Below are 288,358 nucleotides of genomic sequence, written 5' to 3'. Positions count from 1 at the left end.
GGTCCAAATGCACTCATTTTAGAAATTGAGCATGTTCTGGAACCTAAATTCCATGTATCAATCATAAAGTATTAACTGATATTTTGTCTTCTGCCTAATATGTTTTATCTGTCTAAGATTGTTTGTTCTAATTCCCTATTTTAAATAGGAACACTTCTGACTGAAAGCTTCTTGCCAACTATTAAATTCTCAAAACAACCATGATGCACATGTTTGTTATTATGTGCTTTTAATCAAGCACTCTCCTATGGCACAGAATGGGTGTCCTTCTGAAACAAAGCTTTAAGATACAAGGGGTATCTTAAAGCTTAAGAAATGGGGCCACAAAGTAGAGTCCATGACATGTGAGTGTGGAGAAGAGCAAACCACAGACCACCTATTGCAATGCAGCCTGAGCCTGCCACATGCACAAGGGAAGACCTTCTTAGAGCAACACCAGATGCACTCCAAGTGGCCAGCTTCTGGTCAAAGGACATTTAATATAATGGCAAGTTTTAAAACTTTATATTTTTTCAAATACATTACAACTGTACCCTTGGTCCGCTACTGATCAAAGGACATGTAATATAATACCAAGTTTCAAACTTTCTGATTTTTGGTTTGCTTTTTAAATACATTACAACTGTACCCTTGGTTTGCTCCTGATACGATAAATAAACAAACACAAGGCATGGTAAATATAAAACTACACACTGTTTCCCCAAAATAAGCAGAGTCTTATATTAAATTTTGCTCCAAAGATGTGTTAGGGCTTATGTATTGCTGCCTCGACACTATTTAAATTGACTTTTTATTTAACTGGGGATTATTTTTGAAATAGGGCTTATATTCCTCAAAAATCCTGAAAAATCATGCTTGTGCTTATTTCCGGGGAAACAGGGCATTACTTTTTAAAATCACATATATCTTTAGCATTTCCTTATCAAAATATTAAATGCCAGTGTGTCCAGACTTAATTATTAAAGGTCTGTCTGAATAATTTAAAGCCCAACACTTGGCATATTCCAAACAGCTTTTGCTAGCAATCTGTTCAGACCCCCAGAAGGACTGAGCTGTCCCTTTCCTGGCAGCTTGCTGGGAGTAAAGAGAAAGATAGGATGGCCACATTCACTTTAGCATGGCCTATAATCAGTATGCTGCCCCTAACAGACTAATCCCGAGGGCATGAAGCAGCTGACAATAAAGATCCCCTAAACATACACCATTACTAGAATAGTTTTTTTTTAACGAGTCACTACTTACACAGAAATTTAAAATAGAGATAGAGACAACCACAATATCTTAACTTGTGTAGCACTTTATCCAGCTATGGACCTGTTCCAGTTCTATACTGCAAACACAGAACAATTAATATGGAAGCTGATGGCCTCTTAGTATATTATATATGTTTCTTTACTTTGTCCTGTTCTGGCTTACTATTAACAAACAATGCTTTTGTGCCAAATACACAATTCTGTATTTCCAAACGGGAACATTTGCAACATGTTTTTTTCAGTCTTCCCTTTTCTGTGCTCAGGTTTTCTTCATTATGATTTCAGCTGTTCACTCAGGCGTGTTTGGTGAACAGCTGACTAGTGAACAGTTTTCCGACTGTTATTTTTTTTCTGATCTTCAGGTTGTTGCTGTCAAGGAAAATGAAATGTAAAAGGTAGAAATACACAGCCATGTTTCTATCCCATGTCAACTCTTAGTGTTATACGAGTTTTGCCTTTTGGTCCAAAAGAATAAAAAATGGAATATGGGTGAAGGTGTGCACTTACCATAGGAACAGAACACACTGCTGAATACATTTGTTTAGGTTTGCATTTGCATTACAATGCCTGCTTTTGCTTCATGAAAACATATGGGGGATCTGTGTATTCCACAGTATTCCATTTGATAGAAACACACACAATTTTACTTTTAATTGTTCAGCATGGTTTAGTGCAGGGATGGGCAAACTTTCTTACTTGGGGGCTGCATGGCAGGCCAGAGTGGGGTGGGCAGGCTGGGAAGGGGTTCCCCCCAAGCCCCCTCCCTGCCGTTTCCTCTCCTTCGGACACAGAAAGTGAAGGAAAGATGGGAAACATTTGGATCCCAAAAGGGTTGGCCTTGGTCAGGATGAGATGGTGGATGGGAAAGAAAAAGTGTATCCATGAGATCCCCTATTGCCTACTCCTAATATAGAAGCCTAGAGCTGGAGGAGACCCCCAAGGGCCATCCACTCCAACCCCCCTGCCATGCAAGAAGGCACAATCAAAGTACTCCCAATAGACAGTCCTTGTGGAAAAGCCTCCAGAGAAGGAGACTCCACCACATGTTGACTTTAATCTGGGTGCAACCGGAAGAAAGAGAGGAAGGTAAGAAAGGGAAGGAGGAAGGAAAAGAGAGAAGGAAGAAAGGAAGGAAGGAGAAAGAGGGAAAGAAGGAAGGAGGGAGGGAAGAGGGAAAGAAAGGATGAAAGGGTAGGAGGGATGGAAGGAGAGAGGGAGGGAAGGGAGAAGAAAAGGGAAAAGGAAGGAAGGATAGGATGGTGAGAGAGAGGGGGGCCTGAAAAAAGTGCCCAAGGGGGCAAATCCAAGCCTCTGTTTGCCCACACCTGGTATAGTGGTTCAAGCAGGTTCAATTCCCCTCCACTGAAACCCACTGGATGACATTGGGTTAGTCACACAGTCTCTGCCCCCAAAACTCTGTGACAAGTTCATCTCAGGGTTACCGTAACTTAAAGGCAGGCAACAACTTTTTGATACACAATGCAAAATGAAGTAAATTACTTTTCATATTAATTTTTCGCCTCACTTGGTTGCAGAGAAAATAAACAAAAAAAGACCATCATAAATTACTTCCCTCCCCCCATAAGATGGTATACATGACTGTGTCGCTATACAGAAAACATATTATCATCAGGTCTAGCTTGAGGTCAAACAGAAACATTTACATAGAAAAGCAGTGGCAAACTTCATAAGATGGCAAATTTGTGAACGGGATGTTCTGAGGAAGAATTATTGTGGAAACACTGATATAAAAACAAGTGAAGAAGAAGAGGAGGTCCTTCTGGATGGACTGTTTCCTGATGCAGGTCCACCTGGAAGACTGAAGGTGAGAGTTTTTGATAAGGGCTAACGGAGATTTGTGAACTGAGATGGATAAATTGATTAGGCTAATAGAGAAGGAATATTTGTCTAGTTTATAAGAAATTTGGGATTTACTGATTCATATGTTCCAACAATTTGGGCGGGGGGGGGGGGGGTAGGGTCATTACTTGTGGGATTTATGAGCGTGTAGTATGCTACTAAATGTAGAAGTGTGAGTATATATTTCTTAAAGGGAGCAGACTGTTTAGAATTAAAAAACAAGACTGAAAAAGTCTGTAGACTAGCCTGTATGTTTGTTAGTCATGTTTTAGTATATATGTTAAGTGTGTATGTCTATGTGTTGGTGTGATTTAATTTTTTGTATTTATATGCTTTTTTCTGTTGCCATGTGTATATTTTTGGTATTAGTTAGAAAGTAGATTAGTAAAGTGTTTTTATGCATAACTTCACAATGTGTTTGCTCACATTATTACAGTTGTGTTACAAATTTACTTTTCTGTCAATCAAAATTAATAATAAAAGAAAAAAGACAGAAAGCTCATTTCACATAACAGAAAATGTGCCAAACATTTCACACTGGATGGCACTTATTATGAATTAAATCTGAAGTATTGTATTAATGTGTTGTAGAAGGCTTTCATGGCTGGAATCACTGGGTTGCTGTGAGTTTTCTGGACTGTATGGCCATGTTCCAGAAGCATCCTCTCAGGAGAGAATGATTCTGGTACATAACCATGCAGCCCGGGAAAACTCACAGCAACCTATTGCATTAATGTTGCAACAAATCTGTTTTCCTATGATAGTCATGAGTTCTTAATTGTAGAATTATAATTTTTCAGCCAATGATTGTATCAGAAACTTACGACTTCTGATTTTACTAAGTTATGCTTTGAAAGTCACTTCCTCATGAGAGAGTTTGGCAGTCTGTTTCTAGGCTGAATGCAAAGTGTTGTTTTGATCTTCAAAGGGCTAAGTAGCCTAGTTTAGGGATGGCTTCACTGATGTTTTCTTCCCTTGTCCTCAAACACAGTCTTCACTGTCAGAGATATCAACAGCAGTAGTAAGATCAAGGCTGTTCCCTTTTGTAGCTTGTCGTCTCTAGGATTCACAATTTTCCCCTTCTGTCCAAATTCTGGCTGATAGTCAAAGGCTCATGTTGAAGATGGCCTTAAAAATAGTGGTCATGTGTTATATCTCATCTTAATTGACTTCTGTTCATTTGAGCTGTTGAGTATTTTAGTTTCTTCAAAAGGTTTTGAACCAGATTTTTTGCTTTAAGATTGTTTCTCAAATACAAAAGATCCAACTTTCCCAAACTTTGATCATCCTGGTAGTTTAGATTTCCTGATGTGAAAGAGTTAGAAAACAAATCTGAGTTATCTGTTACACTTTAACACAATCATAGGGTAAAGGTTTCCCCTTGACGCTGAGTCTAGTCAGGTCCGACTCTGGGGTGGTGGTGCTCATCTCCATTTCTAAGTCAAAGAACTGGCGTTGTCCATAGCCATCTCCAAGGTCCTGTGGCCGGCATGTCTGCATGGAGCACCGTAACCTTCCCGCCAGAGCGGTACATATTGATCTACTCACATTTGCATGTTTTTGAACTGCTAGATTGGCAGAAGCTGGGGCTAACGGCTGGAGATCACCCCGCTCCAAGGATCTGAACCGCTAATATTTCGGTCAGCAAGTTCTGCAGCTCAGTGGTTTAACCCGCTGCGCCACCACGGCCCCTACACACTCATAACCACATCTTAATAATAACAAAACTTATATTTGTACAAGAGGCCTTGAGGTCAACGTTTAGCATAACCTAGGCAGCATAACTAATAGCCAGAAATTCTGGGAAGTCCAAATTGCTAGGAAGACCAAAGCTAAGGATCCATTGTGCTAGATTAATCAGCATCAGAATTTTAAAAGCAGGAATATTGCACAACTCACAGATTGTCAAAAAACCTTAATGCTTTATAAAACATTATCTGGCCCCTTTTATACCTATCATCTCAAAAAGAGTGGATTGCTTTGCTCCAGCTGGTAGCTTAATTAACAATTAATCACAATGAGAATAGGGAAAGAGGCACATGAAGCTGGATACGCTACTGCTGCTGCATTTTCTTGAAGTGTTGTGGCAGATATTCCCTGATGGGATCATTTAATTGAAAGGAGTGGAATATTACCAGACAACAATCTGAGCACAAAGAACAAGTCACACTATCTCCTTAACAGTGTATAACTAAGCCATGTGGAGACTCAACAACCCTAGCAAATAGGGGACCAAAAGTCGTACTAAACAGCTATGGTTTCTACTGCAGTGTTGGAGCAGAAGTAGAAGTCTTTTTTTCGGTGTTATAAACACCCTGACATTTGAAATCTAAAACAATTTCCCCCAGGTTTAATACTGATATATTTATAAATAGACACAAGTTCAAAATGGACACTTGCAAGGTCATATGAATATATTTGTTTTCGGAATAACATTTGTCTTTTCATTTTAAATTAAATAAGGCATTTACCCTGCTAAGAGGCTGAAGCTGCCGCTATACAGTGTAAGAGAGGCTCATATATCAGTGGGAACAATGAATGGCATTGTTAATGTATACAGACAATCGCAGCACTGTCGACGATTTGCAGAAATAAGAAGAGGAATATGAATGCCTGACAGGAGGAAAGACTTATACTTTTGCCTTGGAGACTTGGCATGCGCAGCTAGCCAGTCAGAGTGCAAAGATGGTTGCAGATTTTAATTGGCCCCATCCATGCAGCCTAACACGACTATGCGTAGCACAGCAATTTTCTACAGCAGGACAAGAGAACCCCTATGAAGGAGAGCAGATGTGCTATCGATGCCTATACAGACACTGCAGTTATGAGTGCACAACCATTGAAGGACAGGAGCATATAGGAGTTGAGATAACTCTCAAATTGCAATAGTTTCTCAACTTAATTGCCAGATCAGCACACATGACTCATCCCAGTCTGGAGGAAAATTATAAATCAGGAAACAAGATCAGCAGTCACCTTGACAAGGAGTCTGCGGTCAATTCAGTGTTTATATTCCTAACATTTCCTACAAAAGCTGCCTGCTCAAATTCCAAGAATCTTGCATGGCTATACCATGCCCCAAAATTCCTCTTTCCAGTGTCAGCCATGTAGTTCCATGCTGAATGCTATTCTGGCTCGAGAAGACAGGGTCCCTACATTTGCAGAATTAGGTTTTCAGAGAATATAGCCACCTTTAATAAAAGGGTCAGCTCAAAAATGCATGGAATCTGAGTTCACTATTATGCTTTTACACAATCATAACCATATCATAATCGGGTTGCTGAGAGTTTCTAGGGCTGTATGGCCAAGTTCCAGAAGCAGTCTCTCCTGACGTTTCACCCACATCTATGCCAGGCATCCTCAGACGTTGTGAGGTCTGCTGAAAACTAGGCAAGTGGGGTTTATATATCTGTGGAATGTCCAGTGTGTTTGAGGCAAGTGTGAATGCTGCAATTGATCACCTTGATTAGCATTGAATAACCTTGCAAACTTCAAGTCTTGGTGCTTCTTGCCTGAGGGAATCTTTTGTTGGGAGGTGATTGGCTGGCCCTGAATGTTTCTTGTCTGGATTTCCTCTGTTTTTGAGTGTTCCTCTTTATTTACTGTCTGGATTTTAGAGTTTTTAAATACTGCTAGCCAGATTTTGTTCATTTTCATGGATTCCTCCGTTCTGTTGAAATTGTCCACATGCTTGTGGATTTCAGTGGCTTCTCTGTGTAGTCTGACATAGTGGTTGTGAGAGTGGTCCAGCATTTCTGTATTCTCTAATAATATGCTGTGTCCAGGTTGGTTCATCAGATGCTCTGCTATGGCCAATTTCTCTGGTTGAAGTAGCCTGCAGTGCCTTTCATGTTCCTTAATTCGTGCTTGGGCAATGCTGCGTTTGGTGGTCCCTTTGTAGACTTGTCCACAGCTGCATGATATACGGTAGACTCCTGCAGAGGTGAGAGGATCCCTCTTGTCCTTTGCTGAATGTAGCATTTGTTGGATTTTCTTAGTGGTCTGTAGTTTGTAGATTGTGTTTCTTCCTTATGTGGTCAGTGTTTCCCTTGATGAAGTTAAAAGGCCATCCAATGCTAATCAAGGTGGCCAATTGTAACATTCACACTTGCCTCAAGCAGACAAGAGTTCTTTCTCCCACCCTGGACATTCCACAGATATACAGTATAAACCTCACTTGCCCAATTTCCAAGAAACCTCACAACCTCTGAGGATGCCTGCCACGGATATGGGTGAAACGTCAGGAGAGAATGCCTCTAGAAAATTGCCATACAGCCCGGAAAACTCACAGCAACCCAGTGATTCTGGTCATGAAAGCCTTCAACAACATAAATCATAATCTTTTCCAAAAATGTTTGCACAGGAGGCTCGGAGCTTTACAGTTAGCATAACACTTGTTAAAACATTAGTCCACAGCAAGGATAAAGTTGGCTCAGGGGCAAAAAATTCAGAATAAGATGTGTGAAACTCATGATATTCAGGGCTACTGCTGGAAAGAGGACATAATGAATATTCACACAAGTTAATTAAAGGCTGCAGGTAGAATGTGCATAAAATTATTAAATACAGGGTGACATTTACAAAACCACAGGAGTAGTTAAATACCACCTTGTAGGAAGAGTATTATGTCAGGGAGTAAACTTTGAAGCTACACAAAATGTTCAGGAAATAGATCTGAGATGTTATCTCCAACAGTCAAACGGGGCCAAGAAATTTATTACTCGGATTCCAAGAAATAGCCATCTATTACGAACAGCATGGACCCCTAAGTTTAAGAAAGTATTTAAGGCTTTAAAACTTTCTGCTTCTCTGGAACTTTGAACTGTTCTTATTCCAAAAATAAGGAAAGCAAAAAGGTACGATTTGACTTTATAAAAATGTGTATGTTCCATGTTGCTTCATTTACAGGACAGCAGGAAGCCATGAACTTAAATTGAAGCATTCAGACCTGTGAAAATCTAACCACAGCCATAAATAACCCTTACACCCACTTGTGTACCTTTCAATGCCAGCCCAAATTACTGTGTGAAATACCTGTTAGCAGTAGACAGGTAAATTCATATACACACGCAATTTTAATTTTACTAAGTAAAACGAACCTCCCCATGAAAGACAGCAATAAACAACGAATGAGGATCAAGGTGCAGTAATATTTTCCAAATTTTTATTTGTTATATTAAATATTATTTCATTGTAGAATGGAATGTTGACTCCGCAAGCTATTTTTCATAGGCAACGTATTAATCATATGTTATGCACTCTTAGTTTACTTATAAATACAGAGAGTGGTAACTATTTAAAACAAGATTTAAAATATCTTGTTATATCCCAACATCTATTCTGTGTAGCCCATATCATTGCATTCTGGTGGAAGTTGTGTGCTCTCTCTATTTTTGCTGTTAACAACAGCACATTCTTGAGTTAAGAGTCAGAAACAGGAAGTGTCTTCACAGACTGGCTGTGGATCTTTTTCTCCAAATAGGTATTACATAATGAAGACAATTGGAATGATGATCAACTTCCATATTTTTCTTCAACAAAAACCATTTGCTTTCATAGGAAAGGCCAAAGGACTCATTTGATTCATGTGAACTGTTGAGGTGCTGTTCAAACTGTCTCAAGAATGCTTGCCATCTCCTTGAATTGACTGTAGAAGTTCTAAAATAGAAAGCAGATAAGTGCATATAAATATTGGCATTAACACAAGGAGATATAGTACACTGTGCTTGGTATGTACATACAAGTTTCACTTTGGCCCATTTTACACTATTTATTTATTTATTTATTTATTTATTTATTTACAGCATTTATACTGCGCCCTTCTCACCCCAAAGGGGACTCAGGACGAATTCCTGAACACATACATGGCAAACATGTAATGGCGTTAAACAGACAGGACAAATAGCACGTAGAGCATTTTTTCCCAACTTCGGTGTCATGGAGGTTGTGTCCGATTCCAGCCACTGGGGGAGTGCTGTCGCTCCATCCTCTATGACAAAGAGCCCTTGATTGCATTTTTCTTCCTTCCTTTGATTGCTGGCATTTCTGGTACTTCCTTTTCATGGTGCCATAAAATACCTCCCCAATTAAGCGGTGCCTAATTTCTCTACTCACAGCTGTTTTTGAACTGCTTAGGTGGACAGTGAGCTGGGCTGAAGGTCAGCTGCTCACTATGACTCGGGCTTCGAACTGTCAACCTTTCAATTGGTGTGATCCATTGCTGCTTGTGATTAACTAGCTGTGCTGTGTAAATTGAGATCTATCTGTGTCTGTGGGTCAGGAGAGATTTAGTGACTGGTGTTTTTCCCCTCTCTTTGAGAACTTTAGAAGAGATGGGTGTTAGAGTGGCTCAGACCCAGTTCTTTATCATTAAGGAATGTAGTTTTTCTTTTTGATGTAAAATAAACCTTTTGTGATTTTTAAGATTGGACTCTGCATCTTTGTCTGCCTAAACTCTAAATTCTTTAAAGCCACATCACACGGCAGGGAGCTTTGAGATGGTTGAACAGAAGCTCTCCAAAGCTCTAGATGCTCTTACTGCCTATTACAGGGAAAACCAGCTGATCCCTAATCCATCAAAAACACAGTCATGTGCCTTTCACCTTAAGAACAGACAAGCATCCCGAGCTCTGAGGATCACCTGGCAAGGAATCCCACTGGAGCATTGCAGCACACCCAAATACCTGGGAGTCACTCTGGACCGTGCTCTGACCTACAAGAAGCACTGCCTGAACATCAAGCAAAAAGTGGGTGCTAGAAACAATATCATACGAAAGCTGACTGGCACAACCTGGGGATCACAACCAGACACAGTGAAGACATCTGCCCTTGCGCTATGCTACTCTGCTGCTGAGTATGCATGCTCGGTGTGGAACAAATCTCACCACGCTAAAACAGTGAATGTGGCTCTTAATGAGACATACCGCATTATCACGGGGTGTCTGCACCCTACACCACTGGAGAAATTACACTGTCTAACTGGTATTGCACCACCTGACATCTGCTGGGAAGTAGCAGCCAATAGTGAAAGGACCAAGGCAGTGACATCTCCAGCCCATCCCCTGTTTGGGTATCAGCCAGCATGTCAACGACTTAAATCAAGAAATAGTTTTCTCAATGGAAGGAGAATGGTTAAAGAAAGTCCTAGAAATAAAAGAAATGGACATGCTAACCTACGCACTAAAAGACACATATGGACGCTCACTCAAAAGAACAGACTGGAACCCATTAAAGGAATACATGGAGAAAAATGCAATTCCAGGAAAATAAGAGTGGATCATAAAACAAGAGTCAGAATAAAATTACAAGGGATAAGCCAGAAATCAAAGCTGAACAGAAGAAACGAAACCGTGAACGTGGAGAAGATAGAGTTGGAAGTCAATCCCCCAAGATCCCATCCCCCCTTTCCCCCCTTGTTGCCCCTCCCCTTCCCAGATCCTACCTGCCCCCGAAAACCTAGGAAAACACCTGATAGGGAATTCCTCCCCTTATTTTCCTCACCTTCCCCATCCCCCCCCCCCCCCCCCCGGCCACACTGTTTTTAGCTATTCTGTATAACTATTAAAACCCCCTATTGTTGTATTTTGAAAAAAATTCATAATAATAATAAAAAAGAAAAGAAATAGTTTTCTAAGATCTACAGACACACTTGCTGGAACACCCCAGCAAGCGAGAGTCCAAAAGTGGCAGGCTCAAACCCAGAACCTCAAACAATGGCTGATACCAAATGAGAGACTCCCCCCTGGGCACACAGAAAACTGGGTGACTTGGAAGGCGCTGAACAGACTGCGCTCTGGCACCACGAGGTGCAGAGCCAATCTTAAGAAATGGGGCTACAAAGTGGAATCCACGACATGCGTGTGTGGAGAAGAGCAAACCGCAGACCACCTACTGCAATGCAACCTGAGCCCTGCCACATGCACAGTGGAGGACCTCCTTGTGGCAACACCAGAGGCACTCCAAGTGGTCTAAGGACATTTAATCAACTACCAAGCTTGCACATTCTGTGTTTTGTCTGTCTGTTTGTTTGTTTTTGTTAAAAATGTAATACAAATGTCTGGTTGCTGATGACACGATAAATAAATAAATAAATAAATAAATAAAGGCACTTCACACTTCGCTTGCTGTGAGCTGAATGCTCAACTATAAGTATTCTGTTTGCATTTTGGATGCTCTGCTGTTTTGGGGAGTTTTCCCTAACAAAATCCTAACGAACAACAAAAAGCCTTCATTTTCATCTGCGCCGTATTTATTTAATATGTGTTAAGGGAAGAACCCCACTTTCTGTACCTTTAACTAGAAGGCAATACATAAATATTCAAATACTTTTTCTAAGCACAAACTGCTCAGTCACAAAGAATTCTGAGTATCTCATTCTTTGATCTCAGGGAGTGTCTGAGAAGATGAAGGGCAGTAAACTAAATCATTTGTACACTTACAAAGATCTATAAAAATAGTGCATGTTTAACTATTAGCAAAATGACAGGTGTAAGGCAGGAGGGGCGTGGATTTACACATACTCTTAAAGACAGATCTAATATACAGGGTTAGTCAAAATGCATAGGCCAATAAGCCATTCAATTGAATGGCTTATTGGCCTATGCATTTTGACTAACCCTGTATATTCTTCTCAAAAAGGCAGATACAGCTAAGGTCCAACTGAACAAACTTCAGTAATTACTCCCAGTAATTGTTTTGGAGCCTTCATGTTAATATATAAGTTATTAAGTAATTTCTTAATATGCACCATGTAATTATTTATTTTTTTATTTTTATATTACTATTATTATTATTAGAAACACAACAAGATGAGTCCACAGCAGACACTCTGCTGGCAGTTGAATTGGATCACACGTCGGACACTTCCCAAGTGTCTAGGACTGTGTGATTTATCGGAGAATAACGCGTGCACATCCCAGTAAGGTGGCCTTCTGCAGCTGGCAGATGGTAATTTTGTCAGCGCCAATTGTGTTTAAGTGCAGGCCAAGGTCTTTAGGCACTGCACCCAGTGTGCTGATCACCACTGGGACCACCTTTACTGGCTTGTGCCAGAGTCTTTGCAGTTCGATTTTTAAATCCTCATATTGTGTCAGCTTTTCCAGTTGTTTCTCTTCAATCCTGCTGTTACCTGGGATTGTGACATCAAGGATCCATAGTTTTTTAACACGAGTGTGAGGTCAGGAGTATTACGCTCCAAAACTCTGTCTGTCTGAATCTGGAAGTCCCAGAGGAGTTTGGCGTGCTCATTCTCTGTAATTTTTTCCGGTTTGTGATCCCACCAGTTCTTTGTCGCAGGCAGATGGTATTTGTGGCACAAGTTCCAATGAATCATCTGAGCAACGGTGTTGTGCCTCTGCTTGTAGTCTGTTGTTGTTGTTGTTGTTATTATTATTAATTATTATTATTATTATTATTATTATTATTATTTGGTATCAGGAGTGATTTAAGAAACTGCAAGCCGCTTCTGGTGTGAGAGAATTTGCCATCTGCAAGGATGTTGCCAGGGGACGCCCAGATGATTTACCATCCTGTGGGAGGCTTCTCTTGTATCCTCAAATGAGAAGCTGGAGCTGACAGATGAGAGATTCCCCCGCTCCACAGATTCAAACTGCCAACCTTTTGGTCAGCAGTCCTGCTGGCACAAGGGTTTAAACTCACTGCACCACTGGAGGCTCCTACCTTAAAAATGACCAAAACAACTGGTTATGCCCCAGTACATGAGTTCAAATCATTAACCGGATTTGTTTCAAACCACTCAGGGCTCCTAATTTAATCAATGTAAATGTTATTTTCTTCCCATAGCATTTGTTGCACTGATTGGTGATCATGATTACATAAAGGCTGAAATCCAAAACTTAGCTCCAACTGAAGTAGACCTATTGAACCAGCAGGATTTACATAAGTGTTACCATTTAACAATTCAATGAATCTACTCTAGTTGTTAACAGCAATTGGATTTAGACTGGAGAATCAATTAAACGCATCCTGTGACATGTTATGCGGTTCATTTGTAATAGTGTCAGAATGAATGCCAGTCTTTGAAAGAAACAAGAAATATGAAAGATGACTACTAACCTGAAACTGTGAGACTGTCATTTCAAATGTTTTGCTTGTGATGCGTCCTGAAGCGTCTGCCACCTTCATTGCGATGGTAACATATGGGGATTTCAGAGATTTACAGTTGTCAGAACTGACTGCCATCCCTAGTTTCCACTGAAAATCAATAAGCTGCAAACAAAAACAGACATTTCAGAAGTTTGCTCTGGCAACTATAATCATTTAGAATTGCTAAAATACACGGCGACATGTTGCAATTCAACACCCAACTGTTGCTTGGCATTTCAGGAGTAAGACGTGCTTGTGAGCTTCTCTCCCCTTATATACCAATCAGTTTCCTTTCTTCATTTCCTGGATCACAGCAATCCAAGATTTGCCAATTCAGATATTTTGTGAGCCATACCAGTGTCATTTGGGAGGAAAAACCCAGATTTTTACAAGATTTTAGAAAAATAATAACTCCCAGAGAAAATTGAATAGAGAAAGACCCCAATCCTTGTAAACACAGTTCATTACCTAATTTTTAACTGAGCAGCTGGTGAGTTTGGCTATTATTCAAAGACATTTTCGTCACAACAGTATCTATCCTATAGAAGAGGAACAAGATGATGACAATGATGACAAATTTCTGAGGAACCCCAAGGTCTCCTTGGGTACAGCTTCTAAGTCACTGTACATTGTTCAACATGGAAAATCTCCATTCTTCACACAATTCAGATTTTTTTTCATATTACTCAAAATCTATTTCTAAAATATGTTCATAAAAATTAAGAAGTCTGATAAATTAAGTGTCTTCTGCTCACTGAACTATTTCCTTTGTGCTCTCATCCCAGTGGTTGCAATATATTTTGTAAACTACAGTATCATTTACTTCCCATTTCTCTTCATAAAGCTCTTCCCCATCTGCAAATATATGTGTGCCAGGAGACACAGCCATTTAATTTAGTTGAGTTAGTAATTCTGTTGGCATAATGATTAAACAAATCTTGAAATATATGCCTTAGGTTTTAGGTCTCAAACTGAGTCCATGAACCTAGCTAGTCTATCCCCAGGCAAACATATTGTTACCTTTTCTGAGGCAAGGAGCAATTAGAATCTGACTACACATTTGCTGCAAGTGTGTAGCAAAATGATTACAAGCATAAACTAGTTTCACTGAGCTGCAGAATTCAATAGCAGAGCAATCCAATACAGTAAAACTCCACTCTCCATCCTAATGTATTTAAACATATCAGATTCTCTGTCCTGGAGTGTGTGGACAAACACACACACATGCAGAGTTAGGACTGATTTTTAATATATGTGGATTTCTTTAGAGCAGTGGTTCCCAACCCATGGGCCGCCACCCACAGGTGACCCTTGAGATCTAAAATAAGATCCATAAATAGTGCTTATGAGGGATCGAGAGAGGGAAGGAGAGGGAGAGGAGGAAGGAAGGAAGGCTGCTGTGCTCGCCAGCACTTTCTTGGCCTTGGGAAGTTTCCCAGGGCAAGGCTGAGAAGACTTACCTGGTGGCATGTACGAGGGAGCAAGAGAAAGAAAGACAGCCCCCAAAGTTGTTGTTATTGTTATTATTATTATTATTAGCTCCCATTGCCAAACACAAGAGTTGTAATGGGAAAGCAGCCCTTTGTAAGATCATGTTTAGTCGTCCCCCCGTCCCGCCCAAAGTAGTAGTAGTAGTAGTAGTAGTAATAGTAGTAATAGCCATTGGGGACAGTTTCTTGGGTCTCGCGCTTCGCTTCTTGTATTTTTTCAACTCCAGCCTCCTCCCCTTCTTTTTTTTTTAAACACGAGCATTAACAAAATCAAAGGATAACACAGCCCAACCAAAAAAAAAAATTCTTGGTGTCTTTATTTTTAGGCTTGTTCCTAGGATTATTTGGGGTGCTGATTCAGAAAATTGCATTGCATAGACCACATCAGCTCAAGATTATTAAATATGGTTTTCTGTGAGCAAGGAAATGATGACTACTGGATGGCATATGTTCTGTATTAGAAACTAGAGCTGATGTGGTCTGTCCAATGCAATTTTCTGAATCAGCACCCCAAATAGCCAAACCAAATCTAAAGTTGGCCAAAAACTGATTTGTAACGCTTTTGGTACTAATGTTGTAGAATGGTCCCTGATCAAAGTGGTCCCTGGTCGAAATGGTCTTTGGTCTAAAAAAGGTTGGGAACACTACTTTAGAGGATCTTTAAAGTACAGTGTCAGGTAATAGTCCATCTGGATAATTGTGAATTTCAACAATATTTAACATACAAGTTTAAATATACTGATCAACAGGCTGTTTATGAAAATAGTTTTGTTCTAACAAGAAGTAGTTGGCCAGTGCTTCTTAAATTTTGATCTTATAGTTACATTCAAATTCCAGAAGACTTTAAAGTATAATCCAAGAGCGGTATTTTTTTCCCCTCTAGTACATGCAGGCAATTACTTACTGTTCAAAATGTTCAATACATCTAGATATTTTACTCTAAAAAAGGTATTTTAAGAGTAGCCTTTTATCTAAAAGAACTGTTTACCTGTCCAACAGCTACCATATGTTTTGCATCTTCTGCTGCTGTAAGGGAGCTTCCCTGTTCACTCCAAACATGCCGAATAACCTGTATAGCTTGTTTTGGCAGGCCACCAGCTGCACCGCTTAGTTTGGTGGACAATTCTTCAGATGAGAGTTCATTTTTTGCTGCTGTGCTATATAACAAAATGAGAGCGGGGAGAAAGGAGGGCTCTGAACAGCTTGATTTTACATTAAAAATATTGGCCTTTTAAAGTTTTCTTTTGTCAAGAGAGATGAAAGCTTAATTTAGCACTTGTTTAAAGTCCATTACTCTAAAAACCTTTCCATCATAAAAAACACATTTTTATCTTGATACTAAAAAAATCTCTATGCCTTTTAAAATAATCTTGTAGCCTAATGCAGAATGTTAGAGCAGCCTTCATTGTTCAGCCTGAACAAACAGATGCATTAAAACCTGCATTAAACACTTGCATGCAAATACGAGTTGCAAGTAAAGATCAATTACAGAGATCAGGTGTTTTTCACAAAAGCTTTTCTGTTATTATAGATCTTCTTCTTGAAATAATTCAGTTTTGACACCACTGCCTCTGTTTATCAGCTGTCTAGGGACCTAACCCATGACACTCTAGTCACCAAACGATTGGGAAAGCATATGCATTTCGAATGTCTATGTGCCTGTTTATGTACGCACATGTTTTTCAGATAGCTTTCATTTAGATTAGATTTGGTAACAAGCAGCACCTAGCTGCTCTGAAAGGTATCCTTTTTACTGTGAAACATTTAGCACTTGTTTAAAGTCTTGTAGGACCTTAGTTGCAGTAGTAAAAACAAAATAGCATGTGGGAAGCAAGGCTGCATATATTTAAATTAGGCTGGATCAACACTGACAGTTTGAGCTGCATTATATAGACAGGGTAGACCCAGATAATGCAATTTGCAACAAACAAAATTATAGGAGACCACACTGACAATATGATGCAGCTCAAACTGCATTATATGGCAACATAGATGCAGCCAGACTTCCATTCTTCTGTATTTTATTAACACAGCACAAAAGAGGAGACATTAGAAAAACATTTGTGTCAGGAGCGACTCGAGAAACTACAAGTCGCTTCTGGTGTGAGAGAATTGGCTGTCTGCAGGGGCGTTGCACAAGGGACCCCCTGATGTTTTAGCTTCCTGTGGGAGGCTTCTCTCATGTCCCTGCACAGGGAACTGGAACTGACAGTCAGGAGCTCACCCCGCTCCCTGGATTTGAACCGCCGACCTACTGGTCAGCAGTCCTGCTGGCACAAGGATTTAACCCATTGCACCACCGGGGGCTCCTACCTTAGAAATTACTAAAGCAACTGGTTGTACCTCAGTAAATGAGTTCAAATCATTAAACTGATTGCTCCAAACCAGGCTAAAATTTCCCTTCAAAATGTCTTTACTGGGGAAGCAGAAACCAGAATCATAAAATATTTTTAATTTACAGAAGCATGGGTAACAATACAATTTTAGAAAAATGGTGGGAGAATGAAGGTAAAGTTCTTAAATTTATTAGTGCAAAAGGCTTCCTTCTATGCCATTTTGTTACACAGAGAAGAAAGTGTTAGGGTCACACTTCTTCAACCATTAAACTGGTAGGAGGGGTGGCTTTTGCTTACCTGAATACGAAGGAAATAGCATTCACGACCTTTGCCAGGTCACTAGCAGCTATTTTAATCCCAGCTGCTTGAAATCTCTAGGAAAGAAACACAATTCATTGGGTTGCAACATAAGACAAATTAGAAAAGTGGTTGCTATCTGCCAAAAAATGCCCGAAATCCAACTGAAAGTCCCAACTGGAGTAGATAATTTTAATAAATTATTGAATTTTATGTAACTATTCAGCAACAATTTATTGGGTGTACTAGCAACTTAACTTAGAGCAAAACTGTTTTAATTTTGCTGTTAGCAATTCACCTTACCTGACATAGCTCAATTGTATTTACAGCTGGGATCTGACATTGCAGGTATCTGATAATTTGTTCACACTAAAAAAAAAGAAGAAGAGAGAAACAATTTCCACTGGTTAAAAAACTGTAAGTGTAACTAGAACAAAGGCTTATCCTGGAAAGCCACCGTAATCCTGTGCTTACATTTGATCAGTGAAACGATGGCAGATGATTTCCCACTTTGTACATACCTAATTCTGGAGGTCATATTTAAAAGTTGGCTTCTGAGTCAGAAAACCCACACAGTGTTAGCACTGTGCGAAAATTAAAAGCTGACAATGTGCTAATTGTCGGCTTCATAGCAGGAAAGAAACTTGCCTGCATATCTAGTACACTAATAATCAAGTTGATTGATTAATTAATTAATACAATTGTTGCAGTACTTAAAGCAATTAGTCTTTTAAGGAGCCGTGGTGGCACAATGGGTGCCAGCTGAACTGATCTGAAAGTCGGCGTTTCAAATCTGCAAGACAGAGTAAGCTCTTGTCTGTCAGCTCTAGCTTCCCATGCAGGGACATGAGAGAAGCCTCCCACAGGATGGGAACACATCCGGGCATCCCCTAAGCAACGTCTCTGCAGACGGCCAATTCTCTCATACCAGAAATGACTTGCAGTTTCTCAAGTCACTTCTGACACTACTAAAAAAAAGTTGAGAATTAAAGGCCTTTTTTGGCAACTTTATCTCTTTTAGAATTACAATTAATTTAGAAATAATAAAGGTGTCCTATCTTCTGTTATAAGCTCTGTTTTTCATATGTAACCCACAAAATGACCTCATAATGACATTTTATGAAAGTTTAATCTGGTTTATCTAAAGGGTAAACAGTCAACCTAAATTATGCCAATCAGTTAACAATTGTAAATGTATATTTTAACTACCATATGAAGGATTCTGACAATCAAACAATCTAACACCTATTTTAAAAAAACCTTTGGCTTCCAATAAAATATTTTACAAGCCATGAAAGTGTTTGGTTTTTTTTAAATAAAAGGCAAAAATTCAAATAGCAATTCCAATGATTTTCAGGAGATTTTCCTTTCAGAAACTACCAATTCATCCATTCCAGTTTATCAATTCATGAAATTACCCATTCATGCCATTGTATTATAACACCATCCACTTACATGATGAAAAAATAACAAATGAACAATACCATCCACATGTAGGTTCGATCCAAAAAAAGGGGCAAAGCAAAAAACAGAAAAAGGAGCTATAGAAGCATGGTAAATTGGAGGAGAAAATGTGTAATTCTATCATCTGTTATACTGGCTGAAGTTACAGTGAGATGCAGGATATTGTAATGGCTTGTAATGAGGACAAGCAGGTTGGAGAGGCAAGAGATGATACACTGATTGTTCTTTGGATGAGAAAACAGCACTTACTGGGAGATAGGAGAAAGGAAATTGCAGGGAGAGGGAGAAACAGTGAAAAGAAATGAGATTTTGAGATTGATGCTGGGTATCACCTGTACCTTGAATCCATACCAGATTGACAGCCGATGCTATTCCTTGTGTAATATGCTACAGTCAGCAATCTAGTTGCTGCATTTTCAACTAACTGCAGTTCCAAGTTGAGTTCCAAAATAGTTCAGTATTGAACACATTGCAGTGGTCTAACCAGGACCTGTTGTGACTATATTATCCATTTTTTCAGAAAGACTTTAGCAAATAAAGAAGCTGAACCTAGACTTTGTGCCTCCAAGCCAGAGTCCATCTGCTTTCCTATATGAGAGGCAGATTTAAGAGTACTTCCGAATTATGTACTGTATTTAGGAGAGCTCACCCCCATCCAGGACAAATAACTTGCCAATTCGGACATATGGGAGTCACCTGCCCGAACCCCTATCATACTGAATTCAGGTTCACTTTACTAAAGCTGGATCTACATTACCAAATAATGCAGTTTTGGGATGCAGTTTAACTGCATTGAACTGGATTATACGATATTATGGCATATATTCCAGTTCAATGCAGTTAAACTTCAATGACAAGTAGAGAAGACAAGACCAAGCCTCCAAACCACTAATCACCTCACCTAGCAGTATAGGTAGTAAGTTTTGGTCACATAACCTTTAGGAAAATGGCACTCATAACCATTTGGGAAAACCAGGAATCTCCTGGGAAGGGTTAAAACTTGCTTGAGTCAACTTTCTCCTTAGTGGTAAATTCATGCAGGGCAATTAGGTTTCTCAGTTCTAAGACTGAAATACCTAGATAAATATACGGTATTTTGAATGTTAATTTCAAAGATGGTATGTTTCTATGTATTATACAATAAAAAATACAAAAAAAGATATATCTTTGATATATCTATTTCCAACAGTAAGCAGGGAAGCTATATATGTATATCGAGTTCCGAGGGCGAGGCAGAAGCAAGGAGAGATTTAAAAGCACCACACACCTTTTTTTGCTAGCTACCTCTGCTTTGCAATCTCTCTTGATTGACTGCCTCTCTCCCGAGAGGGAGGGTGAAACCCCCTTCCACAGTCCATCGTTGCCAGGAGATGGGATTAGAACGCCGCTCTGGGCAATGGCAACCATTTATAAACTGGGAAGCAAAAACTCGCAAAACAGCGAGTCCATGGAAAGCGAACTGCAAAGTAGCGAAGGAACACTGTACACCCTTCAAGACCTTGGGTTACAACTCCAACTACACCTTCCCATTGGTGGCTGGTGGAATTGGGAGAGTTAGAACAGAACAACTGGAAGGCTTTAGGTTGAGAAAGGTTGCTTTCAAAATAATACTGTATTATAATGTGATCCCTTATTTTTCTTTTGCGGGACTAATTTCTAGGAAACAAATGACCAAATAATATAAGATAGATAACACAGTGACATTTTACATATTTTATAATGCAGTGGGATTTAAAATGAAATAGCGACAGATGTTACTTACTAGTTCTGCAAACAGATCCTGTGGTATTGTCTTAATTGTTTCAGTTGTGTTACCAAAATCTATAACACAGAGACATTCAGCAGTTAGGAATAAACATTTTCACACATTGGGTTGCTTTGAGTTTTCCGTGATGTATGACCATGTTCCAGAAGCATTCTCTCCTGTCATTTCACCCACATCTATGGCAGGCATCTTCAGAGGTTGTGAGGTCTGTTTGTTGGAAACTAGGCAAGTGAGTTTTATATATCTGTGGAATGTCCAGGGTGGGAGAAAAAACTCTTGCCTGCTTGAGGCAAGTGTGAATGTTGCAATTGGCCACCTTGATTAGCATTGAATGGTCTTGTAGCTTCAAAGCCTGGCTGGTTGCTGCCTGGGGGATCACTCTCAAACAACACTAAAATAAATAGGGGAATTCCAGACAAGAATCAATCAGGGCCAGATAACACCTCCCAGCAAAGGATCCCCCAGATCCGAAGCTTTAAAAAATGGTTGGAGTTACACTTTAAAAATGGACCTGTTTTGACTCACATATAAACTCAGCTTAAAAGCAAACTTACAGAACCTATCTTGTTCGTAACTTTGGGACTGCTTGTATTTGTAACAGTGGAAGGGGCCTTTTCATGTCTTCTTCCACTATTTTTCTAACAGCAGCAACAGCAAACAGACAGGAAAAGGCTAGTTGCACATTGTGGCTGACTGTTGTCACCATACGCTAGCATGGATTATTTAAACATTTTGTGGCTTTTCATATCATTCCTTTTTGTCATATTGCCTACTGAATACAGTTGCCTTTACAGGCTTGGAATTCCAGCCAAATTCTAGGATTACCTAGGAACACAGTCCCCATCTACACTGACCATTTAATGCAGTTTCAAATTGATATTGAAGAAAGTGGTTTTGCTGCACAGTGGTTTTGGGGCATGGATGACGATTACGCAAACCACGGCGCACTTTAAGAGCTTTCTTTCAGGCTCTTTTGCAGGAGTTTATTGTCTGGCAATCTCAGTTTGAGCTGCAGTATCTTTGAACTCCACCAAATGGTTAGTCTACTTCCTAATGGAGGCTTGTAGTTTATTGACATTTCTGACTTTGGATTGGCCGGATTCTGTCATCTGAGCTACAACCATCTGTTGTAAATGGACTGAAAGTATTGGCAAGTTAAGACAAATATACATATATATAGGGACGGTGGTGACATAGCACGTAAAACTGCTAAGCTGCAGAACTTGCTGATCTGAAGATTAGCAGTGAGCTCTCGTTGCTAGCCCCAGCTTCTACCAACCTAGCAGGTCGAAAACATGCAAATGTGAGTAGATCAATAGGTACCGCTTCTGCGGGAAGGTCCATGCAGTCATGGTGGCCACATGACCTTAAGAGGTGTCTCTGGACAATGCTGACTCTTTGGCTTAGAAATGGAGATGAGCACCACCCCCAGAGTCAGGCATGAGTAGAGTTAATGTCAAGGGAAAACCTTTACCTTGATTTTAAGACAAATCTAAACTTGAAGGGATTTATTTCTACAAAATTGTTTTCATGCCATTATCATGCAATTTTTGGGTGAAATAAATGTCAGTTATGTATTGAGTTTAAACTGCAAAATCACTCACCTGAGAAAACTAAGGAGGCCCTCCTTTCCAACAACATGCACTTTCCCCTGTGCTAAACTAAAAGCCTACCCCACTGTTCATTCTTTTTGGGCTCCCCTCAATTCCTTTTTTTTCTACCACGCCCAGGGTTTTATCATTTTATCTCATCCATTTGGCTTGCCTATTTTGTTCGATTTTATATTGTGTTAATTTGTTTTATTTATTTTATTCTGCTACTGTATGTATTTTATTCTGATGCTGTCTGCATTCTGTATTTTATTTTGCTGTATTGGATCTTTGGGCTTGGCCTCATGTCAGCTGCCCTGAGTCCCCTTTGGGGAGATGGTGGCAGGGTATAAATAAAGAGTATTATTTATTTATTTACTACATTTGTATACTGCCCCTCAGCCCAGAGGCGACTCAAAGCAGTTAACAATAGGCAACAATTCAATGCCAAAACAGTAACAATTAAACAATCATAAAATACTATTAAAACACTATTATTATTATTATTATTATTATTATTATTATTAAAACTATTAAACTTGAAGGCACTTGCACAGATAAGACACATTAAATTGAATATAAACCACCGCAGACTAACAGGAATAGGATCAGTTTGTAAACATTGTCAATACTGATTGTAGAGGTATGGATGTCACATCACAGTTATTTCCAAATTAAGGAAGTGATGCCGTGAGTGATTGCTTAGAAAGAAACTCCTCTGAAATCCAGCAAACACAATCAAATGTTCGGCTGTAGATGGTCAGTAGCCACAAATTAACAACACGCAATAAATTGAAGAACTGACACACAGCCATATAACCCATAATATCAAGGCAGAAAATGCTTTGAACTGGGTTATCTGAGTCCACACTGCTATATATTCAGGTTCAAAGCACATAATGTGGAATTTTTTTTCAGCTGTGTGGAAGGGGCCCTAGAAAGCAGGAAGAAAGGTCATGAAGTTCTTTTTCCAGCAGTTTAGGAAATAATAGCTACTAACATGCCCTATGCTCACAGTAGTTACTACACTTTAAGGCTTTTGGACTCCAACTCCCAGAAGCCCCTTCCAGCTTGGCCTACTGTCAGGAATTCTGGGAGTTGAAGTCCAAAACCCCTGGAGGGCGTTGAATCAGCATTAGCTCCCTTGATTACTCTGTATCTCACTCTTGGGCAATTGTGCAAAGAGCACAGCCTAATCCCTTCCTTTCCCTCTCAGCTCTGCTTCTGCATTATTTCTGTAGCGCTTTCATCCCAAGTGCGGCTCCTGTGTTCTTAAACCAATTGGCTCATTGGGAAACTTACCCCAGGGCTCGGCCAGCGCCCCTCCCGTCCCCGCAGCCATTGAGGTGAAGGACGCGCCCCAACTCACCGCCCTCTGCCCTGATTGGTCAGCCTGAAACCACGCCTACTCGCGCAGAGCAATCGTATCCTTCCGAACTTTTCCTGCCATCCAATCAGGAGCTACATTCTCTTTCCTTCCGTGATTTCTGATTTGGTGATGTCAGAAGGCTACTTCCGCCCTTCTGTGTCGCTAGTATTGAGTCCCGATTGGCTGCTTTGGCCCAAGGGGAGAAAATACCAGCTGCACGCCTCTTTGAATAATTCTAGGGAAAGGCAGTCCTGATATAGCTCAATGATACGGCATGCTGGGATTTGTGTTTTGGTGAGGCACCAGCATTCTTTGGCAGCAAAGGCTGAAGGCATAGCAGAGCTACAACTCCCATGACTCCCTAGCATTGAGCCAAGTGGTGTCAAACTGAATTCTTTCTGCAGTGTAGATGCCCCCCAGTGGTGACTTTTGTGTTTCTTTGTGGATTTATCCACACTTATATGGATACCATGTTAGATGCTTTCCAAATTGAGTGTTACTTTGATAATTGTCCAAAGTTCTCGCTGAAATTCTAACACAGGCTCTTGATAGAAGCAGAAGTGGGAAACTCATCAGGAAATCTTGATAGACCCCATACTTGACAGCTTGCATTTGGATGTCACCCAATTTGCACTGCCCATTTCCATTCAAAATTCAAAACTGAAGCCTGCCAATAAGAAACCAGACAGTAAATTTAGAACTCCCCAACCCAGAAAAAGGTCAGCAAAACATGTTTTGGTCTAATAGTAGGGCCTCACTTTATCTACCATCAAAGGGCCGGCAGAACGTTGGATAAGGGGAAATGTTGGATAATAAGGAGGGATTAAGGAAAAACCCAATAAATGTCAAATTACATTATGATTTCACAAATTTAGTACTAATACATCATGTTTTGCAACAAACTGACTGAAAAAGCAGTTCAAAACACAGTAATGTGGTGAAGTAATTACTGTAGTTATGAATTTAGCACCAAAACAGACAAGGGTTCTTTTTTTCTCCCACCCTGGACTTTATTCCAGGCAGGAGGCAGACTGCATTGGATAATATAGAATGTTGGATGAGTGAAGGTTGCATAAGCAAGACTACTGTACATTGTGGGAAATGTTCCACAAGGCAGAAAACTTGAACTATAACTAAGGATAGCACAATACTAGCTAAAGGCATCAGGTCCTATGTGATGAAAAATTCCTTCGGGAGGGGCCAATGCTCATCCAGGAATTGTAGGAATTGCCTCTTCGCAGGCTTACCTTCAGGAGGATGCCTCACAAAAGAGACTCTCCATATCCCACCACAGATCTTGCCAGCGCTGGTGACAGGCATTGAATGCCATACTTCATTCATCAGCTCCCATTGTCATAAGGCACAGGACCCAACCAATTAACACAAGGATTAAGCCACAGGATGAGCCAGGTTGAAGCTGGAGAGTTATCTTCAGGCAAGCATACTCTCTTTCTAAGTCACTTCTCCATGCTGATAAATCTGTGGATAATGAAACAAGGCAACCTGTATTTATAGAAAGCACATACACATTCTCTCACGTGGGAACCTCCCCCCTGTTTTGGAAAAATTGGGAAATATAGGTAAATCCTTCTCTTAGTTTGAAAATACCTTTTTCTATTACTAATGGCCCATGTCCTACTAGACTCACAGAAATTGATAGCCTGCTGTAACACATGTCAAAATTAATTCTTCCTCTTGATATTTTGTCTGTTGGCAGGAATGGACTGGATGAGGGTAAAGAAAGTGAGGGGTCATCCAGACAACACAGAAGTGCTCCTGGTCAGTCACAAGGCAGGTCAGGAACAGGGACCAAACTTGTGCGGGATAGGACTCAACCAGGTGATATCACACAAAGAAGGGCTTCTCCGGCTCTTTCAAATAAGTTTCTGATCTGAAACAGAAGATTCAAATATAGCTTGTGTTATTTAAAACAGAAGACTAGAAGATAGTTCAGGTCCTTGGAGATGCAAGACCTGAACCTGGCTTGCGATCTGTCCAAGATACAACTGAACAACAGACAAGCAGCAGCAATGATCTATGAATGGGACACCATGGAAACCACTCTTCCAAGTTCTGAAACTGTTTAAAATCTTGTCAATAACTCAAAACATAATATAGAAAGATCAAAGACAGATTCCACCCTAGACACTGGGGCCTTTGAAAAAGTAGGGAGCTTCTGGTCCCCCAGATACTTAGGAATAGTATTTGCTTACCATCGGACATCAACACTAACAGTGGAGCAATGTATTATTTTTTTAAAAAATAGGGAGCAACTCAGCAGTCCCTTGTGGCGACTAGTTCAATATACATTAAAATCCGTAATAACATAACAATACCTGATGGCTTCTTTTTGAAATTGGGTACCATCCTTCCACTCTCAACTGAAACTAACAGATATTGTTGTGTCAGCTGTAAAGGTACTTTCAGGCATTATCCCAAGGCACCACAAGGAGGAGATATTAATGACTCCAAGCTTTTGAATAACACACTGGGTGTTCAGCTTGCAAACTGCCCTGAAAGGATGAAGATGGCAAGTAGAAGTCGCCTGCACCTTTTTGTCTTGGAGGCATGATGCTTCCAGACATGGGTCACGAACATTATACAGTTGCTGATATATGGAGTGTGGGAAAATTAACAAATCACCCCCAAAGCTGAAATGTGGGGGAAGTTTCTCTATGAGGTCAGCTGAAAGGTGAAAACCCTTGTGGCCCATCTTGGCATAAATCATATATTTGATACAGTATATACATTTGATATATATAGGAATAGGACAGAGTCGAAAGGTTACAAAATAAGCAGAAAGTTATGGAGAAAGATACATTCATTGAGGGATTCGAAACAATATAGTTTTTGTGTAGGAGTCACTGCTGTCTTTCTGTTTCTCATCTTCACTTATACATATCAAGACATATCTACAGGCTTTTAATAAAACACACACACACACAAAGAAACCAGACTTCATGGGAGAGTTGTGGTTGTTTGTCTGTCTGCCAATATTCTTCTCTTCAGAAATTGTGGAAGTTTAGAGAGAAAGGGGGGGGGGGGGGAGAATAAAATCATATTTTATTTCGGTGCCTTTAGGAATATTACCAATCATCCAGGCATGGGTAGGGGTGTGCTGTGTTCGACAACACATCTATACTGTAGATTCAACACAGTTTGAGACCCCTTGAACTGCCATGGGTCAATGCCATGGAATCCTGGGAGTTGTAGTTTTATTAGGTCTTTAGACTTTTCTGTTAAAGAGCACTAATGTGTCGCCAAACTACAATTCCCAGGATTCCATGGCATTCCAACATAGCAACTGAAGGTAGTGTCAAACTGCATTCATTCTACAGTGTAAATGCAATCTTAGACTATTTTTTGCTGGGTATCACTTTGTACAAAGCATTATCATTTCTCCTTCCTCGAACTACAATTATAATGCAACTGAATCAATTAACTGTTGCTAGAAAATAACAATTCAAACTAAGTAGTTATTGGTAACCATTGATAGAAAACTCTGACAGACTTCTGCTACATATATAACTGCACCCAAATTAATTGAGCAACTGTTCGCTTATTGCACAGTAAGGCCTCTTCGACACTACCATATAAAATTCAGATGATCTGCTTTGAACTCTGTTATATGGCAGTGTGGACTCATATCATCTAGTTCAAAGCAGACAATGTGGATTATCTGCTCTGATAATCAGGATTATATGGCAATGTGGAAGGGGCCAAGAAATGAAAACTCAGTGGATGATCTTGACCACTTCACACACTCTCAGCCTCAGAGGAAGGCAATGGCAAACCTCCCCATAAGAAAGCCAGTAATAAATTATTCCAGAACATTGACATTTGTTTCCTGTCTTCCCAAGAGATTTGCAGGATTTTTCAAAGGCAACAATTATGGAATTTTCCAGAGGTCAAGAGTGAACTTTAAAAATGTTATTTTATGGTTTACACTTCTTGAACTATATTCAGAACAGTGAATCAATACTAGATCTTTGTCACTGATGCCTGTAACACATCTGCTGATTTTATATCTTTCATTTAAATTCTGTTCCTAGGATCCAAAAGATTCCATGCCTTTGGGCCCTTTCTGCTCTGCCATATAATCCAGATTATCAATGTAGATAATCCACATTATCTGCTTTGAACTGAGGCTCCTTCTATACTGTTCTTCTATCCCAGGATCTGATCCCAGGTTATCAGCTCTGAATTGGATTATATGAGGGCCCTTTTACACAACACCTAAAATGAGAAGTTAACAGGTTAAAAGGGAGGGGTGGCTACATGATACTAGTGGTAAATTTGTGCAGATTTGCTGCAACGGACAAAAGCACGAGTTAAAAAGGTCCCCTTTTATCTTGATTCTGGCCAGAAAATGTGGATATATGCATCACTGTATATCCCTGATTTCCTTCCTACCCCCATGGAGACTTCTTCAGTGGACATCCACATTAAAAATGCCTGAACAGCTGATTACCTGATTAGGATGTGAAACAGACACATAGCTGGTTTGAAGGAAGTACGAAGTGAGAGAAATTAGAACTCCCTGAAACTTTCTATTTTAAACTTTATAATATTAAACAGAGCTTGAATAAACAATTGGGGGAAAAGAGAGTTCAAGTTCAAGTTCACTTTATTACGGTCAATGACCAGCTCATGAAGAGGGGGAAGTGAGAAATCTGGCGGAAGTGTTATTTAAAAAATTCACTTTGTTATGTGCTGAACTTCATATGTGCACATGCAAATCTGCTTGTATTTATATTAAAATATTCACAAGTGCACATATACAGACCACTGCATAACAGAGGGATTAAAATAACAACTTCCAGCAGATATCCCTTGTCCGCCCTCCATCTTGTTCTGATACAGAGGAAACCTGTGACTGACAGGTCTGTGTGGGGACCTGAAATCAGGTCCCAGGATTTTTTACTCCACCTTTACAAACTGGAAGCACCCCAAGTCTGGAAGCACCCCAAGTCTTCACTACCAGATAATCTGGGATAAACAGATAATCTGAGATCAGATCCTGGGATATAGGGCAGCGTAGAAGGGGCCCAAATTATACGAGTCTACAATGTCATAAAATCCAGTTCTAATTAGATAATCTGGATTTTATATGGCAGTGTAGGGCCCCTTCTACACTGCCATATAATCCACATTATCAAATCAAATATTCCAGATTATCTGCTTTGAACTGGATTATATGAGACTACACTGCCACATAATCCAGTTCAAAGCAGATACTGTGGATTTTATTTGACAGTGTAGAAGGGGCCTTCTGAGTCTACTGTAATACCATGTAATACAATACCTCTTGGAGATACATCCTGCTCAGATAGTATAGCAAACACTGACGTTTCTGGTTTCTTATACACTGCAATATAATCCAGATTAGCAAAGTAGATAATCTACATTAGCTGCTTTGAACTGGGTTATGAGTCTACATTGCCATATAATCCAGTTCAAAGCAGATAATTTGGATTTTATACTAAATGCCCTCTGTGGCATTTAGCAAAGCTGTGTACATTGTTGACACAAAAATCTTAACATAATACAAAGAATACATTCCATAGGTTACCTGACATCTGATATCTGACACATACACACTCACTGTGTTAAGGCCGCCAAATACGAAAGGTGGAGACATTCCCACACATCTGGTTACAGTCATTGGAAAGCCATAATTGGTTTTGATTCCTTGATGTGTCACTTCACTCCATGCTTGAAGTGTGCCTCTTTCCTGCACATTTCACCTGCTGTTACAAACACCACTGTCACCTGCCGTGACTCAGCCCTGATGTAGAGCATGTCACCTGGGGAAGCTGATAAAGTATCAAAAAGATTGCTGGCATGTATTAATTAAAATGGATCCATTAAAAATGAATCGTCAGGAGGAAGTCCTGCTGTCAACAGCTATTACCCAGGACGATCAGGTAATGCAGCCTTCTGGTCAGTATTGACTACTGGAAACTGAGACAAATGACAGAGGTTGAATCATTTATTAAAAGCACATCTGATTCCTTTGGAAAGTATTGCCTAATGACAATGATTAGCTAATTCAAAACGTGGCATGGATACCTTTGGTTTAGTCACATTTGTTGCTGTTGAGTGCCTTGAAGTAATTTCCCACAACAATAGGAGACTTGGCAAGATCTATTCAGAAAAGGTTTCCCATTGCCTTCCTCTGAGACTGAAAGAATGTGACTCCCAAGCCCCTTCTACACTGCTATATAATCCAGATTATCAACACAGATAATCCACATTATCTGCTTTAAACTGGATTATCTCAGTCTACACAGCCATGTAATCCAGTTCAAAGCAGATAATCTGGAGTTTATATGGTGTAATAGAAAAGGATTCATGACTGAGCAGGGATTTGAACCCTGGTCTCTGGAGTCACATTAGTTTTATCTTAAAATTAGCTCTAGCATGAATAGGAACAATATCTTGTTTTAACACTATATAGGAAAATGAATTACAAAGGCCCCTTCTTCACTGCCATATAAAATCCACATTATTTGTTTTGAACTGGATTATATGGCAGTGTAGACTCATATAATCCAGTTCAAAGCAGATAATGTGGATTATCCGTTTTAATAACTGGCTGTATAGAGGGGGCCATAGAAAGCAATGCCTGCATAGTCAAAAGCAACATACCTGTGTAAAAGACTCATATTTTTGTCATGCTCTGCTTGTGAGATTATAAAACTAATTTGACTGCTCGTTATTGGAAACAGAACGTATATCAAAACTGTAGTATCAATGCAGTTCAACACCACTTTAAACCAGCTTGGCTGAATGCTATGAAATCATTAGAGTTGTATGTGTTGTCGAAGGCTTTCATGGCCAGAATAACTGGATTGCTGTGAGTTTTCTGGGCTGTATGGCCATGTTCCAGAAGCATTCCCTCCTCAGGGTTCGCCCACATCTATGGCAGGCATCCTCAAAGGTTGTGAGGTTACAGTTGTAGTTTTACAAGGTCTTTAACTTTCTCTGCTGGTACTTCACCAGACTATAACTCCCAGGATCCCATAGCATTGAGTTATGAAAGTGGAATCAAACTGCATTAATTCTACAGTGTAGCTGCATTCAGAAACCTTTGCAAGGGGAAATTATCTGTGTTTGCTTTGATCCAGCCATACTTTAAATCTCAGTATGAAACACACATCCACACAGCCCTAGATCCCAGAATATCAAGGCAGAAAATCCCACATTATTTGAGTGTGGACTCAGATAACCCAGTTCAAAGCAGATATTGTGGGATTTTCTGCCTTGATATTCTGGAATATAGGGTTGTGTGGAAGGGCCCACATTTGCTGCTGACAGCTACGTTTAAAATAACTATATATTAGATATATATGATGGGAACTACTTCTTATTTCATACCACACTTGTAGGGCCCTTCCACACACACCCTTATCCCAGAATATCAAGGCAGAAAATCCCACATTATCTAAGTGTGGACTCAGGGCCCTTCCACATATCCTAGAATACCTGCTTTGAACTGGATTATCTGAGTCCACACTCAGATAATGTGGGATTTTCTGCCTTGATATCCTGGGATATAGGGCTGTGTGGAAGGGCCCATAGATAACCCAGTTCAAAGCAGGTATTATGGGGTTTTCTACCTTGATATCCTGGGATAGAGGGCTGTGTGGAAGGGCCCATAGATAACCCAGTTCAAAGCAGGTATTATGGCATTTCCTGCCTTGATATCCTGGGATAGAGGGCTGTGTGGAAGGTCCCGTTGTCAGTAACCAAAGCTGCATTTATTTCAGTGGGGTTCTTATTCAGAAGGCCACCCCTATTGTTTTCTGTGGGCTTTGCTCCCAGGTGGGGATTTAAAGTCCATTCATTACAATACAAACTGCGCCCCCTAGAGGCTTCAGGTGACCTCTTCTGCTCATGGGCAGCCACGCCTCCCTCGTCCAGGGAGCGCGGGAGAATCTATTTACGGGAATAGAGGGGGGAACTGAAGAAAGAGACCCCATGCCACTAAAGGGGGATATGCCTTCTACCGCCTCCCTGATATTATTGAAGACATTCTACAACATTTACCAAAACGAGGTGACAGGAAATCCCCATTAAACCAAAAGGGAAGGAGAAGGAAAGTTTTTGTGACTATCCTCCCCCCCCCTCCTCCGTCTTGGTCGGGATTGGTACAGCCCACGCCGTGTTCAGGCGAGCGGGGCGGGGCGCAGGACTTAGGGAGGTGTGCTGTCAAGAGACGGGCCAGTTCAGGGCCAGGCTGCTGGTGGCGCGCGGGAGTACGAGGCACGGCGCGAGCCTCCAGCACACTTTTTTTACCCTCCCCAACGGGCTTTTTACTTGCTTTTCGGAGGCGCGAGACATGGAACCCCACCGCTGGCTGCCGCTGGAGGCGAACCCTGACGTGAGAGCCGGGGAGGGGGAAGGGAAGGGAGGAGAGGAGCGAGGGGGCGTGGCTTTCCCAGCGCGAGGCGGTGGCACGTGTGCATCCCGCCTAAGCCGAGGGGGTTTCTGTTGAAGGGACCGTGGAGTATTGGATGAGGGGAGGGCAGTGGGGGCGATTGGCAGTGGAATAAGCCAATGAAATGCCGCCGTTTGGTGTGTGCATTTAGATATGTCTTGTAGGGTCTTTCAGGGCAGAATGGCAGCAGTGTGCCCCTCCCCCCCCTTTAAGTGCTGTGGAGTCTTGGGAGTTGTACAGGAGGCTAAATACCTCCTTCAAAAGTATCAAAGTGGTGCCAAGCTGTTACAATTGTGCAGTGTGCCTCCCATTAAAGACTCGATGCTGTAACATTTGCCTCTTGTCTTCTTGTTTTTCAGGTCACGAACCAGGTGAACCACTTTTTCCTGTCATTACCTGTCAGCCAGATGGCAACTCCTCTTCTTTGTGAGCTTCTCTGGGTCTTTTCTTCGTAACTTTTTTGCTGTGTGAAAGAGGGGAATGTAGTTAAGGAATTAATGTATTAAAAAGGGGAATTGAGGCTTTCCAAATGTGGCCTTTGGATCACCAATAAGGAACTATATTTTTTATAACTAATGGCGAGGTACTTGGCTCCCACCAGTGCAGTGGCATCACTAGGATTGATGTCTGCTTGCATGGGAACTCATGCTGTCACCCTCCCGTGGATCTCCTGCTATAGCAGAAAATACCATAGTATTCTGGTTTACTAGGACTTTTCCAGGCTGTATGGCCATGTTCCAGAACCATTCTCTCCTGATGTGTTTCACCCACATCTATGACAGCCATCCTCAGAGGTTGTGAGGTCTGTTAGGAACTAGACAAGTGGAGTTTATCTATCTGTGGAAGGTCCAGAGTGTGAGAAAGAACTCTTGTCTGTTTGAGCCAAGTGTGAATGCTGCAATTGGCCACTTTGATTAGCATTGAATGGCCTTGCAGCTTCAAAGCCTGGCTGCTTTCTGCCTGGGGAGGAATTCCAGACATGACACTATCAGAACCAGCTAACACCTCCTAACAAAGGATTCCCCCAGGAAGGAAGCAGCCAGACCTTGAATCTGCAAGTGGCGGTGGCACAGAACTTGCTGTCTGGAGGGTTAGAGGTTCAAATTTGCAGGACGGGGTGAATCCTGCTGTGACCCCCAACTCCTGCCAGCCTAGCAGTTTGAAAACATGCAAATGTGGCTAGATCAAAAACCTGAACAGCAAGTTAAACATGAGCCAACAATGTCATGTGGAGGCAAAAAAAAAGCCAATGGGATTTTGTCCTGCATCAATAGGAGCATAGTGTCTAGAGCTAGGGAAGTAATGCAACCCTCTATTCTGCCTTGGTTAGACCGCACCTGGAATATTGTGTCCAATTCTGGGCACCACAATTCAAGAGAAATATTGACAAGCTGGAATGTGTCCAGAAGAGGGCAACTAAAATGATCAAGGGTCTGGAGAACAAGCCCTATGAAGAGCGGCTTAAAGTGCTGGGCATGTTTAGCCTGAAGAAGAGAAGGCTAAGAGGAGACATGATGGTCATGTATAAATATGGGAAAGGAAGTCATAGGGAGGAGGGAGCAAGCTTGTTTTCTGCTTCCCTGGAGACTAGGACACAGAACAATGGCTTCAAACTACAAGAAAGGAGATTCCATCTGAACATGAGGAAGAACTTCCTGACTGTGAGAGCCGTTCAGCAGTGGAACTCTCTGCCCTGGAGTGTGGTGGAGGCTCCTTCTTTGGAAGCTTTTAAACAGAGGCTGGATGGCCATCTGTTGGGGGTGCTTTGAATGCAATATTCCTGCTTCTTGGCAGGGGTTGGACTGGATGGCCCATGAAGTCTCTTCCAACTCTATGATTCTATGATTCTACTGCTTCAGCAGGAAGGTAACGGCGCTCCATGCAGTCATGCTGGCCACATGACCTTGGAGACGTCAATGGACAACGCCGGCTCTTTAGCTTAGAAATGGAGATGAGCACCCCCCTCCCCCCCCCCCCCCCCGAGTCAGACTTTACTAGACTTAATGTCAAGGGGAAACCTTTACCATTACTTATCTATAGTATCAACCTTGTTGAACTTGTACATTTTTCTACTTTAACTTAGAAGTATTAACTCATCAATTTTCTAAAACTTTTTTTGCTCTTAGATATACAAGTTATATAGTTTATAGACATGTATTATTTCATAATATTTTTAGATCACAAATGTGTGTGTACACATTTCGGTATGTGGTGTATCTGTTTGTTCTTTCCCTCCTTTTGTGTCCTGTCTCACTACCAAGGTATATGTTCAAGGACATTATAGCTGATGATTCAACCCACACTACACAATTATAGTACCAGGATTCCATAAGATGTAGCCACAGAAGTTAAAGAGGGATCCTAGTCCTATGTAAATGACAATGCCCAGCATTCCTGACCATTGAACATGTTGACAATGTTGGTAGTTCTTCCAAAATATGGGGGAGGAAAAGGATGTGGAAGTCTAATATTTACTGACCTTTGGAGCTATCAGGTCGAGTGTTAGATTAAAGAATGCCATTGCCCTTTCTGAGATCTGTCTTTATTCTTTCTCTAATAAATCAGAACATTTATATGTTAAAATGGGGTAGTTTGTGAATTTAAGTGTTCTCATCTGGAAGTTTAATTAATAAAACACTATGATCTGATTTCCCCAACTTAGTCAGATGGATGTTCTTTAATTATGTTTTGCTGAAGCCCTGTTCACAAGAATTGTAGATCTTTATAAACTAATAGCATTAGTAAAGTTTTCAGATACCCATCACTTTGGATATCGGCTTTGTGTCAAACCTTATACTCTCAGTAATGTCTTATTTTTGTGACTTCATCATTTTGCCCCATACACACCTTTAACAGTTTCATCCCATTTTTCTCCTCCACATGTTCCTTGACAGTGATCATGTGATTTCTGTAAACTGTCATACCTATCAGACTTCTCACTACATCCTGGTTGGCCAGTCCTAGGTGACACAGGGAAGCGTGCTTCTGTAATTCTTAGGCAATACTTTAGTTTTGTAGTGCTGGACAGCAATTAAAAGATGATGGTTCTGATGTGGGCAGATTAATTTTGGCAACGTATGCACAAGGAATGAGGGCGAGGAGTAAGCTTTAAAAGAACAAATGGCTACATCTAGAATGCTTTGCTTGCTGATTTTTATTTCCATTAACAATGTATCTTGCCCAAAACTTCAGTGGGGAAAGCTCCTAGTTTACTTTGCAAAGTAGCCTTCCATAACCTGGTGTCCCCCAGATATTTTGAACTTCCATTATCCTTGGTCATTGACCATGTTGGGTAAGATTTATGTGAATTGTGGTACCCCAATATATGGATATCAGAATGAAGAAAGCTAAAAAAAATAGAACTTAGAGTCATTTGGCCTTTCAGGTGTTAAACCACAACTTGCAGCATTCTTTACCATTGGCTATGCCAACTGGGGTTAGTTGGAGTTGTGCTTCCATGATGTTTGGGACTCCTTCCACACAGCTGAATAAAAATCCACATTATCTGCTTTGAACTGGAATACATGGCAGTATGGACTCGGATAACCCAGTTCAAAGCAGATCTTATAGGATTTTCTGCCTTAATATTCTGGGTTATGGCTGTGTGGAAGGGCCCTAGAAGATACACAATTCCCTTTCCAGGCACAGAGCCATCAAGAGAGTTGCAGTCACAAATGTGGCCCCTAAATAAGCTGAGATCAAGAATTTAATTAGTACTTAAGCTTGAATGCATTAATAAGGAATAAGGGTGTTTTTTTTTTTTAAAGCGTTCTTTAATCTGTTTATTTCTGCGGGTTGTGCAAGGATTAGAGAGGCATTCTCAAGGCTTTTCCAGAGAAAATGAAAGTAGCATAGAGTTGACTGTTCAGATAATTATGAAGTCATTGATTCTTTAAAGCATGCTCAAAAACCTAGTGTGTAAGCACATTTGGTTCATGAAGAAACTTTCCTGTAAGTCTGTTAGAGAGAGTACTTTCACTTTCCAGAGAACAATTATTGTTTAGACAGAGCCATCAGTATACATTGCACATCATCTCAGTTCATAAACAAAATTATATGTTAAAAAATCCCTGCCCAAAATTAGTATTCCACTTCCAGTTAGGAAATACGAGAATGTGAGGAGAGATAACCTGTGGATAACCTGACTATGAACAGACAAGGTTAATATTTACTCATGAACCTGATTATAGCTCAGGACGAGAATTAAGGACTAAGCTGAAAACTTTGTGGAAAATGTCAGTTTGTAGCAGTTACTTTCATTTATGTACTCCTGCTGTAGGCTATATTTCAGAGGAAGGACCTGGCAGAACAAGCCTCTGAAATATAGTCTTGTCTAAGAAAACGGTATAAAATTAGTTAGTGTTCAGGTAACTTGAAGGTATTCCCACCCAGCCACGCATGTTGTTCTTGGTAGTGTTAGGAAACTGCCAGCCGATGGAACTCACAGCACTATGATAATATTTGACTATGGCTTGGAAGTGGATTTGGATAAGTGAAGCGGAGTTATCATTAGTATATGGCTAGATAAATAGCCACCAGATTGACAATAGCTATTTGGATCATAAGTATACTGTTTAATTTTTATTTTAATGTTCATGGTTTTAATTGTTATTTTTGCTATTGTATTTTATGACGGCATTGAATTGTTGCCAATTGTAAGCCACCCTGAGTCCCCCTAGGGGTTGAGAAGGGCGGGGTAAAAATGTTTGAAAGAAATAAAATAAATAAATAAATAAATAAATATGATCAGTCTTGAAGAAAGCTTTCCATTGGAATAAAGGGTAGACGTTTTCAGTCCTAATTAGATTTCCAAGACTGAGGCAGTGTCTCAGAATTGAAGATGGTTAACCTTTCATAAGGTTAGTTAACTCTCCCTACTGTTTCCATACACAGCAGTGAGGCTTACAAAAAACACACTAGACTTCCCATTGGTACAAAAGTAAGACTTTTGGCTAGGCAGCTATTATGCATGGGTCTTTTGTTATGAGGTTGTGCATCACAAAGGAAACATGAAGAAATATTTGTATTCGTCTTCCTTTATATGCCTCACAATTTTGGGTTTTAATATGATACATTGCTTAATTGTGTCTTAATATTTTTATTGTCTATATTTTTGTCTGTGTTGGCTTTTAATCATATTATATCCCAGTTTTGGAAGTAAGGTAGGATATAGGTTAAGTAGCTAAATGCATTGCATGTTGTTGCTCTTGCTTCATAGGTGCTCAATAGTGCTTGAAGCATATGTCCTGGCTCCTTTTTGTCTAATGCTTGGGTTTTGATTCTGAACATCAGAATCCAACATGCAGTTGCAAACTGCTTAGGTAGCTTTATGTAATTCATAAAGGTGGAGAAAGTAGCTCCCAGATTAATAATTGAATGTCATTATCTCCTGGCTTTCAGCCCCAGTCAAGATGCCACCTGGCAATTCCAGAAGCAGAAATGAGAGAATTCAAGAATGTGTTCTTATTTGTCAAAAGTTAGCCTAACAGTATTCCTGCTCTTCTTGGCAGGAATGTAGTATATTCCCAGATTTCAACTGAACACATTTTTATCTTGGTGAAAATTTTATTAAAAGTATGAGATGTGAAGGATGTATTTATATTGACATACATTTTCTTTTTTAACTAGTTTCTCAAACAGCTGGGGATACAACCCAGCTGGCAATTTGTAGATGTGTATGGCATGGATCCAGAACTCCTTAGCATGGTGCCAAGGCCTGTCTGTGCTATTCTTCTTCTTTTTCCAGTTACAGAAAAGGTAAAAATTTGTAACTCTATAACACAGCAATCTTCTTGTTTACAAAAACTTTATCTTGGGTTTTAGAACTTAGATACCGAAATGAGACATCAGCACGATATTTGGGATCAGGGAAGCAAGCAGTACATGTCATTTCCCTCACTTTGTTTTCTGGTGAAGATATCTTTGTTTCTTAAGCTACACTTTCCTATGATATCCAGACTGGGGAGGATTTGTTCTGCCCTCATTTGAATAGACTCAGGTGCAGCTGAAAGCCTGTAATCAGGGACCTTTGCTGTTGAAAGATACTGTCAACTTTTTATGTAGCAACCTTTGGCTGCTATTAAGTCCTTTTTACAATTTTTCCAAGTGCATATGAAATAAACAGCCTGTGTCAGGGATTTGAAATTCTGATTAAGAGTGAAATTACTTGCTTTCGTTCTGAGTGAAATTGCTATATCATCAGTGTGTTATCATACCCACTGAATCTTTCCTCCTCCCCCATTGCATAATATGTATTAATCACACATTTGTAAATAGATATGAGAAAAGTTGCTTTTACCCTCCCTCACATACCTTGATGACTGTCTTTGTGGCACATCAACAACTTGAAAAATGATTCCTTTGTGTGTAAAAATGTCCTGCCTGGTTACTTGGGGCCCTTCCACAAAGCCTTATATCCCAGAATATCAAGACAGAAAATCCCATATTATCTGAGTGTGGACTCAGATAACCCAGTTCAAAGCAGATATTGTGGGATTTTCTGTCTAGATATTCTGGGATATAGGGCTGTTTGGAAGGGCCCTTTGATACATTTCTTTCCACAGAATTGGCAACTTTGAAGCCTATATTAATGGTAGAGTCTGCTGTTATTTGATCTACACATGGTGATATTCCAGAAGTTTATTTTTATGGAGGCTTATATTGAATGGCAATATAGAAGGGGTTTTTTTTTTGAAGAATTGTTTTTGTAAATCAACAACCCAGATATACCAGTGAGTTGACTGCCAATATGGATAGAAGGCATTGCTAGCCAAAGCAAGTGTTAATATGTTCAGCCATTCTAATAAGACTGTTGTTGGTGTGTACCTTCATTTCTGACTCGGTGGCAATACTGAGGTGATTATATCAATGTTTTCTTGGAAAAAAATTGTTGAGAGGAGGTTGTCACCTTGCTCTGAATCTGAGAGAGTATGTCTTTTCTAAGGTTACCCAGTAGGTTGCCATGGCTAAGTGGAATTTGAACCCTAGGCCTAAAGCACTACACCACATTGCATGTGTGGTTGCTTAATCTGATAAATTTAAAACAATCTGAATTAGTAAGGTGCTGCCTTCTATTAGAATGATAGCAGATCTTTTTAATATTTAAGAGTTATTTGAAGCTTGATACTCGATTCACTGCAAATGTTTGACAAGGTTATGCACCTATACAACTAGTTGTGTTTTGTTGAGGTGTTCGATAGGATCTTATCTTCCTCAAGTGGGAAGATAAAGATTAAAACCATTGATTTAAGTCTAACATGTTGCAAGACTCCTGGCAATGCTGGACTTCCAGCAGCAGAATAATGAAATCCAGCCAAATAGAGGCGGTCTTCCCCCTGTAGCCTACCATACAGTTGGCTTTTCGCATTTTGTGGGTTTGATGTTTGATTGCACTGTGTAACAAATTTGAAAGTTTTTCTGTTCCTGGTTTGAAAGTGTTATTTCCTGTTTTAATCAGAAACATCATGTTGAATTGATTGAGACTCTGAGATATTCAGTAAAAAGTATAGCAAAAATGTGCCACAGGATGTCCTGCGAAAACAAAGTTTTTGCAGTTTAATAAACACTTTCCATGTTTTTTGTGGTGGAACCAATTAGGAAATGACATTTACAACCCAGGAACAAAAATCCTATTACATATTGTTGTTCATGGAGTTTATTAAAGTGCTGTATCTAGGAATTTCTAGGCAGAAGATGACCGTAGTCATGCTGGATGACCTAGAAAGTCCTAGTTTTTAATTTGTTTTAAAAATTGGCACATTTTCCATTTTCATGGGGTTCCTGTACCATTAACCTCAGTGAACGTGGAGAACTGACTATACTTCAAAAACTAGACCAAACTTTATTCCTAGACTGAATTTAATTCTGGCATGGGTTGGTTATGATTTTGAAATGATTTTTTTAAAATCAAAACTTCAAAATACCTTCTTTTCTAAATTGAACCTTTTTTCTTTTTCACCTTAGTATGAAACTTTCCGAACAGAAGAGGAAAATAAAATAAAAGCTGAAGGCCAAGAAGTGAAACCAACAGTATATTTCATGAAGCAAACAATCAGTAATGCCTGTGGAACTATTGGACTGATTCATGCTATTGCAAACAATAGAGATAAAATCACCTTTGGTAAATGCTTAATTTGTATTCTTCCTTGTATTTATTTGAAGGATAGGTGGCGCTCCTGAACTGCCTACCATTCGTGACTGAAAAAAAAACGTACAAATAAGCAACAGTTGATTGTTTTGCAATTTAAATAAGGAGTGGATGAATGATAAGTACCAAATATTGTGTGGATTACTTTAGTTAGAAAAATGCCACCTTAATGCTGAATATGGACTGTGTAAAAGTTTCATTTGGTGTCACTTGCCTTGCAAACAGTCCATGCGAAAGAGGTTTAGGAGTCTTAGGAGACCACAGGCTGAATATGAGTCAAAGTGTAATGCAATTTGTCTACAAATGTCAATATGATTCTAGGTTGCATGAATAGGAATATAGTGTTGAGATTGAGGGAAGTCTTAGTCCCACTCTATTCTGCTGTAATCAGACATCATCTGGAAGATTGTGCCTAGTTCTTAGCATATTGACAAGCTGGAACATGTACAGAGAAGAGCAACCAGATTGACCAAAGATATGAAAACCAAGCCTTGTGAGGAATGGCTGAGAGAGCCTTGTGAGAAATGTTTAGCTTGGAGAAGAGAAGGTTGTGAGGGAGACATGATAGCCATGTTTAAATATTTTAAAAGCTGTCACATTGAGGAGGGGACAGACTTGTTTTCTGCTGTTCTGGAGACTAGGACACAGAGCAGTGAATTCAAACTACAAAAAAGGGTTTCCACCAACATTAGTAAGAGTATCCTGAAGGTAAGAGCTATTTGAGGTCAGAATATGATGCCTGAGGATGTGCTGGAGCCACCTTCTCTGGAGGTTTTTAAGCAAAGGCTGGATGGCCCTCTGTCAGAAGTACTTTGAATGTGTATTCCTGGGTGGTAGACAATTGGACCAGATGGCCCTTGGGGTCTCTTCCAACTCTTAAGATTCTAATACAGGTAGTTCTGTAATAACAGGCATTTAGTGTTTTAATTTTGTTCCTATTTTTATATTAGGATTAGAAGAAGGTATTGGAAAATTAGTACACCTTCCTATGTTTGGAGCTTATCATAATTTACTGTATCTCAGCACAGTTTGGAACTTCTTTATGCATTGATTTATAAGAGGTAATAAACATGTGAATAGAATAATGTAATACATTTTTAACAGTTCATATTCTTCACTGTGTTTTAGAAGCAGACTCTTCTTTGAAGAAGTTCTTAGACGATTCGGTAAACATGAATCCTGAAGAGAGGGCCAAATTCCTAGAAACCTATGAAGTTAGTATCTATTTCTTTAATTTCAGTTTATCCTCAGTGTTTCTTTTTTACTTATAATTTAAACTTCCACGCATTTAGGGCAATTGCTGTCAACTAAGATTGTTGGGCTGATAATGTTGGGCACTCATAATACTTTTTGGGATTCAGATGTTCTTAAAGATATCAAACAGCTAAAATATAGTTGCTTTTTATTTAATTGGTAAAATGCTTGTGAAATACCAGAATGAGAACTTGACAGTGTAGTTGCTTGAGAGTGGAAAATGGTGCTGGGAGAGCAGTGTTTCAATTCCAGCTTCTCTGTCAAAACTCACTAAGTTACTTTGGATAATTCACGTTGTCTTCAACATCAGAGGCCTTATCTACACTTTCATATTATGCAGTTTCAGAATGCAGTTTAACTACATTGAACAGAGTTATATGAGTCTACAGTCCCATATACTGCAGTTCAATGCAGTTAAACTGCATTCTAAAACTGCCTTATATGGCAGTGTAGATGGGGCCAGAGGACACACCTCTTCTGAATCAATCATGCCAAGGAAATCCTGTGATGGGGTCACCATAAATCAGAATCATCTTGATGGCAATTTAACAGCGACAAGACACCTCAAGGTCCTTTAGGATTACTGAAGTTTTTTAAAAAAAAAAATCATGTTTTAACATATATGCACTACCACCCATTGTTAGAACAAGTTAGGGTTTTGTGTATGTCTGTTTTCATATTCTGTAGCACTATAATACATCAAAAGATCAAGATACATGATCACAGCCAGTATTGAGGTCATGCTTTGATAATCTGCATAGTGAAATGTGCATTTACTATTAATGTATATAAGTCACATAAAGTTGCCATTAGGCATGAACAGTGCATTCATAGGCTGACTTTTACTGTATCTGTGATGTGTTGCAGTAGAAACAAGTATCTTGATTTAGTATTTTCAGACATTTGAACTGAAAGTTTTAATCGAAAGCAAAATGTTAATAATGGACTGAAGTTTAGTAATGTAGCTTTAGGCTTGTAATATGCTTTGATTAAACCACTGCCACTTCCAGTTAAAGAACTTGTAGTAGCAGGACTTAGAAGCAGATGGTTTAATTAAGCATCTGCCAATATTGGGTTCAGTAGAATTAATTATTTGTTTGTTTTTTGTATTTCTTCAAATTGTTTTTGACTTTCAGCAACCCTAAGCTGAACCTAATACAGGGTTTTCTTGGCAATATTTGTTTAGAGGGGCTTTCCCTTTATTTGAGTCTGAGAGAGTGTGACATTCTCAAGGCCACCCAGAGGGTTTGCATGGCTTAAACCCTGGTCTTCCTCGTACCAGTCCAACTTTCAATAACTATACTATACTCAAGTTCATTTTACTCCTTTATTTAAAGATTGAATTTTTAAAACAAGTTAGGTAGTAAATGACTAGATATATAATTGACAATGGCATAACATGTACAGCACAACATAAAGACTAATGTTTGTTCTTGCAATTTCAGGCTATACGTGTTACTCATGAATCCAGTGCCCATGAAGGTCAGACTGAGGTACTGAATTTTACTTTTATTAAGCGGAATTTTCAGTAGTGTTAGTTTTATACAACATTAAATATGTTTTTGGAAAATTAGCTCCCTTGGCTTTTAAGAATTTCCATCGGACTGCTAAAAGCTCCAGAAGGACAATATTATAGAAAATGAACAAGTCTCAGTCCAGATGTATAAATTATTCTATAAGAGTTACTGGGTTAATAATTTTCCCATTAGAGATGGGAGGAACATCCTTTGGATGGATTGCTTATCCCGTTAGCTCCCAATAGGTTTGAAAGAATTTTTTGGTGTCTTCACCAAAAAGGAAGCAGCCCCTAGAAAGGCCACTCTTATTTCTTCCTCCTTATTTGTTGTAAAATGGAACCCTGGAACTTCCTGCTCTTAATCTTCTCTATCAATTTAATGTGTGCCTTGCATCTTTAAAAAAAACATCTACAGCCAGGTTACTTTTTATGCATCAGTTGAAAGAATAGTATGAGAACATTGTGTGTACTAGATCAAATCTCTTTTTACTAATACCTGTTTTTTGATAAACTCATTTGTTTGTTTAATAACGGAACAGTTTAACAGCAAGAATACACACTTTGCTGTGGGTCAACGTAGGTTCAGTTATATTTAATTAAATTAGGCATAAGCACAGGTTGTTTATGAATACAAACATTTTGTTGAAAAAGTTCATTTAAGAACCAGAGGACAGCTTGGGTTGACAGAAGCAGTTTGTTTCTAGGTCCAGGGGTTTCTAGGTCCAGGGGATAGGAGTTTTCACTATATTAACTCATTAGGGCCCCCTGGTGGCACAGCGGGTCAAACCACTGAGCTTCTGAATTTGCTGACCAAAAGGTTGATGGTTCGAATTCGGGGAGCAGGTTGAACTCCCGCTGTTAGACACAGCTTCTGCCAACCTAGCAGTTCGAAAGCAGGCAAATGTGAGTAGATCAATAGGTACCGCTTCTGCAGAAAGGTAACAACACTCCATGCAGTCATGCTGGCCACATGACCTTGGAGGTGTCTATGGACAATGCCAGCTCTTTGGCTAAGAAATGGAGATGAGCACTACCCCCCAGTTGGACATGATTAGACTTAATGTCAGGGAAAACCTTTACCTTTTAACTCATTCTCATATACAACTGCAATGTTTGTGAACCTGTAAGTTATACTCTTGGCCCTTGAAGTATCTAAATATTTCTTCGTATTAATGCATCCTTATTGCATTTGATCCCAGCTTTCGTTCTCATGATAGTGGCAAGCTATGAATAGAATTTTATTTAAAGGTTAATTCTGGTTGAAGACCCCTTTTTCCTAATACTGTCTCCCCCCTTTAATCCCTATACCCACTATCAATAATTGATTGGATGAGGGCAAACAAATTGAAACTTAATCCAAACAAGACAGAGGAGCCCCTTGTCAGTTGGAAGGCAAATCAGGAAATAGGGATCCATCCTGTGCTGGATGGGGTCACACTCCCCTGAAGATACAGGTCTGCAGATTGGGGGTCCTCCTGGACCTAGCATTGACGTTTCTTCTTCCTAATTCCTTAAAAACATGTGGTACTCTGTGTGTTGAAGTACATGTCACTGTTTCAGTATGACATTGTAGCCTCTTTGAGAAATTCCCATTTTCTGCTTTAGATGATAAGACTCTTGTTATCAGGTAGATAGGTTTTGAAATCCCTGTTCTGTTATAGTCAAATATTGACAGTTGTACAGTGGCATACAGTTTACTTTGTAATTTTAATAGCCTGCTAGATTATTTATGCTTCAGCATGCTAATACAAGGCTATAGAAGCAACCGGGGCCAAGGAAGTAAACCTTTCTGTCAGCATTTTCTTATTCTGATACTATTATGTTAGATAGTGGGTAGCATTTGTTTGGCTCCACCCTGTTTAACCATGGGGATCCACTTTGTAGTTGCTTTATCTGGGAAGTGTGTGCTCAGAGACCTGTTCTCCAACCACAGAAGTGATTTGGATAAAATAAGTTGTTTAAAGGCCTAATTTTATCTCTTGTTCTAAGGGCACACTGGAACCATCAGTTCAGAGGCAGTTATGTTTTCCTCTAGTAGACAACTTGCTGCATCTCCTCTCACTAATGGAGCTTATCTTATATTGATGTACTAGTTTTTTGTATTGTAATTTTGGGGAGATCTGATATTGCAGCCTGTCCAGCTCAGAACACATAAACTTCATAGAAGTAGTGGTAGAGGTATATTTGCATGTGCATTGTACTGTATTCTAGCACTAAGTTTGATAGCTGTAGCATCAAACCTTTAAGCCACTCAGAATTATTAATCTTGGTTTATGTATGACTAATGAGATTGTTTGACTGTTATTTGAAATAGAAATATAGTATCTATCTATCTATCAGCATTTATATCTTGTTCTGTATCATATGACCTAAGGGTGGCATACACATGAACCTTTCATACCTTTCATCCTGAGTTTGAGAAAAATAATGATAATATAATTAATAGACATGAAGGCTATTAGTTTAGAAGATGTGTGTATGCAGACATGTATTTTGAGAGTGAAATAGGTATTGTACAGATTTAGTGTTAGGGATGATAGTAGATTCCCAAAGGAAACAGTGGGTACCATTTTAGTTGTGATTCTAAGAAATCAGAATTAGTGGATAATTCTGACACGATTAAAACAAAGAACGATTAAGTTGGAATTCACATAATTAAATTACATCTAAAATACAGAAGTGAAACATTGTGATCATATTTTGAAGTTACCTATTCTCTTTCTGCTTCAGCAATATAAAATGCAGTGTTTTTTATTATTGGCCTAATCTGTTGTCTCCATGGGACACTGGTTGAATTCCTGAGCCTTGTTTTTCAGAGCAAAGTGCACATGCTGTAAAAGTTATTTCCTGTTGGTGTTAACCTGACAAAACCAAGTTTCATCTGGCCAAGCTTATTTTTATTATTTCTGGGTAAACAACTCCTGTATAAGGGAAATAAAACAAAGCCTTTTGCTTGCTAAGGAAAGCTAAAGTGTTAAAAAATGGAAGTTTGACATATCTTTGCCTTGGCATTTCAGTTATGAGTATTCTGAGCCTCTGGTCTGATAGGTGTCCATTTTGTAACCTCCCTGCATTCTGTCAGTGAAAACGTTCTGTCTTTGAAAAAGTGAAAATACCCAGGCATCTTCAAACTCTGGCCCTCCAGTTGTTTGGGCCTCCAACTCCCAGAATTTCTGACCATTGAACAAGCTGGCTAGGGCTTCTGGGAGTTGGAGGGCCACAGTTTGAGGACTTTCTGGACTATACAGAGAATCTCCCTTAGGGAGTTGGATGTTTCATGAACTTTGTTGCCTGGTTCAGGTGATGGTGGTTTAGGCCAGGAATGGTCAATTTCTAACCTTTCAGATAATGATGAATTGCAGTTCCCATCAATCCTAAAAGGTATAACCAGTAGTAAGAGATGATGGGAGTAGCAGTCCTATGATAGTGAGAGAGCCACAAGTTGCCCAGCCTTGGTTTAGATGTTTGTGAATGGGCTGTAGATGCTTTGCATTATAGTGTCTTATTAATTTTTCCCCAGACAGTTAAAACAAAATATGATCCAACATTGGTTTGTTTTCCTTTTTAAATCCGTTTTGAATAGAAGATCCCTGGACTTGACCAAAGTGTGCAGGCAACTTGTAACTAACCTATGCATATTTAAATGGAAAATCTGTTGTTTTTCAATAGCTATGCTAATATCAGCAAAGCCACCTAGGCCCAAGGCGGACAAAGTATTGCTCTCCAAGCACCATTGGACAGCAATTCCCAGAATGGTTTTGCTGATCCTTGGCTAAACTGGTTAGGTTTGATGTGAGTTGCAGTCTATTAACAATTCCACACCTATTCTGGTTTAGGACGATCATCAATAAATTTCCCCAAGACTATATATAGTGTTGGACAATAAGCATTTGAAATCTTTCCCTCCCAGTTTGTTTTCCTTTTTGCTATACATCATTTTGAGAGATGTTAATGTAAAGTATATAGTTGTGTTACTTTAAGTAAAGTGACCCTACCATGGATCTTTTGGGGCTGGGAATATGTGACTTGCCCAAGGTGGCCCACTGGGCTTCCATGGCTAAGCAAGGAATCAAACTCTGGTCATAATCCAAGGCATGTGTGGGTAAAAAAGAGCATTTTATGACTTAAAAGCAATATTTGTGACTTCAAGAAAAACACTTTGATGCAATAGTAACATAGCACCACTTGCCTTCTCTACAGAGAACATAACAGTTTAAGCATGCAAGCCCTTTCAATGTATCACTTTGTGTGACATACACTACTTTGAACAATTGATCTTTTGAAGGTTATTTACCTAAACAAAACCTGAGCAAATATATGCCCAGATTGCAACCCTGGTTGTAACGTAACAGAAGAGTTAGAAAGATGCTGGAACTTTTTGTAAGATTAGTACACAAAGACTGAAAATGCATTTGGTGGTAGTTTGGATAGATCCTGACATTACTAAAATACTGTTTTTGATCTAGTCCATCTGTTCTATTCATTAAATAGCACCAATACACCTTTAGACGTAAGGTCTTGTAGATATCTTCAACAAAATGACTACCCATTGGGATTTAAATATATATATATGAGTGAAAATATAGCCCCATGTAAAGTTTGTCTTCTTTTAATATTTATATAGTCTTCATCATCCCTGCTGCCCTCGCCATCCTCACCACAACTTCAGTACTTTAGCCACTGCAAAATGAAGGCTTCATCTTTGCGTCGCTCTGCATCCTTGACACTGATCAGATGTGATCATGTAGCCCCTGTAAAGGCTACAAGCCCACCTGTCTGCCTTCAGCGTTGGAGGCCCACAATACCTTTATCAGCTATTGGGCTCCACTGTGTTGTAAGTGTAGTCTCTCTTCCGTTTCTTCTCTGCGGAAAGACTTTTGCCTCAGCATTTCAGCTTAGAACTGCTTCTGTTCTCTGAATTCTATTCTGGACTTTTCTTGGTGTAGGATGCTCTCAACCGCGAGGCTTTGCTGTCTTAAATCCTCAATAAAAGCTCTCCCAAATGAATATCAACACCAAAGATGAGGAAAATTATTACTTCTTCAATATTTTTATCCTATCTATTACCTGGTTGCTTTTGCCTTATTGGTGTTTCAGTGGGACTTGCAAAACTTCTCGTTCTGTGCCAAATCCTCTTCCTTCACATCTGATTTAAACAAAATTTCATCAGTCATTTTGCTTTATTGAAAGCAAATACTCTGAGTGATTTTGATTCTTATCTTAAACAATGATATTGCTTAAATGTGCTATTTTTGTGGCAACTTTATTCTTTGAATTTGAGTGCATACAGTACTTCTCTTGGTTAATGGTAGAAAGTGTAAATTCCTTTATTCATTACTCTTGCACCTTGTTTTGTCTTCTTTTGAAAGTGTTTTATTTGCTCTAATGAAAGAACACTTTCCTGCAATGTAATAGCTTTCACAACAGGTACCTACGTTTTTCTGTACCCTGCATACTTATTATATATGCAGCTATTGTTTCTATTCATTGTTCTGCAAAAAGAATTGCAGCAGTAATCTCTGTTAAATTTAACATATGTAAAAACTTTGCCTAAACCCATTTTCTAGTTAAACTAGAGCAGATCCACTGAATAAGTGGAATTATAAAGACCACGGTCATCATCATCATTCCATCTTTCTTCCAAATCTGGTTTCATAATGGCATCCCTCCGTTCATCTGGAGAGGCCCTGCTCATGATCCCACCTGCGTTGCAATCGCGTTTGGTGGGGACGAGGGATAGGGGCTTCTCTGTGGTAGCCCCCCGACTCTGGAACTCTCTCCCCAAGGACATCAGACAAGCCCCAACGTTGGCAGTCTTTAGGAAGAGCTTGAAGACCTGGCTGTTCCAGTGTGCCTTTCCAGAATAGGAAGCTCCCAGCATCATGTCCCAAACGCACTATACTAGAGATTTAAGATTGCCTGCACATCGCACCTACCCTACAATCCTTACATTTCACCTGTCATGTCCAGCACTTTTAATTTTATTCATTACATTTGGCCCGGCCCTAGTTTTAAATATGTCATGATGTATTGTTTTAATGTTTTATTGTTATTGCTTTAATGTTTATTGGTTTGCTTTATGAGTTTTATTGTTGTATTTGTTATGCTGTTGTTTTATTGAGGGACTTGGCCTTTGTAAGCCGCACCGAGTCCTTTGGGAGATGTTAGCGGGGTACAAATAATAAATAAATAATAAATAATAATACAACAATTAAATAGTAATAAATTCACATACAAGACTTACAGTAAAATATCACCATGGTTAAAGTGCAGTGAAACAGGCATAAGGTTAAAATTAGTAAAATATAAATTGAAAGACAAAAGATAAAAAAGAGAGAGCACAGAACCCTTGCAGTCAGTTCCCCAAAGCCTCGCAGAACAAAAAACATTTCACGTTGACTTACAGTTGTTGACTTGCTCTACAACAGTTGGTTCAGTAAGTGAACTCTAGTTCTGATTTTTGCATTTGGCTGCACTTCTACAAGAAAAAGAAAAGAAATCCTGATTGCAGGAAGGACTACGTTTCAGGAAAGCAATGACAAAATTTCAGGCAAAAAATTGAGACATAGATATGTCACTATCTGATTCAAATAACGTTTGTTTTGCAATTCCATCTGAAGCTAAAATATTTGCACAAATTAATACTTTGGGGGTGTGGGGGAGCAAAAATATAACAGAACAGACATGGGAATGTAGAGTTTTGGAAGGGATGCCTGTTGAATTTTAAGAAATGGCAGTAGAAAGGTTATTACTTCAACCGGGTCTGAATGTTTTTATGGTCTTGCTACAAGTAGCTTGTTTAAAGTAATCTTTGCCCATATGTAAAGTAACTTTTGTAGTTGGTAGTTGACATAACTAGCTATTTTATGTTTGCACTCCTTTGTAGCATAGTTTACTTGTGGTTATCTTAAGTAAGGCTAATATTGGATTGGAGATGCCTGATAAACAGCATTTTAGGCAAGAATGATGCCTGGAAGAAAAATAATAGTTAGGTTGGATAAATGTTTAAGGTCTTTGAAGACAAAAAACAAAAATACTAGTACCAAAAGCTGTCCATCTGTCACAAATTGCTCAAGGCTTTTAGACCAATTTAGTGCTCTTATGGTTGAAATATGAATATAAATATATAGAGATGTAACATGAATTTGAACTGGGTTGCAAGGTTCCCTACAAAGCCTTGTGAGATTTGGAGCGTGTCTCCCCATCCCATCCCACTCTTTAATTCTTAGGATTTCTGCTTCTCTTGAAGTATATCATCGCAATAATATGCTTCTCTCTTTTTCCAGTTTTTTCTTTAGAGTGAGCTTTTGTTTGAGATTTATTAATGCTTTAGTATAAGAAAGTGTATGTAGTCAAACAGTTTGCCAGTTAATATTCAAGACAAGGTGATGTGTACTTTCCCCTCATTGAGCCATTTGAATTTTGATGTGCATTCTCCCAAACTTTAATTTTCTAAACTTCTCCCTTTCCCACTTAAGTCATTTTAGGGGTAGGGTTAGATAGGATCACATGCATTGTAAGGCTTCTTCTTATAGGGAAAATATTTAGCCTTCTGATATTTTTAAATATTTTCTCCATTGCAAGTTTCATGCTTTACCAAGGAGCTTTGTACCAGATAATGCCTGGACACCTGTAGCAAGATATGTTCCAGATCGTTAGCAATTTAGTAGCATCTTGTTGACATAATAGTTGATTTTTGAATGCTAAGTTTTTGTTTTTGGACAATGAGATTTATCACCTTATACCTGTGAATGTGAGATGCCTCTTGCTGAGTCATAAGAGGTTAAAAACCTTAGGAGTGGATCCCGAGTAGCTCTAAGAGCTATTGCCATGAACACCAATATGTGTTAGTCTTCATTAAACCGCTACTTAGGGAAACAATTGTATACAAGTATTGGTATCATCCATTACAAGCTTGTTTTAGTTGACTTTTTGACATAGTCCTTCTGCATTTGAAGTTCTTTTGTTTCTGAAGAGCTAGTTATGGTACATTGTATGATTTCATTTTTTGTGTTTTAAAACATATTTTTATTAGTATTTTGTAACCTTAAACTTAGACATATGCTGGTTTCTATTAGGAAAGGACATCTCTGACATGAGGTTCTGAATCTGTTTGTAAGGTTAAAGGCTAAGTCCTTTCATGTCCAGTAGACATGCTCTCAGGTAAGTATATCTGTTTGGTGTTATACTTTGTCAGCTATATCATCTGGAAATCCCAACTCTTATCCCAGAATTGTGTTACTCTGGAGGAACAGTGAAGAATACACGAACCTTCACATGGCCAGACATGTGCTGTTGAGGCTGAGTTCCAGCTCAGGTTACTTTCCCCTCAAATTGTGAAAACAGCATCAAATATCTGCTAATATCTTACACATGTGTCACATTCCTTCCTACAGGCACCAAGTATAGATGAGAAAGTAGATCTGCACTTCATTGCATTAGTTAATGTTGGTGGCATTCTCTATGAACTAGGTAAGAGCAATCTTCCTTGAAAGATAGAGTCAATTGTCTACAACTCAATCTGCTTATTCTTTTTTTAAAAAAAATAGTCATATGTGTGTGTAGAAGTAGCATTATAAAGACATTAAGAACTTACCTGTTTTTAACTGCAACCCTTTAATATACTAATCATATTCTTCATTCAGGAACAATAGCATAGAATACAAAAATATTGGTACCCGAGATTTTCTTATTAGAAGGAGTCATGAAGCTGACAAGCAAGGTTCAGTATTAAATTCAAAATTTTGTTGTCAAAGGCTTTCATGGCCAGAATCACTGGGTTGCTGTGAGTTTTCCGGGCTGTATGGCCATGCCCCAGAAGCATTCTCTCCTGACGTTTTGCCCGCATCTCTGGCAGGCATCCTCAGAGGTTGTGAAGTCTGTTGGAAAACTAGGCAAGTGAGGTTTATATATCTGTGGAATGTCCAGAGTGGGAGAAAGAACTTGAGGCAAGTTTGAATGTTGTAATTGGCCACCGTGATCAGCATTTAATGGCCTTGCATCTTCAAAGCCTGGCTGCTTCCTGCCTGGAGGATCCCTTGTTGGGAGATGTTAGCTGACCCTGATTGCTTCATGTCTGGAATTGCCCTGTTTTTGAATATTATTCTTTCTTTACTGGCTTGATTTTAGAGTTTTTTAAATACTGGTAGCCAGATTTTGTTCATTTCCATGGTTTCCTCCTTTCTGTGGAAATTGTCCACATTTGTGGATTTCAATGGCTTCTCTGTGTAGCCTGACATGGTGGTTGTTCGAGTGATCCAACATTTCTGTGTTCTCAAATAATATGCTGTGTCTAGGTTGGTTCATCAAGTGCTCTGATATGGCTGACTTCTCTGGTTGAGTAAATAAATAACAACACTCAGAAAACTGGGAAATTCCAGACATGAAACAGTCAGGGCCCGCTAACACATCCCAGCAAAGGATTCCCCCAGGCAGGAAGCAGCCAGGCTTTGAAACTGCAAGACCATTAAATGCTAATCAAGGTGGCCAATTGCCACATTCACACATGTCTCAAGCAGGCATGAGTTCTTTCTCCCACCCTGGACATTCCACATATATATAAACCCCACTTGCCTAGTTTCTAACAGACCTCACATCTTCTGAGGCTGCCTGCCATAAATGTGGGTGAAACGTCAGGAGAGAATGCTTATGAAATATGGCCATACAGCCCGGAAAACTCACCCAACCCAATTCAAGATTTGTTTCTTCTTTTTGCATGCATTTCCTCCTCTCTTGCATTGTCTGCAACAAATTCATGGATTGTTTGGAGTCTGGCATGTGGGATACTATTTCTCATGTTCTGGTTTATCCCTTAAACGACATTGGAGGCATTGATCAGGGATTACCAGGATTCAGTGCATTCTTTTTGGGAAAATGGTGAATTGTCCCCTACTGATATGTATACCTACTAAATTTCTTTAAATAGGATGAAATTAAAATACATTTGACTACTGCTACAGCAAAATACGTACTATCAACTGATATAGAAACAAGTTACAACTTTTAATGTTCAGATAAGTAGTCCTGAAGAGTGTAGTCTCAATAGTTCACTTTTAAGTGTCAATTTTCAAATATTCCGGAAATTAGCTCACTCTGTACACTGAAAACCCTCCCAGGTAATCTTGCTTTTGGATCCTGGAAAATTTTGTGAACACAACACTATGGCCTAGATAACGTGCTATTTATATTTATAGGCAACAACTTCAAGAGGCATTCCCAGAATAAACCTGGGAACTGAACCAAAAACTTAGCTTGTAAAATGTGGGTGGGTCAGCTCAAAGATCTCTGGAATTTAATCAAAGTTGTTTAATGTAGAACTTCCTCTTTCATTGCCACATGGCATGGAGACCTTTGCAGTAAGATTAGCTCATTATGGATTAACGTTGGATGAATTTATATTAAAAATGTCAACTGAATATGAAGACTGGGCAATTCTTTAAAAGATAGTCATATTGAGATAGATAGCATCATGATAATTATAATGAAATAGTTTTATAAGGGATTTGAATATCAAGAAGTAATCAGTGATTGTTAAATTATAGTGACAGAATTGATCTTACATCTCTAGATGCAGTATATAGGGCGGGCCAAAATCACAAAGCGGTCTGATATAAACTGTATATGATGCTGTTGTATCACATGCCATTTATGAGATTTTATTTTTCACATGTAATGTACATTTATTTTTTATATATGCGATATATGATACTATGATTTTTGTAAGATTTTAATAAAAGGAGTTATTAAATATTGAAACCTCTTTGTGGCTTTTGACCCACCCTGTACTTTTGAAATCTGAAAACAGAAGGTTGTTTTTTGTTTGTTTGTTTGCAATTGTGGTGTATTTGTGAAATTCGAAGCACATAGCTTCTACCATTGGAAATTTAATAAAATCTATGTCTGGCATAATATGATAGTTCTTGTGGTTGTATACATAGACATCTTCTCATCTGCTACTTCAGGCATTTATACGGGAAACTCTCCAATAAATTTAATGGGTTTCAAATTGCAGCAATGAGAAAGATTTATTTAAAAAAGAACAGATACAATACCCGACTCTGCTGCTAATGTGTATATTGCTATATTATGGTGGATTAAATACTTTGTTATTTGCATTTGTATAGATTTTCATGGTACAGTGAAAATATCTAAAGTATCATACAAGTTTTACTAATGCTGGTGTACCTCAGTCCAGAGAATGTCAGAGAATTTTGTTACCTGAGGTATGCTTGTATTATGGAAAACAATGAGGTTTTGGAAAGAGTATATCACCTGTATATAACATCAAATGTTCTGATGTTTTGGCATAATTCTTAATTAAGATTTTTTTATGTATTCTGATAGATGGACGGAAGCCTTTTCCAATAAATCATGGGCAATCAAGTGATGACACCTTTTTAGAGGTATGCATATTAAGTGCTGGAGCTTTATTAAAATTGCTTAAAGCAACAGTCGAGAAAATGTGACCTATGGTCACATGCAGATTCCCAAGCACGCCTACTCCATATATTTCTCAATTCTCAGAAGTGTTTTCAAAAGACTTCCTGTTGGATTAAAAAAGAAACACTTCTGGGCCTACATCAGCCCAAAGAAGTTAAAATGACCTACAATCTCAGGGGAGTAGTTGAGAGCCAAGGCTGGAATATAAATATTTGAATAGATAAATAAATTGTACGCACATATATGTACAGGCATATAATTTCATTGAAGAGTGAATTGTAAATTGAAGTCCTCATTAGCTGCACGTAAAATGTAATTGTAAACCAGCAACAGCTGAAATCAAATAGGCATATGTTTGCAGAAATGATAATGACCTTTATCTTTTTATGTTTTCTTCCCAGGACGCAATAGAAGTGTGTAAGAAATTTATGGAACGTGATCCAGATGAATTAAGGTTCAATGCAATTGCTTTATCGACAGCTTAAATTATTATTTCATGATTGGAGGAAACTTGTTTTGATATATTACAATGTGTCTTGCCATAAATCAGTGATCAAATTTTGATACCTCTCCGCTAACATGTTAATACATATTAAACTTGAGATTTGTCCTGTATCTCTTGTTAGCATTTCTTTCTCATTTTCAGTGGTTGCATAAGTATGGACAACAAGAGTGAATGTGAATGAACACTTGAGTATTAATACCAGTCTAACTAATTGTGAAAGGCGCATTGTGTTCTTTGCTTTTTTTTCTTTTTCTAAACTATTTTTATTCAAGAAAGAGAAAAAAAATAAAATACACAAACAGGCATTGTAGATATATAAACTATCGAAATTCCACAATTGCATACTATCCACTACATCTAAATAAATGTGTATGAAGACTTCCCACTGATGGCTGTCATGTCTCATTAGTCTACAGGCAGTCCTCGAGTTACAAACATCAGTCTTACAAATGACTCATAGTTAAGAACTGAGAGAAATCTACCCCTCAGATGGGAAATTCACTCCTGAAAGAGTTATTGGGGGGAAAGATGTTTCCACAGCAGTTTTATCCCCAACGTTTGTTTCCAAAACAAATAATTTTTTTTTCAAAATCCAACTGTTACAGGGACAGAAGGCAAGGTGAAATCTTCTGAACAGAGGCACATACATCAAAACAAACACCACAGGAGTGTTAGCCTTTCTCTATGCTATCCAAAGCATGTGTATGTGTGTGTATGTCTATGAATTATTGCTCTTGATTTAGAAGTGCCTGACAAGAGACCAAAGGATGACCGAAGCAACACTGGCTGGGCACGTTACACAACGATCTGAAGACTGCTGGCATACAACCTGACCAGGTGCATGAACAGGTGAAATGGCACCAACAAACTAGTAAAACGGACCCCACCATCAAGCGGGACAAATGCTGAAGAAAAAAAGGAGGAGGAAGAAGAAAATATCACTGGAGACACACTTTTAAAATGTTCCTGTTCCGTCTTACATACAAATTCAACTTAAGAATAAACCTACAGAACATATGTTGCCTGTAACATGGGGACTGCCTGTACTACATTTATGTAGTACAGGCATAATGTAATCACACTCTTTGGAAAATAAGAAATTAGAGTGTATTTGATACATTTTATTAGAGTAGTTGGGTATGAGTGGCATCATTAAGGAAGGCTTCACCACAGTTGAAGAAATTGGCGGAAACCTAATTCAGTGATTGACATCATGTGTTTCTTAATTTGAGTGTGCCAGAAGATAGCTCAGGACCTTACCATGTTTCATATATTAGGGGTAATGCAATAATTATAAGTATTCCATTTTATAGTTATGAAATTATCCTTTATTATTGCATTCCTCAGCCAACATAAACATTACAAACTCAGTAAGCTAGTACTTTGTGCACCAGTGGTTCTCAACCTGTGAGTTCCCAGATGTTTTGGCCCTCAATTCCCAGAAATCCTAACAGCTGGAAAACTGGATGGGATTTCTGGGAGTTGTAGACTAAAACACCTGGGAACCCACAGGTTGAGAACCACTGCTGTACCCAGAATTCATGGCTATACCAGATTTGCTCAATGTAGGGAAATTTGCATTCTGCAATACCTGAGAAATATCAGTATTCATGCTATATCCCCACTACCGTAATTTTCTAAACAGCACTCTTTAAAATAAGTTCACAGCCTTCCATTAGCATTATCTCAACAGGCAAAGATCCATTATAACATGAGAGGGGGTTTGCCATTTCCAGATATGGCTGTTTTCCTTATTTATGGTACTATTTGTAACCATTACTATAGGTGGGCATTGGCAAATGATGTCAAGAAATGAGTTTTTTTAAGCAACTTGTTAAAATCTCACTGGTATGGAATAAGGAGAATCACGATCCAATAGCTGGTCAGAGTTCGCTAAACATGATGCATACCTGAACAGCTATCTAGTTTTATAGGTTCTGTTAGAGGAGACACCACATGAGCCCAGAACCGATAAAACTACATAACTGTGCAGGTATTTTTTTAAATGTCTAAGCTGGAATTCCAAGAAACCTGTTGATCTATTCAAGCACTAAAAAGAACGGAAATGGTAAATTAAGATACCCAGCCTGAAATTCCACGACATGTAAACAGGATACACATTTTGCTGCCTTATTGGACTTGCTTTTAACTTAACGTCCCTTTTCCTCTGGTCTCTTGGGCCCAATCAGGTTTCTGTGTGAATGTCCCTTTCCTGAATTTGAGCCACCTTCAAAACAACGTATTTAATAGCTTTATTAAAAACATTCCCAATATAAGGAAATGATTATTGCTCTTTGCTACTCATGTCAGAGGTAAGAATATTTCTGTCATATAATAGCATTCCATATGCTGATGTTTACAATAACACGTCGAGCAAGAATTGTATGTTCAAAAGTTTAACTGTAGCCATAGTGCTGAAGCATTCCTGGTGCAAACACTTTCATTCAGGTGTAATTGAAGGATCATGGAAAGAAAAGGCTTGAAAAAACCCCATGAGGTTGGGTAAAAGTGACAAACTGCCTGCCTAAAACAGTTTCTAATTGATCTTATGTCAGTGGTTCGGATCCAGGGAGAATGGGTTGAGCTCCCTCTGTCAGCTCCAGCTCCCCATCCCGGGATGTGAGAGAAGCCTCCCACAAGGATGGTAAAGCAATAAACATCCGGGCATCCCCTGGGCAGTGTCCTTGCAGTTGGCCAATTCTCTTACACCAGAAGGAACTTACAGTTTCTCAAGTTGCTCCTGTCATGAAAAAAAATCTGATGATTCTCTTTAGGACTTAGGTTTGCTGGTAAATCACTGTGCAGCACGATACATGCCTGTCCCTAACATCAATGAAGCATCAATGAAAAGAGGGAAATCCAACTGTTCTTGGCTCAGCTATAACTTCTAGTTTTCAATATGGCCTAAAATATTTAAACATGACTTGTTTTTGATAAATCCATGTTGGCTATTAGCGATGACCCCATTCATTTCTAAATGTTTGCAGATCACTTCCTTAATGATTTTTTTCAGAATCTTGCCTGGATTTGATGTGAGGCTGACCGGACAGTAATTGTTTGGGTTGTCCTTTTTTCCCTTCTTGAAGATAGGGACCACATTTGCCCTCCTCCAATCTGCTGGGACTTGTTCTGTTCTGCAAGAACTCTCGAAGATGATTGCCAGTGGTTCTGAAATGATTTCTGCTACTTCAATACTCTTGGATGTAGTTGATCTGGCCCTGGGGACTTGAATTTGTTTAGAGCGGCCAGGTAATCCTGGATGACTTGTTTCCCTATTTGGGGTTGGATTTCCTCTAATCCTTCGTCTACTCCACATTGCTGAGTTTGAGAATGGCTTTCTTTTTGTGAGAGGACTGAGGCAAAAAAGGCATTAAGCAGTTCTGCCTTTTTCTTATCCCCTATCAGCATTACACCATCTTCTTGCAGAGGCTCTATTGCCTCCTTGTCCTTACTTTTTCTACCTACGTAAGCAAACGAGCCCTTTTTATTGTTTCTGATGTCCCTGGCAAGCCTGAGCTCATTTTGCGCTGTAGCCTTGCAAACCTTTTCCCTACAGGAGTTGGTTATTCGTTTGAATTCTTCTTTGGTGATTTCTCCCCTTTTCCACTTCTTATACATGTCTCTTTTGAGTCTTAGCCCAGTTAGAAGTTCTTTAGACATCTGTTCCGGCTTCTTTGCACTTGTCTTATTTTTTTCCTCTTTGTTGGCACTGTTTGCAATTGCGCCTTGAGTATTTCACTTTTGAAAAACGTCCATCAATCCTTCACTCCTTTGTCTTTTAGTATTGATATCCACTGAGTCTTAATTAGGAGTCATTTGTAAGTCGGATGTTTGTAATTTGGGGACTGCCTGTACACTAATATGAAATAGGTGAAATACACACGTGGTTAAAGAAAGGGTGGGGATTAATATATTGATTCATTAATGACTGAGATGTTTGAATTTACATCTACAAACGGAGGAGACCACCTGTGGTCATCACAAGCTAGTGTGAATCTCTTCACCAAAGTCTCCTCTTGTTGGACTTTCAAAAACAACAAAAACTGTGATTGATAGTGACACAGTAAACAGAATGCCTTCCGTTCCCCCACACGACTACCACAAAGGCCTGCATTCTTACATGCAGGGACAACAGCTGCCATCATTTGTTTTATAATGGTACTGGAATAAGTAAGATCCACCTTGCTTGCTTACTTTAGTAGTATGATAAAAGATACATCCTGTGTGCTCTTCCAATAAAAAACCTGCTTTTATGTGTGGGTGCAGTAGTATGACATATACAACAATAAAATTGCTTCCATGCCTATTATCTGCCCGAGGTCTCTTGAAACTAGATTCTAAAATCAGATTGCATGAGTTTCTAGTTTGTCCTTCATTTCTAATGCTAGTCATTTATAAACATCTCTGTCTTGCTGAAGGCACTATTTGGTGGAATCCATAAAGAATTTTTAAAAGTTCTTTAAAGCAGTCTGATAGAAGGCATAACATATTTCCCTGTACACACATTTATTTAGATTTTAAATTAATCATTGAAAGCATTAAATGCTATATTGTGGACAAAATCTAGCCAGGCTTTCTTTCCCTCAAAATGCACATCAGAGGAAAATGCTATAAGGAGATCTAAGGCCCTTTCTACACTGCTATATAAAATTTGGATTATCTGCTTTGAACTGGATTATATGGCAGTGTAGACTCATATGATCCAATTCAAAGCAGGCAATGTGAATTATCTGCTTTGATAATCTGGATTATATGGCAGTGTAGAAGAGGCCTAAATCAAAGTTGTGTGTGGGTGGAGGGTGATGCTCTTTGTACCCTCTTCTGAAATCATATGTGGGCACCATTTACATCTAGATATGAAGTATTTAAATGAAAAAAAAATATCCCTGAGATGTTTCATGGCACCTTGGTTTTGCCTACAGCAGATCTGAATCCTTTAAAACATGCCCAAAATGAATGTATTTCTAGAATACTGTAAATTTCAAACTTGGTTAACATCATTTACATTTCATTTGGTCTTGTATTTTGGCACAAACACACCTTAATCTGGTACCCTTGTTCATTATATATTTTTCAAAAGATTGACTGTCGTATATACACAAAACACAACTGTGCATACCAATATGTAGCACTTCTTTTGTTGTCTCTACTTTGTGGTGGACAACATCTATCCTACTACTATAACATTTCAAGATACAGAGTAATAGATATAATATACATTTATTATATCGATATACAAAGTTTTTGCAGCATGTAGATATCAAGAGATGACATGACTTACTGGAAAACATGACAGCGCTTCGTAAATTTTAAGCAATAGAAAAAGAGAAAGACCATATTCCAGATGGATTGATTTCAATGTAGGAAGTCATAATGAAGACCTGAGTATGGTTGTTGATCACTGGAGTTCTCCACAGAGTTGGTATATGTCAACTCATCTTGATGGTCTCTAGGACAAATAATTCAGAGCTTCTAAGATCTTGCTCACTTTATACTTGAATGTATTATAGTGACCATATTATGTAATACAGTAGAGTCTCGCTTATCTAACATAAATGGGCCGGCAGAACGTTGGATAAGCGAAAATGCTGGATAATAAAGAAGGATTAAGGAAAAGCCTATTAAATGTCAAATTGTGTTATGATTTTACAAATTAAGCACCAAAAAAATCATGTTTTACAACAACTCGACAGAAAAAGTAGTTCAATGCACGGTAACGTTACGTAGTAATTACTGTATATATGAATTTAGCACCAAAACATTGCAATGGATTGAAATAGCTGTGGATCTGGATGGGAGGTCGACTGTGTTGGATAAAACAGAATGTTGGATGAACGAAGGTTGGATAAGCAAGACTACTGTATTCATCTTTAGACTTTATGATAGGACTAAGCAAACACATTAATATATAATATTAGTAGTTTTGTGATCCATATTGAGACCAGTGTGTTTTGTGTGATTTGGTAAATATGTGGCATTGCAAGTTATTATTGTTATGTGGCATCAAGTTGTTTCAGATTTAGGATAGCCCTAATTGTAAAGTTTAGGGCAGGGGCTGGGTAAAGGACCTTGGAGGGCCACATCTGGCCCGCAGGCCTCTGAGTTAAGACAATCCTTGGAGTGCCAGTGATGTTTATTAAAGAGTAAGGGTGGCGAACATCCAGCAGTGGGACCCTAATTTCAAGGTCTTTGAGTTTTTCTCAGACAGCTACTGCCCCTTTCCTCATAATACTACAATTGGATTGTTTCTCCCCGCAAAATGAATGGATCTCACAACCTCTGAGGATGCCTGTCATAGATGTGGATGAAACGTCAGGAGATAATGCTTCTGGAACATAGCCATACAGCCTGGAAAACTCACAGCAACCCATGAATGGTCCCCCATTTCCCCCTCTGCCCCAGTTTCATAGCCTTCACTGCAAGCCAGTCAGTCAGCATTCTGAGCCCTTGGGACCTGTTCAGTCATTATTACCCTTCTGGGGAATCTTCCCTCAAGACCTTTTCCACAAATATGAGTGTTATCCCAAGCATTTGGTACTGGGTGAGCGCATGAGATAACCCGCAGATATATTGAGGTTCCCATGTCGTGGGTGAGGGTGGAACTACTATAGGCTCCCTTGAACCTGACATTGGGATGCAGCCCAACCCTGGAAGGGAGGGCGCCGTTTTGGATACATATAGGATCACCAAGTGACCCACATTATAAAGGATGCCCCTTATTTGATGTCCCACAGAGAACTGGTAGCCGGTCCTTATTATATGCCCCATTTGAGGACTGGAAAGGATGTATAGAGGGAATGATATGCCAAAAATGTGGAGAGAGGTGTAGGCATTTTGAGAGAGAAAAATAAGGAAGTGACTATCTGAAATTCACTGCCGATGCAGATAGTCATAGGATTAAAATAGATTTGAGATGGTTGCCAGATGCCTAGAAAGAAAAATATCAAAGCCTGGTTTTCATAAAGACAGAAAATTGTTTGTCAGCCCCTAGAAGTCATTTACTGATTACAAGGATTTTTTTTTAAAAAAAACCTGTTGACATAATGATGGAGATTTGAGGCCATCTCCAGGTCTTGGAGTTATCCAGCAAACATTTCTCCTTATACAGACAGCCGTCCATATCAGCAGATTCTGTAACAATGGATTCAATCATCCACAGCTTGAATATAGGTTAAAAATCCCCAAAGCAAACCTTTAAACATGGGACAATATTTTACTATGCCATTGTATATACAGGCAGTCCCCAAACTACAAACATCCGACTCAACTTACATAGTGAGGAACAGGAATGAGAAAACAAGAAGTGAGAGAAATCTGTCTCTAGAAAGGGAAAATCACTCCCTTCCTTATGATATCCAAAGTTCTCTCTCCCCCCCCCCCCTCTACACACACACATACACACTTACTTTTAAAAATGTAACTCCAGCCATGTGTGTGGCTGGAGTTACACTTTAAAATATGTGTGTGAGTGTGTGTGTGTGGCTGGCTGGAGTTACACTTAAAAAGTGTGCGCGCGTGTGTATGTGTGTATATAAATATATATATGGCTGGAGCTACATTTAATAATAATAATAAAACTTTATTTATATCCCGCCATATCTCCCTGTGAGGCCTCAGGGCAGTTTCTAAGAAACAAAGACAAACATGCAGTGCTAATATCCAAAGACAATAACCATAAAAATTTCAACAGAAAATCACAAAAATTAAATTACAACATGACAACATGAAAAAGTGTGTGTGCATGTACATATGTATATGTGTGTGTGTATATATACATATACATACATGACTACACTTAAAAAGTGTGTGTGTATATATATATATGGCTAAAAAGTGTGTGTGTGTGTGTATGTGTGTGTGTGTGTGTATATATATATATATATATATATATATGGCTGGAGTTACACTTAAAAAGAGAAAGAGAGAGAGGGTGTGTGTGTGTATACACTTGGCTACACTTAAAAAGTGTGTGTGTGTATGTGCATATATATGGCTGGAGTTACACTTAAAAAGAGAAGAATGTGAGAGAGAGTGTGTATGTATGTGTGTGTGTGTATATATATATATATATATGGCTATACTTAAAAGGTGTGTGTATATATATATATGTGGCTGGAGTTACATTTAAATGTGTGTGCACGTATGTATGTATCTATCTATCTATGTGTATATATATGGCTGCAGTTACATTTAAAAAGAGAGAGTGTATATATATGTGTGTGTGTGTGTGTATGTATGTATGTATGTGTATATATATATTAGGGCTGGGCGGTTTCGTTCGTTAATTTCGTAATTCGTTATTAATTCGTTATTTTTTTTATAACGAAGCGATATTGAACCATTCAGGAGCAACTTAAAATTGAAACGAATTTTTAAAATTTATTTCGTAATTGTTTCGTAATTGTTTTGTTATTATTTCCGTATGTCTGGTGCAAGTTTTATAGTTGTTGTTTGTTTTATCAGTGATAAAAAAATAAATTATCACACCAAGAGTCAACAACAGAGGGAGAGGGAAGCTTCAGAAGTTCCCCCTGTCCCATTTGGAGGGTTTTTTAGTGTATTGCGCAACCGCGTCCGCCATTAACGAATCGATTCGTTATTGTTTCAAAATTGTTTCGTAATTTCCGAAATTTCGTAAATATCGAACTTTTTTAAAGAAAAATTTCGGAATTCTTTTAAATAACGAAACGCAAAAACCGCCTAAAAACGAATCGAGTTTAGAAACAAATTTTTCTGTGGTTGGACAGCCCTAATTATATATATATATATATATATATATATATATATAGCACACACACACACATTTCAGAACAGGTACTTTTTAAATGTAACTCCAGCCATATCTATCTATCTACCCATGCACACACACATACACTTTTTCCTCAACTTGTGCACGTGCGTGTGTATGGCTGGAGTTACATTTAAAAAGTACCTGTTCCGACTTACATACAAATGCAATTGAAGAACCCACCTTGTTCGTAACTTGGGGACTGCCAGGAATGAACTTGAAAGGGTTTGTTTCCAGGCCTTTTGTGGATATCAACATCTATGGGATTGGGGTTTCCATGATATACAGTGGGGTAGTAAAACGTCATGCCTTATACAACATGGCAAAAAGGAAGGCTTGCCTTTTTGCCATATTTAGGGGGAAGACACGAAGGGCTCCCTTTCCTAACCTGCGCGGCAATTCCCCTTCGTGCCGCCAGGTGGTGGCGGCGAGCCGGCCTCCCGGGAAAGTTTAAGAAAGTTTGCAAGAGGCAGCGCCGGGGCTTTGGACCGGGAGCCAGTCGGAGGTAGGAGCGGTGGCGGAAGGTAGGCGTTTGTAGCGGGAAGGGAAGGGTAGGGTAGGGTAGGGTGCGGACGGCGGCCAGGGAAGCAGGGTCAAGTTTGGAGCGCCTCAAAGGGAGGAAGAGGTGCAGTTGGGACAGTCGGGTGGGCGCTCCTTGCAGAGAAAGCCTTGGCTTGGCTTGGCTTGGCTTGAGTGCCGCTTCCCTTCAGACTAACGGGAAAGGCACACACCTCTTTCCCTCCTTTCCAAAGGCTCCTTGAAGCCGGAGGGTGCCTGCCTCTCTCTCTCTCAGCCAAGGTTTTCCCGTCGCCTTTTCTGTCTCCCCAGCTTTCTGTCCTTGCCTTGCTCTTCTCCTGCCAGCCATGGAGGCCAGAGAGGACCCCGAAGGTGCCGGCTCCTGTGAGGGGGCCTTTGCTGAAGCCAGGCGGTGGGTCGAGGTAAGAGAGGAGGACGAGGAGGAGGAGACGCCACAACTCCCTGGCCTGCAAGATTGAGGGCTAGACTACAATCTGGGATTTGTCTTACTCAGGGTTGCCCCACTGCATCCTGTTCTCTCTCCACAGCTTGTATTGTGTTGCTGTCTCTTTTTAGGGATACAGTTTGGCCCCTCTCAAAGTGCCATGGCTCTAGGCTGGAGCATTTGGGAATTTGGAATGCAGCCCTCTTTGGCAGAGAAGGCTCCAGACCTTGCAGAACTGCAACTCCCTCCATAGTATTGAGAGAATGGTACCCAAAGTAGGGCCACACTGCAGCCATCCCTTAGTTGCAGATGCACCCTCAGAGTAAACAGTAAGGAAGGATGGGTTGTTGTAGGTTTTTCAGGCTGTATTGCCATGTTCCAGAAGCATTCTCTCCTGATGTTTCACCTGCATCTATGGCAGGCATCCTCAGAGGTTGTGATCTGTTGGAAACTAGGAGAATTGGGTTTATATATCTGTGAAAAGTCCAGGGTGGGAGAAAGAACTCTTGCCTGATGGAGGTAGATGTGACTGTTTCGATTGATAAGCATTTAATGGCCTGGGAGTTTTTGTGTGTGTGTGGCTTGTTCTTGCATGAGGGAATCCTTTGTTGAGAGGTGATTAGTTGTTCCTAACTGTTTTTTGTCTGGAGTTCCCCCATGTTTGAGTTTTGTTTTTTATTTACTGTTACAATTTTAAGAGTTTTTAGAGTAAGGAAGGAATTACACTATATAACACAATTGTTGTTCCTGGGTTATAAATGTCATTTCCTAATTGGTTCTACCATAGAATCATAGAATCCTAGAGTTGGAAGAGACCTCATGGGCCTTCCAGGCCAACCCCCTGCTGAGAAGCAGGAAAATCAAATTCAAAGCACCCCCGACAGATGGCCATCCATCCTCTGTTTAAAAGCTTCCAAAGAAGGAGCCTCCACCACACTCCGGGGCAGAGAGTTCCACTGCTGAACGGCTCTCACAGTCAGGAAGTTCTTCCAAATGTTAAGATGGAATCTCCTTTCCTGTAGTTTCAAGCCATTGTTCTGTGTCCTAGTCTCCAGGGCAGCAGAAAACAAACTTGCTCCCTCCTCCCTATGACTTCCTCTCACATATTTATACATGGCTATCATGTCTCCAAACACATGGGGAAAACACTCAGAAACAGAGGAATTCCAGACAAGAAACAATCAGGGCCAGCTAATCACCTCCCAACAAAGGATTCCCTCAGGCAGTAAGAAGCCAGGCCTTGAAACTGCTAGGCCATTAAATGCTAATCAAGGTGGCCAATTGAAACATTCACAAATACCTCAAACAGAAAAGAGTTCTTTCTCCTACCCTGGACATTCCACAGATATATATATAGATATAAACCCAATTTTCCTACAAACCTCACAACCTCTGAGGATGCCTGCCAAAAATGCAGGTGAAATGTCAGGAGAGAATGCTTCTGAAACATGGCCATACAGCCCAGAATACTCATAACAAACCAGTGATTCCGGCCATGAAAGCCTTCGACAATACATGGGGAAACAGTTTATTAAATTGCAAAAACTCTTTTTGCGGGACATCTTACAGCACATTTTGCTATTGTTTTTTCAATTAATATCTCATACTGTCTCAATCAATTCGACATAGTTTGTGGCATCCACAAAACAAAGTTTCTGGATTATAACAACTACTTTCAAACTAAGCGCAACACGATTAAACAGGAAACAGCACTTTCAAACCAGGAACAGATTTTTTTCTGCTGGTATGAAACTGAGAGAATAGCCATATCCTAACAGCAGAACTGTGTGTAGTAAGATATTTTCATTGCATTTTTCCAATTCAGAATCCAAACATATATTAAGACCAGCAATACTGTAAGAGGTTTTTTTTTTCTCTCCATTGCAAGCCTGTGGTATTTTCTGTAACTGGTAATTATTACTATTATTATTTTTGAAGGGAGTGGCTGGCCTCAGGCTCACACTTACTTGGAAGCCCACAGCAGCTCATACAAAAGGATGGAAGAGTGACTTGGCGAGGAATAACATCTCTGTGTATGTGCGAAGGCACGTTCTCATAATTTTATTCCAGGGATATGGAGGGGCAACTGGATCTCTCTTCCTCCTTTGTGGTGGTCACCTTTTTAAAAGGCTACACAGGAACTGTTGTGAGGCTTTAGTCAAACAAAAAGGAGTTGGACCTGTGTTAAAAGTTTCCCTACTTCTTTTCTTGTAACCGGAGTATCAGGTTTTGTGGCTGAGGAATATTTAGCAGAGGCCCTTCAGCTGAGTCCTTGCTCACACTAAACCCAGACTTAAGGATTAGTCTTAATCCTGAACATCATCTTGATGGAGTTAGGTCCCTTTCGGTAGAGTAGCACCAACTTCATGTGTGTAGGATTGAGTTGTTAATATTCTGTTGTGGTTGCTTCGATGCCCTGTTACATAGTGCAGTGGTTCTCAACTTGTGGGTCCCCAGGTGTTCGGCCTACAACTCCCAGAAATCCCAGCCAGTTTACCAGCTGTTGTGATTTCTGGGAATTGAAGGCCCACATCTGGGGACCCACAGGTTGAGAACCATTGGCTTAGTGGGATGTTTTAATGCAGTGTTAAGAAATGTGGGGTCCTCTGGTCTTTTCTAGCTTGCATCTTCCCTCCTCGCTAGTTATGCACCGAGCACCGAGGAGCATTCACACTCTCAAAAATAATATCAAACAGCCTTACTTTAATGTGTGGGAATGACTTTTGTGAAAGAAGATCCAGAACACTGGTTTTTAAAATGTGGGTTTGACCCTAAATGGGGTCCCCTTAACTCAGTGTTGGGGTCATAAAAATTGGCAACTGTAAAGGGTTTCTGAATCCCACCTAGAAATTTGCACACAGTGAACTCTGTTTAACAAGTCTTTGAAATGCTGATTTATTATCAGTAAATGTTTGATTTTATGGCTATTTTATTTTATGTACAGGCATCTATATATAAAATATAGTCACATTGGGTACATTTAGGAAGCTCTGCTTTATAATTTAATCATTTCCAAATTGATAACAGTGTTCAGGCTCTTGTAGCAAAACTAATCATGCCTGCCATGATCAATGTATTAGTTTAGTAAGAATTGAAAACTTGTGGATCTTTAGATGTGGATTCCATCCTCATTGGCCATTCTTGTTTGCGCTGATGAGAGTTGGAGTCCAGTATTGGGAGGGTCAAATGTTACTCACCTTTGGGCTAAATCTACTTGCTAGACTGACTGAATCGAGTGCAAAATGTTGATTTTTCCATTCAGCCATTTATTAACCCACTGTTTGAAGTTATTGTAAGCCCAATGATCTTAGAACATACAGTGGGTGTCATAATGGTTGTTATTTACTGTATATACGCATATTTGACTTCACCTATAAGTCAAGGGCCAGCATTATGGGGTTTTATATGACCTGTGGATGAGTCGAGGGCCCTTCTGCAGAAACTAAAAAACACCAATATTGCCCTGGTATGGAGCAGGGTAGCTGCCCTTGGTCATTGCTGCCATTTCACCACTCAGGCATTCCAACAGAGAAAGTAGACTGGATCAGTGCTTCTTTAAAATGAACTAAGGTCTCGCCTTGCTCTACTCTCCTCAGAGAAAGGAATGGTTCCTTTTTTTAAAAAAAGAGTTAAAGTACACTACTCACACTGATCCATGGATAAGTTGGCCTGGGTTTTTTTTTCAATGGAGAGAGTGCTAAAATTTCTATACATGACTATATAGAACAGGTATGGGTAAACCCAGGCCCGGGGGCCGAATATGGCCCTTGGGCTCTTTTCTTTGGGCCTCCTCTCTCACACGATCTTATCCTTCCTTCCTTCCCTCTTTCCTTCCTCCTTCTCTCCCTTCTTTCCTTACCTCCCTCTTTCTCCCTCCCTCTTTCCTTCCCTTCCACCATTTTGTCCTTCGTCCCCTCTTTCCTCTCTCCTTCCCTCTCTCCCTCTTTCTCCTTCCTTCTTTTTCTCTTTCCTTCCTCTTTCCCTCCCTTCTTTCCTTACCTTCTCTTTCTCCCTCCTTCCTTCCCTCCACCCTTTTGTCCATTCCCTCTTTCCTCTCTCCTTTCCTTTCTCCCTCTTTCTCCTTCCTTCCTTCCTTCCTTCCTTCCTTCCTTCCTTCCTTCCTTCCTTCCTTCCTTCCTTCCCTTTTGTTTTTCCTTCCCTCTTTCCTCCCTCCCTTCCCTCCCTTCCCTCCCTCTTTCTCCCACCCTCCATCCATTCCCTTCCACCCTTTCATCCTTCTTTCCTTCTCTCTTTCCTACCCCTTCCCTTTCTTCCATCCCTCTCTTCCTCCCTCCCTTTTGTCTTTCCTTCCACCTTCCTTCCATCCTTCCCTTCCACTCTTTCATCCTTCCTTCCCTTTTGTCTTCCCTTCCTTACCTCTTTCCTCCCTCCTCCCCTCTCTCCCTCTTTCTCCTTCCATCCTTCCCTTCCTCCCTTTCATCTTTCCTTCCTTCTCTCTTTCCTTCCATCCATCACCAGGAAGCCAGTCCTCTTAGTAGGGAGTGCTGGCATGTGACCCCCAAGTTAGAAAGTTTGCCCATGCCTGATAATAGAATAATACATGACATCAAGAAAGCAGGTCTCAAAGCCTGAGGATTTCTCAATGTGGACATGTATGCTGCTGTTACTGAGAATCTTCTATTAAGCTGCAGGGAACGGAGAACCTGCTGAGTTGCAATGGCTTAATGAGAAGGACCTTAGGTTCAGTTTCAACCTTCCCATTAATGTTCTCCAATCGACACCTGGGGGAGGGGGACATTCCTTTCCACTTAGCAAAGCATATCAGGTTTTGTGGCTGATAAATTCTTCAGGGGGCAATTCAGTTGTCAGCTTGAACTAGTGTAGTCCTGCCAAAGGCAATGGAATTACATTTAGAGGAGAAATTTGACAACTGTTTCTTGAAAGATGCCTAATTATTCTTGGACCTGAGAATGGTAATTGAAAGAGATATTGCCCTGTAACATTAACAAGGTGTCTCCGTTCAATAGAAACTGTCAGTTGAAACTTGTTTGAAATATATGGAGAGCTACAGGTGTGACTTAACACTTTGGGTGTAACTTTGAAAGTGATCCGTTTATTGCCATTAACCTATAAATTCTAATAGTTCTCACAAGAAATAATCCCCAGATCCAGGAATTATGGAATGTGCTTCAAAGGCAGGAGTCCTCTAGGTTTCCTCAGCTGATAAACTGATGTACCTAGCTATGCCTTTGAACTGTTAGGGACAAAGATATACAAATGCACACACATATATATACACAGAGAGAGAGAGAGAGAGAGCAGAGTTTCAGAAGTGTTCTTTTAGGGCATAAAACATCTATGCTTCCTTAAAATAAATAATGGTCTCAAGAGTAAAAAATAAGCAGACTTCTTTAGAAGTAACAGCTGGTTTACTCCGGTTACAAGTAGATTTGAAGTATTTTCTCTCTGTAGATAACACAGGTCATCTTTATTAAAAGGTCTAATGCAGTGGTTTTCAACCTGTGTGTCCCCAGATGTTTTGGCCTTCAACTCTCTGAAATCCTAACAGCTGGTTTAACTGGGTGGGATTTCTGGGAATTGTAGGCCAAAACATCTGAAGACCCACAGGTTGAGGACCATTGGTCTAATGGCTTTTGTACAGCATTATGTTCCTACTAACTTCTAAAAGCACACATTTTACGGAAGTTTCTAAGCATACAGTTCCTCCTGTCTTCTTAAAAAACACTGTTCTAAAATGGAGTCTGAGTCCTGAACAAGCCCAGACCTGATCACATGGTCTGCAACCCCTCCCACAGAAAAGAGAAGGTAGAATTGCTACCAATGCATACATATACAATACAGTAAGCAACTTGAATTATATACATAACAAATAACTAGTGGAAGCTTGAGAAAGTTGCTATTTCCAACAGTCTGGTTCTATATTTGTAATTTAGAATCTGCATTAGCTAACTTCTCATAGTCTTACTGTAGACTGATGTTTCAATTGAAGAGGTTTTATACTGGTAATTGTAATGTTTCATGGTGTACAGCCTTTCTGTATTCTTATTTTGTTTAATAATCTTGCTCATTGATGTTTGTTTTGAATGTAAATTGATTAGATTCTTTACATATTGTTTTGTTTGTAACAGTCTGGCCAGCTCCTGCATAATTTCAGGTTTTTTTTTCCTGAAAGAAAAATGAGTTAGGAGTTATTTTCCCCCTTTCTGTCCTTGGGTTTTATTTATTTAAGCTTGGGTTTTATTTATGTTCTTACGGTACATGTCCAGAGTGGGATTTCTTTTCACTGGGCTGTGTGTCTAGCATTTTATGGTTCCTACACGGGGAATGCAAAAAGCAGGCTTCCTAACACAGCAGGTGTGCTGGAATGTGCAAGGCGACATTTAACTGCAAAGAGTAAATCATGGCAGCGTTTTCAAGGTGATGTACAAGCTGCTGGAAACATTTTTTTGCATGATCATGTTTTGGCCACAGATGGAAAAATGGTTTACTCTATTCTCTAGAAAGTTATTTAGTTTACTTTGCTTTACAAATGGATCCCTTTGTAAAAACCCTTTAACAAAAGTGGTTACATCTGACGGCACAGGCTTCACGGTTACAGATCATGCATGCTCAAGCACAGCTGGGGTGTTCTGTACAACCCAGTAATATGACATGCAGCTATGTGGACTTAAATACCATTGTTTTTATGACAAAATGTGGGCATTTCCCCACATTTAGCAGCTAGGATCAAGATAAAATTATTTTGGAGTTTGGATTACTCACTCTTGATATGTTGGTATCATACATTTAGCTGTCTCATGAATTGCTATTTACTGAAATGACTTTACTTATTGTAGGAGACAGTATTTTATAGTAGTTCTAGAAATATTCATCTATCACTATACATGTACACACACAATTTCTCTGTAAAGCAAAATAAACAATAACTTCACAACAGTTGAAAGCAGAAATCCACTAGAAATCAAAAATGGAGCCTTGTTTGCTCCATAACACTGATGTGGGAATGGTGAGGGCTGTTTTGGGGAGGAAACTTCAGTGAAGTTTCTATCACAAACTTCACTGAAACCCATGAGTAAGAATGTTTTAATGATCTTATTAGAAAATATCACATTTGAAAATTGAAAGGTTTTGCCCAGGGTAGTGGTCCTTTTCTCTGTGGAAAGGTGGAATAGATAATCAAGTTTGCTTTACCCTGAAAGTTTTTCCTTTGGGCCATGTACACTGATAATTTTTAGGATTTACCTTTTAGGTTTTGAGCCAACGGTGTAGTAATGGTGAGTCTGCGGACCATATTATTGCTCTTGCGGACCTCTGGTGGTCCATGGACCACAGGTTGGGAACCACTGTTGTAGATGAATGCAGCTTGATACCACTTCAGTGCCATGGTTCAATGCTATGGAATCCTGGGAGCTTTAGTTTTACGCGGTCTGTAGCCTTTTCTGTCAAAGAGTACTGGTGCCTCACCAAATGAATATTCCCATGATTCCATAGCATTAAGTCACGGCAGTTAAAGTGGTGTCAAACTGTATACATCCAACAGTGTAGATGTGCCCATAGAAACTCCATTGCTCTAGGCTGGTTTACCCAAGAGGCATCCTTTCCATTGGGAAGTGAGACTAGTTGAAAAGGCTAAATGCCTGTTGTCAAGCAGAAATGTTTCCTTTGCCTTGTTGATGGTGCTTGCCACATGAAGCTGTGCAGAGTGGTCTTGCCCTACTTCTTACTAGGCAGGAATATGGGATCACTGTGTGGACATAATCTGCTTTTATTTCTCACGAGCAATTGTTTAGTCAGACTCTTCATTTGTACCTCCATCTTCCACTAAATCTTCCTTTAATATATATTTTCAGTTAAATGTGTTAAGTACAAAAGAACTGCACTGTAGGATCAATCCATCCATTCAGCAACCCAGGCTTCTTGTTTCACACACTGACCTGCTACATCTTTCAAAATTTACAAGTAGGACATGAGCACAATACATTTCCATTCTCGGTCCACCTGCACATTAAGACATACCCTGTTCCTTAATTACAGATGTAATTAAGGAACAGGGTATTTACTCACGCTGGCCAGGATCCATAGATTGACTTCTTCCTTATTAGTGAGAGCCAGTGTAGAATAATTCTTTGAGCATGTTAGAGATCAGGGTTCAAATCCCAGCTCAGCCATGGAAACCCACCACGCGATCTTGGGGAAGTCATACTCTCTCAGCCTCATAGAAAGGCAAGAGCAAACCCCCTCTGAACAGATTTTACTAACACCATGATAGGTTCATGTTTGGGTAACCATAAATCAGAAACAACCTGAAGGCCATTTTCCTTCAAGGACAACATTATTTAAAAAGCAATGAAAATCTTTGCTTTTTACCAAATGTTATAATGGTCCCTAACCATTAATTATGTAATTGCATGCTGCTGTTGCCAGTTAGTTTCGTGGTTGAGTCTGATTATATGTTTCCTTCTGCATATCAATTTCTATCTTTTATAACTGTGTATATTTCTTCTAAACTAAAAAGCTCCAGACATTAGAGGATTGGTCTAATGTCTTACAGTCTTTTGATCTGGCCTTTTGTTCTGTACATACTTTCTATTTATTTTAGATGTGCGGTTATGCTTCAGGGTTGTGTAACAGGATTGTGATATTGGTTATTGCAGTTTGAATCAAGAAATTTATAGTCCTGCAGTCGCAGCAAATATCTGTTTTGTATTTGGTTTATTCTTCCAGTCCTTCCTGGTAGTCATTTTCAAGCTGGAGCTGTTTCTGCAAATTGATATCCTTGATGCTGATGAAAATGCACTTTTAGGTATAAAATCAAAACCGAAAACATCTGATATGTTAACATGTGGTGCTAATAGTCCTCTCACAATAGACCCTCTTTTCTCCTGCCACTAAAACACAGGTGGCAACAGCAATAAAATTCTCAATGTGACATTGATTTATATTTCACTGTGTGCTTTTAATAAAGTTTACAGAGACAACTTCCAAAGCATAGTTAAAAATAAAATGTGCACACATATAAATTCAAAGAGCAGTGTATTCCTTCAAAATCTCCCGGGAACAAATGGCATTGTCACCCACCTCCTAGAACTTCCAAGTAAGTTTTTTTTCAAAATGCAGAGATTGCATTTTTAAAAAGATATAAACTTTACTTTCACTTGAAATGAGGTTTGACTACATTTTAGAGCTGGAGTGGGCCGAGTTCAGTTTTCCAGAAGTTGCTAAGTTGAAACTCTGAGCATGTATGTCCTTTATTATTATTATTAACTTTATTTGTACCCCGCTAGCATCTCCCGAAGGACTCGATGTGGCTTACACAGGCCGAAGCCTCAGAAACACAAATACAGCAAACATAACACAACAGCAAAAAACAAAAGCAAATCAAAATAGTTAAGCAAAATAACAACAACAAAACAATACATCAGGACACTTTAAAACTGGGCCGGCCAGAGTAGTGGGTACAGGGTTAAAAGTGCTAAGTGGCAGGAGGAACGTAGGATTAAAATAGTGCAGTGCGCAGCGATCTTAATTATACTAAAGTGCTTCTAGGACTTGGGATGGGGAATTCCTAATCTGAGAAGGCACATTGGAACAGCCAAGTTTTTAGATTCTTTCTGAAAACTGCCAAAGTCGGGGCCTGTTGAAGGTCTTTTGGAAGGGCGTTCCAAAGTCGGGGGGCCGCCACAGAAAAGGCCCTGTCCCGTGTCCCCACCAAGCTCGCTTGCGACGTGGGTGGGATCACGAGCAGGGCCCCCCCAGATGACCGGAGTGAGCGTGTGGGTTCGTAGATGGAGATGCGGTCACGCAGGTAGGGTGGTCCCAAACCGTTCAGGGCTTTGTAGGTGAGCACCTGCACCTTAAATTGGGCTCGGAAAATAAATGGCAGCCAGTGGAGCTCCTTAAACAGAGGGGTAGACCTCTCTCGATAATGAGCCCCGGTTAGCATCCTGGCCGCTGCCCGCTGGACCAATTGTAGTTTCCGAGCCGTTTTCAAGGGCAGCCCCACGTAGAGCGCATTGCAGTAATCCATTCTAGAGGTGACTAGAGGTGACCTTTGGCTGTGCTGATTAGATCTAATGGGAGTTGCAGTTCAACAATATCAGATAGACTGCATTTTGTTCATTCCTAGTCTAGAGTAATACATGGAGAGTGTGTGACTCCTGGTGCTTTCCAGATATTGTTGCAGTACCGCAATATCTGGAAAACCGTACTTTGCCCGTTTGGGTCCAGAGCTATAAATGGGAAGTGTGCAATGTGCAGCCTGTGTCTGGATGGGGTTACACTCCCTCTGAAGACACAGGTTCACAGCTTGGGAGTTTTCCTGGATTCATGAGTGAGCCTGGACCCCCAGGTCTTAGCAGTGGCCAGCGACCTTTTGCACAATTAAACTTGTGCACCAGTTGTATCTGTACCTTGAGAAGCCAGACTTGGCCATGGTGGTCAATGCTCTTGTTACATCCTGAATAGACTGCTGCTGTGTGCTCTTTGAAGACTGTTCGGAAGCTTCAAGTGGTCCAACTGGTGGCAGCCAGATTGCTCACTGGACTGGCGAACAGGGAGCACACAACTCCCCTGTTACATCAGCTCCACTGGCTGCCAGTCTGCTACCAAGCACAATTCAAAGTTCTGGCCCAGCTTACCTGTCTGAACGTATCTCTCTCTGTGAAACACCTTGGAGGTTAAGATCTTCTGGGGAGGCCCTGCTCTTTGACCCACCTCCTTCGCAGGTGCAGTTGGTGGGGATGAGAAACAAGGCTTTCTCAGTGGTGGCCCCTTGCCTATAGAACTTCCTCCCCAGCAATATCAAATCAGCCCCCTCCCTCCTGACTTTTAGAAATAAATAAAAATGTGGCCGTGGGACCAAGCCTTTGTACAGCAAACTCAGTGCAATAAGTTATATGGAAGAAGTGCGATTATGACAGGAATGGCTCCTGGATTATGATTTTGAATTGTGTGGTTTTAATAAATGGTTTTAATGATTAGATGTTTTTAATTTTATATTTTTAATGTATATGTTTATTTGATTGTATGTCTCTATATGCGGCATTGAATTGTTGCCTACTTGTAAGCTGCTCTCAGTCTCCTTTGGGGTGAGAAGGACAGGGTATAAATATGTTAAATAAATACATTAAGTAAATACATAATTCCAGGTGATTTTGGACTGCTGTTTACCTAATCCTTTAGTATTGAATAGAAGGTATTACAGTTAATCAGGGACACTGTTTCGAGCTCTGATCCAGCATTTCTTGTTGTTCTGCCTTTAAGATATTTCTGGCCTTTATAAAAACACTTTTCATTGAAGTTTCTTGGTGCAATTTGTTCAGAAAGGTTTTATTGTTGCCTTTCTTTCAGATTAAGAGAGTGGCATTTGCCCGAGGTCATCCAGTGGGCTTCCATGGCCAAGCAGGAATTTGAACCCTGGCCTCTTGGAGTCCAAGACCCAATTGGTTACACCATGCTGACTCTCAGATCTAGCATATTAATGATGTTGATGTTTTTCAAGCATTTTCCTTCATTTGTAAGACTAGTTGTGTTTGTGCATCTTTTAATGTGGTCAGGATTTGAAGCCTTTAAAGACGGCCATCCCAGAAAATTCCTAAAAGCCTGGCAGAAGGTCACAGAAGAGGGAGTCATCCTTGCCTCCCTGCACGGCCTGGGAGCAGGTGTTATGAATCTCATTTACCATGTTTCCACCAAATATGTTTGTGCGAGAGAATATGGTCCTTCAGAGAACATGGACTTGTGCCATATGGGGCCCTGTAGGTCATAACTGAGACTTCAAATTGTAGCTAGAAACAGATCAACGGACGATGGAAATATCGCAGCAAGGAGTATTGTACATGCATTGTGTATTATACATTTGCAGTATATAAAAACATATATAAGATTTTGGAGCTGTACTTTTCTAATGAAGTGCTAACCCAGGCTAAGTAATGCAGCGCATATATATAGTGCATGTATGTGTATGTTTGTGTGTATATATACACACATGCTTTCAAGTTGCCTGTTTGCTTATGGTTACCCCATAAATTCCACCTGTGTAAAGTAATTCTGGTTAGCAAAGATGTGTTTTTCCATATTTCACGAAGCTATGCAGGAAAAAGTGTTTAATTATCCATTTCCTCTCTGTTTTTTATATGAGTTGAAGCCTCTGAAGGGATATTTCTAAAAGAAGTTCTCAGGTTGCCAGAAAGGTGGGGGGGTCATTGGACAGTGAAGACAAAACATTGTCTGTGGCTGTGTAAAGATTTGCTTTTAAAATCTTGGGTCTCAAAGGACTGCAGTTAGGAAGCAGGTTTTGAATAGCAGTGAAATACTGAAATGCAAATATATGTGGTTTTGATAAAGTTCAGAATGAGAATTTCCACCGTTTCGTGAATAATAAAGTGTGCACACATTTAAATCCAAACATTTATTTAAAAATATATCAGAAATACAAGTGGTGTATACAGAAATACTGAAAACAGATTTCTGGGGTGGCAAGGGTTGCAGAATGGGCCTGAATCTAAAACCGGAAGAGGAAGAGGGGGAGGAAGAAGAGATTATAATGGGACTCTTTCATGCTACAGTTGTATAAGCATTGTGATTTCACTTTAACTGCTATAACAACACCTAACAGATTTTAGGGATTTTTTGTTTAGAAGGGGAAATTTGAAATTCTCTAGTGCATCACCAACCTACCAATTCCAGGATTCCTTAGGATGCAGTCATGGTAGTTAAAGCAGAAATCTACAATTTGGGATTGTGAAAGGGCTCCAAATTGCAGCAGCTTCATAGAAAGGCCCAGCATTCCAGTTGGTTACTGTTTGCTGTCACGTGATAGGTATTGTATGGAAAAGTCCCAGTCCCAAGGTCCCAATAAGACACAATTCTGGAGATGTTTAAACAAAGTATCTTAGTTTCTTAAAAAAAAAAATCAGAACAGCTCTGATGCATGATTTTGATGATGCCACCAGTGCATTGTATGTTTAAGACAGAACTGGAAAGAAGATAGGTTGGGATCTGGTGGTACCTCTTTAAGTGATCAGTAAGAGTTTTCAACTATCAGTGCTTTATCAGTGACATACTCAGAAAAAAACTGGGCTGCTGAACTTGAGGAATGTTTAATAGGAGCAGGAGGAGTAGGAGGGTTTAATAGTCTTCCTGTGAGCTCCAGTTATTGTGTTGAAGGCACATCCCTGATCTGAACAAGGGCACTAATACACCTTGTTGCTCAGTTCTATGTTGTCCTGGTCCACTGTTTTGCACTGGGTGCAAGTTGGTAGACCTTAGACTTTTGTGGAAAAGTGCAAGTCAGTCCCTCAAGTTTAAAGCCAGTTCACTGACATCTAGTTTAATTCTTTAATACTTTAATTATTTTTTCAAATTATAATCCGGCCCTCCAATAACTTGAGGGACTGTGACCTGGCCCTCTGTTTAAAAAGTTTGAGGACCCCTGGGCTAGCAGAATGTTGGATAAGAGAAAATGTTGGATAATAAGAAGGGATTAAGTAAAAGCCTATTAAACATCAAATTGCATTACGATTTTACAAATTAAGCACCAGTCCATCATGTTTTACAACAAATCGACAGAAAAAGCAGTTCAATACACAGTAACGTTATGTAGTAATTACTGTATTTACAAATTTAGCACCAATTTAGCACATTATTCCGGGCAGGAGACAGACTGCGTTGGATAATAACATTGGATGAGCAAAGGTTGGATAAGCAGGACTTTACTGTATCTGAAACTCAGATTGAATTTTGCATAAATAACTCTGTAACAGAATTGTAAAACCCATATTAGCCAGAAGATGAATTCAGCTAAAAATGGACCACATCTTTTTTCCTGTTCCACAGCAACAACATTTCATATGTGCCAAAAATAGTACGGAAAGGACATTTGAAGCATTTCTTTCTGTGTGTAAGAGAATACGTACTCCTGATGTTTAGATCTAGCAGCTGCAATTTTTTCCATCTCTGGACAATTTGATTTCTGCAACAGACTTGATTCTTAAAAGAAGAGTGTTGTACAAGACAAGAGGGGAAAGGAACAATTTTTCTCCCCTTACAGCATTTCATCATGAAGTTATAAGCAATGGAAATAGTCCATATTTGATATACCAAGCACTTGACATACCTAATTTTTTAAAACCCTACTGTTTACTGTTATTTGACCCTGAGAAAGTTTGTATAGAGATATAGTAAACGGAGATAAGTACTCACAGAAACTGGACACCTGTCTTCTCAAGAATGCTGAGCATGCACCAAGTACGATTTATATAAACTTGATAAAGTGCACTCAATACCTTTGAATAAGATAGGTTTGTGATTAGAGCATTCTTGCTATGAAACTTCTGTGTTTCTAGGTGTTGAGTTTTAACTACATATTCTTTATTGTAGCCCAGCAGCCCAAATATTTGCAAGGAGGAAGATTGGGAAATGGTTCAAACTTTGAACTCGACCCAGTATAAGAAACTGTGATGAAGTACCATGCTTAGTATTTAAGTTTTTGTTGATGTATTTGTGACATAATTCTTTACAATTCAATTCATTCAAATGTACAGACATAAATTTGAAGTTCAGAGTTTGGTATTGTTAGAGGCTGCAGCTGTATTAAGATGAAAAGATGAAAATCCAGTGAACGAAAAAAGTGAAGGAAGTTCTTTAAAGGTCCCCAGGTGAGTGGATCAAGGTATGACTTGGGTACTTCAAACATTTAATCCAAATGTTTGAATTACCTAAGTCATAAAGTCCTCCTACAGTCCTTACTTGTTTTTACCACTTCACTCTGCACCTAAGGAATTTGCATATTTGCCCTTGGCTTTGTGTAAATCTAAAACCTTGCATTGTTTGTTTTCTTTTCTCCCACTTGCACATTTGACTAGAAGAAACTGAGATAATCTATCATTTTCAGACAATTTTCAATCTCAGCATCTTCCAGGACCAGACTGGCGTAATTTTCATAAAACTATGATATGGTTCTGAGGACTTGGTCCCAGCATAATAAAGGAAGAATTTTAATCTAATTGTATTCTTAGTGTTCTGGGCATGCTTGCTTGTTATCCATCTTACATGTTTAAATTACTCATTATTTCAGTATACCCCCCCCCCCATCATACAGTTGTACATAATAATACAGTGGCCTGATTCCAATGTCTTTCTTCCCTTCTTCTCCCACTGCAGCCATTGACACTGCCCACAAATGATTCTGGAGGATTTCCCAGTCCTTTGGAATGTGTGTGTGTGTGTGGGGGGGGGGGGGGGAGGGTGCAGTGGAAAGGGGAAATTGCCTCCCATCTTGATTCTATTGATAGAAACATTTTTAAAGATCTAGGTGAGAAAGTTGTTCCCCTCTATCTATTCCTCTACATCAGTGTTTCCAACCTTTTTTTTGACCAGGGACCACTTTGACCACGGACCACTCTCCAATGTTAGTACCCTGGTCAAGTGGTGCATCCTTCTGAGAGGTATTTACACTACTTTAGGCTCACCCAATGTCTACTTGTTCTCATCAGCAGGAAGGACATGAGTTAATCTTACTTTTGGTGGGATGGACCAATTCATATATCTTGCCCACATCATCAGGCTGTGAGAGCTGAAACTGAATCTCAAGAAACTGTACTAAGTAGAGTAGTATGTTCTGAGTGAAAATACTACTGAGAGTAATTTACCAAAGCATTTGTAGGAGAGGCATGCCTACTTGCTGGTCCTCTTTTAAGAAATGTTTGAAAAATAAAAATAAATGTTCATCTTCTACTTCTTAGAAGTTTAGCAAGGCTAACAGTTGGGTGTTTTTAAGGCTAAAGAGCTGTAAGTTTTCTAATGTCCAGCGTAATGAAAGAAGGGAGGCAGTGCCATGTCAAACCTACTAGCAGATCTTTTTTTCCTTTCAAAATTGGCACAGTCATACGATGGTAGATGAGTGTCAGTGCGTAATGGCAAGCAAAATGTATTTAAACACTTAGCTCAGCTATTCCTCTTAGCACATTAAGTCTTGAACTCACTAGAAATATTAACATAGCATGTAGTATTGGTGTGGAATGGAATAACTGACGCTTCCTTAGCAATCCTGCATTCATCATACCAAGGCAAGGTAAGTCTTTATTTTTAAGCCTGGTGGTGAAGAGAAACCATACTTATAACAAACTGGATTTCCTCTGTATCTTACGTACAAGCAACAGGATTAAGTACTGTCTGTTTTCTCAGCTGTAGAGAAGAGAATTATATATGTATGCTGGAAGTGTTGAAAGCACAGCTACCTCAAACTTGCTTTCTTGTTGTTAGTGTGGTTCAGAGCTTGGAAGTACATCTTATGACTGATGATCTTGTCTTTACCATGTGGATAATGAGGGAATAATTGATTTTTTTTAATATTATTCCTCATCTATTTTTGGGGAAGATTTGAAAGGATTTCCCCCAGGTTTTACTCTATTTAATAGCATATTTTTACAGGAACTGAAATGCTTACAAGTTATTTGGGGAAAAGAGCTTGAAATGATCCTTGTAATACATTATTTTCTAAGAGTACCTTTCCTAATGTTTTTGGCTTTAACTCAAACTGTTTTGATCGTGGGGTACTGGCCCGTATTAAGACTCCAGTAGTAGTACCGTAATCATGTAAGTCAGCAATACTTAACCTTCTCTTTACCATGAAACCCCTTTATGAATCTTTTGTTATTGTGGACCACCAAGGAGAAATGGATGAATGGATGGATGGATGGATGAATGAATGAATGGAGAGAACGAGAACAAACCTCTGAGGATGCTTGCCAGAGATACAGGTGAAATGTCAGGAGAGAATGCTACTGGAACATGGCCATACAGCCCAAAAAACTCACAGCAACCTAGTTGGAACTTTATTTTCTGAGTGTGCATTGCTAGTGTCCGTATGTGCACATGTTGGAAATGACAACCTTCTTCAAGCCTTCTCTAGTAATGTTTATCTATGATCCTGCTGCTTATTGTTTCCTGTATGTATGCTCTGGTAGGCAGCTTCCTTTACTCAATGGTTCATGAGAAGTTATAAAAGGGGCTGCAGACCACATGATCACTACAGACAGAATACAGACAGGCAAACTATTTCAGACCTCAGATCACACACTTGCTTGCTGTTTTTCTGTAAGAGATGTCCTGGCAGGATGGCACAGAGAATTACTTCAAACATATCTGAAACTGGACTGATAAGTTTTGTACCTGTGTATGCTGAACACATGAAGGTTGTGAGTAAACCAAATATGTTATTTTTATCTACTTCATTTTTGTCTCTTGAGTACGTGATATAAAACAAGTTGTTTTATGGGAGAATATATATTTTTGGGTAACTGAAAAATACTTCTGAAGCACTGCTGTTTTTTAATGCACTAGCAAAATTTCTAACAGATCAGAAATAACAACTGAAACCATTGACTAGCATACTTAGCTCTGATTTTATACCACAAGAGAAGATTCGACTCTAAAGGGTTTTTGGCTCTTCTCTAAAAGGTCATGTTTTTCTAAAAAGTTATGATTCTCTAAAGGTTTTCTACAGAAGGTTATGAATGTCATTTTCCAAGAGCACATGTGAGATGTGGAGGAATCAAGTTTATTTCTCATTTTTCCACCCATTCACTTCTTTGCTGCATGTTGGGGGAGGTTCCTAGAGGTAGAGCCATACATGCATGCATATAAACTGCCTCACTCACAAACATCCAGAGTTAGTGAGTGAGTGTGGCTCCCTTTGGTTTAGAATTGCTGATTTTACTTGCACTACTGCCGATGATGATGACGATCGGGGGTGAAAAGGGCGGGGTAGAAGTAATCGAAATAAATAATTCTACCTCGTCTTTCTCCCTGTGGGGACTCAAGGTGGCTAACCACCCCACATTTTAAAATAAAAGTAAAGGTTTCCTCTTGACATTAAGTTGTGTCCGATTCTGTTGCATGGTGCTCATCTCCATTTCGTTGTCCATAGACGCCTCCAAGGTCATGTGGCCGGCCTGACTATATGGAGCGCTGTTACCTTCCTGCTGGAGCAGTTCCTATTCATCTACTCACAGAAATGAACAGAGCACCACCCCCAGAGTCAGACATGACTAGACTCAATGTTAGGGGATACTTTTACCTTAACCTTTAGCTTTTACCTCTGGGAATATTTTTTGATGGATGTCTTTTACCTTTCTTTCCTTTCTGGAAATCGTCATAACATTTCCTCAATCTTTTGTGACTCTCCTCTGAGGACTTTGTAGCCTCCCTGAGGTTATGTGAATCATTGGTTAACGACTGCTGATCTAAGCTGAACAGAACCCAACTTTTATTAGTTTTTCCCCTCCTTAACAGGGAAGAGATGTTGAAAGGTTTCATCATGTGGCAGGTTTCAGTTGCTAAGGCAGGGGTGCTGGATGTGGCTTGGTGGATCTCCGAATTGTACAAGACTGTCCTACACAGACTCCAGGCATTAGAAGTGGCCTAATACCAAATTGTCATCTGCTGGAGTTGGTACAAAGAATTAACTAAACTCTGCAATTTAAAGATAAATCAAAATACTACTAGAAGTTTGTTCCTGGGAGCACCTGCAACCTGAACCAACAATGTTAATAGTGCTGGTTGGAAACTCACTCCCAAGGCAAACAAGAAGCTGTTGCAGTGTAGTAAATATTGATGAGCTAAGAGCTCAGACATTCCTGGCATTGCTTCATTGCATGTCCCTAGCTTTATGGAGTTAGAAAAGGAGCAAACAATTCTGACTGCTGCAGTCTGGTGGAAATGCATGTTGAGCAAATAGCATACTCAGCTTATTCATTGGAAAAATGCCCTTGTGACCTGCTTTTAAAGAAAACCAAGTGAGGTCTGAATAGTCAAATGATCTGAAAAACCATGGACAACATTTGATGGATGCTTGGTCACCAGGAATGTTGGAGTTTTATGTGCTATACAAGATTGGCTGTCCCTGGTTATTTGCATTTTGAAGTTTCTTTCTCTACATTTATGGCTTTTCCAGAATTGATTTTGGTAGTATTGAGTTGCCTGCAGCTGCATATATTGCTCATAATCTTAAACTGTATTTTAATCTAGCCAGGCAATCCATATTCTTGGCATTTATTCCAATTTGGCATTTGAATTATGTGAAGGTAGGTGGTGCTATTGTCATGAAGGGATGTCTCCATATATCCCACTCATGGTTGAGATCATGTCCATAACTAATCCTGATGTGTAGTAAATTGGAAGAAACGGTTTCTGCAGCTTCTTATTTTAGAGAATATAATTTTGCCAGCGTTGCTAGGCAACTGTCCCAAAGCAATCTGGTGTGCATGAAAGAAAAACACTACCGAAGGGGAAAAAAGAGTTTAAAAATCCCTGTCCTAAAGTAGATTCTCATTATTCAGAAAAGATTATTATAAGGAACTGGTTGAGGCGATCCATTAATCCAGTGTTTCTTAATGTGGCAATCGGGACTCCTGTGGGGGTCGTGAAGGGGTGTCAGAGGGTTCACCAAAGACCATCAGAAAGCACAGTATTTTCTGGGTTGTTGTAGATGCAGGCAAAACGTCAGGAGAGAATGCTTCTAGAACATGACCATACAGCCTGAAACACCTACAACAAACCAGTGATTCTGGCCATGAAAGCCTTCAACAATACAGCATTTTGGGTTGGTCATGAGGGTTTTGTGTGGAAAGTTTGGCCCAATTCTATCATTGGTGGGGTTCAGAATGCTCTTTTATTGTAGGTGAACTATAAATCCCATCAACTACAACTTCTTAATGTCAAGGTCTATTTCCCCCATACTCTATCAGTGTTCACCTTTGGGCATATTGAGCATTTGTGCCAAGTTCGGTGCAGATCCATCATTGTTTGAGTCCACAGTGCTCTCTGGATATAGGTGAACTACAACTCCAAAACTCAAGATCAATACCCACCAAACCCTTCCAGTATTTTCTGTTGGTCATGAGAATTCTGTGTGCCAAGTTTGGTTCAATTCCATTGTTGGTGGAGTTCAGAATGCTCTTTGATTGTTAGTGAACTATAAATTCAAGCAACTACAACTCCCAAATGACAAATCAATCCCCCCACCCCTCCCCGTATTGGGCGTATTGGGAATTTTGCCAAATTTGATCCAGTGAATTAAAATACATCCTGCATATCAGATATTTACATTACGATTCATAACAATAGCAAAGTTACAGTTATGAAGTAGCAATGAAAATAATGTTATGGTTGGGGGTTGCCACAACATGACGAACTCTGTTTAGGGTCACAGCATTAGGAAGGTTGAGAAACACTGGCATTAATCCATCCTTTTATTTATACCCCATCTTCCCTGCATCCCCCAAAGTGGGATTGAATGCATCTTCCCAGAGATCCAGATCATCACATAACAACATGAATGAGTTTAGAAGGCTGAGCCTGGTGAATCTTCCCACAGAGTTGAACAACCTTCTCTTTGTAGGTTGAGTGCTGTTTTCAGTAAGAGAAGAAATCTCTCAGGCAGTGGTTTCAAGATTTGTTTCTTTCAGGGCGCCCCTTCCACACTGACTTATTTGTTGGTGTTGGAAATAGCAACCTTCCAAGCCTCCACTAACTGTTTGTAAATGTGTATAATCGTTAACCTATATTGTATGTACATTTTGGTTTGCCAGTTTGACTGTACCTCTTTGGTGTGGGAGAGGTTTCAGACGCAGGACTCGGTTTTGTATTCAGTTTGCATCAGTGGAGGTGGATGTGTGTAGTATGCTTTTAGACCTCAATGGAGGTGGATTGCAGTTTGTCTTCTTTCAGACTTCAGTGAGTACAGTTTTACAGTTTGGACTATATCTATATACTTAAAGACATTGGACTATGGACAAGTATGCTGAATATATATAAGAAGTTTGTTAGTAAACAAGATTTGTTATTTGTCTCTTGGGTGCATATTTTAACAAAGAGATTTCAGGGGAGTGTATATCTTTTGGGCAATTACAATTACAACTGCAAATTCTACTTCAAAGAAACAACCGTCTTCTGTGAACTAAATATATTTCTGTAGCGGCATGTCTTTATCCTTGGTAGTTTAAAGACATGGTTCTTCAGTTTAACAGTTGAGTTACCTGTGTGCCATTATATGAATGCTTATGAATATCACTTGTTCAAAGAGTTGACTTCTAACAAGGTCATGCTTTTCCTGACTTTTCAAAAGGTGGTCTCCACATGTTCATGGAGATCCACATTGGCCAAACGGATGTGACATCATTTTTACCTTTCCCATAAAGTGATGCTGCACTTATTTCCAATAGGTTATGGAATTTCCAATAGTTGGAGGACCATTGTGCACTGTAGGAGTTTATTGGGAGCACGGTTTGATATAGATCTTTGAGTCATGCAGAATACAGCCAGGAATATCGAATCTGATGGTTGCCAGAGAATTCATCATAGAATAAGAGAACACACTCTTTTCTTTACTTTGGGTATTGCTGGGAAATATTGTGTTCGATTGTAGTGATGGTTAGATTCTATCCATTGAACTTTCCACTGATGGGCTCAGGCGTAATCTTAAAAACACAAGTGGGCATCTTCTGTGGGATTTAAGAAAACATAGTGTTGAGTGACATTAAGAGGCTATCAGAACCTGTAATGGGGTTGAGGAAAGCGGTTTCATTTCAGAGACATATTTCATTCTCTAAAAAGGAGACTTTTGCTTTAAATAAATCTGCCTGATGCTTGGAAGTACTATGTAATATAATGATGGAGTCTAAGGAAATAGTTGTCTAACATGTGGTCACCACATGTGTCTATTTCTGGAACTTGTTTTAAAGCCAGTCTGTCTACTGTATGTTTTCATGGTTTGCTTTTCTGCCAGAGCAGAAATAATGTCCGGCTGGGATGGATTTCCTGAATTTGCATAAAGCGTCTCCATCTCTCCCTTTGCTCCCTCCCAAATCCTGCTCAGGGCATAGAACTAATCAATGCAGCATGGCTTTTTGCAGAGGCAACATATGAAAAAGGAAACCTGGGGTAAAGAGTCCTGGGAGTCATCCTGTAAAGTCTAAAGTAGAATTAATACTAATATTGTAAGCAAGCAGTGTTGTTGTCACTCACATCCCGTTACACACACATCTCACAGAGAACTCAGGCATTAAAGATCTGAAAGACAAAAGTGTGCCTTGCACATATCTCAATCAAGCAGTTCATTCATATTGTAAAACCTGGGTGGGCCACTTTCTGGAATGCTTTTTATAGCTGTGTTGCTCTGGAATTGGCTTGGTTTAACATCTGTATAAGGGATACACTTAAGTCTCTGTTAGGTGAGCATTGCTGTTTCACTGGATGAAGAAGTTGAGGGAGGGGGAGCTTTGGCTGAGGGCCCTTTAGCTTAATTTGAAATGTATCCAACAAGTATATAAGTCTTTTGTCCGTGAAGGGGAATGGCAAATACATTATGAGAAACTGGAGCTATGCTGCTTCATTCATGTTAGACTTGGGAAATCTGGATTTGATTCCCGGTTTCGGCAAGGGCTCTTCCAAAGTTATGCATAAAAGATTGTGGCAAGAAACTGATTGAAGTTAACTGGTGGGATAAAAATATTTAAATAATTTAATAAAATGCATATCTATCACATGAGAGCATTAGATGTTCAGAATCAAATCTCTTTTCTGCTGGATGTGACTTTTTCCTTTTGGATTTGCTATGAACACTTTATTTCCTAATTATTGTTGTGGGTGAACTACAACTCACATCATGCCAGGTTAACCCCAAGAAAACTCCATCAGTACTTCAAAGTTTGTTATGTTTGACAAGTTTGCTCTAGATGTGTCATCAGGGTTCAGTGTGCTCTCTAGCTGCAGGGTAAACTGCAACTCCCACTATGACGAGTCAGTCTCCTCAAATTCCTCCAGTAGGTTGAGCTAGTTCTGTGTGCCAAGTTAGTTCCAGGTCCATTGTTGGTAGAGTTCAGAGTGCTGTTAGATTGCAAGTGAACTGTACATCCCAGTACCTACAAGTCCTATAAATCACAGTGAATTCTCCCCAAACCTCTCTAGTATGTTCAGTTGCTGATCAATTCCTTTGTTTGCTGTGCTACAGAAAAGAATAGGAAAGAGTTAAGGGAGAGGCTGTGGGTAGGGTCATGCAAATTCCACACCAATGGATAGAGTAAGAAACATTGAGATGCATGTGGTAGAAGAAACAAATAAAATCTAGGATGAAATGGTTCCTGTATGAAAGCTTTTGCTTAGGTGGTAGGCAGTATGGCATTTGTGGAGGACATTGACAGGGCTTTTGGACATTTTCATTATGCTCACTATAACCTGCAATTCCATTGGAGGGAGAGCCATTGCTGTCTCCTGAGTAGTGGGAGTTTATAGCTATTTGTGGAAGCGGGACCCTGTCTGTGTAAGTGGACACCTCAGCCACACCAATACATACATATTTTCACTTTTATTATGGATATAGATTGGGTTTGGATGGCCTAGCATAGGCTTGGCCACCTTTGTGACAAGTGTCAGGCTGGATAGAGTGACTTAGTTTCACATACCTGGCAAAGTACCTGGAGACATTCTGGTGGGAAAAGTTGACCATGTTGGACCAAGGTAGTACCACTGGTGCAACTTTAGACACTATTGTGTTATTAATATCTAATGTCCAGTTTGTTAGAAGCCCATACTTTTGGTTAATTCAATAAAGCATAGCTTGGTTTTATTCCATATTACCTTGAAGTTTCATTCCAAGGCGTGGGAGAAAATTTTCTTTATACTGTCACAATATGTATAATGTTAACACTTTACATCAAAGGTTGGGAACTATGGCCTGGCAGATGTAGTAGTGCAGCAACTCCAATCAGTCAGTGATCAGGGATTGTAGGAGTAGTAGCACAGAAACATCTGGAGAGACACAGATGTCTACCACACCACCATCCCTCCCCTCTGCAGACTAACCAGTTCCAATTTAACGTTTTCTTGCTGTTTTCCTTTCTATTTTTCTCCACTACCAAACTACATGTTACTTTAAGCTGCATATAATATTAGCCCAGTGATATTCTTTTCTATTGCAAGATGCTTCAAAAGCCAAAGGAAATGCTTAAATGTTCCCAAGGAAATATTTTTTGCCATCTATGCACCCTCCCCTCCAGTTGTGGAACTGTATTTCCCTAGAAGCATGGTAATGATGTCAAGGACAAGTCAAAGTATTATTTCTTTGGATCTGGTACAAGCACACATTATATCTGATTGAGTGGACATGTAAATTCAAATTCACAAACACACAGTACACACACATGTGTATATGCATGCAGAGTGTTGGAAAGGTCTGTTGCAAAGTTGGAGCATTGGTGTCCCACAGCCTCTCTAGGTTTTTCTTTCTGATCACTTACATCAGAGGACTGCTTATAGGTAGAGGTGACAGTATTGCATGTTGTCATGGTATTGTTAATGTACCTTAATGTAGTAATGGACACATATGGGGTCTGCTGTGTCTGGGATATAATGTCAGTTCTGGTGCTCTACAACAATGAGATCAGGAACACTGCCTCCCTCTGTATACAGTATCTCAGCACCCCTATTATTTTGGTGTCTGCCTCTCCCTCCTTCCCTTTTTTGGAATGCCACATTCTTTTTTGGTTTCGTTAACAGGAAATCAATCTGGATACACAATCTGAATCTATAATTTATTCTCATTTTCCTTCCTCTGGGCCCTGTCCTGGCTAAGGAATTTCTGGTGAAAAGTTAACTTTTTCTCTTTCCCACCTGAATGGGCTTAGGAATAAATGGGACTTTTGGGGTAATGTTACACATGGGTGCAATATAATATGTAATTTAGACTTCAGTTGCCCTGTGGCAATCCATTCATAATTTATACTTGCAAGTTTCTCTTTTAGGCTCTTGACTGTTTTTGTTTTCCAAATGTAATAAACTATCAGCGCTGACCGTTGATGAGACCCAGATGTGCTAGTCCTGGAAAAACCCAAACAAATCTGATTGCTGCATTATAATGTAAACAGAGGCCAGTGGAGTTGAGGAGTGGCTATCTGATTCCACATTTGCCTTCTGAGCCACTTGCAGTATGCCTGTAATACCACAGATTAGTTCAGGACAATGTGTAAAAATAACTGTTGGATTTGGGGTTAATGAACTATTAGATTCTAACCAAAACTATGACAAATCAGTGGGAAACATGATTACGGAACATTACAATATTTGCAGTGATAGTTAATAAGCCATTATGCTCATGGAGAATTGAAACTGTTTATCTTAGGGCACATTAACTGTAACATTGTGACTTTCCTTATTTTGTAATACTTTTGCCTGATGAAAAAGCCAGTGGAGATTTGAAAGCTTTCATGTGTTTTGTGAATTTTGATTGGCCAATAGAGATATCACTCTTGTGCATTTTGAATTTTGTTTTGTTTCAGTATAGTAAAGGTAAAAGTTTCCCCTTGACATTAAGTCTAGTCGTGTCCAACTCTGGGGGGTGGTGCTCATCTCCACTTCTAAGCCGAAGAGCTGGCGTTGTCCATAGACATCTCCAAGATCATGTGACTGCATGGAGCACTGTTAACTTCCCACCACAACGGTGCCTATTGATCTACTCAAAATTGCATGTTTTTGAACTGCTAGGTTGGCAGAAGCTGGGGCCTAATAGTGGGAGCTTACCCCACTCCCTGGATTCGAACTGCCGACCTTTCAGTCAGCAAGTTCAGTAGCTCAGCAGTTTAACCTGCTGCACCACCGGAGGCTCCTTTTTTCAGTATAGTTTAATAAAAAAACAGTTCCACTACTTTTGGAGTGAACATTTTAATTCCTTTCTTGTATCTCCAAGGTGAGTGCTTTCACCACATATATTTAAGCAATGGTATTCCCTGTAGTAACCAATGGATGCGAGTGCTGGACCATAAGGAAGGCTGAGCAAAGGAAGATAGATACTTTTGAACTGTGGTGTTGGAGGAAAATTCTGAGAAGATCCAACCAGTCCATACTCCAGGAAATAATGTCTGACTGCTCACTGGAGGGAAGGATATTAGAGGCATAGATTAAGTACTTTGGACACATAGTGTATTCCAGGACTGAATGTGCATATCTGTGGTTCAGTTATCTGTGGATAACTGAACCCTATCACTGAAGGACTTAGAAAATGCCTAGAGGAGACCAGCTTTGTGGGCCATGGATACCTGAAAGCATAGTTACGGAGGTTGTACTGTAATTACTTCTGGCACATTTGGTACAAATCATATTTGTTGTTTATTCGTTCAGTCACTTCCAACCTCATGGACCAGCCCACGCCAGAGCTCCCTGTCAGCCGTGGCCACCTCCAGCTCCTTCAAGGTCAAGCCAGTCACTTCAAGGATAACATTCATCTTGCCCTTGGTCAGCCCCTCTTCCTTTTTTCTTCCATTTTCTCCATAATTTTCTTCTCCAAGCTTTCCTGTCTTCTCATTCTCCATGGATATGGGGGTCAGACTGCAGTTCTGTTACTTCTGAAATGAATAGATAAAACATTATTATAAAAAAGCTATAGATAATAACAGATGGGGGCTAGTAACGATAACTAATTATGTCTTTAGAATAATTGACTTGATTCTAGCTTCTATATCTTATTTTATTATATTACTGTGATTGTAATGTTTTTCTGATGTTGTCGATTTTATTTTGTTTCATTTTATTTTATTGTGTGTGTTTTAATCTGCATTTTCAGGCTTGTCCCTGTTTAAGCCTCCCTGAGTCCCTTTGAGGAGATGGTGGCAGGGTATAAAAATTGTTAATTATGTTTAATTATTATATATTTATAGTATTTATTATATTAAATTATTATTAATTTGTAATACATTTGTCTCTAATTCTTTTATTGAAAGATTTTATATGTATTTAACATATGGTCGACTCTTTTGGAGTGGAAAGAGCAAAAAGAGTCCTAGAAACATTAGCAAAAAAAGGGGGGCTGAGATTGAAATAATCATTTCACATGTATCAATACTGAGAACAGATCTTGCTATGTTTTAAACCCATTGGAATTAATCTCAATACATTTAGTTTTGCACTGGATTGCTGCCAAGGTGCTCCTCCCCTCCCTCCCTCCCCCCAAACTGTGAGTACTTTTCAGGGAGATCCTAACCATGACTACAAAATGCCTCCAAGTACCTGACTGTGTACAAGAATTTTTATTCATGCCAGCCATCAAGTAGCGAGAGAGGTCATTTAATCTTAACTAATCCTTCATGCAGGAATGCAAATAATGCTTGTGATGATTTATTTGAATGAAAAGAATGACAGTGAAAATTCAGCTGGAAATGGGAAACTATTTTAATGCATTTCTGAAGCCCTTTCGTCCTAAAATAAGCAGTCTATCCACTGTTAGTCTTGGGGCTTTTGTGCCTGTGCGCAGGAAACTTCCTACAGTAGAATAAGAATAATTAAAATGTGTTAGGTGTGCAGCTACTTTTAGTCAGTGCCCTTGCTCCCTTTTTTGAGTGGTTGCTACGTATGAGGTTGTGTTCTACTGTGGGCCACATAAAAGCTTAACATCATCAATATATGGTGGCATTTTAGGAAGAATATCATCAAAGTAAAAAAAAAAAGAAAAAAAAAGAGCCAAGAGCAAAGAATGTGATGCTTCCTATGCACTGGGGAAAATGTACACTAGAGCCGAATTCATAGATGATTGAATGATTTCTGTGGTTTGCCTTTGCTTTTGATCTTTTGAGTTATGTGTTGACATGCTTGCAAACCATAATCTGTCTCAGAACTGTTACTGCCATCTTACTGCTGTCTCCTTGAACTATGACCCAATGTCTTTCATGAGTTTTGTAAGGCACTGTTTTTTTCCTCCACAGTTCAAGAGCAAACAGATGTCAGGTAATATTTTCCATGCTTGATACTGTTGTCAGCACTTCAGAATAAGTGTGCTTCCTCCTGTTTAACACACTCAGTCAAAACACTTTCTACTGCTTTCAACGGCTGCTCTTAAAGCAAGTTATTTTTAACAAAATGCCCTAAAATTGGCAGTCTTTGTTGAAATATTAAAGAGAATAATGTATACTTTACCTTGCCTGGCTGTTTTGTTGCTATCTCCATAAGAATATTACTAAAGAAAAGCAGAGGGAAGTGTTCCCCTGTAAATAAGGATTATTTTATAAATCACGGTATTGTATAACGTGCAGTGATCTCTGAAAGGAAAAGGCATTAGAAAATCTCTTACAATATTATTAAATGTAGCTCATTCTGTATCTAAATAAGTGGTAAATTCTCTGAATCAAAATTTAAATATTTTTATTTAATTGAAAGCGTTTTACCCTGCTCCTCAAAGTTCCCAGTGGTTTACATACAAAGCAAGACACTGCTCCTCAGTTACTAGTCTGAAATAGAAGGCTTTTTCCTCACTCTGTTGGATGTGACTGAGAATAAACTAGAGAAATATTGATGATGATGATGATAATAATAATAATAATAATAATAATAATACACTTTATTTATATTCCGCTTTATCTCCCTGGAGGGGACTCAAAGTGGATTACAATATACATATGAGGCAAACATTCAGTGTCTTTTACACACACACATACACCACAGACAAAGGTAAAGGCCTTCCCCTTTTTCCATCTCTGGTGTCTGGAGATGGTGCTCAATTTTGGCCATGGGGAGGTGCTTGTGTTCCATTTTCCATGCCGAGGAGCCTGTTGTCAACAGACATCTCTGATTGGGTTTGAACTGCCAAATGTCCGGTCAGCAGCTTTCCTGCAACTAACGGTTCAACCCGCTGTGCTACTGTGGCTCTTGTAGGCTCTTATGGGCTGTTTGACATTAGTTCAGGTTATCTAAAAGTGCATATTCTTCCATACGAGTCTGCCCTTTTGAGATTTTGAGGGGAGGCATTTATCTATGCCTTGTAACACATTTGATGGAGACACAAAATGGAGTTTTGGAGTCCCTTCTTAATGTCTGCTCCCAGTACATGAAATATCGTTCCAAGTGTTGTTGGTTTCTCTATGTCAATAGAATAAAGATTTTTTTTTATTCAGGTAGACTTTGAGCAATTGACTGTATACTTATAATCAGTCTCGTTTGTTGTTGTTGTAAAGTTCCTATCAATTGAGTTAGGTGATAATACTATATTTTATTTTAATTGCCTTTGGGTTAAAATGTGTGTTTTAGCCTTTGCTGTTTTTTTAAAAAAAATCTTGTGAGACCATTGAAATTTCAGTGTTGGGAGAAGGCATTGTTTAAATAAACAAAAAACCTATCAGGAACCTATTCATCACTAAAGTAAAGGTAGAGGTTTCCCCTGACATTAAATTTAGTCGTGTCTGACTCTGGGAGGTGGTGCTCATCTCCATTTCTAAGCCGAAAAGCTGTTGCTGTCTGTAGACACCTCCAAGGTCATGTGGCCAGCATGACTGCATGGAGTGCCTTTACCTTCCTTCAGAAGCGTTACTTATTGATCTACTCACATTTGCATAGTAGTTTTCAAACTACTAAGTTGACAGAAGCTGGGCCTAACAGTGGGAGCTCATCCTGCTTCCTGGATTCGAACCACCAACCTTTCAGTCCACAAATTCAGCAGCTCAGTGGTTTAACCCACTGTGCCACCAGGGAGCTGTCAATTCTTCACTAGTGATCCTTATAATGACCAGCTGCAATAGAAACATTTCAGGAAGAGCAGAGCCCTATGGATCTGACTTTTTAGTAGAGCTGATAGGGTTGCCTGCCTGCTTGTCCCCCAGCATACACAATGCCTGAGAATACACAATAAACCCTCCAATCATAAAATGTTCACTTATGAGAACATAGTATCAAACATGCAAATGAAACAATTCATGCCACTGCCATTTATATGTATACTAGCTTGGGGACCCGGCGCTGCCCGGGTTATTTGAGAAAGGAATTGTGTATCAAGGTTGGTCTTTATCAGTTATGTATATGGCTCGCAGTGGTCTCAGGAAGTTAGTGAAGGTACTTCGAATGCAATCTTCTGTGGTCCATCCTCCTCCAAATTGCACCAGAATGGAGAGTGGATCGTGGGGGCTCTGTGCACCAAGTTTTGTTCTTGATCATTCATTGGATGAGGGTCACAGTGGTCTCAGAAAGTGAGTTTAGGTACTGCAAGTCCCATCATCCATAGTCTGTTCTCCCCCAAACCTCACCAGAATGTTGAGTTAGCCAAGGGGGCTCTCTGTGCCAAGTTTGGTCTTTCTTGGTATTTGGATAAGTGTCGCTGTGGTTTCAGGAAGTGAGTGAAGGTACTGGAAGTCCCATCATCCATCGTCCATCCTCCTCCAAACAACATCGGGATGTAGAGTGGGTCATGGGGGCTCTGTGTGCCAAGTTTGGTCTTGATCGGACATTAGATGAGGGTTGCAGCATTCTTGGGAAAGGAGTAGAGGTACTTGAAGTCCCATCATCCATGGTCTGTCCTCCTCGAAAGTGCACCAGGATGTAGAGTGGGTCATGGGGACTCTGTGTGCCAAGTTTGGTCTTGATCAGTCATTGGCGAGGGTCTCAGTGGTCTCAGGAAGTGAGTGAAGTGACTGCAAGTCCCATCATCCATTGTCAAATTCTTCCGAACCGCACCAGGATGTAGAGTGGGTCATGCGGGCTCTCTGTGTAAATTGTGGTCCTGATTCATCATTGTTGGCAGTTGTAATGGTCTTAGGAAGGGAGTGCAGTTATTGCAAGTCCCATCGTCCATGGTGCATTCTCCCCCAAACTGCCCCAGGATGTAGAGTGTGTCATGGAGACTCAGTGTGCCAAGTTTGATCTTTATCAGTACTTGGATGAGGGTTGCAGTGGTCTCAAGAACTGAGCAAAGGTACTGCAAGTCCCATAATCCATGGTCCATCCCCTGCCAAACCACACCAGGACATAAAGTGGATCATGAGAGGTCTATGTGCCAAGTTTGGTCCTGATCAGTCATTGGATGAGATTAACAGCGGTCTCAGAATGTGAGTGATGGTACTGCAAGTCCCATCATCTATGGTTCATCCTCCTCCAAACTGCAGTAGGATGTAGAGTGGGTCATGGGGGCTTTGTGTGCTAAGTCTGGTCTGTATTGGTAATTGTCTGACTCAGCCCCCTCTGGCCTTTTCCTTTCCTCTCTTTGTCATCTCGGAATCTTGGAATTGAGGCTGGCCAATCAGAGACCATATGCAAATTTCTTTCTCATGTCCCCGTTTCTGCCATGAACTCTTTTCTCCACCAGGAGCTCCTATTGAAGCTGGCCAATCAGAGACCATATGCAAATAGCACCACTGCAGTAGCCAATCAAAACGCTGGCACATACTCCTCCCGCCACACTTTTGTCCTCCGCATACAAGTTTTGACTTTTATTATATACATAGATGTTGAAAAAACTCAGACTACATCTAGATTCTTTAACTGCAACGTGACTCCACTAAGAACCATAAACTCCATTTTTCATACAGAACTCCAGTTGTCACCACTTACGCTTAGGATTCAGCTTCATTCAGTATCCAAGTGTTGTTATTTATCTCAATTTGGCAAATTTGCTCTCTGCCATGCTTCAAGTCATCTTAGAACATAAATAAGGGCTGCAACAAATAAGACTGCTATCGGAAATGACTTTGTAACATCAATTTGCCTGTCCTGGAACCAACTGTAACATCAAATACAAATTACACCAGTCTGGATGCAATTTATAGAAATGGCAGCCTGTTGAAAAGATAGGGGAATAGGGAAACATTAGTTTGTGTGTGTTTCCCTTCAGTACAGAGCAGTTATTTCAGCACAGACACATTGATGTAAATTGGATCATAAATTAAGAACATCTGTATTTCAAATATATCTTAATAGATCAAGTTGTATTCTAGCCAATGCTAGGAAGAGAATAAGACTATATATCTGAGACTTCTACGTCCAAAAACATTCTTGACCACTGAGATCTGAGTGAAAAAGCTTTTTAGAAATGCATAGCTATACTCTGCCAGGAACGTGTTTGCATTTTTGTGGAGACCAAGAAACAACTGCACTGTGTTCTGCAAAGTTTAATCCAAATTCACTGATATCTAAGAGTCTGTGCCAATGTTGACTTTTCATTTCTTCACCTAACAATAAAAGGCAAGTTTCAAGTACATTTTAATACCCTGAATATGTACTTTTTCTAATTTAGCCTTCTAGTGAATTGGAGAGTTTTGCATTTCTACTTAGAACAGGGGAGTCAACTGTGTTGGGTTCAGGAATCAGTTTTATTCCCTAGAACTGTCTTTAAAGTGCCAAAAATGAAGACAAAACCACAAAAAATAATGAATAGAATTCCAGCTCTGCTTTTGAAAATTAGAATATTTAGAAATGTGAAATCATGCAAGGAGGTACAACAGTCTTTCAAAAAGCCAAACTGCTACTTCTGGAGTTTCCAGCAGTCACTTACCACGTCAGAAGTGTCTACTTCTTATCTAAATTTTGCATTCAAAACATTCTCATGTTACCTTTAAAAATCACTACTTGAAGCCAAGGTGGCAGAAAGCAATTGACTTCCAAGTGTGTCTTAATTAAATAAAATAAACATTGTCCATGCACAGTGGGCAGCTGAGAATATTGTGACACTTTAAAGAGGAGAAGGGGAGAAAAAAAGAAATATGACAGCAATATTAAGGTTTAATTAGGTTTTTAAAATGTGTTTTTGTGGATATAAATCTGCCTCTTTGAATGGAATACCAAGTGGTTTTTGGAAAATGAAAATCTCTAAAGCTTTTTGGAGATTTAATGATCTTTGGAAAGGATGACCTTGTTAGAAGTCACAACCATTTGAAAAATGATGCCACAGCCTCTTGGTAAAAAGCATGACCTGTTAGAACGCGTATGGCCAAAGCAAGACAGACCCGGGGGGCCGGATGTGGACCCTTGGGTTCTTTTCTCAGGCCCTCTCACCATCTTATCCTTCCTTCTCTCTTTCTTTCCTTCTTCACTACCTCTCTCTCCTCCTCTAACACCCTTTCATTCCTTTCTTCCCTCTCTCCCTTTCACCTCCCTTCCTCCTCCCTCTCTTCTTCCCTTCCCTTTTGTCTTTCCTTCCTTCCCTTTCCTTCCTCCTTACCTCTCTCCCCTTCCCTCTTTCTCCTTCTATCCTTCCCTTCCACCTTTTGTCCTTCCTTCTTCCCTACCTCTTTCCCCTTCCCTTCCACCCTTTCATCCTTCCTTCCTTCTCTCCCTTTCTCCTCCCTCCCTCCCTCCCTCTCTTTCTTTCTTTCTTTCTTTCTTTCCTTCCCTTTCCTTCCTCCTTACCTCTCTCCCTTCCCTCCCTCTTTCTCCTTCCTTCCTTCCCTTCCACCTTTTGTCCTTCCTTCTGTCTTTCCTCCCTCCTTCTCCTTCCTACCCTTTTATCTTTCCTCTCTTCTCTTTCCTTTATCTTTTCCTTCCTTCCATCTTTCTCTTCCTCCTTTCTCTTTTTGTCTTCCTCCTTTCCTTTCCATCCTTCCCTCTTTCCTCCTTTTCTCTCTCTCCCTTTCTCCTTCCATAATTCCCTTCCTCCCTTTTTATCCTTCCTTCTCTTTTTCCTTCCTCCTTCTCTTCTTTCCTTCTGTCACCAGGAAGCCAGTCCTCCAGCAGGAGGTGCTAGCATATGGCCTCCCAAGTTAGAAAGTTTGCCCATGCCTGTGTTAGAGTTTTGGAGCATGGCATTCACCAGCATTCATGCAAGGCAACTAGGTTTCTTAGCTGTTAAACTGATGTACCTAGATATTTCTTTGAGCTGTTAGGAACAAAGTTGCCAATGCATCACACACACACACACACACACACACACACACACATATTCAGCAGAGTTTCAGAGGTGTCCCTTTTAGTTACTCAAAAGCATCTACTCTCGCTTAAAATATATTTGTCTTTAAATCATGCTCCAAACAGACAAAAATAAGTAGACTTCTTTAAAAGTAACATAGTTAGTTTACTCACAAACTTCATATATTCAGCTTAAGGTACTTTGCATATCAATCCAGTTACAAGTAGATTTGAAGTAGTTTCTCTGTGTGGGCTACACATGGCATCTTTCTTAGAATCAATAGTCCATAGTCCAAAGCATCTCTCTGTTCTGAGAGTCTAATGGACTCTGTCTATTCTCTAAACATACAATTCCTGCTGGAGTCTAAAATCGTACTGTTCGTGCCGTCTTATAAAAGCACACTGAGACCTAAAATGGAGTCTTAGTCCTGAACAAGCCCAGTTCTGATCACATGGTTTGTAGCCCCTCCCACAACAAAGAGGGTTAAAGAAAACTGTGAACCAATACACACATATACAATACCATAATCAATTATATACATAACAAATAACTAGTAGAGGCTTGAGAAGGTTGCTATTTTCAACAGCGATATTTAAGCCTCGTGTATCACTTGTTATTGCATCCAAAGAATGCCAAAAGAAGTGGGTTTATATCCACAAAAGCTCTTGTAAGTTAGTTTTAAAGGTGCTTCCACATTTTCCCCCTCTCCCGCTTTCTCCTTTTTGCGCTGCAAGAATCTTAACACGGCTACTTCTTTGAAAACTACCAATTTTTTTACATTTGAACTTCCATAATTTCTCACCATTTGCTGTGCTGTTTTGTACTTTTAGGAGTTGCAACTCAGCAACATCTGGCAGGCCACAGTTTTCAATCCTCACTGTAAAGTATTCTGAACTACTCTTTTGAAATAATACTTTTAATGACAAATATACACACACACACAAGAAGTTCACACTAACTGTAGTTTTTAGGGATTTATACACCATGGTGCAAACCGTTCAATAAAATAAGAGTTTTTAAATCAAAAACATTAGCATGCATGTTTAAAACAAAACTTGAATTTGAGAAACAGGTTACAGCTGTCTGGAAAACATCTTACAGCACGATAAAACACAGAGATCTGTCAATTTCTACATTTGAAACTTTGATGTTTCTCTTGGGAAAATAACATTCCCCTGATGTGCAGCAGTTATGTCTCTTACTGTCATCAGTCTTCTCTGTCATATTTCCTAGATCTTAAAAAATAGAATTTGATTTAGTCATGAGTTCTTTGATCTTTCGTATTTGTTAGCAGTGGTAATCAAATCTTCAGTTTTGAGGCTTTACTTACATGTGCCCTATAAATTCTTATAATCCAAATACATTCTTCTTTGAACATAATGTTGATGCTGACATTACTGTGTTTTGAATATAGCACAGTTCTCTTAGTTTCCTGTCCAGATCTTTACCAATTTCTTATGGATAAGTTTTGGCATCCATCAGTTGAACACAATTGTTGTCCTTACTTTAGATTTACTTGATTTAGAACTTAGAATAATAGCATTTCTCACACAATTGCTCATCTGTGATGTCTTTTGTTTACAATAGTAAAGGATAGTGACAATGAGCCCTGCTTTTAGCATGTTCATACTCATGGATAAGTTTCAACATATCTATGTGTGCTTGGGAATTGGGTTTTGTGTGTTTAGCCTCCTAATGGATTAGTTGTAGACTTAGTGCGGGCCTAGGCAATTGTGAAAGGCTAGTTCACCCAAGTCCTCTCTAAGATGGGGAACATTACCTCTGTTTTTAGGGGAGCATGGGCCACTTTAGGTCCAGGAGTTGTCATTTTTCAAAAGAGCAAGTGAGTGGAAGTAATTTCCTTGTAACTTTCTGCTTCAAAAAGAACTTGTCCTAGGCTTAAAGTGGTTGGGTTAGAGGACACGAACATGCCAGCTATGCTTCAACTTCTCCTAGAGGGCTTTTAGGGGTAAACAGGTTTTACACCTTGGGATCACTAAGTCCATGAAGCTCATACACAGTACTGTGCCCACCTCTCATTTAGTGTTTGTGAGAGGTGTTTGGAGGGTGGGATGTACGAGGATTGAATGAAAAGTAATGCCTACACCTTCTTTACTTGGGTTTGGATGGGAATATTTTAAAAAATCAAACGCAGAAATAATCCTTAGAATGTGCTCTTTAACTACCACTATTCACTCTTTGTTTGTCACACAAGTCAGATCTTACCACCTAAATATCTTTAAACTTACTCACCCAACGACGCACAGTACTCACATCAACACAATCACCATAAACAGCTTGCATTTTTTGATTAATTTCCTTTGGGATGACACCTTCTGCTGTCAAGAATTCAATGACTACACGTTGCTTAAGTCGCATTGACCAATCGTCTGTGCAGGGTTCCATACTTCGCACTTTAACAACACAACTATTCAATGCTAAGGCTTCCCACCAAAATGGAACTGTTGAGAAGAGTCTACTGAACAAGCCAGTACCTGTCGCATACCAGTACTGCATCTGTTGAGGAGTTGTGAAGGTGAAGGCATTACTTTTCATTCAACCCTCATATCTATTCCCCTTTATGGTCTTGAACTAGAATGTCTGCAAGCTATTTTTGTTTACCATTTTTAGTCAGTTGGCCATAAATGAAAAAAACAAGAGGCAGATAAAATTAAGTACTCCATATAAAAAGGAATGCCAACAGCTGTTGACCTCATCTTTATCTTTAGCACCTCTGAGGCCGTACCGTTGGTGTGGATGGAGACCACAGGCCGTTAGGGTAACAAAGAAGACAGCTGCTTCACTTGACTTATCTTCACCATGTTGAGCTGTGATAATACTGGGCCACATGTCCTTCCACCTTAATATCAGAATACACAAAATGGAGGGTTTGGGTTCACAAAATGATATGGGGAAGTGTTGCTAATATTCAGGACTGGTTTTTAGCATACTTAGTTTAATGTAAAAACCCTTGGTCAGTTCCCATCTGTTAAATGTTGAGCAGTAATTTGTTGATTGCTTACTGTATCATTTGCCTTTTCTTCTTCTTTCCCAAACATTACATTTTTCTATGATCCTCCCATTTCCCCTAAGTAATAATGAACCCTTGGGTAGTACTTAACAATTTATGATTACTTTTGAAAGACTACTTTGGAAACTTTGGGTGTATTTGTAATATTTGTTATATTTATAGGCACATGTAGGCAGAGCACTTGGGAAGCAAGAGACTCTTGCTACATGCAACACAATTGCTGACCTTGCATCAGATTCCCTCAGGCTGTGGACCTTCTGAATCTTCCTAGGCTGCTTTCCAACATGGCTCCGTCTCAGCTCAAAACCTCCCAATTTCTTTGTCCGCTACCAAATTCAAGTTGGCTTTGTGCTCTGGCAGCAAGTAAATTATTCACTGAAGAAAATATGTCCAATTGGCTACCTCTAAGGGACAAATATTGGTCAATGAAAGATGGTCACCCAGAAACCATTATTGTTATTATGTGGCATTTATGAACTCGGGTCCAAGGTTGCAATCCGAGAGGCTCTGGTTTTAATCTTGGATTTCTCCGTCATGAATTTCCTTCCACACTGAACTGTAGCTGTAGAGACTAGTGGGAATAAAGTTGCTCAGTCACTTCCTGACTAGCAGTTGCCAGCATGGTTTGAATTTGCCCCATAGTGGACAGGAGACCCATGATAAAGTATTTTCAAGAATCATTTAAATGTTCTTAATGCTGATTTGGATTGATATAAAATGTAATTGATGATATATAAAGGTATGTCTTGTGCAATTTCTTTATAATAAGCTTTTGGCGGGACTGTGTAACCCAGTATGGGAAGCAAGTGCTAAAATTGCATTGATTACTCTTAAATTACCTCTTTTTCTTGTCTGATACATTGAATACTTAAAAAGAAAAATCCTCAAGGCCTAATAATTTAGGCATATGGTTTTCCTGAAATCTGTTTCTGTTTATGCAGGTGGTTTCCTCATTTTAAGAGCCGTTTCTCCCGACTTATCGAATACTAAATGTATTTTACTGTTGTGCAATATAACTATCATGATTTGCCTTGGCTGATACTTCTTACTGAGTCAGGAGGGCTATAAATTAGAAAATTACCTGGATGGAAATATTAGTTTCAGCATACCAGTGTAATAATAGCAAATTTATATATGAAATTTCTGTGGCTGATTTAGATTTTAAGGTCTTGAACCTCACAAGAATTTCACTACTACTCCAAGTTGTGTGCTCGAAATCCAAAAATTCACAGGTAGAGTGGAAACTTGAATTTGAATAAGTGGAAACTTGAAAGGTCAATTTTCTTGTCAGTACAGCCTTTGAATTGGAGCAGCTCCCTTAAAACACAAAGGTTAAAACTTTTGCTGCAATGTAGTTTGGACAAAAAGTTGAAAATTGAAGCAGGAGACACGATAGGTGTCTGAAATTATGCATATTACGTAGAATGTGCCTTAATTTTAAATAGTGATGGTATGGGGTTTGTGTAGATTAGGTCTAGCCGTGGAGTTTTACAGAAGACCCCCAGAAACAACACCGTGAGTTTAACTCTTCAGTAGGACATTGGGCTCCTATAAATCAGTGCCTCCAACTCCTGTTCCCACAAAGCGGTCCTGCTGATGGCATTGAAAGCCATTGAAAGGTCCAGTAAAACCATCAAGCTCACACTCCCTTCATCCAGTTGCTGGCATCGATTATTTATTAATGTGGTCAGAGCTGTCTCTGTCCTACACATAGAACTGAAATCGGCCTGAATCATCCACCTTACCTAAGAAATTCTTTAAAAACAGATTAGGCAAATCATAATGAGTAAGTCACTTTTAACCTACTAGCCTTGAGGACAATATATAGCCTTCAGGATCAAAGGACTTGCTTCTGAATACTGGATACTGTGAAACTAATGTGGGAGACAACTGTTACTTTTACCTTCTTCATTAGTGGTTCGATAGAGAGCAAGCTAAGGGAAAGGGGATACATTGTATAGAAGAGGAATGATCAAGTTGCACCTTTCTAGCTGTTTATTATTTATTTATTTATTTCCTGCATTTGTAACCCGCCCTTCTCACCGCCGAGGGGGGGGGGGACTCAGGGTGGCCTCACAGCAAGCACCAACCGGTGCTGTCACTGTTATAAACATTCAACAATACAATTAAAAACATTTAACAATTACAACAGTTAATTAAAAACAATTAATTAAAAACAGTCAGTTAAACAATTGATTAAAACGTGCCAATTAAAATCCAAATCCAGATCAGTTCATTATTGCGAGTTGCTTAAATGTTCTTCCCACATTGCTGCTATTCAGTGGTCGAACGCTTGGTCCCATAGCCAAGTCTTGAGTTTCCTTCTAAAAGATAGGAGGGAGGTGGCCAGTCTGATGTCCCTGGGGAGGGAATTCCACAGACGGGGGGCCACTGCTGAGAAGGCCCTGTCTCTCATCCCCCCATCCCCCTTAGCTAGTATAGCTAATGCAGAGAAATACTTACATTTTCCAGCACAGAAAATGGCCAGAATTTGGATAGTGTTAATATTATATCACTCTAGAGGTCTAGCTTTGCGGCTCCATCCCCAAACTCCTGACTAAAAAACTTCCAAAGGCTTTCACAGCCTTGACCCTCATAGTTTGGCATCTTCACCTTGTCTGAATGTGAATAGTGAACCAATGTCTGCAGTTAAACTAAAGTGAATGCCTCTACATTTCAATTGAATAATTATATAATTTCGAGATATACTACAACCCCATATCAGTACTGGATACATTAGTGGATTTACTATCGTTAGCAAAATTTTCAGATATTAACGAACCCTGCTATAAAATACCATTACATTGTGTTAGAGGACCTAAGAATGCCTAGGGAGGTCTTCCAATGTGACTCTATGGTCAACTCTTGGTGGAGGTATACCATAAAGTCATGCTGGGGGACCTAGGAAATGCCTAGAGAGGACATATTTTGTCAGAGGTGGATAAATGAAACTGCAGGTACCAATCCCATGGATACAGTGTTCGCACTGTACTGTATGTGAACAAATGTTTAGCATTCTGACAGATGTGATGTAGTTCTACAGGTATCTTGAAATAGTTTGTTAGATTCAAAACTATCTCAGATTATATGTAATAGCGGATGGACGAGGAGACGTCACAGGTTGAAGCAGGACTATAGAAACAAAACATATTTGCTTTATAGTTTCATGAGAGAACCAGTGTGGTATGTTTGTTTAAGCATCAAATACAAAGAATATGGCCCAAAGCAAGCAGCTTCCTATATCCTAAACTAGCCGTTCCCTGCTGTGGCTCAGTTTGTGTATATGTGTTTTGTGTGTGTATATATGTGTGTGTGTATATTTGTGCATATATGTGGTTTTGCGCATGCGTTGTAATGTTTTTTTTTTAATTTTGGCATTTTAAGTCTCTTTGGCTGTGTTTTTCAGTGTTTTTATGAGTGATGATCGCTCGTTGGCCTGACACGTGTATTGTGTCCAAATTTTGTATCAATTTACCTAGTGGTTTTTGAGTTATGTTAATCCCACAAACGAACATTACATTTTAATTTCTATAGATAATGGCCTTATCTAAATCTATTGTTGAATTGAAATGAAGCATGTTCTCAAACAGAGCCAGTGCAATGTAGTGGTTTGGGCATTGGAGTAGGACAATTAGTTTCTTTGGAAAATAGTATAATGAAAGCAGTAAATTAAAATATTTCTGACTATAAATGCAATGTTCCTTTTGTAACAAAAGGTATATAACATGTGCAAAGACTGATAAGTTAGGCATGTCTGCGAGACTGGATCTACACTGCCATATAATTATCAAAGCAAATAATCCAGTTTATCTGTCTTGAACTTGATTATATGAGTCTACACCAGGGGTCCTAAATCTTTTTAAGCAGAGGGCCAGGTTGCAGTTTCTCTAACAGTTGGAGGGCCAGATTATAATTTGAAAAAAGCATGAATGAATTCCTATGCACACTGTACATACCTTATTTGTAGTGCAAAAACACTTAAAAACAGTACAATAATTAAAATGAAGAACAATTTTAATAAATATAAACTTAGTATTTCGATGGGAAGTGTGGGCCTGTTTTGGCTGATGAGATAGGATTGTTGTTTTATTGTGTGCTTTCAAGTCGTTTCAGACTTAGGTTGACCCTGAGCGAGGGCCGGGTAAATGACCTTGGAGGGCCGCATCCGGCCCTCGGGCCTTAGTTTGAGGACCCCTGGTCTACACTGTCATATAATCCAATTCACAGCAGATAATCTGGATTTTACATGGCAGCGTAGATAGGGCTGGAGAGACGGCACAGGCAAACACACACAAAAATACATTGCCTCAGCATCAGTTTTGGTTTAAGTTATGAAAGTATCATTTCTTGAATCAAATTTAGAGTTCATTTGATTTTCCGTAATTAAAGACCCAAGAGATTTGATTTATAGATCAACTAAATTCCATTGGTGTTGCAGGACAAATTCTGAAACACCAGGAGAAGAGATAATAAGAAATAAGTAGTAAACACAAACAACGCATTCTCCAAGAACAAAATTCAATAAATCTTAAGTAAATATTCTGCTTGCCATAAGGAAAGAACAGAGTATATGCAACTTTGCCATTTTTTCCTGTTGAATTATTTGTGGTGTATTTTATTGGAAAGGATTTCTCTGAACTACTGCTGTTAAAGAGAATCACCGATTGTTTTGCCTTGCCAGGCTGCACATGAGTATGCCGGACTTTCTTAATATAATACATGCTGCATTTTTGCCAATGAAATTTCAAACTGCATTTCATTTCAACATTAATAGCCAAGGGAAATAGGCTTGAGCACTTTTTCTTAACTTACTTCCATGGACACTTAGTTAATAATTTATAAATAGCTGAATTGCTCAGATTAATTACATTCCAGCTCCTTGGAAAAAACCTCAGCATATCATAGCTTCTCAGTTAAATATGCATTTTCCGCTTTATGTATGATTAGCATTTTTCTTGTTTGTATCAACTGCAAGTTTGTGCCAAAGGTGCTCTAAAATTAATAATTTCCAGTAATTAAACAGGTTTCCCTCAGTTGCTGGGCTGAAAAGTGCTTTTGCACTTTCAAAGGTCTTAGTATCACAAGTTTAGTTATGATGTTGTTCATAACATCTTATTTAAATTCAGTCTCTGTTTCCACCACAGATTCAGACCTCAACTTGTCATTTTATTTCTTTTTTGATTTCTGATGGCATAGTGTGTACCAAAGGGGCTCTGATAGCACAGCGGGTTAAACTGCTAAGCTGCACAACTTGCTGACCAGAAGGTTGGCAGTTCGAATCTGCAGGATGGGGTGAGCTCCCATTGTTAGCCGCAGCTTCTACCAACCTAGCAATTCAAAAATATTTAAGTGAGTAGATCAATCATTACCGATTCAGCAGGAGGGTAACTGTGCTCCATGCAGTCATGCAGGCCACATGACCTTGGAGGTGTCTATGGACAACGCCGGCGCTTGGACTTAGAAATGGGGATGACTACCACCCCCCAGAATCGGACATGACTAGATATTATTGTCAAGGGGAAACCTTTTCTACCTTAGTATGTACCAGATTATCAGAAATTGCATCATAACCTTTGTATCCCAAAAGCATTTTAAAAAATGAACATGATATTTCTTTGCTTATAAATCCTAAATTAAAGATACATATTTTTATAATAATCTAAGTCTACATTCAATAATTAAACTTGCCTGTTTTTGTGCTTTATTCATTTTAGCAGTTCTTTAACAAGAACTCTTTGTTCTTTGCAAACAAATATGAATATTTTGAAAATTTGCTTAATTTATAACCTTTTTTCTACATATTTCTAAAGCTTTATTTTTGTAGATATGGTGGGTACTGTGTAATGTTATGAGTGATGTTAAGATTGTTTGTATTGAAAGTCATTACTTAAAAGGGAAGTGATGGGGTAGAAGGGGTATTTCATGGTATTTTAAAATTGTTGTCATTTGTAAATATTGGAAAAGTTGAATGTAAAAAATTAATCCTGTCGAGATTGGAAATGTATTTTCACATTCAGTTAACAGCAAGAAATGTACAACCAGCTTTACTTTTTTAATTCTTTTGAATAGATCACACAATTATTATTATTATTGTGTGTATATTTCTGTGGAGAAAAACTTTAACCTCTTTAGTTCCAGTGTATGCACATTTTTCCACCTTTTTAGAGTATGTACACACGTGCGATGTGTGCAGGGTTGTCATGTGGTTCTTATTATATGAGCTGATCTTTATTTGAGATCCTGAAATCTTGGCCCTTGTAGGGTTGCCAGGCATTCAAGATTGTAAGCGATGTCCCCTATTTGAAGACTGGAAAGCATTATTTTTTTATATGCATTATACTGAACAAGTTGCCAAAGGATTCTGTATTTTGGAGTGTGGGTTCTTTGCAAAGATAGAAATGCATGTATCGTGTAATGTATGAATATGGACAATATATTTTACAGAGAAAGACATCTCAATATTTTTGGTATGTAGATAGAACAAAAACTTGTTAAGTTCTGCTACTCCAAGATTGTCCAGTTTTTGCATAATGAAATTTGCCTGTTTCTTAGTGCTATTTTGACAACCTGCCAACATTAGACATGTGGTATGTGTGCGTGATCATGCTTACATGTTTATGTATCACATGTGCGTGTGTGTACTCATTAAGTGATATACAGAGCAGATCTTAGTCTAAACAAGCTTACCCAGCAAATTCCATTTAAAGAATGCAGTGGCCTGTTTTTATTTTGCCATATAATTAATACCATACAAAGAAGTAAAACACCAGTGCAAATATTAAAGGCAGAGAAAATCCACCACAATGAAAAATAATTCTATAATTCTCTGTGTTAGTATTTGTGGAAAAATATAAACAGCAATAGAAGAATGTGTGATCAAAAAAAACAAGGTCTTGAACACTAAACTTTGATTAGCATAAACCATATCTACCATTGTCCATGGGCCACACTGACACTATGGGTTAAACCGCTAAACTGCATAACTTGCTGAACAGAAGGTCGGTGTTTCGAATCCGTAGGATGGAGCGAGCTCCCACTCTTAGCCCCAGCTTCTGCCAACCTAGCAGTTCAAAAGTATGCAAATGTGATTCGATCAATAAGAACCACTCCGGTGAGAAGGTAATGGCGCTCCATGCAGTCATACGGCCAAATTATCTTGGTGGTGTCTATGGACAACGCTGGCTCTTCGGCTTAGAAGTGGAGATGAGCACCACCCCCCAGAGTCGGACTTGAATAGACTTAATGTTAAAATTACCATCTGTCAGCTCCAAAAGGCCACCCTACTGGGATCTGCACGCATTATTCGCCGATACATCACATAATCCTAGACACTTGGGAAGTGTCCTATGTGTCATCCAGTATAACAGCCAGCAGAGTGTCTGCTATGGACTCATCTTGTTGTATGGAGCCCCCGGTGGCGCAGTGGGTTAAACCCCTGTGCCGGCAGGACTGAAGACTGACAGGTCTCAGGTTTGAATCCGGGAGAGGTGGATGAGTTCCCTCTATTGACTCCAGTTCCTCATGCCGGGAACTGAGAGAAGTCTCCCACAAGGATGATAAAAACATCAAATCATCCAGGCGTCCCCTGGGCAATGTCCTTGCAGACGGCCAATTCTCTCACACCAGAAGGGACTTGCAGTTTCTCAAGTCGTTCCTGACACGACAAAAAAAAATCTTGTTGTGTTTCAAATAATACCAGCAACAACAACAACAACTTGCCAGGAATCTGAATACAGGTTTGGTGTCTGAATCTGGCCTCCCAGCACTCTTTGAATTCAGTATTCTCCTTGAAGCATGGCCCATTTCATGGAAGACCAACCAATGACAATTGGATCATGTAACTTGTACAAGTTTGCAAGACTCAATGAAAAGGCAGAGATAGTGCGGGACAAAACACGTCCAAAGTTAAAATAAGCAACAATGAAATCAGTGTTGGCAGTGCACATCTGCATTGGTCCCAGCCTTGCTTAACATCTTGGAAACCCATATCTTTAAAACAAAGGTAAGAAGACATGTGACCCCGCAGATATTGTTAGACAACGCTTTCCATCATTGTTGACCATTCACTGTGCTGGGACTGATGAATGTTCTCATCCAACATAATCTGGATTGCCACAGAGTCTCTACCCTAATGTAAGACAAGATTTATATTCTAGTTTATCAGGTAGTGGATTTGAGGTGTATAAGCTGTCCTAGTTGAGAAGTTTTTTTAAAGGTGTGGCTGCTACTGTGGGAGTGGCAGTAGCAGAACTGAACTTTACCCTTCTTGTGCACAGGATTCATTTGGTACCTTTGCTCTATTAAATTGTTGATTGTCCCCAGAACTTTATTGTTTCACAACAATCAACGTTGACATTCATGAACCTGGAAAAGTCATGAGATGACTTGGAACTTCCTCTTGAACTTATGGCATGGTTGTATGTGGAGGTGGAAGAGGAGTAACCTTGTAGTTATGGGAAAGGGAAGAGATAAAAATGTAGTTGCAGGGACTCTGGCAAGCTCATAAGGTCACTGTATATCAATCAGAGGATTGAGCTGTATACGTTTTATTAATGAGCATATTCTTGGCAGTCTGGAATAAACTGTACTGTCACTTCAAAAGGTAGAGGGAACTCAGCTGCAAAAACAGAGAAAAGAAGGGAGAGAGGAAAAAGGTGTGATAGCACCTTTAAGATTAACTGCTTTTGTCTTCACCTGAATATTTTTTGGAGAAATAATGCCATAACCTTTTGGGAAATGGAAATCTCCATAACTTTTTTGAAAAATGGCATTCATTACCATTTGAGAAAATCAGGAATCTCCCTGAGAAGACTTAAAAATCCGCTTGAGTCAGGCTTCTCGTTAGTGGTAAATACCCACTAGCATTCATGCAAAGCATTTAGGTTTCTCAGCTGTTAAACTGAAATCCTAGTTATCTCTTTGAACTGTTAGGGACAAAGATATGCCAATGCACAAACACACACACATATATCAGTTTCAGAAGTGTTCTTTCAGTTGCTCAAAACAGCTACTCTTCCTTCAAACATTTTGGTTTACATCATGCTCTCAAGAGACCAAAAATAAGTAGACTTCTTTAAAAGTAACCTACAGGGTGAGGCAGCATAACTTCCTTTTTTCAAAACTTAATAAAACCCATTGTATGAATCAGAATTTTTAAAAATAATGTAGGCACATACTTAAAGTTTTGTTTTACGTAGTTTTAAAGATCAAATTAGGTAGGTGACATCCCCCATCCCCCATTCTCCATTCTCCATACACTGAGTAAACCAAATTCTGGCATTTGTCATAACTCTTGCCAGCATAGCAGGTGTTATGTTGGCAATTTCTTCCTGGATGTTGGTCTTCAAATCTTGTAGGGTCCTTGGACAGTTCACATAAACACGGAATTTCAAAAAATCCCATAGGAAAAAAATAACAAGGGGCCAAATCTGGAGAGCAGGCCGGCCACTCAAAATCCGCTCGAAAAGTAGGCCTCAACGGCAAAAGCACGCTCCTCACTGTTCCAACACATGATGGCAACTGAACTGTGTCAGGACAATACTTTATACTCGAACGAGACCAACTGAATGGCACGCATTTTAGAAAAGGAAGTTATGCTGCCTCACCCTGTAGTTGGTTTACTCACAAACTTCATGTATTCAGCATACAGGTACTTTGCATATCAATCCTGTTACAGATAGGATTTGAAGTAGTTTCTTTATGCAGATAACACAAGGTATCTTTCTTATAATCCTAACAGTCCAAAATCTAAAACATCTCTCTGGTCAGAGAGTCTGACAGAGTCTCTATCTAGTTTGAAAGTCCAATGGAGTCTGAGATCTAAAATGGAGTCTGAGCTGAATAGTCCCAGATCTGATCACATGGTCTGCAGCCCCTCCCACATCAAAGAGTTAAAGGAAACTGCATACCAATACTTATATAATATTGTAAGCGGTTATACAGTGCTCCCTCACTTATCATAGGTTTTCTGTTCCAGGACCACCTGCGATAAATGAAAATCCGTAAAGTAGGGAAGCTCTGCCCACTCGAGTGGGCGGAGTGTCCCTACTTCAAGGCAGCCTCCTCCTCGCTGCCTCTGCTGCTCCTCGCCTTGGATGCCCCTTCCTCACCAGACTGGACACCCAAGGGGCCTCCAAGGTGGGGTATGGTGGAGGCGAGGAGGAGGCCACCACTGAAGAGGGCCTCAGCAGTGGCCTTCTCCTCCTTGCCACCTATGCTGTTTTCCGCCTCAAAGACCCCTTGGGCACCCATTCTGGGGAGGAAGAAGCAGGGAGCAGTGAAGGTGGCGAGGAGAAGGCTGCCACTCTTGGGCGGAGGCCTCCTCCTTGCCACTTTTGCTGCTCCCCACCTCGGAGGCCCCTTCCTCACCATACAGTGTTCCCTCACTGCTGACCCCGCGAAACAGTGAGTCCACAATAAGCGAACTGTGAAGTAGCGAGGGAACACTTTATGTAACAAATAACTAGTGGAGGCTATTTCCAATATATTTGTCCATATAAAACTACTACTTCTGCTTGGTAGCGCACCCCAAAAAATGAGGTTATGTCCATGAAAGCTCATGCAAAAATAAAACCCAATCCATCTTAAATATACTGCCACATTTATTTCTCCCTGCTTCCCTTCCCTTCCTCCTTTTTGCATGGCAAGAGAATAACACAGCTATTTCTTTCAAAACAGTTGACTATTACAGATCATTATCAGCATAACGATCCTTTGAAAATTACTTCAATGTGTGCTATGCAATGGCCCGTCTTTACTAGCTATTATATTCATAACAGAATTCTTCGAGAGCGCAGAGTGATCGTTTTTCAGGAAACATTTCTGAACGTTTCTCAACTGCAGTATAACCATATGAGCAACAGCTAGGATTTTAATTGTTGCATATGGTAAGATTAATACACTTTGTACCAGTGCTGCTCTGCACAAATGTCAATATAAATCTTGAAGTACTGGTTAAACTAGTAAGATTTTAAAAAAATAATTCAAAGATAGGAATAGCATTAATTACTTGATTGTATGTGCGTATATACATATATGTATGTATATGTGTGTGTGTAGAATATATACACATTGCAAATTATACCGCATTCATAAATATTGTGCATAGAATGTACATCAGTGCATTCTTAATTGTTCCTCAACATAATGATAAATCAAGCTCTAATTATTTGTTAGTTGCAAGAATATGTAATGCTGCAGGCCCTTTAAATGTGGGAAAGATACTTATTGGACAAGGTGTATTTGCATATACATGAACAATGAGATATCTCGGAGTTGAGTCCCAAATCTAAAAACAAAATGTATGTATATTTCCTGTCACATTATACCAATAGCCTGAAGGTTATTTTATACACATTATTTTAAATCATTTTGTACTTGGAACAAAGTCTATGTATATTGAACCATCAGAAAGCAAAGATGTCACTATCTCAGCCACCCATATAGACAGTTTTGAATTTTGGAGTATTTTAGATTTTGGAATTCTGGATAAGGGATGCCCAACCTATGTGTAAGTAAAGGTAAAGTTTCACCTCAACATTAAGATTAGTTGAGTGCGACTCTGGGGGGTGGTGTTCATCTCCATTTCCAAGCCGAAGAACCGGTGTTGTCTGTAGACACCTCCAAGGGCATGTGGCCAGCATGACTTCATGGAGCGCCATTACCTTCCTGTTGAAGTGGTACCTATTGATCTACTGATATTTGCCTGTTTTCAAACTGTTAGGTTGCCAGAAGCAGGGGCTAACAACGGGAGCTCACCCTGTCCTGCGGTTCTGCAGCTTAGTGATTTAACCCGTGTTTAACCTTATTATGTAAAATGAACATTTCACATGATTGGTGCTGTATTACCTCCAGGGATCTTCATGCTAAGCCTCAACCTTCCTTAAATCTGATTCATTCCTTCAGTTCTGTAAAATGTCAACTTAAGTTTTGTTGAAACCATGGAAAATTATCATTTCAATTTATATCACTGGAAGTTATAGCCACAATTTAAAACAAATTCTGATCTTTCAGCATCTTCCTTAAAGTTCATTTGTAAGCTTACACATCCACTATAGATTAGCTGTTCCCGGCAAGATTTCATTTAAACTGAGAAGAATTTGAAATGAAAAATGGCATTCATAGACATTTGAAAATCATAACCGTAAAAGTATAATCTTCCAGAGAAGAGCCAAAAAAATCCTCCATTGAGTAAAACCTTCTCTTTTGTGTTCTTTATCCACATGTACTTATGCAAAGCAATTTGGTTTTCAGTTGTTAGACTGATAACCTGGTTGTCTCTGACCTTTTAAGAACAGAGATTATGCCAACACACAAAATATATCAGTTCTTCAGAAGTTTTTTTCCAGTGCCTAAAAACATCTACTCTTGCATAAAATGTCTTGTTTCTATATCATGTTCTCAAGAGACAAAAATAAAGTATACTTCATTAAAAGTAACATATTTAGTTTACTCACAACCTTCATGTATTCAACATATGAATACATAATTGTCAATCCAGTTATAGAAAGGTTTGAAGTAGTTTCTCTGTGCAGATAATACAGAGCGCTGTTCTTACAATCAATAGCAACATGAGTTTGCTCTTAACAGTCCAAAGCCTAAGCAGGTAAGAGACAGTTCTCAGAGTCTAATGGAGTCTGAGGTCTGAGCAGTCTCAGATCTTATCATTTGGTCTTCAGCCCCTCCCACAACCTCAAGGAACATAGAGTAAAGGGAAAGCTGCATAACAAAACATACATATGCAATACAGGAAGCAAACAGATTCATATACAAACAAATTATTAGTGGAGGCTTGAAGAGACTTCTTCTCCCAAATCAGACTTAAATCCAGTTGGAGGTAGGAGAGACATTGAGTTGATTGGTAAGTTTGATCTAAATCCTGCTACTCTAGTTGGATTAGCAACTGGATTTAAGATTAGGTCCTCTGCAGATGTAATATAACATTCTAAAGGAGTGGTTCTCAACCTTCCTAATGCTGTGACCCTTTAATACAGTTCCTCATGTTGTGGTGACCCCCAACCATAAAATTACTTTTGTTGCTTCTTCATAACTGTAATTTTGCTATTGTTAGGAATCATAATGTAAATATCTGATATGCAGGATATATTTTCATTCACTGGGCCAAATTTGGCCCAAATTTGAATATTGGTGAGATTGGGGGTGGGTGGGTGGTGGTGGTGGTTGATTTTGTCATTTTGGGAGTTGTAGTTGCTGGGATTTATAGTTCACGTACAATCAAAGAGCATTCTCAACTACACCAACGATGAAATTGAACTCCCATGACCAACAGAAAGTACTGGAAGGGTTTGGTGGGCACTGATCTTGAGTTTTGGAGTTGTAGTTCACCTACATCCACAGAGCACTGTGGACTCACACAATGATGGATCTGGGCCAAACTTGGAACAAATACTTAATATGTCCAAATGTGAATGCTGGTGGAGTTTGGGAAAATAGACATTGACATTTGGGAGTTGTAGTTGCTGGGATTTATAGTTCCCCTACAATCAAAGAACATTCTGAACCCTACCGACGATAGAATTGGCCAAACCTCCCACACAGAACCCCCATGACCAACAAAAATACTGTGTTTTTTGATGGTCTTTGGTGACCCCTCTGACACCCTCTCGTGAGCCCTCCCTGGAGTCCTGACCCCCAGGTTGGGAAACGCTGTTCTAGAACTCTGTTAATTCCATATGAGTATTGCTGGCTGTGGGTTCATACGAGACTATAGCCCAACACATCTGAGACCTGGTCCTCAAGACTGGCCTACTGTAAATTGGTTTCACAGAAAACCAATATGGTGTAGATGTACTTCACTTCTTTATCTACTCAACCCTGGTTTTAGTGGCATAACCTATTTGATATAACAATATGCGTTCCATTTTACTTGAAGTTCAAAGGTATCCTGAGTTCTTGTACCTACATCTCAGGTAGGGAAAGGTAGAAAGGAATGGTAAGTCTTTAGCATTTGTAGGATGTACATAAATAAAAATTAAAATATGTTTGCAGGAATCAAGAGTGGACGTCCCTTTAAAGTTTCTTGCTAAAAGTACACTGTAGGAAAGGGAAGCAGTGGTCAAAATAATCCATTAGGTTGGGTATAGACTTAGTTGCATGAAAACAGGCAGGCGAAATTGCACTTCAACCGGTCTTCCTCACCACAGCAGCCAAGCTAGCCCTAGAAAATGCTACTCCAATTTTGGGGGCATTTTACCAAATGAGGTGAGTGGGTACAGGGATTGGTTTTCCTCAAAAGCCTCCTATGAAGTAGAGCCTTCCAGAGAAATAGCATCCTAAATATAACTTTATTACTATTGGGTGAAAACCGATGATGCAGAGAACGGATATACTAATATTGTTTCCAGTAACAAATTAATGAAATATGAAATATTAACCACAGGGTCTTGATCGCCCTTGGCAGTTGCAGAGAAGGAAAAGGTTGGCGAACTGTTAAGTCCTTCTCCTACTACATCACTAAGACCCCTTCAACACAACTGTATAAAATCCACATTGAACTGGATTATAGGGCAGTGTGGACTCAGATAATCCAATTCAAAGAAGATATTGTGGATTATCTGCCTTGATATTCTGGGTTATATGGTTATGTGGATGGGCCCTAAATGTATTAAAAAGGAAGCATGTAAATAATCCCATTTCTACCTTACTTACTTACTTACTCCGTAGCCCAAGGATGACGGTCCTCCAAGTGTAGTATCTTGGCGGTGAGTCCATAGGTGGCTTCGGAGCCCTATTCTTGATCCGCACATTCTCCTGCAGTGAGTTCAGGGGTGGCTCGTCCATTACGCGAAGTAAGCGGTCGCAGAACACTTTTTTTTGCCAGGGGCGCAAAGGCGCCTTTGTAAATACCCCTCGACCAACACTTGAGGAGTGCTCCTTCAGCTCACAACAGCCCTACCAGTCTGGGGGGAGCCTCGGCTTTCTTGCCTTGCTGCCGGGCGATCCTCTTCCTAAAGGGGCCGGGCCCTTGAGCCTCGCCTAGCCCCTCTCGTTCCTGCTCCACCCGGTCACCGGGTGCGTGAGCAGAGCCGGCGCTCAATCGCTCTCCGTGTTCGATCCCTTCCCCATGACCGGCTCCCTTTCCCAATTCCCCGGCGCTCCACCCGCCTCCTCTCCTCTCCCCAATCCGTGGGTGGGCCAAGGGGCGGAGCTGCTGCGCCTGGCCCGCTTCGGGTCCGGAGGCGTGTCTGAAGACCCCAGCGTGCGTACCAAAAGTCGCCTCTTCTCCTAACTTTCTCTTCAGCCATTGGGACCAAGAGAGAGAGAGAGAGAGAGAGAGAGAGAGAGAGAGAGAGAGAGCCCATCTGGCTGGAGGTATCTCCCACCTCCGCTCTCTCCTTTGTTTTTGCGCCTACCTTCAGGAAAGGTGGGCATCTCCACCTCTCTCTCTCTCTTGGTCCCAATGGCTGAGGAGGAAGTCAGGAGAAGAGGTGACTTTTGGTGCACACGCCGGGGTCTTCAGGCACGCCTCCGGACCCATAGCAGGCCAGGCAAGGGAGCAAGTGTGGCAAGTGTAGTTACTGGGATGTATAGTTCACCTACAATCAAAGAGCATTCTGAACTCCACCAATGATGGAATTGAACCAAATATGGCACACAGAACTCCCACAGCGAACAGAAAATATATATCAATGAATGGTTGGGGGGGGGGGGGCAAAATACTGTTTGCTTACCGTTGAAAATTATCTAGGGCCGCCTCTGAGTGAGTTCATCGGTTTTCAGGTAGAAAGCAGTCCTGATCAGGGTTGGCTTGATGCTCCTTCCTCTTGGCACGTTTCTCCCTTTCGTCCTCCATTTGTGCCTCTTCAAATTCTGCAGCACTGCTGGTCACAGCTGACTTCCAGCTAGAGCGCTCAAGGGCCAGGCCTTCCCAGTTCTCGGCATCTATGCCAAAAAATTTAAGGTTGTCTTTAAGTCCATGTTTAAATCTCTTTTTCTGCCCACTAACATTACATTTTCTGTTCTTGAGTAGGGAACATTTCTACCAAATGTATCTAGTATCCCTATTTATGTGTTCGTAATTCATATCATTATTTTAAAGTTTGTGTTCTATTACAGTGGTGATGTGGACTTAATACATCTTGTAGTTTTACCATACTGTATTCCTGCAGTTCCATGATTACAGTTCATTTATAGGACTGTATCAAATAAAAAATATTGCTGCTTAAATAAAATATGTTTATTGATTGATACAAATGCATGTTGGAGATTGTTTCAGAGATGCAAAGCATGGATAGTATTTCTGGATGCCATCAGTATTGGAGAAAACCCAGGATTTCTGATCTTAATTAGAAAAAAGAATGATGCTAAAATTACTTGGTTGGAAAGGTGTAATTTAGGCAAGCAATACTATGAGCACAAGGTTAAAAAAGTTCCAGGCAAGAACAGCAGAGGTCAGACTGTGACAGTAAAAATACAGTAATTTTTCAACAGAGTATAAGTTTTTTTCCTTTATGTATATTTGATGAAAATAGGCAAACTACTTACAGTTAGTTGTTCTTTTTATACTTATAAAAATGGCGTACATAAACTATTTCACACCTGTTATTTTTTAGTAAGTGGGAAAAAGTAATCTCTTAGTAAATAGATAAATTTTCTTCAGTATTTTTACATTAAAACTCCAACTGGAACATAATAGTTTAATAAAATGGAGTACACAAAGGAGTGGAAGAGCAATGACAAATGGTAAATGGTTTAAGGGGAACCTCTGATCATCCCGATGTCTTGACTATGTTTCCCACAATTGCCTACCATTGACCACACTGGGTGTGGTAGATTCGAGTTCTTCGCCAAAACATTTAGTGGTCATGTGGTTTTCTTGTCCATTTTCAGGAGGATCAATTTATTATCCTGACCAGAAAAGCTATAAAAGTAAATGCACACAACATTTTGTAGTAGTTAATAGGTTTGGAAACTACCCATTGGAAAAAGGAAAAGCCACAGAAAACAAGTATTGAGAGCTAGTTCCAACTGCATTATACGCCTAATTCTATCCCACCCCTTGTATACATATATTTAAAAGACTTGATTTCAAGTTCATTATGCTGTATCCTGAGTATGCTGCCCCTTAGATCAAACCACTGATCTAGTGTAGACGCACTGCTATTTATTTATTTATCGTATCAGAAGCAAACCAGGGCACAGTTGTAATGTGTTTAAAAAACACAAAGTTTAAAAACTTGGTGTTATATTAAATGTCCTTTGACTAGTAGCTGGCCACTTAGAGTGCCTCTGGTGTTGCTATAAGGAGGTCCTCCATGGTGCAAGTGGCAGGGCGCAGACTGCATTGTAATTGGGGATCTGTGATTTGCTCTTCTCCACACTCGCATGTCATGGACTCTTTTTTGTGGCCTTATTTCTTAAGGTTGGCTCTGCATCTTGTGGTGCCAGAGCGCAGCCTGTTCAGCGCTTTCCAAGTTGCCCAGTTTTCTTTGTGCCCAGGGGATCATCTCTCATTTGGTATCAGCCATGGCTTGAGGTTCCAGGTTTTTGCCTGCCACTTTTGGATTCCTGCTTGCTGAGGTTTTCCTGTGAGTATCTCTGTAGATCTTAGAAAACGATTTCTTGATTTAATATATTTGCATGCTGGCTGATATCTGAACAGAGGATGGGCCTAAGATATCAGTGTCTTGGTCCTTCCATTATTGTCTGCTACTTCCTGGCAAATGTTAGGTAGTGCAATACCGGCTAAACTGTAATTTCTCCAATGGTATAGGGAGTAGACATCCTGTTATAATGTGGCATGTCTCATTGAGAGCCACATCCACTGTTTTGTGTGATGAGATGTGTTCCACACTGGGCATGTATACACAGTAGCAGAGTAGCAAAGTGCAACTGCAGATGTGCATTGCTAAAAAACTAGGAGAGTTTGAGAACATGTTGCAGGTTCCCAGGGGGTCAAAATCTGTGAGTAAAACATACTTTTGGTTCAATTCACCATGGCTATTTGTATGTTCTTCTTGTGGTACTTCTGTTCACTGAAGCTGTCCCTCCAATTTTGTTACTCCTTGAAGTTCTCCACATTACAGGAATAGGGGGCTGAAACGAGAAGAAGATAGGAAAGGCCCATTGCTTGAGCCAAAGTCTATTTTGCTAGTCCCAAGGTCATGCTCATTTAGCAAACAACCTCTATTAGGTGATAATTCTTCTAGAGTTTGCCAACCACACTGGTTGAGGTTACACAAGAACAAAAAAGGTAGGATTCAGAATGCAACCCAAGTTGGGAATCCTAATGAAGAAATGAATAGTTATGTATACAAACATGTGTTTCATAATCAGACTGTAAGAGGACATACTGAATATAGAGCCTCAGAATTTTGTATTATTTTTTACCCACAGCTTACTTATTCATTGTTGTGAGGTAGTTTTGAAGGCTTTTAACAGATTTTATGAAAGTATGAATAGTGCATGACTAGCAGAACCAAATTCAACTGACATTTAAGTACTGATGGCTAAGAATCTACACCCACTATTAATTTGTCTGGTTTTCAGAAGAATCTGTCGTTTGAAAAGCTTGAACAAACTTGTGACTTGGGCTTGCTTCTGAATGTTGTAATTACAGTAGTTTGTCTTGTTTGATGGTTGCATTAGAAAGAATATAGCAGTAGTTCTTACTGTTTGGGCATTTGTGGTGGAGGGGAAATCAGCTGTTGTCTACTAAGCTGAAATGGAAGGTTATAACAAATGAGCATACATTGAGGGTGGCTACACAATAGTTCCACAACCTGTTGTCTTACTGCCTTAAAACCTAAAATGGAGACAAACACGCCATAAATAAAGTGTCAGATTCCTTCGGAAGTACATCACGCTTCCTGTTCTCCTGGCTTGTGATATATATGGAGCATGTGTGCACTGCACTAAATCACTGAGATGGTTTAAGCAGTGGCCCCTTGTCTGAAATAAAGCTACATCTAAGAAATGTTAGCAGCTTTAAAAGTATTTAAGATGTGGAAAGGTAAGGGTCCTTTACAACATATTTGCTCCAGCAAGTTCAGAAGACCTTGGAGACCTTCATATGGTTATATGCATATTGAATTTCCCCGAAATTGCAGTTACCATCTTTCAATAGCCAGCATCATAAGGCATCCTGCAGGAGCATACAGTGGTCCCTCACTTATCATGGGTGTTACGTTCCTGGACTACCTGCGATAAGTGAAATTCCATGATGTAGGGACGCCCTCTCACCTTTCCTCCTCACCCTCCTTACCTTCTTCTTCCTCCTCCTTGTCGCTGTATGGAGCTTCTTGCCACTACTTGGGCTCCACAATGCTTCCTCAGTTGCGGGCCCAAGCGGTAACAAGAGGCCTCAGGTGGCGATGAGGAGGAGGAAGAGGAAGGTAAGGAGGGTGAGGGGGCAGCTCTTCTTCCCCCCTCGCCCTCCTTACCTTCCTCATCCTCCTCCTCATCGCTGCCTGGGCCTCTTGCTGCGGCGCCACATGGGGCCCAAGTGGCAACAAGAGTCTCCAGGCAGCGAAGAGGAGGAGGATGAGGAAGGTAAGACAAGAGCAAATTCGGCCCAAAATCTTTAATAGGACATTGGCAATTCCAAAAATAGACACTACTATTCGGCCCGAAAGTAACAAAAATAGATTGGCAATTTCAAAATCTACTCCCGACAAAATACAGCTGAGGTGCCAAGACGGTGGCCCCTCCAAGCTAAAGGTGGTGCTGTTTAATGCCAGGTCGGTAAACGGTAAAACTGCCATCATTCAAGACCTAATCCAAGAAGAACGAGCCGACCTGGCTTGTATAACGGAAACCTGGCTGGACGAGGGGGGAGGGGTTAATCTCTCCCAACTCTGTCCACCAGGTTATTCCGTGCAGCACCAACCAAGGCTTGGAGGGCGGGGAGGCGGAGTCGCAGTGGTCTATAAGGATTTTATTCCACTGATCAGGTGTCCCATCCCACAATCATCTTCTTTTGAATGTGCCGGCTTTAGGATAGGTGACCGGGACAGGATAGGGATTCTAGTAGTGTACCGACCACCCCGCTGCACTACAGTCTCCCTACCTGAGCTAGCGGGAGTGGTCTCGGACATGGTGTTGAACTCCCAACGGCTTTTGGTCCTGGGAGACTTCAACATCCATGCCGAGGCCTCTCTTTCCGGAGCGGCTCAGGACTTCATGGCCTCCATGGCAACCATGGGCCTGTCCCAGTTAATATCTGGTCCCACCCATAGTGCCGGACACACCTTGGATTTGGTCTTTACCCAAGGATGGGATGAGGGTGACGGAATGGAGGAGCCGACCATCGCCCCTTTGGCATGGACCGATCACCACCTGATCAGTTTTAGACTAACTGTGCCTTCTAACCTTCGCAGGGGTGGTGGACCCATTAGAATGGTCCGCCCCAGGAGACTGATGGATCCAAATGGCTTCCTGATGGCTCTTGGGGATTTTTCCACCTCCTTGGCTAGCGATACTGTCGATGCTCTGGTCTCTGGCTGGAATAGGGAGTTGACCAGGGCAATTGACACTATCGCTCCGGAACGCCCCCTCTCGAGTAACCGAGCTAAACCAGCTTCTTGGTTTACTGAGGAGCTGGCAGCAATGAAGCGAAAGAAGAGGAGGCTAGAGTGCGTGTGGCGCCAGAATCCCACCAATCTAGCTCAAACACACCTGAATGCCTTTTTAAGGTCCTACGGTGTGGCAATAGAGGCAGCTCAGAAAACATTCATAACAGCCAATATTGCATCAGCGAAGAATCGTCCAGCTGAGCTTTTCCGAGTTGTCAGGGGCCTGTTAAATCCGCCGAAAAGCGAGGCCCCGGATAACTCGGTGGCTCGCTGTGAAGCATTTGCTCGATCCTTCGCGGATAAAATTGAGCGGATTCGGTCTGGCTTCGACGTCACATTAACGGCAGTCTCTGGGGATGTAACGAGAGCATCTGCTTGTCCGGTTTTGTTGGATTCATTTCAATTGGTTCAGCTTGAGGATGTGGACAGGATCCTTGGAGAGGTGCGACCCACCACATGCATCCTAGACCCCTGTCCTTCCTGGCTGATCAAAGAAGCCAGAGGGGGTTTGGCAGGGTGGGTGAAGGTGATGGTTAATACCTCCTTACAGAAAGGAGAGTTTCCAGCGAGCTTAAAGCAAGCTATTATAAAACCGCTGTTGAAGAAACCATCACTGGATCCCACTCAATTCGACAACTATCGGCCAGTTTCCAATCTCCCCTACTTGGGCAAAGTCATGGAACGTGTGGTGGCAACACAACTCCAGGGGTTTCTGGTAGACACTGATTATCTTGATCCGGCACAGTCTGGCTTTAGGCCGGGACATGGAACTGAGACAGCCTTGGTCGCCTTGGTAGATGATCTACGCAGGGAACTAGACAGGGGGAGTGTGTCCCTGTTGGTTCTGCTGGACCTCTCAGCGGCCTTCGATACCGTCGATCACGGTATCCTTCTGGGCCGCCTCATGGACATGGGGCTCGGAGGCACTGCTTTGCGGTGGCTCCGATCCTTCCTTGAGGGACGGACCCAGAAGGTGTTATTGGGTGACACCTGTTCGGCCCCACAACCGTTGTTGCGTGGAGTCCCACAGGGTTCAATCTTGTCCCCGATGTCATTTAACATCTACATGAAGCCGTTGGGAGAGATCATTCGGAGTTTCGGACTAAGATGCTATCTCTATGCAGATGACGTCCAAATCTGTCATTCCTTCTCACCTGTCACCAAGGAGGCTGTCCAGACCTTGAACCGGTGTTTAGCCGCTGTATCGGACTGGATGAGAGCTAACAAATTGAAATTGAATCCAGACAAGACAGAGGTCCTACTGGTCAGTCGGAAGGCTGAACAGGGTATAGGGTTACAGCCTGTGTTAGACGGGGTTACACTCCCCCTGAAGACGCAGGTTCGCAGCTTGGGAGTGATCCTGGACTCACCGCTGAGCCTGGAACCCCAGGTCTCAGCGGTGGCCGGGAGAGCTTTCGCACAATTAAAACTTGTGCGCCAGCTGCGCCCGTACCTTGGGAAGTCAGATCTGGCCACGGTGGTCCACGCTCTTGTCACATCCCGGCTGGATTACTGCAACGCACTCTACGTGGGGTTGCCTTTAAAGACTGCTCGGAAACTACAACTAGTCCAGCGAGAAGCAGCCAGGTTGCTCACCGGAGCGACGTACAGGGAGCACACCACCCCCCTGTTGCGTCAGCTCCACTGGCTGCCAATCCAACTCCGAGCAGAATTTAAAGTGCTGGTCGTGACCTATAAAACCCTATACGGTTCCGGCCCAGTGTATTTGTCCGAACGGATCTCCCTCTACATCCCACCTCGAAGTTTAAGATCTTCTGGGGAGGCCCTGCTCTCGACCCCGCCAGTCTCTCAAGCGAGGCTGGCGGGGACGAGGAGCAGGGCCTTCTCAGTGGCGGCCCCCCGCCTGTGGAACGCACTCCCCGGGGAGATTAGATCGGCGACCTCCCTCCTAGCATTTAGGAAAAAACTAAAGACCTGGATGTGGGACCAAGCTTTTGGTCACTCTGTCAATTAACTCAAGGACCTGGGAATAGACAAAGACAAACGGAGAAGAACGGACTTATGGACTCTGATATATGGACCCTGACATGAGATTGTTTTAGGTTTTAGGATTTTACTATGTATTGATGTTTTAATTTAAGTGTTGAATTGTTATTTTTGTATTACTTGTTATGTGTTCGGGCATCTAATTGTGCCCTCCCCTGTAAGCCGCCCTGAGTCCCCCCCGGGGTGAGAAGGGCGGGGTATAAGTGAATGAAATAAATAAATAAATAAATAAATAAGGTAAGGAGGGCAATTTTTTTTTAAAGCCCATGAAACAGCATGTCCATGATAAGCTAACCACAAAGGAGTGAGGGACCACTGTGTATAGGATTTTATTGGCTGTGACCACAGTGGGAAGGAAGGGTTATCACAGAGCTTGGTAAAAGGAGCACTAAAAATTCCAGAATGCCCTAGCCCAACATTATCTTTAGCCATGATGGCTGGAGCATGCCCACTGTCCAAAAAGTAGCCTTTCACCTTCTGATAACTTGCATTTTTAAATTACCAAGTCTGAATATGTTGAAGCTAAATCACACACTTTCGGAGTCAACCTTTTGCATACAGGTGTCAAGCGATTCTCTACATTTGCAGACAATATCTTGGTCTTTCAAACTTTGATTTATTGTTGTGTGTTGGCATATCCAAGATGGTAGCACAGCTCACTTACGCGATCCACTTGCGTATTTCATTAAACTTGTTCTGCAGGTATTGTTGCAGAGCTGTATTTTGGTCACACCTCATTGCTAATGACACCTTCTGTAATGTTGATGATATGAACTAATCAAGGAGGAATGTAAACAGGGTGGAGAATCTTGGTTATGCCAAGGTGCTGTGGCATGCCTCAGTAGGAGAGTACATGTTTAGTATACAGGAGGCTACACATTAAGACTCTGGTGCTTCTGTGGAAAGAATCTCGGGTACAGAAGCTAAGAGAATCTCTACACTGAAAACATGTAGGATGGATGCTGGTCAAAATAAGTTGGGCTACCTCAATCTGATGTAAGGTGGCTACTTATGTCAAGTGCATTTTCTGAGATATTCATGTTTAAAATGTGGTCAGTCTTAAAAGTGGTCTGCAATTTATATTTTAAAAGTAAAGGTTTCCCCTGACATTAAGTCCAGTCGTGTCCAACTCTGCGGGGTGGTGCTCATCTCCATTTTTAAGCCTGTGTTGTCTGTAGACACCTCCAAAGTCACATGGCTGCCATGACTGCATGTTACCTTCCCACTGAGGTGGTACTTATTGATCTACTCACATTTGCATGTTTTCGAATTGCTAAGTTGGCAGGAACTGGGGCTAACAGTGGGAGCTCACCCTGCTCCCCGAATTTGAACCGCCGACCTTTTGGTCAGCAAGTTCAGCAGCTCAGTGATTTTATCCATTGCACCACCAGGGGGACTTAATTTATATTTAGCCACTGTCAAATCCCATGTATATGTTACCTATACAGTCATCATTCACACAAGGAAAAGGCAATGGGAGTGAATTTAAATATTTCTTTGATGCAAAATGTTTGAAAGTGTTAAAATTACCCCCCAAAAACAGTAAAAAATGTAATTGGTGAGAAACAATTGATGTCTTATCCGGAATTCTCTTTGTATAACTAATTTCTTTTCTCTCTTATTTCTCTGTCTGGGCTAGAAAATTGCATTTATAATTGTGGATGCACTACCATGCCTGACAGAAATTATGTAAGCTGCTGAGCACTCATTAGTCCAGAGCATTTCCATTAATGAGCATTGAAATAATAGATTGAGATCATGCCTGAAACTACAATCGGTTGAGAATGGAGTATGGTATCAAGTTTTTTAAAAAGTTATTGATCCTAATCTTAATTTAAAACAGACTTAGGGAAAGTGTTATCTGTGGGTTGGAGCCCATCTTCAATTTTTCAAAAGATCTTGTATCTATATTTCCTTCAGATGCCCATTTTCAGAGATGTGGAAAGCAAATTTGGCGTGCTTTGTATCCATCTGAGCAGATTTAGGCCCAAAAGAAGCCCTTTGTCGAAGTGGAAATGATTTAGGATTTGATTTTTAGGCTACATTATACCCCTGGTGGCGCAATGAATTAAACCGCTGAGCTGCTGAACTTGCTGACTGAAAGGTTGGTGGTTTGAATCCGGGGAGCAGGGTGAGCTCCCGCTGTTAGGCCCAGCTTCTGCCAATCTAGCAGTTCAAAAATATGCAGATGTGAGTAGATCAGTTGGTACTGCTCCAGTGGCAAGGTAATGGTGCTCCATGCAGTCATGCCTGCCACATGACCTTGGAGATGTCTATGGACAACGCCAGCTCTTTGGCTTAGAAAAGGCGATGAATATTACACCCCGGAGTCAGACTAGACTAGACTTAATGTCAAGGGGAAACTTACTTTTTACCTTATGTTGGAAACATGCCTCTCATGGGACTAAAAGATTCAAAGAAGGTCAAAAATATTGTGATGGTGCTCCCAAAACTCCTAGTAGTCATTTGACTCTTTTCCCTCTCCAATATATTTCCTTGAGATGCAACCCTACAAGGTCTCTTTGGGGCCCATTGGGAGCATTCACACCTACAGTTACTCACTCACTGATCTAAACTTAATTCAGTTGTGATTTGAGTCAGCAATAGTTCGTGTTTCTGTTCCAAGCAGGTCTAGTGAGAATTCCATTGAAATTTGCTTTCGCATTGGGACGATGGATCACAGGAAATCCTTTGAGAAATGTTCAGCATGTAGTGTAACCTGGTTATCATGCTGAGACAAAGCCTAAATCTCTCTTAAAGATGTGAGACTAGATTTCATACATTAAGATTAAGTCAGGAATGTTAAGACTTAACCTCCCTTTTTATAATATAGCCCCTAATATCTTGCTGTTTCAACATGAGTTGACTTCTTGTGGTGTTATGACATAATGTTAAAGCTATTAACAAGTCTGAATTTCTTACATTGGGGCAGAGTTATAGAGAGATCTTTAAGTGCTTTACCGGCCTGTGAATAGCCCTTTTTTTGGAGGCTTTGTTTTAGGAAATAATTGCTGCGCTTAAGCAGGAAAAATGGGCACGGTGCCATGAAATATGTTGCAGAGAAAAGATGTATTTAACATGGAATAGGCTGCTCTTTGTCTTGGTTGCTAAGGGAAACACCAGACATGCTTAAATTCTGAACATTCAGATAGGTAGCTCGCTGATCACAGAAACCATTGTGGGCTGGGCGTAATGCTTTCGGCATCTTGTCTAACACATATGGGCAGTTTTGGGACAAGGGTGAGAGAGGTGGGGCCTTCACAATAGCCTGTGCTTTGAAAGGACATTCCATCCAGATCAGAGTTCCAAATTTATTACACTGACGGCCATAAAATTATAAATAGAAATGCAAGGAACTCGTGAATGTATTAATTAGTTTCTGTCTGCTTTGAAATGTAAAAGAATACCTCTCGTGTTGACAAAAAAGGGAGTGTATGCTACTGTCCCATGAGATAAGGATTCCACCCTGAGCAAGGCAACTCTTATTTCTTAGTCTGATTAATTTGCAGCCCAATCACCCCCCCCCCCCCATCCATTGTGTGCAGATTCTGTCAAGTGCCAAGAAACCTTCCTCAAATGAGCTTTGTGTCTTTGTAAATAACTCCTTCAGTGGAGTTAGAGTTTTGATGGGTAGGGTGTCTGTTTGCTTTTTATTTTGTTTTTGTTTTTGTAGCTTTCCAGCAAACATTTGGGGAGGCAAGGAAGAGGGCGACATCTGCATAGATAGCTCAGTGGTTCAGTGTTCATGGCCTGGAGTTATTTTACTTATTTACTTACTTAGACGATCCCTAGTTGTCCGAGTAAGATTGCCTTCCAAGTGCGGTTTCCTGGTGGTGGGTACATAGGTGACTGTAGAGCCCTATTCTTGACCCGCATGTTCTCCCGCAGTGAGGGCATTGGTTTCCAGGTGGAAGGTGGTCCCGATCGGGGTTGGCTTAATGGCCTTCCTCTTGGCACATTTCTCTCTTTTGTCCTCCATTCGTGCCTCTACAGCACTGCTGGTCGCAGCTGACCTCCAGCTAGAGCACTCAAGGGCCAGGGCTTCCCAGTTCTAAGGTTGGCTTTGAGCCCGTCTTTAAATCTCTTTTCCTGCCCACCAACATTCCATTTTCCATTCTTCAGTTTGGAGTAGAGTAACTGCTTTGGGAGATGATGATCGGGCATTTGGACAATGTGGCTGGTCCAGTGGAGTTGATGGCAGAAGACCATTGCTTCAGTGCTGGTTATTTTAACCTTAGCAGACTACTATTTTCCCATTTTTGTATGTCTCTCTGACCCTCTTCTCAGCTGTGCCTCTTCTCAGCTGTGTTTTGTTTGTTTGTTAAAAATGCAGTGCAACTGTTTGGTCTACTCCTGACATGATAAATAAATATCTGTGCCAAGGGTACACTTCTGTTTGCCCTAACATCCTCCCTTCCCTAACATTCTGGGCCCAGAATGGAAAGTGATGTGGCTAAGAGCCAGAGGTCTTTCAGGAGCCATTCCTCCAAGTATGAAGACCATTTTGGAGTGGGCTGAAATGGAGAGCAGGAAATACTCCCTAATGCAAAATGTTCGTGTTACAATTTCATTTAAAGCATTTGAGAACCCTTCTGGTTGACCCTTAGGGAACCCTTTCACTTGTCAGACAATGCCTACTTTCAAACCAGTTTGTTCTGATTTGTCACATATGTTGAAACTGAAACCACTTAAACATCTGACAGCATAATGGCTCAAAGGCATAGCTGTGTTTGTCTGGGATGCCAGTATGCAAAGAGACCTTGTGGCACCTTAGAGACTAACTAAGAGAAAGAAGTTGATAGTTTAAACTTCCGTTGGCTATATCTACTTAGTCGGAAGTAGATTTAAGAAATACCTATATTGTGGAATTAATAGAGTTTGACACCACTTTTGCTGCCATGACTTAATAATGTGGAATCCTGAGATTTGTAGTTTGGTGAGATACCAGCACTCTTTGACAGATAAAGTGAAAGTCTTTGTAAAACTACAATTCCCATGATTCCATAGCATCAAGCCATGGTAGTTACAGTGGTGTCAAACTGCATTAATTCTATAGTGTAGATCAGTGGTTCCCAACCTTTTTTTTTTTTGACCAGGAACCACTTGACCAGGGACCATTCTCCTACATTAGTACGAAAAGGGTTACAAATTAGTTTTTGGACAACTTTAGATTTGATTTGGTTATTTGGGGTGCTAATTCAGAAAACTGCATTGGATAGACAACATCAGCTCTATTTTCTGATACAGAACATATGCCATCCAGTAGTTGCCATCTGCTCGCCCACAGAAAACCATATTTAATAAGCCTCGGCACTAAAAGAGGTTTCATGAGATCAGTCACTCTCATTGCAACCATGAGACTGCAGACCATATTTTAGTTCTTGCGGACCACTGGTGGTCCACGGACCACAGGTTGGGTACCACTGGTGTAGATGTACTCTTAGTCTATGAAAGCTTATGCTACCAGCTTTGTTTTCTCAGTCTCTAAAGTACTTCAGGATCCCTTTGCATACTAACTTTTCATTGTGATCATTGTTATTTGCTTCTGTTGACTATCTAATTGGCAGACACATCCTTTTTGTCCTCATAAACTTCCCAACAATGACCTTTCAGCTTTGTCCCCTAAAGTCCTTTGCTAGAGGGAAGCCCTTCTTTCTTGCTTTCCTGACTATTTTTTCCTATGCCTGAAGCTTTTTTCCAAATCTTCTAGACCAGCGGTTTCCAACATTAGATTCTGAATTACTACCCCCATAATCTCCAGACAGCCTGATCTTTGATCAGAAATAATGAGAGACTTAAGACAATTATGGTAAATTCTGTGATTCAAATTTATTTTAGACTATGGATCTGTTCTAATTCTCCCACTGTGTCCACCCCCTCCTCTTTTGGGCTTATTCCTTAGGATATCTCAAAAGTAGAACATGAAATATTTTTGGACTATCACTCCCAGTGTCCCCTTAGCCTAGAAAAACCTGGATTCTAGCACAGTAGTTCAAAGAAGTAAGTTTCCCAAGCTTTGCTTTGAACGACGGCCCACTGGCACTTTCTACATTGCCTCCAGCATTGGTACTCTGACTCTGTGTGATTGTCATCTTGAATATCCTGATCGTTTATTAATTGCTTTCCCAAAGGCCTGATACTGTTGGATTAGTTTGATTGGTGGAAATGTGGCTGCTAAGGACTGAAACATCACAGTTTTTTTAATTAAAGAAGCAGTTTTCTCCAAGCAAACATTCCTTTATACCATGGTCTCCAGAAGAAGGGACAAGAAGGTCTGCCTACAGGGGACAGATATACAAAATAAAGCTCTTGATGATTAGTTTTGGGAATCAGTTCCTTCAACTCCGTAGGAGGCTTTATACATAATCATAGTTCCTGCCTGCTTCTGGTTTGCTAATCCTATAGTTGGTATGTGGGTAATGTACATAGCAACAAGCAGGGTGGCAATTTGATCTTTTGTTCTTGGAGACACACCCTAATGCGAGAGAAGGCTTCTGTCAAACTTGTTCATCTCATCTCAGCCATGTTTAGAATGGGGCAGGGAAACCTAAAAGAAGTTTGTCTGTTTTTAACCCCATGCAAGGGGGAGACTGTACATGTCAGACCCACATAGAGTTGGCAGGAATCCAAGCTGTCAGATGAAGAGGCGAGCAGTGAAGCCAGGTGGTAAAGCGCTTTGTGGCAACAGCAATGGAAAGATGTCTGACTTGCATTCAGTTCTGAAAGAATTGGTTTTAAAAAACAGGGACAGAAATATTTCTTTTAAAAACCCGAATATCTGCCAATTGTTGGGTTGTTGAGTAGTTCCTAAGTACAGATTGATGTCATTTGGCTTGGCTCTCCCTCCCCTTCAGCTTGATGCAGTGGCTCTTGAACAAAATACTGCTGAGCATCTTTCAAATTCAATGATCCGGTTTCCCTTCTCCCATCAGATTTCTTCTGAATTTGTGTCCATCCTCCCTCTTGCTGACTGTAATTACTTTAACATCATTGCCAGAGGCAGTTTCTCTCATCGCTTGCCAGGGAAGGAGCCTAATGTTGGCTCTGAATCTTTGACAATATTGCACCATTCATCTTTCATTAGACTGTGTCGGGTAGTCCTCTCCATGGTCCCTAGTTGAAACTAGATTCAAGTTCAGTGGTTCCCAATCTTTTTTCTGACCAGGGACCACTTTGTCCAGGGACCACGCTCCAACATTAGTAACAAAAGGCTTACAAATCAGTTTTTGGTCAACTTTAGATTCTTTTTGGTTATTTGGGGTGCCGATTCCAAAAATTGCAAGGATAGACCACATCAGGTCTAGTTTTTGATACAGAACATATGCCATCCAGTGGCTGCCATCTGCTTGCTCACAGAGAACCCTATTGAATAAGCTTCGTCACTATAAGAGGGCTTTGCAAGACCAGTCGCTCTTGTTGCAATGGTGTAGTAACAGTGAGGCCGCGGACCATATTTTAGTTCTTGCAGACTACTGGTGGTCCATGGACCACAGGTTGGGAACCACTGTTCTAGTTGAAGCTAGATTAATTGGAAATAATGAGAAGTACTCTCTCATTTAAAATATTCCTCTATCTCATGGGAGTAGCATGCTGCGGGGGACAGAACAGGTCTCAACACTCTTTCATTTTCATTTTGTTTGAGGGGCTTTTAGGCCATTTACTTTTGGAAAATGTGAATTTAGCACTTGTTGGGTTGTCCTTTCTGAATTTTGAATCCATTATATAACTGAAAGTACTGAAAAATGAAATACAGTATGATCCCTGTGCCTGAACTTAGGTACTGTGAAAACAAGATACTGTGGGTAATCGCAACACTATTGAAATGAACAAATTCTTTGGACTGTCATCCTGGATGAACTAGAAAATTCTCAAAGAATGTGTCTGCCAGATTGTGCAGGTGAAATTACAGGTTTCAATCTATGGGTATAGGGGTCATATTTTGGTGATTTAATGACAGCAGATCTAAAATGTGTAGCAATATATAGGTTCCAAACTTGCCACATTTATGTATGCCTGAAAGTACATTATTTTCTATCATATGGGAAGAATTTCCTAACTGTGAGAGCTGTTCAGCAGTGGAACTCTTTGCCCCAGCGTGTGGTGAAGGTTCTTTCTTTGGAGACTTTTCAACAAAGGGTGGATGGCCATCTGTCAGGGGTGCTTTGAATGCAGTTTCCCTGCTCCTTGGCAGCAGGTCGGACTGGATGGCTCTCGAGGTCTCTTCCAACTCTATAATTCTATGATTCTATGTTTTTTTGTTCAGGGTAAAGAATCTCACAATTAACTTTAAAGCCACTTTCAAATTGTAAAAAAGAATAGTACCAAGATTTAAATAAGGTTTTAAATAAGGTTTTAAAAGCAACCATCTAAATGCTGTGTTTTCTGTGCTAAGCTTTAGCACTACATTTATTCAAAATACATCTGTATATATTTTTGCCTCTAAATTCAGCTCATTCAGAAGAGAAGTATTTATTTAGCCCAAAGCATCACTTTTAAAATAGTAGATTTTATAGCCTTCAGTATTGGAGCAACTATGAAAACTATTAAAATACTTCAGGAGTATCGTTAAGGTTCTACTTCTGACAGAAAATTGCTCAAGACTATAATCTTGGCTCCAAAAATTCGATCCAAATTACATGTGGGGCTATTACATGTTATTTTCTCTTTGCTTTTCCCCTTTCATTCTGGAGAGGGTTGAAGTATTGTAGAAGAAACTTGCAAGATAGGTTTGCAAGAACCAAACACTCAAATTAAGATTGCCTTGTGCTTGTAGGTGGTCACAAAGAAAGCATTTCATGTCAGAAGAATAGCCACGAACTTCTATGGTAACCTCCATCTTCCTCAAGGAAATGGGTAAGGAATGCTAAGAATCAAAAACAACAAGGTTCAGCATTAGTTTCTGGTTTTTTCTGCAGCAGTTTCTGCAAGAGAAGTGTTCCCTTTATACTGTGAATGCTTGCTATATGTTGGGGTTTGCTTCCCGAAACCCCAGTGGATATAAAAACTGATGGTTGCTCAAGTCTCATTATATACAATTGCATATAATAAAATGGTGACTAATTTATAAAATGGCCAAATCAATGTGTGCTTTTTGGAGTTTCTTTTGTAGCATTTTCAAGCCGTGGATCATTGAATCCATGCATACGAAATCTGTGAATGGGGGAATGGGGTGGGTGGCGAGGATGACTGTATATCTTTGTGGTTTTTAAGTATTTATTTTAAGACTGGAAGTGCATGCTTAACTCTGCCTGGTACTCATTCCTATGATGAGTCCTGTGGCCCTTAAGTTAGGAGCTAGAGTTGCTTTCCCTATTATTCGGATTGAGATGAACAAATCATGGATTGTAAGGGAGCAGAAACATTCTTCTCTTACCTTTAGTCTTACAATTAGGTCTCCTATGTACTGAGCATAATAATAATAATAATAATAATAATAATAATAATAATACAAAAGGTCTGATTCTTGCAGCCCAGGAGCAAGCCATCAGAACAAATGCAATTAAGACCAGGATTTAAAAATCAGTTGATGACCCAAAATGCAGACTGTGCAAGGAAACTGATAAAACTATTGATCATATTCTCAGATGCTGCAAGAAAATTGCCCAGGCATATTACAAACAGAGGCACAACTCTGTGACCCAAATGATTCTTTGGAACTTATGTCTCAAGTATCACCTGCCAGTAGTAAAGAATTGGTGGGATCATAAACCTGCAAAGGAAATGAACACACAAAATACTGTGGGACTTTTGCATCCAGACTGACAAAGTTTTGGAACACAATACACGAGACATCACGATTGTGAAAAAGAAAAAAAAATAGCTTATTGATGTTGTCACACCATGTGACAGTCGCATTGAGGAAAAACAACAGGAAAAACTCAGCCATTATAAGGACCTCAAAATCGAACTGCAAAGGCTCTGGCATAAACCAGGGGTCATCGGCACACTGGGTGCCGTGCCAAAAGATCTCATTCGGCATTTGGAAACAATAAACATTGACAAAATCACGATCTGTCAACTGCAAAAGGCCACCATACTTGGATCTGCGTACATCATTTGAAAATACATCACACAGTCCTAGATGCTTGGGAAGTGTTCGACTTGTGATTTTGTGATACAAAATCCAGCATATATATCTGATTTGCTGTGACATACTGTGTTTTTGTGTCAGTAAAATAATAATAACTTTATTTTTATACCATCTCCCCAAAGGGACTCAGGCTTACATGGGTCCAAGCCCTACAAAACAATTAAAACATAACACATTAAAATGCATATCAACAAAACGATAACAAAAACAATATAACAAAATAAAACAACATTAAACAGTATATAAAACAAACATCAAGACAATAACCAATAGCAACGTTCAGTGTCTCGTCGTGGGTGGGCGGACTTGTGCCACATTAGAGGATAATGAGCACAATGCGGATATCGTATAGCAGCGATAATAAGAATGGTTTACTATTAAGGATTTGGATATAAAAATCATAAAGTGCTTGAGGACAAGATTTTTGGGTCCTAACTGGGGCCAGCTGTCCAGTGAATTACCTAGTCAATAGCACAGTGGAACATCCACATCTTTAAGTCCTTGTGGAAAGTGGACAGGGAGGGTGGTAGCCAGGGAAGAGAGTTCAAGAGCCGGGGGGCCACGAAGGCCCTTTCCCTCATCCCCACCAGCCAAGCATAGCATAAGAAGAAGAAGAAAAAAAACCCCAAAAAACAAGAGAAACCCTCTCTCCAAGATGTAGTACCTTATAACACCAGCAGTCCTTTCCAGGGACTGGGCCAAGGCAGAATGTGGTAGCCACCTTAGGAAACAGATGAAAGAATAGCAAATATTTCTGTAATTTCTCATGATTGTATTTTACTGCCAGCTACAGGGAAGGGTGGTTATGGGATTGGCCCCCCATGTTGTGACAAAGTAACATGGCAACTTATGGGCACGTGATATGGCTTAGATGGGATGGGATGTGACATTGACTTCTCTGCCTCATACAGCAAAAAGCCTTATGCTAGGCCTGCATTCTCTGCACTGTACCAAAAGGAAAACATTCAAAAATAGGTATCTCAGCTGAATCCTGTGCAGTATAGAGAGAGCCACTCTATTAATTTGGAGCTGATACTTTCTATGTCAGTGGAGAGAGGAATCCTATCCTATTTTAATCAAAACTTTAAGGCGCCCAAGAAGTGTGACCTGTTTAGAGATGGGATTAAGACATTTGGAAAACTCCTTGATTAAAACCCAAGAGAGGCTTCACTTGCTCAATGTCATAGAAGCTATCACCTTCACTGTATCTGCCTGAACTGTGAAAAACAGAAATAAATGGCCAAATGGACAATTAAAAAGTACACAACATCTGAGGATGCTTGCCATAGATGCAGGCGAAATGTCAGGAAGGAATGCCTCTAGAACATGGCCATATAGCCCGAAAAAACCTACAACAACCCAGTGATTCCAGCCATCAAAGCCTTCGACAATTAAAAAGTATTCCTCGTGTGGGTTTTGTTGTTTTAAATTATTAGAAAGTTTAAAAAATGTGACAAGACAGGATGAAGATCTTTCTGTTGTGCTGATTCCCCCTTGCCAGAAATGTTGTGCTGATTTGTTTTCTATTTTGCATTTAACAATGAGATTGTCTCACATGGCATATGACGTCCACATGCTGCTCATCCACATTCTCCATTGACACACCCTGTTGTCTTTGTGAGCCTCAGTTTTCACAGGACAAAATTAAGCTTGTCCTGTGCTATTTTTAGCCACATTGTTTCTCCTGGTATTTTTACAAGGATACCCCAGACTGTTTCAGTCACTTTGATGCTATTGTGAACTCATTTGTACCCACTTTTGTGTGTAGTTCTGGTTGCATTCTTTCTGTAAGTTACTGATAGGTGCACAAACCATAGCGGGTGAGCGAGATCATGTTGTTCAAGGCTGCCATACAACACAATGCTGTTAAAAATAGCCAAAATCTGCAAGCATATTTAAGCCACAGTCAAGATAAGGAGAAACTCGTGGCAGTTTGTGAAAGACAACAAACAATTCTAGCACTACCTAAACTAAACATAGCAAATTTCTATTGTGACTGTACATTTAAAGCGATCCCGACAACATAAGCATTTAGACAATTCTCAATTACATACAACATATTATGACAACTTTCATTGTGAGAGCTTCAGTATTTTGTATTTATTTATTTATTTATTTATTTAGTACACTTGTATACCGCTAATATCTCAGCCTGTGCGGCGACTCATTGCGGTTTACAACATATTTAAAAATACAATATTCACTTTAAAAATATAAAATAAAATATAAAAATACATACATATACATACATAGTATTGGGCCACCAATACAGACCGGAACATCTCATAGTTAAAGTCGTAGTCCAATTCGTTATCCTTGATTGCTAGTCCATGATCAAAACATCATCACATCGGAATTAGTTGAAAACTTGCTCGAACATCCAAGTTTTCAGTTTTTTCCAAAATGCCATTAGCGAGGTGGCTGATCTTATTTCAGTAGGGAGGGCATTCCAAAGCCGGGAGGCCACCACAGAAAAGGCCCTATCTCTCGTTCCCGCAAGCCGCACTTGTGATTTCCATCTGTCTTGGTGTTGTGTATAATAGTTTGAGACAAAGTGAAAATAGGAACACTTGTTTTGATGTCTACCTTTGTATATAAAGCATACATTTGGGGTGTCTGCGTTAATCTTAATATCAAAAGGAAGATGTGAGCAAGAAAATGTATACTCACCCTCCTTTGCATCAAATTGCATGAACTTCCTTTCTCATTATTGGAAAGGAATCAGGCTGTTAACACCCAATTTGTAGTTTATTTTGAACGTACTGAAAAATGAAATACAGTATGACCCCTGTATCCACGGAGGATATGTTCAGGGGAAGGTTTGATATCCCTCACACATAGCTTTTGATAAAGTGTGTCCTATACATACTGCCATACTACTCAACATATGATCTGGAAGGGATACCAAGTATGGCAAAATAGCCCTCCTGTAGTGGAAAAAATTGATGGCAATATGAACATTTTTATTGATCTACTCACATTTGCATGTTTTTGAACTGCTAGGTTGGCAGGAGCTGGGGCTAACAGCAGGAGCTCACCCCGTTTCCCGGATTCAAACTGCCAACATTTTGGTCAGTGGTTTAACCTGCTGCGCCACCAGAGGGCCCTATAACAATATTAGTACTCTGCTTTTTCCAAAATTGGAGCTTAAATCAGCTTACAATTTAACAAAAAAAAAACATACAAAAAGTGAACATTAAGATAGAATTCAAACTTTCCAAATGTTGGGTCTCACTGAGTTTCAAAAAATAAGATATAAATAATACTGGAATATGTCAGGAATAGGCCCAAAATGTCTGCAAACAACCATTACAAAGTGTGTACAACTTTAAAGAAATGAGCTTGGTCTCAGTTGAATGCTATCACTTCCTTTGACACATTTAAATTAAATCATTACAAGCCAGGCCTATCTTGGTGAATCTGTTTGTTCTAATTACTTCATTGAGAAGCATTTTATTTATATATGAAATGTACTGTGTGAAATTTCCTGTAAAGCAATACCCCATTATGCAACATGTTCTTAAGTGACCCATAGCGAAAAGGAATGTAACCAGCAGTGCAGAATCTGTCAACACAATAGATGTAATAGTCTGTTACAAAATCCAGTATTTCCAAAAGTACACAAAATGTGTTATGTGCAACACATGTCATTAGAAACTGGATGGTTAGTTTTGAATACAAGTATGGACAGATACTGCTATATTATTAAACACATGAGTGATATTATATTATCAGATGTAACAGGGGTTTTATTGGTCATTTTAATGAAACACTTATTACTGTTGTTATTCTAATATTAGTAAAGATAAAGTTTTCTCCTGACATTAAGTCTAGTTGTGTCTGACTCTTGGGGAGTGGGGCTCATCTCCATTTCTAACCCGAAGAGCCAGCATTGTCCATAGCATTGTCCACCCAGGTAATGTGGAAGCATTACTGCATGCAGTGCCTTTACCTTCCTGCAGAAGCAGTACCTATTGATCTACTCACATCTGCATGTTTTTGAACTGCTAGGTTGGCAGAAGCTGGGCCTAAGAGTGGGAGCTCACCCCCCTTCCTGGATTCAAACCACCAACCTTTTGGTCAGCAAGTTCAGCAGCTCAGCGGGCCCTATTCTAATATTATTACCCTGCGTTTCCTAAAATTGGAGCTTAAATTAGCTTACAATTTCACAATAAAATTAAAACATACAAAAAGTGGACATTAAAATAGAATTAAACTATTTTACAGCATTAAGACAATTCACACCTCAAGTTAAAATAATAAAATCAATAAAAAGGTTAAAGGCTTTTTGAAATAGTTCAGTTAAAACAATATTGCACACCCAGCTCTTTCTTTAAAAGACATTTTGTTTTAAAAGCCTTTTGGAATAAAAAGATTTTAGCCTGCCACTGGAAGGACAACAGGTAGGGGACTGTTCTTGCTTACCTGGGAAGGGAGTCCCAGTGCCTAGGAGCAGCCACCGAGAAGCCCCTCTCTCATGCTTCTTACGATGGTGGTACTGTGGGAATGGCCTGTTCTGGCGATCTCAGAGTTGGGGTCATCTCATACAGAACAATATGACCCTAAGCCATATAGGGCCTTATAGGTCATAACCAACACTTGGAATTGTGTCTGGAAACAAACTCATAGCCAGTGGAGCTGTTTCAACGTGAGCCTAGTTTTGTTTCTGTAACCTGCTGTAGTCTGACTGAAGCTCTTAGGATCAGCTGAACACTCTTCAAAGGCAGTCCATAGTAGAGGGCCTCACCATAATTCAAATGGTAATGACCAGATCTGGCATCTTTCCTTCACTAACTGCCAAAGAGATAACTTCCACTAGGCTCTGTCCTGTGTTTGATCATACTTGCTTTGAATGGCACCAATGTTGCTCTAGACTCCATGATGGCACCAACGTTGCTCTAGACTCCATTTCACTGTAATCACTAGTAGCTCCTTGGAAAACCAGGTAACTTGTTTGGTTTCACACTGTAAGAGGAGGGATTGTGTCCACTGGCCTGGCCAGAGATCAGCCAGATCTTCAACATAAATGCCTGATGAAATGACTGGAAAATATCCAAGTGCCATCATGAATCTCTCAAACTCTGAGACTCCTGAGGAGGGCCATCCTAATTGGCCCCCCTTCCCTGCAGAGGATCCAAATCCCAGTTAGTATTAACCAAGACAATGGAATGGTGGAGAGTTCCTCCACAACATGATTGCCACCACCCCATCCAGCATAGGAAACAAGATCCAAAGTGTGTCCAGCAACATGAGTATCGCCAGATATCAGTTGGGACATACTTATGGTTATCGTAGAGATCATGAAGTCCTGAGCCACTTCCAACAGGGTAGCCTAAGCATAGATATTGAAATTCTACAGCACTACTAGGTACAGATACTGAAAACCCAACCTCAAGGCCATTCTGGTTACTTTAGAAGGAAGACTGTTGAACAGCAGGACCCTTTTCTGTCCCCAACTACACACTCGATACTGGGAGATGACACCTAGTCAGGGGTGTCCTCTTCCTAGTCAGAATCAGAATAGACCACTGCATCTCTGAGATCTGGCCTGCTGCTGCACACAAAAACTTGGTGGGCAGAGCTGAAAGACCTTTACCCCTACCTCATCCAGCCAGGTCTCTGAAATACAGGCCACATTGGCATGCTCAGCCAGAATCAAATCCTAAATGGCACTGTTTTTTTCCATTCACCAACTTAGCATTTAATACCAGTATTTTCAACCCAGTGATACTGTCACAAAGGCTATCCATGCTATTTGATCTGGGAGATAGTTTGGGAACCAACAAGCACCCTATTATACATTTTTTCATGATCACTCCTTTCTTCCTGTTCTAGGCAGGTTTCCCCCCTACACATTTATTCACTGTTACTGTATGTGACCTTTTCATAATGGTTTGTCATTCATTAGCTTAGTAGTCTGGGTACCGTCTGCAAAGTTTACAAAGTGAGGCCATTAGAGGTGGGTCAGGTGAGGAGATCAGCTATCCTCTGAATTAGTTACACATCATTACTTTCTATAGGAAAAGAGGGAATTCCTTTGTAAAATTGATGTTAATGTAGTAAGTACTCTGCACACTTCTTTTCTTTGAGGAATATGTTTCTTGGTTACTTACTAAAGGATGTTGAACACCATGTCCTGAAAAGTACATTGTAGGCTGCTACTTCCCCAAGCATGAATGCCTTCCATTATTCTTGAAAGCTTTGAAGTATTGATTCTCTCCTTGAAATAACTAATTATTCAGTATTAAGACTGTTGTTAAGGTCACTTCGGGCCATACATTTGTGAATGATATGGCTCAACAATTAGAACATGCCACCAAACACACTACTTGTGATACTCCTGTGTTTGTAATCTCTCTGTTACAGGCAAAGGTCAGCTAAAAGGATCATTTTTCTTAATTATATTTATAGTTCTTAGACAGCCTGTTAAATGTGAACACTTATCTTTTATGGAAGGCCTGGCAAACTGCCAGCCTATAGGAAGAAGAAGCTTGCCTATGAGTCGGAAATGGCCAATGTCATTCCATGTGTTTAAAGGCTATTTTGCATGTGGAATGGACATTCCCTGGCATTCCATTTTGGAAGAACACCACACTTTAACCAATACAGCAGTTGGTTGAGGGAAAAGGAGGTCTTGCATTGTAAGAATGGCTGGGGTGTTTTCTGCTTCTAGCAGCATTTTCTCCTGATGTTTTGCCTGCATCTGTGGCTGGCATCTTCAGAGGATCCCCTGAATATGCCAGCCACAGATGCAGGGGAAACATCAGGAGAAAATGCTGCTAGACCACGGCCAAACAGCCTGGAAACCACACAACACCCCAGTGCTTCCATCTGTGAAAGCCTTCAACAATACATTAAGAATTGTTGGATTCGGAGTAACAACTACTTCAAAAGATAGCAAACTACCATAGGATTGTTTGCAGTTTTAGACTTCTTTTCCCAACAAAGCAAGGGTTGTTTTTGTGTGCAGAAAACCGCAATTTTTGTCCAAAATACATTGTTTTCTATGCATATTATTTGTTTGTTTGTTTGTTTGTGTGTATATATACATATAATGTGTGTCAGTGTATTCATTAATACTGAATGTAATGTTTTTTATGTTTAGTATGTATTAATTTTAATTTAAATGTTCATTGGAATTGTATATTGCTTTAAGGCATTGAATAATGGCTTATATATAAGCTGCCTTGAGTCCCCTTCGGGGTTGAGAAAGGTGGGGTATAAGTAGGGCAAATAAATAAATAAAAATATGTGCACACACACACACAAAGAGAACAAATGCTATATGTATCTCAAATAGTTTCAGAGTGAAAAATAATCGAAAAAATATATTTTAAAAATTGCCTGAGAGATAAATATTTCTGAAATTCTTGCATGTGATAACAAAATGACAATGACTATTTCCCTAATCAAGAAACTGATGATTGCTTAGCACCTTAGGGAGTTTCCATAGACAGAGAACATGACCCAAAGCACTATCAAAACCAGTGGCCTTATCTAATCTAAATCTAGTTACCTTATCTACTAGTCTAAATCTAGTGCTGAATTGAACTGAAGCATGTTCCCAACAGTGAAGTAATTTGGGTGTTGGGCTGGGACTGTATGAGACTAGGGATCAAGTCTCTTCTTAGGCATAGATACTCACTGGGCAGCTTTGGGTAAATCTCACACCCCAGTACTTTGGCCACATAATGAGAAGACTGGAAAGCTTAGAGAACACAATGATGCTTGGGAAAATGGAAGGAAAAAGGAAGAGGGGCTGATCAAGGGCAAGATGGATGGTATCCTTGAAGTGATTGACTTGACTCTGACTGAGCTGGGGGTGGTGACGGCTGACAGGGAGCTCTGGCGTGGGCTGGTCCATGAGGTCACGAAGAGTTGGAAGCAATTGAACGAATAAGCAACAAACAACAGTCTCAGAGGAAGGCAAGGCAGTGCCTTGCCCAGAAACCTCATGATGGTTTAGAATTAAGTGCACAAGTCTTAGGATTACAAAAATGACTATAAGGCACACAATAACAATAGCAGTGTTCTCAAAGACCTTTCATTTCTAACATTATGTTCGGTATTTTAAATTTGATTTGATAGCTGTCTTTCATCACAGCAGTCCAGAGTGGCTCTTATTCCCACCCAAAATCTCTTATATTTTTTACCACTTTACCACAGTTTGGAATTGGGATCATTGTGAGAAATAGTGTTAACTTTGGCACTTGTAGCTAATTGCAGAGGAATTTCAGAAATGCTTTAATTTAAATAGAAGTGATGTGTTGTTGGAAAAGGAGGGTAGGACTACACTTGGGTGGAGGAGAAAAAAGGGTAGAGAGTGCACTTAAATAAGAGTTATTTCTCAGCATGCTTCATTTAACAGCAAAACTTTTCTCTTTGAGTTTTGTTCACATGAATAAATTCATTACAGAAACGCACCACACCTCTGAATAACCAGCTCATGAGTGACACTTATGCTGTGTGTATGATTCAGATTATGAATCATAATGCTGAACAGGTGACAGCTTCACAACATTAATGTCTTAATAGATGAAGTAATAAAAATACTAGTCTTAAGCAGATGGAAAAATTAAAATCACTTGTTTTTATCCAACATTTTATCAACTCTTCTGGTGTTTTTGATTGAGCAAGTGCCTTTAACACTTTTTTGTGCATTGCTAGTTTTAATCCAATGTGATATAGATGAGGTTTATCTTGGTAGATCTGAAAATATTGTGGTGTAACACATGGATGCTAATCCCTGGTTAGGATTAAGTGCACAAAGCCATAAGTAGCACTTGGTTTTACCATCCCCTTCTCTTTCCGTATGACTAAGGCCCTTTTTACACTGCCACATAAAATCCAGATTATCTGCTTTAAACCGGATTATATGGCAGCGTAGACTCATAGAATCATTGAGTTGGAAAAGACCTCGAGCGCCATCCATTCCAACCCCCTGCCAAGAAGCAGGAAAATCGCATTCAAAACACCCCTGACAGATGGCCATCCAGTCTCTGTTTAAAAGTCTCCCTGGTGTGTTCTGACCAAGGCAGAATAGAGGGGTAGCATGACTTCCCTGGATCTAGACACTAGACTCTTATTGATGCAGGCCAAAATCCCATTGGTTTTTTTATGCTGCCGCATGACATTGTTGGCTCATGTTTAACTTGTTGTCTACAAGGACTCAAAGATCTTTTCACACATACTGCTCTCGAGCCAGTTCAAATCATATAATGTGGATCATCTGCTTTGATCATCTGGGCAGTGTAGACGGGGCCTAAAAAGAGGATTTTGGAAGTTACATTTGTTTTGTTTTGTTTTTGTAACTGTGGCACATGACTTTCCATATCTCTAATTGTGGTTCGTTCCCAAAATAGCCACATTCAAGTACATGGTTTTGACTTTTTGAATCTAGTTGCAGTTAGTTATAAATCATAATCCATGGTTTTAAAGTTTGAAAGCGAAGCAAGAGTAAACATGTTCTTGAGCAAGCAGGTGAGAAATGGAAAAGCATGTAAGGAATAAACTCATTTGTGGTTTAGCAAATCTCCCCACAATCTGATGTCCTCCAGATGTTTCTAGACTATGACTTCCAAAACTATTGACCATTAGTCAAGTTGGCCAGGGGTGATGGGAGTTAAAATTCAAAACATCTGGCAGGCATTTGTTCTTGGAAGGTAGATTTAGCATGGTTTCTAAGCAGAATATGTATTTTTCCAGTACCTTTCATTTAAATGAAATCCTCATTTTCACAAGTTAGCATGTTAGCGACAGAGCTACAAGCGTTTGCAGTCTGCTAATGTAATATTTAGTATATTTTAAAACTGGAAACATATATTTTCCAGGAAAGAAGCTCACATCAAACTTCTTTATTAATATTCAATGTTATTTAATAAATATATCGTTACTCAATGTCTGAGGCAAAAGTGAAAGACCTACACATAAGGATAGTTTCCAGTAGTTACTATTACATTGTTCAGCTTAGTGAATGAATACTGCGCAGTAGCTGATAAGTAAGCTTTGCTTTTCTGTGAACACATCTGTGTACGATTTCTCAAGTGAGTCTAAACAGAGTGATGGAAAATTGGTGGCTGCCAGCTAAATGGTTTTTCAAACACTTTGTGCTTATTAAGATAGACGCAGCTTTAGAAACAACAAACTTACCAGTAAGCTGTTCCAAATTTGTCTCTGTATCTGTCAAGAGAGGACTTTCCAGTCATCATTGGTTCTTTGCTCTTTCAGTAGTGAGGTTCATGATCCTGAATAACTAGGATCTTTAATAAAGGAGCAATACAGAATCAGTAAATTGGATAGTGTTGCTCTACAGTGGGCAGTACTGAATAAGTTTTTAGAGTGCCTTCAGATTAAGGCAATGTTTCTGTAGAATGCATTTTGGAATTCAACTTCCTTGTTACTTTTGTGTCGTGTGTTTTTGTTTAGAGGCATCTTGATAAGAATTTCCAACTGCCCTTTCCCTAGATGGTAAAGTTTGTTTATTTATCTACTCGAGAGGATTGCCACTCTGAAAGAATGGCTAGATTAGAGAAATTGTATTTTTTATAAAAGCAAAAGACTTCTAGCATTTTTATTCCATCATAATCATCATCGTCATCATCATCATCCATTAATAATATTGTTAAATGGGCTGATGCTATGTGTTTTAATGAAACTGAAATTGAAATCTGGGATAAAGGTAGGATATAAATCTAGGATATAAATAAAGCCGCAGGAATAAATTCTATCAAAAGTCTTCAGGTTCGTAAGCCTGCATCTTCAATTTTCCTGCTTACAGTAAATCTAAGGAAAAAATAGATTCACATTTCTAAGTATTGGAAGTCATTTTGTATACAATTTTGTGTTACTGAAAAATGTGTGAGGACATTACATATATTATTGGTTCTGCTTTTTCTTTATGGGGATTTGTTAGGGCAATAATAATTTTTTTTATCTTGCACAATGAATTGAAGATGCTTCACAGCAGGCATGGGCAACCTAAGGCCCGGGGATCGGATGCGGCCCCCTGGGTGCTTTCCACAGGCCTCCTCATTTTCCTTGTCCTCTTGACAGAAGGACACAGTGGCCTGACATGTTCTTATACCAAAAGGATGGGGGAGGAAGGCACATAGCAGCTGAAAGCTCTCTGGAGCGCTCTCGGCCACCGTGTGTCTCAACCTCCTCCTGGCATAAGGATGGTGCAAGCGGCCCCATCTTTATGCCCGCCACGTCCTTATGCCAAAAAGATGAGGGTGGAAGGCAAATAGCAGCACCCTTCGGAGCACTCTCAACTGCCACCTGTCTCACCCTCCTTACGGCATAATGCCAAGAGGACAGCCTGAGGATCGGGGAGGAGGAGGGGGAGGATCAGGGCAGTCACTGCATGTCCTGCCTGCCCTTATGGATAGGGTGAGCAGCCCTGTCCTTATGATGGGAGGACAACCTGAGGATGTCCCAGGTCCTGCCTTGTCCCCTCCTGGCCCCACCCTTTCCTTGACCCTCCCCCTCCCAGGCCCACTCCACCCAGTGTGTGCCTGGCCTCCGTCCTTCCTGGCCCAGCCCGCAATGTGGCCCCAAGACAAAAAAGTTTGCCTATGCCTGCTAAATAGGGATTTCTCCACCTGTTTCTCCTTATTTATTTATTCAGTTATTTACTATATTTATATCCCGGCTTTCTTGACCTTGAGAGGGACTCAAGGCAGCTTACAACATAGGCAATAATTCAATGCCTTAAAAACAATATATATCCAATATACAATTAAATATAATTATGCTGCCTGTTAGTCAGAGACAAAGTGACACTTCCAAAATTTCAATGAATTTCTAGTTCTTGTGGGTCTAGAACTAAGATATTCCAAGTCCCAACCCAACCCATGAATGATATATTTTTGAATATCTGTTGTGTTTTCATTCAAAGATGGCATATTTTTCTATTAATCAGCATGGGCAAATAATCAGGGGTTTTGATAGGTGGTCTAAAATATGTGTTAGCCTTGACCTCTTTTCTTCCCCAGTGAGAAGGGCCTCTTCTGCGCTGCCATATAAAATCCAGGTTATCTGCTTTGAACTGGATTTTATGGCATGTAAGCACATATAATCCAGTTCAAATCAGATAATCTGAATTATCTGCTTTGATAACCTGGATTATATGGCAGTATAGAAGGGGCCAGGGATTTTGCCTGTAGTGTCTCCTATGCCTCAAATCACGCCACAGGACCAGATACCAGCCTTTGCTCCCTAGGTTCAACTTCAGAGCTTAGGCTGGGGAAAATCCCTGCCAGCTACATTTCATTTATAGAGGAGATAGGCATCTAACTCCTTCGGATACTCTTCCCCCTTCCAAGCTCTAATGTTAAGCAGGAAATTGGAGCTTGTGTCACATGTTGTTTCAAAGAGAATTGGAGAGAGAGAAGGAAATAACTTTTATTTGCTGTGCACAGAAAAATCCTTCTTATTTGGGGTTTCTGCCCAAATATTCTAAAAGGCTTCTTTTCAATGTTTCCTTTTGCAGGCAGTTACTGGGAAAAGTTTTGGAAACAAGGATTTTCGTGCCGCTTTGGAAAATGGAGTCCTTTTGTGCGAGTAAGTATTCTGGCCAAAAAAAAATATATATATGTAGTTTTTGTAAAGCTTTTGCAATGTGCAGCATAGCATACAAAAGCCTATAGGACTTTGGTTGAGGATATCTGACAGATTTTTATCTCTATATATGAGACTGCTGAAATTGTTAGGGAGGTCCTTCCCTCTGTTTCGTGCCAAACTTTGTGGAAATCCAGGGAGGGCCTTCTTGGTGGCTGTCCCCAAGTTTTGGGAATCTTGTCCTAAAGAGCCTGGTCTGGTTGCCTGCTTATCCTCTTGTGGGAGGTAAACACTATTTTGTTTCTGGCAGAACATTAAGGAATAAATGCTCAGGGGAAATGCATTCATTAATGTATTGTGTATATTTGTTGTTGTTTTTTAGACTGCTTTCAATTTTGTTAATAATTTCATTATATTTTAAATTTTGTATGATGTGCACTCTCAGCTGTATATGCTTTAACCACTGTAAGCCGCTATGAGTTGTAGGGCTGTAAAAAAGGAGATATGTATATTTGTGTATAGTTTTGTTGTAATAGTAGTAGATCACTTCTGTAGACATCATTAGTGCAGGATTTTTTTGCTGATGTAATTTTTAAATTGGAGTATTTTGTTTTATTTCCTACATTATTTTATAATTACTTCCTACAGCATTGAATACAGTCCAGAGGTGCCAACTGATTTTCACCAAGGACCACATCAACGTTATGGTTGCCCTCAAAGTGCCATTTGCCATTGCAAGGCTGTATAAATGTTTCACTAGCATTGAAAGTCTTGTGGGCTGCATAAAATGATGTAGTGGGCCAGATTTGGCCCATGGATCTTTTGTTTCACAAGTGTGCAGTAGACTCACGTATTATGTATAAGGTCTCTTTCAGGACCTTTCATGAAATTTGTCATGTATCATCTGGAATTATATTTATCGTACTTAGGGGTTGACTTGGATTTTATTTTATTTATTGTGTCAGGAGCAAACCAAACACTTGTATTGTATTTTTAAAAAATATACACAAAGTTTGCAAACTTGGCATTATACTAAATGTTCTTTGACCAGTAGCTGGCCACTTGGAGTTCCTCTGGTGTTGCTATAAGAAGGACCTCCATTGTGCATGTGGCAGGGCTCAGGCTGCATCGTAGTAGGTGGTCTGTGGTTTGCTCTTCTCCACACCCACATGTCGTGGACTCCACTTTGTAGCCCCATTTTTTAAGGTTGACTCTGTATCTCGTGGTACCAGAGCACAGTCTGTTCAGTACCTTCCAAGTTGCTCAGTTTTCTGTGTGCCCAGGAGGGAGTCTCTCATTTGGTATCAGCCATTGATTGAGGTTCTGGGTATTAGCCTGCCACTTTTGGATTCTGGCTTGCTGAGGTGTTCCAGCGAGTGTCTCTGTAAATCTTAGAACACTATTTCTTGATTTAAGTCATTGGCGTGCTATCTGATATCCAAACAGGGGATGGGCCGGAGATGTCACTGCCTTGGTCCTTGCACTATTGGTTGCTACTTTCCGGTAGATGTCAGGTGGTGCAATACTGGCTAAACAGTGTAATTTCTCCAGTGGTGTAGGGCGTTGACACCACATGATAATGCGGCCTGTCTCATTAAGAACCACATCCACTGTTTTAGCATGGTGAGATGTGTTCCACACTGGGCATGCATACTCAGCAGCAGAGTAGCAAAGTGCAAGGAAAGATGGACTTGGATGGCTCTTGTGGTGTCTTTCAACTCTGTGATTCTGTGTTTTGGGCTTCAGCCAAGGCATATCGTAGCATCATGCAGGAGGACCTAGCACAAACTGCTAGAGGCCTAAAGGGATCACTTCTTTAGACTTTGCTAAGTCCTCCTGTGTGATTCTATAGTATCCAAAGATCTTCACATATAAGTTTCCATTACCTCACATAGTAATCGGATCTATGGTATGGAGCACAATATATATATCAAAAATCTTACACAGATGACACATATATGAAATGATATCTTTTTCAATCATATTATTCCTGCACCAATGGGATGCATACTTAGTTTCAGCTCCTTCCATTCTTTACCTGAAAAATTTATTCTATATATTCTGGAGATTTAGCCAGCCAGCTAGAAATCTGGTTTTCCTCTCAGATAATAAGACAAGAGAGACTCAAGACAACTGATAAAGCATATCTCCCCACACCCCATTGCTTTTGTCATATCTCACAATCAAAATGTGAGAGTATCTTCTGTCTGAAGCTCCCATCATTCATACTGATGAGCATTGCAATTTAAATGTATCTTGGCATGGATGATGCAGCCTTTAAAAACAGAAAGGATTTCTGAGAATGCAAACCCAACATTGCTCTAACTTGTTTAATTCAGTGTTTTGGATTTATAGATGATTTACTTCATGATCTCGGCTCCACTTATTCTCTTATTCATGAGCAAATTGGGGAAAATGTTTTGGCATGTTAGCATGCAACCTTTCATTTGCATTGTCCCAGACTACAAAGGTCCTGGAAAACTCAGTTGTCTCCTTTCAGATGTTTTTTTATATATACTGCCGCAGTACACATTGTGGTGGTGTGGAATAATGGTTTGTGTGTTGGACTATAATTCTGAAGACCAACTTCAAATCCAAGTTCAGCCATGGAAACATACTGGATGATCTTGGGCAAGTCACACACTCAGCCTCAGAGCTGAACAAATCTTACCAAGGAAACCCTGCCTTAGGGTTGCCAGAAGTCACAAATGACTGTTAAGTTAAACAACAACAGAAAATTATCTATAGATAGTTGTGACAATGAATTTCCTCAATTTAAGACCTTTGGCTTCCATACCCAGTTCTCAGTGGCACTGGTATGAGTCCCCGGTTGTGTAAGGAGTTAAACTCTTGTACCAGCAGGACTGCTGACTGAAAAGTTGGGGTGAGCTCCTGTCTGTCAGCTCCAGCTTCTCATGTGGGGACATGAGAGAAGGCTCCTATAGGATGATAAAACATCTAGGCATTCCCTGGCCGATGTCACTTGCAGACAGCCAATTCTGTCACACCAGAAGCTACTTGCAGTTTCTCAATTCACTCCTGACACAAACAAAAAAAGTGGCACTGGTACTGACCCATGCCATCTCTACTTCTCTGATACTCCACGAATGACAAAATGGTTACTTCTATGTCAGTTGCAGGACCACAGGTTGACTGTTTTACTTTTTCTTGTTTTCATACAAATCCATGATTGGTTAGCAATAGTGGTCTACTTTGAGCCAGCCTTTGGGGCTTGGCAAAGCTGGAAGCAGATTGCTGGCTGACATCTGCCTCAGTATAGCCTGCTTTTGTGTCCAGAGGTATGGCACTTTTGGCCCTGCAAACATTTAGCAGTTTGGGTCCTGGAAGCATTAGAAGCACTGGTAATGGATCATGGGAGTTATACCTCCAAAAATTTGAGGGATTGAAGGATTAGTGCAATGGGTTAAACCCTTGTGCCGGCAGGACTGCTGATCAAAAGGTCAGCAGTTCGAATCCAGGGAATGGGGTGAGCTCCCATCTGTCAGCTCCAGCTTTAGAGGGGACATGTGTTCCAAGGAATCTTTTATTCATTCATTCTTACAACAAAACCAAGCTACACTGCGAAACAGCTCCTCCCTCCCACCATCAGTCTCCTCGACTCCTACAGCGTCCCGGGTGCATTTTTATTTCTTATGGAGCAGTGGTGAGATCTGAAGAAGTCCTGGCCAGCATTTTGCTGTGTGTGTAGACTCTGAAGAATCCTTTGCAGACCTCATGTGTTCCTTGGCAGGCAAGTTCATGAGTTCCCTGAAGGCAGAAAGCTTGAAAACCACTGTTTCATAACCAGCTGCTTTAAAATCCCAAATTTAAATTCCTTTGTATATATGCATGTTCCTAGCCTGAATTTCAATCTTTTGTACCTAAGTACTCTATTTCTTTGGCACTTATTTTGTCATGCTTTTGGTACATGTTCAGTCTTATTAGGTCTTGTATTTTTAATCATTGCAAAACTTGAAAGAATACCAGTTTACATTATGATGAATTGATTCAAATGATTTACATGGGAAAATATGTAACACTTCATAATTTTTTAATTTATATGTTTAGCCCTGAGTAAACTGCATGCTAAAGCCTGGTTAACGCTCTCTTTCTCTCTCCCTTTTAGTCTAATTAACAAGATCAAACCTGGCATCATTAAAAAAATTAACCGTCTGTCAACACCAATAGCTGGGCTGGTAAGTAGTAAAAATTATGTTCCTGTATTGTCAGCTTTGTTGTCTGGATTTTCCTGATTTTTTACTTCAAATAATTAGCATTGGTGTGTCAAGATTTTTAAAGCTGATAGTTCTAAAGGCTTTACTATGATAAAACTAATTGTGTCATATTTTTCCATTGTGAGATACAGACTTATTGGAGTCTCATAATATCTGCTTGGCCGTCAGAGAGAACATAACAAGACTAGTAATTTGTACCTTTTTCCTTTGCTTGAATCAGGCTGCATATCATCTTTCATGCTAACACTATTACTGATACCAATCTTGCTGTAAAAAGTCTTAATTTTCTCTCTCGCTACATCCTTCCTCTTAATGAAATACCCTGGCCCAATTTCAAGGGAACTTCTCCAAAGTTTTGCACAACTTGGCTTAACTGTCCCTGTGTCATGTAACCTCTAATCCACTGGCTGGCCTCCAAAGGCTGATATCCAATTAAAATTAACAAACCTTTTTCTGCAGTGAAGTACGTAAATTCTGTTCTGAAGCAGTAGTTAATGGTTGTTGTTTTTCACAGTTCTAATGTTGAAAACAAATAGCATAGAATCAAAGAAATGGGATAGGGAACTGCAGGCCAGGGGTCCTTTAATAACGGCATTCCTTATAATGGTGTTTCTCAACCTTCCTAATGCTACAACCCCTTAATACAGTTCCTCATCTTGTGGTGACCCCCAACCATAAAATCATTTTCTCATTTGGGAGTTGTAGTTTCTGGGATTCATAGTTAATCTACAATCAAAGAGCACTCAGAACTCTACCAGCGATGGAATTGAACCAAACTTGGCACGCAGAATTCCTATGACCAACAACAATTCTGGACGTTTTTGGTCGGCATTGACCTTGAGTTTTGGAGTTGTAGTTCACCTACATCCAGGGAGCATCCATGATGGATCTAGAGCAAACTTGGCATAAATATGCCCAAATGTGAACACTGGTGGAGTTTGGGGAAAATAGTCCTTGACATTTGGTAGTTGTTGTTCCTGGGGCTTATAGTTCACCAACAGTCAAAGAGCATTCTGAGCCCCGCAAACAATAGAATTGGTCCAAACTTCCCACACAGAACACCCATGCCTTGAAGGAACTTGCTGGCGCGAGCCTCCCTCCAGCCTCACACGCTCTCCTTCACCGCACGTGTGCACCACACTGCCATGTGCCGAGCACACCTTCTCTCCCCTCCCCACTTGAAGTCTCAGAAACAGCCCTCCCCTTGGCAGAGAGGAGGGCTTTTGGTGGGAGCATTCACCATTGGTTTCCAAAAAGGAAGAGAAGGACAGGCGGAGAGATCTTCAGCCTTCTCTGCCAATGAGATTCCTAAGAACCATCAGAAATACATGTTTTCTGATGGTCTTTGGCGACCCATGTGAAACCCCCTCATGACCTCCAAAGGAGTCTTGACCCCCAGGTTGAGAAACACTGTTCTAGCCGATGTTTGGATGTGATGGGAGACATTTCAGAGGATCTTGTAATAAATGTTTCATTTTGCATGTAGATTGGTTCTTAAATAAACATAGTTATTAGTGGGAAAAATATGCGAGTTGAAGAGCATAACTGACTGGAGGGATAGAGTGCCTATCCTGGGTCTGTCGGCAAAGCAAAAGGCTCTTACAGTGTTTCTAAACCTGAGATTGTTTCACTCAGAAATCGGACTGCAGCGAAAATAGTGTTTTCATTTGGCCTGCAGAGGAAGGAGGTTAGCTTACAAAACAGAAACCCAAAGATTCCCCCAAATACCAAAGTACACTTGAATGTTTCTTCACTTGAATATGTTACCAACGTCCTTGGATGTTTTGAATTGAGTATTGTGTGTTGCAGGAAGGGCAACATTCCGGTTAGCAAATTCCATCTGTCTGATGCTCTTTTTATACAAAGTCCCATAAAAGTTGGGTTTTGAAACTGCAAATAGTAAACTAATGGACTCATTTCCACAAGAGAACCGGGAGCTGTAAACTAACCAAAAGCATGATGATCATGTGTTTTGGTTAAAGTACATTACTCTTCATCAAAGTAAGTAGTTCTGTACGTTTTCAAAGAAGAGCAGCAATACATTTTTGTTTTGTTTTCTAGCCCTGTGGGGCTCAATAGAATACAGCTTGCCATGCTCAGAGAAAGCAAATGCAAAATGTTTTGAGAAGGTATTTTGTGGGAGAAGGGGAGGTTAGGAATGCGCACTCATTGTCTTCAAGTCCAATTAGCCAATTGTTACTTTTTATGTCAGGCCTGTCACTCTTTCACAATATAGCATCTCATATTTTTTACTCATGATGAGAGCTTACAGTGACCAAATCCATGTAGTTCAGTGAACTGTTGTCTTTCTGTTATAGACAACAGCTGTGATGGACTGAATGAGGGCTAACAAGCTGAGGCTCAATCCAGACAAGACAGAGGTCCTCCTGGTCTCTTACGAGGCTGATCAGGATATAGGGTGGCACCGTGTGCTCGGCAGAGTTACACTCCCCCAAGGACACAGATCGACAATCTGGGGGTTCTCCTGGACTCAGTGCTGACACTTGAAGCTCCGGTGTCAGTAGTGGCTGGGCCGTTGCACAGTTAAAACTTGTGCGTCAGCTGCGACCTGACTTGGCCATGGTGGTCCACTTGGCCTGACGGCCATCGTGGACCACACCTTAGTTACATCTAGAATGGACTAGTGCAGTGCACTCTACTTGGGGCTGCCTTTGAAGAAACTGCAATTAGTGCAAAGGTTGGCTGCCAGATTACTAGTTAGGGCTGATTATAGCGAGCATATCATGCCACTATTGAAACAGCTCCACTGGCAGCCAACAAGTTTCTGGTCCCAATTCAAAGTGCAGGTCATTACCTACAAAGCCCTACATGGTTCACGTCCAACCTATATTTGAGACCACATCTCCTCCTATGAACTGGCGTGAGCTATAAGATCTGCCGGAAAGGCCCTCTTCTCGGTTCCACCTCTGTCTCAAGTGCGGTTCTTGGAGACGAGGAAGAGGACCTTCTTGGTATTAGCCCCTCAGTTTTGGAACACCTTCCCCAGAGAAATTAGGCTAGCTCCCACAATCCGGTGTTTTTGGGGAAAAAACTGAAAACATGGCTCTTCAAGCAGGCCTTCGAACATGATTAAAACAGCAGTTAATACAGTATTTACTCCTGCATTTTATGTGACTGACACTGATACGACTGTATTTTCATCCACAGTTACTGCTGCATTTTATTTAGTATTTCTATTTAAACTAGAGGATTTTTATTATTATTTATTTATTATTTATTTATTTATTAGATGCACTTATTGACCGCCATTCTCAGCCCTTACGGGCGACTCATGGCGGTGTACAGTACACATAAAAAGACAGTTACAGAGGCCAGTATCAACAACATATGACTATACAACAAATACAAACTACATAAAAATCCGCTTCGTCTCTTAGTAGAATCATAGCCAGTCTCATTTTCCTTATACCATTCCAGTTCTCATTACCGTAATGTTGTTGCTTAGCACTTAATTAAATGCCCTCTTGAACAGCCAGGTCTTAAGGCTTTTTCGAAAGGACATGAGGGAGGGCGCCTGTCTGATGTGTGCCGGGAGAGTGTTCCACAGCCGGGGGGCCACCACCGAGAAGGCCCTCTCCCTCGTCCCCGCCAGCCGTGCCTGTGATGCAGGCGGGATCGAGAGAAGGGCCTCCCCAGACGATCTCAAGGTCCTCGTGGGCTCGTAGGCCAAGATGCGGTCAGAAAGGTATTTTGGGCCGGAACCGTTTAGGGCTTTGTAGGCCAAGACCAGCACCTTGAATTGGGTCCGGTAGCAAATCGGCAGCCAGTGAAGCTGGGACAACAAGGGCATTGTGTGCTCCCTGCTACCCGCTCCTGTTAGTAACATGGCTGCCGCACGCTGGACCAGCTGAAGCTTCCGGGCCGTCTTCAAGGGCAGCCCCACGTAGAGAGCGTTGCAGTAATCCAGGCGGGATGTGACAAGAGCGTGTACCACCGTGGCCAAGTCAGACTTCCCGAGATACGGGCGCAGCTGGCGCACGAGCCTAAGCTGTGCAAATGCTCCCCTGGTCACCGCTGAAACCTGGGGATCCAGGCTCAACGATGAGTCCAGGGTCACACCCAAGCTGCGAACCTGCGCCTTCAAGGGGAGTGCGACCCCGTCCAGCACAGGCTGTAACCCTATATCCCGTTCGGCCTTGCGACTGACCAGGAGTACCTCTGTCTTGTCTGGATTTAGTTTCAGTTTGTTCGCCCTCATCCAGACCGTTACAGCGGCCAGGCACCGGTTCAGGACCTCGACAGCCTCCTTAGTAGCAGGTGGGAAGGAGTGACAGAGTTGGACATCATCTGCGTACAGATGACACCGCACCCCGAAACTCCGGATGATCTCACCCAGCGGCTTCATGTAGATGTTAAACAGCATGGGGGACAGTATGGAACCCTGTGGCACCCCACAAGTCAAAGGTTGTGGTGCGGAACAGGAGTCCCCCAATGACACCTTCTGGGTGCGACCCTCCAGAAATGACCGGAGCCACCGCAAAGCAATGCCTCCAAGACCCATTTCCGCAAGGCGCCCCAGAAGGATACCGTGGTCGATGGTATCGAAGGCCGCTGAGAGGTCCAGGAGCACCAACAGGGACACACTCCCCCTGTCTAGCTCCCGGCGCAGATCATCCACTAAGGCGACCAAGACCGTCTCGGTACCATGCCCCGGTCTGAAACCAGACTGTGCCGGATCCAGATAATCCGTGTCTCTCAAGAATACCTGGAGTTGTGAGGCCACCACGCTTTCCATGACTTTGCCCAAAAAGGGGAGATTGGAAACAGGCCGAAAGTTGTCCAATTTAGTGGGGTCCAGTGATGGCTTCTTCAACAGCGGCTTTATAATAGCCTGTTTTAGGCTCGCTGGAATCTTGCCTTCCCGAAGGGAGGCATTCACCACCACTGTTACCCACTCGGCCAATCCCCCTCTGGCCTCTCTCAGAAGCCAGGATGGGCAGGGGTCTAGGATGGACGTGGTGGGCCTCATTCCTCCAAGTATCTTGTCCACATCCTCGGGTTTCACAAACTGAAAAGAATCCAACAAAATAGGACAAGCAGGTGCTCTCGTTACATCCACAGAGTCTGCATCTAACGCGGCGTCCAGCCCAGAACGGATCAAGGCGACTTTGTCTGCGAAGAACCGAGCAAATGCTTCACAGCGCGCGACCGAATTGTCAGGGCTCCCACCTGCAGAGGCGGGAGTTAAAAGACCTCTGACAATCCGAAACAGCTCCGCCGGACGGTTCTTTGCAGACGCAATAGTGGCCGCAAAGAAAGTTTTCTTTGCGGTCTTTATTGCCGCGGCATATGCCCTAAGAAAGGACACAAACCGTGCTCGGTTTGACTCGCTCGGTTCCGAACGCCACACGCTCTCTAGTTCCCTCTTCCTTCGCTTCATAGCTGCCAGCTCCTCAGTAAACCAAGGGGCTGGTTTAGCTCGGCTACTTGAGAGGGGACGTTCCGGAGCAATCATGTCAATAGCCCTGGTCATCTCCCCATTCCAGAGAGCCACCAAGGCTTCGACATGGTCACCTACCGAGGTGGCGGGAAAATCCCCAAGAGCCGTCAGGAAGCCATTCGGATCCATCAGTCTCCTGGGGCGGACCATCTTAATGGGTCCTCCACCTTTGCAGAGGTTAGGGGGCGCAGTGAGCCTAAATCTGATCAGGAAGTGGTCGGTCCATGGCAACGGAGAGATGGACAACTCCTCCACACCGCCACCCTGTTCCCATCCCTGACAGAAAACCAAATCCAATGTGTGTCCAGCACAGTGGGTGGGGCCAGATATTTGTTGGGACAGCCCCATGGTTGCCATGGCAGACATGAAGTCCTGAGCCGCGCCTGTGAGGGTCGTCTCGGCATGGACGTTGAAGTCTCCCAGCACAAGAAGCCGTTGAGACTTCAATGCCAGGCTCGAGACCACCCCCGCTAGCTCAGGTAGGGAGACTGTAGTGCAGCGAGGTGGACGGTACACTACTAGAATCCCTATACTGTCCCGGTCACCCACCCTCAGGTAGACGCTTTCGAAATTTGCGGTCTGCGGGATGGGGCACCTGGTCAGATGGATGGAGTCCCTATAGACCACTGCGACCCCACCTCCCCGCCCTCCGGATCTAGGTTGGTGCTGCACGGAGAAACCCGGAGGACAAAGCTGGGTCAGATTTACTCCTCCAGCTTCATCCAACCAGGTCTCCGTGATGCACGCCAGATCTGCCCGTTCGTCCAGGATTAAGTCCTGGATCCAGGTCGTTTTTCCATTGACAGATCTGGCGTTCAACAGCACCACCTTCAGACCGGAGGGTCCGCTCACCTGGTTACACCAATTTACCTTAGGAGACCGATTTGGAATTTTGATTATAGATAAGTGGTCCGAATTTGGCCGAATTTGAGGTCTCCTTTTCCCGCATCTCCTCCTTCCCACCACGACCTCTATGGGGGCCCCTCGGCTAGTGGAACACCTCCCCTCCTCCATGCCGCTATTTCTGGCTAGGGTCTTAATCACACTTTCACCAGCTGTTTGGGATGTTGGCGTTTTATCTTGCCAATTGTGCTGGCCTTCTTCATCCCCCCTCCTCCCCTCATTGTTTCCCACAGGTTCCAGCCCACTACCTCCCCTGCCCCTTCCACCAGATAATAGTGACAGAGACAGTAAGCATAGGAGGGTGGGGGACCACATGGATGGAAATGGACACTTCGGTAGATGAAGGGTACCAGAGGCGAGCGTTAGCCGCGAAATAGGATGGTCCTTGAATACTAGAGTCTTAAAGTGCAAAGTGCAAGGTAAATTCCGCGGCTACCGAGTAATTCTTAAGGTGCAAGGTTTTTAAAGTGCAACAAGATATTAAAGTGCAACAGCCTCAACAGAAAATATTTGGCCCTCTATACTACTAAAGTGCGGCAGGAGGAGTTGGGAGGGGTAAAGTGCCACAGTTGGTAAAGTGCAAACAGTTGGCTACGGAACAGGCGCCACTAAGCGCTATATTATGGTCTTATTACCACATTAGCAGCAGAGGTAGGACGGATTATACCGTGCAATGTTCGCAAAATGTACACAGTGCTGTTTTATATGTATTGGTTTTATATAAATTGACAGTGTTATGTGTTATATGTATTTTACTGTATTTTGTGTATTCCATTTGCACAACTATGTGCTTTGTAAGCCACCCTGAGTCCCTTTTGGGAGATGGTGATGAGATATAAATAAAGTTTTATATTATTATTATTATTATTATTATTATTATTATTATTATTAAAGATAACAATATCCAGGTCATTTGGGTTGAGGAATGGCCCTTCAAGGTTCAGTGTGAAGTATGGGAGAACTATTTTGAATGGGGTGCAAAACAAGAGAATGCTGACTACTATTTTGGCGATTGGCGGGGACGATTGGCGGGGACGAGAGACAGGGATGCACTACCGGTTGACATCAGACAGGCCCCCTCGTTGCTGGCGTTTCGGAGGAAGGTCAAGACTTGGCTCTATGAGCAAGCGTTTGGCTAATCAGTGCAACTGAACAACTGAACACAGGAAGTCGGTAAAACTGAACATAGGAATGGCACAAGGATTATGAGAATGGATCTTGTTCTGTTGAGGCGTTATGAATTGATAAGGAAATGATAATAATTGTTGATTTTGTTGTAATGTGTGATGTGTTTTTAACTGTATATTACTGTATAACTTGCACTGTGTAACCGCATTGAGTCGCCTAATCTAGGCTGAAAAATGCGGTATAGAAGTAAAGCAAATAAATAAATAAATAAATAAATAAATACTATTTTCATGCTTATGTCATGCAGAAACAGCAATGAAATGAAGGGGAAATCTTTACCATGGAATGGGGCTGGCCTGAACCTCTAGCTAATGGACAGAGAACCACATAGGGTTCCTCCATCTAGTTAACACTTCCTGGTGTTAACTCCAAGGAATGATCAGAGATAAGAGGGTCTTTGATAATATGCAAACTTTAAATGCTCAACTTCTACAGTCTCTACTTAGAATTAAGCAGGGAAAATGATAAATTCATAAGGATTGCACCTGGACTTCCACTCCCTTGGCTCACCTACCTTGTCCTTGGCCCTGCCCCATGTGCCATTAACGGCGCCCATTGCTGGAATGTAACTCCTGAGATGCTTTCAAAATTGTAATTGGCATCTGGCTTGATAAGCTTTTCTCCCCTTTTCTAAGCAGGTGTAGCTTTCATTTCTGGGAGAGCATCTTTTTATAAGCATCGTCTTGGATTGTGTTTAGAAGCAAGCTGGGGATAATCCAGAATCAGACTGTGTCTCTAGGCAACAAATGATTCAGAGGAGCACAGCTCATTACTTGGGAGACAGAAGAGACACTGCAAATGGTTAGGAATCGATTGAATTTTATGATCCCGGAGAATGTCTGACACCTGCTCTGTTGGCAGTTGCAACGCCACTGGTCATATAACTTGCTGACAGAGAGTACTTTGCTCTTAGGAGAGAGTACTTTCATCCTTCCTTTTGAGCCCTAGTTCTAGCTTTAGGGCCTTAAACATAGTAAGAACCAGCATTGCACAAGTAGACATCTGCTTGCATGACGGGATTTTCTTTCTCTTCCAGACAAGCAAATTAAAGGGTATGTGGGAAGGGGGAGCAGGAGGAGAGGAAATTGTCTACTCCTGTTCTATCAGAAGCTGTTCTACAGGAAAAGGATTTAGCTGGATATAAACGCCTAATGTTTATTGATAAAATACTAATGTGAAGAGTAGTTCTGAAGAATGGACTTGCTAAAGCAGCAGTCATTTTTCAAAAATATCAGTACAGTACTTAGTATTTAAATCCTTGCGAACATTTCTGCATAATTGTTGTGTGTACATGCACTGCAATTGTTGGAGGCTAGTGAGCTCTCTTAGCCTTCTAGAAGACTTTGAGGGGCAGCACCCCCACCACATTCCCATTGCAAACACTCCTCCCAGTTTTTGCCCCTCAATGCCCATGCGCCCAGTCCATTTTAGGCCCCGGAGACACTTTTTTTCAAAATGGTTGCAAGTCACCTCTGGCAAACTTTGGCACTCCAGGTGTTTTGGACTTCAACTCCCAGAAATCCCAACCAGTTTACCAGCTATTAGGAATTGTGGGAGTTTAAGTACAAAACACCTGGAGGGCCAAAGTTTGCCCATTCCTGATCTAGACACTATACTTCTATTAATGCAGCCTAGAATTGCATTTTAACGACTGATTCATCTGTGCCTTTCACTATTTTAAGCATAGCATCTTATATTCCTCTGAGTCTAAATTCATTTTGCTAGTTTTGGTCCAGCTCCAATCTGTTAAGGTAATTTTGGATTCTAATCCTGTTCTCTGTGCTGTTAGCCACATATCCTAATTTGGTGTCATCTGCAAATTTGATAAGCAAATTCCATTATCCAAGTTTTCAGAGACATAAGTCCTACCCTCTTATGGGAATTATGGGAGAGAGGTATCAAAAGGAGAAATTAAAATGAACAGCTTTTCTTATTATATTTAGATTAGTCAGAAAATATTTTTATAAGCATGTGAGAGAATACATTAGATTCTCAAATATTAGGTAGATTCAAGTTTCACATGTCCTTAGGGATGGCCAGAAGCAACAGAGTTTGTTTATGATGTTGTTTTGCATGCAAATATATTATTGTCTATTCAACATATTCCTTATAGTGCTGTTGGAAACGTCTGATACCAACAATAGGATAAAATCATTCAAACTAAAAATAATATTTTTGAAAAATTAGCACGGTGATGTAGAACATGTAAAACAAACCTCATCTAATTTGTGAATAAAACCAGATGCCCCAGACAATGGATGCACAATAAATCAATACATTAATTAGCTTCATAAAGTATTTTATACAGTAACACACCAGAAAATATTAGTGATACACAAATTGATAGGCCACAGCTCACCTACCACTGACTAAAAAAAGTTTACTAAAACATAACTTCTTTAGCCAGCATAGTTTGTGTTAATGGAATTTACAGTCTAGTAACATCTCAAGGCCCTCGCATTACCAATGTCTGTGTATATAGACCAAAATAGAGCTTTTAGTCATTATACAATTGAAAACTGTAGTCCAGTGTCCCTCTGTAAACGTGGGTGTGCCTGAACAGTTGGGGTGGGGGGTGGGGATAATGTTCAAAGAGGAAGGACAAACAAGTCAACACATGGTATTTGTGTATGATTAAACACGACAGCTAGGGCATTCAAAGGTTGTGGATGCCATATAAGGAAAACTTGATTTTGCCTGCCACATTGCATGTTAATGTTAACTAATCATTCTGTCGTGTGTCCCTTGCTTATCACTGACAATTGGCAGCTGGTATTCTAGCAGATCTGAGCCATAAACCGGTTAAGGCAGAGTAAATAGATTTTGGTATGGAAGGGAAGAATGAGGAACAGGGGGCCTGTCATATTTTTCTTCTTGAAGAGTTGTTGAATGTCGTCCTGGATTAAGTGTAGGATGCAATGTGTAGGCAACCCTGACAGTGGGAGGGTGAGGAATGTGCAACATTTCCCCTGCCCTTAACACTTCCTGGGCAGTTTTCTTGATTCAGGCACCTCAGCTGGTATTTCTTTTCTGGTTTAACAAGTGGGTGTTTACGATATGTCATTTCTATCACTTGTCAACATTCCCCACAATTTTGTTGACACTGAATGGCGAAAAGTACAAATCTCTGAAGGGTGTGCTGTTACATGTGGGCTATATGTGTATGTCCTCAAGTTTTGTTAAGATGATAATAATGATGTAGCGTGGCATAGTGATTTGGATGTTGTAATACGACTCTGGAGGCAAGATCAGATCACTTAATGACCCAGAGGACCTTTTCATTGGCCGCCCCAAGATTGTGGATTGACCTGCCTGAAGAGCTTCAATAGCTAAATCAACTTTCGGAAATTAAGATGCAATGAAGACCTATCTATTCCGGCAGGCCTTCCCAGTCAAATTTAGGTTGTGCATTTTAATCTGCATTACGTCTGCAGATTTTAACTTGAATTTTAACTCTGTGCATTTTGTTGTATGTGTTAAGCAGGTGGCTATTATTATTATTATTATTATTAATAATAATAATAATCTATTTGTCAGAAATAACTTAAAGTTACAAAAAGTGATAAAAACTTAAAGTTAACAAAGTGATAAAATCCTGTCAACACACCAGTGGCATCAGCCAGTTAATAGGAAGAAAATCCAGGCTAAACCTAATGAAGTGAAAGTAACCACTGACCTTTGAGTTAATCTCAGCACCTGTAGAGAATATGATAGCTTGAGAGTTAACCCACTGTGCTCCACACTGGAATGATCTGTCTTGCAACATAGGCACACAGAAGAACACATAATTATATGTACATACAGTAGGGTTCTGTTCTCTCTCTCTTTTTTTTTTTTTTTGTAAATTCTTGATTTTCCAATATTAAAACATGTTAAAACATTTTAGTAAAATGTGTTAAATACAGTACCATGCTACCAAAGCTCTGTCTCCTACTTGTCTCAAGCCATCATTGTTGGGAAATTATACTTGTGCATTATTTCTGAACAGGTTTTCAGAATCTTGTACAACATTATTGTTTTCCTCTCAGATCCCTAAATCTAGTTGTAAAGATGAAAAAGAAAAAGAAGGCTGCTATAATAAATGGATGGGAGAGAGGTACCGTAGACTCTTGATATCTTCTGGAGTTTGGTTCCAAAGTTTCCAGTGGATCCCCAAATTCATGAATTCTCAAGTTCCATTATGTACAATGACATATTACAATGGCACCACTTATAAAAAATGGCAAACTGATTGCTTTTGGATTTTTAATATAATTTTCAAGCCATGGATGGTGGACTCGGTGGATGTAGATTCTATGGGTAGGGAAAGTCGACTATTTTTGTATGTTCTTGTGGGTTTTTTCGGGCTATAGAGCCATGTTCTAGAGGCATTTCTCCTGACGTTTCGCCTGCATCTATGGCAAGCATCCTCAGAGGTTGTGAGGTCTGTTGGAAGTAGGAAAAATGGGTTTATATATCTGTGGAATGGCTGGGGTGGGGCAAGGAGCTCTTCCTTGCTGCAGTTAGGTGTGAATGTTTAGCTGATCACCTTCATTAGCATTTGAAGGCCTGCCCGAGCCTGGGAAAATCTGTTGCTGGGAGGTGTTAATCTGTGCCTGGTTTTTTCCTCTCTGTTGTTTAGCTGTTATAATTTTAGAGTTTTTTAATACTGGTAGCCAGATTTTGTTCATTTTCATGGTCTCTTCCTTTCTGTTGAAATTGTCCACATGCTTGTGGATTTCAATGGCTTCTCTGTGTAGTCTGACATGGTGGTTGTTGGTGTGGTCCAGCATTTCTGTGTTCTCAAATAATATGCTGTGTCCAGGCTGGTTCATCAGGTGCTCTGCTATGGCTGACTTCTCTGGTTGAAGTAGTCTGCAGTGCCTTTCATGTTCCTTGATGCGTGTCTGGGCGCTGCATTTGGTGGTCCCTATGTAGACTTGTCCACAGCTGCATGGTATACGGTAGACTCCTGCAGAGGTGAGAGGATCCCTCTTGTCTTTTGCTGAACGTAGCATTTGTTGGATTTTCTTGGTGGGTTTGTAGATTGTTTGTATGTTGTGTTTCCTCATCAGTTTCCCTATGCGATCAGTGGTTCCCTTGATGTATGGCAGGAACACTTTCCCTCTGGGTGGATCTTCATCTTTACTCTCGTGGCTTGTTCTTGGTCTTGCAGCTCTTCTGATGTCGGAGGTGGAGTATCCATTGGCCTGGAGAGCCCAGTTGAGGTGGTTCAGTTCATCTTGGAGGAGGTGGGGTTCGCAGATTCTTTTTGCACGGTCTGCCAAGGCTTTAATGGTGCTTCTTTTTTGACTTGGGTGATGGTTGGAGTTTTTATGTAGATATCTATCTGTGTGTGTGGGTTTTCTGTAGACGGTGTGACCCAATTGTTGATCTGGTTTGCGGATGACTAGGACATCTAGAAAAGGCAGTCTTCCTTCATTTTCTTTTTCCATGGTGAACTGGATGTTTGGGTGGATGCTGTTAAGATGGTCCAGGAACCTGTTGAGTTCTTCTACTCCATGGCTCCAAATGGTGAAGGTGTCATCCACATATCTGAACCATATCGTGGGCTTTTTGGTTGCTGTTTCCAGGGCTTGTTCTTCAAAGTGTTCCATGTAGAAGTTAGCTATGACCGGGCTGAGAGGGCTCCCCATAGCTACTCCATCTTTCTGTTCGTAGAATTCATTGTCCCACTGAAAGTAACTGGTGGTAAGGCAATGGTGAAACAGAGCCGTGATGTCTTCTGGGAACCTCTGGTTGATGAGTGCCATGGTGTCTGCTACCGGGACCATGGTAAATAGAGATACCACATCGAAGCTGATCAGTTTGTCGTTTGTATTTAGCTTGAGATTGCTGATTTTTTCTATGAAGTGGGCTGAGTCCTTGATGTAGTGTGTAGTGAGCCCAATATGGCTTTGTAACTGTGCAGCAAGAAATTTTGCTAGGTCGTATGTGGGGGATCCAATGGCACTCACGATGGGTCTGAGTGGGGTGGAGTCCTTATGGATTTTTGGGAGTCCATAAAGGACAAGAGGGATCCTCTCACCTCTGCAGGAGTCTACCGTATACCATGCAGCTGTGGACAAGTCTACATAGGGACCACCAAACGCAGCGCCCAGACACGCATCAAGGAACATGAAAGGCACTGCAGACTACTTCAACCAGAGAAGTCAGCCATAGCAGAGCACCTGATGAACCAGCCTGGACACAGCATATTATTTGAGAACACAGAAATGCTGGACCACACCAACAACCACCATGTCAGACTACACAGAGAAGCCATTGAAATCCACAAGCATGTGGACAATTTCAACAGAAAGGAAGAGACCATGAAAATGAACAAAATCTGGCTACCAGTATTAAAAAACTCTAAAATTATAACAGCTAAACAACAGAGAGGAAAAAACCAGGCACAGATTAACACCTCCCAGCAACAGATTTTCCCAGGCTCGGGCAGGCCTTCAAATGCTAATGAAGGTGATCAGCTAAACATTCACACCTAACTGCAGCAGGGAAGAGCTCCTTGCCCCACCCCAGCCATTCCACAGATATATAAACCCATTTTTCCTACTTCCAACAGACCTCACAACCTCTGAGGATGCTTGCCATAGATGCAGGCGAAACGTCAGGAGAAATGCCTCTAGAACATGGCTCTATAGCCCGAAAAAACCCACAAGAACCTAGTGATTCCAGCCATGAAAGCCTTCGACAATATTTTTGTATGTGTTTCCACTATGTGTTTGTTTACCTGACCAGGAAATGGTCTGGCCCTGTTCATCAGCAGGACATTTATTCTACACCAGCCTAATATGGTCACTGGAAGTGGCTAAGCAAGTTTATTCAGGGTCATAACAAATGACAAACCCGTTGAAGAAAAGTTATGGCTTGCTGTGTCTGTGATGGTAGTGTTGACAGGCCTTTTTATTACGTTGCTATCACAACAGTGATAGTCTTCCATTAAATAAAAGTTCCATACCAAGATCTTTGTTCAAAAATTCATAATTATATGGGTTGAAAGGACACTTACACACACATTTTGTTTAGTTTAAGCTGTCTGTGTAATTTTGTGTATATATCCAAGTAAATTGATGGGATTAATAACCCAATGTTGGGTTATTTAAAGATAAATGCTGAAGCTTGACATAACTGGAACTATTTCAAGAGCAGGGTAATCTAATGTGCCTGAAATGTCTATTTTAAATTAGAACTCTTTTACTTTATATATGCATTGCAACTATAGTATGCATAGGTTTCTGGGTCATTTTGAGTTTTATATCTTAGTTATGTCTTAGCCATGCTACCTTGAATGAAAAATAATAGTGACCTCTTTCACATGTGTGTCATAGAATGCCAGGGAAACACAAAGTTCTTGAATATTATATATTTCTGAAATGAGTCAGAGATACAGGTTCTTCTGAAGTGGATTGTTCCTGTCTTGAGCTCCTGAAATGGAAATATGTAAGTACCAGCTATCATCGCATAATAGTCACATTTTCCTCCTTTTGGCAGAAAAAGGGGATGTGACTATTATGCGAGGAATTTTTGGCAGCTATAGGGGTTCCCGTGGCTGCCAGTAAAGGGAAAGCCAGTGTTGCAAAGCTGTCTGTGTGCCTGAGGAAAACAAAAATGCTATTTTGGTATTCCAAAAAGGGTGTGAATCTATTATGCAATGGCAACTATTATGTGATGAAATATGGCATGTCTTGTTTTTACCACATCTTTGTTTGTGATTGGTTTCTTTTTTACTGTTATCAGGTCGTATTTTAGGATAGGCAGCTAAGGAAACAAGCCAGGGGTGCTAGTTTGGACAGTGAAACAATCCATAACAAAATCTATAAACTATAGCAACATAGCTTGTACGTTGAAGCTGATTAACAAACTCTGGTGTCCTTACCTCCTTTGGTGTGGATGAATACACTGGTGTATGAATTAAATTGCTCACCAGGATTTGATTCTATTCCTGTATTTGTTACTTTTACCACAACTTAGCTTACAAGCAGGTGATAATGTTTATGTTCATGCCATTACAAACTTTGCCTGTCAATTTGTGAAAATCACCCTCCTGTTAAAAACATAAGAGCCTATCTTATTGGGATTTTATGTTTAGTTGACAGTTTTACATTTTTAGCAGTTCATTTATGTAAGCAGAACTACTATTGGGGTGTTGCGTGGTTTCTGGTCTGTATGGTCGTGCTCTAGCAGCATTTTCTCCTGACATTTATCCTGCATCTATACTATTAGATTCTCATCTTCAGAGGATCTGATGGCAATAAGGCAAGTGGAGTATATATACTTGTGGAATGTCCTGGGTGGGAGAAAAGAACCATTGTCTGTTAATATTTTTTTTACTACATTTTTTTACTGCTTTTCTCCCCCTGAGAGAACTCAAAGCAGTTTCTAACATAACAAAGGCAAAATTCAATGCCTTACATACATGTGAAAACCAAAACATAATAGCTAGAAAATAACATATAATGATAAATTAAAAACCTAACCATATTAAAACATAAAACTTAAACTTAAAATAACATTTAGACATAAAACATAAAAATTAAAACATCAATAATACTATAACACTTATATTAAAACCCACCCATAAACAACACCATTTAAAAACAGTTATTAAAATCACGCCATCCAAAATCAAATCCGTAGTCGTTCCATTGGTCCGTTCACTATTCCTTGTTCTCTTATTGCACTAAGAACTTTGTTGTCCAAAAGCTTAATCACATAACCATATTTTTGCTTTCTCCTTGAAGGTCAGGATGGAGGGGGCTGCTCTAGTTTCACTAGGGAAGGAGTTCCATAACTGAGGGGCCACCACTGAGAAGGCCCTGTCTCGTACTCACCAGTAGCGTTTGCGAGGGAGGTGGAATCGAGAGCAGGGCCTCCCTTAATCTCTGAAGTGGATCATAGAAGGAGATATGTTTGGACAGATAAGCTGGATTGGAACCATTTAGGGCTTTATAGGCTAAAGCCAGCACTTTGAATTGTGCTCGGTAGCAGACTGGCAGCCAGTGGAGTTGCCGTAACGGGAGTTGTGTGCTCCCTGTACACTGCCTCAGTGCGAAATCTGGCTGCCACCTGTTGGACCATTTGAAGCTTCCAAACAATCTTCAAAGGCAACCCCATGTAGAGTGTGTTGCAGTTGTCTATCCTTGATGTAACAAGAACATGGACCACTGTGGCCAAATCTGACTTCCCAAGGTACGGGTGTAACTGGCGCAGAAGTTTTAATTGTGCAAAAGCTCCCCTGGCCATTTCTGAGACCTGTGGTTCCAGGCGCAATGAGGAATCTAGCTGAAGCTTCCTAAAACTAAAAGTAAAAATAATCCCACATGTCAAAACTGTGGGACTGCCATATCATTGAAGTCCATGTTGGTGGGGATGATGCAATTTACATGTGTATAAGAAAGAATGGGAATCGTATCAGCAACTGATTTGAGGAAATGCAACCAAAACAGTGTTTCATAACCTTCTTTTTCTGCCTCTCTCTCATTCCAGTCTTTCTTTCTGTCAAATGTTTGGAGATGAAAATTTCAGTACCCTTCTGTATACTAATCAGAGTGCTTTAATTTGACATTTTCTATTTGGAACACTAGGTACTTACGTCCTTCTAGTCTGAAGTGTACGTATAAGTAAATTTGGTCCTACTTTACCTTACAGGATGGAATGCCGTAATAAGCTGAGATTAGTGTCTGGGAATTCTGGGCTTCCTAGTCTTGTGATCAGCCCCCTGTCTCTTCTCATATATTGTAAAGACAATAAGTAATCCTAATACATGTGTGATGCACAGTTAATCACAAAGGCTTTTTGTCCTCATAATATGAAAAAACCTCCAAAGCCATTTAAAGGCTGGGTGTGAGTAGCAAAGTGCAACACTAGCTTGGTTACCACATCTAGCTTCAAGCAAAGTCCCGAATTAAGTGTGGAATCATAAGCTTTTATGGTTAGTATAATGGATTCCTTATGTATAAAAGAGCTTATTTATTACTTTGCAGATCTAGGGTTGTAGCCTAGGAATATTTTCCCGCTCCCCTTCCCCTCATCTTGTAGAGTTACGAACTATATATGTTAAGTTGAAAGAATGAAACATAAATGTTATTGTGGATTTAGATGCTTGAAATTGTAGGGGATATTGAACTGCATTTTCAATAATTTAAACATATGTACATTATCACAGTTACTCCTACTAATAGAGGTGGTATAGTAATCAGTTTTGAAGAGCAGCCCCTCATCATCCTGTAATAACACTGCCAAGGAAAGTCCCAAAATACATGGGGCTGGGGTGATTTATATGGAAATGAGCATTTTTCTAGATATTTGAATGAGTTAGCCTTAACATTTCGTTGCCCAGAAGCAAAATGTTAGGTATGAATGGAACCTTTTAAGTAGCCAAGAAGTTGTAACTTCTTGCTTTCTCTCATAGTCTCTTTTTCAGAGAAAAGGTAAATGTTTTTCCTTGACATTAAGTCTAGTTGTGTCTGACTCTGGGGGGTGGTGCTCATCTCCATTTCTAAGCCAAAGAACTGGCGTTATCCCAAGGTCATGTGGCTGGCATGACTGCATGGAGAGCCATTACCTTCCTGCCAAAACGGTATCTATTGATCTACTCACATTTGCATGTTTTCGAATTGCTATGTTGGCAAAAGCTGAGGCTAACAGTGGGAGCTCACACTGCTCTCCGGATTAAACTGCCAACCTTTCAGTCAGCAAGTTCAACAGCTCCGAGGTTGAACCCACTGTGCTACCGGGGGCTCTCTTTTTTTCATACATAACTCCATTTAGTGCAACAGATGAACAATTGAGCTTTACCCAAATCCAGTAAGCGGAGATGCACTTGGCCTTCTGCATTCATGAATTCTTCATCCATGGATTCAACTTATCCCCCCCCCCCCCAACAAATTTGATTTTGCCATTTTCTATAACGGACACTATTTTGCTATGTCATTATATATTAGGATTTGAACATCCACAGATTTTGGTATCCACTTTGGTCCTGGAACCTAACTCCCACAGATACTAAGACAAGAACAGGTAAAGTTCTTCCTAGCTAGTCTCAGAAACAATCTTTGGCGATTTTAAAAGCAAACTGCAAACAAATGGTAGGCTTCTTAGGGGCTTTAAAACATTCAGATTTCATGCCATCCCTTAATCCTTTTCTTCCTTTACCCAGAAATACCCAGAAATTGCAAGGATAGATATGCATGGGCAAGAGGAAGAGTTGAGAGATTCTCCACTTCCCATCTGCTCCTGCTGTGTTTGATATGAGCTTACAATGGAAACAAGAAACCATGGATATTAGTGAACCTTATTGAAATAAACAACTTCTAGCAGGAGCATATTATGAGCATATTGCTTGGAGGATCTAGAAAATTCCTAGAGAGTATATATCTTGTCACATGTGTGTAAGTGAAACCGTGTATACTGTCCCCAAGGGTATGGGGGTAGTACTTCACTTGGTGTATCGAGGTATCTGGTGACCTTGTGAAATTGAAACCTTCTGTGTGATACTATACTGACAACAGCCTTTGAGTTATTTGCTATGGGTCATAGCAGACATGTATATTTGCAAGCCAGGATTCCAGAATTCTGCATGAGCTAAAAAAATGCCTCTCCATCCTTCTCACTCATGCTGCTTCCTGATAGGAATAGCGTTAATAGAGAATAGAAGGGACATGTTTGGGGAGGAAGGAATCTGGAGGAACTCAGAACGAAGAAACTAGTAGGAAAAGTGTTGCTTTTTTCTCCCCCTGAGCCAAGGGACAGGAAAAATTAGAATCTGCTTCCAGCTTTTACAGCCATGCCTTTGTTGTTATTCTTGTGGCAAGCAGAGCCCTGTTCACTCCTAACAATATATTGTCTTTGTTGTGGTGGAGTGGCTAAACTTGGAAGTACTTGCATGTTACAGGTATTCATGTAAACTTGCGTTTTTCTCCAAAATGGGAGAAATGGGTAGGAAAAGTAGCTTTCCACCAGCAGCGGTCATCTCCAAGTATATCATTTTCTGTGCATGGATTGACTGACTCACCTCTGTTCCCATGCAACTGCAGCCTCAGTTTTAATTTTAGTAGGAATGCCTTCTCCCACTGCTTCCTAGTCCTGTTTTATAAACACTTCCAGTGAACTAGAATACACAGGAGAAGTGACCCTTTCACAACTACTCTGGAAACAATGGACATTTCTTCATGGCAGGCTTACATGTTTTTAGCATACATGTGCAGGGTTTACATTCTAAATTATGCCTTGGAAATAAACATATCTTCCATTCAATATTGATACAATATTATTGTGCAGCAATGTCAATATTTATTAAACTAGCCATCCCCTGCCACGTGTTGCTGTGGCAAAGTCTGTGTATGTGTGTTTTGTGTGTCTATATGTGTGTGTATATATTTGTGTATATGTGTGCTTGCTTATATATATGTGGTTTTGCGCATGTATTGCAATGTAATTTTTGGGATTTTTGCTTTTAAGTCTCTTCTGCTGTGTTTTTCAGTGTTTTTATGAGTGATGGTCACTTGTTGGCCTGATAGGTGTATTGTGTTCAAATTTGGTGTCAATTCGTCCAGTGGTTTTTGAGTTATGTTAATCCCACAAACGAACATTACATTTTTATTTATATAGATTGTAGCAATATAACACTCTCAGTGTAGTGCCAGTCCATTTTGTGGTAGTGGATTAGAAGTTTTAGGAGATTAAGAAAGATTGAAAAAATAAAATGGTCAAAATAAACACTTGAAATCCTTGTACAGCTGTGTGTGTATAACTTAAATAAGACTTTGGACTTGGTAAATTCTGCATACATTACATGCTAATGTATTCATAGTCATCCAGTCTAATTCTGGTTTTACTTGTGTAATGCCAGTTGAAATAGTGCATAAGCCAGAATGGCAGGAATGTAAATGAAGGTAGAAAAGAGTACAGGACGTATTTTAGATAAATCAGTATTCCTATGGCCTGGAGAAAATTGGGTGATTTCCACCTTAAACTAATTGTCCTGATTCATATAGCTTTCCCACTCTCCAAAACCTGTTGGGTTGAATATCAAGATGTGCCATAACTTGCGTTTCTGCTGGTGTTACAAAGCTGTTTGTCCCAGCTGAGTAATGTGATGTCAGTTCATTGGGGTATGCATACTGGAATTCCCATTTATTGCGTAAGAAGAACATGTGATTCCCACCCACAGCTGCTTATTTAACAACACCCAAAGAGTTTGGAGGGTGCTGCCCAGGTGGAGCTGACAGGAAACCAAGGATTTTGAATATCAGATTAATTTTAGCTGCTGTATATTATGTGAACTCCCTTTCTTGATAATTTAAGTTGGCTTTATGTATGGCATAGATTTGTAGAATCAGGAAGTACATGTTACAGTAGCATCCCAAATCCACAAAACAGTGATGCTTTTATTGGGCCAATCAAAAAATGCACAGTTTTCCCCAATTTGCTAAACAATTTTTTTTTCAGAGTCCACAAGAGCCCTCTGGAGTAATCCTGGTTTTGTGTGTATGTGTATCCTTTACCCTGTGTGAACAATAGAGTTGGGTCAGATAGATGATGATGATCATACATTTTATTTGTGACTTGCCTCTCCTTACAATTGAGGAAGGGTATAACACAGGTAAAGCACATTATCATAAAATACATATATTAAAATGCAGAGTAAAAAATTTAAATACAGTACTGATAGAATGCAAGATTAAAATGGACTGGGTAGGCCCACTGGAAAAGATAGGCCTTTAATTGTGCCTTGAATTTTTTGACTGCTCATTTAGCTGTTGGAGTTCTTCCGGCAGGTCATTCCACAGCCAATAAAAATGTCATCTGGGTGACAGTTGCCAATCAGGTTTTGGCTGGTTGAAGTAAACATCCCGATAGAACCTCTATGTATGGATGGATTCTATAGGAGGAAGTGATCCTGTAGGTAACCTGGACCCAAACCATGCAGGATATTAAAGATCAAAACCAATACTTCACACTTTTCTTGGAAACTAATTGGCAGTTGGAGTGATTTCAGAATAGATGTAATATGCTTAATCCTAGATTTTCCCGTGACCAATCTGGCTCCTGTGTTTTGAACTAACTGGAGTTTCTGAACTTGCTGCAGAGGTGTCCCCAATGTAAAGCACATTGCAGAAGTCCAATCTTTAGGTGATCAGTGTGTGCAGTACTATATTTAGGTCCTCCAAATCTAGGAAGGGACATAGCTGGTGTATCAGCTGAAGCTGGTAGTAAACACTCCTGATCAAAGCATCTATGTGGCATTTGGAGAGAGGGATCCAGGAGCATTTCCAAGCTGCTAATACAGTCTTTCGGGGGAGTATAACCCCATCCAGGACTGTTTGACACACTGCCATCTCCTATTAGAATCCTTAATTGCAAGCACCTCTGTCTTATCTTCATCCAGCCCATTACCTCCTCCAGGCATTCATTCAGAGAAGACACACCATCCTTAGCTAAAGCTGTTTTTAGCGACATGGAGAAATATATTTGGGTGTCATCAGCATATTGATAGCACCCTGCTCCATGCCTCCAGAATATGATCTCTCCCAGTGATAAATGAATGCAGCTTTTGGTAGACATAAATAGAGATACATCAGTGCAAAATTGTATCCCTTGGTGGTTGTGTTGGTAGCTATTGTTCTTATTTACTATGAAAATAATGAATTGAGAGAACAAAAAATGGGCTGTAAAGTAGGAATAGATTGTACAGGATAATTGGCATGTTTGTGTGCAGTTAATGACTTGAAAACAAGATTAAAGAATATCATTCTAAGGACCCTCATAATCGGTGATCTGAGAATTAAATGCCACCAGTTAACTACCTTCTAATTAAGCAAACATGCCCATCTCAGTCATATACTGAATCAGTAAAGAATGAACATGTTATCAAAACAATATTGCAAATGTGTTTTTTTGTTTGTTTGTTTGTTAGTTAGTTAAATGCTATCATGTTGGTATATCTTTTCCCATCTCCAAAACTTATTTTGGGTTGAATGTAAAGATGTGCCATAAATTGAATTTTCTAGCATTAAAGTTATTTCTCACAGCTGAACAATGTGATGCCACTCTATTGACGCATGCATACTGGTATTTGACTTACAGGCAGCTTTTTATTGAGAGCCATCCAAGGCATCTAATATTAACAGCCCTTCTAAATTCTTGAAACATTGGGGGCTTGGCTTTCTTGATTAAATCTATCCATGTGTGATGCTGTTTTCCTCTTTTCCTACACTACACATTATCCTCCTATCTAATGGGTAATGTTATCTCATTTAGTGTCCAAAGTTCAGAAGTCTCATTTTGGTTTCTAGTGAGAGTTCAGTCTTGATTTGCTCTCTGTTTGTATGTATGTATGTATGCATGTATGTATGTATGTATGTGGTATCTGTAGAACTCTCCTCCGGCACCGTATTCGAAATGAATTTAGTTGCGTCCTCAAAGGAATTACTGCATGGTGAAAAAAGCCCCTCGAAGGGGCTCCATCTCTGAACTGACCCCCATTTTTTTGTCATTCATAGTCACTTTAAGGTAAAGATAAAGGTTTCCCCTGGACATTAAGTCTACTTGTATCCTACTCTGGGGGTGGTGTTCATCTCCATTTCTAAGCCGAAGAGTCGGCATTGTCTGTAGATGCCTTCAAGGTCATGTGGTTGGCATGACTGCTTGGAGTGCTGTTACCTTCCCAGTGGAGTGATACCTATTGATCTGCTCACATTTGTATGTTTTCGAACTGCTAGGTTGGCAGAAGCTGGGGCTAACAGTAGGAGCTCACTATGCTCCCTGGATTCAAAACATCGACCTTTTAGTCAACAAGTTCAGCAGCTAAATAGTTTAACCTGCTGTGCCACCGGGGGTCTTTAGTCACTTTTGTTCAGTGGTTCTCAATCTATGGGTCCCCAGATGTTTTGGCCTTCAACCCCCAGAAATGCTTATAACTGGTAAACTGGCTGGGAATTCTGGGAGCTGTAGGCCAAAACACCTGGGGATCCACAGGTTGAAAACCACTGCTTTAGTAGATACTAAAGGTGCAGTTGAAAGTGGGTAGGTCAAATGTTATCATGTGCCATTACCTTCAGATTATGACTGTTGGAGTCCAGCTACATGTGGAGGGGAGTGAGTTATTCACCCTTGTGCTAAACAGAATTGAATGCTACCTGTGAACCAGCTCATTGTTTCCAGAATGGCTGAGCTTAAAGATCTGAAAAGGGCAAAGTACATCTGTGCTGCATTTCCTGGGTGCTTATTTCCATGGCATACTTGGAATGTGTGAGAGAAATTATTTGGCCACCGGTGATTGGATTTAACACCAACATGCTGACCGCTCTCACTTCATGGCTCATATTCTGTGAACGAAAATGAGGTGCCAACTGCAGAGTTGCTCTGTCACGTTCCATGTATGCTTCTCTCACTGACTCAGTAAGCAGTTAGCCCAGAGCAGGTGTAGTGATCTGTTAAGCCACACCTATGTTTCCTGGTTTACCCAATGAAAGCCACATTCGTGCTGTGCCTTTTGCTCTTGCCTTTTATTTGCTCCCCCCAACCACACCCCCCTTAGCTTGCTCAGGAACTGAAGCCAGATTCCAGGTGCAGTATTCTACACTCAATCTGTAATCATAGAAACGAGAGTTCCTCCTCTTTCTTCCTCCGTTGCCAACCATTTCTGGGTGGTGAATGTCAGTAGCTTGAGTTATTTTTAAATGTGAGAGGTGAGGCTTGTCATGCAAAGCTAAAAAGGACGTTTGTTTGCAGAGCTGACATCAAATGTAGATTGCAGCGTTCTGGCTGGGCTTTTTTTTTTTTTTTTTTTGCTTTATACCTGGTAATCTTTAACATGCTCTGTCGGTTAGTGAGATCACTTTTCATCCCAAGGATTTGTATGAAATATTGCGAGTATTTATGATACAACAAACCAGTCTTCTGTATCTCTCCACATTCTGGACTTTGAAACTTCGGCTAAACAACTTGCGGTTCCAATCTTCCACGTAACTCAACTAAGCCGTCGCTTTCTGCTTGTCTCTACAGGATAATATAAATGTGTTTTTGAAAGCTTGTGGAAATCTTGGATTAAAAGAAGCTCAGCTTTTTCATCCTGGTGACCTTCAGGATTTATCAAATCGAGTTACTGTCAAGTAAGTGTCTTGTTTTATCAGTTAATATTAAGATACTGTTGTTAGTGTTTATATTCATGTATGTCCTAAGTTGGGCAAGCCTATAAAATGGTAAAATAGGATCACATTTTACTGAGAATATCTATTCTCTGAACATCTTTTAATAAAGAAGGTGGTGACTGCTTTACTAATTAATCGTTATGTTCAATGTGTTGTCAAAGGCTTTCATGTCGGGAATCCCTGGGTTGCTGTGAGTTTTGGTACTGTACAAGTAACATGGCCATACAACCCGGAAAACTCATACAACTCAAAGATTGTATTGCTTAGAAATGCAGAGCAGAAGGTTCCCTGGTTGTTGCTTTTTTAATGTGAAAGTTTTAAAGGGAAGGGAGGGGTGGAAACATTAGAATAACCGGGGGTATAGTGTGTGTGTGTGTCTATATATTGTAGCACACATGAATATACTTGGCTTTGGTCCAGCATCCAGACATTAGTATATGTTCTTTCCACAGAAGATGTGTTGCTAGTATGTTATGTGCTTTACTATTAAAAGTACTGGAGAGCTTGCCTTGTGCAGCCTGATGCCTTCTCCCACTCTTGGGCGACAGCGCCTGTCACCCACACTGAATAGCGTGGCTACTTCCCAGCCATAGTGTCCCATCTGTTACATGAGCTCTCTACCAGCAGCATGCATCAAGGGCTGATTTAGAACAGGCACTTGGAACTGTTTAGAGAAGACAAATGGCATAATTTTTGTTATAGTAATAATAGGAATAATTAGGAATAAATTCATTGCTTATTGTACAGCGATTATTTCCATTCTGCCTATGCTTCAGAAGTTTTAGTGTGTGCAGCAATGTGTGTTTCCAAGGTAAGGAGGAAGGATTAAAAAGGAAATCAAAGTATGTTGTGTTAAGAATACTTGCTGTTGTTTCAGACTCATTCATTAGAAAGCATGAAATCATTGGATCTTGCACGATTATTCATTGCTTTTTAAAATATGTGCCTGTCACAGCTTTTAGAGAAGAGAAAGAGAGAGTGAGAAAGCAGGGACTGGGGAAGGCAGAGAGATTGAGATCTGAAACCTTTAGCATATCTTTAATATATACTGATGTCTCTCATCTATCTGTCTATATATCTATGTATGTATGTATGTGGAGCCCCCAGTGGCACAGTGGGTTAAACCGCTGAGCTGCTGAACTTGCTGACCAAAAGGTCAGCGGTTCAAATCTGGGAAGTGGGGTGAGCTCCTGCTGTTCACCCTAGCTTCTGGCAACCTAGCAGTTCAAAAACATGCAAATGTGAGTAGATAAATAGGAACCGCTCCGGTGGAAAGGTAATGGCACTCCATGCAGTCATGCTGGCCACATAACCTTGGAGGTGTCTATGGAAAACACCAGCTCTTTGGCTTAGAAATGGAGATAAGCACACACCCCCACAGAGTCAGACACGACCAGACTTAATGCCAAGGGGAAACCTTTACCTACATATGTATGTATCTACTTACCTATCTTTCTACCTATCTATCTCTATATCCTTTTGAGAGAGAGAAAAGAGAACGAAAAGAGGTAGAGGGAAAGAGCAGGTGGGGTAAGAGCTTCAGGGAAGAGTAGGACAAAGTCCTTAATACATTGCCAAGAATTTTGTCGTTAACAAGTGTTACTAAGGTAAATATGGCATACAGGAAATGTTTCCTTGGGCTGTTAAGCTGTGTCAGTCCTGCTCCCTTGGTGGTTAAAAGGCTGAGGAAAAGGAGGTGGGGCAGGGATCAAAGACAGAAATGTAAGGTTTCGATACATTTTTTACCTTTGGCCTTCTCAGTGCATTCGAGAAGGGCAGTGTGCATGCAAGTGCCGTTGCCAAGAATGTGGCTTGAGGAATGGTAAACAGTGTTGTGAAACTAACCTTGCTAAACCTGCAGCAATCTGGAAAAGAGTAACTGTAATCAAAATCAAGATTACAGGTAAACCACTTTTGTTGATATGTAAGGACTGCTCATAGGCGACCAGGTGTGTTTGAGAGGGGATGGCGGTCCTATATCGAGGGCACCAGCTCTCTTACTCTGTGAGATAAAAGGGGCAGAGGTTTAGCTTAGCAAGCAAGCTGCCCGAAATGACATTCCTTTGGAAAGCAGATTGTGGAACTATTCTTCTTCATCTCCTTTTCCTGGAAGACTAAGGGAAATAGGCAAGCAAGCATGCCCCCCACCCTAAAGAAAAGTCCCTCTGACTCTAATGCAGGGGAATCCCATCATCTGCTACTTCAGAGCAATTGTTTTGCCTTTTAGATAGAGTTCCATTCATTATGCTTTCTTCCAGCATCTCTTCCTCTGCTAGAAAGGGATCAAAACAGCATCCAAGATCCTTTAGTCTTCCTGTAAATCCTGTAGAACTGGCTGTAACCTTTTCTCTTCCCTCCACCCACCAAAGAGAGAGATGTGTTCATCATTCCTCTGTGCTCATCTTGGCTGGGAAAGGCTGGTTAGCTCCTTTTCTCTCTCTGTCAAATACTGTGTGGATAAAGAGGAAAGCAGGAAGAGGAAAGAAACATTTAAGACTGGTTTATTTTAGATAGACTTAATAGTGGTAATAATTTCCTTCCCCCTCTTCACTTTTATTTTGAAACCCATCAGTAGGATGAATAAGGTATATCTCTTTGTTACTGTTAGTTTGTGCTTAGTTTCTGTATCTCTGTGTCACCCTTGACAATAGCAACAATGTATGAGTAATAAAGTGAAAATATTGAGTACAGTTAAGGAACATTTTCTCCTTTGCCATCTATCATTTTAGTGTAACTGCAAGTATCACAGTTTTAAGAAAACATGTTGTATCATGTTAGAGTAAGAAACTATTCTGGTCTCATTGCAGGCCGTGTAAGAGTATTTATTATACCTCTGTAATACAGCAGTAATTAAGAAAATCTGAAGTGGTTATTTTCTTTTTGGAATGACTTCAAGCTAAGTCGGAATGCAATGAACTCTTCTTTAGCTGCAGTCACTGGGATATGAAATAATTCAAAATGAGATAAATAGTTGAGCATGATGTGCCCTGAAATTTGTCAATATGAGCCATTGAAGTGAATAATAGGGATATGTGGTTGTTGTTATTGAGACAAATGATGAAAGTGATCAAAACTGAGAATTCCTGTTGTGGTTTTTCTGTCTCTTATGGGCAATCGTCATTATCATGGGCTCTATCTCTGGACCACAAAGAGTTGACAGTGTGACTTTTTTTCTTTGTTGATAGTTTCAGCGGATATTTGTCAAGCTTTTGTATGCTCCCTGACAATTAATCTTGAAAGCACAGTGTTTTTCTTGCTTTCTGTATCTCATGGTAGTTTTACTTTGAAATGTCATTTTCATATGATTATTTTTCCTGTTCCCCTTCCTTGAACTGCATTATAAAACTAATTTGTGACAGGGGTTGTTGTAGTTTTTTTCGGGCTATATGGCCATGTTCTAGAGGCATTCTTTTCTGACGTTTCGCCTGCATCTATGGCAAGCATCCACAGAGGTAGTGAGGTCACTACCACACTACCCCATGATCTCACTACCTCTGAGGATGCTTGCCATAGATGCAGGCGAAACATCAGGAGAGATTGCCTCTAGAACATGGCCACATAGCCCCAAAAAACCTACAACAACCCAGTGATTCTGGCCATGAAAGCCTTCAACAACATAATTTGTGACATGCTTTTTAAAACTTCAATTATTAGAAATAATAGTCAAGAAACATTGAATATATCTTTTGTATTATTATCTAGTACATACTCATTAATAGAGTTTTAGCAGAACTTTTCCTTCAGTAGGCTAAGGATCTTATTGACTGATGGCCTACAAGGTCTCTTCCAACTCAGTGATTCAGTGATTCAATGATTCTATGCTGTCCTTTGCATAGTGATGCTTTCTTTGATAGGATAACCCAATGTGCACATTGCATAATTGCAAGCAGTTACCTTTATTTTGGAAAAAAAATCAGAACGGTTTACACCCCCTTACCCCCCCTCCCCCCGCCTTTAAGACAGCTTTTGCTTTAATTAGTACCAGATAGTTTTTAGTATCATAGCATGGTGATTCTGGTTTAATACTCACAGGACATATTTTATACAGTATTTTTATATGTTTGCTTAAGAATATTTTAGAGGCACTTAGATACCAAAGCTGAATTTTCCTTATGAAATACCAAATTATTGTATTAGAGCTAGCTTTTGCAACCTTGTTTGTATGGAGTGTTGTAAAATGGACACAAGAAATAGTTTGTCCGAGGAGGCCCTTCTCTCAATCCTGGCTTTGTCGCAAACGTGCTTGGTGAAGACGAGAGACAAGGCCTTGTCGGTGGTGGCCCCCTACCTGTGGAACACACTCCCCAGCGAAATTAGGTCAACTACATGCCTCCTTTCCTTCAGGAAGATGCTCAAAACATGGTTTTGGGGCCAGGCATTTGGGTAGCAAGCTGACAGCAATCACAATATTTTTGAGAATGGATTATGGGCAGATTTTGGACTGGGTCATTGGTTGCTGAATTGGATTTAGATATGGCTATTTAGTTAATAATCTGTTTTAAATGGATTTTAACCTAATGTTTTAACTTATTATGTAATGTTGTGTTTTTACTGTGTTTTATATGTGTGCACATCGAATTGTTGCTGGCTGTAAGCCACCTTGAGTCTCCCTTTGCAGGTTGAGAAGGACAGGGTACAAATGTTTGAAATAATAATAATAATAATAATAATAATAGTAATAGTTCTCCTAATGTTCTGTCATGCCATCTTGGTCTTGTCTGATTTTGGAAGCCAAGCAGTGCCAAATTGAGGTGATATTTATTTATTATTATTTATACTATTATTTATTTAAAGCATATATATTCTGCCCTTCTCACCCGGAAGGGGACTCAGGGCACAGCACAACATAAATATGGCAAACATTTAATACTGGAATATAAGCAAATTATAAATACACATGAACATTAAAATCAGTTGTATCCACTTTAAAATCAAATTGTTAAAAACAATTGCGTGGAATATCCTCAGGGAACAGCAGAGGTGTTCAAATAGAGCTAGAAAAGGAATCCCGTCTAAAATTTTGAAGGGCTGCTACTTGTCAGAGCGAGCAATGCTATGATGGATGGTTTGAATTGGTACAAGGCGGTTTCCTGTATTACTATTTGCAGCCTTGGAGAATCTTTACTGCAGCAACACACTTTGATGTGAGAGGCTGAAAGGAATAAGCATTTGCAGAGCTGAGTGAAATTCAGCTAAATTGTATCTTCAATCCAAAAAGATGAGAAATTTGAAATGTAAACACTGGTGCTTGATGTGAGCTCATGTTATCGACTGGTTTAATTTGGTTCTGGGTCTGGGCATCCTATGATACTGAGAAGTATATGCTAATATTCCTTGGATATGTTTTTTGTACAGGGAAGAGAAGTGCTTTGGGTAGGAAGTGTGTCTTGAGGTCATGCGACTGAGATTATTATAGGGTGCAATGTGAAACTCTTGCTAAAAATACTCATAGTAGCATGGCTACAGCTAAACATTGCTGTTCAGACTTAGTGCTTCATGTGAGATATTGAAGTCCGAGTAGCCTTTTAGATTGTGTTTTTGGAATGCTAACTTGTGCAAATATTGAAAACTTTTAGTTTTAAATAGTGATATTAACCTATCATATTTATCTGGTTCTACGATGCCATTGTTTGTAAGATGTACACAAATTTTAGTACCACCAACAGAAAAGGCAATGGCAAGCTACTTCGGAACAACTCTTACCAGGAAAATGCCATCATTCCTTTGCCTTAAAGTCTCCATAAGCTGGAATAAACTTGAAGGCACACAACAACAATACAACTGCATTTGGATCTGCTCATGAGAGTGCTCATGAAGTTAAACTGAAAAAGCCTCTAGATAAATACTTACTTCCTTTTTAGCTTTCCTTTTATGCATAGTAGATATTTAATCCTATGTATTGTAGCATCTTTAACCACGATTAAGACATTGTGTCTGTAAATATTTGTACATTGATGTTAAATCAAATGAAGTGAAAGTGATTTACTAAAACACGATAAAATACAATTTCTGGATTAGTCAACAGTTAGACCGTAGGCAAATTACTGAGTATCCATGCTAAGTATTTATTTACTGGCATGTACATATGAAGCATAAGTAATCATCATAGCTACTGTATAGGATCATCAGATTACCAGTTTAAATCAGTGGCTAAGCGCATCTAATACTTTGAGGATGCATTTAGTTGTATTGAGGAGAGATGAGTAATATTTGACTTTTAGGTGGGGATGTGTGTATGCATCATAGATTTATAGTGTTCAATCATCATTGAATATTTCTTCAACCTGGTACGTATTGTGTTTCACTGACAGTGGTATTTCCTGTAATAGTTTACTTCAGAATCTTCTGGAGGTCAGTTTCCATGAGACGTGTTTTTAATGTAATAAAGGGAGAAATAGTTGGCATATTGGTTGAAAATGAACTGCATTGTAAGCAGTGAATCATCATAAGGTTGAACTCCATTGTAAGCAGTGAATCTTCATAAGGTTGCTTTGAAATGTATTTAGTTTTTAAAATGCATTCTTTATTACTATTATGTGATGGTTGCTGCAGATGGTTGCAAGTAATTCTTATTGATGCCCTCTTGTGTAACTGTTAAAGGCTCTATCCTTTTTTAAATTGTGATCAGAAATGGATGACTCACTAGATGTTAATAACTTCATTATCTGAGTAGGCAGAAAACTATTTAGGCGTATGTCTGTCATCTCTAAGAATAATGAGAATGACAGTAACTGTACGTAGTTGGGGAAGGAGGCAAGCAGATGAAAGCCCCCCCTGCATCCCATCTGCCACTGCCCTGGCCTTGGAGGGAGAGAAGAAGAGGCAAGCAAAGCACCTTCTCCCCAGAAGCAGATTAAAGGCTTTTTATAATAATAATAATAATAATAATAATAATAATAATAATACACTTTATTTATATTCCATCCTTCTCACACTGAAGGGGAGTCAAGGCGGATCACAGTGCACATACACAGCAAACATTCAATGCCGCTTATTATAGACAATACACAGACAGACAGAACAGAAGAAGGTGGTTTGTTTTGACTCAGTGTCCAGCTGTTTTGGTGCCATGTAAGGTTGGACTCGAGTCCAGCCACAAGGGGGTGCTATCGCTCCATCCTCTATGACAAAGAGCCATCAGGACTTCCCCCTTCCTTTTGGTCGCCCAGCATTTTCGGATCTTCTTTCTTTATGGCGTCGTAAAATACCTCCCCCACTTTTAGCGGTACCTAATTTCTCTAATTACAGTTAAAGCTGTTTTCAAACTGCTTAGGTAAACAGTGAGCTAGGCCAACATTCGGCAGCTCATGCTGACCCGGGGCTTCAAACTTGCAACCTTTTGGTTGATAGATCTTATAATTGCTGATAATTTACCAGCTGTGCTAAGCCTCCATCCCAACTGCCATTGCCCAAGCTGGGGATGGAGAGAAGGAGAGGCATACACAGCTCTATCAAGCTAAGATCATTTGAATCAGTTGAAAGGCTCACCCTCCAACTGTGACCTTCAAGAGGCAGTACCTTCTAGACCAGTGGTTCTCAACCTGTGGATCCCCAGATGTTTTGTCCTTCAACTCCTAGAAATTCTAACAGCTGGTAAATTGGCTGGGATTTCTGGGAGTTGTAGGCCAAAACACCTGGGACCCAAAAGTTGAGAAGTTCTAGACACTTAATTTCCCCCTCCATTGCCATCCCTTTTCCATGTGAGACATCTCTTTATATCGTAATCCTGAACTCTTTTTTAAAATGTTATTTTTCCTATAAAATACCATGTACATTGATGACACTGTATGACTTGTTGTTGCTGCTGTTGTTGATGATGATGATGATAGAAAATGTGGTCTCTGGAGCTCTCATGGTTGCTAATGCATGACAAGAGAGCATCACTGGAACTTTTTGTCTCTTTCAATTGCTGTGTACAAACAAAAAGAAACATAATGGCTTTCTGCAGCGAGAGGAATCCATCATGAGCCTTGGCTTCTCTCTACTTCATGTCTGCAAAGAGATTGAAACTTTCTGCTTTAGGCCAAACTCCTTCCTGGCTATTTCCAAACTTTGTGACCTATGTTTTGGTTTTTTTTGCCTCAATCCATGGTAAAATTTAGATAAACATTTTGACATATTTCATAACACAGATCACCCTTCAAAATTATTACTTTTATAGAGATGCTTCTATACATTTTTTTAGTCCCAAGATGTTTAGCTTTTTTTTTAAAAAAATCTTCAAACTTGCAGTGCAGTTCTTCTTCATATGTATATATACACCCACCAACTCCTGACAGCTCTTGAGCTAGAAGAAGCCTCCAGCAAATGAAGTGAAAGCCATCTGTTATGACTCATTGATAATGATCATTCTCCCTTTCTTGCTCCCTCTCCTTACACCATCCCACATAAAAGAACTATAGCATAGTGGGGAACAGTCATATGGAAATTAGACCAAGCACAATAGAGGTCAATGTCAGGTGGTGGTTGCCATGCCAGAAGAGTATTGAATCCACTTTGCTTTTAGAGCAACCCTCTAGGGAGCTTTTCCAGACACAGAACCGATATTGGAGGGTTGAAGTTCAGAATCTTGGGTAGCTCCTTGTATAGTTTCTTCAGACTGAAACAGAGAGTGGGCTCACCACTTCACCATCATGGAAGTACACAACACAATGATTGAGTACCTTTGTCTACAATTTAAACGAAATATTAAATTAACACATACTAAGATGTGGTTGCATTGTATTGTTTCATCTTTTAGGCTGCTGGCTACTTAAGAGATCTGTCAGATTAATACATGTAATTGATATAATTCAAAGACATAGCTGTGGATCAGTATGGTAGCAGATCTTCTAGCACCTTTGAGACTAACTCAAATAAGTTGGTACTTTAAATCTTTATAAGCATAAGTCTACTTCATCAGTCATCCTGAAAAAATACTGTTCTTTATGTTTTATCCAGCAATGGCAGTAAAATTCAGTGATCAATAAAGCACCTACATAGTGTAGTTTGCTTTTTTAAAAAAAAACGAAGGATGTCAATAAATTCATATTGGGTCAAATGCCCATCAAGGAAGTTTGTTCACAGTGTTTTGAAAGAGTTTATTTAATGTTCAGGATTCTGTATATCAGGCCCCTTCCACACAGCTGAATAAAATCCCTTATTATCTGCTTTGAACTGGAATATATGGGAGTGTGGACTCAGATAACCCAGTTCAAAGCAGATATTGTGGGATTTTCTGCCTTGATATTGTGGGATATAGGGCTGTGTGGAAGGGCCCTCAGAAGCTACAAACAAGGAAAACATTTCCCCCCCAAATACCTAATGCATGGATAGGTTCAGAGCCAACCCAAAATGCTAAATAGTCATTGAAGCCTCACTGCATCCCAGCTCAACCAAGTTATTTTGCATGTAACAATGAAAATTCCAGAAACATTTCTCATTTTCTGTAGAACAAAAACACAGTAAGAATGAAGTAATATTAATATTTTTACGATAATCCAATGTGGTTTCCTGAAGTAGTTGTGACATGTCTAGTAGTACGTAGTGCTAGAGCCCACCAGTGCATTTTCATAGTTTTCAAAAGAATATGTAATGAAAAGTAAAAAGCACTGGGCATAACATTTTGAAATCTCATGGTTAAGTAGGAGTCAGTTTCTCACCACCAAGTGGGTGTGGAATGAAACATACCAGGACATTAAATAGCTGTCTGTTGTTGTCATATTGAGTAGGAACAACCACAATAATGTTGTGTTTCCTAGATTTCCAGTTGATATTCAAGCTGCTTTAGGACATCAAGTTCTACTGACTTAAAGCATTAAATGTCCATATTCTTAATCTTATATTCCTTCCTGTTTCTGGACAAGATGGATGTGTTGAGCATACATTTGTATGTGCTTCTTTCTTTCACAGTTTCTTTCTCTAATCAGCAGTATCACTTTTGCTTTTTACCAAGTAGTGAAATGACTGCTTTTGTGTATATCCTTCAGGATAGTCTAAATGAAGCATTTTGTATGTATGTATTTTGAGCATCAGATTGTTTAGATGCTCCTCATACTGCACATAGTAACGATGCAGTTTTCATTGGAAATTTCCTTTAGTTTTTCCCTGCAAAGAATTACTTACGTTTACATTAAACTTAACTATGCACCATAGGCTTCGGGGTTTGAGCTTTCAGGCACAGAAACAATTTGGAGAATTGTTTGTAATATTCAGACTGCATGATATTACTTAGTGTATTTGTGGCCTGAAGAAACTTGCATAACCTAGTGAAACAACTGGATAGGATAGCTGGTCGGAAGTGAGAATTGCCTTGTAGTTTCAGGGCGTGGGGTTTCATTTTCTCTCCTGCCTGTTTCGTGTGGTGATCCGTGATTTTGATCAAATTGCAACACACAAACAGGTTGAAACAAGCAGAAAGTAAAAATTCAATAGCAAAAATCAGCTGCCAAGAAAAAATGATTAAATCTAATCTTAACATGCCATTTTGATGGGAAAAGTTCTATCCAGGAGGAAAAGGAAGGAATTGCAGGATTTCTTCTGTGTTGTGCGAAATAATGGAGAAGCATTAAAATAGGATGAAAAACAACTATGTAAGATATCTGATCATTTGATTCACTACTTGATCAAGGCTTTCAAGAAAAAATGTGTTTTATGAAATGAACAATACAATTTATATCTTCATATGCTGACTCACATTATAGCGTAGATATCTATGTTTTTTTCTGAATGTCAGCACTTCATCCAGCAATAACTTCTGTACTTTGGTGCAAGTAAAATTTCAAGCAGGTGTTGGCTTCTTTGACCAGATTGGCATAGAGATGAAGATAACATAATAACTAGTCAGACATACAGGAAATGTCTTAATAGACGAGATCAGTTTCTCCTCTAAAAGATGTTGAGTCAGGTTAGACCTTTGGTCTGACCCACAGTGAAACTCTGCTTGCCAGAAGCTTGTCATTGGATTGCTACACAGCCTCACCTTGACCCAGTACCTGGATTTCAGTTTCACCCAAGTCATCAACAGAAATCTGCCATTAGACAAAAGCAAAAAAAGTTTTCTGTGAACTGCAAGTGATCTAGAAATATTTTGACTCTGACAAATTTATAATATTTTTCAGTGTAATTTCTGTCACCTAAGCAACACATAGTACATGCAACCAACACTGGTATGTTACATTAGGACCTGTGCTTGCATGCTGAAATTATACAGATTTCAGCTAGAATTGTAGCTAATAATTGTAGCTCACATGCCTGGTGAGCTTCCACTAAACTAGATCAGCCCAGTTTGAGGACAAGTGCTCCAGGTTGAAGGTAAAGCTACAGAGATTTATTACAATTTGACCATATAGAATGCTAGTACAAGCAATATGCTTCAAAAGGTACAAGCACAAATTCACCAAAAAAAAAAAACCCATAACATTCTGACAGCTATTCAGACTTCCTGCTCCCTTCCCTGATTGGTTGAAAAGTGGGGCTAGCTTGGACCCATCCAGAGGTTGGTTGGAGGTTCTCCTGATATATCATAGACAGGAGGAGGACAACCCCATGGCAGAAAGAAGAGCAGCTGGTGGTTAGGTAGTTTAACAATCCAGTCTGTTGTAGAAATGCCCCCTGGGAGGGCGGAAATTGGGAAAAGTGATGGCATGGGTATGTAGATGATTCCTTGATTAACTCAGGTGTTCAGTTCCATTGAAACAAAGGGTACAAGAATCAAGAGGACAAAAGTGGCAGTTCTAGATAATCAGGGAATTGACACAGTATACAAGTTATACATAAAATATCAATCTCATACATATCCTAAAAGGTTAGACGTGAGTTTGTGATACAGCTGCTTTGAGGTCCTTCCAGAACCTCTAGTAGCTTCGATATTTTACAATGTTGAAACTACAGAAAATATTTTTAAAAGAAAGAAAAAATCATATAACTTTCTTGAAGTCATTTCATTGTTCTTTAACTTTTTGAGGAGGGGCTTGACATGGCTTGATAACAAAATGACTGTAGGCTTTCCTGGATTGAGGAAACATATTCCAGACATTGATTGTATCTGTTGGCACTTTAGAGTTAAAGAAGTGGGTGTCTGATGTTATGTAAATTAGCTTAATGAACTAAGCAGAACTGTTATTTAGGTGTATTATTTATTTATTTACTTGCCATATTTATATCCTGTCCTTTTCACCCCTAAGGGGACTCAGAGCAGCATTTACACATAGGCAACAATTCAATGTCATAGAAACAATATATAATTAAAATAAACATATACATTAAAACCACAGAAATTAAACATCTAAACAATTACACCAATTGTTAAACCACGCAGTCCAAGATCGCAATCCAGAGCCATTCCAGTTGTCATTGCATATCCTTTATTGCACTACAATTATCCAAGGGTTTGGTCCCATAGCCACATTTTTACTTTCTTTCTGAAACAGCTGATTTGTACAAGTTGCACCCAATGTACTGCATGTTTAATGAATTTCTGCCAATTACTATTAACAGGCCCTTTATTCTTAGCATTTGCCAAAGTAATAACAGTGTGCAATGCTTCTGCTTCTGCTTCCATCAGTGGAATCAAGGGGGAGGGACCCCCAGAGCCTCTTTTATAGCCCACAAACCTGCTCTGGAGAACTAGCAATGTTCTATACAATTGAACTCAGCCAGAATGGGAACTGAACATGAGAGCCCTGCTAGATTACAGCAAAAGCTTATCTCACCCAACATTTTGTTCACAAAGTGGCCAACAATGCCTGCAGGGAACCCACAAGCATGTCATGAGTGCAGCTGCACCCTTCATATCATGCTTCTCAACAGCTGATCTACACGGGCATACTGCCTCTAACACTGCAGAGGAGGGTGTATAGCCATCCTGACTGGTACTCAATGATAGCTCTAACTTGCAATGAAGTTTACTAGTTGCAGTATGTTAGGCCAAAGAGAAAGAATCTGAGAATCAAATGTAAGAAGTGGATGCAACTGCATACAGAGATTCTGCAATCTGGCATGCCCAATATTTCTGGTCCGGACTGCTTAAAGGGGAAAATAACTAAAATGGTTTGTTTCCTTCAAATGCAAGCTTAGTCTTTCCATAGATTAGTAATTTAAAACTGTGTAGCTCTTTCCAACAGCTTTATGTTAGCAAGTTCTTCAGATTTTTTTAAAAAAATGTCACAGCTCTTTTGTGATTTGACATTGCCTTGATAATTGTTCTAGAAGAAAGGGCTCAACACAAAATGTCCTGAAATAAACCTGGTTAAACTGACCTGCTATAATATTCATATTCACAATGCATGGAAAGGTGGGACGGAAGTAGGTTTGGCGGGGATGTTCTCTTCGGGAGTGGAGAATGACTCACTTAGAAGTCTCATCCACCATTTATCACAATTCTTTTTACGTTTACGTATTAGGTTAGAAAGATGTTCTTACCAACATTTTGGGTCCTAATGCCGCCACCACCAAACAAACACCGTGACATATCTTCCTTATTGAAATCTGGACCTTTTGTTGTTCTTTGGATATAATTGTATCACTGACTGACTGGCAACTCAGAAGTTAATGTATCTCAGAAGTAAATGTAGCCGTGCCTTTGCACCACTAAAGGGAAGGTGCATGGGGCTACTCATGGTGCTTACTTGGGGGCAAACCCAAACAAGCATACATTAAAAACACAGGGTAATAAAATTTATAAAACAACATCATAAAACAACTAAAAGGTGGCAACGCATGTTGCCCCACCACCCTTTCTGCCATCACATGGCAAAAAGGAGAGGAAAATGTGAGTAGCTCCGTTGGAACTACCCAGACAACACTTTCCTCCCTGTAGTGGTGGAGGAAGCGCCTTTTGGCACTTCCACCCCACTTTGGGAGGAATGTGGGCAGGGCCTGTCGTGCATCGTGTGATGGTGCATGACAGGCCGTGTGCAAGCCATACCTAAAAGTGGCAAAACAAAAAATGCCCTGTGTGAAGAAGTCTTTAGAGGTAGACTGGGGAGAGTTGTATTCAAGTCCCTCCTCAACCAAACTCAAAAATGGCAAGCTTCACCTATATATCAGAACTCTTAAACTAAAATGAGATCATTCCCAGATTGACAAAGTTTGGGATATGTTGGTCTCTGAATATGTGTATTGATATATGTATGCTAATGCTAATATTAATAATTGGGATGGGAGAATTTGAATCATTGTTTAATTTGTCTATGACTTCTGGTCTCAGGATAAATAGTGAACTAGAAACATAGCATGCCAAACTTACAATTCATAGATGCATTGGAAAAAAATGCTCCCTTTCCAATCGTTCCCATGAGCTCTAATTGCAAGAAGCCCAGATAGAAGGTTGTGATGCAAACTGGTCCTTCTGAAATCTTCGAGTCACTATGCATATTTTACATTGTTATGACAGAAGGTGTCTAACTCCTTTTTCAATTAAAGAAAATCGAGAAGGGAATAAGATTTTGTTCTTTATTTTTCTGGCCAAATACCTCCTCCAAGAGGCTTGTAGCTGTATGGACCAAAAGTAAGTGAGCTGCATTAGCACCCTCGCCCCCTCAGTTGCTGAGCCTTTTGCCAGAGAACAGCATTTGGTGGGAGAGAAGAATGTGCAGCTGTCCAAGGGTGCGGATAGTGTGGGCAGATGAACTTGGAAAGCTGTTGGAACAGTGATCTATAGATACCAAAAGGCACATAAAGGGACAAAACTTTTCATGTTAAGGAATCAATGACAGTAGTGGACAGGCCAAGTTCTGTACAGATTTAGCTTGCAAAGATAGACTGTCCAAATAGAGATGCCACAGTTCCGTGGAAGACTGTGCGGGTGGGTGCGGGTTCCTTTAAAACTTTCCCACTTTCCTATCTTCTCTATATTATTCCCCCACTTTCGCTGTAATTAATAATAACTCAATAAAAAATCATTTAAAAAAAACCAAAAGAATATCATCCACTTATGAATCTTGTTGATTTGTTATTATTAATACATCCATCTATAGTAGACAAACATAAATAAAGATGGTGTCTATATTTCCCAAAATGCTTGTTGGGGGAAAAATAGTAATTATTGTCTTCAGTTTTATAAATGAGAATAAAGAGCTTCCAGAGAAAGTCAAGAAAGGAATTATCACGTGTCCCTTTAAAACCACGGAACATGCAGTACAGGCTAGAGCCTTCAAGGCAGAGTTCAACACTTTTTATGCATCCTCACTCTGGTGTATAAAAGAACATGATTTAAATTGTATTGTCTACTTATATGAGTGTATAGGCTATTTGTGTTTTTTTACTTCAAAGAGAACTTCTTAGCTCATCAAAATACCCTATAAAAAAGGAGTCAGCTGTTGCAATTTAGTAAAAAAAAAAAATTGAGTTGATGACTTTTGCGAATATTTCAGTGTTTTCAAGCAGATGAAATGTCCATGTTAAAAATCTTGAAATCTGAAAAGTAATCACAAAAACTCTCATGACCTTATTCAGCCTGAAGAGACCTTTTCGAACGTCTTTGTTCATATGAAGATTTTTCTTTCTGTTTAAGTGTTATGGGTGGTAGCCCAATGTATATTTTTTGCCTCTCTATGTTTAGTAGTAAATCCCGATTATTCTACTAAGTTCACAAGTATTTACTTGAGTCTAATGCGCCATTGACTTGAATGTACACCTCAATTTTCAAAACCCCAAGATTAAAAAAAATGCTGCTGAATGTAATGCACAGTGGCAAACGTACACTTGGGGTGCATCTATGCTGTAGAACAGTGTTTCTCAACCTTGGGGTTGGGACCTGTGGGGCTATTGCGAGGGGAGGTGTCAGAGCGATCGCCAAAAACCATCAGAAAACACAGTATTTGCTGTAGTTCATGGGGGTTCTGTGTGGGAAGTTTATCCCAATTCTATCACCGGTGGGGTTGAATGCTGTTTGCTTTTGGTGAACTATAAATCCCAGCAACTACAGCTCCCAAAAGTCAGGGTCTATTTTCACAAACCTCCACCAGTGTTCACATTTGGGCATATTAAGTATTCGTGCCAAGTATGGTTCAGATCCATCATTGTTTGAGTCCACAGTTCTCTCTGGATGTAGGCGAACTACAGCTTCAAAACTCAAGGTCAATGCTCACCAAACCCTGTTGGTCTTGGGAATTCTGTGTGCCAAGTTTGGTTCAATTCCATCATTGCTGGAGTTCGGAATTCTCTGATTGTAGGTTAACTATAAATCCCAGCCACTACAACTCCCAAATGACAAAATCAATCCCCCCCCCCCCCCCCAACCCCACCAGTATTCAAATTTGGGCATATTGGGTAGTTATGCCAAAATTGGTCCAGTGAATGAAAATACATTTTGCATATCAAACATTTACATTACGATTTATAACAGTAGCAAAATTATAGTTATGAAGTAGCAATGAAAATAATTTTATGGTTGGGGGTCACCACAACATGAGGAACTGTATTATAGGATCACAGCATTAGGAAGGTTGAGAACCACTCCTTTAGAATGTTATATTACATCTGGAGAGGACCTAATCTTAAATCCAGTTGCTAATCCAACTAGAGTAGCGGGACTTAGATAAAACTTACCAATCACTTCATTGTCTCTCCTGGTTCCAACTGGGTTTAAGTCTGATTTGGAAGAAGCAGTCTTTTCAAATAATTTTATGGTTGGGGGTCACCACAACATGAGGAACTGTATTATAGGGTCACAACATTAGGAAGATTGAGAAACACTGCTGTAGAGTGAAACCACTTTTTCTGCCTTGGTTCAGTGCTACGGAGTCATGGGGCTGTAGCTCTGCAAAGTCTTGAGCTTTCTCTGCCAAAGAATACTGATTCTTCAAGTCCCAGGATTGCATAGCATTGAGTTATGACAATTATATTAGAGATGAGGTCCTTCTGATAGGTGCTCAAAGTGCTTCTGAAGCAGGTTCCCCTTTTACTTTGACTCAGCATTAAAATTACTGTATTACTCCCTAATTTTGATTTTAAAAGATTTTTAAAATTTATTTTATCATATTTTAATACATTTGTTGTACATCATTTGCTTTATGCCCTAATTTTGATTTTTAAGATATTATTTATTTATTTTATCATATTCCAATACATTTGTTATACATAATTTGTTTTACACCCTAATTTTGATAAGGCAATTTAGCAAAAAAAAAAAAAGTAGCATTAAATTTGAATAAATAGGGTAATTCAGTTGGCTGGCAGTGAATGACAAGACTGTCCAAAATGGCAGCTAGCTGCACTCTTTTTCTGGTTAATAACAAAGTAAATCACTGCCAAATCAAGCAAAGAAAAATCAGTATTTAACCACACCATACACTATCTTGCCTCTGCATTCAGAGCAATCAAAATCATTGTCATGTTTGTGACATCAATATGATGGAAAGTATTGGTATGGTTGGTAAGTATTGGTATTGGTTTGTTTTACCATTGTTGTGTGACTTCAAGTTCTTTCTAACTTACAGCGACCCTAAGGTGGACATATAGTGTGAGCTAAGAGTGTGTGGCTCACTAGAGTTGTAGTCCAGAGTTGAAATCATTAAGCCATGCTGACTCTTCGTTGTCAGGTGGGCAGTTTTAAACAAAATGCTGGTGCTTGAAGGCTTGGCACTTATGGATAACAGAATGTTCGGAATTTGGAGTGGGTTAAATGACATCACAGATGGTGTGAGGCTTGGTGCAGGTTTTTCCTTTTGTTCCTTTATGGCTACTTAGAAGACAGTTATCGGTAATTGTGCAAATATGCAGAAACTTGTGAAATATATGGAGTGGCTATTCTTCCTTGTTCTGAAAGTGGGATGGTAGAAAGAGTTGTTTGGTGTGTTGTCAAAGGCTTTCATGGCCAGAATCACTGGGTTGCTGTGAGTTTTCCAAACTGTATGGCCATGTTCCAGAAGCTTGGTGGCTCTTCTCTTTTCCTAAAATGGCAGGAAGCACAGCACCTTACCTCCCAAAAGTTGTTGGCGCCCTTAAGGCCCAAATACTATATATTTCCCTATGAAATGGGGGAAATCATGCAAATTCAAGATGCAACATTTTTATCTTCCCCTTTTGAAATATGAAAATAATATACCGTATATACTCGATTATAAGCCGCCCCGAATATAAGCCGAGGCACCAAATTTTACCCCAAAAAACTGAGAAAATGGATTGACTCGAGTATAAGCCAAGGGTGGGAAATGCAGCAGCTACTGGTATATTGCAAAATAAAAATAGATACCAGTTAAATTACATTAATTGAGGAATCAGTAGGTTATATATTTTTGAATATTTACAAAAATGGTAATTTAAGATAAGACTGTCCAACTCTGATTAAATGATTATTTACCTTCTTCAATGTAAATATGCTTACGTATCCTTCCAATAATAATAAAGAGCAACATAACAAATGTAATAATAACAACAATAATAAAAAGAGTAAAATAATGAATGTAGCAATAACAACAATTATACAGTAAAATAATAAATGTATAATAATAGAGTAAAATGATAAATGTAACAATAATAAATATAATAACATAATAAATGAAATGAAAACAACAACAACAACAACAACAACAACAGAGTAAAATAAGAAATAACCTTGACTCGAGTATAAGCCGAGGGGGACTTTTTCAGCCTAAAGAAAGGGCTGAAAAACTAGACTTATACTTGAGTTTATACTGTATACCTTTTTATTGTGGTATGAATTTTTAATGTTTTCTCAAATTAGTCTTGAGGACTTTCAGTGGTTATTGAAACCACTCAAGTTGAAAACTGCCTGACGAACAGAATGTAGCCAACAAAAGACAAAGCATCTTGACTGTTTCAGCTTGTAGATAAGGAAGCACCTCTGGGATTTCCAAAGGCATACACTTAATTTGAAGAAGAGCTGCAGTCTTCAAGACTGGCACTTTGTGTGTGTGTATATGTGTGTGTGTATATGTGTGTGTGTATATGTGTGTGTGCAAGCTCATCTATGCATACTAACTTCCCTGTCATCCGTTTTTCCTGTTTCTTAATGGACATACAGGAGAGGTGAACCATAGGTTCCCAGTGCATGTGTGCCTTGAAAGGATCTTCAAGCCACTCAGGATATTGTGAAGCACTCTGCATGGTTTGCCTCATTTGATTAATTAATGGAAACGACTGACAGCTGCACCACAACTCATGCCCAGACTTCTGTGGTGCATTTTAAATACACCCCCATTCATGCAAATGATACAACTTCTTTTTAATTTACCAGCCATGGAGTGTTGGCCTTTCATGAGGCAAGTGCCAGAAATAGCCTTCCTGTAACCACTGACCTTCTCCTTCCACACCCCAGTCTCTAATGATTTTAAGCACACCCTGGCACAGTATGGGCAAGGATATTCTTTCAAATACCATGGACTGGAATTGCTCATCAAATAGGAAGGATCAATTTTTTTGATCCCTGTGGCATCCCATATGTTGAGAAATAATATACTATCCAAATCTCAGATGCCCACATTTCAAGTACATAATTAATATATTCTAATGATTGTGAGGAGGCAGATGGTACATTGCATAAGATAATTAATCATAATGGAAATAAGCATGATTTGAGGCATTGTCGGTGGACTCCACTTACTTACCTCGAAAATTGTACTACAGTCAAACAAACGTGAGAATAACATTAAAGTCTTGGGCTTTAAAGTCTTGGGTGTGTTTATGATGCCCAGATTTTGCCAGTGGTTTGCTTTTCAAGTGAAGACTGGCTACTTTTAATTTTTGTAGTGAAACTGTCTAGTCCAGCCGTTCCCCCAACTTGGGTTTCCAGATGTTGAACTCCAGAATCCTGACCATGCTATCAGAAGTTTATGAAATTTGAGGCAAAACAACATCTGGCTACAAAGGTTTATGGACCACTTTCCTAATAGCTAAATGAGTTGGTTTTGTCTTGACTTTATAGATGGCATGTTTATTATTATTTATTATTTGCACTTGTTAACCGCCACTCTCAGCCCGAAGGCGACTCGTGGCGGTGTACAGAACATAGAACATAAAGACAACAGTTACAGTAAATCAGGATCATAACACACATCTTACTAACACACAGCTAATTAAACTAAAAATCCGCTTCGTCTTGTTTGGGTCATAATCAATCTCGTCGTCATAGTCCATTCCGGTGGTCGTTCCAAAACATAGCACTTAATTGAAGGCCTTCTCGAAGAGCCAGGTTTTCAGGCCCTTACGGAAGGCCATGAGGGAGGGCGCCTGTCTAATTTCAGCAGGGAGGGAGTTCCACAGCCGGGGGGCCACCACCGAGAAGGCCCGCTCTCTAGTCCCCGCCAAGCGTGCCTGTGAGGCAGGCGGGACCGAGAGAAGGGCCTCCCCGGATGATCTCAAGGTCCTCGTGGGCTCGTAGGCCGAGATGCGGTACTCAAGGTATTTTGGGCCGGAACCGTTTAGGGCTTTGTAGGTTATCGAGTAATCTGTCTTCATCACTCCTATTGCTCTCGAATACCTGTAAATTCCAAAGGTGTGATAATTAGTGTATTTTAATTTTACTGGTTATAATGAATTGTAAGCCACCTTTTGTCCTATTATTGGTGGGGAGAAGACAGCTTATCATTTTCATGATGAAAAATTCAGACAGCTACAATTCTTACTTTCAGAAAAAGATATTCTGCGTTAGTCTTAACATTTTTGTGCATGTTCATATATTTGTTTAGTTTTGCTATGTAATTATTGCTCAGTATAGGCAATGCTAAATCACCAATTGTGTCTGACTTCTATTTCTGCTTTTGTTGTGTTTTGCAGGCAAGAAGAGACCAACAGAAGAGTGAAAAATGTAAGAAAAGGTTCTTTCTCATTTGAAAATACCTTTTAAAAAGATAGACCAGAGTCTTTTCTTACTGAGTTTATATTTGTTTAGCAAGCAAATGTGAAACAACAGGTGAAATCCTTGACATTAAGGGAACTGGTTGGCTGTCTGTGCATAGTAACATTTATGTTTGCAACGTACCTGATTTATACATGACAAGAAACTAATAAACATGTGCAAGGTGTGGCACTGACTGAGGGCTAAACTAGTCACTTGACAGAAGACCTGGGACTGGCAACTTGGCAATGAGCCCTTTCCCTGTACCTCTGTTCCCTCACCAACACTTTCACATGCATGTTTGTTGTGCGTGATGAGAGGTTTCCCGAGAAAGAGTAAATCACATTTTCTCAATTTTTCTGCCTCCCCCCCCCCCATCTTTTCCTCAGTCCATTCTTTTTAGATGTTAGCTGGGAATGGAAAGTGTCAAGAGGCTGTTAGGGAGCCAAAAGTGTACACAACGTGCACAGAAGAAACTCTACCTTCTATGCAGTATCTGTTAAAGAAGACTGTCCTCATGTTTTCAGATCAAAGAAAATATTTGATAAATTATTTCTGTCACTATTCCCAATTTAAAATGGTTATTTTACAAAAATTATTAACTGGTGCTGTTAAAAAAACCTTTGAGATTGATTTTTTTTTTATCGTGTCAGAAGTGACTTGAGAAATTGCAAGTTGCTTCTAGTGTGAGAGAATTGGCCATCCACAGAGACGTGCCCAGGGGACGCCTGGATGTGTTACCATCCTGTGGGAGGCTTCTCTCATGTCCCCACATGGGAAGCTGAAGCTGACAGACAGGAGCTCACCCTGTCTTGCAGATTCGAACTGCTGACCTTCAGCACAGCAGTTCAGCCAGCACAAGGGTTTAATCCATTGCGTTGCTGCGGCTCCTAGTTGGATGGCCATAAAGTGATAGAAAATGCTAGCTTTGATTATTACTTTGAAAAGGGGTTCTGATAAGCAAATCATGGAAATGAAAAACAGTAAAAGTGAAATGTTTATCCTGGAATCTAGAAAATAAGAGAGTTCAGTGTTAGTATTTGTAAGCTTTCCCACCCATAGGATAATTTCATGATTCATTAATACTTCCTATTCAGTTCTTCCTTGCCTTCTTTTTTTTTACTTAGGTTTTGATTACACTGTATTGGTTGGGGAGGAAAGCACACAACAACCCTTATTATAATGGACCACACCTCAATTTAAAATCCTTTGAGAAATTATTAGGACAAGCCTTGATAAAGGTAAGGCACTGATGACTTTCAGTTTGGTATTAGTAACTGAATTTGGGGACAGGGAAGGAGACTGGAATTTGCTAGCAAAATGCTCTCTTTACTCACAGGCTTATTTACCCAATTCCTCTATGGTTTTTCAAATGTGTGTTCATATTATAAGGAAGAAAGTATATTTAGGTTTCATTTTTATTCTGAACAGTTTGCATACAGTTTTGCAAAGAAAAATACAATTATTGTTAGCATTATATATTGCAAAAATAAAAGGGAAAATGACTTTTTGACCATGTGCTTAAAATCAAAGCCTTGTCCTTTCAGGCTCTTGGAGAATCCTGTAGCCCCAAGAGAAGTGGAAGGGATAGCGGTTACGGTGATATTTGGTATCTGGAACGGAGTGACGTGCTGCCTTCATCGAACAGCCATAAGAGAGACGATTCCTTTGATAGCCTGGACTCCTTTGGCTCCAGGTCCTCTGCAAGTTTCTCATCAGACATAACTTTGAAAGGTGGCAGTGAAGGTATATTCATATATGTCTCATTACCATATTGTTTGAGAGAAGTGAATGGAGAAAAAACATATGAATGAAATGTTGATTGTTTCTGTCTGGTTATGTGTCTTAAGTTGACTCCAGCATATGCTGACTTTTTAATAAGTTTTTTTATCAGCCATATTTATAAATAGGTGGTTTATTATGATCTTATTTATAGGCTGAGAGATTGCGGCTTGTTGAAGGTCACTCACTGGCTTTCCATGACTGGGCAGTGATTTGAACCTGGTCTCCCAGTCTTGCATTCAAATCCTTACATCATGCGAGCTTTACATCACCCTCCCCCCACCCCAATTACCCACTGGGAGTTTTCCTATTTAACTTTCAGATAACAAAACGTAGTTTCCTGAACAAGTGTTTGCTTGCTAGGCTAAACAACTGGCTGAAAATACTTAGTGAGGCAATACAAAGTCTTTTTCAGCTATTCTCTCAGTGCTTCTTATGAACAATGAGTTTGAAAGTTATGAGACCTATGTTATAACCCCATTTTAGCTATAAATTTTCATCTCAGCCTCTCTTGCCCACCTAATTCATGATATAGGATATGTTTTTAATAGTCTGTTTTCATTTTAAAATGTAAATTTGGCAGAGACCACTTAAAAAGTGGCTCTTAGACGTCTGATATTAAAAGCAGCAGTCAGTACCATAATAATGGCCTATTAAATTTTCCCAGAAATTAACTAAGGGTGCAGGAAAATGGACATTCCATAGATATATAAACCCCACTTGCCTAGCTTCCAACAGACCCCACAATCTCTGAAAAAGCTAGAGAAAAAGAGAACATATTCATACTGGACTTTAGAGAGAAGGGATCATATCCTATGGTGATCTGGAAAAGAAACTTAGGAAACAGTGGTACTGTAGGCTAGTGGGGCATCCCTGGCTATAGATTTCTGACAGTGATGTTGGAGACACATGCCTGGGCAATGTTTGAGGGAAATCTTGATTCAATCTTTCAGAATTGTGCCCCATCTTGATGCACACAGCAGAAAGGTGCATAACATATGTGATAAGTTGTTTCCATGTCAGGAGTGACTTGAGAAACTGCAAGTTGCTTCTGGTGTGAGATAATTGGCCATCTGCAAGGACATTGCCCAGGGGACGCCCGGATGTTTTACCATCCTGTGGGAGGCTTCTCTCATGTCCTCAGATGAGAAGCTGGAGCTGTCAGACGGATTCGAACCACCAACCTTTCCTTCAGCAGTTCTGCTGGCACAAGGGTTTAACCCATTGCGCCATTGGGGATTCCTTGTGATAAACTGATGGAAGGCTATCCCTTGAACACCAATCCTAGGCAAAGTAAACAGATTGAGATTACTGGAATGTGAAACTTCGTGGTACCGAAAAGACACATTGTGTGCTGGTTCTGTTTGAAGCAGACTTGACTGGAGAAGCTTAAAATATTATTTCCTTATAGTTTGCACCCAAATATCTTGCAGGTAATTTAGCATATGGGGTGAAACTCATGCCAAGTTAGAGAACTGGTATCTGGGCTGTAGCATACCAGAATAGAACTGAGAGCTTGCATTGGAATGTGCCATTAAAAAACTCAGTAGCATTTTTTCATGTGAGCCTTCAATCTGAAATCATAAAACACAGCCACACATTTATTGCTTCATTGTGAGTTTAAAGAAAGGCAACACCCTGGCATAGGTGGCTGAAACTCATTGTGTCCACATGAAATCTATGTAAATGTCCCTTTTAAATCTGCTTTGTGGACCTTGACTGTTTTTGACATATTCGTGCTTCCCACCCCTGTATGGGTTTAAATCTGAGTAGGGAATATCCCCAAGGAAACTCTTTTAAGAAGAGGCCATCTCTTTTCACTGCCACACTCTTTCATGAACCCTAGACATTTTATTGCACAGCTGGAAACCCAAAGTTTGCTTTTGAATGGCACTGAGGGCTACAAGAAGGAGGGGAAAGAAGTTCTGTCATAATGCCGATGTCATGGCAGTGTAATTGTCAACTTAGGGCATGTAATATGGCAAAGAAAGAGGAACTTTTAAACACTTCTCATGAAGTCAATATTAGCTTATGACAACCTTGTGAATTTCCACGTCATCCTATCCTCAAGTCTTGAAAGTTCAGGGCTGGGGCTTCCTTGATTGAGTCTATCCATCTGGAATGCAGTCTTACTCTTTTACAACTGTCTTGTATGTTACCAAACATTATTGTCTTTTCCCATGAGTCATGCCTTCTCATGGTGGTACAGCTCATAAGGTATGACAGTTTCCGCTTAGTCATCTTAGCTTCTAGGGAAAGTTCAGACTTGATATGCTCTAGGACCTATTTTTAAAATATTTTTAGCAGTCTACAGTATCTGTAGGGCACTGTACCTGAATGTTAAGATAATACCTCCATCATTTCATCATGTAACTCTCTGCCCTGGAGTGTGGTGGAGCCTCCTTCTTTGGAGGCTTTTAAATAGAGGCAAGATGGCCATCTGTCAAGGGTGCTTTGAATGTTATTTTCCTGCTTCTTGGCAGGGGGTTGGACTGGATGGTCCACGGGGTCTCTTCCAACTCTAGAATCCTATGACTCTATGATTTGCATTAAAATCCTTTAGTAGTCTGTTTTAAGAATATATTGCAGAGAAAGTAACATGTTGAATTTCCATTACATATTGTACTTCATGTAAAGATATAAAGGTTCATTACATATTGATCTCACTGAAATTTCTAGTTATGTTGCAGTTTTCAAAGATATATTTTCATAATATTTTCCTTATTTCTTCCTCATCAACTATTGCAATTTTTGTGGTGCAGTTGACAGTCTGTCTTGGTATTGGAAAATCAATTGAACAAATATATTCTATTTCAGAAACAGAATTTTATTTAATGTTATCCATGCTTGTTCCACCAAGAAATGGCAATTAGATATATAGCACATGCCTAGAGATTAATGTTCATTTTGCAACTAAGATGGGAATGAGGAAATAATGCAACGAATGTGAAGTGATTACATAAACTGAAGTTTAGCCAGTTGGATTTTCTCACAGCATCGTGACAGGTTTCTGAAAATACCTTTTATCCTGTGCATTTGCCTCAGGAATCTCAAAACACATGGGCCAGTGTTTGCTTCTAATATTGCAAGCTCCCATTGTTGCATTATCAACTTAGAGGATTTCTTTGGTATTTTCTTTTTCTTACGAAGATTGTGAAAGTGACATAGATTCCGAAACACACGCGAGAATGAACGAACCCCAGAAAGATGGCATGTCATACCGAAGAACTGCCTTAATTGAACCCAAGCCTGCTGCAGAGTTCAATCGCTTTTTGCCCAATAGAACCAAACCTCCAACGTATATGCCAGCACCCTTGAGGAAGAGGAGGACGGAGAAGAATGAGGACAACAGAAGAAGCTGGGCAAGTCCTGTGTTCACTGAGCCAGATGGAACATTTTCAAGGTATTTCTTTAGTGTTTTATTAGGATAACATATTGCTATTGAAATGTTTGATCTAAATGTCACATTGCCTATAAAGGCCAAAAGTATGACGATAACATTGATGGCTTCTTTGCGCCTTTCCATTTCCTCACATGGCTAGCTTTTACCATGGTGGATATTCATTAATGCTAATCAGATTTGCTCTTTGACTTCATTCCCTGGGTTTCAAAACTTCATCTTGGTTAACACCAATGCAAATGCAATGCCAGGCCATGGATAAATTAGATTGCGAGTTATGAGATGTGATTTTGTCTAAGGGGAGGGGGGGGGGAGGTCATGGATCTTTAGTATGCTTTTAAGAATGTAACTATTTCTCTTCTAACCATGTTCATACTATGGGATAACGTTCTTAATTTTTAGAAAGAGATTGTGAATTTTTGCTTTCCTTTTTTTAAATGGAGACACAAGCTAACTCAAATGATGACTCATTTATTGAAATATAATTTACCCTTTGCTCTCTTATGTAACTTGTAATATTGCTTTTGGTTCTTCAGGTGGCTAATTAAGAGTAATCCTTCTGTTCATTGGCTTGGATCCTAATATAAGGTTTTAAAATTAAGTAGGTTCACAGAAGAAGATTTTCCTGCCCTTCCCGATTCTAAAGTTTTCCCAGAGGAAATGAGACCTCTGAACCATGACTCTGAAGGGTAATGCTGAGCTATGAGGGGAGAATTGCTCACAATTTGGTTAAATCACTTATGGGCCACTCTTACTTCCCCAAACCTTCCAGGACATCTTGGGACAGTGGGCTGCGGGAGGAAAGATGTGCTTAGTTACATTACAATGCAAGTAAATACCTATTGTTAAAATGTTGCAAATGTGGAGTAGTGGTCAGAGCACTGGACTACAATTCTGGAGACCAGGGTGTGAATCCCTATTTGGCCACAAAAGCCTTGGGCAAATGACACTCTCTCAACCTCAGATGAAGGCAGGGCAACCCCCTGTGTACAAATTTTGTCCAGGAAACACTGTGATAGATTTCACCTTAGGCAAGCTCTTAGCTGGGAACAGCTTTAAGGCACACAACACCAAAGACTGTGCACATCAACCATGCAGTCTTTTAAAATGAGCATAAACAAAGTTCTGTGTTCCAAAGAATGCTTCTGAAACATGCCCATACAGCCCTGAAAACTCACAGCAACCCATAAACAAAGTTGCACTGTTTTCAAATTTTAAATTACTGTAGTCTTGTTCCCTTTACCAGCAAATGTTCCTATGTGCAGCAGGTGAAATCACTGAGCTGCTGAACTTGCTGATTGAAATATCGGTGGTTCGAATCCAGGGAGCGGGGTGAACTCCCGCTATTAGTCCCAGCTTCTGCCAAACTACCAGTTCGAAAACATGCAAAGTAGATAAATAGGAACCGCTCCAGCGGGAGGGTAATGTTGCTCCATGCAGTCACGCCGGCCACATGACCTTGGAGGCAACTACAGACAATGCCAGCTCTTTGGCTTAGAAATTGAGATGGGCACCACCCCCCAGAGTTTGACAAAATTAAACTTAATGTCAAGGGGAACCTTTACTTTTACCATAATGGTAGCACTAAGCAGGTGGCTCAGGATCATGGGAGCAACTTTCCTCAAAATACCTAAGTGAACATTTGTTTATTTGTTTGTTTTAAACTGCCTCAAGGGTAGACAGACAGTTTAAACTTTTGTAATCTCTTCCCTAACATTCTGTTTGGATCAAAGAATGTATAAGTGTTAAATAATAATCACCTACTTACTGAACCCTTGTACTCGAAACTCATTTTACCCATTCTTCAGCTGAGGTATGTTTGCGTCAAATATGGTCTTGTGTTCTTAACAACAAACTGTGTTTGAAACTATAACTTGACTGGATATTTTGTACAGTCACCAGAGAACAGCTTTGGAGCGAGAGATGGAATGCAAGTCAACAGAAAATATTCTTTCAGACTTCTCCAACTATTTTGAGGAGGAGGAAGAAGAAAGGACAATAGGCACGCCAGACATTGAAACAGATGACCTTTATGTTCGTAAAATCAATGCTACGATGTCAAATGTAAAAGTCTTTTCCCATAAGTTTCTTCCTAAGTCTTGGATTCCGGGGGAAGAACTGCACTGGAAAAAAGCAAAGAGGATAACTTTTTCGAAAGAGTGGTATAAGGAGATACAAGGATTCAGGTTTGTCCTCTTTGCATGCTCATTTTCCCATGCAACCAGAACTTTTTAAACACAAAATTTAATGGCTGAAATAGTGTACCATTCAGAAATCAGTGCACCATTTAATGGAATCTCTGCATAAAACCTTCATCACTGCTGCTTGTTGAAGGAGAATCTTAAATAGTTTTTCTGTTCAATTTTAAGCTGTCTGCACATATTTTTTTGTGTCAGAACTTACAATTTTTTGTGTTTCTTTTTTCCTTTTTGTACTCGTGTAATACTGTGTAGTAGAAGCACAGATTCTGAAGAGAACATTGCAAGAGGCCAGCGACTCAGTAACAGCACCAGTAGCCTGGATGACAGTTGCAGAGAAGACTCAGACTTTGTTAAACAACCAGCCAAATGTGCTGCAAAATCAGTACCACAACCTGGAGAAGAGAAAATTAGTTATTCTTCCGATCTGCCAAGGTTGCTGAATATTTTGCATGAGCTACGCTATCCTGTATGTCAGCCAGTTGCAGTTTGCTAAAAGTGGAAATGAAAAGTTAACATGGGAATGTGTCCATAACTTAAAAAAAAACTCCATTATATCCTAGCTTACTGAATTCACCTACTAAAGCAAACTGGATTTTTGTGTCTGTGCTAGTCCCTGCTGTCTTGTTTTCTGCAATGGCTGGCATGCTTTGTAACTGTTCTGAATTATGAATGTTTTCCTTTTGAAGATGGCGGAGTACAAACTAGCCACATTTCAGTGTTATGGTGTGTGCACATTCCAGTTGTAAAATGTATGCCATATATCTGGCCTACGGTTCAAGCCTAATTCTCAATGAGCTGTCAAACCTTCTTTGGATCTGTACTTCAGGTCTATACAGTAGCTGATTAGACTGACTGCTCTTCAGCATTTTTCTTCATAAATATAAGAATCCCTCCAAATGAAAGGGCAATATGACAGACAAGAAGGTTCTAGTCTAAACTTCTCGATCATATGCTAATTTCCAAAATGACCAGAATTATTGTGTGTGAAGAAGACCTTCATGGAAGTCTCACTTACAGGCAGTCATATGGCTCCAGGTTTATCATCTTGGTGAGAACTAGGCCTTGGTATCTTCTTGTTGATGCAATTCTAATTATTTTTGTTTGTTCTTGTATCCCAGTCAGTTTTTATTTCTCCGTGCACTGCAAAAATATTCTGATGACTACTTGTCTTCTGGAGCTAGAGCCAAAATTGATCCTTCTTCAGGGCCTAGGCTTGTTACATGCAGAAAAAATTATTATTTTAGGCCTGATCAAAGGAACAATGACAATGGAGACTTTTATCCAGATTTGGAGAACGATGATTTGTTTGTTCGCAAGACTGGTGCTTCCCATATGAATCTAGTCATGGTTCAGGATTTTGAGTATTTTAAAAAATTATATAACCAAGGCCCTCACTTGGAAGGGGAAATAGTTCTCCAACCCAGAGATGGTGAATCTGTGATTCCAGATTTAGAAAAAGATGATCTTACAGTCCGCAAAGCTCAACTACAGAAGAAAGAAGTGTCCTTATCGGGTGCCCCGGATAGATACCAACCTGCCCTTTTCCCAGATCCATGGAGTCTTCCACCAGAAATCCAGGCCAAATTTCTTTGTTTGCTTGAAAAGAATTCTATGACAGATGAGAAAGAAAGTGGAGGGAAGATCTTATCACCCTCCTCACGACAAAAGAGAGATGATATGCTGACCCGCAAAATTGAGATGTTAAATGTTGGAATTACCATGCAACCAACTAGTTTTGCTCCAGAAGCATGCAGCAAAGAAGATATGGAAAAATGGGAAGCAATAAGAGAGGCCAGCAAAGTCAGGCACAAGAAACGTCAAATGGTTGAAAGGTCAGCTCATGGCTGTGCATGGACTGTGCTTGTGTCTGGATGTTCTGAAATAAATTTTGTAAGAAAAAGAGTTGGCATCTTGTTTTCAACCATGCATGTCTTTGTGTGTAACTTCAGCCTACTTATGTTTTGTGTATACTGCCATAAGTTCTTGTGTTGCTTCTCAGTCCCATCAACAGTACAAGTGTTTTACACCAGAAGTTATAGAACAATATGAACACTGGAGTAATGCAACCACCAAGATTATACAATTTGCCCCTCAGCAAAAGAACAAGGAATAAAAATTTCTTCTCATAATAGAGATGCGATAGCTAGCATTTCTCCCCATCTGTGTGAATATTCTTGAAGACATACCAATTTCGGCAGGACATGAAACTAAATATAAGTAAAATATCTATTCTCACTTTTCAACTTAAAACCCTTTTCTGGACCATTCAGAAAAGAATATAGAAGAATTCTATGAAGCATTAAGAGTAATGCCTATGGATGGGGGAGGGGTGGAACATGTATAAATTACTTCCCCCAATTCATATATTTTTCTCTACCACAGATAGTGGGTTAGAGCTGTTGGGCTGTTCAAGTAGGCCTGTCTACTCCTTGTTTCTCCCCACAGCAGCTTCTCCAATCCCCACGTAATGCTGTACAATGTAGTGTGGGTCCTTGAAAATCATGGCAGAAGCAATTCCAATAAGCAAATCGTATTCGTAAGGAATATCCTAGATCTAGCTCAGGCATGTAGCTTCAGCCCCCCCCCCCCCCGAAATTCTCATGGTGGTTCGCGAAAAGGCCTTACTGGTGTATTATTTAAACTGTTATGTTTATTCATATCATGATCTGATAACCACACTCAATATATCCCATATGCATGAGGGTATTGAACTCAGCCCCCCCCCAAAACTCAGCCCCCCTGAGCCCCCCCCCGAAAAAAATCAGCCCCCCCCCCGAAACGAAATCCTGGCTACGGGCCTGATCTAGCTCAAGCGTATTTGTCATCCAAAACATTCTTATTTCAGTATTCTATGCTGTGGGTTTTTTTTTCTTCTATTCCGCTTTTCTGGAAGCTTGTTTAACATGGGGGCTGCTGGAGGAACCCCAGGGTATAGCTCTTAGGACTCGTCCCTCTAATCTTTTTCCAGTAACTATGTATGTTGTCCCTCTTTAATCCTTGTACAATCAAATTAATGATCATATCCCTTAGCTTCTTTTTAGGATTTGTGTTCTTGAACACCATGGCAGCTTAATACTTTATTTGTCCCCTCCATTGTGCAGCATTATGTGGGAACTGTGGAGGCTGCTGTAGGGAGAGACAGGGAGTAAACAGGTCTACTTGAACACCTACTCTTTTTAATAGATTATTTTCTCTTCAATTGGGTTGGGATAACATTGTTGGATGGAAATAAGTGAAAACATTTCTATTGATGCTTATTTTTTAGTCCCATCTGTCTAGGGTATTGTGTACACTGATATATTTATATTAACCATTCCATTAAAACATTAATGAGTAACTCTGTCCCAATTCAGCCACTGAAATCTAGCCCTAATGTGGGAAGAAATTACTACCCTTTCAGAAGATGTTTGGACTCTAGTGAGTGTTAAGGTGCCGATGGTTGACTACAGCTGTCTTCATGAAGAAACAATCCTTGGTCAATCTTAGTGAGATTTCTTATGTTCACATGGTAAAGTGTTTCTCATCTTGAAATACACACATCCATTTCATTCAGTTTGTATCACTCATTAGTCCTTAAGTAAACATTACACGTTTGCTAGCTCACTGGTTCTAATGTGCTGGTTATGCATGTTTCATTGGGGAACAAGTAACTGCAAGCTGATCATGTACTTAAGCTTACCACAGTCAATAAATTTAAGGAATAATTCAAATTAAACTCTTGAGGCATCAAATGCATCAATTTTTTCCTCTCTCATGTGGGGAATCTTTTTCTGCCAACTAACCACCTCTTATTTGACTACCTAGCTGTGTTGTGCTATTGAAAAGCATTCATAGGTGTGGACTCAATCATTACTCCAATGTTTTGTCCTATGTCAGTTTTAAAATAGTTTTGTAATGATGTTTACAGAAGTAACTTATAATATAGAGTTAATGATTGAATGTGTTAAGCTTCTGATATGTTTTCTGTGTATTTTCTAATGGATCAAAATGGGGAAAATAATCATTATACATATGCCCTTTGTATTTGCATTTTCAGATTTCATTTAAAGGAAGTTCATTACTGTGCATGTATTGTGACTCCATACTAAAACATGACGAAGCAAGTAGGAGTAACCTGTTAGATATTCTGAGCTTTCCATTTCAGAATCAGTATGATTCTCCAAGAGTCATATATGAATTTTGAGGTGGTCATCTTCCATTCCTTCTGAATTCATAGTCTTGGTCATTGTGTTTTACTTAATGTTGTGGTCGTCTGTTGTTATGATGAAACTAGAATGGGAAATATGAACTTGTTTTGGTTTTCTGATTTTTCTCAGGCTGTTACAAAAGATTTCTGATGAGCATGGGTAAGTTTATGATAAAAGCATGGCAGAATGTAAATGCACTAAAATACATAGTTTTATTAACCATCTGGCCATATGCATTCATAGCTGGCTGAAGACATGTGCTTGAGGTGACGTGTGCATGCCGCTTTTCGCCTCAGTGCTTGACGGGTTTGCATAGCAGTTCGTTTAACAGAACCCCCAAATAGCAAAATGGTTGTACATTTGTTGAAAGAAATAAAATGAGCAGCTGTTGTCCAGATTTAGCATGGAAAGTGCAGTGGAAAGTGTATAGCGCATTTCACATAGATGTAGTATTAAAGAGTATGGTCTCTTTCATACTAAACAATGGTAGCACCTTGTGCATCTCAGAACTACAGATCTCAGAATTCTATTAGATGTAATCATGGGAACTAAAGCCATATCAAATGTCGTGTGAAAGAGACCTACATTTGAATGTTGCTTGAGAAGTCAGGCTTCTCATTAATAGTTCCAGACATAAGTTGGCAACTACCATATTTCCTTGAGTTACCTTTTTTTGCTAAATTACATAGCCAAAATTGAGGTGTTCGTTAGATTTAGTGGTGCATTAGAATTGCACACATAAATCTACCTGTGAGAAAAAGCACAGAGGAATTTGGAAGCCAGATAGAGAGGTGCGGGGCAAAGAGGCTGCTCTTGGTGGTGACTTTAGGGCTCTTTGGTTCCCAGAGAAATAGGAGTGCCGGGCTGTTGACCCAGTCATTCCTGTAGCTTAGCCATGGATCTTTCCCACTGCCCCCTCCCCCAGAAACTAAGTCCTGTGCTGTTCCCAATTGGCTTCATCCATAAGGCTTCAAACCCATGGGCGAGTTTTCCAGCCTCGACCTGACAGATGGGTGTGGCTTTCCAAATGGCCTCATTCATGCTGTCTGCTTCTCTGGTGTCTTCTGCTTGCACCATTGGGCGCATTACATTTAATAGCAAATCCATTATTTTGTAATGTGCATCTTCAAAATTGAGGTGCACATTTCATTCGATGGTGCATTATACTTGAGTAAATATGGGGTTCTGCCAATCATAGAGTTGGAAGAGATCACAAGGGCCATGCAGTCCAGCCCCTGCCACACAGGAAAATACAATCAAAGCACAACCAAAGATGCCGATGACCAATGGCTGTCTTAAATTAATAGTACATACTTGGATATAGGGTAGATCTGCTTTTGTACAGTGTCACTAGACCTTCAGCTTGATGTGTTGTGGGTTTTCAACTGTGTAAGATCCTGTGGAAATTTTAAAGGGTTTGTTTCCTTGACCTATAGTTAAGACCAAAAATACTTAGACATCTGAATGTGGAATATAATCATATATATTAGAAAAAGGCCTAAAGGATTTCCCACTTTTTAATGATATACTTATTTGGCATTAATGTATCTTTTAAATACTTTAAATATTTCAGATGTTTCTAGTATTTGTTGGTTTCATACACATTGAGTATAGTTGGCAATAGCAGCAGCTGCACATCTTAATAGTTTCTTTTACCATCTATTATAAGGTGCCCAGTGTGGTGGAATCAAATAACATGGTGAATTTCCATGGTTCTCCATATCATTGCATGATGGCAGGGGGCAATAACATGAAATATTTACTGATATGGGGGGTTCTCTAGGACTTACAGGGAAGAGATTGGAGTTAATATACCTGGCAATAACTTCTTGAAACAGCTACTTATGTCAAAGTTGCACACAATTCACCCAAAGTGCTACTGAAATATTGGTGAATAGAGAACTTTGACATTTACTTTAAGTAAAGCTATCTTATTGTATGCATGAATTGTTGGTGGGGAGTGGAACGCTATATTGTAGCCTAAAATATGCATGGACAATTTCATAACTTTCCTTCTCAATTTTGTCTAATGTGTCTTGTGGCATTGGTTTTTTTTTTTTGGGGGGGGGGGGGGTTTGCAACTACATTTTGGAAATGGACCAGATTTGTGATAAGTATTTGGATAGCTCCACAATAACTGGTTATATGCTATCCAAATCAACAAAATATAGAAATCCTACTGTAAATTAATGTTAAATTCTTATTACTTAAAGGTGGCTAAAGATAATTGATTTATTTTTCTCTTAATATAATAATAATAATAATAATAATTATTATTATTATTTATTTGTATCCCGCTTTTCTCCTTAAATGGGACCCAAAGTAGCTCACATTTTAAAAAGTAATACAAATCAAGCATACATGTAGCAACAATCTATAAAACCAACTTTGCAATAAAACATAAACATTGTATTTAGCAGATACAATTATTGCAGGGACTCATCCAAGTTATATCCAAGTTAGAAACTGATTTTTCAAAGAAGGCTTCTTTGTTTATGTAGTACTTTCCCCAGTTGGTTTCTTTAATTGTAGATATCAAATACAAAGAAAATAAATGCAGTAAACTCCAATATATTATCCTGTTTTTCGAGTTTTAAACAAAATAGCCATAACATCTGAATGAAAATAACCAGGGAATGGTCAGAGCTTCTGTTCCTTCATATACAGTATGTTATTGAGTACATTTACAAAGCAGTAGGTCCCACTTGCTTTAATGAGACTTTAATATGAATATGATCAACACCTTAAAATTGTATTCTCATTCATTGTTAGGCTTTAACGTCCAACCTCATATGCCACATATTCTGTAGAAATCAATAAAGGATGGATATGAGAAATCTTATAAGAAAGTTGTTTTGAAATAACAAGAAGTGACAAATAATTCACTTTAGAAATTTACAGATCAAATATGAAAGTCTCAACTGTTTTGTATAATTACTTTCACAATGTGATTATACATGTTTCTTTAGTCTGAAAACGTTCAAAATCAAAATCTTGTATAGGCAGCAAAAATATTCTTGGGTTAGTGACATCACTATTTGCAGAGATCACTCTTCAAGTTTTAAGAAAGTGGTGTTAGAGAAAACAGATCTTAACTTTCTCATTGGTCCCAATTCTCGTTGGTCACAATACATGGCCACAATTCCTTGCCTTCAAGTTTCAGGCTGAAGCTTTCCAAGTAATGTCACAAACACATGAAAAGATTACTTGTGCAAATTAATATATTCTGCATACACTCTTTTGGGATTATAGATGGTATTTGAATGTGCAAACCAGAGCACATATGACATCTCTTCCACCCCAGCTGTATTTAATGTAGCTCTGTTATTTATTGCTAGATGATTCAGTTCCATCTCCAAAGAGTTGTTACTCCCCTTCAAGGAAATTTGCATCTTTAATATGACTGTATGTCTGCCTTTAGGAGTAAATCCTTGAATGATGTCAGCGCAGATGAACTGAAGACTATCCGCCAACTACGTTATGAGGAGCTGCAAAAAATAAAGACTCAGCTACAAGAACAAGATGAACAATGGCAAGATGTAAGTACAGTTGTCTCTTCTGCAGCACTTCTGAACAAGCCCCAGGTGTTGTGTGGGCACATGTGTTCAAACCACTTGTTTACTAATGGTAATCTCATGAATTCCATACACATAGGTAGTTTGTTATTGTCTTCCTCTGAAATAAACCCTACAGCAACTGGTATTGAGATCCAGTGTGGTTTGTGTATTAGATTAACTCATTGGGTTTTGAATCCTTGCTTGGCCATGTAAACTCACTGGGTGGCAGGTAACTCTTTCAGCCTCAGAGGAAGGCAAGGACAACCCACTCCGAATAAATTATGCCAAAAAACGCCCTGTAATCGTATTGGGACCAACAGAAGTCAGAAATGATTTGAAGGCACACAGCAAAAATAAACCAGGTTTTCCTTGGCAATATTCCCATCCAAATAATAATAAGGGATGTTTCTCCTTAGCTTCAAATATCAGAAAAGATCTATTGCCTTCAGGGTATTTATGTAACAGATATCACAGTCAATTAAGAGATTGAAACATGTTCACCATTATGAAATTCCCTCCATCTTTCCAAGACCTTTTTATTCAGGCAGGTATTTGGCTGTTAAATTGTTGCAACAAATAGAGATTACTAAAAGTAACTTTTTCAGGATTTCTACCAGATGCTGTCATTTTAGGACTCTATCTTTGCTCAGCTCGGTCCAGGCTACTTGACAGGTCACTTCTCCTCTTACAAACCAGCTTGAGTACCGCGTTCAGCAGAGGAGGCCCTGTTCTCGGACCCACGCCCATCTCAAGTACGGCTGGTGGAAATGAGAGAGAGGGAGCCTTCTCCGTGGTCGCCCCCTCCCTAAAGAAATAAAGCTGGCCCCCTCCCTCCTCTACTTCAAAAAACAATTGAAGACTCATCTTTGCTCATAAGCGTACAAAGAGGAGGAGGATTAGACGTTGAGAGATTACTACCGGACCTGTAGTTTCATACTCGGGCTTCTCTAGTTTACATTAGCCCAGTGGCCATACAACCACTCTGGCCACAAAACCAACCTACACAATTTTGTGAATGATAGTAGGATTTTGTAAATTAATGTGACTGTTTATGCTCAAATTTTACATCATTCTATAATTCTTGTTTGATTATGATTGGTTTAATTTATTGATGTTAGGTTCTAATGCTGTTTTAATATGTGGGGCTTTTCTGGGGTTATAATGTTGGTACTTGTTTACTTTATAGAGACTGAATGTTTGTCGTTGTATGTTGGAATCCGCCCTGAGTCCCCCTGGGGAGATAGGGCAGAATATAAATAAAGATTTATTTATTTATTATTTGGTCTAGGGAACTAGACATTTTAGTTCAACATTTTATCTTTAAATATATGAAGAGGTGGCATGTAGCTTGTTTCCTTCTGCTTCAGACATTAGCACATGGGACACATTATAAGAAAAGTGATTCCATCTAAGCATCAGAAAGAACTTGCTTCTTGTATGACAATGATAGTAGAATTCTCCTTCCCTGGAGTTCTCTAAGAATTAGATTACAGATTAGATTTTTATATTTATTTATTCCATGCTTTTCCCTTAGTCAAGATCCAGAGTTATGTATTTTTGCATGGAAGGAGGTTGAATCGGATAGTCCTTATGTCCCTTTCAATGCTAAGATTGCATGATTCTATGGTCCCTACAGGTCCGAATAAAGTATCCAAGAATCATGGTTCTCTAGTCCCCACTTTTGTCATTGGCTATGCTGCCTGAAGGAGTTATAATCTAAAAAAGTAACTTTTCAAAGGTGAATGAAATTGTGTGCCAAGATTGTATTACTCATCCTGATTTTAAGGAGAGGGGATTAATATTCATTCCTTTGGGGATTTTCCAAAAAACCTGATGCTTTTTAAATTTGGATATTATAGCAAGCTCCCTCAATTCTATATTGGCTGGAGGCAGTATTGACACCTTGCTTTATTGCATATCATCATATTGAACAGAACACTTTATAAAAATACCTGGCGTTCTGTCAAATTTAATATAAAATATTTATTTTTGTTGCGTGGCTGGTTTACTTTTAATATTATCATACTGCTTTCGCTTTGCAAAATCTTTTCACTTTAGTATTAGTACTGGTCTCTTCAACTAATAGCAGCCACTGAAGTCAATTACAGTCTAGATCTTTTAGCCGCAGCTCTGTAGAAAGATACTTGAGAACAAAAGAAAACCAGCCATGCAAAGTGAAATTAGGGCACCTGAGCATCCAGTTAGAATGAGCAAACCTGAGTGGGTAATGAGATACTTGAACGTTCAGTCAGAGCTACTTACCAGACTCTGTAGATGTAACATTCATTCCTGCAACTTATATCTTTAGGATTTGGCAAAATGGAAAAGCAGGCGGAAAAGCCATACCTCTGATCTACAGAAGAAAAAGGAGGAGAGAGAAGAAATTGAGCGACGAAGTTCAGAGAGTTCTGAAAGACGCAGCAAATCATTGAGAGAGATGCAGAAAGAAAGGTAACATTGATTTTAAAAAAACCTAATGTTTAGTATTGGTAGGGCCTCGTTCCTAACCATGTTTACTTTGAAGTGAGCTAAGTCACACTGAATTGATTCCTTCTGTAGCCACTTTAATACTCAAAGATAATTACTTCATTTCAGTCTTCTCTCCTCCCCACATATTTTTGATTCTGCTTATGAGCACAGAATTCTCAAGTAATTATGTTATTTTCTTCTAGTGCAGTGTTTTTGTTTTTGCATGTTAATTAAGTTCATTAACTTAAAAAAATTAAAACATGTGCATAAGGGAGTGTTTTATTTTACTAACAATATTGATTTTAAACTCAGTTGTCAATCAAGACTCAAATGATTTAATTTATGCTGAGATCCTAACTTTGTTTACCTCAAAGTAGGACCTACTGCTTGCGGGCATTATGACTTCCTCGTAGACTTCTTTTAAGTTAAGATTATTGCTGACTTTAGAGTCTGAAGGTTGAGCTGAAAACAATTAGGTCTTTCTGCCTAGCTGTCTTGGGTAAAACAACAACAAAAGCTCTTGGTTTGTCTTGTAAGAGGCCATTATGAAGATTCAACAATGGCAATATAATATCCTGAACCCAGTGCATTCCCAATAGAAACAGGAGCAAATGTAGACCTTTCTTAAGAATAAATAGATAAGATTGCTATGTATGATATGTACCTTCATGGGCTTGTAAACTAGATATCTGTATTTTGCTATGTATTTTTTCTGCATTTAAGTTCAAGCTCTCTTTCCTTCACTTCTCCTTTTAAAATCCGCATTTAATGGTAATGGAAACACACTTTGAAGAAATGTTATTAAATTATGGAATTTTAAGCAAAAGAGGTTATTCACAGCAATATTTAGCATCCTGAGAATGAATGAACATACATACATACATGTGTGTGTATGTATGTATGTATGTATATAGACTCATAGAGTTGGAAGTCATCCAGACCAACCCCCTGTCAAGAAGCAGGAAAATCACATTCAAAGCACCCCCAACAGATGACCAACCAGCCTCTGTTTAAAAGCCTTCAAAGAAGGAGTCTCCACAACACTCCAAAGCAGAGAGTTCCACTGCTGAACAGCGAGGACTCCAAGAGCTTTTTCACACATATTGCAGTCGAGCCAGGCGTCCACCATTCTGTACCTTTGCATTTCATATTTTCTGCCTAAGTGGAGTATTTTGCATTTGTCCCTGCTTAACTTCATATACACATGTCATATGTATACAGACCCACATACACATACACTGTACATAGTGTTATTTGAGGGAAAGGGAGAAATGCAATCTCTGTTATAGTGCCTGGATTAAGCCTGTATAATAGCCACAGGTCTTTCAGTTGTTCTGTCTTCACTTTGAAATGCATCTAATAGCGAAATGATGACTGAAGGCCCACCTGTTCTTTAGGTTGCTCATGTCATTGTGCTTTTTTGCTTTGGTCTCTAGGGAAAGTAGAGATGACGGGCTCTATGGCAGCAGTCAGAGGAGAGCAGAACACTGGCGAACGTATGAATCAACTGATGATGTATTTAGCGAAGAGGAAATTGCTTCAAGGCCACCGAAAGATCAAATGGTTGAAAATGATTCTCCACACAGCATAAGCAAGAGTGTAGAAAATAGTAAGGAGGCTGAGAAAAAACCAGAGAGCCATGTAAGGGCTGAGGTACAAATTCCACCAAAGAATATGACAGAAGAAAAGAGCCAGCCTCCTTTGTCAACCTACTATTCAGGAAGTGCACAAACTGGGTCAGCTCGGGTTTCAGCTACTCTCCCAAGAAGTTACCAGAAAACTGATACTGCCAGGCTGACGTCTGTGGTTACACCGAGGCCTTTCGGTGTCCATTCGAGAGGAATCTCATCACTTCCAAGATCGTTTACGGTAAAAAATCATCTGTTTCTTAAATGTTTCTGTCAGTAACACTTCCCAGTTAAGTCAAAAGGGGTTTTAACGTTCCCAGCAGGAATTTTTAAAGCAGTATATGTATAATAAGCAGACAGGATTAAGTTGTTCTATTATTGAAAGTATGTTTTATGCGAATATATATATATATATATATATATATATATATACATACATACATACATACACACACCTTTTCCAAAAGTATCGCTCACAGCAAAATGCAACAGATATGATACGATAACATATTGCTTAAGGTGACTACAATATTGGCTATCATGAGGAAAAGTATGCAGTGTTTGGTAGGGTAATGATGATTTCATTTATTCTTTCAATCAAGCAAAAGTTTTAGTGGTAGCACATGATAGCACTTCTTTACTTTGTACAATTTTGTGTAGAGGGGACTTAAAAGCATTTTTTTCTTTTTTAAAAAAGCTGAATTTTGCCAATCAGTCCTGAACTTGTACACTAATATCCAGGTTCCTGAGTCTAAATATCAAGTTTCACAAACATGCAACAAAACGACAAACAAATATGGAAAACCAAAGTGTGTGTATGTCAGCTGGCCAATGTGATTCAGCTCCAAAACCTTGTTACATGTGATCTGTGTTGAAGCCAGTTTTGAAAATCTGCCTTTCAAACATATATTTTCTCTAGATGGATGATGCTCAAAAATATAATGGAGATATAGAATTGTCCAAGAAGGCTCAGCCTACATTCACCAGCCACTCATTCACGAAGCCAGAATTTGGGCAAAGCCAGTCTGCAAGTGATCTAAGAAGTACAGAGGACAACAAGATTACGACAATTTATTCAGATAATACTTTTGCTACAAGTCAAGTTGTAGATGCCGATCATCCTGGTTCTAAATCAGAACATCAGACTACCCTTGACTCAGTTATAACTGCATCTTCAGCAACAGAAGAGAGAAGCCTTCCAGGGACTGAAGTTTCAAGATATCATGTGAGTATGAAGAGACACCAGCATTTCTATTATTCAGTGCCAATAATTTTTACTAGAAGCTGTACAGATGATGTTTATGGATCCAATCCAGAATTAACTACTGAATTTGACAGATAAGAGTTAGATGGAAGGATGTTCCAGTGAAGAGCAAAGGACTAGCATGGGGGTGATTAGGTTAGGACTGCTCAAGACTGATGTTGTTAGAAAATGTGCCTCTTGAGGAGGGGAATAGATTCAGCCCAACTAAGAGAAATAATACAACATCAAATAAATGATAATGTCCAATTATTTTTACTAGAATTGGGAGCTTTGGAATGCTTTTCCTAGTTGTTTCTTCTTTGATCATGTTAGAGATAGATAGGTAGATAGATAGAACATGTAAGGGGTTTAATTTCAGTTTTTAGTAGTGAGTTAGCATTTTAGGTTGTGCAAGATAGCTGGAGATGGAGGTTGTACAGGTGTTTTCAATAAATAGATGAATTTGCACAAAACAGCCCTAGAAGAGTGTTGTTTCGCACCAGCAAGGCAGTGTTAGTGGAAGTTGGATGTTGAAATGCTAGGGGGAGTTTGGGTAACCAATATGGTTGAAGTCGGGATATGCAAAGCAAGACTTGTAAACAAGAAAGATTGTGTAACTTGAATGCCATTATGCCATTCTGACAGCTGATGATTATATTCCAGTGCAGCTACTTGTCATGAATGATGAGTTGTAACCCATCCGGAGAGCTGCGTTTCCCCTATCCCTCCTATATTTGAAGTGAACACATTCCTTACTGGCCACAGTGCTGACTATTGGGCTCATTGAAGAATACCTTCTTTTGTTGCATAGTGTCCATGATTAAGGCAGCAAAGTTGAGAGATTCATACCATTTGTTTTTCTCCAACCTTCACAGAAAAATAACAAGGTTGAATGGGAGGGGAGTGGTATTTGGTAATGAATCAAATCCAGATTTTGTTAGTTAGAAATAACAAGCTAGTAGCAAATGACCAGCTAGTTGCATTTATTGCAACACGGGGCTACATTGCAGTTGTAAAATTGTAAAAAAGCAAGGAGTATGTTCACTCCTTTTGAGAAACACCTGTATACTTTATATATTGTAATTATTGACTCAGTATACCCTCACTTCCTATAACAATAACAATATAATATTTCATTTATAATTGTCCTCTTCTTATGGCTCGAGACAGGGCCCAATATAGTGACAATACAGCATTACTAAAACCGATTCCATAAAAGCACATATTAAAACATATTTCTACACATATTAAAATACATGGAAGAAAAATTAAAACACAATTAACATAGAATGTGAACTTAAAATTCATAGTTAAAAACTGACTGGGTAGGGCTGCCAGACGAGATAGGTTTTAATTTCTGACGGCTCATTTAGCTGTTGAATATCTTCCAGCAGGTTGTTCTACAGGCTTGGGTTGGCCGATAAAAAGATCCTTTGGGTGATGGTCACCAGTAGGGTTTTGGCTGGTTGGAGTAGACTCTCCCCAGAGGACCTCAGTGTCACTACTAAGGGGCAGATTGTGCAGGAGAAGGTGATTCTGTAGATAACCTGGACCCATGTAGGACTTTAAAGGTCAAAACCAACACATTGTACTTTTCCTGGAAGCTAATTAGCAGCCAGGGGACTGACTTTAATATGGTGTAATATGCTCACCCCTAGATGTTCCTGTAACCAATCTGGCTGCCATGTTTTGAGCTAGCCGAAGTTTCTGAACTTGGTACAGAGGTAGCCCACCAGCACATGCACTGCCATCTTTAGGTCCTTAGAGGCGTTTTGTACTGTGTGCCCGGGGCTTGTAGGTAGTAAAGCTAAAGGTTTCCCCTGACATTAAATCTAGTTGTGTCTGACTTTGGGGTGTGATGGTCACCTCCATTTCTAAGTGAAAGAGCCGGCGTTGTGTGTAGACACCGCATAGGTCATGTGACCAGCATGACTGCATGGAGTGCCATTACCTTCCCACAAAAGCGTACCTATTTGATCAATTCACTTTTGCACATTTTTGAATTGCTAGGTTGCCAGAAGATGGGCTAATAGCGGGAGCTCACCCCGCTCCCCGGATTCCAGCCACCAACCTTTCGGTCAGCAAGTTCTGCAGCTCAGTGATTTAACTTGCTGCACCACCAAGGGGCTTGTAGTATTTTAATATTTATTTAGTAACTAAAAATGTATTAATGAATAGAAAGAGTTACTTAAAAATTATACTTATGACTAATTTGAGGGACTTAGAACTACAGCTAATATATTTGAAGTATCCAAAGCATTTCTACTAATAACATTTCTTTTCTTTCACATATATATGTAGTACAATATCACTGGACTGCTAAAGAGTTCAGTTTTAATTTAGTTTCAATCTTTTTTGCTTTTGGGGTGGCCATAATCATCCCTACCTTCTTATTTTAAAGTATGATTAATTACAGGAAAATATAGCATGAAAAATAAATGATAAAAATGTTTTGTGTTGAAATCTGATAAATGTAAGAGCATTTATTCAGCAGTTATTTCTTCTCATACAAAAATCAGAACTGAATAGTACATTATTTTTGCAAGCCTCTGTGTTTCCCCAAAAATGTCATCAGTTAGAAGATACAAAAATTAAGGAATAGAAGGAGTCCCTGTATATTGTATGCCATTAGTTCTACAGCTAAATTATCTCTATAGCTTCTCGAGATGGAAATTGCAGCAGACTGAGTCAGGTGTGAAGGTATCACTTTACATCTTTTGTTGTTTATCAGAATGCATAGCGACTGGCTACTTGCCCTCAGTAGAGAAAAAAAAATCTTGGTGAAATCCAAAAATCTGCACATTGCCTTGTTCAGAACCACAAAGCTATCCTTCTTTTGTTTTTGTTTTTTGTCATGTATCACAAAGTTTCACTATCTTGCTCTAATGCAGAGAATGCTGAGAGAATATTAGTAAAGGTAAAATGTATACATACAACAAACACAGTCGCTATGCATTCTGATAAACAACAAAAATATGTGCATACAGAGAACATTCGGTGACAAAATTCACTGGAAATGTTAAGAATGTAAAAGTAGTCCCACTGAGACAGATAAATATCCCATGGATTCTATCAGTGGCCAGCCTAATGTTTCCAGGGAGCCTATGTAAAAACAAACAGCCCTCTGCTGTTTGTTCTCTACAAACATTTCATTGGGGGATGTGTGTAAACATATTCTGAAATCTGCAGTCATAAAGAAACTATTGATTCTGTGCATTGTTAAATAGGCAAAACAGCTATTGGAATATTGATAGGAGTTGAAGCAAAGGTAATTGTTCCATTGCGCTTGAGCCTCTGGGAAGCAGAAATTTGAGCCTGGCTCGCTTTAGCATGCTAATAATACCACGAGACTAGAATTGTTACTGCTGCTCAGATAAAGGTAACACACACTTGTTATTGGGGAAGGGCATTGTTTTTAAATGTGTGCCTGGTGTCTTTTTAAGAAAGGAGAGGCTGCTTTACAATAAAGAATTGCATTTATCTTCTAAAATGTATCTAGTAGATTACGAACGGGGCCAGCTATAGGGAGCATACCATGCCCCTTTTGAAGCAGCTCCACTGGCTGTCAACAAGTTTCCGGTCCTAATTCAATGTGCAGGTTATTACTTAGAAAGCCCTACATGGTTCAGGCCCATCCTATCTTCATGACCGCATCTCCCCCTAGAGCGTGGGCTCTAAGATCAGCCGGGGAGGCCCTTCTTTCAGTACCATCTCTATTTCAAGTGCAGCTGGTAGGGAATAGAGAGAGGGTCTTCTCAGTGGTGGCCCCTTGGCTTTGGAATGCCCTCCCCGGGGATGTTAGGCTTGCCTCCACACTACAATGTTTTCGCAAAGAGCTGAAAACATGGCTCTTCAGGCAGGCTTTTGGAAATGATTAAGATATCTGCTAATCTAAGGACCAAACAATGTAATATTGACACTGGCACTTTAACGGTCGAATTTGGGCTGAGGCTGGGATGTTGTACTATTCATTTTAATGCCAATATGCTTTATTGATTTAGTTGGGATTGGTCTTTTATTTTTTGTGATGTGTTGTCTTATGTGAACTGATATTGTCATTGTCTAATACATTGCTGGGATCTTACCTGCATTTTATGTGTTTTTGGCACTTTAATGTGCTTCTGTAAGCCGCCCCAAGTCCTTTTTGGGAGATGGTGGCGGGGTATAAATAAAGTTGTTGTTGTTGTTGTTGTTGTTGTTGTTGTTGTTGTTGTTGTTACTTGGTTAAATTTACCTTTTTCTAATATATGCATTCAGAATCCTCTTCCTTTAATGCCGCTCAGTCGAAGTTAAAAGGAAAGCTAGAACTTAATCACGTTAATATCACTGTGAATTCCTCTGTGTTTGGGGAAAAACACCAGTAAAGAGAGCTTGGATACTGATACTCTGATACAGAAATTACACATTTAACAATAATTACAGTCTCCCGGTATCTTAAACACCTGTCCACATAAGGACTGCTTATCATAAAAAGACATTTTCTTCTTATATCCTAATTATTAGGGGGAAGAGATGAAAAAGGTTCCTATTCAAGTTTTTTCTGATAGCCAAATTGCATGATTTTGCTGTGCGTATTAAAACTTACTTTTCTATCAGTTGAAGAATTTTCTTGTAATAGTCTCATCACATTACATAAGTACCTAATAATAGTTTTCTATGAACATGCACCTACATAGTTGCCAAGACAAAGGACTAACCAGCTTTCCTAGTGCAGAAAACACTTCTTGCTGCTCCACAGATAATTAAAATGTCAACATTTGTAAGTAGCTTCATTTATTTAGAGGATAGACTTTGTTTCAGGTAGATACCTGTGACACCAGATACTACAGTGTCATGTTTGTTTGTTTTTTCATAGGACCAGTACAGTGATATGAGAATCAGTATAAACCAGAGACCAGGCAGCAGTCGGAGCTTTGGGTTTGAAATACAGCAAAATCCTTCCGGAGTCTTTGTAAAATCAATAGAAGAAGGTAAACATTCATATTTTGCCTTTAGAATATTAATTGAAAATTAGACAGCTGACTTCAGTGGATTGGGAGAACCTGGAAAAAAACCCCAACAAATGTGAATAGTATAGCAAAAATGCTGTAAGATTAATGTTTATTTTTTTCTTTTATTCACATTCAAATATGAGATCATGTCAAATCATATAGAATGTCAATGATTTCCCTTCTTATAATTTCAGAAGGGTTAAGAAAGTCTAAAATACACTGCAGATAACTTTTCCATATGTATGCAATCCAACTTTTATTTAAACGTTCTTATACATAAGAAGATCCACAACTAAGGATACCTATTTCATTCAACAGTTTGGTCATTCATTGGCCAACCCAATGCCTGTAGGAAGGCCACCAACAGAACCCAAAGGTATCAGCAGTACCCTCTTGCTCCCCAATAACAGAGCAAACTGCTTCTGATATTGGAAGTGATGTAGATAGGCATCAGGGCTGGTAGCTGCTAACTCTGTCATGAATTTGTTAAAGTTACCTGTGTTGGCAGCCATTGCTACATTTTATGATAGTAAATTATAAGGACTTGAATGAGAGGATATAATTTTTAGCTTTTAATATTGTTATTATGCACTGTCTTATGTCTTATTGCACTATAATGGTTCTTTTGTTTATCAATGTATATATTTTTATGGGATTGAATTGTGCCGATTGTGTACGCCGCTCTGAGTCGCCTCCGGGCTGATATGAGCGGGGTAGAAATAATGCAAATAAATAAATAAATAAATAATATTGTTGAACTATGTGCTACATGAAGAAGTGTTCTTTTATCTGTCCTTAATCCCTGCATTTGGCTTGTGTTCACTGCTGTGGATTCAAGTATTACAAGTAAGGGACAAAACCTATTTTATATGTACTTTCTCTATACTATGCCTAATTTTATGCATTTTATACTGGCTGTCTTCATCCCCTCTCTCTCCTCTTCCCATTTTCCTAAGCAAAACAGTCCCAGATGTTGTCACATTTTCTCCTAGGACAGCTAATTTAGTCCCCTGATCATTTCCCTTGTTCTTTTCTTTACTTGTTTTCAGCTATATATTCTTTTCCAGCTGTGACAACTCATGTAATACCCATTCAGTTATGTTCTTGACCAAATGACTTCATAGCTGGTTTCCTGCTCCTGGTATATTTAAAGAATTCCTCCTTCTTTATCACTAGGTCCCTTAGAATTTTTTTTTTTTGCTTTCCTCATTGTTTGTTGGTCTTTCCTTTGTAAAGGCTTGCATTGGTTAGTTTGTTTTTCCTGTCATTCCTTTAATTTTTCTCATTTAAGTAAGACTTCCAGATTTGATAGAAAGGCTTTTTCCTCTTTCACTAACTTCCATCATACTACTTGCTAACCATTCTGTTGACTTCTTGGACTAGAGCAGTGGTTCTCAACCTGTGGGTCCCCAGGTGTTTCGGCCTACAACTCCCAAGAAATCCCACCAGTTTACCAGATGTTAGGATTTCTGGGAGTTGAAGGCCAAAATATCTGGGGACCCACAGGCTGAGAACCACTGGATGAGAGAAAAAAAATCTGGCTGTTGCATTACATTGTCATCTACTATATTTATAGATTAAAACATACGGTTGCTGATTATTTCTTCTGCATTTAACTCAGTCACTTCAAGCATTATGGTGCTTATATTTGTGGTATTCCATTTGTGTTTTACAAAGTGTGACTTCCACTGATTCATGTGACTTGCGTTCCATGTTTCTATGATATGTGTTGTGCAACTCTGAACTTTCCTTTCACCTCTGAATGATTTTCTGCTCTTCCCCAGTAGCTTGTTGATTACCTTCTGATTTGGGTATCTCATCTTCTGACACATTCTCTTGTTCTATTTTGGGCTGTCTCATCGGAGGGTTTTCAAGGTTTCAGGAGTGGTTTATCATTATGTTCTTCTGCCCAATACTCTCAAGGCTTAGCTATGCTGCCACTGAAAGATCCCATGCCAGAGTCAATCCTCCCCCTCCCTGTTGCTGCTACTCAGTAGATGTTTGGCACATTTAATCTGAATGTTTAGCAAAAGGCTGTCTGACATGATAGAGCATATCAATAGCACTGCTGCCATCATATGACCTCGTATCTCAGAGGAGTGCACAGTTCCACCACCATGGAAAAGTAGTGCCACCATGGGGATCTTTAACAACTAAGTAGTCAAATAAAAATAGCAGTTATTTGATATTGATTGTCATGATCAAAACCTCTTAAATTACAGACATAAATTCTCTTAATTTAAAACTTCTTATGTATTGATAAGTTTCAGGAAGGGTGATATATTACTATATTATTATTTATTTGTTTGTCCCATTTCTTTATGCAAGAAAGGAACTTCAATGTCACTTGTAAGAACTCAATAATTCAAATTAGTGATTATGTCAACAAAAGTATAAAATCAGTCTTGGTGTCCTAATTATGTATTTATATACATAGTAGAGTACTAATTTTTTTTTGTACCACTTGCGTTTTCATATCAATTCTCTTTGGTTAGTTATAGGAGTCATTCTAAAGTTCAATTAAGACCCTTTTATATTTACCTGCATTCTTTTCTAACCTTTTCAAAATTGGTGATCTACTGATGAAGATTTTAGATGTTGCTAATAACACAACCCAACCAAAAAAGAATTCTTGATGTCTTGGTTTTTAGGCCTGTTCCTAAGGCTATTTGGGGTGCTGATTCAGAAAATTGCATTGGATAGACCACAGCCGCTCTAGTTTCTTTGATAGGGTTAGCATGATTTTCTATGGATGAGCAGATGGTGACCACTATGTGGCATCTGTAGCTCAAAAACTAGAGCAGATAGGGGGAAATGGGTGCCATTTTTGGAATCAATATATCAAATATACTCAGAAACAGGGCTAACATTTGAAGCTTCAAAGGGTGTGTTGGCCAGTGTAATCACTGGAGTCTAATAATGTTCTCTACCCCACTGTCTGCCTAGAGGATTCATGTAAAGGAAAAAAAAATAGTTTCCTGGTACAAATAAGAATAATCTTATTTCAATAGGGCCTTTTTTATTTAACTAATACTATGAAGTTGGAGGTGTAGATGTGGATGCCTCTTTTATTTATCTAATTCCAGGTAGCCCTGCAGACTTTTGTCAGTTGAATGTTGATGATGAGATCCTGTCCCTCAATGGCACAGACGTTTCATGCATGGACCAAAGCCAGTGGGACGCAGCCATCAAAGGTTCACTAGAAACGGGATCCCTTGTCATGGATGTCAGACGATATGGAAAGAAGGGTGAGTTCTTGCTTGGGCTGACTGCATGATCTGCAAGGTGCCTGTTCTTTGTCTGTAAACTTCTTCTGGTGGAGGAATCCTGTATTCCCGGAACCTGTTGCAACAATTCCTTTTGGACAAAATATTTGTTTTCTGTTAGTATTTTTGCTTTGGTGAATATAGCTTTTGTAGCTTTTAAAAGGTTTGTTTTTATGCTGTTGCAATTTAAAATGTATATGCCTGCACTAGCAAGTCTACTTTCCTTAAACTGGAGAGAAACCTGTTGAGAAGAAATGTACTTGGTGTCTCTTGTGCTCAATAGGCTTAAAAAAAGAGATCCCCACTGTTTCCTTTTTCTATCCTCACGAAATAACAAAATGCATTTTGTTAGTTCTGTGGCTCCATTAGCAGCAAAAGCATCTGTATGAAGAAATCGATCTTCTTCCCTCTTGAAATTATAGTTCTTTTTAGAAGAAATGATTGTATTTCTTCAATTCTGAGACAGACATTTTTTTGCTATATAAACATCTCCCAAAATTGGGCATATCTCAGAATTACAGGTGCATCCTATATATTTTTTTGTAGTTTTGGTGCTATTGAAATTAGGGTGCATTTTACAATTGATGGCATCTTACAGTTGAAGAAATACTGTAGTAAACCATTGTAATACATACTTGTTTCTGTGTAAAGTATTAGTAAACTTGCTACTGTATATTGTGCCTGCATTTGACTAACAGTTGCTTTTTAGAGGGAAGGCGGTCTATTCATAAAAGCCCTAACCAGTTTCTAAACATTGAAATTTTAATCCATTTCTTTCTTCAGCTGTCCTTCTACCTTTTTTCTTTTTCTGTTTTGTTTGGATGAATTTTTGTTATTTTTTTTCTTTTATACCTTGACATCCTCCTGCCTACTTTTTCAATTTGTTTGGTCTCCACATGCCAATCAGACTGGGGCAAAGACCAGCCTTCCCTGCCATATGCAAGGCACAAAATCCTCAATCTGACCAGTATGGCTACCAACATTGTAGGTACACCTGAAAACAAGTGGATAGATGCAACGTCTGGAGACCACACTTCACCCAAAAGTCAATCATCTCAGAAAGACTCTCACAACAATATCCAGAATGAAGTGAGTGCATGTCTTTATGTGTGTCTGTTTCTCTATGTGGGAGAGGTTCCTCAATCTCTGGATACCAATGAAATTGAATACCAGACACAACACATTTGATGTATTTTGTTACTGTATTACAAGATAATTAGAAATAAGATAGAGACAGAATTGTCTTTAAGTTAGCCCCAACCATCTTTTTAAAAGCATATTTTTTCTGTGTAGCAAAGCAATAAATAGTGGGTTTTCTTACTTAGTTAAACCAGTAGTCCTCAACCTTTTTTTGACTAGGGACCACTGTCCAATATTAGTACCAAAAGTGTTACGAATCAGTTTTAGATTTGGTTTGGTTATTTAGGGTGTGGATTCAGAAAATTGCAGTGGATAGACCAGATAAGCTCTAGTTTGTGATAAAGAACATATGCCATCCAGTAGTCGCCTTCTGCTCGTCCACAGAAAACCATATATGATAACCCTTGGCACTATTCGAGGGTTTTGTGAGACCAGTGGCTCTTGTTGCAATGGTGTAGTAATGGTGAGGCCGCAGACCATATTTTAGTTCTTGTGGACCACTGGTGGTCCATGGACCACAGGTTGGGAATCACTGAGTTAAGCAGTTCCTTGACAGAAGCTCATTGTGGATATGATCTGAACAGAAGTTAGGCAAGTACAGAGAGCCATTTAATCAGGGGATATATACATCAACCAATGCCTAGAAAATCTGAATGTATCAAAAGTTAAGACACTTCCAAGTTCTGTTTATGTTAAGGAAAATGTATCACCTAAGGCTACTGTCAAATGTATTCTATGGCTAGCTAGCAAACTTAAACACAATTGTGGTTTATGTAAACATACTGTAGCCAGAATTTTTTGATATGTGTTTTACGAGTATAGGAGAGTTAATTCCTTAGCTCCTTGCGAGATATATTGATGTGCTAAGGAAAATTATTAATTTAACGGAACTAGCAGTCCAACCAGTTCATGTACATGGTATAAGGATGGGGCACGATCTTGTGCTTCAGCTCAGGCAGCTAAAAGCTTGGACTGGCCATTTCTGCATCTGTGTGATGCTACTCTGAACTCTTCCGTTTCACCATGGGCAACACATAATAGAGTTCTCCACCAATTATAAAGTAAATACCATCTTTAATTTTCCTCCCTCACCTCTCCTGCATTTTTACTGTGATAATTCAGAAGAGGTTTGCTCAATGTAATTTCTAATATGTACATAAAAATTAAATGGAATCTTAAGTGGTAAGTACAGAAATTACTATTGCAGCTTTCCAAAGCATCATCTTTCAGCTAGTCATTAATACTTCAGGTTGCTTGGCGTCTCAGAAGTGCGACAACCAGATGTTATCTCCTTGCACAATTCAGTGAGAGGTGATGTTAAAGCTATGGTATTATAATGATATGTTAACTTTATGTTTTCAGGCCCCAGAAGTGAAAGTCAACGGATTGCTAGGAGATACCAGTTCTAATGAGCAAAAAGGTAAAAACCACCACAGTTTTCCCTTGCTTATTATAGAAACTGTCTGTTGTTAAAGAGAGCAATATATACTCGGAATTGCTTTATACCTGGAATAATGATACACTGGGTACAGTTACAACAGGATTTTCCCATGAAAATGTAATTTTTGTAAGTGTAGCTACTTACCAAAGGAAATAGGGCTTTTGTTTGAGCGGTATTGTATGTATTGTATGTTTAAAGAACAGCATTACAGCCAACTCATTTATTCTGCATGATTGACTATGGAGAAGGGATTTGAGAAAAAGAGAAAAGTAACGAGGGAAAAGCAGAAATTTAACACTAAGCAGCCACTTTTGGAGTGAAAGTTGTTACAAGTTTGTGAGATTGTGTGCCTTTTGCTGTGTATGTCTCACCTTTGCTGGGGAAGGGACAATATTTTACAAGCCTCCTTTTTCTGAAAGTCAATGTCAAGCAGTCAAGACGGACTGTGTTTGCTATTATCTCTCATATTGCTATTATGTCTCATTTGTAAATATTTAGCCTTTTAAGGAACACAAAGAAGGGTATCATGTCATGTAATAGAAATGTGGGAGTGATCACTTGTGTTTCCTATTTATTACTGTGATATGATATGCAAATGGTGCCTGGGCACATGGGAACTTTTTCTAATTGCTGCATTATAGCTTAAGGATTTGAAGTGAAGCTTCCGATATCAAGAAGAACTAAATTTGCAGATCCAAGGGCACACAGTGCTGGCCCCTATAAAAATTGACCAAAAGCCAGCCTTTGCTGGAAAATACTTGGTAGTTCTTTATATTCTTCTTGAAAGAGAGCTAGAATAAACAGTCTATAAACACTAAACCATGTAGTGGAACTCTCTGCCCCGGAGTGTGGTGGAGGCTCCTTCTTTGGAGGCTTTTAAACAGAGGCTGGATGGCCATCTGTCAGGGGTGATTTGAATGCAATTTTCCTGCTTCTTGGCAGGGGATTGGACTGGATGGCCCATGAGGTCTCTTCCAATTCTATGTTTCTATTCTAAGTAAAGTATCTTTACAGACTTTAAACATACCACTTAGGACGTTATCACAGTAGGAAATACTCTATTTTTGAGACTGTGTGAGAATGATTTTGAACAGGTCCCATCACATGTTTCCCCCATCCCGTCAAATTCCATCTGGAGAGCATTGCAGAAACAGATGATTTGTAGATCGAATTGTAATTGTGTTTTTTGAAATACTGCACATTCTTCCATTGCTGAAGTGCTTTTTTGTGTGTGATATGAAAATATGTATGCATCCCATCAGCAACGATACTTCTAAAAAGGTCAAAGTGTGATGTAGGGCGTGTTTTGAATGGATTGGGAGGAGCCAGCCTTCTGTGGTGTGAGGAGTCCAAGTGCAGTATTTCAAATAATCAGAATTGTAATAATCAGGTGTGATGAGAAGAGTATTCATCATGTCTCAATGCAGTATGCATCTAGTCCTAAAAAATATGGGATGCATACTGATATAAACAGATTATATCCCAATGTGATAAGGTCTCTAGTTTGCACAGTTCTGTATGCCATGCTAAGGGATTCAGGGCACCTTTTGAGGGATCTTCAGAGCAGCCCTGTCTAAAGGACTCGCCATTCAGAGATACGGGCAGGTCCTCTGAGGAGCTTCCTGGGAGATAAAGACTTCATGGCCTGCACCCAATTTTTCTGTGGCTATGTCTCAACTCACGACAATAGTGTATAATCTGAATTGGCAAGCACCTTGAAAGCATACCCATAATGTGCGGAGACCTATGACGTGCTTCAAAGAATCGTGTGCTGCTATTAACAAGTGGTTAAGATGTTTGTTTCAATACAGTTTCAGTTGGGTGCACTGAATAGTTGTTTATCCAGTGGATGGAGAGGAAATAAAACCAGTCCACACCACTCTCACATCTTTTGTATCTTCATATTTTTTTTCAAATAGACACAGAACCTATTTCTTTGAAAAACTTAAAAAGACGATCACAGTTTTTTGAACAAGGTAAAACCAAACTCCAAAGCCAACATTTCATGTACTTCCATGAAATTGTTCCCCTCTGTACATCATTCTTAACTAGTTTCTGGTGTTGGGTTCTAAGCTTCTTCAGTCACTGGTGGTTGTGGTCATGCCAAACTAGCTTAATCTGTTTCCATTCTTTCCCCAGGGTCATCAGGTTTTTCTTACAATTCATGGGTCTACCTTTGTGGTAATGGGCTTTGTGTGTTCCTCTGTATCTCAAACCTTTACTCTCTTGATGTGTTCAAATGCTGTCCCAACTGCAGAAAAGTGTGGAGTTCAGAAACCTGTTGAGATTTCTAGCTTTTCTACAAAAAGCCACAATGCTGAGCAAACTACTAAAATTTAGTTTGCTACATTGCTGTGCTGAAAGAGACTTTCAGATTTAATTTGATTCCTGGTGGGATTGATATTTATTATGAAATTCACAGGCAAGTGTGGAATAACAAAGAAAATATATCTGTCATAGCAATTGGCAAATATTAAACATTTCCTTAAAAAGAAATAATAGAAATAGCAGGATTTCTTGGCCTTCAACAGTTTGTCACGGTCCTCCAAGACTGCTATTGCTGTGCTTTGCATGTTACATTTCACTCTATTCATTTCCACTTCAGTAATTTGCATCCAGCTGTTTTATATATTCCAATATTTTTTCTGCACCTGGAGTGTTTTGAAGTAGTGATTAAGACAACACATCACTCTTACTATAACTTTATTATATGTTATTTTGTGTCTTGTTTTCCTTGAATATGCAAGTTCCTTTTATCGTCATTTATTTTTCTTAAAAGTAAAGTTTCTGCACAAAATAACAAAATACTCCTCTTAGGCCTTATTTGGAAGAGCTGGAGAAATGGGCTTTTGAGTAAATTGCATCACTTGCTGTGTTTGATCGGAGTAAAGCAGACATCTCAAACTTCCTTGTATACTTCTGGAGAAGCCCATTATTGTGACAGCATTTTTTCATGAATTATGTACAAAGCCATTGAAGGAGTAAATAGCAATTTAAACCTGGGGCTACTCATACCTGTCCTTCATCTTACCTGATAGTCAGATACAGGATGTGCTTCAAAAGAAGGGCTGCTGGAAAAATAAGGAACTTGCTCTCAATTTCTGTAGAATTTGTCCACATGGTCATTGTATTGTTAAGGAAATGGGTGTCTGTTCTTTAAGCAGATTCTGTGTGCTTTCTGTCACAATTAATCTTCCATTTCAGGAAGTCTGCCTACCAACAGGTTCAAAAGGACAACTTTGGCATCTTTACAACATTTATTAATTTCCCTATATACAAATAGTATCCATTCTCTATTGTTTGGAAATAGTTGCACAAATATTGTATACCCTTAGGCTTAATGTTTGTGAATACATTCGTGCTTTCACATTATAACACATTATTTAATTAAATTTATTCATTTATTTGCTTCTAATGATGTAAGAATCATAGCAGCTCTTTCAAAGTTGAACATTTTCTCCATGTTTAGGTCCAGTATGTGTATGTGTGAATAGGGAAGCCATTGATTTTTATTTATTTATTGAAATTAGTTTTTTTTAAATTTTAATTCTAAACTTCTTTGGAAGCTGTTTGCACTGACTTACAGCTCCATTAAATCTAAATAAAACTATCAATAAGGGAGCAAAGAGCACAACACCCATCTGTTACATATTGTTGAGTTTGGCACTGCATAAAGAGAGATGTAGGAAGAACGCATAAAAATGAAGTCCTACTTGACAAGGGAAATATATGCTAAGTATGACCTTTTGTTGCAAAGATAAATTTGTGCTCAGCATTTTTAAAAAAGAGAGAGTACATATGTATGATCTATCAGCTCAGTGGTATGCTGTTGTGGTAGAAGTCAATTTTTATTAGCAATGCTGGTGGCAAACGCTTGCTCTAGCTGGTGGATTTGTTGTTACCACTTTGTTTTTAAAAGTACTTGTGTGGTAGGGACAGGGCATTGCATTGTTAATGTGGAGACAAATATTCTTTTTGGAGCCCCCGATTGTGTAGAGGGTTAAACCGCTGAGCTGCTGAGCTTGTTGACTGAAAGGTCACAGGTTTGAATCTGGGGAGCAGCGTGAGCTTCTGCTGACAGCCCCAGCTTCTGCCAACCTAGCAGTTCAAAAACATGCAAGTGTGAGTAGATCAATAGGTAGCACTCCAGCAGGAAGGTAGCGGTGCTCCATGTAATCATGCTGGCCACATGACCTTGGAAGTGTCTACGGACAACACCGGCTCTTCAGTCATACAATCCCTTATTTCAAGCTATCTATACCCCTCCCTTTCCTGGTTGCCTTCAAACATGTCAGTATATCTTTCAGGGCATATGTAGTTTCTCAGGTCGCTCCTGACACGACAAAAAAAAGGGCATATGTAAGGCCTTTATGCTTCATACAATCACCATGCACATGTGCTCCTAGAACCTACAGGGGTTTTTTTTTTAACATAATGCAGGCAGAAGCTTCTAAAGGAGGAACAGCTGGGGAAGATAAGAAAATATGAGATCCCTGATAAAATACTCCTTTAACTGCCTCAGAGGCAGTCTGGAAAAAGTACAGATTTCCCTGAGTTTGCACTTGATGTGGTGGGTCACATACATACCATCACTATCTCATTGTTTTCCATGTAGGCTGTGCATGTCTGGTATGTCCAGCGGATGATAAAAGTCAAAGCCAGAACATAAAGAAGCTTGTATAATTTTTTTGTTTCATGTGACTCCAGACATTTGTTAAGTCCTTGGCCTGATAAAGGGAACTGAGGGTCCCAGTTTATTATATCATTTATGGTATCTTTTGAGTAACACTAACAAACTTTTTTTTTCTTTTTAAATGCTCTCCTGACTACTTTAAATCTTCAAGGAGGCTCAGAACCTGCAATGCCTGATGTAAGTAATTCTGCTTTCCTGTATGAGATAATATGTAATAATACAATAGAATGTAATGACAATGTATTTCTGCAAATAAGTATTAATAAAATGCAGTTGTAACATACATTGATGTAGTAATATGTAACAGAAAAATATAACACATAATCATGAAAATTATTCCAAAAATAATTCCCCCAAGAAGTAGTGTTGTTCTGTCTCTCTAGTCCAACCTCTTCTTCAAGTGTGAAAAGAGCATTTCATGAAATGTTTAGCTTTGTGAACTAAACAGTCTCTATCTTATTTAAATGATTTTTTTCCTATAAAATCTAACTCTTGTTCATGGACACCATTGTCAGCCTATTGTTAACCTCTGTCTCCTACTGGAATGTATGTATTTTTAAAAAGTGCCTGTGTGTCAGACACAGCCTTCCCAAAGTCTTTTCACCTTTTGCGGGGGCATGTGTGACTATGTCTCCCACCAGCAAACCCAGTTACGACACACACACATGGTGTTGGGATGACAAAAGGCCATAACTTGTTTATTGCTTACAGAAGAGAAACAGGCTTGGACACCTTACATGGGTTCTGGATCCGGGATCAGGCAGCCCACTGCTGACTGATACCACTTAGCAACACCAGAGAGTGCTGCTGTTACCAACCAGCACAATACTGGGACACCATCACCACCTCACTCCTGGTAAACCACCAGACCCTCCCCCCTCCAATAAGGGGTGGGGGGAGGGAATAAGCAAGCCAGATCCAGGGCCCATGCTGCATGACTGCAAGTTGTAACAATGGAATAAAACTCAACGAAAATAATAAAACAGGGGAAAAAAACACTTATGAAGGGTGGGTGAGATGGGACACCAGAAGGTGTGCTGCTCAGTGTTGCCTTGTGCAGCCTTAAAAAGGCTGTCTGACACTTTGGGAGGGGGTGCTGGCCCCAGCCAATCTGGGGACAAACAGAGGCCGTCTCTGATTGGCTGCCTGCCCACCTGGTGGGGACTTTTCCATCGCCGAAGAGGGTTCTGGGAAGGAGAAGCCCCCCACCCGTGCCATGGCAGGTGGGAGGATGCCTGCCACTGCAACGTCTCCACCTGGTAAATTGGGCAGAGCAGACCTGTTACAGAGGTCATCATGGGAGGGACGGAATCCATCTTCTATCTGCAACAATTGTTTTATGTGCCACCCTCCACCCTGTGTTCTTCCTCTCTACTTTAAAGTTGAAAGAAGGTGGGATTGTGAGTCTGGTAAGAAAGAAACATAGAAATTAGTGTCAGGAAGGAAATACATTCATAGTTCCTTGCCTTTTCATTCACATTTTGGGAATCCAAGGGAAATACAGGATTTGGAAATCTTTATACCATATGGTTTGTCTAATTCTGATCTAAATATATATGGTTGCTTCTCTGCTTGAGGGTTTTTAAATGTCTGTAGATAAACTTTTGTTTCTAATGTGTTGCAGCTCCCAGTCCCACCCATCAGTGCCCCTAGCCGCTGGACCTGGGATCAAGAAGAAGAAAGAAAAAGGCAGGAGAAGTGGCAGGCAGAACAGGAGCGCTTGCTTCAGGTATGGATTTTAATGACACAACATCCATGATTGTAGTCTTGGTTCTAGATTAACCTGCCAGGCTGAACAGAGATCTGAGGCCATCAAATAAAACTGTCCCCCTATTTATGCCAGCAACAAATTCTCTTCATATTTCCAATTAATTTTGTTAAAGATATTTGCTTGCTAGGCCTCTAAGTGCATACTATATGCCATTTAGAGAACTTAAATATAGAAACTCACATCATGAATACTAAACAGGATAATATTATAGTATTATGTGTTTTTAAACCTGTGCATGTATGTTCATTTGGGAACTAACCATACTGTGTTCAATTTATTTCAAATAAGTCTGTTGTTGCATGCTTTTAAGTCTTTCCCAACTTATGGCAACCCTAAGGTGAATCTGTTGTAGGGTTTTCATGACATGTTTTGTTTAGAAAGGGGTTTGCTTTTGCCTTCATGATGCTGAAAGAATGTGATTTCCTAAATTTAAATTTAAAAATGAAAATTTGATTTTTTACTCTATTTTTAAAAAATGTTTATAAGCCCATCATTGCTAACCTGTCCTTCACATTTATTTATTTGTCCATTGAAATCAAAGGATACGATGTCCCACCATTTTACCACTTTGGATTTATCTTGTTCTTTATAATACAACTTATATTTGTAATTAAATCTATTTGTACGTCTCCCCCAAACTAGGAAAAATACCAGCGTGAACAAGAGAGGTTGAAGGAAGAATGGCTGAAAGCTCAACAAGAGGCAGAACAGGAAAACAGCCAATATTTAAATGAGGTGAGAGCTATCCATTTGTGGTTTGACATTTTTGGAAAAAAAAATAATGATTATCATAAGTACCAGTATCAGTAATCCCCTTTATATCCCAATTCCTCTACTAACTCCACCTTTGCAATACATCTGGGTGTTAGGTCAGAAAAGGAGGGGCTTCCAAGTGGGACTGGGTCCTGACTTGAGGACTTGAGGTATTATCAGTTGCACTAATCCTTCAGGAGTGTGAGAAGTCCGAACAGGAAGAGGTGAATAAGAGTACAATTGTTGTTAATTGCTGTCAAGTTGACTTTGACTTATCTTATGAATGGGAGACACCCAGTTCACTCTATCATCAACAGAGCCACTCAAATCTTGAAACTCAAGGCTATGGGCTCCTTAACTGAGTCTATCCATCTGCAATGTGCTGTTCCTCTTTTCTTACTGCCTCCCATTCTGCTAAGCATTAGCAGTCATGACTTGTGATATGTCCAAAGTATGACAGCTTTAATTTAATGGTCTTGGCCTCCACGAAGAGATTAGGGCTGATTTGATCACAAAACTCTTTTCTAGAAGCACCTCTTGGCTTTCTTCATAGTCCATGTTTTACAACTATGCATATCTTCTTCATTGTCTACTTTAAAGCTATTTAAATAATTTGTGGCCTTTATTGTTTTGTTTTCTTAATGTTCAACTGTAAAACTGTATTTGCACTTCCTCAATTTTCTTCAGAAATCATTCCAGATCTTCTGTTTTCTGTCATAAGTATGATATCATTTGCTAACTTACATTGCTGATCTTCCTTCTTCCAGCTTCACCCAACAAGTTAAATAAGATGATGATAAAACACAGCCTTGCCTGATCCCTTACAAACTGGAAACCATTTGGCATATTCTCTGTCCCTTCTTCTCTTCATGATTTATTTCTCTCCAGTGCTTTCAGTTCAGCTCCGCTTCTCTTTCTAAAATTGTGGATTCATTTTCAAATGATTCCTCTCTGAATGAATCTGTCCTCCTGACATCTTTTTTACATAAAATTAAAGCAATTGTTCCTGTTGATTTTTATTTTGTCATCATGCAGTGTGTTTCCCTTCTAGTTATAGAACATCCCCATTCTTGGTTTAAATTTCTCTTTGGTTTCTCAGGTCTTGTGGGAGTGATCTCTGTTCTGGCTTTCTGTTTGTGACTTCTAAGTTTCCTATATTGACTGTTATAATAGATTTCTCCCTCCTTTATGTAGTTAAACAGTTGTATTCAGGGAGCAGGCTCTTTTTCTGTCCCCTTTTACTTTTGCTTCTTACCTATCTTTAACTGCTTGAAGAATTTAATATACCATCCAGTGAGGCTTTTCATTCTTTTTGGCTGCAGATAGTGTGTGTGTGTGTGTGTGTGTGTGTGTGTGTTTTACATCCTTTGTTCATAGTGCTCATTGCTTTAGTCCAGAGGGTTTTTTTTTTTTTGGCTCCTGGTCAATTAGGCTTAATAGTACAGATATAATTTTACCTAACTTTAAATTCTACAAAGATAGGTATATGTCTTAATGTTAATTCATGTTATTAGTGTTATTATATCCTATTGGATTAATTTTACTCCATTCTCATTTTGATGCTTAATTTTTTTTGTTATAAGTGTACTGTTATTATTGTGCATTGCTCTGTATTTTTTGATGCGTTTCTACTTATTTGGGGTATTGAATGCTTGCCTTTTTTGTGTGTAAACTGCCCTGAGTCCCTTCAGAGAGAGAAGGTAGTCTAGAAATAAAGTTATTTATATTATTATTATTATTATTATTATTATTATTATTATTATTATTATTATGTTCTTTATGTTTTATTCTGGAAGAATGTGTTCTTCTTTGCTCTGTTTTTTATATTAGCAGCTTCTGTCTGGTCTTGTTTCTTGCAGAGATAATGGAACTTTTCCATCTTCTTCCAATGTTGTAGTCCATCTGAATTCTACATTGGCCCTCATGTGATGTCTATGTATACAGCCATCTATATGCTTTATATGCCTGAAGTATATGTTCGTAGTGAACAAACTGTTGCCTTCACAAATTTTTCTTGCTTCATTTCTTGATCCTAGACCAAACTCTCTTATAATATTTGGTTTTGTTTTATTTCCTACTTTTATTTTCCAATTTCCTGTAGTTACCAGAATGTCCAGCTTTGGTGTGGGTTCAATTAAGGCTGTTTCTTTAAAGAGAAATCTCAAATCTAGCTATTGCTGAGTATAATCCTACAATCTCTATTTTAAAATAAATAGATACTAAATAGTGATGGGTGTATCTAGAATTAAGCAGATACAGACAGTCCCCAAGTTATGAACAAGATAGGTTCTGTAGGTTTGTTCTTAGGTTGAACAGGTACATTTTAAAAGTGTAACTCCATATAAATATATATATACACACGCACACACATACACACACATTCATACACAGGGAAGGATTTGCTGTCTGTGCCCCTCTGTTCAGGAAATTTCACCTCACTTTCTGTCCCTGTGATAATTGCATCTTGAAAAAATTGCATTGTTGTGGAAACAAGGAGTTTAAGTGGAGACGCCTTTCCCCCATGAAAACTCTTCCAGGAGGGAATTTCCCTTCCTAGGGGCAGATTTTTCTCATTTCCTTTTGCCTCGGCCCTGTTTGTAACTATGAGTCATTTGTAAGTCTAATGTCTGTAACTCTGGGATTGCCTGTATGGAAAGGCCCAAGTGAGCAGAGAAGTTCTTTGTTTTGTAACTCATCCCACCAATTTTTGCAGAATAAAAGTTCATTTAAAAAGACTCCAAGAAACCATTGCTGATTTTAAGATAATACATTGGTCTGCACAAAGGAAATAAATTGTTATGTTGTTGAGGTTGTTGGTCTTCAAGTTTTTTCCAACTTTTGGTAACTATAAAGCAGTGATAGTGAACCTATGACGCGTGTACCATTGCCTGCCCTCCCTCACTTACTCACTCACCTGATTGCACGCCCCCTTGCTCGCTCACCTGCTTGCTTGTCCACTCCCCCCCCCCCGTTTCCACACTCGTCAGCAGCTTGCCCCCCTGACTGCCCCCCTGATTTGAGCACTCTATCTTTAAAAGTTTCACCATCACTGCCCTGAGGTGAATCTATCACAACATTTTCTTGACAACATTTCTTAAGAGGGATTTGCTGTTGTCTTCTAGTGTGACATGCCCAAGATCATGCCAGTGGGTTTCCATCGCCAAAGGCTGTTTTAACTCCAGAGACATAGTCCAACACTCAAACACTGCATCATGCTGTCTCTATTTTTACAGATATTTTCCCATTATTCATGTCAGCTTTACATGTGCTGAAGTTCTATGCAAGATGAATAAAAAATAATTATGGTTGTACAGCCAGATTTGATAGGTGGCATTGATACTGCCTTGGTTTTTTTTTTAACTCTATATGTATGAGTTCATGGTCACTTAAGGCAATGGTTCCCAACCTGTGAGTCTCTAGATGTTTTGGCCTTCAACTCCCAGAAATCCTAACAGCTGGTGAACTGGCTGGGATTTCTGGGAGTTGTAGGCCAAAACACCTGGGGACCCACAGGTTGAGAACCACTGACTTAAGGCTTTTAAGCAAAGATTGAACATCTATAGTGCTGGATGTTCTGTAGTAAGCCAAGGATTAAACTAGGTGGTCTGCAAAGTATATCACAAAACTAAGTTTATACTATATCATACATGTCAAACACAAGACCCACAGGCCAAATCTAACCCACCATATCATTTCATGTGGCCCACAAGGGTTTCAAGGCCAGGGCAACATAGTTACATAGAAACTGATAATTACAAATGTTCCCTTGAAGGCAACCATAAACATTGCCTTCAGTGAAAACGAGTTTGACACCCCTGTCCTACATGTTTCATTGCTGTATGTCCTGTTCTTGCACTTTCTTTTAGGAGCAGACCATATTGAACTCAAATACAGCATCTGTAAGTGCACAGGAACCTCCTGCTTTCTCATGGGGGACAAATGGAAGTGACAAGGCTGATTATTTTGATGCTGGCAGAGAGTGGGAAGAGGAAAGAGAACAGGAGAAGAAGGAAAAAGAACGGGCACAACTTGAGGCACGGAGATTGCAAGAAGAAGAAGAAGAAGAAGCCTTGCAAGTAGAACAAGAGAGGAAACTCCAGCAGTTGCAAGAAGCAGCAACCTTGCAAGCTGAGCAAGAAAGGAAGCGCCAGCAGTTGCAGGAAGCGGCAGCCTTGCAAGCTGAGCAAGAAAGGAAGCACCAGCAGTTGCAGGAAGCGGCAGCCTTGCAAGCGGAACAAGAACGAAAGTTCCAACAATTGCAAGAAGCCGCGGCCTTGCAAGCAGAACAAGAGAGGAAGCTCCAACAGTTGCAGTCCAAGAAAGAATATAATGTATGGGACACAGGATATGATATGGAGGGATCAAAGTATAAAGAAGAGGCAGAACAGAAACCACAGATGGAAAGAGCCAAAGGCATTACGGCACAAAGATCCCAGTATCAAAGGTGTGCATAACATTTTGAATACTATGGTTTTGGAAAGTAGTAGTGATATACCTAGCCATAAATGTATGCATATTCCATTAATATATTTATGCATTTGGTCCCCTTGTGGCAAAGCGGGTCAAAATACTGAGCTGCTGAACTTGCTGACCTAAAGGTTGATGGTTCAGATCCAGGGAGCAGGGTGAATTCCTGCTGTTAGCCCCAGCTTCTGCCAACCTAGCAGTTAAAAAACATACAAATGTAAGTAGATCAATAGGTACCGCCTTGGTGGGAAGGTAACAGTGCTCCATGCAGTCATGCTGGTCACATGACCTTGGAGCTGTCTACGGACAACACCGGCTCTTTGGCTTAGAAATGGAGATGAGCACCACCCCCCAGAATCGGACACGACTGGACTTAATGTCAGGGGAAACCTTTACCTTATATTTATGCATGCAAAGATAAAATGAATTAGTTGACTTACAAAAACTACTGAAATAGTAAATGCTGTTTTCACTTATCAATTCATTCAATTGGTGGATGTGATTTACATGAGCACTGCTCCTCTGTCACACATAATGAGCAGTCGGAACTCTTTTGTGTGTGTGTGTGAGAGAGAGATTTCATTTGTATATCAGGAAGCACCTCTTACCTGAAAATAATGTGGAGAATGTGAAATATTATCTAAATGTTTAGCAAAATATTAGTATTATTTATTTATTTATATCCCACCTTTTTCCCCATGGGGACTCAAGGCAGCTACTATCTATCCACACTAAAGAGTTTAAATAGAGCAATACAAAAGTTAAAAATAATTAAATAATAACAGTGTGGTCTTGAACTCTAAATTATGCATAAGCTGGAGTGTGTCATTATTGTAGCACCAACTACAATTGGAGAGTGGTGGGCTTACTTATAGGCTTATGTTTGGTTGGCACCAGAACTTCTTTTACTACAGATACTACAGGAAACACTGTTGTGCAGTAATGGCATCCAGGCCCGTAGCCAGGATTTCGTTTCGGGGGGGGGCTAAAAATTTTTCAGGGGGGGTTTCGGGGGGGGGCTGAGTCTGAGTGAAAGAGGGTCTAGCTTAGCAAACCTTTTGTATCATTACCCCAATACCCCCATACATATGGGATATATTGAGAATGGTGATCAAATCATGATATTAATAAACATAACAGTTTAAATAATGCACCAGTAAGGCCTTTTCGCGAACCACCATGAGAATTTCGGGGGGGGGGGGGGCTGAAGCCCCCCGAGCCCCCCCCCCCCCTGGCTACATGCCTGATGGCATCCTTCTCATTATTAATTTTTCCTCAATCTAAGATTGAGGAAAAATACTCAATCCAGAATGATTACTCACATCTGTTTCATCACTGCTGCTCTGTCCATCCTGTGTAGCATGGGGATAAACTGGAAGAGTGAGTCATTCCTGTACCATTACCTCATTTAAAACTCTTCAGATAATCTCCTCTTCATTGGGTTACAGTTAGTGAGTGATCTGCAGAATATTTTGTTAAGCTCTGCATTCACAAGCTAGGGCCACAACATTGTCTACTACGCCGCCAGCAAATTCCTGATCCAAAAACAGTTTCAGCTACTGAAACAAAAACTGCCATTGGAAAGATGGATTACATATTTTCCATTATCTGTGTACCAGACTCCTAAAATAGCAGATAATCAAATACTAATTATATGATTTATAGTCAGCAAGGCAGTATAAGCATTTTGCAGACCAGTGATACGGTTTATAACTAATTTATCTGAAAATACTTACATCTTCACTACTAACTTAAATCAGATCCTGCAGAGTTCATGAGGGTTTGTGTAGTTCTTACAGCATTAGCTTGTATTAAGGGTTGCATCAAAGATAGGGCATCAGCCTGTTTTCCTCACAGACTGATGTTTATTCCTGTGGTTGCTGATGTTTATACCTGTGGTTGCTGGTGTCATAAGGAAGAACTTCCATGGTCTATGTCTGGGGTCAAATACATTATAAACAGGCCCTTATAAGTTATTTTCTTGGTAAAATAAAATTCATCCAGCCTTGTATTATCCTTATGGCATACACAAACATTAGATGGAAGAGATTTGGGTCTTCTATCATTTTTCACATTAGTTATCGTCAGAAGGACTACAGCTAGTTGTGTGTCTTGTGATATGAATCATACCATCATCAAACTCCACAAAATTGCTTTTCCCTGCTTTTGTCCCTTTAGACCTAAAATGTGTTACAGGGCAAGGGAAACATAGTATCTATCTTACAGAAGCAATTTATTTTAAAATTGCAAATAATAAAAAAAACTTGACACTTTGCTATGCCCATCAATTGTGCAGTAAAGTACAGGTCTGGCTTCTTGTTTGCAATATAGGAAACCATTGTTCATGATGCTGTAACAGAAGCCAAATAAGTTTCTGTTCTTATGTAACCAGTTAATCTTTATGTATATTTACCCTAGGCATTATGAAGCAACAAGAAGTATCGATGAGCAACCAAGTTACTTCAATGCTGACAGGTAAGAGCTCTTGGTTGCCTACTGTGATAAATTTGCTAGGTGCTTTGAGGAGAAATTTACTTGTATTTGCATAGAACTTGATGCCAGAGTTATCATGACATTTAGGGAGCTGTCCAGTGTAGTTCAATGAGATTTCTTGGGACAGTTCCACTTGTTGCAGCATGATGATTTAGACAGGAGACTTGCACTGGTCTATTCAACCGCATACAAACTTGACCCTCTTGGCTGTTAAGACCCAGCAGACATGGGTCTGAGGGGAGATGCCTGCCGCCTTGAAGGAGATTGTAAGTACCTCCTTGGATTCAGAGGTATAGGACAATTGTTGCCATGTCACCAGTATTTCTTATGTGAGCAAGATACTTGAATGTGTGGAAAATTTCAGACTTTTTGGAGGAGGCAAATTATCTTGACCCAAATCATCATCATCACCATCATCATCATCATCATCATCATCATCCATTTATTATCTGCCTATCCTTGAAGCTTGAGGCGGAGTACAAAAAGATAAAACACTACTAAAATGCAAGATATGTAGAGTTTAAATTCAGATTAAAATTCACTGATAAATGTAGATAAATGCCTGCAGAAATCATGGTGTTTTCCAAAAAGTGATGCATTCACTTTTGGTTAATCTTTAACAAATTAATTCAATAAAAGTGCCTTGGCATTTTATGTGTGTTAAAGTTTGAAAACTTTAGTAGCAGGTCTGTGATTCTATTTGTGTTTCAGTATTATTGTGTAGGGTTTTTTTAAAAAAAATCAATGTAATCATTCATGAAAAGTTGGTGGCTGAAGTATCTTCTCAGCTATTTTAACCATATCTCTATAGAATAGCTCCCCCTGGTGGTGCAGCGGGTTAAACCACTGAGCTGCTATACTTGCTGACCAAAAGGTTGGTGTTTCGAATCCAGGGAGCAGGGTGATCTCCCGCTGTTAGGCCCAGCTTCCGCCAACCTAGTAGTTCGAAAACATGCAAATGCAATAGGTACCTCTTCTGCGGGAAGGTAACTGCACTCCATGAAGTAATGCTGGCCACATTACCTTGGAGGTGTCGATGAACAACACTGGCTCTATGGCTTAAAAATGGAGATGAGCACCACCCTCCAGAGTCAGACAACACTAGATTTAATGTCAAGGGGAAACCTTTACTTTTACTTTACCTTATAGAATAAGCTTGCAATAATATTCAGAGTTTTTTTAAAAGCATGCATAAGTGATTACTGCATATTCTAGAAGTTTATTATTAGATGTTTTAACAGAAAAATACATTTTGAGACTTGAGGCAGCTTAGTAAGAAAGTTAATCACTTGCATTATTATTTTTCTTCAGTCATCACTATATTGTTATTCTCATTTCTGTAAAATCAGAATCCTTATTTGCCGGTTTGATTTTTGCACTTTGTGAATAAAATGTTCTCTCTAGGAGTCATTAGGTCCTCTGGTGTGACTTTATGTATCATGCTGGAGGACATGGAGATTCCTAGAAAAATACCTCCCTAGGCTTCTCTAGGGCCCCTTCCACACAGCTGTATAAAATCCCACATTTTCTGCTTTGAACTGGAATATATGGCAGTGTAGACTCAGATAACCCAGTCCAAAGCAGATATTGTGGGATTTTCTGTCTTGCTATTCTGGGTTATATGGTTGTGTGAAAGGGCCCTAGGTCCTCCAGTGTGATTCTGTGGTCAGCTTCCAGTGGAAAACTGACTATAAAGTTACATTGGAAGACTTAGAAATTCCTAGAGCAATTTTTTTTTATTCACAGTTTTTCACTTTAATTGGGATTCTGTGCTCCTGATCCTGGGAAATGTGGGGGACTGACTCTAAATATATCAATTCTTTTTTAAAAAAAATAGCTTGTTCATCCATGTGGTTGTGAAATTTAAGTGATGAAAAACAACAAATTGGCGTGTAAACAAGCAGAGATATTAACATTGCCAATTTGCTTTGAATTTCTTTATTCACATAGCTCTATTAATATATACTTCTTAGAAGAAGTCATTATAAGTCTTCCTCTTCCACATTTTTATTACATTTATCATTATGGGTATTCTGAAACAATATTATGCCTCATCAACATAAACGAACTCTTAATCAAAGGTATATGTGTACTGTACCTTAGTTGTCAAAGAAGATTGAGAGAGAGGCATTCTGTCTTTTCTGAGAGAGATACCTCTGTCTTCACATAAATGCTACTTTATATCTTGTAAAACCCAAAGGGATCCAATGTATTTTGAACATTGGACCACAGCTTTGGAAGCCAAGGCTCAAAACTCTGATAGAAATCCATTGGGTCAGCTTTATCAAGTCACACTCTCTCAGTCTCAGAAGACAATTGCAAACCCATTCTGAACAATTTTTGTCAAGAAAACCTGTTTCTTAGAATCACCATAAGGCAGAAACAAAACCACATAACAAAGAACCCACAAGTTGCCAATAGATGTTGAGTTCCAGATTCTCTTCTGCTCAAACACAACCTTATGTGTGTCATTTTTATTGTGCTGATGTATATGTAGGCTGTCCATCAGTCTATCTGTGTGTGTGTTACTAACTCAATATTTTTTACAAGTTCTTTTAACTATGTGTAAATTCTCAATTATTTCTAGAAATAAATCCCGATCAACCACAGATCTAGATGATCATCATGTCAATAGAAATGGTGAGTGCTTCAGTATGTAAATGAGATACTAGAATACAACAAAGAAATTAGTGAAGACCGTCGTTCTGTATTACATATTTGGGGGGGGGGGGTACTGGATTATTTTGCTGCTAGTCATTCAAAAAGTTTGGAGTCTTGCAAAATGTATCACCCCACATTATCCTACTCTATAGGTACACACAGATGAAAAGTGTGATATTTGTGAGTGGGCTGGGCAATATTTTGCATTATTTTTTATTTATCGTGTCATCAGCATCCAGACATTTATATTACATTTTTAAGAAAAACAAACAAACAAACAGACAAAACACAGAATTTGCAAGCTTGGTAGTTGATTAAATGTCCTTTGACCAGTATCTGGCCATTTGGAGTTCCTCTGGTGTTGCCGCAAGAAGGTCCTCCATTGTACATGTATCAGGGCTCAGGGTGCATTGCAGCAGCTGGTCTGTAGTTTGCTCATCTCCATACTCGCATGTCGTGGATTCCACTTTGTAGCCCCATTTCTTAAGATTGGCTCTGCATCTCATGGTGACAGAGCACAGTCTGTTCAGCGCCTTCCAAGTCGCCCAGTTTTCTGTGTGCCCAAGGGGGAGTTTCTCATTTGGTACCAGCCATTGATTGAGGTTCTGGGTTTGAGCCTGCCACTTTTGGACTCTCGCTTGCTGGGGTGTTCCAGCGAGTGTCTCTGTAGATCTTAGAAAGCTATTTCTTGATTTAAGTCGTTGACGTGCTGGCTGATACCCAAACAAGGGATGGGCTGGAGTTGTCACTGCCTTGGTCCTTTCACTATTGGCTGCTACTACCCAGTCAGGTGGTTCAATACCATCTAGACAGTGTAATTTCTCCAGTGGTGTAGGGCGCAGACACCCCGTGATAATGCGGCATGTCTCATTAAGAGCCATATCCACTGTTTTAGTGTGGTAAGATGTGTTCCACCACCAGATTGAGTCATTTCCCTGAGAGATTAAATTACTGAGTGAGCCATAGTTAATCGACTTCCAATAATATTATCCACGTACATTTCTAAATGCAGGCATAGTGCTTCACCGTATTGCTATATTGCTCATGACCAGTACTGTGGTGCATATGTAGTGTGAATTGTAAAAGAGATGTTCAGTTTGCCTTTCACATTTTCAGCAAATGTGTGATTTCTGCATCTAAGATTTTTGTTATTGTTCAACATAGGTGTAAAGAGCAAATCTTCTGAGCAATCCTGGAATGCTGGTGACTCCCACAAAAGGTCCCAGAAAGAACATGGTTTGTCACCAGCAGAGCAGGAAAGACAGCAGATTCTTCAGGAAATGAGAAAGAGGACACCCCTGCACACAGACAACAGCTGGATTAGGCAGCGCAGTTCCAGCATGCACAAAGAACCTGTTAGCCTATCTGGTAGTAAAATGAGGAGGTAATGGATACTTCAGAGCAAATCTACTCTATGTTGCCTGTTGAGCTTCATGACACTCAGGCCATTCTGGACATACTAATTTTAGGGGCTAATATGCCAATAGTATTTTGCAAACTTTTTTTCTAAAAAAAAAATATCCCAAATATTGTGAGAAATCACTGGAAATGGCAATAAACAGATCCTTCTTTTTGCATTTTTTGATACTTCACCAAGTCACTTTATGATTGAATGCATTTCTAGTTCTTCTGCCTATTTGAGATGAGTCCAAATAAGTTGTTGAGAAAAGCCTTCCATTAATGAGCTGGGCATGTGCATGCAGGCATGCAACACCTTGGCTGGGATTAAAAGAGCAACACAAAAGTGCTTGTGCATGCTCCCGAATTTCTATGTTGGAGTGTTTCATAAAGCTGATCCAAAGTCACTGTGGGCATGTGGAACAAATGACAGCATGATTCTTATATATGTGGAAGGTGACTCATGTTGTGCTGCCATGAAACCTAAAGGCAGTTCTTGTCATTTGTTGTGAGTAGAGGCCAGTTTCTCCCATGAACTGTTCCATTTTATAATAGTTGATGTATCTTGCAAAGAACATGGTATTGTTACTTAGATAAGAACATCTATCCAACCAGCTTCACGGTGCCAGCAAAATGCCTCTGAAAAATCCACGAGAAAGAGTTAAAGATACCTGTCTTGTTCTCCACTGTTTCCTAGCAATTGGAGAGTCTGTATGTGGAGCTTGGTTCCAAAAGGTTACAAATTCATTTGAAAAGATCCACCGGAATAGGAAAAAACGTGCTGAGGACATGCATTAATTTGCTATAAAATGCAATTTTGCAACCCTGTACCAAAGTGATTTGATACATTTCGATAGTTGATCTATATATAATATTCTACTCCTAGCCAACAATGTGCTGCCACATATAACTTTTTTTAAACTTGGTACATTTTGTTAACAAATTCTACATATGAGCCTATGTTTATTGGTGTCCTGAACCTCAGCAGGAAACTGCAACACATAAACTAGATCTTTCTGGTTCTAGTGTCAATACTAATCACCCCACTATACTGGATCCCAGTATTGCAGTTCGTATGCCATCAGTAGAGAAAATTGTAATAAGGCCATTGAGATGATCTTTCTATATGACGTCTCTAAGCATTTTTATTGTGACTTACAATTACCAGTGACAAAATGGATGTTGGAAGATTACATTGTTATTTGGTGAAAACCAATATATATATAGATAGATAGATAGATAGATAGATAGATAGATAGATAGATACGCGCACGCACACACACACACACATAGCCTCAACACATTTACTTTCTCTGAATTAGATTCAGGGCTTTCAAAATGTTTGGGCAAGTCCAAGGGGATGGCCTTATTTTGTTTGAACATCTGACATCAAATCATATAAGCTGTGGAGTGTTGTGTGTTTTCTGAATTGGATGTCCGTGTTCTAGCAGCATTTTCATCACATTCCAGTGATTCCGGTCCTGAAAGCCTTCAACAATACCTATGAGTGGTTTTTGAAAGTCCCTTCTACTACAAAAATGCATGTTGACTGTCCCTTATCTAAAATGTTTGAGACCAGAAATCTTTTGGATTTCAGATTTTTGAATACCTGTATTTGCTTATGTGTACATAATGAGATATCTTGGAGATGGGACATGAGTCGAAACACAAAATCAATTTATGATTTATATACTCCATATGTACACATAACACAAAGATAATTATATGCAATATTATTAATGATTTTGTGCATAAAACTTTGTGTTACTATCTCAGCCACTCATGTGGACAATTTAGGATTTTGGAACATTTTGGGTTTCAGGATACTCAACCTGTAGTTTTTTGTGGGGCTTGTTTTCAAGAAACTGAAGCCAAGCAGCTCTTTTAGTGTATGGCATAAATTGTACAATACTTAAAAAAAAACCCTTGACTGATGATGTACACTTTTCTGTACTTTGTCATTATAATGACCTAAGAGACTTCGCTAAATCTGTGAAACAGCTTTTGCCACTATTCATTGTTTATTTGCCTTTTCTTTTTTCTATGGTGACGAGATATCTTTTGCTGTTACATTTTTGTTCCAGAGGTGAGAGTTTAGATAACCTTGATTCTCCAAAAACAACCTCATGGAGACCTCATTCTTGGATGGGTCAATCTGCTTCTTCAACGTCTTTATCATCTAGTCAAGACTTTGGTCGTCATGTGCCTCCTGTGGTGTCCACTTCAAATCGTGCCTACATGCGCACCCCTGCTTCCAGTCTGCCATCTCCTGCCACCAGTTCTATGAAAAGCTCATCCTTGCCTCATATTTCCCCTTCCGCACCATCTCCTGTTCCCCATTCTCAGTCGTCAACTTCTGGTTCTCAATCTGGAACACAACAACGCAGCAGGTATGATACGTTTCTGCTCAAAACCTCTGGTACCATAATAGTTTGTTTTGTCTTGTCACTTTTAAGTTATGATACAGAGAAGCACAATTGGGATGTTATCTTTTCCACACAGAAATAAATACAGCGATTAGTTGCAAACTTCAGAAAACTGGTATGAATTGGTCATGATATCACAGAGTATGTATTTCCCATCTATGGTGTCTGTTTCCTTTCAGATATTCTGTCAGATATCAGCTTTCATCAAGTCCAGTGAAAATGGCTAATAGTCAAGGGTGATGAGAGCTCTGATCTTTAAATATATCATATTATGTATTTTATACGTTAGCCATGTCTTTATTGCTTTTTTTACTTTTTTAAATACCCTTCAATATAGGCCTTCATGTACATATATTTGATCAGATGGCAATATGAAGTCATAGAGCTTCATAATTCATTTATAATTTCAATAATAGCTAAAGAGTAAAATTTAGCGATTATCCTTCCATTGACAGAAAGTTTCCATCAGCTGAACTGATCTATTATTCAGAAGGCCCTGGACAGTGTCGAGCACAATAGAATAGCAGATCTTTGTTGGGGCTATCTAAGGATGGTACAGTCTATAGCAGGCCTGTGCAACCTGTGGCCTTCCAGATGTTTTGGGCCTCCAAGTCCCCTAAACCCTACCCAGGTTGATCGATGGACAGGAATTCTGGGAGCAGAAGTCCAAAACACCTGGAGGGCCACAGGTTGAAGAGGTCTGATTAGAGTGTGGGAACCCTTCCACACAGCCATATAACCCAGAATATCAAGGCCAAAAATCCCACAACAATCTGCTTTGAACTAGGTTATCTGAGTCCACATTGCCATATATTCCAGTTCAATGCAGAAAATGTCAGATTTTATTCAGCTATGTGGGCCTTGGAAAGTCTTTATAACAGAAGTTGGACACCCCTAATCCAGAAATCTAAAAGCACGAAAAACCAAAACATTTTGCTGCATGCTGCCTAGCTCCTCTTCTCTCCTGACTTGTCTTTTCCTCTAATCTCCTCCCCCGCCCCACCGGTCCCATCTTCCTGTCTTCGTATGCCTCTATCATGAAGATTAATGGATGGCAGAAGGAAGAAAGGCCTCACCCCTTCTTGTTGCTGCAACTATCACTGTCCTTTCCTCCTTTTCCATCCCCCTTTCGTTGTTGGTAGCGGTGTTCCCATGAAGTCACCACACTGGTGGCACAGCTGGAGAAAGGTTCCACCCATCTCACTCCCACGAGGATGGCACCTTGATGAGGGGAAGGTGGTATTAAGAGCAGCAGTGGTAGCAAAACCACCGATTTACTTCCTTCCCTGCTTTTCTGTTGAGGAACCTCTTTCCCTCTACAGCCAACAAGACCCATCAAGGGCACAAAGACACAGAATATGTGCATATCAAAGTGGGAAAGCATTGTAATGACAGGCAGCTGGAAACAGTTTAGATGAGAAAGAGGCCTCTCCTCACATACCTCCCATTTTGTTTTTCCACCTTCCCTCACCCTCTGGTTGGAGGTGGAAGTGTGCAATTGACTTCCGACATTACACATTTGTGCTACTTTATTCATTCTGCTTCTACAAATTAAAGGAAAAATATCAGGCTTAAGCAGTATTTAATGTTAGATATGGATGCAAATAGCAAGTAAAAGCCTTCCTTATTCCAGTTGTTGAACACTGATCACTATGTATCATTTGATGTCAATAATATTTTCTAAGAACAGGCTTATCATATGTAAATGAACAAAGACATCTTTCTCTTACTACTTCATAAGTCTGGTTTCAGTTTTAAGGACCCCCCTGGTTGCCCTTCAGGGCCCCCTGGTGGTGTGCAGTGGATTAAACCTCTGAGCTGTTGAACTTGCTGACCAAAACTTTGATTATTCGAATCCCGCTGTTAGTCCCAGCTTCTGCCAACCTAGCAGTTTGAAAACATGCAAATGGGAGTAGATCAGTAGGTACAGTTTTTGTGGGAAGGTAATGGCACTTCATGCAGTCATGCCAGCCACATGATCTTGGAGGCATCTACGGACAACGCCAGCTCTTTGGCTTAGAAATGGAGATAAGCACCACCCCCCAGAGTCTGGCATGACTAGACTTAATGTCAGGAGAAAACTTTACCTTTACTAATTTAAGAGAACACCATTATGACACTAGGTTAGGCAACATGGTATATATCTTGTCACTTATTAAACAAAGGAAAAAAGATGTTGGGTTTGCATGAAAGAAGATTATGAGACTTGCAGGGTGCGCTGAGTTCCCAAATTATTGGCAACCAGCAACATGATGTCTGGGTTTGGCAGGAGTATTATCCACAGAAGTTTCATATGGCATGACTTCAAAGTTTTACATATCTGCCAAATGTCATGGTGCCTAAAAGATACAGCTGTTGAGGTTTGGATATCTTTGTAATACACATCTTTGTAATATGCATTAATAAGCATTTTCCACAGATAAAGAATGAGATACGCATTTAAACCATATGTTACCATTTTCTAAATTTAGTAATGTTTTTGACCATTAAACAATTTATAATGGGATGATATTGCTGAAGAAGTAACTTTTAATTTTCTTTTGAATCTTGAAAATGGTGTCCTTTCCCTCCTTTCTAGATGTTAATTTTCCTTGTAGGAGAGTAATGTTCTGATTTCTTCTAGCTATCTTGGACGTGGGTTCTTTGCTTATTCCATCACAGTGTTTTCTTTTTGTTTATCTTCTCGTTTTCTCAAAATCTGCTTTTCAGCCTCTTTCTTGTTCTATATTTAGGTCGGTCAGTGGAAAGCGAACGTGTTCATACTGTAGAAACGTTCTGGGCAAAGGAGCCGCCATGATCATCGAATCTCTTGGTCTTTGCTATCATTTGCATTGTTTTAAGGTGAGAGGTGGGCAAAACGCCCTGGAGAAGCAGGAGATTTGCACTGCAATTTGAATGGCAACTTAAATGACACCTAGTTAAGGGCTTTGCTACTTAGCTATGAGCTATATGTGTGAACTGATGCAGCAGCTTTGTCCACTGATTGCTTTAGTGCAGTGGTTCTCAACCTGTGGGTCCCCAGATGTTTTGGCCTTCAAATCCCAGAAAACCTAACAGCTGGTAAACTGGTTGGGATTTCTGGGAGTTTTAAGCCAAAACCCCTGGAGACCCACAGGTTGAGAACCACTGCTTTAGTGAGATATTGAAATCATTAGTTCTTGATAGATTGATCTTTAATATTTCACCCACACATATTGGTGTTCTCATGTAATTTTGCACAGATAATAATAATAATAATAATAATAATAATAATAATAACAAAACTTGATTTATTTTCTGCTCAATCTCCCCAGGGGGAGCTCAGGGCGGATTCCAATACACAACAACAAACATTCAGTGCCTCCATAAGTTTGAATGCTTCTATGTATTCACATATAATCAGGATAGTTAGCAGAAAGAGGAAGTAATAATATTTTCCTACTTCTGACTTCCAAATCCAAAGGTAGCTGGCAGAAGGGCAAGGTCTTTTCAGTAATAACATCCAGAAACTCCCTTTCTGGCAAGACTTGATAGGCTTGCTGATTTATGGTCTTGAAGAATTAGACAAGCAAATAAATCTTATTCCATTGAGCCTACAAGATAAAGTGGATTTTATGCAGCTTTATTTTTGACAAAATATTTATATGGCTTCAGTATTATGCTACTTTATTTTGATCTGTTTTTTATTAGATTGAAATTTATATTAATATATATTTAAGGTCTTTTTAAAGTCTTGTTGAAAATGCTGCTGTTAAATGCCAGGTCAGTAAATGGAAAAACAACTGCCATCCAGGACTTGATCGTCTTGGATGAGCATGTTGGCCTGGTTTGTATCACAGAAACCTGGCTGGATGAGATTCAGGAGACTTGAGAATCCTTTTGAAAAAGGTTACAGAGTAGGAAACTAATGCAAGTGAGGTGCAGAGCAAATCTATATCCACTTGGGGAGGAAAAAACTCTTTGTGTTGCAAAGTAGCTTCAGCAACTAATGCTTAAAACCCAGTGTGGATATAATTGTAAACGCAGGTGTAATTGTTCAATCACACACACACAACCCAGTATGGAAAGGCAGCCCTGCTAAAAACAAAATGTTGTGCCCACAACCTGCATGTGACCCATCAATACTGCATTGTGCCAAATCTTTTGACTTTTGTGCCATATAAATCCATTTTGTTTCAGAAAGCAAGGATTGATTAACTAATCCGTGGACCATTCATTTCCTCTGATTAGGTTTTGCAGCTCTTTAGACTAATTGCTTCATAGCAGTATAATCTCTACAGGACAAGCACATATTTGTTCAAACGGACCAGTGGTGCAAATTTCAAATTCTGTCGATCACTGTTATGATGGCTAACTGTATTTCTCCCCCCTGTGTAGTGCGTTGCATGCGAGTGTGACCTTGGGGGTTCACAGGCTGGAACAGAAGTCCGTATCCGAAACAGCGAGCTCTTTTGCAATGACTGCTATCTCAGATTTAAAAGTAAGGGGGTTTCTTTTACAAGATATCATTTCTTCAGTGGTGATAATGACCCAGCAAGTAAATTTCCTGCTGGCAGATATATTTAAAATTATCCGTTTGTTGTATGTACAATTGAAATATATTGTTTTATTTTTATTGTGACCATTTCTGAACTTCCTGAAAGAAGGAAAAATTTTTTTCCCTCTGGAATTGATGGAAACCTGCTTCTTCTACTTTAAAATTTCTGGGTCCCGCTTGGGGCCAAAATGCAGCATATAAGTGAAACACAATAGACTGTCAGTTAATCGGCATCCATGGGGATTGGTAGGTGCTGAATAAATATCGTTTCTGGCTGTGTGAGAGCGCCTGTCAAAATAGGCCTAATCCAAGGTGTCCCAAAAATCTACATACATAGGAAAAATTAATAAACTCATATTATGTTTTATATTATATTATATTATATTATTCTATTCTATTCTATTATATATTTTAATATATTTTAATTATAATTTATAAATTTTGTAATGACACATATCGATGCATAAACAGCTATCAAAATTGCATGGTGAGAGAAAAAGTGTAGAAGAGTAAACAAAAAAAATAGAACAATATACGAAATGTACAGGCAGCCAAGTTATGCACAAGATAGGTTCTGTAGGTTTGTTCTTAAGATGAATTTGTATGTAAGTCGGACCAAGTACATTTTTTAAGTGTAACTCCAGCCAAGTGTATGTGTGTATGCTTTGGATAAGATAGGGAAGGGTTAACACCCCTGTGGTGTTTTGTTTTGTTAACTATTCAGAAGATTTCACCTCCCTCTCTGTCTCTGTGATAATTGGATTTTGAAAAATTGGCTTGTTGTGGAAACAAGAGGCCCTATATCCCAGAATATCAAAGCAGAAAATCCCACATTATCTGAGTGGGGACTCAGGGCCCTTCCATACAGCCCTATATCCCAGAATATCAAGGCAGAAAATCCCACAGTATCTGTTTTAAACTCAGGGGATCAAAATAGTAAATTCAAACAATTTCACCTAGATGCAGATTCACAAGCATTATGGCAACAAATCTTGCACTAATAGGTAAACAAGCTGAGTCCTGAAGGGGGCTCCTTAAGATTGTCTGCATATTGAAGATTGAAATCACTCATCTCAAGAAGCCCTTATGTATTTAAAAAGTGATCCGTAGCTCTACCGTGATTGCCCACCTTTTCCTGAGCTTTTCATGTTACTCCCATAAACCCCTTTTTATTGTTAGTATAAAAGAGAGAAAGGAAGAGAGACATTTGTAATGTATCTGAGCATCTTTGTTGTTGTTTATTCGTTCGGTCACTTCTGACTCTTCGTGACCTCGTGGACCAACCCACGTCAGAGCTCCCTGTCAGCCATTGCTGAGCACCTATTTTAGGTGTTTGAGAATGCCTTTGGACTTTGAGCAGCTGCTTTATATGTTCTCACACCTTTATCTTCTCTCTTATGGGTCCTGTTATGACCTTTTAAGGCAGTGGTTCTCAACCTGTGGGTCACCATCTGTTTTGGCTTTCAACTCCCCATCTGATAAACTGGCTGAGATTTATGGGAGCTGTAGGCCAAAACACCTGGGGACCCACAGGTTGAGAACCACTGTTTTAAGGGCTAGTTGTTTTGTCTTGGTTTTCTAACATTCAAACTAGATATGATATCAATCATCTTACTGTAGTTAATTCACAGATTCTTGCTGTAAATAGCTCTGGAATCAGTTTGGATAGCATTGGAACCTCAAGGAATGGGAAGGGAGAGTTCATCATACATGAAAGCTGCTATTTATGTTAGGAAATGTTTTGCCATACTTTACAGTAGTTTCAGTCAGCTGCTAATTTCATGTGGTTAGGCCATCACTCATTGTTACAGCCCAAGCCTTTTTCTTTGTCCATTGCTTAGTTTCGTGCCTTCCTAGAATTAAGCTGCTGTTACAAGAGCTTTGTGAAATGGAAATGATTGCAATTTTTAAAACCAACCCACTTGTTTATGAATGTATGGAGCCATTCTATTATAAATACTATAAAATGATATTAAGAGGTTTCTAATGTGCAATTCTACTGTTTGTAATTGAGAGGAAAATCTATAAATCTATATAAATAAAAATGTAATTTTTTTGTGGGATTAACATAAATCAAAAACCACTGGATTTGACACCAAATTTGGACACAAGACACCTATCAGGCCAACAAGTAACCATCATTCATAAAAACACTGAAAAACACAGCGAAAGAGACTTTAAAAGCCAAATAATAATAATAAAAATTACAATGTATGCACAAAACCACATATATACACAAATATATACATACACACACATATATACACACAAAACACGGATACACAGACTGGGCCACAGCAATATGTGGCAGGGGACGGCTAGTATATAATATAATGCAACGTATCTATATAACCCCTCACCTTGTTTACTAAGGTGAGTTTTCGCCCCGCATCCTTTAACTAATTCTTTTCTTCCTCCCTTCCAACAGCCGAGCAGCCAACCGTTATGTGATTCAAGCCCAAATACGAAACCACTGCTACAGATAGAGGAGGAAGCTGCTGCTGTAGATCTATAAATACATACTGTGTGTGGTTTTTAAATATGTTTCCCTGTTTAGATTATGTAGAAGATCCTATGTATCCTTCATTAAACTTATTTTGTGCTATTTATGAGAACGTAATCACCATAAGAAACTCTTCAGGAATAAAGACACAAAATGGCGAAGTTCCACAAACAATCCTCATCCTTTTACAAAACAGGAATGGAAACATTTAAGTGGTAATCTCAGAAGGTTGGGGCTGATGAGAAACAAGCTTTAATTTTCCAATTATATATTAAGATGCTATTTTTAATGCTGTTAAGTGAGCATCATTGTGATAATACGAATTTGTAACCGCAATTTCTATTTTTGATGTATATGCTATAGAGTTCAGCAGAATATTATGAAAATGGCATCAAACGGCACAGAGGTGGCTGAGGTCTATATTTCCATTTCCAGGTTTAAGTAACATTATCCTTTTAAAACTAAAATGTAAATTTCAGTCTGTTTGCTTGGGGTTCAGTATTTCATTGTACTTTAATACTTAAATCCAATGGGGGGAAATTATTTGTGAAGCATTCTTTTTTTGGTTCTTTGTTTGGAAAATGTAACTTCCTTGCACCTCAAACACAGTAATAAGACTGAAGATTTCCCCCCCTTTATGTTGACTTATTTTGTATTTGTAAATAAAGTTGCTGATGCTGCACTCAAAAGGTTTTGCATCTTTACATTTTCTGAATCGAGATGCCTGCCATAGATGTGGACGAAACTCTGGAACACGGCCATACAGCCCGGAAAACTCAAAGCAACCCAGTGATTCTGGCCATGAAAGCCTTCGACAACACAAAGCAAAGATACTTTTAGACACAAGATGGCAGCATTTGACTTGGAGAGCCAGGACTGCCCTGTTCAGTCTATTGTGATAACCCGACATTTTCTGGTTATCCCAAATATTAACAACTATTTTTAGTGCCATTATGATTGCTATTTTGGGGATGGGGGAAGACTCCAAAATATAAAAAAGTTTTAGATCAAGTACATGAGTACAATTTAGAGGTTGAGAGATGTTGGGCCAACTTTCATATCATCTATGTCAACTTGAGTCTGGAGTTAGGTCAGCCAATATGGCAATCGTCACATCAAATGTTACTTGCCACCAACAAAAACCTTAAATGAAAGTTTTCTGACTTGGATAGCAAAACAGGAAATTCACTTGCCTTTACAGTATGACATATTTTTAAAATAAGGGTTTCTGTCAGCATAAACAAATAACAACAATACTAAATGGTCGCACTTTGTTTTTTTCTTGAGCTGGCATTGTGCTGCACTGATATTAGAGGAAGTGCTCTCTAGTGCCAGGATATTGAAGGGCCCTCTTGTTCTGAGGACCCTTAAAACACTATTCCATTTGCAGTACAAGTGCCTGCCTGCTTTTGAGCTTTGCAAACATTAGCCTTACACCAGATTTTCTGAATCATTGAAAATAGAGTTGTGAGCAGGCAAGTACACATACCTTACTTATGTGGGCCCCTCTTAACATTTATTCCTCTGCTTTGTATGTTCAGCTACTTGATTTCTGTTGGTTGAATGATCATGTAAAATCCCTTTTAAAACGTAACTTTTGATGCAGATTGAACAGCTTAGGGTGCTGGGTATGTTTGTCTTGGAGAAGAGAAAGTTGAGAGATGACATTATAGCTATGTTTAAATATTTGAAAGGATCTTACATTAGGAAGGGGACAAGCTTGTTTTATGCTGATCCAGAGATTAGGACACGGGGCAATGGATTCAAACTGCAGGAAAAGAGATTCCACCTAAGAACTTCATGATGGTAAGAGCTGTTCCAGCAGTAAAATATGCTGCCTCGGAGTGTGGGGTTTTAAGAAGAGGCTGGAGGGCCATCCGTTGTGGGTACTTTGAGTCTACGTATGTTTCTGTATGGCAACAGGTTGGACTGGATGGCCCTTGAGATCTCTTCCAAGAATGATTCTATGAACATTCCCCTCTGTTATAAGTCACTTTGAGCCTCAAACTAGGGAGCAGGCAGGATAATGAAAGTAGTATTACTAGCAGTAGTAGTGGTGGTGTGGTGATGATGATTTAGACAAGGAATCCCTAGACCTGCTACCATTGTTTCCCCAAATATAAATTTCTCAAAGAACTGGGGGCATTCACCATCATTTATGAAGCCATAATGACATTTTTGCCAAGCTGAAATCATTGACATATACCATGGGACTATTTGGAAAAGTAAAGTAAACCTAACTAAAATGTTCATATTACAGTAGTTTTGCCCAACCAAAATTTTATGTTCAGCACAGATGTGAATAATGGCTTTTATTTATGTAGGATAGTCTTAATAGATGAGCTAGGCATATGAATCCCTAAACAATTTATTGACTACTGATTACGGTACTTGTTATCTTGTGAAGTTGTTGCCTCAAATGTGGATTCATATGTGGGATTAAGACTTTTTATTCTTGTTTGTTTCTAAGTCTGATCCTTTGCCCCAAAATCTTTAAATGTTTCAGAATATGAGATAAATCATCATTCCTGCAGAACAACAATACACTTAATTTATATTCCACCCTTCTTCCCCTTACAGAATTTACAGCAGACGTAGGCAAATATTCAATGCCTTTACAGTCACATACAATGAGACACACAAGCACAAACAAAGGCAGAGACTTCTCCTTTCATTTCTGGCTTCTGGAGGCAGTGCTCATCTTCTCCATTTTCAAGCCTCATCTTCTCCATTTTCAAGCCAAGGCACCTGTGTTGTCACCTCCTGGTTATGTGGCTGGCAAGATTGCTTGGAGTGTCTCTTTGCCTTTTTCTGCTGAAGTGGTACTTATTTATCTACTCACATTTGCATGTTTTCGAATTGTTAAGTTGGCATGGCCTAGGGCTAACAGACAGGAGCTCACCCTGCTGCTGACCTTCAGGTCAGCAGTTTAGCAACACAAGGGCTTAACCCATTGTGCCACCACGGCCTCAAAACAACCAAAACCTTTCTCAATATATCTTTACTTCTTGTGGTATCATTCATGGCCTTAAGAACAAATATGTTTTTATACACCTCAAAATCATCAACCTCATACACAAATAAAACCAATTTTGTTGTACTACTTATGTCTGAGATTTCATCAATAGCCCATGAAAAGAAAGTAAATTGGAAGTAATTTCTCTGAGATGGTATTGCAACAGGGGTAAGTTAACTTTTTATAAACAATTTTACAATCTGATTTAATGGATTCTGCAACAGTTTTGTCTATTGAGCATCACCATAGGAATGTAAGGTTTTTGTTACTAGTTTTGCAATAGGGTAGCTAACAATAGCTGACATGTATTAAAAAAAACCTGCTGCTATGCATCTGGATTCCTCCTTGGGAGCTGTGTTTTGTCTATGAGTGCTTGGCCTTGACATTTTGGTGACTGAAGTAAACAATGCAATAAAGCTTGAGCTGGGAAAGAATGGGAATCAGGTGTTAGAGGGAAATAAGTGCTTTTGGGCTTCTGGGAATCTCTGCAGCTACACCATATGTTCAGTGAAGCATAAACTATATTGGTATAAACTAGGCAATGTAATTTGGCTTAGAGAGATTCCCCACATCTTTATTTCTTAGGCATTTCCCAGTTGATGACTACATGGAATCAATCAGACTGGGTTTGTTTCCACTCATAGTAGTTGGAAGAAGCATGGAAAGTATTAGGATCCTGCTCTGTCCCTGGAAACATTCTCAGAAGAGAGTGTCAGGCACCAATTGAACCCCGCCTTGAGCCAATTGAGCTGTTTAAATTTCTGCAGCAAGAAGTTTTGAAGGCTAAGTGAGAAAGTAAAAAAAAAAAATCACCTGAGTTCCAAAGTGAGGGGAAATAGGGAAATAGCCACAGGGCAAACCCACAACAGCTCTATATAGGTACTAGCCCTGTGCCTATCTATCCTGTTGTGACACCCTGTAGTGTTTTGAGTCTCAGAAAAGGAAGCCCTTCCCTGGATCTGAACCGAGACAACCTAAACATATGGGGCGGGGAAGAGGTCCCAATGGTTGAAGGACATGGACAGAGGTGTGAAGATAGGGCTGGACTAAACATTAAGCCAAATAAGCACATGCTTACCAAGGGAATGGGGCACCACAGAAATTTTCCACTGTAGGATTTATCATGGACCATATGGTGCAAACCAGCAAATGGTGCAGCTAAACTAGCTTCCACAAAAATATGCTCCAACAACTAAACAAAAACCTTTGCAATTAAGAAAAGTAGGAGAAAACATTTCCAATACAAATAAAATGGAAGCATATAAACATCATTTTATATCTTCTTATAAGTTTTGTTTCATTTAGAAAAAGTTTCATATTATGGTTTATATTTTGAATTAGATGTATATGGGGGCACCAAAATATTGCAATCTTATTCAAACACACACACACACACACACACACAACCTGATTGCTATCTCTGGAAGCAACCATACTTAGCCTTGCGTGATCATCTATTATGATATATGTGTGTGTATATGTGTATCTATATCTGTATCTACCTCTGGAAGCATGTGTGTATGTATATATATAGAGAGAGAAAGAGATACACACATATATGTGTGTATGTATAAGGATATTGTGTATATAGTGTGTGTGTATCTCTTTCTCTATATGTAAATACACATATGCTTCCAGAGGTTGCCATCATGTGTGTGTGTGTGTGTTTGGAATAGGATTGCAACTTTCTGTTTCTGACAAGATCCCTGAGGCTTGAGAAGCTCCCTCATCCTCCAGCCTAATAGACTGATTCACTGAGAAGAAAACATCTGACGAAAAGTGAGCCTTGCCATTTGGGATTGGGAATCTTTTGCAGGAGATGGTTTGAAACCATCGCTCCTCTGTTTTGGGGACCTCTGGGAATGTTTGGACAGTAGGGTTTTAATTAAAATAGAGAGTAGTCCAGGTACGGTGAGAGGACAGATTGCTGGGATAGTGTCTTGGCACTGAAAATTCCTCTAAGTTTCTGCCTAAAGTTGGTGATGTTCCAACAACAAACAGAACTGCCTTCTGCTAGAAACAAAATAAAATATGAGAGGGGAGTATCTGGTCTAATGCCTGCTATTTAGCAGCTACTACTCCAGCCACATCTGCCTTGATTATAGATATCGCCTGCTTCCTTTTCAGAAAAGGTGTATACAATCTTGGCACATAAGATTACCACCAAGGGTAAGGTATTTATGGCTAGCTTTCAGCCCAGAAGTGGGTACCAAAGAAGGAGGCGCTCATCTGTCTTCAGACCCTGATTCAACGTTAATTCAAAGTAGATCTCTGGCCCACCAACAGTACAGAATTGTAAGCATGATACACATCTGTATTTGGAAGTTGGAGATTATGATGCAACACAAATGGATGACTACTGAGCTCTCAAGATCACTGGTGAGTAGGAAGACTGCTGAAGGAGGAGGAAGGCCAAGAAAACAACACATCCCACTCATGTATGACCTATAGTCCAGATGAAGGGTTTTTTTAGGTAGGAAGGCATGACTTCATTCAGGCAAATGTTCCTCAGAGTTTACCAAAATGGGCAGTCTCTCATACTCCTCAGATCTCTTCTTCAGGGAAGAGTTGTAAAGAGCAGAGCTGGAAAGAGGACTGGAAGGCTGACTTAATGGTGGCATCATGACATTTTTAGTCCTAAAGTTCTAGTCTGAGATGGATATTTAAGAGGAGAGAAAAGAGACAAGAAAATCATGTTGGGAGGTGATTTGTTTCTCCACACCAATTTTGGTCCTAGAGTCAATGATGTACATGGAATCAAAACGCTTCTTAGATTGTTGAGACTGGTTGAGGTTCAGGTTCCTATACAGGAATTGAACTATTTGAAACACTCCTTTCAGAGCCTCAGAGAAGCTCAAAAAGGTCTTGCAAGCTGAACGACAGCAAGGGACAGAAAATCATCCTAAATCTGTTCCCAAGCCGAGACCAGGAGTGGCTTAAGCAGTGGTAGAGGCCAAACACCTTTTCTACCAGCTCACTTGTGAATGTGTTACTCCCAGGATCTTGTTCTTAGAGCTAGAAGATCAGCTTCAGGAGCTTCTTCGATCCTTTGAGACTTGTTTTTCAAAAAGCAAATTCAGTTTGTTGTGAGAATATCATTGAATTCATATATATATATATATATATATATATATATATATATATGCCATTTAAAAAAGTTGTTCAGATGGAGAAAGAGGAAATTGAGATGTAAGAGCTTTCAACTTCTTGTTCTTTTCTGTATCAAATCTAAGAATATAAAGACTGGAACTTTAGCTTTCAAACATTTTGGAGAAGACAACCTTTGTGCATTCCAGTATTAACAGAGATAATGATCATATCATGAAAGCGTTCCAGCCTGAAATGTTATTGCAGAAGTGTGGCCAGGCAGAACCTGTTAACTCATGAAAAGCATTTCTAATCTGTAATTACAAATGTACACTCCGTTTGACCTTTAAGCTTGGCAGGCTACCATGTCAGAAAGAAATGCTCACCTGAGGATAATACAAACTGCTAGAGCAACCCTCCTCATTAATTTAGGCAAAATTACATTAATTGGGAAAGAAGAGAATAAAAATTAGAAGTCTTGATCAGACAGTATTTGAATATTTGAAGCATCAATGATCCAGCACTGGAGTCCACTAAAAACACAGTATTTTCTTTATCACTTTGCTTGCAGCGTTCTTTATAGTGGTTTCAAATATAATAATCACATTGGGCTGTAAATGAGAGAAGAACGAAATAGTATGGGAAGTAGTATGATTTCTCATCTTGCCATGTCTAAATTTATGCTACTACTATAGGTATTGTAATGTAAAATGTAGATTAGCATGCCGAATAAGAGATGATTTTAGATCCAGTGGCATGAAAGATAGGCAATCAACAGTACTTGGAATTAATCAGGAAAAGATAAGTAGAAGGTGATTTTCCATTAACCTTCCAGAAATGTGCTACTCTATCATACATATTTAATTTAATGGTGTTTGTACATTTATTTAAGGCCTCCTGGTGACACAGCGGGTTAAACCGCTGAGCTGCTGAACTTGCTGATTAAAAGTTTGGGAACAAACATGGAAACTGAAACTAAAATACACGTACTTATCTGACCTGAAAGAGAATTGGTACAAAATGTTCTTCCGATGGCACATGACCCCACAAAAACTTGGACTAATGTATAAAAACACCCAAAACAAATGCTGGAAGTGGCAAACCCAAGTGGGAACATATTACCACATGTGGTGGTCATGTACTAAAGCTAGAAAATACTGGAAAACAATACAGGAGGACTCTCAGAAGATCCTGCAAATAACAATACAATTAAAACCAGAATACTTCCTTCTCGGCATTACGGACAAAGACATACCGCGCGAAAGAAATAAAGACAAACTATTCACCTTCCTGACAACAGCAGCAAGAACAACATACGCCAAGAAGTGGAAACTAAAGGAACTGCCAACCAAAGAAGAATGGGAAGCTAAAGTTTCTGAAATAATGGACATGGATTTATTAACATACTATCTTAAAGACCCAGAGGGCAAGCCAATAAACCCAACAGACTGGACCCTCTTCAAAAATTACATGGAATCACAACGAAACCCACGAAGACTTGCTACCCCCGAGTGAGTACAAGTGACAGAAATGAAAACAATAAATCAGAGACTTGGAAAGTCCAAAAAAGAAGTGACCAATATTAAACAAAAACGCGGCACCAGAGAGATGACCAAGACTACCCAGGGAAGATAAAGGCGGAAGTCAACAAAAAGAAACAGTTTCTAAACTATTTTTTAACTGTCATATATCTGTCCCTTTTCCGCCTTTTTTCTCTCCCACTACTTCCCCCCCTTGCTTCTCATCCTCTCCCCCCTTTTTTCCCCCTCGCCATACCCCTGCTTCTTCATTGCCCCTTATTCTTGACGCTCGAATGCGTCCATCCCCTACCCCTAAGCCTACCCTTGCCTACCCCACACCTATCCACTATCTTCCCTTTCCTCTTTCTAAGAATTCTAGTGTTTTTAAATGTTTGTAAACAAAACTACAATAAACATATTTTTTAAAAAAAGTTTGGCGGTTCAAATCCGGGGAGCGTGGTGAGCTCCCACTATTACACCCAGCTGCTGCCAGCCTAGCAGTTCGAAAACATGCAAATGTGAGTACATCAATAGGTATCGCTTCAGCAGGAAGGTAATGGCACTCCATGCAGTCATGCTGGCCATGCTGGAGGTGTCTATAGACATCATTGGCTTTTTGGCTTAGAAATGGAGAAGAGCACCAGAGTCAGACATGGCTACACTTAATGTCAAGGGGAAACCTTTATCTTTACCTTTTATATATTTATTTAAAATAATTATGCCACACTAGTGTGATGGTTTGAGCGTGGTAATAGGCTCTGTGTGTCCTTGGACAAATCGTAATCTCTAACCTATGGGAAAGGTAATGGCAAACCCCTTCTGAGTAAATCTTGCCACCCTAGGCAGAGCAGAGAATATGTTGGATTTTTTGGCCAAATAATTGGAAAGATATGATTGGAGCTCATTGCAAGATAAGATAACAGTGCAGTAGGTAAATGCAAGCTGGGGTTTGCTTCAGATTTTCCGTTTTAATTCTATTTTAATTCTTGAAAGGCCAGTTTGAAGCAAATTTGAAACAAGAGCTCCCTCTCTAGGCAGATGTATAAAATTGACTGGGGGGGGGGGGGGCATTGAGACAAAACTCCTGCTCTAAGCAGGATCTCCAGCTAAAGCATCCTCAGAGATAGCTGTCCAGCCTCTTTTTGAAGACATTTACAGAAGGAGATCAAGAAGTTCCTTCTATAATTCGGTTGAAATGTAGTCTCCTGCAATTTGCCCAAGGACTTCCCAAACCTTGAAGCACACTTCAGTTAACAAAGCCCCTGAGAAATAAAAATGGGTTTAAGTCCCTTAAGAGGTTGTCCAAAGATGTCTTCGATCAAAATAGTTTGTCCATTTCTGTCATTTCAAAAATCTTCATAACCTAGTCTTCTTTAGTTGGAAAATCAGTATTTTTCCATTTCCGAGCATAAAACAATCTTGCTGCCAAAACTATAGTATGAAACATTTTAAAATTCATGCACGTAATTTGTTTAGAAGCCCCAATAAAAACAACTGGTTCCCAAGGTATTCTAATTTTTAAAATACTTCCTATTTTTTAAGCATTATCACAAGGCCACCACAGATGATAAAATGAACCTTCTTGTGTTTCACATTTCTAATATGGAAGTTTGGCCTGTTTATATTGGGTTGTGGCGCAGCTTCTTGGGAATTAGCTGCAATAAAATCACTACTGACCAAGAGGTCATGAGTTTGAAGCAGGCCTGGGTCAGAGTGAGCTTCCGGCCATTTGTCTAGATTGTTGTCAACCTTTGCTGCCCAAAAGACAGATGCATCTGTCAAGTCGGAAATTTAGGTACCACTTATGCAGGGAGGCTAATTTAACTGATTTATGATGCCATAAAAACTTTCCAGCAGTGTGCAAAAGAATGAGGAAGTACTCCATCGGTGTCACATGTGGATGGTGAAGCAACAGCTCCCTCGGTGGCCGGAATTCAAAAAGCATACTCATGAAGTTGAAAAGTTAAATTGCCCCTGTGTCTCTGTCTATATATCTTGTGTGTCTATGGCATTGAATGTTTGCCATGTATGTGTGCATTGTGATCCGCCCTGAGTCCCCTGCGGGGTGAGAAGGGCAGAATATAAATACTGTAAATAAATAAATAGTCTTGTTGGAATCAAGTACCATCTATATCAGTCATAGGCAAACTTCAGTCCTCCAGGTGTTTTGGATTTCAACTCCCATACTTGTGAAAGTTGAAGTCCAAAACACCTGGAGGGCTGAAGTTTGCCTATGCCGGTTCTATATGCTATTTTATAATCCTTTCTTTAAGATCAAAATACAATATATTTCTCAATCTTTTAGCCCACATTCTTACTATTATTATTATTATTATTATTATTATTATAACTTTATTTGTACCCCGCTAGCATCTCCCGCAGGACTCAATGCGGCTTACTAATCCCTGCTACTCAATATTATAAGCAAAGTATGGGACTCACTTGGCCATGCATTCTTTAACTTGTTCACTTTTTAAATGGTATATCATTGAGCCAAATTAGCATTGTTTGTGAGTGAAACATAATTTTAGACAAATATATTCAGTTTTATCACTGAAATTCTTCCTAGTATGTAGAGTGTCAATTTATTCCATCTTTGAATATTTTGTTTTATGTCATTGAACTCTTTTTATAATTGTCTTGAAACAAAGCAGACTCTTTGTTAGTGCTATTCCTAAATATTTCACTGTGTTCTCTGCTTGGAAACCAGGTATTTCCCCCCATTTCACTTTGTCAATTTTTTGTCAGCATCATTGCATACTCTCCAGATGATACTCTAATCCAAACTGCCTTTGTTCAACAGTGATATGAGCTTTGGTTTTCCCACTGTTGACATCTAAGGCATAAAAATAAATTTGTATCTGAATCAATGTTTTCTTTGGAACAAAGAAAATTCTTTGCTTTTTGAAGTGTAGCTACCTATGTTGGTGGTGCAGCAGGTTAAACTGCTGAGCTGCTGAACTTGCTGACCAAAAGATCAGCTGTTTGAATCCAGGGAGCGGGATGACCTTACCTATTGATCTACTCACATTTACTTGTTTTCAAACTGCTAGGTTGACAGAAGCTGGGACCAACAGCGGGAGCTCACCCTGCTCCCTGCGTTGAAACCGCCAACGTTTCATTCAGCAGCTCAGTGGTTTAACCCACTGCTACCAGGTGGCCCTACCTTGGAAACTTACTTAGTGCTATATTTTGGAAACACAGCCACTTCTGAGCATTCCTTGTGTAAGAAAACCCTATGAAATTAATGGGGTTGCCATATGTTGAGAGGTGACTTGGAGGCATATACACGCACACAAACACAGACACTCAGTACAGAGAAATGGAAAAACCTTCAGGATTACACTTCTTATTTTTGATACTTGAAATCAAAACTGATTCATTATTTACTGCTCTTGAGGGATGAAACGATGTTCTGTGTATATCATTATCTCTCATTAGTAGAAGTATGTGTTTGGGGTTTGTAAAATGAAGTTTGCAAGTGATCTCATTAACAAGGGACACTGAAGCCATGAAGCCTTTTAACTCAGCTTGAGGAAGGTAGCAAGAAATTGTAATTTCTGTTAGAACATACAACTCATAAAAGGGAGTTATAAGTTACCTAGACAGCATGTTAGCAGAGGGAGAAGAAGGGAACGATGGAAAAGGCACAGAATCATACAAACTGATAGTAGAAAAACCCCTAGCAAGTGAAGCTCCCTATTCATTCCTATTAGCTCTACACAGGTGTGTATTGAAATTTAAAAACATATTTGTAAATACATTTCACCCATCAACTGTTGGGGAGATAAAGAGCTGTCAAGGTTTGGCCCTTCATTTCCAAAGAGCAGATCAGTGAGAATTATTTGATGATCTTTGTACATTTCCTGATTTTGCATTTTAGTTTTCTCTTCTTTTTGAAGACAGGGCATTGTATTCCCCATGATTAAAGGTGAAATGAATCACTGTAAAATAAGACACATGGCAACTGCAAACTCTGTTCTTAAGGTCACATGGGTGTCCCAATTTCTGAAATGTACAGACAAGGTTCCAGATCCCTCAAAAAGTCTTGAATTCAGATACCCAAACATAATGCCTGACCAGGAGAAGGGGTCAGCTGTGTGTCCATATGGACCCTTTATCTGTAATGCTCCTTTATTTCTCCAACCCATGATGACTACAACATTGTAAATTAGGGCAAAGTTGGAGTGTTTGACATTAGCCAGGAGCCTCAATTTGATCTGTCAGTTTGACAGTTCTGGGTGGCATTAAAAGTCCTAAAAGTTGAGCTCCAAAAGTTAAAGAATAATTTCAGAACTTTGGCAAAAATAAGATAATGGTAATTTGAGAAGATTTGTAAACCTTGCTTGTAGCTGCATATGCTACATACACAGTTTTGGCTGGTGTTGGGAAATATATGGTTTTGTGCTGAAAAATTGTGCAAAGCTATTGTAACATTTTGACATAGGCTTTGAGTTAATAGGGCCATATTAAAGTTGGAGATGTTCAACTCTGATGGAACGATTTTCATTAGAGTTTCAGAATTCTACAAAACAATTGTAAACTTTTGGCATAGATTTAGAGAGATTTCCAAATTGTGGAAGGTTCTAGTAGTCTAGGAGCAAAAAAAATAGCCTACTAGTTTCGGTCTAATTTCCTATATGTAGGGGGAGATCAGGATTGGGGAATGTGGCTGGAGGAATCGGAAATGGATATAGCAACAGACAGAGAGATAACTCTATAGTGGTGACTTCTAATAAGACTTCTAATAAGGAAGAAAAGGCATAATCTGAGACAAAACTCTGGAAAGTTGTGGTTATGGGGATTCTTCTTGCAATTATGTGATCAGACCTCTGCTGGGAGTGATATCTGTGCTACTGTTAATGTTTATTGCTTATTTTTTGTTATGAGTTTTTATTTTATGGTTTTGTATTATTTGTTGTTTATTGCTTTTATTATTGATGTATTGTGGGCTCGGCCTCATGTAAGCTGCATCGAGTCGCTTGGGAGATGGTAGCGGGGTATAAATAAAGTATTATTATTATTATTATCTCACCTCCCCCCATAACCTGGGGTGGGGAGAGGGAGAAGAAGAAGGAGGAGGAGAAGAGGAAGAGGAGGAGGAGAAGGAGGAAGAAGAAGAGAGGTGGTTGACACTTAGGACTATATTCCAACTTGAAGCTTGAAGCACTGTCAATATGCACTGGAATATTAAAACAGAACATTAAAATAGTCCCAAGAAAATCTGAGGCTCTAACTACACTGCCATATAAAATCCAGATTATCTGCTTTGACCTTAATTATATGGCAGTGTAGACTAATATAATTCAGTTCAAATAAAATAAACAGGATTTTATATGGCAATGTAGATGTGTCCTTAGTTCAGACAACAAATGCACTGTATATCCCAAGATCTCATCCCAGATTATCTTCTTATCCCAGATTATATGGCAGTGGAGACTCATATAATCCAGTTCAAAGCAGATAACCTGGGATCAGATCCTGGGATATAAGGACAGTGTAGTGGGGGCCTCAAATCCAGGGCGAAATCGATTCTGCAGAATGCCAAGAGCATTGCAGACCCACAACCCTCTTGAAGCGCAGTAAAGATCCCAAACAGGAGCTGCCCAAAATGCCCCAAGGGCATGGCTGGGCAATAGGAGACTCATTCATTCCCTGGATTAACTCCACTGCTAGCCCTCCCCCCATGCCTCTGGTGCACTGACTCACATCTCTTTGGGAAAATTGTGGACAGGGGGAGGACCTGCAAAGCGGTTTGAGGCCAGGTTCCATCATCAGCTTTGAGGCCATTACCTTCCATGGCCTCAAACCAGTTTCAAGTATGGCAATCTTATCATTCCACAGTGAAAACAGTTCCTCCAAAGCAGTTCCAAAATGGATTGTGGTGTCAGTGTAGAAACACCTTCTGGGAGACAGTATGCTCCATCCATCTTTGGCTCCTCGCTGTTCTCTAATCCACAGAATCTTAAACTAGAATAAAATCTGCAAGTCTTCAAGATACAATCAGTCTGTTTTTCCCTCTCCTTTCTCTCAATATGTATTTTTGACATGATAAAGAGTACATTTGGCTTCAATGGCCTTCAAGTAAGCAACTTAAATTGAATGACCTTTACTTACTATCTCAGTGAAAGAGTTGGATAAATGGGAAAAACAGTATTTTCTTCCAATATACCTGACCTTTAGAGCTGTCAGTTTTGCAGAGTGATTTCCACAGCTTAACAAGGCCGACAATTCATTTGAGAACTGACTGGCAAAGAGAGGAGAGAGAGAAAAAATACGGACACCAGTTAATCTACAAATTCATCTTTTAAAACTCAGTGATGCAAAGTTACTGCAAAGTTACTGCATCATGCACCTTTCCTTCTCATTTTCGGTTCTGACCAAGGCTTTTGGACAAATTCTTTGTTTTGTTTTAAAATAGCTTTCTCTTCAGCTCTTCCAATACACGTTCTCTATTCCTCTTAGAATCACATGAATGAGAATGGGGGCCCTTCCGCACAGCCCTATATCCCAGAATATCAAGGCAGAAAATCCCACAATATCTGCTTTGAGCTGGGTCATCTGAGTTCACACTCAGATAATGTGGGATTTTCTGCCTTGATATTCTGGGATATCGGGCTGTGTGGAAGGGCCCGGGGAATGGCTCTTAAAGCTATCTGAGGGCTTGTTTACATTGGTTCAATAGTCCACACTTACCATGACATCACTTCTGGCTTTCCTTATGACCTCCAGGGACTCCTTAAAGAGAGGTAAACCAAGGCTGGATCCACACTATCATAGAATCCACTTTGCATTGGTCTGGATAATATGGCAAGGTAGACTCATAATCCAGTTCAATGCGGTTACGACCTTATTACAAAGGCGTCTCGCTTCTTCTGGATTCAGCAAGGAAAAGAAAGGCAGTGGGGTTAAACCATTGCCCCGTGCACCACTTCCTCAAGGCATTGCTTCCCCCATCATATGTGGGAAGCGTCACTAAAGCAGTAAGAATCCATGCGGCAGACTCGCATGTTGGGAGGAAAGTGTTGTATGATGCTTTCACTCCACTTCTGGGCAGGGCCTCCAGTGGAAGTTCGGTGACGTCATGGTGACGTCATGCTGCCCATCCATCGCTGGACTGCTGGGGAAGCATCTTAGCATGCTTCCCAAGCCCTATTTGATGAGGTGGTTAATCTACATTCTGAAATTGGATTATATGCACTGGAGTATAGATCCAGCCTGAGTTAAACTGGTTTAGCCTCACCTTCAGGAAAGTTTTGGCCAAAACCTCTGTTGATGTCAGCATGGGATGCCCACAGTCAGAAGCTCTTCCAAAAGTATGTTCATGGCAACAGCAATAGTTATATGGAGTTGATGTCCCAACAGGGCCAAAGTGGAAGACAAGAGCACTTCACATTCACAACACATTTGATGATCTTTCATGAACATCCAAAGCAACCTAGAAAGACCACCACTCTGACCAAAATGTTCCTTAAAATTCAGTTCTCTGTCTTTTTGTATATGACCATTCACAGTAAGAGATGTAAAGAGTTGGACATTGCCAGTAGGTTTCTTCCTTTCCTGATTATAAGGATTTCATATCTCTACCTGCTTGAGAGAAGCTTCACTTCAGAAGTAGTTATGCTGATCTAGGGCCCTTCAAAACAGCAATATCAAGGCAGATAATCCACATTATCTGCTTTGAACTGGGTTACCTGAGTCCACACTGCCATATAATCCAGTTCAATGTGGATTTTATACAGCTGTGTGCAAAGTGCCATAGAAGATCCACCAATCTTTGAGTTCCTGTGTTGAGGAAAATCAGGATTGAAAATAAAGTAAATAAATCTCCAATTAATTGCTTTAGTTAGAACATATGAAAGTGTTTTCCTTGCCTAGAAGTTTTTATTCAGGAAGTAATTCATTTTGTACTAGTTTAATGACCATTACCCTATAGTACTTTACAAGAATGGCTATATTAGTATGTTGCATTTTTGAAGTTTTTAAGATTTGGCCTTTCAGCAGTCAAGTGTCAGGTACACTGACAAAATCTATTCACATCACTGAATATGATACCTGCCTTTTCATCTCTATTACTTATACACATCTTCCTTCAACACAATCATTGACTCATGAGGAAGAAAAGTCTCAGGGGCAAGAACAGATGCTAGGCACAAAAGTGTTATCATTTATTCCTCACATATTTCAAACTTTGTCAAGGGAAATTGATTTTGCAGTTAAATGATGCAAAGTGAATCTACCCATCCTTTCAATTTAGTTATCCAAAATAAAGCTTATTCAACTGTGTCTTTGAAGCAGATCCATTTACAAAATCCGTATCAGTAATGACTGACTGGGGAAAAAAAATCTAAATTGCAAAGACAAACATACTTTTAAAAGGCGAGTTTATCTTAAAGGTTGTTTACCATTATTACCACCACCCCAGAAGTTCCTTCTTTAATGTTTTTGAAAGATTGAAAACCTTTGTTTGACTTTTTGAAAAAAAATGATGGTTATTTGATGACTGTTGGTTTTGAAAGTTTGTTTGTTAAATAAGTAGATGACATGTAACTTCTAGCACTAGATTTGTAGGATTTAAGACATCACCACAGAAAAACATAGTTGGAAGTCATCTCCCCACCCCATTTTCTTATTGTTTGTTTTATATTTAGGTGCTTTTTAGGCTGTTAGAAGGTTGGTTGGTAAGTTTTTTGCTTTTTTAAAACTTTCAATCTATTTGATAGTTTTGTTTGTTGTCCTTTCTCCCTCTCTCTTTTAAAAGAACTGATTTCCTTAGCCAGAATTTCTCTGATGAAAAACTGGTGTAATGAAAATGGTCAACAACGAGTTGGAAAGATATATATTTTTCTCTGACCCACTATTGATGTTTTCAACAGTGCTTGGTTGTTTTGCTTCAAGTATGACCTTATACAAATGTTCAACTACCCAAAGTTGTTTCCTATTATCTCGTTCAGTGTGACCATCAGCATCACGTGCTACCAAGAATTTCAATAATCAAAACTAATATAAGTGCAGCATAATTGTTGGTAAGTGGTTATATAATAATTCATTGCCATTATTAAGTGGTAGGCATGGACCCAGGAATGAGCCTTCCCTAAGTTTGGGTTGGGAGGCCTGAACCTCCCCATTCCTCAAATTTTGATCTGGGGAAATTGGGCCCACAGGGACTTACGTAGTTGAGCCTCCCCAGTCATTATCAACCACAATTTTATTAAATGCTCAGGTACTGAGAAATATTAAGACCTCACTACCTCTGAAGATGCTTGCCATAGATGCAGGCAAAACGTCAGGAGAGAATGCCCCTAGAACATGGCCATATAGCCTGAAAAAACCTTCCCAGGTGTAATAAAGGCTGTCCGCAGTCTATCTTACTTCCTCATCAGACCGGCTACATGGCCTGTTGTACACCACTTGTTCTCCCCTTTTAGGACGGAGCCCATTACATAACACATGTGTACATCCAACAAGGCTCTATCCAAAAAGGTGTGAGCAAGTGGGGCATGCTGCCACCATGGCAACATGGGGACCTTCCTGTGTTGCTTTTCCAGCAATGGGGAGAAGCTGGGGGGGGGGGCGATACTTCCCTCTGTGGGATGGGGACAAAAACAAATCACGTGATGCCGAGTATGGAGCGATGGGTTCTCTGTGCCCCCTGCTGGAAGCCCATATATTTGCCATGATACATAGCAGATACATGGGCCTTTGTGATGAGGTCCTAAGGCACACTTACTTGGGACTAAACTAAAATGAAGCAATATGAATACATCCCACATTGAATGAATTTACCATTTTGCATTTGGATGAAAATTCTGTTCTGAACTCTACATCGAACAACAGGGCTTGGATTGTGGACCTTCCCTTTGAATGTGGTTCCCTTCAAATGGATTAGGACTAAATATCATATGTGCAACAGATCCAGTTTGGTAGGTCTGCATTCTTTATTTCAACTTCAATAATCTGATTTGTCCAATGACCTTTTAGCATTTCAATTAGGTGAACCAATCTCTCTTAAAGACAAATAAATGTCATCTTGGTGGGAAACACATTTCCAAATGGAACCCCTCTGCCCCCATCAACAGGTTTAAATACCATTTGAAAGGAATATTAATGGGTTTTTGTGGAGTCCCACTTGTTTATAATTTCTCTGCTTTTGTTGCCTTCAGCAGCCTCATTGCCCTCCACCCCTTCATTGTGAGGAATTCATAAACAGTAACCTTTTGTTAAATGACATTATGGAGCTGTCATCACCCCATCCCTTCTTTGGGTTGAGTGAACAATGAACACTGCTTAGTTTGTAGATATATGAGCACTGAGATAAATATATTAAAATGCTATGAAGAAAAATGCAATCAAAGAGACAGAGCAAGAAGGGAGGGAATATCTATCCATTTCGATGCTGTACAGTACCTATCCCACAATACCTTATAATTGACCATGTGGGCAAGGGATTGAAAGATGGTGGTGGTGGGACCATTAAAATCAATGTTACTCATACTTTTAGTTTTCCTAGTACACCCAGATTACAAGAATCAGTAAAGGAAAACCCCTCATGGCCTATATCTGAACATGGAGATGATTTTATAAGAGCTATTGATTAGTATATCAACCCAATAATTGACTTGGATCTCTATAGAAATGGATGAGAATTGTGTTTGGTTTATATTTTGATGACAATGTCCAAATATTTGCAAGTGATCTTGAGATTTTAAAAATACAAATATGGAGAAAATGTGACAAATGAATCTATTCTTGGTTTCCTTTAGATCCAATAGGCCATTATGCAATTTGTCTCTGCCACATTGATGGTCAATGGCCTTTGTTTACTTGCCTCCAGTGGGGGGCATTTCAGAGCCCCTAGCTTCCCATGCACTCTTGTCATGTTATGTTACATATTGTGACTTCAGCAACAAGAATGTTAAGAAGCTAGGTTCATGGAGGTATAAGTGTACTTTCACCATAGCCTGAAAGGGGAGCAGGGGGCCGGGACTAGTATGCACAAATGAGCCAAGGCAAATTGACTAAAGCTCAGCCTTCAGGCCAGTTCAAATACAGTATGCATTTTAATTAAAGTCCCTTCACATTTTTATCTCTGAGTCAATGAGTTTGGAATAAACCAGAATGGGAAGTCAAGTAATGTGTGCACTTGCAAAACCTCAGGCTAGTTGCCTGTTATTACACATATCATCGAGTGTATGCACAGAGGGATGCATGTATTTGATTTTTCTACTGTTACCACGAGTAAAAATGTCTCTCTAGCTTATTCTTGAGCTCACTCCTACAAGCAAAACATTCTAATTGCTACTGAAATGAAAACTCCAATATACTTCAGCAGTGCATAGTTGATTTTGCATCTTTATTCTCTAGAAATGACAATTAATTCAACATTGAACCATCAACATCATCCTTGTGCTACAATCCAGGATTATATCTTTGATGACCTTCCTTCTGATAAAGTTCCCATTGACAATACTTCTTCATCAGAAACTTTCTGATGGTTTTTGGGAGCCAAAATGCCTTCACTATTCATTTCAGGTAAGAGAAATAGGTTTTCAGGTATTACATGAAACTGATATTACATGACAGGATTTGGAATGGACCCCTGCCTAATATGATCAGCAAAAACAATATTTTATCCATATAGTTTCAGTGTTATTATACACTCAGATTATAAGCCATTTTGTGTAATTTGAAACAGAAACAGAGCAGGAGAAAAACACCTGAAAAAATTTATTGGGGAAAACCAGAATAGCACACGTACAAGATGAGAACCTCTATGCAGTGAGCCCACCAGCTTTCACTTTTGTGACTTGATTATTCATGTAATCTCTAGGTCATCCACTGTGATTCTATGGCCAGCTTCTACTGAAGGGCCTAGAGATTCTTGGACAGACTGCCTTCCTAAACATTTGTAGGCCCTTCAACATGACTGAGTGCAGAGCTGTGCTGAAAGACCTAGGACTTCATCACACGGGTCTTTGCAAGTGTCCTAAGATGCTTGCAGCACACTCCATCTACAGGGCCCCACACTGCCCATCACACATAAGGTGGGGTTCCATAGATGAATTAAGTCACAAGAGTCCTAGGATGCTTTGCCTAGAACATGGGAGATTTCCTGTGCTCTCCAGCCAGCAACGGGGCCAGTGCAGGCAGAAGCTGTGCAGCGACACTTCCCCACATGTGATGGGGAAGCATTGCTGCAGGATTGCCCCACTGCCCTGCAGATTTGCCACAGAGGCTGGCGAATCCCTCCACTGCCCCTCATCTATGTGATGAGGTCCCTAAAGATTCCCAGAGATTAAAAATGTCTTTATTTGCTTTTCCCCCACTTCTGAAGAGTTATCCTCCCCTAACCCCAATGAATATGGAGGACTGACTGTATTTCCAATTTTTCTTGACAGAAGATTTTGAATGTTGTCAACTCTTTTGACCTTTTTATTACTCACTAAATGAGCAATATGGAAATAGAAAGGTTATACTGATTATCTTTTTCTGTCTGTTCCATTCAATCTTTAAATGTACCAGTCTTGAAAGATAGAGATACCACTTGATTGGCACTAGATTTCAGTCTGAGTTGATATTCGTGAAGAACTCACAGATATAAATATGTCAATAAAAATGGAAGAAAAAAACCCTCAAAACAAATCAATCCCTAGACTGTGTTTTGTATCAGTGCCTTTCATTATAGCAGGCTAGGGGAAATTTAATTTTGTAACAAAAAAACTGATGTTTTTAGCTTTTTAGGCCCCTTCCACACAGCTGAATAAAACTCACATTTTTTGCTTTGAACTGGAATATATAGCAGTGTGGATTCAGATAACCCCATTCAAAGCAGATTTTCTGCCGTGATATTTTGGGTGATATGGCTGTGTGGAAGGGCCTTTGTCATTTTCATCCAGGATGTTGCTATAAAATCAGTTTCTTGGGTATATAGTTTTCTGAGAGTCCTTTGTGGGAATGCCAGATCAGACTAAGGCCCCATCTACACTGCCATATAATCCAGTTTCTGAATCCACATTATCTGCTTTGAACTGGATTATATGGCAGTGTAGATCCATCTTAGGAGATATTATGTGTAGTATGCAGAGGCTGAGCAGCAGGAGCCAGAGTTTTGAGTACTGGATAAGACCTTGGGAGACCAGATTTCCAGACCCTGCTCAGTCATAAAAACTCACTGGGTGGCCTTGGGCAAATCATAGTCTCTTACATCCAGAATGGCAGTGTTTCATGATTAAGACACCTTTTGAACATCCCCCACTGACTCCTATGCTATTTACATCTGAGTAAAAGGCACAACACCTCATATAAAGTTCTCCATGACTTAAAAAAATTAACTGGGATATTGAAAGCAACCCTTTTTGAGAAATAGTTTCTGTCAGAAATGATAGCACTTTAACTGAAATATAAATTTCAAGGACTGTATTTCCCCCTGAGAATGGAAAACCTTGAATCAAAGAGCAGACATTTGAAAATTATTCCTGAAGGGAATACATTTTCTTTTCATGCAAATTCAAATGTATTTTGAGCACAAAGTGGAAATAGACTCTTTCCGTCTTTATGTGATCTGAAAACGAACTTTCTAAAGATGTAGTTTTTCCTCCCTCAAATGTTTTCTAATAGACCACAGCAGTAATAAATATGGAAAGTATAATTAAGTGTGGATTTATCAACACATAACAACACTGAAAAAGAGAGATAGAGGACCACCAAGAAGTCATAGGGAGGAAGAGATTGCTATGTGTGCTGGTCCCTGGGATCCCAGTTTCACCAGTGGGACACTGAACTGAGGCCCTGACTCAGCGATAGGGCATACAGGTCTGCACAGCAGCCTTATCTGCTGCCTGAGATATAAAATGAGGACTCATGTGGGGGTCTCCACTATACAACACCGAAGCAGAGAGACAGAGAACCACAAAGCAGCTGTAGGGAGGAAGAGGTTGTTCTTGGACCTTGGCTTCATCAGTGAGATTCTGCTCTTTGCAGGACTACAGAAAGGGGGACAATGCCTGGCTCGAGAGCAGTACGTGTGAAAAAGATCTTGGAGTCCTTGTGGACAACAAGTTAAACATGAGCCAACAATGTGATGTGGCGGGAAAAAAAGCAAATGGGAGTATAGTATCTACCTCTCTATTCTGCCTTGGTTAGACCACTTCTGGAATACTGTGTCCAATTCAGGGCACCACAATTGATGTCAGATGTTGACAAGCTGGAATGTTTCCAGAGGAGGGCAACTAAAATGATCAAGGGTCTGGAGAACAAGCCCTATGAGGAGAGGCTTAAGGAGCTGGGCATGTTTAGCTTGAAGAAGAGAAGTCTGAGAGGAGACATGAGGGCCATGTATAAATATGGGAGAGGAAGTCATAAGGAGGGGGGAGCAAGCTTGTTTCTGCTTCCTTGGAGACTAGGATGCAGAACAATGGCTTCAAACTACAAGAAAGGAGGTGCCATCTGAACATTAGGAAGAACTTCCTGACTGTGAGAGCTGTTCAGCAGTGGAACTCTCTGCCCCGGAGTGTGGTGGAGGCTCCTTCTTTGGAGGCTCTTAAAGAGAGGCTGGATGGCTATCTTTTGGGGGTGCTTTGAATGCAATATTCCTGCTTCTTGGCAGGGGGTTGGACTGGATGGCCCACGAGGTCTCTTCCAATTCTATGATTCTATGATCCTATGACTAAAGCTCTGACTCAGCAGGTATTGCTTATGCTTACCATCTGCACAGCTGCCTTGTCCTGCCGCCTGGGACATAAGAAGACTTTTGCGGAGACAAGTCTGCCCCGTTGTGGGGGAGTCCCTTCAGCAGTAGTACAAGCACAAGGGCCTGCCTTTTTGCCTAACAGAGGCAAAGGTTTGTTAATTGCTTTTTACATCAGCCTGCCTGCAAAGTATAATTTTCTTTTTTAGTATTCACAGTTTAGCCTGCCCAATACTGAAAACATTTGTTTTCCAGTGGAGGGAGGAAGTGCACAGCTCCATGGAGCAGTGAGGAGACAGTCACACTGAAAGTTCAAGTTTCGTGGTAAGCCTGACAGGCATTTGTGTGTGTGTGTGTCAGGAGCGACTTGAGAAACTGCAAGTTGCGCCTGGTGGGAAGAGAATTGGCCATCTGCAAGGACGTTGCCCAGGGATGCACAGATGTCTTACCATCCTGTGGGAGGCTTCTCTAATGTCCCTGCATAAGACACTGGAGCTGACAGACGGAAGCTCACCCCACTTCCCAGATTTGAACCACTGACCTTTCGCTCCTCAGTCCTGCAAGCACATGGGTTTAACACATTGCGCTGCAGGGGGCTCCTAGCTTGTCAGGTAAACAATAAAGAGTATTGGTGCATGCATGCTGGAAAAAATGCATTAGCATTTTTGTAACAATTTGAATTTGGGCGTGGGAAATGTGTAGCTATCAATATCAATATCAATATATTTGGAGTCCAGAATATCTGAAGTAGGAAGAACACGTACATGGTGAATCCAAAGAAAGATTGGTGTGAATTGCAGCTGAATTATTTTGCTGGCATAGATAAGAGTGGGCAGCAGCCAGGCATGTAGCCGGGGGGGGGGGGGGCTTGGGGGGCTTCAGCCCCTCCCCCCGGAAATTCTCATGGTGGTCCAGCTGCCTTGCTGGTACATTATTTAAACTGTTATGTTTATTCGTATCATGATCTGATCACCATGCTCAATATATCTCATATACAAAAGGTTTGCTAGGGTAGACCCTCTTTCACTCAGTCAGCCCCCCCCCCCCGAAACAAACTCAGCCCCCCCCCCCCCCCCCGAAACAAAATCCTGGCTACGGGCCTGGGCAGCACAATCAGCATATCAAGCCTCTGTTTTTATTGTTGCTCTTTCTGTGACGTGGAGACATAAACAAAATTAAATTAACACTCGAAAGCGGGGTCAGCTCAGCAAGATTGGCTCTATGGTGGCCCTTCATGCAGGCCCATTTACAATCATTTCACTGGTTACAATGGGGGTGATTTCTTTCTGTATATGAGACCTACAACAGAGAGTCAAGTCTTTCTTCTCCATACCTCTCTTTGTCTCCCACTTTCCCAAGTATCCGACAGTCAAAACGTGCTGCAGAGACACTCAATGTGTGTGAGAGAGGGATAATTCAACTGACAAACACACTGAAGGGAAGTGCAGTAATGTATGCCCATCATCCAGCTAAGAGATTGTTTCCCAGCATGATTGATATGCCATAGCAGTTAAAGTGAAATCATGGGGTTATAATTGTGTAGCATGAAAGCGTCCTTGGTGTTTTTTATTTATCTTTATGAACAAAGCACAAAAAGCAAACACAAAAAACTTGGTTAATGGATCAAAACAATGCAGGCAATCATCTACATTTTAGAAGTTCAGGCAACAAGGCAGCAGCTATGATAGATCTGCCCAATGTGTAGCATGTGTGGAATTTCATAAAAATTGCTCTCACAGAAGTGAGAACTCTCCTTGCTACAGGCAAAAAAATACTATACTGAGGAGAAAAATGTGCACTTTCATGCTTACTGTACACAAAAGTAGAAGGGAAGATTTACCTCCCTGCTGAAGATTATATATTCTGGACTCACACACTGATGCATGTGCACTGGGAAGCTAGGATTGTTATTGGGTATTACTCTACTCATAAGTGTGTGTGTCATAACAATGCATAGACCTAGATGGAACTACAATGAAATATGTAATAAAATATGTAATATAATGTATAAATATTAAAATTAATATGGCGTCCCTACTTTGTGGATTTTCACTTATCATGGGTGGTCCTGGAATGGAACCCCTGTGATAAGTGAGGGAACACTGTATATTAGACATTTAGTTGCTAATGTTGATCAGGTACACTAGCATTGCTCAAGCACATCTAGACAGATGCTTTCTAGTGCCAGTTCCTTCCTTTCCATCCACAGGGAGGCACTAACAGTTCATATACTGCTATTGTGCTGCATGATGATGGAAGCAACAGCCAACTGAATAGCAATGAGATACTTCTCATCTTGTGATATGGCTTATAGTAATTTCCAGTTTATGGTGATCCTAAGGTGAACATTTCATAGGTTTTGAGAACATAATTCATTCAGTGTGCTTTTGTCTTTCTCTGCAGCAGAGAGTATGTGGCTTGCCCAAGACCATCCAGTGGGTTTCAATGCCCAAGTGAGGATTCGAACCCTATTCTCCCAGTGTCCTAGTTCAATACTCAAACCTTTAAACCAGGCCTGCACAACCTGTGGCCCTCCAGATGTTTTGGATTTCAGCTCCCAGAATTCCTGACCATTGGACAAGCTAGATAGGGATCCTGGAAGTTTGAGGAAAAAAGCCCAGGGAGCTACAGATTGAAGAGGCCTGCTCTTCATTGTACTGGCTCTCCAAAACCGCTGTGCCTGTTTGTAATTCTGGTTAGTATGGGCATGGATCCAGATCATGGATGTTGTGTGTGCACATTCTGAGCCCAATTGAGAAATCGAAAGAATAAAAATGGGAAAACTGATAAAGTATCACCTGTTTTCTCTGTTTCCCTGACTCTGTGCTATGTAACTGAGACAAAGATTCTTTTTTTCCTTTGGATCTGAAGGCAGTAAGCACTTGAATGGTGTACAGTTCAAGGAAGAAATTTATTTGAGAAAAGGATATAATAACAGAATCAAGGTTTCCTTAATCAGTTGCCGGGAACCCCTGAAACAGCAACAAAGAGACCCCAGTTTTGGTCAGCATGCAGAATTTTTGCGGTCATCAGCCTGCATTGGGGTTCTATTTTTAGGGTGACATGTGAAGGTTTTATATCTTGCCAAGCCAGAAAAATATTTCAATATCTATTTTTCCCAGGTGTTTTAATGTGTTGATGTCCTCCCATGACAACCAAAGCATGCATTTGGGGAATAGTGCTGTATGGAATGCAACGCTAAAATCGACTATGGGTCTAGGCCAGTCATTCCCAACCTGTGGTCCGTGAACCACCAGAGGTCCACAAGAATGAAAGTATGGTCAGCAGCCTTACCATTATTATTTATTTATTTATTTATTATTTGCATTTGTTAACCGCCACTCTCAGCCCGGAGGCGACTCGTGGCGGTGTACAGAACATAGAACATGAAGACAACAGTTACAGTAATCAGGAACATAATGCACATCTTACTAACACACAACTAATTAAACTAAAAATCCGCTTCGTCTTGTTTGGGTCATAATCCATCTCGTCGTCATAGTCCATTCCGGTGGTCATACCAAAACCATAGCACTTAATTAAAGGCCTTTTCAAAGAGCCAGGTTTTCAGGCCCTTACGGAAGGCCATGAGGGAGGGCGCCTGTCTAACTTCAGCAGGGAGGGAGTTCCACAGCCGGGGGGCCACCACCGAGAAGGCCCGCTCTCTAGTCCCCGCCAAGCGTGCCTGTGAGGCAGGCGGGACCGAGAGAAGGGCCTCCCCAGATGATCTCAAGGTCCTTGTGGGCTCGTAGGCCGAGATGCGGTACTCAAGGTATTTTGGGCCGGAACCGTTTAGGGCTTTGTAGGTTAGCACCAGCACCTTGAATTGGGCCCGGTAGCTGATCGGCAGCCAGTGGAGCTGGGACAGCAAGGGCGTTGTGCGCTCCCTGCGTCCCGCTCCGGTTAACAACATGGCTGCCGCGCGCTGGACTAGCTGAAGCTTCCGGGCCGTCTTCAAGGGCAGCCCCACGTAGAGAGCGTTGCAGTAGTCGAGGCGGGATGTGACCAAAGCGTGTACCACCGTGGCCAAGTCAGACTTCCCAAGATACGGGCGCAGCTGGCGCACGAGCCGAAGCTGTGCAAATGCTCCCCTGGTCACCGCTGAAACCTGGGGATCCAGGCTCAGCGATGAGTCCAGGGTCACACCCAAGCTGCGAACCTGCGCCTTCAAGGGGAGTGCGACCCCGTCCAGCACAGGCTGTAACCCTATACCCTGTTCGGCCTTGCGACTGACCAGGAGTACCTCCGTCTTGTCTGGATTTAATTTCAGTTTGTTCGCCCTCATCCAGACCGTCACAGCGGCCAGGCACCGGTTCAGGACTTCGACAGCCTCCTTAGTAGCAGGTGGAAAGGAGTGACAGAGTTGGACGTCATCTGCGTACAGGTGACACCGCACCCCGAAACTCCGGATGATCTCACCCAGCGGCTTCATGTAGATGTTAAACAGCATGGGAGACAGTATGGAGCCCTGAGGAACACCACAGGTCAAAGGCTGTGGTGTTGAACAGGAGTCCCCCAATGACACCTTCTGGGTACGACCCTCCAGAAATGACTGGAGCCACCGCAAAGCGGTGCCCCCAAGGCCCATCTCTGCAAGGCGTCCCAGAAGAATACCGTGGTCGACGGTATCGAAGGCCGCTGAGAGGTCCAGGAGCACCAACAGGGACACACTCCCCCTGTCTAGCTCCCGGCGGAGATCATCCACTAAGGCGACCAAGACCGTCTCGGTACCATGCCCCGGTCTGAAGCCAGACTGTGCCGAATCCAGATAATCCGTGTCTCTCAAGAATACCTGGAGTTGTGAGGCCACCACGCTTTCCATGACTTTGCCCAAGAAGGGAAGATTGGAAACAGGCCGAAAGTTGTCAAATTTAGTGGGGTCCAGTGATGGTTTCTTCAACAGCGGCTTTATAATAGCCTGTTTTAGGCTCGCTGGAATCGTGCCTTCCCGAAGGGAGGCATTAACCACCACCGTTACCCACTCGGCCAATCCCCCTCTGGCCTCTTTCAGAAGCCAGGATGGGCAGGGGTCTAGGATGGACGTGGTAGGCCTCATTCCTCCAAGTATCTTGTCCACATCCTCGGGTTTCACAAACTGAAAAGAATCCATCAAAATAGGACAGACAGGTGCTTGTGTCACATCCACAGAGACTGCATTTAATGAGGCGTCCAGCCCAGAACGGATCAAAGCGACTTTGTCTGCAAAGAACCGAGCAAATGCTTCACAGCGCGTGTCCGAGTTGTCAGGGCTCCCGCCTGAGGTAGGGGGAGTTAAAAGACCTCTGACAATCCGAAACAACTCCGCCGGACGGTTTTTTGCAGACGCAATAGTGGCCGCAAAGAAAGTTTTCTTTGCGGCTTTTATTGCCGCGGCATATGCCCTTAAAAAGGACACAAACCGTGCTCGATTTGGCTCGCTTGGGTCCGAGCGCCACACGCTCTCTAGTTCCCTCTTCCTTCGCTTCATCGCTGCCAGCTCCTCAGTGAACCAAGGAGCTGGTTTAGCTCGGTTACTTGAGAGGGGACGTTCCGGAGCGATCCTGTCAATTGCCCTGGTCATCTCCCCATTCCAGAGAGCGACCAAGGCCTCGACATGGTCACCTACCGAGGTGGCGGGAAAATCCCCAAGAGCCATCAGGAATCCGTTCGGATCCATAAGCCTCCTGGGGCGGACCATCTTAATGGGTCCTCCACCCTTGCGGAGGTTAGGGGGCGCAGTGAGCCTAAATCTGATCAGGAAGTGGTCAGTCCATGGCAACGGAGAGATGGACAACTCCTCCACACCGCCACCTTGCTCCCATCCCTGGCAGAAAACCAAATCCAATGTGTGTCCAGCACAGTGGGTGGGGCCAGTTATTTGTTGGGACAGCCCCATGGTTGCCATGGCAGACATGAAGTCCTGAGCCGCTCCTGTGAGGGTCGCCTCGGCATGGATGTTGAAGTCCCCCAGCACAAGGAGCCGTTGGGACTCCACCACCAGGCTCGAGACCACCCCCGCTAGCTCAGGCAGGGAGACTGTAGTGCAGCGAGGTGGACGGTAAACTACAAGAATCCCTATTCTGTCCCGGTCACCCACCCTCAGGTGAACGCATTCGAAATTTGTGGTCTGCGGGATGGGGCTCCTGGTCAGATGGATGGAATCTCTATAGACCACTGCGACCCCGCCTCCCCGTCCTCCGGTTCTTGGTTGGTGTTGCACGGAGAAACCTGGAGGACAAAGCTGGGAGAGGTTTACGCCCCCCGCTTCATCCAGCCAGGTCTCCGTGATGCACGCCAGATCTGCCCGCTCCTCCAGGATTAAATCCTGGATCCAAGTTGTTTTTCCGTTGACAGATCTGGCGTTCAACAACACCACCTTCAAACCAGAGGGCCCGCTCACCTGGTTACACCAATTTACCTTAGGAGACCGGTTGGGGGTTGTTAATATAGATAAGCGGTCCGAATTAGGCCGAATTCGAGGTCTCCTTTTCCCGCATCTCCTCCTTCCCACCACGACCTCTATGGGGGCCCCTCGGCTCATGGAACACCTCCGCCCCTCCATGCCGCAGTCTAACGCCAAGGTCTTACTTCCAGCTTTATTCATTGTTTGACTTTCCGGTCTTTGCCAATCTACTTTCCGCCCCACTACCCCCCTCCCCACCTCATTTTTATTTATAGGGTCCAACCCCCCTCCTCCCCTGTCCCCCCCACTATACAATAGTAACAGGGATAACACACAGATGGGGATGGGGGACCACATAGATAACAGCGATGCAGGCGGTATTGGATGTTCTGGCCACACCACTAGAATAGTTCATAAAGTGCACAATAAAGAGCTAGATCTAAAGTGCAATCGCTAAAGAAGCTAAAGTGCAGTAGCTAAAGTGCAGTATCTAAGGTGCGGCACGGAGGGCTAGGAAGGGGCGAAAGTGCTAATGCGGTTGGCGGCACAGGCGGGCGCCTTAAAGTGCTCTCATCATAAAGTGCTGTATCTCGACCGATATAAGCCCGGAATGTGCAAGTTGGTATATAATCACCCTCTTGTGGGGCTGAGATGGTGATGAATTAACTTAATGCTAATTGACCCAGATGGGGTCTCAAGACGGTCGAAAAGAAGCGGATGGGGCTTCCGGAGATGGTGACTCGGCATGGGCCAGCACGGTTTGTTAGCCACCGACACTACACACTCCGTGTTAACACAGCGAAGGTCAGCCTAAGGTCTACACAAGGCTATCAAAGAAAAGATAAAGGCCTACACAACGGTCTGCACAGGGGTTACACAAAGAACTGCATAAAGGAGGCCAACACAGTATTGGGTCCACCCAAAGCTCACAAGAAGGTCAACATAAGATGTCTGCGCGGGAGTCCGCACGGAGATAACCAGACCCTCCGTAGACCGCAGCCCAGCTACAAGCTGGTAATAATGGCCCCACAGTTCCCCAGCAGCCCAGCAGGGGTAGTTGCCGTGGCTTGATGAAAATGGCGGCAGCGGTGGAGGCGGGCTTAGCGGTGAAGACTTGCCGGCGGCCCGGCGGACGTAATGGCCGCGGCCTGGTGGAAACTGGCGGCGGCAACCCCGGCGGCGGCCGCGATCCGACGATGGGGGCGGGCTTCAGCGGCGATGGTAATGCTTTGCCAGCAAAAGAGGTCGCAGCTCCGTAGCTCCGCAGCGGCCTGGCGGATGTAGTGGCCGGGCCTGGAGGGAGCTGGCGGCGGTGATGGTAATGATTTGCCAGCAAAAGAGGTCGCAGCTCCGTAGGTCCGCAGCGGCCTGGCGGATGTAATGGCCGGGCCTGGAGGAAGCTGGCGGCGGCAACCTCGGCGGCAGCGGCTGCAGCCTGGCGATGGGGGCGGGCTTCAGCGGCGATGGTGGTGGCTTGCCAGCAGAAGAGGTCGCCGCTCCGCGGCTCCGCCGCGGCCTAGCAGATGTAATGGCTGCGGCCTGGTGGAAGCTTGCGGCAGCAACCCCGTCCCGTAGCATTTTGCAACGGGGCGGAGCGAAGCGGAGCAGGCTCGGCAGCGCGGCTCGATGGCAGCCCGGAGGCCAGCCTCTGCCCGATGGCAGCCCGAAGGCAGCAACTCAGCAACGGCTGCAACAACGGCCCAACGGCACTGCAGGCAACAGCCCAGCGGCGGCGGCTCGGCTCGGCTCGGTGTCTCGGCGGCCGCCCGGCTACAGTCCAGTCCGGTGATGAGGACAATGGCGGCCACGGCGTCGGCGTCGGCCCAGCGGCGGCTCCAGCAGCGGTAGCCCAATGGCCCAACGCCCCAGCGGCCCAGCGGAGGTCTGAGGTGACCGCTACCAGCGTAGCAAGCGGTCCGACGCCCGGCGCCCAGCGGCGACAAGGCTGCGGCTCAAGCGGCCAAGCCTGCCAGGTAAGCCAGCCGCGATGCAATGGCGGCCGTCTCCGACTTTCCTCAGCTCTTAATTCCGGCTTCCTGGAACCCTCCCGGCTTTAAGCCCCTTTATCAGGAGCCTGAGACCCGGGGGACTCTCTCCCCTTAGTTTGGGATGGTTTGGTAAAGGGGAGGTTCAGGATTCCTCCGGATTAGATTGTTGGCATTAAGCAGCTCTAAGTTCCCCGCTGCTTACCTCCATGCCGGAACCGTTGCCTCAAAACCATGCAGCAACTAAAGTGACTGGTCTCATTATACTCTCTTATAGTGCCGTGGCAAAGGGATGTCGAAAGGGGAAAGACTGACTACCCACGAAAGATTACTCCTACCACATTGGCTATAGATTATTAAATATGGTTTTCTGTGGGTGAGCAGATGGTGACTACTGGATGGCATATGTTCTGTATCAGAAACTAGAGCTGAATCAGCACCCCAAATAACGAAACTTAATCTAAAGTTCACCAAAAACTGATTCGTAGCTCTTTTGGTACTAAAGTTGGGAGAGTGGTCTCTGGTCAAAGTGGTCCTTGGTCAAGTGATCCCTGGTCAAAATAAGGTTGGGAACCACTGGTCTAGGGACTATATTTTAATCTGTTTTAATTGTTTTCTTTGTATTTGTATGCTTTCACCTGTTTTATCATTTTATTATGTCTATTTGTTTATGTATGCTGTAATGGGGCATTGAGTTTTGCCATTTTTGTAAGCCGCTCTGAGTCCCCTTCAGAATGAGAAGGGCAGGGTAGAAATACAGTAAATAAATTAAATAAATAAATAAATAAAGCCAAGGCCAATTAACTCTCAACCTTGAAAGTATGCAGTACACAGAAACCAACCCTTAAATGAGACTTTACTCTTTTAGGGGACATAACAATGAATGGAACAGCTGTACACACCAAATCTAGCTCCTCACAATAGTCTTCCATGAGTTTTCCCTACAGCTTCCAAGTTTAAATTTAAACAAGAGGCTTAGCTGCAGTCGAACAGGGGAGAAGGTGACAGAAAAATAGATTTAAAGAGAAATTCTAATGAGATAAAATCACATCTTACAATACCAAATGCTCATTTACTCAAGCAAAGTAATGTTTTGGAAAGAAACCAAAGGTTGTTTTTTTTTTTTAAAAAAAAAGGAAATGGAAAATTTTATGGGAAGGGTTTGTTGAATCCATAAACCAAAGCACAGAATTTCTGGATGACCAGATAGTTTGAAAAACATTCCTATTATTATTTTTATGGTCTATAAAAAGGATTTTATAGCATTAAGTGATATGGAACCAAGCCCATAGCCAGGAGGAGGGTGTGTGTGTTACAGGTTCAACCTCCCCCCCCCACCGAAATGTTTCAGGTTTTAATAAAATCCCTGGTTTATTCATGAATTTTAACTGGTTAACAAATCCCCATGCAAAGTCTATGAGAAGCAACAATTAGAGTTCCTCCAGAACTGCAAGCACTATCATTATCTACCTTTCCACCTATTTACATTGCAATAGTAGCAATAGCCAACATAGCAGAAGCAACCGCGTTTTGATGTTGCAGATGTTTAATCAACATTTTCAGCATGACGACTGACATCCACCTAAACTTACATCAGAATTGGACCCCCAGGGTTAAACTCCATAAGGAAAACTTACATTTAATTACAATTTACAAATTTCTGGATATATATAGTAACAACTCTGAAAATTTGTGCTTGCTTTAAAAGTTTATACTTTAATTTATCCTAAACTATCAAGTATGTTTTGAATAAAAAGGTATCAAATCAAAAGTATTTTTATGTAGTTTCTAAAAATGTGTGAGTCATAGATCTTGATTTTTAGATATTCCAATTTAAAGTGAAAATATATATTATATTGAAGTATAGAAGGGGCCCAAGAAGCACTTGATTGACCCACTATCCTTTGTTTTGCGTCTGCAAGCAAAAACCTTTTCATTCAAGTGAACATCTGACAATTTGCTGTTTCCTAAGAAAGATACTTTTTGTTGTTGTTTGGTGCTGTACATCTAGTTTCTTTTGAGGCTATTGTGTTTTGATTTTGAAAGGTTTTTATTGCATGTTTTTATTATAATGTTTGTGTTGTATATCCATCTTTTAGTGTTGTTGTCAACCACCACCTGCAGTGTCGTTCAGGGAGGGAGGGAGCCAATTGTTGGGATGTGTATTAACTGCAGTTGGGTGAGAGCCAAAATTTACTGGAATGTTTACGTTGCACATAACAAAATATAGAGAGCTTTTCAGAAAAATGAAAATGTATCTTAAGAGGAGCTTTATTCCAATCACATTGAGTGCATTGCACTTGAGAAAAACAGCCTGCTGTTGGTTGAATCTTGCAGATGAGATTCTGCTACCGTTCCCCCTGACTGGTGAAGAAAGTGGAGATAGAATAATCTCTATCTGCAGATTACTGATACAGTTCACTTCATCACAGAAATCGAATTGGTTCCATGTATATGGCCGGCTTTGTGAAAATATGCCAGGAGATAGTGAACTAATAGATCTGCAAAGCCCATTTGAACACTCAGAATTGCGACTGGAAACTTTTAAAAAAG

The 288,358-nt window shown here is 40.1% G+C and overlaps 3 protein-coding genes across 13 annotated transcripts; 2 read left to right on the top strand and 1 right to left on the bottom strand.

Annotated features, from left to right (window-relative positions):
• Positions 1-8,255: 8,255 nt before the first annotated feature.
• On the bottom strand, positions 8,256-23,546 carry COMMD6 (COMM domain containing 6). The gene is made up of 7 exons (XM_060769426.2): positions 23,461-23,546; positions 20,567-20,625; positions 17,644-17,709; positions 17,341-17,417; positions 15,696-15,864; positions 13,188-13,340; positions 8,256-8,771 (listed from the first exon to the last, which is right to left on the bottom strand). Exons 1-7 carry the CDS (start codon positions 23,498-23,500, stop codon positions 8,721-8,723), a joined length of 615 nt encoding a protein of 204 aa, XP_060625409.2. The 5' UTR covers positions 23,501-23,546; the 3' UTR covers positions 8,256-8,720.
• Positions 23,547-31,706: 8,160 nt separating this feature from the next.
• On the top strand, positions 31,707-54,940 carry UCHL3 (ubiquitin C-terminal hydrolase L3). 2 transcript variants are annotated; one of them, XM_060769428.2, is made up of 9 exons: positions 31,707-31,913; positions 32,330-32,341; positions 37,599-37,727; positions 39,933-40,089; positions 41,245-41,330; positions 42,816-42,863; positions 51,283-51,358; positions 54,230-54,288; positions 54,727-54,940. In XM_060769428.2, exons 1-9 carry the CDS (start codon positions 31,872-31,874, stop codon positions 54,808-54,810), a joined length of 693 nt encoding a protein of 230 aa, XP_060625411.1. In that variant the 5' UTR covers positions 31,707-31,871; the 3' UTR covers positions 54,811-54,940. The 2 variants fall into 2 exon arrangements, with proteins under 2 accessions (XP_060625411.1, XP_067322999.1); XM_067466898.1 differs by lacking the exons at positions 31,707-31,913; positions 32,330-32,341 and adding an exon at positions 32,356-32,396.
• Positions 54,941-64,059: 9,119 nt separating this feature from the next.
• LMO7 (LIM domain 7) lies at positions 64,060-255,818 on the top strand. Of its 10 annotated transcripts, none has more exons than XM_067466894.1 (33): positions 64,060-64,142; positions 64,447-64,556; positions 146,357-146,427; positions 150,551-150,620; positions 175,219-175,325; positions 196,083-196,113; positions 197,271-197,384; positions 197,691-197,889; positions 201,076-201,328; positions 203,221-203,511; positions 203,779-203,958; positions 204,645-205,358; positions 207,843-207,872; positions 211,135-211,252; positions 213,579-213,721; positions 215,176-215,608; positions 216,287-216,592; positions 221,466-221,580; positions 224,688-224,849; positions 225,856-225,956; positions 227,370-227,427; positions 229,368-229,424; positions 232,293-232,318; positions 233,766-233,870; positions 234,555-234,647; positions 238,532-239,109; positions 241,551-241,607; positions 244,213-244,265; positions 245,451-245,670; positions 247,769-248,074; positions 250,843-250,951; positions 252,467-252,569; positions 255,055-255,818. In XM_067466894.1, the coding sequence occupies exons 2-33, from the start codon at positions 64,482-64,484 to the stop codon at positions 255,075-255,077; spliced, it is 5,301 nt and encodes a 1,766-aa protein (XP_067322995.1). In that variant the 5' UTR covers positions 64,060-64,142; positions 64,447-64,481; the 3' UTR covers positions 255,078-255,818. The 10 variants fall into 10 exon arrangements, with proteins under 10 accessions (XP_067322995.1, XP_067322993.1, XP_060625415.2 ...); XM_067466892.1 differs by lacking the exon at positions 229,368-229,424 and adding an exon at positions 229,588-229,629 and having other exon boundaries at positions 225,775-225,956; XM_060769432.2 differs by having other exon boundaries at positions 225,775-225,956.
• The last annotated feature ends 32,540 nt before the right edge of the window (positions 255,819-288,358 follow it).

This window comes from Anolis sagrei, chromosome 3, assembly GCF_037176765.1.
Source record: "Anolis sagrei isolate rAnoSag1 chromosome 3, rAnoSag1.mat, whole genome shotgun sequence".
NCBI lineage: Eukaryota > Metazoa > Chordata > Lepidosauria > Squamata > Dactyloidae > Anolis > Anolis sagrei.
Note: the sequence above shows the minus strand (reverse complement) of the source record. Positions and strands in the feature narration are given on the sequence as shown.

Bases quoted from the DNA above. Each gene is read 5' to 3' on its own strand.
- UCHL3 (XM_060769428.2), top strand. From the start codon at position 31,872: ATGGAACCCCACCGCTGGCTGCCGCTGGAGGCGAACCCTGAC. The intron at 37,728-39,932 runs GTAAAAATTTGT...TTTTCACCTTAG, and splicing joins TTTTTCCAGTTACAGAAAAG to TATGAAACTTTCCGAACAGA. The intron at 41,331-42,815 runs GTTAGTATCTAT...TTGCAATTTCAG, and splicing joins AATTCCTAGAAACCTATGAA to GCTATACGTGTTACTCATGA.
- LMO7 (XM_060769432.2), top strand. From the start codon at position 64,482: ATGGAGGCCAGAGAGGACCCCGAAGGTGCCGGCTCCTGTGAGGGGGCC. The intron at 64,557-146,356 runs GTAAGAGAGGAG...TTCCTTTTGCAG, and splicing joins AAGCCAGGCGGTGGGTCGAG to GCAGTTACTGGGAAAAGTTT. The intron at 197,890-201,075 runs GTATATTCATAT...TTTCTTACGAAG, and splicing joins TTTGAAAGGTGGCAGTGAAG to ATTGTGAAAGTGACATAGAT.
- COMMD6 (XM_060769426.2), bottom strand. From the start codon at position 23,500: ATGGCTGCGGGGACGGGAGGGGCGCTGGCCGAGCCCTGGG. The intron at 17,418-17,643 runs GTAAGGTGAATT...TTTCTTTCCTAG, and splicing joins ATACAATTGAGCTATGTCAG to AGATTTCAAGCAGCTGGGAT. The intron at 15,865-17,340 runs GTAAGCAAAAGC...TTTGTTATATAG, and splicing joins GCTATTTCCTTCGTATTCAG to CACAGCAGCAAAAAATGAAC.